A 288,358-nucleotide genomic window follows, 5' to 3' on the forward strand; every position below is an offset into this window, starting at 1 on the left:
AGCCTTCAGCTTTCAGGCATCTCTTCTGTGGAACCAGCTTCCAGTTTGGATTTGGAAGACACCTCCTCTACTTTCAAGATTAGGTTTAAAACTTTCCTTTTTCATAAAGCGTATAGTCAGGGCTGGATCGGGTCACCCTGAACCCTCCCTTAGTTACACCGACTTAGGTCATTGCTGCTGGGGAGTTCCCATGATGCCCTGGTTGTTGCTTCTTCACTCACTGTGTGTTTATACACCTTTCTGCATAATTAGTTATTATTAATCTCTGGCGCTCTTCCACAGCCCGTCTTTTCCCGTCTCCCTCCCTCCCAACCAGCAGATGGCCCCGCCCCTCCCTGAGCTTGGTTCTGCCGGAGGTTTCTTCCTGTTAAAAGGAAGTTTTTCCTTCCCACTGTTGCTAGATGCTTGCACATAGGGGTTTTTTTTTTTTTAATTGTGTTTGTCTTCTCTGTATAATTGCGGGGTCTTTATCTTACAAAATATAGTTAAGCGCCTTGCAGTGACATTGAAGTGACTGAGAAAATTGATGCTGTTATTATTATTTACAAATGTTCTCTAGATATGCTACTAATAACATTATTGTCTATTGTTTTTAATTCCACAGTAATCGTAATCATGAATCCGAATGTTGCTTGTTTGAAGCCGTGCCACCAGCGGCGTCTCCAGGTCTTCAGACGGCTTGAACTGTGATGTGGATTTAACCGCTGTGTCCTACAGATGGACCTCAGCGTTTATAGTGGTGCCTGTGCAGAGTGGAAAAAAATACCAACAAATTCCTTTTGGGTTTTCGAAGCAGTGAGTAAATATTTTATTTTTGCCTTAAATTATATATGAATATATTAGCTGTTTAGTTCTCATTTCTCTTGAATGTAGTGAAAAATAAACGAGAAGGTTGGCTCCTGAAGTGGCGTGACCTGGTGACTCCTGCTGACCCTGCAGTCATCACTAGTGCTAATGATGCGCAAAGGAAGGTGGGGGCACATCACCCTACAAACACAGACCCTCGTCTCCTCCCCGGCCTGCAGACAAATCAAATTTTACTGCGTTGTCTGTGAGCAGCTATCAGCCTCGTTACTGGCTCTCAGCCACGGTGAAGGGAAATTATACATATTCATATTTGTAAACTGTGGTTTACCAGCAAAAGCACTGATTTGTTGGTGTCTGGCCGAACTCACTATGGGGTGAGTTAGAAATATTGATCAACTGTTATTATAGCTAATGTGTTTTTTTGTGTGTATTTGTTTGTGAGTAAAAAAAACCAGTGAAACCTTAAAGAAATGTTTCGTTCTTCCACCGTCCTTCGCCTGAACCTGATAGCAAGGCTGCAATTATTGTTTGGCTGACATCACTGACGCTAAAGTTGGATATTTTCTAACTTGGTGTGACGATTCACACAATTTTTTTTTCAATCTTATGAAGGGATAATACATATTTAAATGCACAATAAAAGATGTTGGCTGTGTTAGTCAGAAATGGATGCAGTTTATATATATGTGTGCATGCATATAAGCTGAGGTCAGATGGACTTTAGAGAACACCAGAGGTTATGTATAATAAACACACATAATGCAGCTCCAGGCCACAGCTGCATGCATATTTGTGCTCTGCAATTATACTTTATCTATTGCTTAATTGATCACATTTATTTCTTAATGCAATCCAGACCTGATATCAATTGATGCTCCAAAAAAAAGCTTTTGTTTTGACAGTCTGTCATAAAAGACTCCTAAATAACACTTCATACCCCAGAGAGGATTTCAACAAAAGCATCTGCCTCCACATTAATTTGGAATTTGGTCTCTCTGCTTTCCAGAACTGAGTGTGATTGCCTTCACTGTTTTTATAACAACAGTAATCTCATACAGAGAGATACGAAAACAACATGACAGATCAGACGTTGTCTTTTTTTCACGTGGCAGCAGCATCAGATCGGGTTTTTTTAGTACATCACAAATCAGAAGTGAAAGGTGTTTTCAGAACTGCACTGCAGATGTGTTTGTCACACAAAATGGGGAAATAAAATACCCCAAAGAGACACGCAGTGAACGGCAGCAGTGTGGGGATGAGAGGATGATGTGCACACTACGACTCAGAGCTGTAAAATGCAGGAAACCCTTTGATAAGCACGGAGATGCCAGAGAGTAGGTATGAGACCTGAACTATGTGCATGCAGTGAACTTTTCTTTTTATAGGGCCGATGACAGACACACAAAATCGGGGTTATGAGGATACTTAGGAGTGCTTTAGAGTGCCACGCCCTTTAATGTAGGATTAATGGAGGATGAACCTCAGCAGTGTCGTGTAAAGTCTGTTAAGTTTGAGGCTGTAGGTCAGGATCGAAGCAGACTGAGGGAAAAAAAGGGTTTGCTGGTGGAATTCAACGATCAGTCATTACAAACTATCCCATACACCAAACGCTTTCTGTTAGTGTAATCAGCATAATCAGCAATCAGCAGATGCATGATGAAGAGGAAGGAGCTGACTGTGAGTGACGACGTGTGGTGACTGTAAGAGGCATAAAGCTGCTTAAGAAAAATCTAAAATATTGAGTTTCCACCTTCTTTGAAGAAATAAAATCCTCATATTTAAGAATATGAGCCTGAGATATGACAGTAATGCAGGCACATGCTTCTGTGTAGGATCTCAGGGCGCCTGAATAAATGATGGAATGAAGGAAAGGTGGAGACGAGCTTAAGAAAAATGCCAGAATCTTCTGTTTTTTTCAGGGCAGCCTCGACAGCTCAGTCTCTGCCAGGTTTCTCTGAACTCTCAAACTATCACACACTCTCTCCTCGCATTTGAACTTCTGCTCATTTACCTTATACACAGCAGTTTATTGCTTTGTTAGTGAAGATGTCCATAATGTCAGCACCGGTTCATATAAACACAGAAAGAAACGCCTGCAGTTTCATTTTTATTTGTTTTATGACAGATGGAGGATCTTTATGTGGCTTGTTTGCAGCTTTTGTTGTGTTTGCATGAAGCATTTTTCTCCTCTAGTGAGGCCAGTGTATGCATAAAATACTGAATAATAAAGAGCTGTCTTGCTCAAAGTAGTTTAATTTCTTAGCAAGAATACCTTTTTAATCACCCGTTTCATCAGTCTTAACTTGATAAAGTAAACCTTCACAACAGGGGAACCAAAGAGAAAAATCAGATATGGCTCAAAACTTTGAGGCATATTTGAAGCCTGACTAATGCTTTGTGTATTCCCTCAGTGGCAGCCTACACAGCTGACTTCCAGCCTTGCCAGCAAACACATACAAACAAATACACACACACACACACACACACACACACACACACACACACACACACACACACACACACACACACACACACACACAGAGAGAGAGAGAGTTGAGCCAACATCACCCTTCAAAGTGGTAAAAGGTTAACCTTTGATTTTTTTTCTTTACTTAACCAGACGAACACACAATACCGTTTGAGGCACACAGAGTGTAAACCTTTACTTTATTCCGTTTTTTAGTGCAAATTAAAGTTTTGTAGCTTTTTCCGTCTGATTTTACGGGAAACATCTGGATCTCTCGCACCACTGGAGCGGTGGCCCCGGGTGATTCTGTGCTGCTCAGCTGTGAGGGCCTGGGATAATGAGCAGGTATCAAACGGGCTCCTATGGATAAGCCGGCCTTGGTAGGAAGGGCTGCACAACAACGTCCAAGACCACCATGCCAAAAGTGACTGCACACTGTGGCGTCTGTTCATATTTTTTTTGAAACATTGTGAAAGATTTAGAAAAGGATTCTGGCTATTATTGCTTAAACTCTTAGAGATTAATTAGTTAGAGCTCACAGGAATATGCGCTTGTTATTATACAGAAACTCCAGTGAGTGTGTTTTGGCTGCCATGCGGCTCAGGTATAGCATGTGTAAATTCACCACATTTACAATGGCCTGATCCTTACCCTTCATGCAGGGAGGGTCGTGCCATTCCTCGAGCAGTAAGACTGGGACTGGTCACACCGTCTTTATCATATAAACCAATCTATTTTAAAAGGTTGAAATAAATATAGGTCACTCTCGGTTTCTAAGTGATGGAAAGCTCTTGATTTTCAAAATAAAAGAGGCTCCCTGCTGCACAGACTCCTCACACTGTAAAACAGTAAAAGTGTTTGACGGCAGAGTGCCGCATTACCATATTCACAAACCTACAGGAGGATAAAGCCACGGTGGCTGCAGGTGGCTCCTAATTGAGGCCGCGTTCAAAGACCATTAAGAAAAAATCAGACTCAGCATCACTCATGTAGAGGGTTAAATATTTAGTAACACAAGTATTTTATAAGACCAGCTCAGTGAAGATCGCTGATTCTTTATACAGCTTTTCACCGGAGAAGCCGGCGGTTCAGTGCGGGAAAAAGTAATTTGAAAGTGCTGTATTTAAACCAGGGGGCAGGCGTTTGTTTTACTGGTTGATAAAATTAGGCTACCCAGTTATTCCAGCAGCAGACCCACAGTGCACTGTACACAGCTGAAATAGCCACAAAGAGTCAGCCATCCATTTACACTAACAGCCCCACGTTAACAATGAGGTCCTTTTAGTGTTTAGATTGCATCTAACCACGTCTGGGAAAACGACATGTAAACAGTTTGGATGTATTGACTGAGCGGAGATTCAAAGGAATTTCTTCAGTCATTTAGGAGGGGTCTTTGGGGTTTTTTTTTTCATACTACAGGCAGAGTTATTGTCCTTATCTGCGGTTTTTTGGGGGCTCCCTGCTCGTTAGGAAGCACAAAGGCATCGCCATTTGAAATGATTACTCGTTATTTAAGCGTACAAACATTTTATATGACCCAGTTTGAAACTGGCTCGAGTTTCCTGCACTGTTAATGAAGCTGTATTATTTTATGGTCTGTTTTTTTTCTCGGTGTTTTCTTTCCATAACAAGAGGAGGGGCACGTTCTCACACCCAGCGGAGAAAGAGGGAAAGAATGTGGTTTACATGGGAGCCGTATTCTTTTACGCCCATCTAAAAAATTGGCTAAATTTTTTTTTAAATTTTATATTTATTTCTTTGATGTATTTTTTATTTGAATTTAATCAGCAGAACTACATGTTCTAGCCTAAAATATATAACTCGAATAAAAAAAAACCGGAACGTATTTCTTTCAAAAAATACGTGTTTTAATAAATAAGCAAAACAAACCAAAGAAAATGTACACTGGACTGAGTTTGGATGGAGACTTGCTAAAGAAAGTCGATGAACTAAATCCATGCAGCGAAAAAAAAATCTAAATTGCATTGGTCCCTTTACAGGCTATAGGCGTACTTACACAAGTATTTACAAAATGCATTTATTTATATATATTTATAATTTGGTTTAGTCTTTAAAAAACAAAACAAAACACAAAAATATATTTACTTCTAAAAACGATTAAAGGATGGCTTTGGTGGAATACAGGCCGTGAATCCGAGCTATTCGCTGTAACATCTTTTAGGCCTACACACATCACAGGGCTCTGGCTCTTTTCCTGCTTCCCCCGCTCTCTCTTCCACAAACTGCTCCGGACGATCAGAAGCAGTGCGATGGGTCGACATCCACACTCACTCCCAGAGAGTTTGTAGTTGTGGCTCGCATTACGTCTTTGCGCCATGCCTTTGAGGTCCATGGGTTCTTCAATAATCCCTGTGGTCTTCATACTTTGTAGAAGTTAACAGTCTGCAAAAGAAACAGGGAGAAAGAAATGTGGGGGAGATGTTATTGATCAGGAGGGATCACGTGTGTGGAAAGTGACAGGCTATCTATCGGCTCTGGCTTTTCGGGGGGAGGACATCTGGCGTATTTTACGCATGTAAGGGCTCAATTAGCACGTGCGAACTAATGAATGAATCAATTATTAGCCACGGAGCTGAGTAAAACCACATGGAGGCAGGGAAGCAGCGTGGTTTTGAATGCGAATGTACTTCCACAGCTGCTTTTATTCTGGGCTTCGGTTTTAAAGCACCTGAGTAAATTCGGCGTTAGTGGACAAGCCTGAAACAATAAAATCCAATTCCTCGGAGCAAAGTTAAGCCCCGAGTTATTATTGAAATAAATCACGCGGCTCACCAAGGTCGCAGTTTGTTTTGAAAGGCCCCGCAGTGTGTCCACAGCCCGGTGTGAATTATTCATTTTGCTGCTAAATTAAAAAATGTTTGTTGTTACTTTTCATTCCAACTATATTTTGGATAAACCTGAAGCCCGAGAGAAACCCCAGCGCCGGTTTAACTCTGCCTTTTTAACGCTATCAAGCCACACGTCGGAATATTTTGAATCTAGCCAGCATGTCGCGGATGCGCCTTCAAATTTAAAGCAAATCACGGTGAAGAGCCTGATATCAGATTCAGAGGAGCTCCGAGGAGCAGTCAGGACCGGACAGGCTTCGATCTTCACATCGGGCCCTGAGCCCTGTCGGATATTTAAAGGAAGGTTACAGCGACTAAAACAAGACGCATTCCTGATTACTGACATCACTAATAGAGTCACTGTTACTCCCTCTTTAATACCCCTTTGCTAAAATAAAAATAAAAAGCTCAAATTAAAAGTAAAACCTCCAAAACAGTGCCATCTGTCCCAGCTGCAGGTCAGCTGTAGAGTAACCAGTCCACCAGATCAGGGAGCAAAGCAAGCCCGAAGAAAGTAACGAGCCTGCGTGTTAATGCGGGCTCTGTTTTTGTTGTCTTGCACTGGCCTGAACTTCCCCGTCCAGCCGCAGGAGCTGCCCATTCCTGCGGTCTCCACACAGGAAGGCGCTCTGTTGTGGATATAAATTACCCGTAGTGGCACTACAGCTGCGTCTTGGCCCTTTAAAAAAAAAGAAAAACTAGGGTCCTTATAAGAGGGACTACAAAAGTTAAAAAAAAACTAAAAAAAAAACACTTAATTTTTTGGCAATAAATAGAAGAGAGCAGCAGATGTGGCACCTACTTAATGCCTGCATGTAAACAAGTTCCGCAACTATTATTTGTATTCATTCCTCCGCCTAATCCTTCAAATAAACACGAGCCCATTTTTCACATCCCTCTGCTTCACTCAAGTCTCGGAACATCAAATTGATATCATGGATTATTCTGTCCCCGAGAGTTTGCGCGCGGACAGGCAGGGTTTAAAAGATGCTGCGGCCTCGTGCTTAAAGTTTGAACATTTAAAAAAAGGGATGGGGACACGTTTGACGCACTGGATGCCTGTCACCTACACATCTGGCTACAGTTTCCCTCCAGACACGTGGTCAAGTCGTCACCTGATAACGACTCTTTTTTTTAAGTAAAGTTCAAAGTGAAAATAAACAGAATTTGGGGGATGACTCCCATAATGCGCTTCATAACCGTTTTACCATAAGGCGTTATATCTGCCTACAGCGGCGCCTTTACAAACGAGCCCTTCATCGTTATTACTTCTTTTTCCTGCTGTAAACACTGACATCATCGACTTTTTTCTTTCCGGGCTTCGTGCTACCCACCGCTTTGGCATTGGAAGTGACGGTCTGTGGGTGCTAGTGAGATGCTGACATAGACCAAGCGCCCTCCATCCTCCACACAGAGAACGCATAACTGAGTCTTTCGTGCGCTACGTAACTGCAACTGGACATCTTGCTGTCCATCTCGTCGCTCTGCAGCACCTGACAGAGAAAGTCGATGTATCTGGAGGCCAGCTTCAGCGTCTGTATCTTGCTGAGTTTGTCCGACGGCAGTGTGGGGATAATTTTGCGCAAAGACGCAAAGGCCTCGTTCAGAGACTGAGTCCGTTGCCTCTCCCGGACGTTGGCCAGGACCCGCTGGTTCTGCAGCTCCTCGAACGACTGAGTGCTGCTCGGACTCGGCTTCTTCCCCCGTTTCACCGGACCCGGGCTGCTGCCGCTGCTGTCGTCGCTGGACTTTTTGCTGTGCCTCCTCTTTCTCGCGAAGCTTTTCTGCTGTCTGTCCAGCTCCTCCTCGCTGGTCACCAGACTATCCACAGGGGAAACCGGAGAACTGGAGCCCTCTTCCATTTCTTTCTTGAAGAAATGCAGAGATAGAGAGGAAAACACGCTGTCCACCTTTGAAGCCGTGGTTACAAAAATTGTATAGATATCCTTGAAGCTGAGGGGAATAATTTCGAGATGGGTCTCTGCGCGTCTTACTTTGGAAGGAACTATGGTCAAAGTGGCGGTTGGCACGATTCTCCTCGTGCAGGAAGTTTTTTCCTTACAATATTTTTGGAAACGGTATCCCGGCGTCAGATGCTAAATAGGTTTAAGAGTGGAAGGGGAGGGGTTTTGACGTGCGGAGGGGGAGCTAGTGTGCGCCTTGGTGTTCAGCAAGCGGGAGGGACCAGTCATGGTTTCGTGTATCATAGAAGACTTAAACAAGACTCGTATTTACTGTCAGAGGCCAGGGATGACCGACTTACTCTGCTCTTATTTTCTTTTCCCTTTTTAGCATCGGTGGTCCCTAGAAGGAAAAAAAAGTACAGTTTCTTTACGTGGAAGAAAATTACGTTCACTATTTTTACTGAGATGATGAAATGACTCATAATTTAACAAAAAATAATTTAATAAAAAAGAAAAAAATTGTCTCGTTCTTCTTGGAATATTTGCAATGATATTTTTGACATATATCTATAGTTAGTTTACATCTTAAAGTTAAAGTTTAATAATAATAATGATAATAACAATAACAGTCTTTCCTCATAAAAATATTTTCCAGATTTCTTAAAAGGTCGCTGGATTTGAATTAAAGTAAAACATGAGCCAGAGCCTTTAGGGTCAATAAAACTATCAAATTAACTGCAGTATAAAATCCATTTGTTCTTGGAGAGTGAAGGCTTTGTGCCACAGTCGCTCCCTGCGAGGCCTTTTACAGCCACACAAACCTTCCGTGTACCGTAAAAACAGAGTTTTAACGCCAGTGTAAAGTATGCGCACCGCGGAGGGCGATTTACGCACAGACTCGTCGGACCGGTGGAAATATATCCGCTTGATATTTAATCGAATCAAGTCTGTGCGCACTCGCAGCTCCTATAATGTGGAAGTCAAACAGGAAGGAGGCTTAAACTAACCATCGAGCTCTCCGGTTTCTGCCGATACCTCCAATGAACGGTTTTCCATGCGTTTTGTCAGCGGCCCACCTCTTCATCTGTCACGTCGTGTTTTCCCTACACAGAGCGGCGCACAGGTGGCTCATATTATAGAGCTGAATTTATCCACTGCCAAAATCTCAGTTTGTCCAAATCAGCTGACTGTGACCTCTGGAGATTTCTTTAACTTCTTTGTTATCAGTTTCTGACTGGAGAGCATTTCAGCTCCCATAAAGCACCAAAATATAACCAGTTATTTTATTGTTATTGAAAAAAGAGATCGGACAAAAAATATGACAGTCGGATGAAATAAGATGTTCTATTTCAATCAAATGCATTTTATTCGACTCTTGGGGATAAAGCCGACTTTCACTTAGTTACAGGAAATTGGACTAATATTAGTAATAAGACTGTGTTGAAGATAAAACAAAACATTTCCTAATGAAGATTAATGAACGAGAGCGTGTATATTTTACTTTTTTGCAGCAGGGGCTATATTTATAACCGGTATTGCATGATGTTCATGTATTTATTAAAGAAACAGAAATTTAACTGCTAATGTAAAGCCAACGAAAATCAAACTGGTCCAAGAATGACATCATTAACAAGCAATTTAGCTAATTTACACACACACACACACACACACACACACACACACACACACACACACACACACACACACACACACACACACACACACACACAAAGTGTGAAAATAATCACGTTACAGCAGCTCGACTGTTAGGCGTGTTAATAAAAACAGAATGTAATGATTTGCCCATTATTTAAGATTTATATTAATTGAAATAGTACAAAGGCAACATAAAATATCAGAACTGAAAATATTTATTGTTCTGTGTTAAATTACATGCTCGGTTTGAATTTGATGGCAGTGGCACGAGGAGCCGTGAAGTTTCAAGTATGAAGTAAGCAAACGTTAAACTCCTGAGAACTTGGTGTTGCTTATGCGAACCGAGTGTGCTTTGTGTTTTAGGCGTCACCGGTAACGGTTAGTGTCACTCTACTTTTACGTAGTGCCAGATGCATTAATTCAGACCGTGGCATGCCCCGGGCTAGGTCCAAGTGTGGTTTCACATTTTACTGGCCTCCTTCATACAGCTTCTACACGAAGAAGGAAATGTTTCAAACATGCAAATATGAAAGCAATGCTCGAATATGCACAAGAGCAAGTATGAAAGAGGGAACATGCACCTGAAGGAGCGTGCACAAAATTGCACACACTTTCCCCCAATTATGACCTCTGACCTTCTGCTCCCTTGCTGGGCTGCAAGAGGCCCCTGGGAGAAGGGTTGACTTGCAAAGTATGAGACTGATCCTGTGCAGTGACTATGAGGTAGGCTTCTCAACCACACACACACACACACACACACACACACACACACACACACACACACACACACACACACACACACACACACACACACACACACACAAACTTCACAAAAAGAAGAAGAATGGGACCTTAGCTGACACTTTTCCACCCACTGTGTGCTCTAGGCAATGCTAAGCAAGTGCCCACTCAAAAGTCAAGCAAAGCTTGCAAAAACACTTTTCACACTAACAGAGTAAAAATAATTCAGCTAATCAAAAAACCTTTAACTTGATGTGCTGCTGAGGTAGTTTAGTTACCATGTGTTGTTTCTTTATTCATAATTCAAATACATCTCACCCAGTGTTCAATGACATCGAGAGAGGCTGTTGGCTCTTGGAAGATAAAAACACAGCCAAATACTGTAAAATGAAGTGAGACAGGGGGGAGAGAGAGGGATGACTTGCCTCTCAGATCAAAGGTGAGCTTGGGCCGTAACTCAGCGTAGCAGGATGACGTACTTCTGTCTCGTCTGACACCTTTAAGACCAGCTCCACATGAGCCGAGGGCAAGGCCTTAATAAGCGCAGAGCCTTTCTGCTGTCACTGCAGCAAGAAATGCATCCCTGCTGCATGCACCGCCTCATAAACAGAAAAGGACAGAGATGAGGAGTGAGAGTGAGAGGTGTTGAGAGACAAAAAGCAGTTTCAAAAGAAAAAGAAAGAAAAGAGATGAAATGGCAAACAAAGAGGCCAAATGTACGGACGTGTGATGATTCACAGAAGACTTTGATCTGACGTGGAGGGTCACGGATGTGTGAGGAAAGTCAGGAAAGAGATGATTTGTTAGAGGCTGCGATGAGTGAAGTTTTGCTGTGTGTCTGACAGATTTGGTTACCTTTGACTTCACCACTATCCCGCCATCCCCAGACACTCGTGAAGTCTCACCCCAAATGATCTTGGAAAGAGGAACTAGCTTTGGCCTGCATGCAAAGTCGTGTACAGTCTACATTATCACCTGATTACGGCATGCATCAGTGCATCCACATTTGCCTTTTTATATGTGCACTTAACATGTGCGGATCTGCGCGTGCGGGTGTGCCAGAAAGTGATTCAAGATGAACCAGAGATCAGCAGAGGAAGGCCCAGCTGCTTTTCATTGCACAGAGTACGGTGTCTATTACCAGGAGTGCAATCGCTTTTAAAGCTACTTGTAGCACCACTGCTTCCACTGGAGGAATCCTTTACATATCTATACAGGAATCCAACCCTGCGACTTGAACCAGCCACAAAGCACCTAACGACAAGGAATTTTCTCCGAACAGGCTGTGAAGACCACAAGCAAAAAGAAGAGTACAACATTTCCAAAAGGTCAGTGCTATCTATTGACAAAAAGAACATGAGTGATCACCGCTGATTAGTATTGGAACAAAACAGAAAACAAATGTTAGCCATCTCTGCCGCTGCTGTTTTGTAAAAGCGTGTCTGTTTCCAGAGTTTGAGAAAAAAAAACATGAATGTCTGTTTTATTGCACAGTTCTCTTCCAGTAAGTTGTGAAAATATGACTCACAAGTCAGCTCCGAATAAGAACTCGCGCGTCATACTTACTCAAAGTCCTTATTTAAGGTCGAATGAATGCAAATACTTCAAAAGGCCGATAGCATCAAGGAGAGAAAATTACACATCGCTGCCTTTCCTGCTAAAACATTTCTTTAGGGATACATTGTCCCAAACGTGCAATCGCAGGCTTGCGTTTCTTTGAAAGCACGAGACTGCCACTTGTTTCTAATAAGAGCCCGTATTTAGCAGAGGCCTCCACAGTGAATGAAACAACAGGTAATATCAATGAGTGGTACATATTGGACTATAAAACCATAGGGTCACCTGCACTCACAGAGCGAGTCCTCAGTAACGCCCAGAACCCATTCATTCATACATCCACACTGCACCATTCCTCGGCCCCGGGGCTGATGACAAGGTGTTTCTGAAATCGCATTAGGGGCCCTTTCATAAAGGTTTCACTGGGGAGTGTGTAACAGCTTGAAGCATTTAGACTTTGTTTAATACGATGCAGACTCGCTGCTCGATGCTTTGTCTTCTGGGTGGAAAGGGGCCCGGGATGCCAGAGACCCCCACTGTTAGAGTTTGCTTTGATATCTGGAGGTGGAAGGGGAAATAGAGCAGAATAACCCCTGTCCTACACAGACACAAATACACGCCTATACGTATACACACCATCAGCCCACACCCACACCAAAACCTGTGCACGCAGTACCTGACTCTGCCTGGCTGCCCTGCAGAATTATGGCCATCCGATGAAAAAGCCAAGCTTTGAAGTGCAGCTTTCAGCGGCTTTACACCCTATGGGAGAGCTGCCTTAAGAAAAGAAATCATGATCTATAGTCACATGGTGCATGCTGTATCTGTTAGGTAAGGTACCCTGGTTCCAAAACGCTGTCAGTCAAAATTAAGCTGAGAAATATAAATAATTTAAAAATAAAATAGATTTTCACAGATGCTTTTTGTCTAAAGTGACTCGCATTTTTCTCCATGCAGGCAAGAGGATAGATTTGTGGTTCGGTGTGTGGTTTGAGGACTCGGCTAGTTGTTGAACCCAGTGATTAATGGCTGACCTGCTCTACCACCTGAGCTTTGTATTTATATATGTATACACAGATTGGTTGTGGGAGGGGGGCTCAGATGGATAGGCTGTTTATTTGATCAGTTTTGTCCAATAAGAGAACGCTCTTGGCACAAAGTAACGGTTGCATTTGAGTTGAGTGTGGCTGAACTTAGGGAGTTCAGCCACACTCAACTCAAATGCAACTCATTGACTTGACAGTTACAAAAAACAGAGTTGCCAGAGCAATTATGTTGGCCATAACACAATTATATTCATTATGCATGTACAACTTCCAGAATCTAAACTTTAACCAGGCCAGAGAGAAGGGAAAGGGGGTGGGTCGCGGTGATCAGGTCAGAGTAAATTTGCTGAACAAATGACAGAAAGGCCGTGCACTCGGGTGATGATGGGGCAGCCTCCTGCACAAATAACGTAGAATAATTAGAGCTGCACTTGTGACCCTAGTGCCAAGGTTAGCACGATGGTTGGCCCAAGTTTGCAGTGCGATGTGTCAGCCAGCTGGGCTAGGCTACAGTGAGTTTTGGGGGAGGCAGTGCATTAAGGTTGGGCAAACAGTGTTGTTTGATCTGCTGATTGGGCTAGGACAAGCTGGGTGGATGTCAACACGAGGGTGGCGTTTACAGCCTGCTGCCGCTCAGTGTCACCTGTGTGACCAACGCTCTGCATTACAGCTGATCCTCAAGGACAATAAATCTTTTACATGTGACCAAAGCTAATGCAGAATTCCTACAGCTCATCTTTATCTGCCTTTTCATTCGTATTTCACAGATAAATCTGACAGCAGGGGCAAGCAGGCCTGCCCTCAGGGTCCTTCTGCATCAGCCAGAGGGATGCTTGAGTGATTAAAAAGTGATTGTCAAAAGTGGAATAGTTCACTGGCTGTGTGAAATGTAATGATCGGCTGTTAGATGGACTAGTGTGCCCCCCCTCCCCGTTCAGGGCCCTTGAATTCGGGCCCCTGGGACACATTGTAAAGATGACACCACATTTTCCTTCACGCACTCTGAGGATGAAAGCGCTGAAGCATGAAGGGCAGGACTGTGAAGAGGAGCTGTAATGAGGAAAGCAGGTGAGGTATTTAGCCAAAGTTTCACAGCTATTAAAGTGCCAACACACTGGACCCTCACGGTGCTGGTGCTTCCGAGGCATCAGCATTTAGAGACAGACGGATGTTTGGCTTATAGAAGTTGTTGATGGTGGAGTAATAGGGTGGGATTACATTAGCGGGTTTTAAATTAGCAGAATAACCCAGATGTTCTTAGATGTCATATTTATTTATTTATATCAAACTGAACGCTTTTGTTTTACTTTCTCTATCTTAGCTCACAGAAAACGTACGTTATTACGGTTGGTGCTCATATTGTAGGGACTGTAAGTCACAAAGTAGGCGTGCTCTGAAACATACCCTGCTTTATCCTACTGGATACTCATAGCATGAATTGAACATCATGTTATGTTTACTTAAACTTGAAACTAGCGATTGAGATCGTAAGCATATCACGAAAACGTCTCCTGAGGCCATGAAACAAGAGACCCGAGGGTTATTTTCCCAAAGACCTCTTACCACTACAAGAGTCCCCCCGCTGTCCATCTCTTACATACAGTCTATGGTTCCTCATCTAAGTAACACGTGTGGTTATTTTTACACCGTATTACGTCTATTCTACCTTCTTTTTCTGCTAGAGTTTCATTAGTAAAATGGGAACAGCTGACCAGGATATGTCTTTGAGCAACTGCTTTCTTTCATCTGAGCAATATCTAAAATTACAAACATCCCATGTCAGAGTGATGCAGAAAGAATTACTCCTAGGCTGGATGATTGCAACTGCTTATTATGAGGCTGTTTTAAAAGCTTCCTGAAATCCTGAGTTAATACAAAACACGTCAGATACTGTCAGGAGCTAGAAAGAGTGCCCTACTAAAATCTTTCTCCTCACATCATAACTTGAAGACCTCGTAGTAACATGTTATCCCAGTAGAGCCTGCGGGCTTATTAGTGGTTCCTTGTTTCTGAAAGTAGGATGGGAGGCAGAGGCTCTCCTGTGGACCCAGCTCCCAGTTTGGATTTAGGAGACAGGCGCCCTCTCTACTTTTAAGATTAGGCTTCAAAGGTTCCTGAGTGATAACTCTTATAGACAAAAGTATTATGTTACAACTCTTAGTCTTTGAATTCTGGTGATTTTCAGTCCCATTGCCACATGTGCATAAAGTCAAGCACCTGGCTAGGCAGCGCGCCTTTACAAGCATTAGTGAAAGAAGGGGTTGTTTTAAGCAGCTCGCTGAATTGGAGTGTGGCACCATAATAGCATGCCACCATTACAATAAGTCACTTTATGAAATTTCTTCCCTTCTAGATAGATCAACTGTAAGTCATACTATTGCAAAGTCAAAGGGTTTAAGGACCACAAAACCTCAGCCACAAAGTGGCAGAGCACATATTGTTACAGAGTTATCAAGTGCTGAGCCACATGATGCTTAAAAGTCTCCTGCTGACTCAATAACTGCACAGATCCAAACCTCTGACATTAACATCAGCACAGAAAACTGTGCCGCAGGAGCTTCGTGGGATTGTTTTTTCATGACCGAGGAGCTTCTGTAGGAGTAACATGTGGGCTGCTCACCAGTTTTGTGTATAAGCCTTGGACCAGGTGACCCTGAACCACCCATTAGTTAGGCTGCAATAGGCTCCAACTGCGAGGGAACTTCCCATCATGCACTGAGCGCTTTTTCTCCACTTCCATCTTTTCACTCCCCGTGTGTGATTGTTGGAGCATTCCCTCTAATATTAAACAGTAATTAATACAAAAAGAAATAAAAAAGGACAGGGAAAAAGGAATGCTCCTAAAGCAAATAAAAATCTAAACATTTCAAGACAGAAGCTTGACATTTATGTCTTTATGTGATGTATAAAGTCATCCCCAAGCCTGACTCAGTGCATGCTATAGCTTACTTTCCCCCCTCTTTCCACTTCTTTCAAAATGAGACGTCCAAGCTGTTGTTGCAGGAAAGAATTTCTTTTATGTTGTTGTTTTTTTGTATAAATTTTGATCTACGTTTTTAGCTACATGTAAAGTACGATTGACTGTATGTCAAACAATCCTGAATTGGATAAACAAGTAAGAAAACGGATGGATGTCAAACAAAAAGGCCACTTTCAGAACGTGTCCGTCTTTTCTGTTCTCCCTGATTTGTGACCTTTGGACAGAGCTGTTGCAGAGCGTCTTTCACACAAACACCTGCATTATTCCAGCAGGATGTGATGTACTGATTGTATTTACAAGCGCACAACCCAGACTCCACAGTTACACTAACATGATAAACACACCTGCCGGCTGATGGCAGAATGGCCTCACAGTGTTTGTCAGTGTAAGACTGCCGGATGTTTAATCAATAAACTACCTCAGTGCAAAAAAGAGAAGATGTCCGATCCAGCCCACAGAGTGGAAGAATGTTACTCATTCTGGCCACTAAAATTTTCCGCTTGGCTGAATCATATCTCATCCGAATGGTATTCTGAGCTGTTTTTGATGATCTCCAAGTGCAATCATTTGAAAATGCAGCACGGCGTCACTTAATGGGGATAAGCCAGATCCTTATGTATTTTGAAGAAAGTTCATAAATAACGACACAAAGTGAGAATTTCACATTTTAACAAAACAAGCTCAGATTCTTCATTGTGGCTGTCACACAGTGTTTAGTTTATTTTATAAAGATTTTTAAGCTCTTAAAGAGACATAATTATCATTATTTAATGATATTTCTACAGATAATATTATCCCACTTATGCTTGTTTAATTTATATGGAAGATTGTTTGTATTCATCTGATTTAATTTGGCACACATTTCATCTGTTTTTAATATGCACTGTATAACTTTTTAGTGCTTTTAGTCCTTTTTATCTCAATATTTAGGTTACAGTGGAACCTTGGAGATGATGTCACTGAAGACAAAATGTGAAAAAATAAAGTAAAACACACACAGGACACCAAAAAGGGGAAAGAATTAGTTAACTAATACCACTAGAGGGACCCAGGGGTCACCGAACAGCAGAGTGGTAACAAAGGTGACTTATCAGTACGACTACAAAAGGTCACGGGCTCATTTATACTCTTCTTCTCTGTTTTATCGAATCTTGTTCTTCACAGGCAAATATTCAAGGCTTTTGGGTGCATTTGCATTGTCCAGCAGGTGCACCGCACACAAATGCGACTCACATGACTCGTGTAACACTGGAACACTTCCCTAACAGAATAAGCTATCGAGCAGGACGGTTTCTCTGACGCGGCATTATTTATGCTCCACACATCTCGTTCCATGCACAGAGAAGTGCCGTGAATGACGTTTCCACGTGAAGGTTTGAATCTCACCGGTCTAACAGAACAACTGGGGACTTCATTTTAATTGACTGTGACCAAAATTCCCACAACAGAAATTCAGCTACACATCATCCATAAGCTGTCATAACCGGGCTGCTTTGTAATGGTTTCCTATGGGCTCCATTACTGGCACTAGAATTGCCTGAGCAAAAGAAAAATGGGTGTGTTGTTGACTCCCTTCGCCTGTTTTACACATCTAACTACACCTGGAGCGGCATCTGCGGACTGCTGAGAGGAAAGCCGAGCACCATCATTACATGGTGTGCTACAGCCTGATAATGGGGCCATAATGCTGCACTGTAAGACAGAAAGGGTTGGCTGTGTGCTGGACCAAAGCAAAGCTCATCTGTTGGACAGTGAAGTAAGAATTACAAATTTGATTGGGGTTAACACCCAACCAGCATGTCAGTTTCAAGGCTGCTTGTCTGGCCCTGCTCAGTTTGCACTTGTGTTGCAGTGTGTGTCAAAATGACTGTCAGGACCCGGGGTTTCCCAGCAGACCATTACCCTGTAATGACATCAGCGATGTTATTCTCGTTGTCTTTGAAAGGTTTTAATGTTCAGGCTTGAACTGTGCATGAAGGCCGCAGTGGAAAATGTAGGTAATGTGTTGCCTTTAAGTAGAGATCAGTGTCACATCTACACAAAATTGCTCCACTGATGGGGCTGCACTTGTCTGGAAAGAAAGAATACACATTTACACAGGATGGAGTAACTTAAAATGCACAGAAAGCCTGAAAATCACTGCATTCTCCAAGCTGCAAACAATTACATGATGATATTTTCCACGAGTGTTTTTGTCATAAATAAGAAATAATTACAAATAAATAAACACAACAGATGACAGATGACAACCGGCCTTATTGCCATGTTTGGAAACAGCACCTGACACGCTACAGCACGCCGCACCGATCTGCTTCTCACGCCCATCGTCTCATTTACATGATCAAGGCTCTTTTTAACACATCAGCTCGCAGCCTAATGAGCCAGAGTCCAGAAAACACTTCAGCACCGTGTGCAGAAGTATGAGTCCTTTACAAGTCCATTCAGTCTCGTGCCAGTGTGCCTCTCTGTGGCAACAATGACGACCCTCTTTCTCGTCTTTGCCCCAAAAACAATGGCTCTCAATTACCAGTCAATAACAAATTAGAATTTTAAAAGCTTCCAAGAACAAAGTAGTGGATAAGACTAAGAAAGCCTGAGGTGTGTGACCTGGTGAGAAGTCTGCAGATGTCTGTCGGCACACTCTCTCCTGCTGGCTGGCTGTCTGTTCTTGACATGCAGTGAGAGGAGAAGGAGGAAAAAAAGTCTGAACCACCTCCTCGCTGAAGCCTGTACGCTCAGGGTGCCCCGTGTTCCTCCGTTAATCCCACTTTATCCAAGAGAGGCGGGCTGTCAGGTCTGGGAAGGGCAGAAAGAGACAAAAGCAGGACAAACACATAAGTTTTGTTACATTTTAATGACTGTTTAACAAGTCCTGGTCTGGCCTAACCCCCACAAAAGAGGCTTCAGAGACGATCGTCACAGAATTAAGTGAAAGGGGGGCAAAGGAATACAACTACTTGAGTTAAGATTACATGAGGCTCATTTAAGAGCAAATGCCCCAAGGAAACACACCTGGGGATAAAGGTCTGTGCTAAACACACAGAAAGTTGCTTATAATGACATTTCCTTTATGGGATTACTGTGAACGACTATTAGAAAACTACTACATTAAGAGCCCAGTGAAAAACTGAAAGGGGATCTTTTCACTGTGCATTGTATAAAAGAGGCCATATTACAATATATTCTAATAAAAATGAACTCAATCTTTATAAAGAAGTTCTGATGTTTTTATAAGCTCCTTGAGGCGACTGTTGCTGTGATTTTGTGCTATAAATAAATATAGTAAAACTGACTTGAATTGAACCAGGTCTGTTTCTTTCATGTAAAAGTGAATTGAATGTAAAATAAATGTTTTAAAAAAACAGGCTTTTGTCACAGTTTAGCATATCAGTTATATGATGAACGATTAATGAACGGCTTCCTAATGATACATGCCATTTTCCTCTGTTTTAATTAGTTATTTTTTGTTTGAATTATAAATTAAATAATGATAATAATAATAATAAATACTGTATTAGGACTCTGTAGGATTTAAGTAAATTTCATCCAGTTCCAACGTGGGAAATTTGATTAAATCGAAATATATCTCAAACCAAAAACGATGAGTTTGTGAGGTAGGGGGGCTTTCTCTATGTGGTGTCGTTGTATGTAAACATCATTTAGCATTATGTCTAAATATAAAATCATCATAATAAAATGTATAACTCGATCTAACTTTGATTTACTTTTACTTGGACAGGTTGTCATTTATAAACCAAACTGACCCTGGTTAGATTTACCATGTGGAAATATTACATATTATTATTACAATTATTATTATTATTATTAGTAGTAGTAGTAGTAGTATTAGTAGTAGCTTCTCTGCTGGCTGGATCTGAATCGTTATAAATGACACCATCGTGAGCTTAAGGAGCACTCAGCCCACCGCTTGTGTTCCAGATGGCGTTGGTTTGATTCTTGTAGCCGCTCTTCATGCACTCGTCCACATAGGATTTGGGGTCGCAGCCGGACATCAGGATCTCTCTCAGCAGGGCGATGTAAGCTATGGCCAGTCTCAGGGTGTCAATCTTCGACAGCCGCTTTTCGTAGGGAAACGTCGGCACGTGGCAGCGAAGCTCCTCGAAGGCAGAATTGATGCTGAGCATCCTCTTCCTCTCCCGGATGTTGGCGGCATGCCGCTGCACCTTGTATGGCTGATGAGGTGCTAACGTCCGCGCACTGAGCTTGGTCACATCCAGAGACTCTTCGGTGGGGGAGCTCTCTCCCCCAGGACAGACGCCAGGGCCTGGAGACTGAAGGTCGAGATCGGTGAAGGTCAGCTGTGCGTCCGGGAACACGGACTGACAGCCGAACGAGGACCAGGGTGAGAGCTGGCCAGTGGCTGCTGTGCAGTCCAGCAGGAAGGTGTCCAGTTGGCTCTGAAACGGGAAGTTCTGGTCCATCTGCCCCCATAATGCAAAGTCTGCCGTGCCATCCTGGTCGAAGTCAAAGAGTAGGTCCTCCATACTTTAAAACGATATTTTCCTGTCAGGGAAAATAAACTGTGCAGGGGTGATGGACAAAGTCCCTACAGAGGAAAACAGACGTCTGATAACTACCTGCCTGCCTGCTCAAATCTGTTGTGTGGTAGCTTCATGGGCACATCTCCTGGATTAAATACTTCACGGCCTTCATACTTCCCGGCGGGTCGCCCTGACCAATTCTAAAGGCTGAAAGAGAGCTCTCAAGAACTCCTTACCCCTCTTTGTACGGCCATCATTGCTGTAAAACAAATTACAGAGGGATCAGTGGATCTCCAACTGACAAAAAGCGGAGAAAACACGTGTCTAATTATAAACTTCCCCTGAAGTAGGTCCGCTAATATTGAGAACGACACTCAGTGTTTAGCAGTGACTGGAGGACTTGTTTAGAGCATTGTGGCGCAGCAGGCCGCGCAAACCCGGCAACCTCTGAATGAGACTGTTTTACCTTTAAAAGCTCAGCTGACAACAAACGTCGCTGTCAGAAACACATGAGAGCTCTTTGTCACCGCAGAATGTAACGAGATGTAACGAGAGGGGCGCCTTTTCTGTTTGGCCTCGGGTTTATTGCGCGTTTTTACGCACTGAGCTTAGATCCCAGCGAGACGAAAAATATTCCAACGGTATCACCGCAACTCGTCTCACATAATTTGGGTCCAGCAGCCACATTAATAGGTTTGTAATTTGTAAACGATATGACTGACAAACCGTGGAGAGGAGGCACGCTGTAATTACGCCGGGGTTAATCAAATACGCGGGTTCTTTCTTCGAGGTTGGATGAAGGGCAGCTTTGGGGTGAACTTCAATTCAGCAGTGCTGTGCGCTTGCTAACACGTGGTTTTAATTTGAAAAAGTCCTCCAGGACACAATTTTAAAGAGAATATGCTTGTCGGAGTAAACACAAGCGGCATGAGGCAGAAACACTTCCTCAGACGACAACCGATCAGGTGAAGTCTGTGGCTGACAGTCGGTGGTGGAGCCAAGCCTCGGACCTGTGGACAAATTGTGCTTTAATAACAGCGCACTCACATAAGGTGCATGGATGTTTTCGTCACCGCCGTTTATAAATTCCACTAACCTGCCAGAGATTGGAGATGAAAAGAGCCTGTATACAGGCATGACGGACCCAACTGCTGATTTTAACTGATGTGCTCTGTCCTTTTTTAACATACATAAAATCTCAGACTTGCTGAAAAACTGTGCTTGTGATTGTTTATCTAATCTATTTTCAAGGGATTTCATAAAAAGTCCCTTTAAACAAATTTCTTCGTATATTTGGCCCCGTTTCCTGATTATTTCTTGGCTGTGTTGGAGAAGTTAAATAAGGCGTTGAAATAATTTATTTGAAATTTTTCAGATGTGAATTTTACTAAAAACAAGTGATCTCCGAAGACACAGTTGTTGGCTTTTACTCAAGAAGGAAGGCCACAGCCCTATCGCCATTAATCTCCAGTAAGTCTGATTTCCCTGAAGGGACTTTAATATTTATCTCAGGAAACAAATTCAGCTCTTCTGTTTTCCACAAGATTGAGTTTCGATAGTAAATGGACCTAAAGGTTCGGTGTTGTTCTAACTCCTTGCCATCACGCACCAAATTCCCCCATGAGACCGTCGCGGAGGAGAAATATGAAAGGACGGGTGTACCGACTCCAGAAAAGTCACTTATTCTGGATTAATATGTAATCCTTACAATATAAAGTGCCTGAAATTTCCTTTAATCTGGGGTGAATGTTAGACTGGCTGTTAGAAACGTGAATGGCTAAGGAACAGAGTACTGGAACTTCAGCAGCAGGTTCCAGTGTGTGAAGCTGCATCAACCACAGCCGAAATCAATCTCCACGCCAGGCCTCGGCTGGAGGTGCGATATCATGTGTGAGTTGTGGGGTTCAACCACAAACATCAGAGTTTAACTAAAAAGCTTAAAAATGTCACATTTTCACCACCTGGATTAAAATAAAGTTCGTCCCAGTGACGGAATATTTAGAGTTTTAAAGCTCAGTAGCTGCATTATGCGATTAAACCTTAATAAACTCACATCAGACACATTTAACAATAGGATCCGTCTGCTTGGCTTTCTTAGTGAGTCCTGTCAGGACCTTCTGCTGTTCTGTCGGCAGCACTTCCCCCCCAGCTGACGCGCGTTTCAGGATCAGATTGGCATTATTGTTTCTACAAAGCTTTGAGAGCCCTGAAGGCCCGAGGGCTTTGAACGAGCCATAGAATCGTCCAGAAAAAGAAACAAGATGTTAAAAAAAATTCTATTTCCTCCTCAGTGTGTCGTGATTTTTATTTTGGGTTAAAGTAGCTATTAAACCCAAACCCCTCTGAAACATATAGGCAGGTCTGCGGCACTGCGGTGCCTGAATGTTTGGATATGGATGGGATCTAAAATCCCTTTTTTAGAGCTTTAAGCTCAGAGGACCGGACAACACGGAAAAGTCAAGTGCGCCTTGGACGCTGCGCAAGCCACATGCTTACAATTAGAGCTGCGGTTTTGAGGCCGTTTCCCACCTGGGAGTTACTGTGTGGAAAACAAGGAAGGTAATGAGACCAGGAATAAAACTGATGCGCACCTGCTCTTTCATGGTCTTTAAAATATTATGAATTCTGATCAGTTTCACAGTGGGCCGGGTGCGTGGGGGGTATTGTGGAGTTAGCTCGCTGACAAGTTGTGTCATTTCCTTCGACTCCACAGAGCTGCTAAACTCTGATTTGGTTTCAAGAATGCTTTGGTGTGTCTGAGCCCCAGCACCCTCTTTATTATTATTAATCTTTATTCTTTCTTATAAAACTTTCACAATCTCGCTCAATATTTAGTCTTCTCCACCCCCAACCCCGCTCCTCACTTCAAAGGGCGTTATTTGGACTCTCATGTAACCCCGACTCCAACCGAAACACCTCCACATCCCCACCACAAACTCATTACTGAAATGTAATGATTTCTATTATAGGGTCTTGTTTTCTGTCCCCCCCAAATGAATTTTGATTCCCACAATGTTACTGAAAACAGATTTGTTCCCCCAGATAATACAAGCACACCCACACACACTTAGTGAAAGCTGTGAACTGCAGACATGAGTTTGACCATTCGCCATAAATGCAAAACAACAATGAGAAAGATTAACATTTCATGGTTGTGTTCAGTGACGCACATCTTGTTTGTTTGGGTACGGGCCCGATAAACATCATAGTACTGAAAACCTCTGGGATCTGTCTTGGCGGGTCTGAGAGAATGGCATAGCAGCCAAGAGTAATCTCCAATGTTGACCACAAACAGCTCTTTGATCCATGCTGGGACTGAGCCATTAGAGTGTCACGGCACATTGAAGTGATAACTCAGAGCAGAAGTTACCCTTGACCACAGATCAGGATTCAGATAGCTCTGGGCATTTTACCTTTAAAGGTTACCTACAATCAGCATTAATGCAATGAGCAGTATGTGCCCAGCATCAAAGGGCGTGCCAGTTAACTGGAGTAAAGTAATGCAGGAAATGCTTTGACTGATTGCATGTAAAACTCTTGCATATAAAGAATTTGAGGTGACATTTCCCCCATAAAATGTTGGGGAACACACATCAGTGTATTCACACACATTAAAGCTGTTGTGTGAACACAGACACACACACAAAAGTAATTGCTGTGATCTTTGCCATCAAGACAAACCCAGGTACTTCTACAAAACCTGCCAAAAATGTCTCTGACTCTTGAAGTCATGAAGCAGCTGACTGGCTCGGTGCCGTTCCTGTCTGCAATTCAGGCCCAGGTCTAGTCTGGAAAAAGCATCACAGTCATAAAGTGGCTCTTAAGCAAACACCCCTGCGGGGGCAACACCCCTCTCCCTGGACTTGTAGGAGCCTGAAGATGGATCTATGCCTATAGCTCGATAAAAAACTCTCTTTTTTTGTCTTTTGTAGTAAGGGCGTGTAATGTGACTTCATATGTGTGCATGTGTTTAGAGCTTCGGTTTAATGCACTACTGCATTTACACTATTGCATCTGTGCACCCACTAAGATTTTGTAAGTCATTGTGGACTGTATGAAAGGTTGCAGAGCCCATGGATGTTTAATCAGTAGTTAATTCTTTTTTTTTTAAGCTGGCAAAAAAGAGTTTATGATTAAAATACTGGTAAAAAAAAATGTCTCATTAATGCAAAAAAACCAGAATTCTAAACTGTTTTTGTACATTTACAGAGCTTTGACAACTAAATTACAGGTAACAAACATTTCCCAAACTGCACGATTGTTAACTTGACCTTTGCAGCATTTATAATAACACTGCTTATTGTAATAGCTGGGAAATACAAGGAGTGTGTAGTAACAAAAACACTCTGAGATCAGATAAGAAAGTATGGAATTTAGTAGTTTACCAGCACAGGTCATGTCAGACTTTAAGTTTTCAAAGCAGGAGAGACTGACAGATTATCTAAGACATAGAAACTGAAACATTATATTAGTTATAATTTGCCTTAAACGTGTAAGATGTGTTAATTTTAGTCTTTTTTATTATTATTGTATGGACTTCATGTGTCTAAGGTAAGATTTAGGAATTGTCCATCCATGCCTCATCAAGCAAGCTGTAATAAAAGTTTGACCAACTTACAGATACTAAAACAAACTAAAGATATTTCTTCCGTGTTTTTAGTTTATTTTCATTAATGTTCACAAAGTAATGTCAGTTAGTTTTAGTGATTTTTAAAAGTCTAGTTCATTTTTATTTTACTAAAAAAATGTGTATTCACATCTAGTTTTAGTTTTTAATTTACTTTTAGTTAACTATAATAATCTTGATCATTGGGCCATAGCCTTCTCTCACTACCATGATGGCCTCACCCCTTCTTAATCACAACTATAAAAACCATTAATTAATCATTTAAAAGCACAATATTCATATTGGTGCGTGTCTGATGTATCCATTGCGTTTGATGGTTTTATTTAAAACTAACTAACTGAACAGATAAGATGACAATGAACAAATTCCTCTTGTACATCATTTTATACAGTCTATGCTTTTAAGTGAACTGAATATGTGGAAAAGTTTCACATCAGATACTAAAAACATTTACATTGTATTTATTTTCTATCAACAGCTGTTCATTATACAGTCATTTGTCCACTTCTACTTTACATAACTAACAGCCCAAAATGCCCATACCGATGATCTCTAGTTCTAATGGTTTTGTTTGGAGGCTGTCATTTTAGCAGGATACTCTTGCTGAAACAGATGTGAATATGCTCCTTCTGCAGCTCCACTTCCTTGGAACTAAATACTATCAGTTCCATGGAGACTCATAGACACAGGCATGATACTCAGGAGATGGTCTTAACAGGCACGGGGGCGTCTTAGGTCACTGCAGAGACATGCCGGTGGATACGCTGCCCCTAAAGACAAGCTGCTAGCTTTGTTAGACCTCAGTTGTCTTCTTTGTCCTGACCCTGTTGCTCAGGTCAGTGAGGTGTTGCATGTTTTCCCAGCTTGATTAAGAGAAAATGAAAGCTGTTCAGTCTTTTCTGCTTTTTAAGGAGCCAGGGATCTTATTTAAAGCAAAAAAGCAGCATTACCATTTAGGACACTTACACCTGGGACAAGACTGTTTTAAGATATACGGTCCAAAGCAGGGTAATGAAGAAAATACATGGCTTCAGATGAATTGAGACAGAAACACTGAAGGTGAAGGAGTTGTTGAATATGGAGACTAAAGCATGCACAGGGAGCATCATAATGTCGCTCCAGTGAAGCCTGTGAAGCTGCTTCTGGTGACAGATGTCTATGAAGCTGATGCTTCTCTGAATTAAAGAGGAAGGTAAGAAGTGTCCTTGCTTGCATTAAAGCTCTCCAGAATCTATTTAACACAGCTATTTAGAAAATCCGTGTACATCCCAGACAAAGGTTTATCAATTAATTTTGTAATTAATATGAAATTCATTATCAGTGATTAAGCTCTTGGTATTCCACATCTTGATTTTCTTGAGGTCTAGGCTGCTGGGGGCTTCCCATGATTCACTCTGGCTCTCTTCTACAGCATGTTTTTGTCCTTTCTTCCTCCCCTCACTCCCAAACGGTCGCAGCAGATGGCCCCGCCCCTCCCTGAGCCTGGTTCTGCCGGAGATTTCTTCCTGTTAAAGGGGAGTTTTTCCTTCCCACTGTTGTCAAAGCGCTTGCTCATAGGGGGGTCGTCTGATTGTTGGTGTTTTCTCAGTTTTCTCTGTATTACTGTACGGTCTTCACAACATAAAGCGCCTTGAGGCAACTGTTGTTGCCTCAACTGTTGTTGTGATTTGATGTATAAATCAAATTTAATTGCATTAATTAATTAATTGCATGTTCTCCTTTGCTTGTCCTCCACAGTCCAAACACATGCATGTTAAGCTAACTGGTGAATCTAAATTGTCTCTAAGTGCTATCTCTATCCCCTGGAAACCTGCACAGGGTGTACCCTGCCTCTTGCCCTATGACAACTAAATTATTGTTGAGAAAATAGATGGGGAAAAACTGACAAAGAATAGAACAAAGCAATGGGCAATCATACTGTATTTAACAGATACAATGAAGAAGTTACCATCCACATTTGTAGACTTAATGGGGGGGATACACGAAATCAGCTCAGAAATACTAACATAAGGAAAACAGGGTTCTTGCTATTTTGTTGACATTAAAGTGAGTAAAATCTCACCACTTCCTTACACCTCCCACATTAAGAGCTATTGAGGATATCTTGAAAATGTTCCCGGTAAGTGCTATTCGCGTTGCTGTTAGGCGCCATTAGCTGCTGTTAGTAAAACCTTTGAAGTTTACCTAACACCATCCGACTCAGATAATTAGCAAAAAAAAAGTTATAATATAATATGAGAAAAGGAAACAAAATCCAATAAAGACCTGACACAGGACCTGATAGATGCATCTGAACTTTAAGTCGATCCTACTCTACTGTTCTCTGAAGCATCATCAGAAATGGTCTCAGTGAAAGGGTGGCCGTTCTAAAGGAGGTGAAACAGAAAGAAAAAGCTGAGGTGTGCAAAATTAAACAAGAGCTACACTGATTTTCAGTCAAGGTCTTTTACAGAGTGATGAATGCAAATGTGAATTTGTTTTTGGTATATATGGAAGAGGTCAGGAGGGAAGTCCAGCAATGAGTTTCTGCAGCCATCTGTAAAACATAGCGGAGGCTCTTTTATGGTTTTAGGCTGCATTTCAGTCAGTGGTGTTGGGGATCTTGTCAAAATTGATGAAGTGATGAATACAGAGACATGCCATCAGATTTAGAGTCACAATGCAACACCATCTGGAAAGCATCTTATCGGTAACAGGTTCATTTTTCAGCACAACAATGATCCCAAACACACTGCCAGTGTACCAAAACCATACCCGGAAATAAAAACCCATGATGGAACACTAACAGTCATGGACTGGCCTCCCCAGAGCCCGGACCTCAGCATTACTGAAGCTGTGAAGGATAAAAAAAATCAGAAAAATCCAATCTGAATGTCCTTTAAGAAGCCTGGAGAACTGTTCCAAAAACAACAGTCACACCAAATACTGACTTTCAAGCTCATTAAAATTGTACAAACTCTGTTTTTACCTTAAATGCTATATTTTCATGAATGTTCTTGCATATTTAAAAAAAATACTGCACCTATACACACCGAAATTTTGGGACTTCCACTTTACCAAAACCCTGGAGAGACAGGACTGGTGACAAGGTTTTATGTCACCGTGAAAGATGAGTCACCATGCTTAATTTCTATTCAGCGCCCTCGAACTTTAAACATCATATTTAAATCTCATTCCTTTGTGCTGAAGCTCATCAGGAACGTCTCATGTGAGATGGTGCATGGTGAGTATCTTTATACAAACAAATCAAAAGCGGGTATGTGGAAAAGATTTGCTCAAACACCGATCTAACTTTCTCTGGAAACCCTCTGTTCATTACTCAAAGTCTAAATATTCCATTGTAAAAGTAACAATACGCACAAGTTGAAAACATGCAATAAGCAGATGTAGTTGAGGAAATTTTATTTCTCAACTTGGTGACTCATCAAATTTAAATAAAGTTCTTCTTTTCTCCACAGCATCCTGTAGCATCTCAGCCTTACTGCAAGGGAATAAGGTAACTGACAAAGCCTTCCCAGCAGAGTTTAAGGATTAATTTCTCCTACACCGACAGCAGATGGGCAGATTTTCTATCACAATAACACGCAAATATTTAAAAGACCATTAAAAATACTTTAGTGTGACTGACAGCTTGTCAAACACTGCACTGTCCTGTTGAAGTAAATCCGACTCATCTGTTTATTGCTCATAGGTACAAACAGTTCTAAATAATCCTTTGCTATTTTATGACTACTTGACCTCAGCTCGATCGGCATTTTTAATCAACAGCATTGAATTAATCCGACCTTAGAACGCAGCAAAGTCACACATTGCGGCTCACACCAAAAGCTTCAGCATCTGAAAACAATTAAATGTCTGGTTTCCAGGAGGGGCTGATTTGCCAGATGACAGTTGCAGTGGAGGGAGCGCTCTTACCCCGTGAGTGCCCCACTGCATGCCCAAATCATACCGCCAGTGCACATTAGCAATGAGGCCTGAATGATTTTTAATTACAAAGCAAAAGAAAACAGCATTTGAGAATAAAAGAAAAAACTCTGAAAATATTCAGATGTATTTGCTGACGTGAGAAGTGCATTCTTGTCTGGTGCTCCACATTGTCTCTCTGTGGTGCCATCTCATAGACTGCATGGCTAATCCAAAACGGCACTTAAGACTGAGCTTAGACAGTAGGTTGGAGTTTTATTTCTTGCAGTGCTTGCCAAGCGTCTTACGTTTGATATTAAAGGAACTGTTTGACATTTTTGGAAATATACTTTACTGCAAGAGCAACAAGAGGAGATCAATACCTCTCTTATGCTAGTAAGTGTGTAGCTTAACTTAGCGCGAAATCTAGAGACTAATAAAAAAGGCTTCTCTACAGCCGTCCAGTCTGGTGGAGGGTAGCACCTCTAACGTTTGCTGATTAACATCTTTCACTTTACTTAGTAAAAATGTCAAGCCAGCATTTGATGACAGTTCATGTCACAGACTTTATCTTTGCTTTGTGCAGTAATTTCATGAACCAACTGCTGATTTACTGGCAATACAAAGCTGACAGCAAAACTCCAGGAAGTTCCTGGACTTTGACGAGAGATTGCCAGAAATGTAAAATGTTTCACCCTGCTCGCAGTCCTCTTGCTTTAGCAATGCAGTCATCTGATATAAAATAAAGCTATTACTTTATGTGGCTAATAAGAAGTATTTGCTGGTTTTGGTTTATATATATAGAAACTTTACAAACTTTCCAAAGCACAGGAGCTTCCCATGATGCTCTCTGGCTCTCTTATATGCATATGTATATATATACATACATATACATATATACAAACCCCCTAGACTAGCCAGGGGACGTAGCTACATACAGCATGAATAATAACTGTAGGATATGATGGGATGATTAATATTACAGTTCAGATGCAAACTGCATTGAATCCACAGTTATCACCCTATCAAGTCACTTGGCAGAACAAAGGAAAGTCCCCTGTGGAGGCTGTGGGGCTATGACTGGTGTCTGAGCTCATGGTTATCACGCAATGCCCTAATTCTGCAATATTTCAAAGTGAAAAACAGCAATAACAAAAAAAGCCGCACATTCAGGGCTTTATGAGCTAAAGATGCTTTTGTTCTGTGCAACAGTATCTTTCATTCCTGTAGTGTTTTTCACAGTATGTGCGGACTTGGAAGATGACAAGTCCTAGTTAGAAGACTTCTGGTTTAATGTACTTTTCTCTATTAAAGAAAATCCAACTATCAATACACAAGCTTTATTAAGCAGCTTCCCAATATGGTTTCCCATTTGGATTTAATTCAATGGTTCATGCTGTAGGTGTTAGAATTTAATAAGAGGTTCAACTGCTGCCAAGGACTAAGCCCACCCTTATCCTTGAGTAGGGTTTATGCTGGAACCTTTCATAGAGACAATAAAAAGGCAAGGCTGAAAAAAGATGGAGAGAAAGTGGTGGGCTGGAGGACAGAAGGAATAAAGATTGGCAAACAAAAAGGTTATAAGAAACAGATTGCTAAACATAAACACCAATCAGTTGACAGAAACAGGAAATTGGATTCCCAGGAGCTGGAAAATGCATCCAGTATCAATGATTCATTGTATTTCTCCTGCTACAGTCGGAGGAGAAAAAAAAGGTCTGGCAGAATAGGAAAGAATGAAATAGAGCTGGAAATAAGAAAGAAAGAGAGTTAAAAAGGAAAGAGTCAAAGTAAAAGATTGCAAGAGCCTCATCTCTGATCTTCAGAGATCACAACAGAAGCACCTTTTCTGGCTGTGGTGAAGAATTGGAGCTCCTTCTTTCTTCCTCTAATGAGCTCTCCAGCATATCTTTAACTGTACTTAGTCCTCCAAGGACACAGAGAAGAGTCAGGACTACTGAGGCCCAGAACCATCACTTATATTTTTCCAAGGTAAATAGACTTGTCTGACTTATCTCTGTTCAGTTTCCCTTCAGTAGCCCACATTTCTGTAATTCAAGCATTTCCAGCTTTCAGTCTGTTCAGTCACGATCGCGTCCAACTTCTGAGGAATAGTATCTTCATTCTGCTCAGTTCAACAAGAAACATCTAACTTTTGTGTTGAACAACTTCTCAAAGTGGAATTTGCTTCTTTAATTGCTTCTCAGCAGAAGGTAACATACCGTGAATCACAGCTGAACTGAAAACGGCGCTCTCAGTCACGACTCAAGCTTCTGATTCAGTGAGAGACGGCGATTAGTCACAGCAGCAGCTTTTCTCTGGAAATTCAATAGAGCATGAGCAGGTACTGAACGCTGTCTCTGTCTCCATGTATCTGGTTCTAAGGAAAGACAATGACTGAAGAAACATAACAGGACATGTTTTTCACAACACGCCTCATATTGTAGGCTGACATTGCAATCTTAACTTCAGAGTTTAATTATCTTATCATGCTGTATGACTTTTTGTTGGAAGAACCACATGTAGACCTTAACATGTATGGAGTTGGCAAATGAGAAGACTGTTAAGAGTAGAGTATAACTGCAGCTTCTACATGCAGGAGGATGTCATTCATTGTTTTGTGGATAATCTTTTTAAATCATGATTTTCTTATAAGGATAATGAAAAAGTTCAGAGTGAATCCAGTTCCCTTAGTTATGCTGAGGTAGATCTGGGTATCTGGGGGCTTCCCATGATGCACTGAGCATTTCTTCTTCTCTCCTCTTAGTGCAGCAGTCCCCAACCTTTTTTGTGCCACAGACCGGTTTACGTCTGACAATATTTTCACAGACAGGCCTTTAAGGTGCTGCAGATAAATACAACAAAATCAAACCAGTACTGGTACCAAAAAAAAGAAGATTTATTCACAACACACGGGAAAAGACTCAGGGAAACAGAGTTAATGATAAAAACGATAACGATAAAAATCCTGAAAACCATAAGTCTCACACCCGAGCCTCAACTCTCGCGGCGCCGTACCAAACGACTCATGAGCCGGTACCGGTCCGTGGCCCGGGGGTTGGGGACCGCTGTCTTAGTGTGTTTATACACCACCCACCACCCTGCATGTTATCATTAGTTATTATTAATTTTTTCTCTCTTCGACAGTGTGTCTTTTGTTCTGTCTTCTTCCCCTCACCCCTAAATTAATCACAGCAGATGGCTTAAGTTCAATTCTAGAAGATGTTGTGATTGTAGGTTGCTCTTCTTTTGTCCAAAAGTGTGGGTGTTGTCACACAGTTGTTTGCAACATATTAACAACATATGCCAAAATGCACATAAACAACATCCGAACCTGCTCCTTGTCTCTGTTCCCATCATTCCTCTCTTCTGTGGTTGACGTTTAGTCAGTGGTGTCATGTTGAAATGAACATTTTAGTCAGTGGACTTCCTGCTGAATCACCTGACACAATGGAGCCATCTAGCCAATTTGATGAGTCACTGCATTCATTAAAAAGGGAAAAAAAAGGATAAAAAAGTCATGACATGTCACATGGTGAATTACAGTGAACGCTGAACCTCCCAATTATTGCATTAACTTCAAACAGAATGTAAGTCGGCTACAGCAAAAATGGTCAAAAACAAACGTTTCAAACGCTCAGTGTGACTCATGACAGAAGCCACAACAACAGAAAATGTATTTTCCTTCACTTCAAATTATTTGAAGTGAAATATTTTTGGTGAGGGTTTCCCAGTCCCAAAAGCTAACCACTGAAAACACAAAGTTTAATTATACAACATGAAATCCTTGTTTGACAATGAAACCGCAGAGTCTCCGGCTTAAAATGAAACTAAACTAAAATCAAGCCTGACAGCAGTTTTAGTTGAGACCCTGTGAAGATGGATTGGGTCTTCCTACTGTTCTAGAGGAGTCAAGCTGCTATGTTTTGGATAGCATGCAATCTAACCTTGCTCTGTGAAAGGTAGAGGGCAGTTGATCTGCACATGGCATGAAAGAAGTCCTGTCATTTTTGAAGGCCTAACCTTACAACTGCCCCCTCACGGCCAGGAGGAAGCTTGGCCTTACAACCCGGAGACTAGCACCGGGGGCTCGAGGCCAAACTGGCAGGAGACACAGCGTTTTGGGGGCAATGAAAAATAATTTCCTCCCGAAGATGGGCCCCAGGGGAACCGGCTTGGCCCAAAGTAGAGGAGTGTGAGCCATGCAGCAGGAATTCCAAGGCAGGGTGACTGAGAACGTCAGAGGGAAATGTCAAAGACAGACGGCGGCGTCAGGCTGCTGTACCCTGGATCTGTTTACTCAATGCCTGATTAAACTGCACCATGAAGGAATTCAACGACCAGAGAGCAGCGTGAGTCAAACATCATGCACTAAACCTCTAATGTACCGTGCAGACAGTTCAGCTTCACAGTGTTTGACATTGACATAATGTTGGTTTATAAATATAATTATTGCTACTCTCTATAAGAGGGAGAAATGGGAATGTTCAGAATCCTGCATCCCTTCTCCAATTTATGACCACCAGTGTACCTGCTGTGTTATTATTGCATTATTGCTCACAATTAACTTTCTATATTTTTTCTAATTGGGTGGAAATGGCAGGTAGTTAGGCAGGCAGGCAGGCAGATAGATAGATAGACAGATAGATAGATTTGAACAGGACACATGATTTGTACTCTGTTATGTATAAAGATGTTTGAATTCAGGCAACAAAAGTTCCAGATGGCAAAGTAACTGTGGCAGGTTTTCCGCATTTTCCTCTTGTCAAATCAGCTGGACATTTAAAGCTTGGAAATATGGCTACGATGGAAAGTCGTCCTCCTTTTGAATGTCCATCTCTGTGGTTTAATGTGGAGAGGGCGACTGGTATTTTACAACGGATATTATTGAGCTCTTTGAGGTCAGTTATGTCCTTAAAACAATGAAGTAAAATATTTTTGTGTCTGCTTAATGTCCTGGCTTTGCCCACGTTAGCTAAATTTATACCATCCACCCTACAGATTTTTTTTTCTCTGGTGAGGAGACAAGAAACAGTAAGAAACAGAGAGGTCACGACCTTTACAGAAGCCAGCACTCAGCTGTATAAAGCTTTCCACTTTCCCAGGCACTTGTTTCAAGGCCCCAGACTTCAAAGAGCACTTGAAAAGGTAGAGATATCTACCCCAGCCCCACATCCACTCCTCATTTACACAGGAGGAAAGTGGAGCAATCTGGTTCATATTATTTGATAAGCATCCCATATTCTCAGAGGCATTTTAATGACCTGCGGCCAGTGTTTTCATGGTCCTGGCGTTAACTCTCCAATGACACTTAGGGAGCATGCACATGGAAAGGCCTCGACTGAGAAAGGCTAGCGAGATCTTTATTACACAACGACAACCAGCGGGTACAAAGGAAAAGATCAGTTTTCCTTTTTCTCCCAGACCGCTGGTATTCGTTATGTATCTTCTTTTTCCATCTGTCCGTTTATTTTTCGCTGTCTGGAGAAGGCAGGGTGAGCGTGTGTTCTTCTCCCACTGTGACTGTACGGGCGTGCACTGATGGCCATCAGGAGGGACAGTTTGTGTATTGTTTCAGGCCTCGTGGCATGTCTGCTGTCACGGCCGGCCTTGGAAGAGGTTTTCCTCAAGCCCGTGTGTTTCAGCATCCTGACAAAACGCAGTCTGTGAGGTCTTTAGCATCTGTGTCAAACCAGACACTTATAACTTTAGACCAAAAACAAAGGGCTTTCACCGCATAGAGTGAAATCAGCGCAAAGATTCATCTGAGCTCCGGTAATGGCCACCCAAGAACAGCTGTCATGCGTATGTGAGGAGTGAGTAATCACTGAAGAAATTGGGGGGAAAAAATGTATAGCAATTTCTCACAGATGTTATCAATTGTCCAAAAACATCACATTGATTGCCTAATTTCATTCATGTTGAAACACATTTTTTCAACCTGGAAGATGACGTTCGATTATTGAACAGCACGCTCGCAGACTGTGGACTGTGAGATGTCCATGATGATGCCAAGAGATCTGAAGTAATACTCAGTGACTATCATCGTCCCAAACGTTTGTCATCACCATCGAGTTGCACCTAAGTGATTGCACAAATAACCAGCGGTGCAAATGCGATACGCCCAGCAAAGTTAATCACAAAAACAATTCCTCAGGGCATCTACTCTCCACGAAGCATCATAAAAGGAAGCTTCACACCAGCATTTATCAGTTTTCGGATGAAACATTTTGCCACTTTTCCAGTCTCCTTTCCCATCCTCTCATCAGCATACAGCTGCATTGTTTGCCTTCATCAAGCAGCGCCACAAAAGCCGAGTCTCACCCTTTGGGGGCTGGTGTTCGGCCTCATTTACCGACATCAGAGTTTGTTTGTGTGGATGAGTTATGGACTTACTCTGCTGGTATGTTCTTTTTGTGGTGATTACAAAGACCTATACAGCGACTGGGAAGCTTCCTCCACGCTGTCACACAGTCACTTCTTTGTTCGAAGCAAACTTTGAAGAGGTGGTTCTTTACACAGCAAGCACCCCGATCTCCCAATAACCCCGCTTACCCCCCACAACTGTAAACCTGCCAATCCCTCTGGACCCCCCTGACATCTTAACAAAGTCAAACAAAAAGTTCTCTGGCCCAAACATAAGGCTTTTACTGTTGGATCTGGAATATATATTTATCACTCTTGTTCATAGTGTGTATATTTTTTTGGAATAATGCTTCTGAGAATCCACATTTTCTTTGCCTCTAGGGAAGTTCGGGGCTGGGGAGCAGGGTGCTGTCGGTGGTGGTGGGGGGAACTAGTCACGATGTGGTTTTTTCATGCAATCCTGCATCCTGATTTTCTTTTAATGTGTTTCGAAACAGATTGCGCGGTCCAAGTGACAGTGCCCGGTCTGAGCAGCTCTACACGGGTTTGATTTTTTGCCCCACGCCTGTCCGTAATTTTCCTTTTTTCTTTCCTGTCTGAGAAAATGTGTTGTGGATTCCTGAGCTGCAGCATATTGTAAATTGAGTGTAAAATGTCAGAACCATTTGAATTATTAGGATCGATGCATCACGATCGAAATATGCAGATTTGGCCTCTTTTATCTTTTTTTATACCCAGACTTCTATGTCCAAGTTTGAGGGAGATGAAACAGGAGAAAGAATTTTCCATGACACAGATGGTCACAGTGGTTCATCAGGTGAGCCATCGATTCTGTGCAGTTCTGTGTCTCAAAGTTTCTTAAACTTACACTGATGCTTTAGAGCCAGCCCAAAAATGTTGTGTAAAATAAGCCAGACCAGATAAACAGAAATGCAGATAATGTTTTTTAGGCATAACAATAGATGGTAGACCAGAATTTCCTGCCTTCGAGATTCTGTGACCACAATCATATTTGCAAACACTTATCGTGGTTTGGGTGTACATACTTCAGTGCCAGATGTAGCTCGAGCGACAGAGATGAAGCAATCAGATGACTCAAAAACATATTTACATTTTAACACATTAAATTATTAGGTTAATGTATTATAGTGGTATTTGTTACATTTACCTGTGTGTAAAAACTGAAACTGTTTTTTAAAAGTTTTTAAATAAGCATCTGCGCATTTCTTATTTTCAGTCTTTGGTTTCTGGAAGGTTTTTGCATTTAATTAGTTTTAAATGGATAAAATCAACATAGTCTAGAGCTAAAACATTCTTGGTCCAAGATTCATTTTTCTCCTCCTGAGAGGAATTTACATGTTCTCCCTGAAAATCACTCCCATCCTCGCAGCAGATGCAGATGCCCGTGCCGAACCTGGAGGTTTTTTCCTGTTAAAAAGGAGTTCCCACTTCCCACTGTCGCCAAGTGTTACCCATACGGTTTTTGGGGTTTTCTCTTACAAAATAAAGCACTATGAAGCACTTTGAGTAGAAAAGTGCTGTACAAGAACCAGTCTATTTACCATTTAGGGTACTGTTGTTGTGATTTGGTCCTATATAAATGAAACTGAGTTTAATTGCTTCTGTGCTCCCACAGTCCAATTATAAGGCTCTTACATAGACTGTTGGCTGCACAAAATAAGCTGGATAAAGTGATAAGAAACTTGGTGAAGGAATTACAAAATCATTCAGATTTGCTGCTCGACTATAATGCATATAGTGCAGACAAAAAAGAAAAAAAAATAATGCATTTGCTTCAGGAGGCGTCAGGAATCTTCTGCATCAATGCCAAGTGCATTAATAATACGATGACATCAATCAATCAATCAATCAATCAATCAATCAATCAATCAATCAATCAATCAATCAATCAATCAATCAATCAATCAGTCTTTATTTACACACACACACTTGAAAAGTAAAATTGGGCAAAATTGGGCTGGGTACACATGAGCCAGGTGAGGGAACGCTATCACACGGAGCCGTCTGCACCGGGAGCCGGTCACAGACCGCAGCCCCCAGGCCGGGCACACAGCTGGAAGGAGGCAAAGAAGCCCCCCAGCCAGGCTGAGAAGACCCACAGAGCCATGAAACGGTACAACACATCAAGTTATTTTGCAAATGATCTCTGCACAGTTTTTGCTTTTTGTGTGTCATTTCTCCACTGACCTAACAATAAGAAGCCATATCCAAACCCAGACCCTCAGCTGCTTTTATAATGACACAGTCATCTCATCTTAATGTCTCCAGGCTTACATGTGCTGTCAAATATTTGATTTTTAACTTAAGAGCATGATCTGATTATTTGAGCTCATCATAACGTCTTTGTTTTCTCGCAGTCTTCCTGCTTTCTATAAAATAGAAACAAGCAAAGCGAGTTATGGATAAGTCTTGACACAGCTGTTTGATCTTATGCACAGAGAGGGAGAGTGTCATCAGCATATGGAAGAGTGAGAGACACATAAAAAAGCTGGAACAGAAGAGCGGGGTATCAATCAAACGGGCTGATGACCCTCTCCATGAGATAGAGAGTTCAAGACCCTGCTTTTCTCCCCCTCTCTTCTCTTCTTCTCTACTTTTCTTTTCTTTTATCCCTTCCTTCCTCTTCTGAGCATCACCCTGTCTGTCTTGTCTTTGACTTTCTTTGTTTTATGCAAAAAGCCGCCATGTCCAGAAGGAATAGATTTGCAGCATCGCTTTGATCCTGTTGTTATGATTCTTTTATTTGCCTCAGCCACATCCTTCTCTCCACTGCAGTCATTTCACAAGATGCTTTGAATTAGGGTGGAGGATAGTTTGGAAGGAGAGGAGAGAGGAGGCTGTGGGGAGGGGGAGAGTGATGCTCACGCTCAGACCTAGAGGTCCTAAAAGAAACTTGGTGTGGAGAGACGAGAGGTCGTCCTTTAGAAATACAGGGGCGATCTCGCTCTCTTTTAGGTGTAAATGTCAACCGAACTGTCTTGAAAAATTCAAAGTGTTGAAACGGTGTTGAAACTGCTGAATTTGCCCCCTCTGTCAGTAAATGAGCAAAGCGCAGTGACGTGATGTATGATAAGACTTAGTCACTGTACTGTTTGGATGGTTTTAGTCAGTGAAGTAAACTGCTGACTGCTGTGGTGATGATGTTTTCCTCCTCTTTTGTGGTTATGTCCTTCAGTGGCAGCACTCATCCCTCTGTAGGTAAGTGATGCTGCAACCGTGTTTCAGTATACATTTTGCGTACACACGTCTGCGCCTCACGGCACTTTTGCATAGTGTAGTTTTGGGTGGTCACTGTAACCGTTTTATGCGTCCCATGTGTGTATGGAAGTAATATATACTGATATCCTCAAGTGGTCTTGCTTTGCCTTGTATCTTTCCGTGTTCTCCCTGCAGGAGGGTAAATATTTAGAGCATTTTTGCAGGACCATTCATATAGCTGATCTCCTTCCCTTTGTACATAGAGACAGTAAATCAGAGTCTTAGCAAAGAATGTCAGGGTAAACAAATTGGGGATATTGATGTAAACTGGAGCATTCACTGTGTCTCCTTCTAAACTCACTAGTTATGCACTCAGCTTTTCACGAGGCTATGATTTATATCGTTGTCATTCATTGTCTCGTTTGAACCAGAATTATATAAGTCGCCCTGGGCTGACATACAGTATGTCTGCCCTGGTCCAAAGTGAAAAATGTTAACTACCACAGCAAACTTGTATAATAACATACCTGCACAGTAATATACTGCAAAGCCAAGAGGAAAAACGAAAATTGGCTGTTTAGAGAAAACTTGCTATAATCCTGCTTGCTTGCAGCAATTTCACACCACTCTTGTTAGGTTTACATGTGAGAAGTGGTGGTCTCGAATTAGAGAAAATAACTCGGTATGAAAGGACCATTAAATTGGCTTATTGTCACCAAACATCAGATATGTGGTTAAAAATGAGTCAGTTGCTTAATTCTGCCTCTGATGTCGTGGTACGAGATGGATGCAGACAGGGCCGTAAGTATAAAGCAACAAGCCACAGCTAGAGGAGGTTTTACAGCCTGGTAAGTGATGATGAGTGTTTTGCCATTCTGTGTGGTGGGGGCTTTTTTTTTTTTTTAAACCAGCTGCCTTTATGAAAAATGACATTTTGTGGTTGTTTTTGTGTGACTGTTTTCTGTCTTTTGTGTTTTTAGATGGAGATTTCTATTGTCCATTCAGTAGTATAAATAGGCATACTGCAAATGTCGTGTAATAAATACAGACAGCAAAGATTTCTTATTGTTGCTTTCACAATGTCAGGGAAAAACAAGTGCAACAATAGGCAGCATAGTTATATATATATATATATATATATATATATATATATATATATATATATATATATATATATATATATATATATATATATACAATAAAGTAAACAATGTGAATATTGGAGATAAAGAACAAATAGAACGGGGGTGGCCAACTCCAGGCCTCGAGAGCCGGTGTCCTGCAGGTTTTAGATGGGTCCTTGATCCAACACAGTTGATTCAAATGGATAAATGACTTCCTCATCATGTCTTGATGTTCTCCAGAGGCCTGATAATGAACTAATCATTTGATTCAGGTGTGCTGACACAGGGTTAGATCTAAAACCTGCAGGGCACCGGCTCTCAAGGCCTGGAGTTGGCCACCCCTGAAATAGAATATCCAAATATAACTCGAAAAGGAAGATGTATAAGTGAGGCCTTTTAAACCACCTAAAAGTGTCCTTTTGAATATATACTCGCACAGCACAGATGTCCATGTTTATCACTGTTAGATTTTTTTAAAGTGACATCACAGACACAAATCAGTATTTTCCATTTTATCAGAACGCATTGTTGCGTTGTAACGTCGAAACATATTTAAAGAATTATTTGTGTTTATTTTATAGTGATGTGTCACGTCTGCAATAATCTCGAGTAGTTGCTTTTATTGACTGTTGAAATGAAAACCACACTGCACCAGAATATTACATGCATTTAAAAAGACGCTGCAGTCTTTGATAATAAGCCACGACTTCCCACGTCAGTAAAAGAACGTCGGAACCTGGAACTTCATACAAATCAGTTGGCTGAATGCTTTTTTACTCAAGTGTGGTGGCGGCATGCATTAGTGGAGAGGAGAGGAAATGTGCTCGGGCTTAGACCTGCACCTACATGTGGGATACATTTGACAGAGTAAACACACAAGTGCACGCACACACACACACACGCTTGGCAGCACTACTGTCTTTCAAATGGACAAATAGGCAAGAGCTTGCCACATTGCACGTGTAGCACTCACGCACACACATGACCGAAACCCACACAGCACAATCACCTCCATACAAACAACCTGTTTAGACAAATGCATCAACCCCACAGTCCAACATTCAGCCTTCATATATTTTTGTATATGTATGCATTCACACTGATTCACGCTATCAACAACTTCCTGGCACATGCAGACACGCCAGACCCTTTTATCCTACAAATGTGGGGACCGTAGCCATAGGATGTGGATGTAAGCTGTGATAAATAACACGGGATCAGAATCTGAAATGTTTATGTGGTGAATTAGAAGAAGGAAACCAGAACAGGCCTGTTTTCTACCTCCCTCATTCAACAAAGCCCAAGTTAAATACACAAAAATAATCAGCAGCAACACATTCCACAAACGGCTGATTACTGTACATGCCATGACCGACACGTACCAGCACAAACCAAGACCTTCTCCTCTATTTTTTTTTAAAATTTTGAATCAAAAGATAAATACTTAAGAACGTTGAAGTTAAATCATGTTTGCAGTGTGAAATACATTTACAGCTGTCCTGCACTGATGAGTAACTACCCTGTAGCTCCAAACAAAGCCGTTTGCTGCCATTCTGCCAGTTTCTTTTTCTACTTTTGCGGATGACTAAGTGGGCACAGTGTGCTTCACATTAACATTCCCCTCACGATCAAATCCACTTGGCACATTACATGCATGTGTGTTTAATTCTCGAAACCATTTTCACTTTTTACATTTGCGCTGCTAAATTATTGACTTGACTTTGATGGTAAAAAAACAACAATTGTTTTTGTATGATGTTCTAGCGTGTTATACTTTTGTATTCTTGCTAATGGAACCCCCCACAACTGCTCTCACATGCTCTAGTCATGCCACATTCTCTGGGGTTTTACATGTTAAATTAAATCTCAATGTGAAGAAGAAAAAAGAGGAAATGATATAGAAAAACGTTCATGCAAGCACAGTACTGCTCACGGCATGCATAACTTACACAAATACTAGTGATGCACATGGTGCATAAATATTTTAGTGTAATATAGAGTCTGCTGTCAGACTCTACAACAAAGACTTTTTTTTTTTTTTTAACTCTTTATTTTGTACTTACAACAAAGACTTTTGCAGCTGATCAAACCCACACATGTGCAATAAGACTGCTATATGTGCAATTCTTTTCAAGTTTTTGTATTTTCTTACTCAGTTGTATATAGCATTGGTATTCTATTTTATTCTATTGTATATAGTATTTTTATTTTATTTTATTGCATTCCAGTGTTTTCTAATTTCTGCTACATAACTTTGCACTTTTGCTGTAACAAAACAATTTTCCCACCTGTGGGACTAATAAAGGTCATCTTATCTTATCTTATCTTATCTTATCTTATCTTATCTTATCTTATCTTATCTTATCTTATCTTATCTTATCTTATCTTATCTTATATGCTTCCATGCAGCTGAAGTCTGTAAGCAAGGGCTTGCCTATTTTATCAAAACAATGCCAAACCATACTGTGCACATATTTGCATACAATGGCTATCATGGTAAATTACTCTGCAGTGCAAACTGGTCATCCACCTGTGAGAGATGAAGAGAATGTTGTTTGGCAGCTGAAATTAAATAAACATCAATACATAACTAATTATGTCCAATATTCTGATTCCAATATTTCACTTTGAAAGTAGAAGGTTGGAGTGTTTTTAAAAGAAGAAAATTCATGATAGACATCTTCCTATTCTGATAGATTTAAATGCATATATTGCTCCACAGTGCACAGGTTAAAGATCCCCGATTTGCCTCTATAGACAGAAATTGTATATCACAATGTGAGCAAAGAAACAACCTTCTCTTCTCACTCTCAGCATGTATTATTTGGCTTTTGCATCTTCTAATAAATACATGAAAATAAAGAATATGAAGATTTTTATATTTTGGTTTCATTTACAGTTTCCACCAAATCCCAAACTGCTGTGGAAGCGAGGCTATACCACCTGTTCACCTGTCGCTGACTCACTGCGGCTCTAACTAACCTCTCCCACAGAGCGGGCGTGCCAGTGGGTGAGAAAATAAAAGAGGAGGCATACTGCGGTCAACAGAGCGTCCTTCTGTACCTCCTCCCGTGGGCTGATTAAAGAGACGGGTTGTGCTAATGGCTGCCTCACTCTCAGACCACAGGAGAGGACACAGATAACTCAAAGAGGAGCAGAGAAGAACAAGTCCTCCCTCATAAACATATCTATAGGGCTTAATTTGGGCTTAGGGTTCCTGTCATATGTAGTTTTACTGGATTTGAATCATATGGAGCTGCTAATCCTTTTTAGTCGGCTCTACAGTTCCTCTGATGATTTTGAACTCGTGCTGCAGCTCTATGACAAAAACAAAAACTGACAAGACTCAAAGTATAAGTTTGTATAATTTAATCATTTAATTCAATACATTACATTACCAATGAGTATTAGAGTAACTGCAGTGGTGGAGTAATTCTTTTGAGTCAACAAGCTCACAAAAACATCAGATAATAGCAAATATAACTACTGTGTTTAACGCAGACAAAACGAGACTTTTTAACAATTAATCAAATTTTGATGAAGCACACATCTTCCAGAAAGCATAATAAAAATATATGTCAGCTGATAATGCATTGCAGCACAACATTAGAGGCATCACGTTTTGTCTGACTGATTTTTCAAATTCTTTGGAATGTCATTAATAAATCGCAATTTAAAGACTGATTTACAAATACATTAATGATTAAGAATGGCTAAACGCTAAACCAGAGCAGACCTTAAACCTTTTTTTTTACACCTATGTTATTTTTTCCCTGTTGTTGCCCAACAATCATATGGCCCCTTATGAGCAAGCACTTTGGTGACAGTGGGAAGGAAAAACTCCTTTTTAACAGGAAGAAACCTCCAGTAGAACCAGGCTCAGGGAGGGGCGGGGCCATCTGCTGCAGTGAGAGAAGGAAGACAGGACATATGTTGACATTTTTAAGACATCCTGATAATAATGAATTACAGTCGTCCAGCCTAGAAGTACTAAACGCATGAACTAGTTTTTCAGCTTCACTCTGAGACAGGATATTTCTAATTTTAGAGATATTGTGCAAATGGAAGAATGCAGTCCTACATATTTTTTTTAATATGTGCATTGAAGGACATGTCCTGGTCAAAATGACTCCAAGGTTCCTCGCAGTGTTACTGGAAGCCAGGGTAATGCCATCCAGAGTAAGAATCTGGTTAGATACCATATTTCTCAGATTTTCAGGGCCGAGTACAATAACCTCAGTTTGATCTGAATTTAGAAGCAGAAAGTTAGCGGCCATCCAGGTCTTTATGTCTTTCTTTAGTGTAGATAAACTGTACTTTTTTCTAGTGATTTCCAAAAGCATTGAAATTAAAGTGGGATTGATGATTGTCATCTTATTCATCTATTAATATTGGCTTAGCATAAGATGGGTATGCCTACTTTTCTAACATATAACATCCAGATATTAGTAAAGGCACACTCGTGGATGATAGCAGCAAAGGTAGCAACATCAGCTCATTACTGCCTTCTAAACACTGCATGTCCTCTCACTTTAATCTCTGTGGAATGTCACAGTGCAAAAGATGACTTCTAGAATCATAAATCACATTGCTGTCCACACACACACACACACACACACACACACACACACACACACACACACACACACACACACACACACACACACACACACACACACACACACACACACACACACAGACAGAGCATTTGCTGAGACTCCAGAAAAAGCATTGAAAGCCAAAGGAACCGCACACTCCTCCATGGAATTCACAGAGGACAGGATGTTGGCTTCATGGTCACGCAATGCTGCACTCATCCCAGCCTACACTCTTTATTCCCACCACACATTATATCATCATGCATCTGTATCAAGTGCTCAGCGCTGCCAGAATGGATCATGACCTTGTTATTGCAATCTGAATGATCAGTGTGGGTAATCAGCAGCCGTGTCTAATTCTGCACAAATACAGTTTGGTAGATTAAACTGATTCTATTTTGTAGCAAAGTTTATAAACCCAACTGTCATTTTGTTTTAAGCAAAGAGGTTTTTTTTTTTAAATTTGTTTTTTACAAGAATGTTTTTCATTTGTGTCTGACAATTACTTTTGGGAATACTAAGAATAGCCACAGCTCAAAGAGAAATGCTGATTCACTGTGTTCGACATTATAAAAAAGGCAAAACTGCTAACGACGAGATAAATCCCAAACAGCTGCAACACAACTCAAGAAACAGGCTGGCATATTAAAAAGAAGAAGAAGAAGAAGAAATGGAGCGGTTGGATAACCTCATATGTTTATTATTATTTGTTTTGTAAATGAAACGCCAACAGAGGAAATACTGACCTTTACAAATAATTTATCCTCATGCAAACCAAATATCATCCCCTAGAAATCATTTAAATAAAGAAAGATAATCATCAGAAATGCTCTAAAAATCAGAGAAACATTGTAACATTGGACATTAAACAGATGATTGATCTCCATAACTGTTCTTTATGAAAGAAACTACATTTACCTGACAATATAGTGAATACATGAAAATTAAGGATTAAACCACATTTAATGTCTCAGCATTAGCGTGAATTATCAAAACCACGACACTAAACTCTTTTTGCTCTTACTAGAAAATCTGGGAAGCTGCTTATCAGTGGAGGAAATGGTCGATTTGATGTGGTGTTCCACAGTGGCCTCGCAGCTGAACCTTTAAAGTGGGACAAGCATGCATCCATATGCTATATGCAGGCTTCTGCTTATGTGGGAGCATTCTTTGGATATTGGCTTTTACTTTTTCAGTATTTGATTTGCAGAACTAAGTAACCCTAAGCTGGAGTTATAGAACACTGTAAAACTGTTTAGTTCGAAACTGCTAGACACGTGATAAAGTTATGATGATGTAACAAATGTTCAGATGAATGACCTGAGATGATGAAGTGGCTCACATTTCCTTGTTCTGCTGACAGTGTGGCACAGGCACGATCTGATAACATCGTGTTGGTGTTGTTCCCAGATCAACATAGTAAATGTTGTTCCAGGATCAACATTGCAAGTGACCAATCAGAATGTTGTGACGTCATACTTTTGCGACTTCGGGAAAAACCGCCGTAAAACAAAAAACTGTACTTAAGCTGCGAGAAACCACCTCTGTCCGCCGATCAACGGACCCTGACCCTTTAATAAACGCTAAGCAGAATTGATATTGTCCTTGCAACATTGGAATTTCATAAATGCACGAATGGCTTGGCGCCAAAGAATAACGTCACAACAATGTGATTGATCACTTGCAATGTTGATCCTGGAACATTTACTATGTTGTTCCAGGAACAACACCAACACGATGATATCAGATCATCCGTGGCGCAGCGTCTTGTGAACGATCTCTGGGGTTGATAAACAAACTGTAGTTCCTCAAATGGCCACTTGATGCTGGCTACAAACGTGAGTCAATCCCAGCTGAGCAACACTTTAAAATGCCAGATTCATACTTCATTCATAGTTTTTTTTTTTTAACATATATATTATGAACTCATTCAAGTGTAATTTAGGCTAAAATGTTTGCAATAGAAGTTCCATATATGATCCCAGTGAGGAATTTGCGATTTTTCTATTCAACTGCATGATCTGCTGATAGCAGACTGATGGCAGACTGACTCTCAATGCTGATTTATCAACATCCTGAAACACCAAAGCTGATTTGAAGAAAGCAACTATCTGCAGGTGGTTGCAGACCTAGTCCCTGTCTTCAGAGCAACCATTTCAAAGATCAAGAGATTCATTGTTCATTGTACTCAATCGCAATAATCTTGTTCTCATCACCAACCACTGTTTTGCTTTGTGTGACTGTAGCATAACTAATCAGGGTACGTGCTTAGCTGAGACTTCCCCAGGCCAAACCTTCAAAACAGTCATCCACACTACAGTGAGTGACATACAGACTATATCTGTAATCGCCAAAGCTTTTTCGTGCAGTCTGACATGACTTAAACTCACAAATCAACTGCAACCAATACTGTATAATGCTTGCAGCTTAGTTATGTTTGGGGATCGTCAGCTGAACAGAACAAAGCTGCGTTTTTGGTAGCAGATAAAAGAGGCAGTAGAACTACCCCATCAAACTTTTGAGCTGCCAAGTGTGGCCTTTGGAGCAGGCACGAGTATTTTGCCCTACACGCTGTTGTATGACGTATCTAGCATGTTGCAAACATGATGGTTCCGTTCTTCTATGTGGTTCTGTAACAGAGCAACACTAACTTCTGAGTAAGTGTGTTTGATATTTGGTCCATGGATAAACCTACTGCAGAACTGAATTGCGCTTCCCTTGATCTGACTCTTTCACACTGTTTCATTATCTTTTGACCAAAGCTTATTGAATTAACCAACACGTACTTACCATGAGTAATAACAATAAAGGTGTTAAATTAGATTTTAATAGAGTTCTTCCACGTGGTAGGATCTCAGGGTATCGGTACATATGCAGGGACAACATGAAGCTCAGTCTTTGGGGTAACCTAAAGCTCCCGTGACATTTTCACAGAAAAATGGATGGTTTAGCAATGCTTACTACTGAATTGAATAGTAAAGCTGCCAATTTATTGGAATGTTGGTCCCTTGTGGGCTTTTTGTTTTCTCTATACCTCCCTAAATAAATCCTTTGTCTACACTACTATATTATTTAGATCTCTGTTCTGCCAGTCTGCAGAAAGTGCATCACTGCCATCTCCCCACAACAAGAGATGTTGTTCCCTTCCTGAAATCTCATCTCTCTGGGGATGCAGGCCCCATTTTCCATGCCCGCAGGTTCCAGCTCTGGTGTGGGATTCCCAAGGCCTCAGGAAAACACAGTTTACAACATTCCCACAGTGGTGGCCACTGAATGACTCTCTTCCTCTTCTCCCCTCTTCTGTTTAACTGGGGTTTCTTCTTGCCCATGTTGTTGTCAGCCAGTGGCTTGGGAAGCTGCCCAATGGTTGTTGGTTAATTTTGTGAGAGGGGGGAAAAAAAGGAGGAAGAAAGAGGGGCAGAGGACCCCACAACCCACCATCTCTACCCCCAACCACAGTCCCCTTCAACCCCACCGTCCATGACAGCTCCACAGCTTTGTTCCCCATCCAAGACACCCCCCCCCCCCCCTTCTCCTTGCCAAGGGATCTTCTCAGTGGTGGAAAATCCTTCCCATGAGCAGTGCAGTTCCACGGAAGTAATTAATCATGGGTAGTTTGGTGTAATGGACATTGTCATGCTGCCATTAACTGATCCCCAGGCTCTCCGATGCAGATACCCACCATAATGTCAGTTCTGACATGCAAAACAAAAGAAAGACTGTTTGTTCTAAAAGGTTTTCACTTTGACATTCAGCAGAGCAACACTCGGTGGAGTTTTTACATTCCCAACAGGTTAACATAACAGGACAGCATTTGGCAGGTTCATAGCATCTGTGATTTAGCTCATGAAAAAAAAACAGTCATACATAAAGTAATAATAGAAAGACTATCAAACTCCCCACCTATTTTTACAAGTTCAGATAAGAGGATGTAGTCATGTGGCTTGTAAAAATAAGAAGCTGCTCTAAATTTGGCCATTGCCCTTTTCAAGGCAGCGTGTTTCTGCACCTGTGGACATCTTGAAGAGGCACTTTTTGGTGGAACAGCTGAAAAAATCCGCCTGAAGGTGGCGTGTCGGGGTCAGGCGTGTGACCAGTCACAGTAATGTCTTTTTTTTTTCATCAATCACAGAGTTGTGTGCCATAATGCCAGCTGAGGTTCACTCTGATGTTCATGGTGGCAATACTCAATTTGGCAGATTGCAGGACCAGTGAAACCCTGCAGAGCTACACAGGGAAATGACTTTGAATGGAACTGTGAACACATTCAAATCACAAATGTAGTTTTTCTTTATGGGCACATGTGCAAAACTTTTTTAAAAATTGCAGTCACAAAGAAAAAGTTTGACAGGATGATTCTGCTAGATATAAACTTAAGTGAAGTTAATGCGTTTTATCCCCGGAGAAAAAGCGGTTAGAAAATTCAGTGGACCAGTTGAGCCAAAGAACTACCTTAGAGCCTGACTTTAGCTTTAAAACATGAATACGTTACTATGATCACACAAGTACAGCTACTTGATTAAACAGTGAACCAGCACATTTTCCGTTACAGTCTGATTCTGTCCATAATAAGTGGATGATGCTTTATAATGCCTAATTAGCAACAGTTTAAATAAAGAATTATAACAGGTCTGTTTTCCACACCAGACCCACAGTCCACGTCCTCATTTCCCATCACCACTGCTAATGAGCAGCTGTGGATAAAACTAGTTTCGTGTGATAAACCATTTTTTCTGTCTTTAAAGTTTACATTGACAGCAGCTGCTTTCAGACTTTTCCAAGGAGTTTCTATAGTTTAACTGTTTCTGAAAGGCCGACCATACGAGACGAGCAGTTATAGACATGCAATAACTAAACAACACCCAAATGAGAGGGAGCTAATTAAGTATAAGAGCCAAGTTACAGACTGTGACAGTAATTACAGAAGCAATCACTCTACATCCTTCCTGCCCTTGCCACACTTCACAACTACCGGCTTCTTTGGAAAACAGTCAAATTAAGGCTCATTAAGCCCCTCTGAGGTTTATAATTAAAAGGCACTTTTATTAGCAAAGTTTCTTTCAATATTTCTAACCATATACTGTTTAATTATATCAATAAACCTAAAGGAAGTCCCTGTGCGTCTCATACTTCAGCACTGATCGAGGAGTTATAGAGCGAGACTAGCCTCGGCAGAGGGAAACTGCTTCTGAGCATGAGGTTGTAACCCACATGTGTGAGTTAGAGTCTGACTTAGAGATAAAAAATGATCAATATTTTCAGGCTCCACACCCAGGCTTTCCTGTTCAGCTGATCAGTTATGAGCTGAAAAGTAAATTACTGCTTTTCTTGGACCCCAACATGACCAGCTCAGTGTTATGTCATTTATGAATCACGTTTAGCTGCTTTGGGCTTTGATTCCTTCATTGTAACTAAAGGAGCTTGAACTTGATGATTCTGGCGTTGCTCTGCATCAGAGGTGGGATACCTCTGCGTGTATGTGTGTGTGTGGCAGTGGTAAACATGCAAGTGATGTGGTCATTGGAGGAAACTAAACAGTTCCGGAACGCCTAAGGAATGAGATCACTCAAATTAAAGCGCGTGGCAATTACCAAATGTTAACAGGCTTAGTCGCCAGTGCAAGTGCAGGAGAGGAGGACACAAAGAGATGGTGGTGGAAGCACTTTAACGAGTAACAGGTGAGTTTTGAACTAAAAGGAAACAAAATAAACAGACTCACAATGCTCATACATAAACAGACACGCACACACCCCAACAAACTTTTTACACAGAAACACCACATCCATGGAAATAGCATTTAATCCATATCTAAAGGCTGCGGTTAGCTCATGAAGTGAGCTGCACTGCATTTAACTCGGCCTTGCATGCTGGTCCCCAGTTGAAGCGGAACACTGTGGCGATATTAGCAGAGGCTGTTGAGATTTTGATTGCACTTTGTGGTGCAAATAAACTCAGGAATGAACAACACCATTCAGCTTTTCCAGGCTCCTGGTGAATGCGAGGGCGAAATAAACCGTTTACCAGCTCTGTTCTCTTTTGTTCCAGCTACACGACCAAAGAGCTCACTTTGGTGTTCAGAAACTGTTAATGCTGGTAATGATTTGAAGGTTTGATGCACGAAGCAGTCGCCAGTAAAATGTAATCCCTCGTGTTTTGCATTTAGCCTTCAAAAGAGGACCGATTGCGACCTTGTGTTTTTGCATCTCACTTTCAAACGCATCTCTTTATGTAAAATCTCTCGAATAACCCAAATGAATCTGTCCACAAGAAATATAGCAGGGAGTCGTCCTAAATAAATGCTAGCATAAAATACATTTGACTTAAAAGAGAGGACTCTTGCAATGGAAACTCCCCACAGGAAGACAGCGGTTTACCAAACTGTCCAGTGTGTTCTTCCCTCTGCACTGGTGCAAAGGGCCTCATTCTGCATCTCTCTGTGTGTTCTGTTAATGAAAGACTCGGTTTAATGAGATCTGAAAGGAAGAGGCTCTTGAGCGCACAGCTGCTGAATCTTCTACACTGACCTCGGCTGGGAGACAAGCGATGGACGGAAAGACGAGAGGTGGTTTAAAAAAAGAAAGAAAGAATGGCAAACACAAAAGCAGATATGAGAAAGAGAGGGTGAAATAAGAAGATAGGAGAGATGCTGAGATTTCTGCCATGCTTGAAAGGAAGACAGTGCCATCTAGAGACATCATGGCAACAGTTGTTGTGCACGGGCATGCATGAAGACCTGTTAAATCCATTCACTTACACACTGGCATCTCTAACTGGACATAGTCTTACTTTCTGTTATTTATCTCTCTAACACTGATGTTCACTCAGATTTCTATCATTTAAATTTGATTTTATCCAGTTTTGGTCCTTTTGTCCTTACAAAACAGACACACTGTGAAGAAACATGTTGGCAGGAAGTCTTTATTTACCGCCCGAGAGTTATTTTTTCAGAAGCTATCCCAGGTCTTTGCCAGAACTGCTGGATTGATAGCCCTCATCTCCCCTCTGCTGTTGAGCACCCTGCTGCTTTTATTCAGGGTTTCCCAGGCTGTGCATTTTCCACTGGGCCTCTTATGTTTTCACCAAAATGCGGTTTTCTCAGCCATCGTGGATATCCTGGTTCATTCATCGGCCTCACATCAGTAATACATGAACCCACTGAGACATCGTCATTCTTGTTTTAAAAATTACGCATCTATAAATATCACAAGCTGAAAAACAACAATGAGAAACAGCAAGGCTACAGTCATGAGAGATGAAACATAAGACTAAAAACTCAATTTTGGAGCAAACCAATCGTTGAAACTAACAGTGGATGCATGTTCTCAGAGCTAGGACTATGAGGGTTCCCTAAACTGAAAAAGATTGAGACATGATATTTTGGACTACAAAGAGATCTTGGACGGGACTGCGAGGAAAGGAGGAGAGAGATAATTATCTCTAATTAGCTATGTTCAAGGAAGATAGCTAACAGAACAAAGACCACGCAGAGGGATCCTACTTTGGAAGACTGACCCACTCACCCACCTCCCCTCACTCACAAAAAATGAACACAAAACACAAGAGATATTATACAATTACATACATTTACTCATTCAAATAGAGATGAAATATATAAAGCACAACTGTCTCAACATGGTCAACATTTAAATGTCAATGTTTGAGGACAAGATAGGCTGTGCAACAGACATGCACAGTACACAGTAGGTGCAGTAGACTCCCAGAGATGGCATCTAATGAATACAAACTTATTCTGTTTATCACAAATAGATTTCATTCACTAGTTGACAGATTGTCAATGTCACAGAAAAGGAGTTTCATTACATTTATTGAAACAATCTAAATGCCCCCCTGAAAAAAAGGCTTTTTTTAATTTTTATTTTGATGCTGACGTGTACGTCACAAAATGTAAACTTTACAATCAAGGTCCTTAAATTGCTCATCCGGGAACATCACACTCGATTAATTTGGATTACCGTAACTAACTCTGGTCTGATCAATCTTTGAAGCCACTTTTCCCAAACTCAAAGTTAAGGCACGTGGCTAACAAAGAGGATCTAGCGTGTGGATTTTTTTGCACATTTTTGCCGTCATTCTGCCTGGTTTACATAAAACAACAACCAAACAATTCAAGGAGCTGCATCTGGACAATATTCTTCTCTGCCCGTGGATGGGGTATTTATAACATGGCTTGTTTAAGTCGTTGCTTCAAATGAGATTCTCGCTCTGGTCGTTGAGCTAAAAAGTGCTACTTGAAGTATTAGCAGGACTCGTCCTGGTGATCTGGGAGGTCACAAGGCAAACATTTAGAATACACACACAGTTTCCACAAGTCAATACATAACTATGGCTTCTCTGATAAGATAAGAAGCATTTTACACGGCGAGGAAGATTTTTTTTTTTTTCACATAAATGATGATTTCCAAACAAATATTATTTGGAAAATATTATTAATAACTATTTCTTAATAAAAAATAATAAGCAATTAGCAATCTGGGTTTACAGTGTTTATGCAGTAGTGTGTCTTTGGGACTGACTGAGGTTTCTTTTAAAGACTGGGTTAAATGAACATTTAACAAGACCAGTAGGTGGATGATGGTCAGTTTTGGTGAAGCAAGAAAATCTTGATAGGTTCTGGAAGCGGTAAAGAAGATATGTGGTTTAGACGATTTTTGCCCATCGTTCTGCGGATCCTGATGCGACACAAATGTGTCAGCCTACGAGGGTTTCCTGGGAGAAGAAAAAATAGATGCAGCTGAACAACTGCATATGCTTTCATGCTTTTGTATAAGTAGAAACATAAAAGTGTGGCTTTTAATGACCTTTTTCATTGTACTTTATGGGCTTCTTTATATCAGCTCCTCAGCATCAACAAATGTCCAGAAACATGCATTACAAGGTCCCTGTTTCATGTAAAAGCAGCTAAGCTTTAACACGAGGAAAAATGCTTATTCTAAACATATATGAGATGAAATCCTTAAACTAAAAGCAGTAATCTGCAAACTCGGGTCTTTACAGAAAGAAGTACATACGTGTTGCTAATGACATTAATGATGCTTCATCGTAAAGCCTCAAAAGCCTTCATTCACAAACTAATGGTGTCTGAAACTACTTCCTTGTTTTCACTTTTACTACACCCGATAAGACTTTTTTCCCATCAACTGGAATTTGTTTTTGTTTCCATTGGTAACCACAGCTCTCCTCTTTATCACTTGACCACATTATGCAGAGAAATTATATTTTGATGCACTGCTATGCTAATGACACATTGCTTTACCTCCCAGTAAAATCCACTGACATCAAACCTGTTTACTGCAAGAATCCAATCGATATTGAATCTGAGTGAGCCTCTGACTATTATTCATGCTTTTACTTCATATCTCTCAGAACGCTCTATTGGTCATTTAATCAGTATTAATCAGAAATCAGTTAATGAACTTCATTTTTGTTCAGTATGAACAATCTGAACCAGCAATACGAAATGTAAACATATGACACCGGTTTTATTGATTCTACATTAAATCCACAATTTTGAGAGACAATTTTACGAAGCTCTGCAAAAACTCACAACTTATTAACTAAAAAATATTCTGGTGTTGTGAGGAGGTGCACCAAAAAAAGCTCCCTGCCGGAGCTTTGTATAAAGCAACAGCATCGTTTTTTGTTACTTACTTTTTCCTTCCAAGAAGACACTGAGTGCCTCTGGATCAACTTTCCTTCGATTTGGAGCCTCCAAATCCGAATCATCCCAGGGCACGAGGGCTGGGTTCGCTCCGTGGTCCAGCAGCAGGTGGATGAAGGCCACTTCACATCCGTGTCGCAGGACTGCATCCAGCAGGCAGGAAGCCAAACCTCGTGTCAAAGCCTCATGGCAGACAGGACCTGTGTAATTGAAGTCGGGCTGAGCGCCGGCCTGGAGCAGCAGCCGGAAACAGTGAAGGTGGTGGTAGGCTGCGCTTATGTAAAGAGGGCAGACCACTAGAGTGTTGAGGGTTCGAGCGCTTAACAGGAGCCGCGGACCCAGCTGGTGGTCCATGTCAACATCAGCATTGAACCTAGAAAAAATGTAACCATAGACTAAATTTTCTTTCATAAATCCTTGATGCAAACTAAAGGAAAGAATACAGAGATATTTATTACTGTGGAAAAATATAAATTGAGAAGCTTTCCTCTTTACAACAAATCCATTTGTTGTATAAAGGAATTCAGCGTCAGAACATCGTTACCTGGTCTGCTGCACGTCAGAAAACTCTGGACTCTAACTGCTGAAAATTTTCCTCCACAGAAAGTTGGGTCAGATTCAAAGTGCAAGTTTCAGGTCTGTTGTGAAATCGTAGTGCTACGGTGCCAGGGGTCATAATGGGACTTCCAGAATTGATCTAAAAACTGCAGCTGGGGAAATGCTTCTGAATTTAATGGTTGGTGGGGTTTTTATGTTGGTTTTTCGGTCTTATGTTTGTCTTTTTGCTTTCTGGGAAAGGTGACAGAAAATGTTTTTTAAAGTCAGGAAGTTACAAAACAGCTATTGGAAATGATTGCACCACAAAGAAAGTAGTGGATTAAAAATGCAAAGCACAGATAATCTCATGTGCAAAGATTAAACCATATGAAAAGAAACTGTAATAACTGGAACCGACTCCCACCAGTTTTCAGTGGCGTAATGGAAGATAAAAACTATTTTAGTGCCAATTTTCTTTACGTATTTAAACATTTAACCTATATATAAAACAGTTCTGTCCATGTAGACTTTAGTTTGATCCTTCCCAAGGCTCACCTGATGAGCTCCTGCAGTATGTCCAGCCTCCCCACTCGTGCAGCATGGTACAGCGGGGTACTGCGGTGGTGGCGGCTACCATTGGGATCGGCTCCAGCTTCAAGAAGAATCCGTACACAGTCCAGGTGACCATTAACCACAGCTACATACAGAGCTGTTTGGCCTTTGACATCAACTAGGTCCACCTCGGCTCCCTGAGCGATCAGATAGGCCACGCATGCTGCGTGTCCCGCTGTGGCTGCAATCCTCAGAGGGGTGCAGGGCAAACAGCCACAACACCACACAGACTTCTCATTGATACGCCTAACACCAAAACAGAGAAAGGAGAGGTCCAGGGTAATACGTTTCCAATTTAAGCGCATTTACAAAGAAAAAAAACAGTCTCTAATTTTATGGTACATCAACCAAAAAATACAGAAAAAAAATACATATAAGTTATAATTTCATTTGCATGTCATTGAGTGAAATAAGTATTTCATCCCCTACAAACCAGCCAGCATTCTGGCTCCTACAGATTACAATCATTCAGTCAATAACAGAAACTCCTGATCTCAGCTTCTTATATGCATAAAGCACACATGAGCATACAATCAGTTTCTTCCATTTCAACCTCTCCAAAAGATGTCAAAGGTCATCAGGGGTAAGATCGTAGGCCTGTGGGTGCGATTATTCAGAAACTGAAGAAAAATAAAATGACCATCAGTTGCCCTCGGTCTGGAGCTCCAAGGATGATCATGAGAAAAGTGGTGGATCAGCCCAAAACTGCATGAGAGGAGCATGTTAATGGTCTGAAGGCAGTTGTGACCTACACTGGGAACACACTACACCATAATGGACAGAAATCTCACAGCATCTGCAAGCTCTCCCCTCTGAGGAAAGCACTTTGGGTTTGCCAGTGAAGAGAAATACTGAGTATGACCCAAAGAACACCATCCACACATCCAAGCACAGAGGTGGAAACATTATGCTTTGGGGCTGTTTCTCTGCTGAGAGTATAGGATAACTTCACTGCATTGAAGGGTCCAGTGGATGAGGCCATGTACTGTAAAATCTTGGATGAGAACCTCCTTCCCTCAGCAAGAACACTGAAGATGGGACTTGGATGGGTCTTCTAGCATGACAATGACACAAAACATTCCACAAAGGTTACAAAAGAGTGACTGAAGAAGAAGTACATTATGGCCAGTCTCCAGATGTCAGTCCTACAGAAAATCTGTGGAGGGAGCTGAAGATTTAAGTTGAAACATAAAGCATTTACAGAGTTTCTGTGAAGAGAAGAGATGTGTGCAAACCTGGTGACCAACTACAAGAGACGTCTTACTGCTGTACTTGCCACTCAGTACCAACTCGTGTTTTGCTTGGGGATCAAATACTTATTTCACTCAATGACATGAAAATACTTTATGATTTTTATGGATTTTTAGTTGATATTCTGTCTCTCTCCATTAAAATGAAACTACCATTACAATTAGAGACTGTTTATTTCTCTGTAAGCGAGCAAATTTAAATGTTCACTAGAGGATCAAATTGTTATTTCCCTCATTGCATGCATGCTCATGACTATGAGATGGCTCTGTATGTTCTCCAGTTGGTAAATCCAGGCTCTGATTCTGCATCAATAGGAGGAAGCACTGAAGCTAACAACAGCAAAGCATTTTGCATTACAATGCTTTGGTGGTTACTGGACTGAGCCACTGAAAGGTTCTCTGTGTATTTTTAGTCCTCCCGTAGTGCTGCAGGGCTGCTTCCCTCCACAAGGTTTCCACAGATATCAGAGTTGTAAACTGCATGTTTTTACTTTTACTACATCAAATTTAAATTCTGTTACATGCACTACATTTGTAGTATATTGCTTTGACATTGCATTGGCATTAAACTATGATCCTCTAGCTGTATGCAATATAATGCTATGGGTATTGGAAGACACCCATCCTGCTGTAAGATGATGGTAACAGCAGCCTGCTTTTGGTCTGTGTTTACTCCTATGAAAATTATTTGGAATAAGGTTATCTTTGGACTTGTTTGGGGGGAAAAGACAGTTCTGCTGTAAGAGACAATAACAAATATACTATTCTGTAATCTTTATACAAAATAAATCTATAGTCTCTCTCAGATTCTGCTGTCTCTCTGCCTGCAATGTTTTGGTACCTTGTCATTTTCATTTGTATTGATGTTTTGCTTTATCATTTACCAAGTAAAGCATGTGTTAACTTTGCTAACTAGAGAGCCAAATACACTTATTACTGCTCGGCCTCACCGTCTGAAACCGTCTTCCTGCAGCAGGTTCCTCAGGGTGTCCAGATCTCCGACATAGGCCGCGTTGTGGAGGCGCATGTCATCCTGTTCCAGGGGTTTGTCGCAGAACTGCTCCTGCAGCCATTCCTTCAGGTTACGACCTGCCAAACACAGCATTTCAGGGAGAATAACAGAAATGAAAAGTTGGTTTTGTCTGGTCTTGCAGGGTGATTTGTTACCATACAAAATGATATTTTGAAACTATTCTGCATATTATCAAGTGTAAATGATATCTCAGCTCAAATACACATAAGACAAAATACACATAAGGTGGCTGCAGATGAGCAGCAGTGGTGTAGTGACATTTTCTCATGTCTGCTCCATGCTGTGCTCAGAGAACTCCCACAGATGGAGATGTACACAGTAAAACAGCTCCTGAAATACACATTAAAAGGATCCACGTTACACTAGGCTATGTTCTGCAGATGTTTCTATTACCGTGAGCTCTTCTGCCTGAGCCTTCAGGTCAAATCAATCCATTACAACTCTATTACTTGTGTGACTAGACAGAAAAACAGATGAAGTGTCACAGCTATACTGCAGCACTGGAGATGTGAACGCTTCCTGAATCCATTGGCCACACCTTATTAGGCTACAGACCGTCCCCTTCTTCCTCCTCCTCCCAACACCACCACATCTGTAATATGTCACGCATATTGGCCGTCCTCCTGCAAACGGGGCACAGTTGCAGGACAGCCTGTGGGTGCTTGCGATGATCAATCATCATCGCTTACGGTTCTCGCAGCCATAGTTACCTGCAGCTGTAGCGCTGGGTAGATCGGACACGGTGATGAGCGGGGGGAAATTGATGCTGGGTGGGTCGTCAACATCAGCCTCTGGACCGTCGGCCATGCTCCCAAAATGGTCACAGCGTCAAGCTGAAGGTTGGTGCTGCGGCTGCAGAGCGACACTGGGTCCCCAGAAATAGAGAAACCCAAGCGACCTGGGATCAGATAAGAAGCATGAACGTAAACAAACGTGACTGTGATGATGAAGACGTCTGCTGCTCCAGCTCACTGCGCCACTTCCTGGCTGAGCTCAGCTGCTGGGATTTAAAGGGGAAACGCTGCGTTAAACGTGGAGCTGATGGTCTCCGACTTTAAAGCACTGTTAACCCATAAAAGATCAAAACATCACCAACAAAGGCCTAAAAGATGTTCATTACGCAATCATTCAATACAAAAAATGTTTCACAAGCGTGCGTTTCTGATAGCCTGTACATAAAAGATGGTAAATGGCCTGTATAGCGCTTTACTAGTCCCTAAGGACCCCAAAGCGCTTTACACAACCTGTCATCCCCCCATTCACACACTGGTGATGGCAGCTACATTGTAGCCACAGCCGCCCTGGGGCGCACAGACAGAGGCGAGGCTGCCGGACACTGGCGCCACCGGGCCCTCTGACCACCACCAGTAGGCAACGGTGAAGTGTCTTGCCCAAGGACACAACGACCGAGACTGTTGGAGTCGGGGCTCGAACCGGCAACCTTCCGATTACAAGGCGAACTCCCAACTCTTAAGCCACGATCGCCTTTTGTTTACATAAAACTTTAGGGGCACATCATATTTAGAAGCGTTCCTAAAGTTCATCACAGTCTCCAATAAATATCAGTCACACTTTATTAATTATGATCGACTAAACGTGTTACTTCCAAGCCTAAACGCCTATATGTTGCTTTAAGGCCTTCACCACAAGACCAGGCATTAAACTCGAGTGAAAAAAATCCTTTATTTTTCTGCCAGGACACGTGTCAGAAATAATTATGCTGAATTAAAAATGTAGCAGGCCACTGCCTTACCTCAAATGAATGTGAGGCATAATTTGATGAATGTTCATAGCTCTGCGGTGTAAGTCAAATATGAGATCTGTGTGTAGTGTGAAGAAGACGCTGTTTAACTGATAGTTGCAGATGAGATTCTGCCACCTGTGCTGTAACTAATGAGTAATTTTGGGGTGGGTAACATACACCAGGCAGGCATGCAGCTATGGCTTTCTATGCTGCCTGCTGACAGACACTGAGGTCCTGGTGGTGCTCTAAAAATAAATGCCATGTGGCCCCATAGGAGGACGGACTGTTTACAGACTGCCATCGCTGAACATGGAAACCTGCTCATGGTTAAAAAAGTGCACTTCAGCTAGTTTCATAGTGTTAGTCATGGTGGTCAGTAATAACACAAAATCTGCCAAAATACTCAGGTTAGTTCTCACACACACGATCATTTTAAATTATAATTTAATTAAACAGGATACTTGTGTGTTTTATCCACAGATTAAAGTCGCAAAAGTGATTTTATTTTCATTTGTCTCCAAGATTAGTGAAACTCAAAAGCAAAGGAGCTTCTAAGCTTTGTATAAATTCAGAGAAAAATGCTCTGAATTTGTCTGACATGTCTTGAGTCACTTTGCTGTGTCCTGCACTGCATCGTTAAACAGACACGCACAACTGAGGCTTGCCTTCTTTAGCGCCGTGTGCTGAAGTCTTTCTGCAAAAGGAGCTTCAGCTAAATCTGCAGGTTGCAAAACAAAGGCTCAGCTGCTGTGAAAGTGATGCTAAAGGGCGTCTTACAAAGATGTCTGTAACAGCGCTGCCGTAGAAAGTTGCTGGATGTCACTGGATGGTCTGCTGGACGAGTCTTTCACATAAGAGTCTGCTTGAGGGTGTGAGTATCAAAAATCTTTAAAAAAGAAATACATATAAATGAAATGAAAAAAATGATACCAATGTTATTCTGGAATAATCTAGACCAAGCTAACATCTTCAAACTTCATACAAAAACACACAAAAATGAGACAATTCTTTATTGCAATGTAACCATTTATTTCACTCCACTACAAAATTATATAATTATTTGAACTATGATACAGTCTCCACATATACATAATGTACAGTTTATAGTGTACACGATAAAAAGCCTTTTAATATAATGAATGAGCATGCGGGTTCCCACTTTTCCAGATGAGATTTTTGAAATGACATTTTTCAGAACGCTAACATTTCCTGTAAGTTTTCCAATGTATTATTTTTATAATACTGATATAAATATGGAGATAAGTCAAATTACAGTGTATTTTGCCTGATAAGTTAAAATGTAGAGTGCCACGTTTTTAAAAGACAGCCACATTATATTTTTCCCCTTACAAACACGAATGCAGTTTAAATTAACATCAGAGCCTACAAATGTCTGCTCACTGGCTTTCTGTTCTAGTTTCAAGCCTCATTTTTCCACCAATGACTCCCAGCCCACATGTTGTGTCAGCCACAAGTTTGCTAACCCACAGGTTTGGTAAGGCAGGCAGAAATCCTAGTCTGGGCAGAAAATAAATATTTAGGTGGTGTAAATATTTGTGAGAAAGGGAGTCGCTGTGCAGTGTACAAGTCGCCACATTCGCATATGAAATAAAGCATCTAGTTCTGTAAAAACTGCATTTAGTGGTTATGATGGAGAAAAGGTGTAATGGATTCCATTCATCAAAATCACCTACATTTCACAGGAAGTGTTATTTTCCAGCAGTGATTTTCTGTGTAATTGTGTTTTCTGGGAAGAAAAAGTGCAGCAGAACCAACCAGAATAACAAGCTGTGTACAAGTCTTAAAAACTGTAAAATTACTGTAAATTACTTTCTGTGTGTGTGTGGTTACCGCACTTTCACTCAGCAGCCACGCAAAGTTTGTATTTTTGTTTCATTCACATTTGGATGACTCTTTTTTTCACCTTTTCAATACCAACATTTTCAGGGAAACTGAGGCAGGATCTAGTTTCAGTCTCTCATCTCTACTATCCAACTTACTACAAGTCCAGCAATGTTCATATTAGTGCAAAGCATTTCTTACAAGTTGCAAAGGAAGCTAGTAAAATATGAATTCATATTTTTCAATGTATAGAGAAAGCTTACAAAACTTCCTATCAGTTTGGCAGTACGACAGTACAAGATGGTGGCTCCCCTGCATGCTCACTGCTTTTTCCTTTAAAGTATACAAGCTTAGTGTATTTATAAAAGAGTTAGAAATACGACAGAGTGTGAACATTGCTTATTGCAAAAAGCTTTTTTCTAAAAACGCTCTAATCAAAGTGCAGCAGTGCCTCAAAAGTGGAAGAGTGTTTTTAAAGTAGCGCAAGCAGTTTCCACTCATGACCTTCGGATAACAGCTAAAGAACGAAGACTCGAGATATTGCCGGTGGTGTCCTCTCCCACATGCAGCACACACAACTGTGAGCTCACAGTTTGGGTCAGATGAAGGTTTGCTCTGGTTAAAGCGTGCAGGAGGCAGGATGCGTGACACTCACTGACTCACTTTGAAATCACCGCTCACATCTACTTTTCTCACAGGGGGACATCAGACATTACACAGACTTTGCACTAGTGAGCTGTAGGGATGGGTACCGGTGTCCGGTGCCATGATGGCACCGGTTCTGACATAAACGGTAGTAACCAGACCGAAAAGCAGCGCACATTTCGGTGCTTTATTTCGGTGCTTTTTTTTCCTGAGCTGTGATACACTTTAGATTCTAGCCAATCATTTTACGTTTCCGAGGATAGTAGGCGGGGCCAGGTACGTACGTTCTGTTAGAGCAGAGCTACAGATTAAAAATGTCCAAGGCGAAGCGGTCAAAAGTCTGGCTGTACTTCACAGCAAAATATGCAAACTCAGCAGCAACAAGTGCTTTAAGCTGATACTGTGATACTGTCAAAGGAGGTAACACCTCAAATCTGATGAAACACCTGGTGACGCATAGCGTTTTTTTTAAAAGCCCAGAAATGCGCCGTATTTGATAGCTTGCTGCGAGACCTCACACCGAGCACATCTACTGCGGGTGGGTTGCCTGTTATGCAACATCCCCCAAAAACACGAAGAGGAGAGTCCTGGCCCCTAGCCCTGCCAGTGTAGCAGAAATGATGACGGATGATGGTGGCAGCAGCCGTTCTTCTCTGCGTGAGTAGCTAATTTACGTTGAGTAGGCTAACCACGTTATTACATTAATGCATGTAAGGTGAACTAGCAAACATCATCATAGCTACATGCGGCTGTCCTCTTGTTTGATGGCAGATACTCCCTTCACCCTGGCTAAAAAGGCTAAAATGACCAAAGAAAAAGTGGAAAACAGTTAAACATGAGAGGTTTAGGACAAAGTTTGTGTTTTTTCCATTGTTTAAGCACTGCTTCCAGCCAAGAGTGATGCCATATATGCCCCATAGCTGCAGAAAAGGCTAACATTGTTATATTTTTACAAAAAACAGCTGAACATGAGAGGTTTTTGGACCAATTTTGTGTTCTCCATTCTTTAAGCACCGGTTTGAGCACCGTTTGAGCACCGGCACCGTTTCAAAAGTACCGATTTGGCACCGGTATCGGATAAAACCTAAACGATACCCATCCCTAGTGAGCTGGCAGAGTAAAGCCTGTTTCGTGTCGGAGCTGACTGTGACAGTTCTCACAGATGGTTGAATAAAATGTGTGAAACTGATGTAGAGAAAATTTCAGAGCAGTCTTCTTTTTCTTTTCGATTTAACACAGTAAAAAAAAAATTGGTTTATGAAAACTGTAAATGTCAATGAAATGTTAAAAGGTTGGAAAATGTTACTGGACAAATTCATGCCAAGACACTACATTCATGTAACACGCGTTGTTATCAGCTCCACTCCAGGCCTCTCCACGAGCGTCCAATTGTTTTGTAGAAAATGTAAACGTTCTATCTAAACGTTCCTCCTGCTTTCAATCAGCTGGATGTGCCGTGAGTATGTTTAATTACTGTTACGGGTCTGCTCACTACTCCGGTCAAACTGCATGTCAAATATCAAGTGCTCACAAGAATAACATGCCGAGTGCACCACGCCCTCAAAAACTCGGTGATTAAATGAACGAGGAAACATTTCAAATTTGGTCCAGTGGATGAATGTGCAGCTTTCTGCTGTAATGTTCAAGTTGTGAGCTGTGCACTGGCTCAATGCACGAAGGCACCATTTCAAAAGAAGCGCCAAAGATTGGGTTACGTTAGTGTGCAGATCATAAAGATGCATTTTATTTATTCATTCATCTGTCAGTGTTTTCAGCTGCTATGTCTCCAGCATCATCCACTTTTTCCAATCCATCATCTAGTTTTTTGGGAACAGTTTCAGACCTCTAAACCGTTGAGCGGCCCTTTCAAGTACCAATATCTTAAAGTGGAGTAGGAATATATTTGGGTCCATCTCCTGGTCTGAAAACCTAAAAGTGGTCCCGTAATTCCACAACACCTCCAAGAAAAATGGCCTTACCATTATTCTGAATGAGAACCCACTCCCACCTGAATGTTCAGTGCATTTTTGGGGGTTTTCTTGTGCATCTTGTTTCTTGTTCAGGTTCTGGAGGAGACCTTGATTCCAGTCACCATTTTCTGGATCTTCTCTTCATTCTTCAGTATGTTGGACCGTACAGCACAAATCTTGTCCTGCTGGTCCTTAATCAGCTGCTCCAGCTCAGCTAGCTCAGCTTTAAGAGGCTCCACTGCCCGATCTGTCGCTCTGCAGCACGCACACACAAAGAAGGGATACAATAATTGTGTGCATGAAAGCAGAAGATGACTTAGCAGCTTGTGAAGTACTGATAGTCGTCTTTCTTTTTTTTGACTGTAAGAGTACAAAAAGAGTATAGCTAGAATCACAAATGTGTGTGTGTGTGTGATCTGGTGTTGGAAACAGCACAAAGATTAAAAAGTGTGTTAATTATTCGGTGACCGAACCTCTGCTCCTGCAGCAAGGCCTGTGCGTGCTCCTTGTTTTCCCGCCGCCAGGAAAGCAGTTCAGCCTGCATGGCATCCATGTCCTCCTGGATGTAGTCCATGATCTTGCCTAAAGGTAGGGAACTACGGCACACCAGCTGAATGGATGAGCGCAGCCGTTCGATCTCTTTTGTCACCATATCCCGCTCCTTTTTCTGCGCTGCTTCAGACACCAAATTCTGAAAGGGAAGGTGGTACGACAGGTGAGGTCGGGTGGATTAAAAACATTGAATTCAAAACTTGCAAACATCAGATTCTAAGCACACGCAAGCTGATGACGTGGGACGGTTTCCCACTCAGCAATGTTTCAAACAGACACAAATCACTTGTGTGTCCCCAGACCAATACACAATAAACCCTCTTTAGGAATTCCACCTTTTTCAGCAAAGTCTCAAATATCCAGAGCCAGAGCAGGGCTGCATTTAGTGGTTTGGGATTTCAAGGCTAAAAATGTTAGGCGGGAATTCTACCAACCTAGCTGTATATATAAAGATCAAAGGTGCTGCTGAATTGTGTTGGTTAAAGTAGGAGGACGGGGCTGACTGGCTGCTGAAGGCTTCCAGTGTATGGTGTGCGGCTAAAGTGGACGGTGGGGGGGGTGGGGGTCGCTCTATGTCAATTACACTCAGACCCTTGATGGAGAAAAGGAGGGGAAGGTATCAGGGAGGGACCTCCCTCGGTAAGGAGCAAACCCAAGGATGTTTGCTCAGCTGGGATTCGCGAGGCCTGAATGTGTGTGCGTAATTTGAAAGCACTGCAAACTGCAACCTTACAGACACACACACACACACACACACACACACACACACACACCAACCAGAGGATCAGACGAAGCATACAGTGAACAACCCCCACCAGCAAACTTGGTCTTTAAGTCCTGTTTATTTTAGTAACAGGCTGTGGCAGTGGGGTTATTTTACTAAAGTATTAAGTAACAACTCCTACACTTATGCCTCCTTTCAAGCTTGGCCCAAATTATGCTATTTGGCTTCACAAATGGCAGCACCTGCCTTCACGAGGCAGAGGAATTCATAGTTGCAGCACAGTGCAAACTAAATGACAGCTTCCTCATTCAAACACACCGACTGTCACGCCCCCAGCTGAGCAGTGGAGCACATATGGTTGGCGTAGCTGGCACTGTAGCTTTTGCCTTATCAAGGCACCTCTTAAAACAAACCAATCGCCTCACTAATTACAATTCTGAAAAGCAGCTCGACTAGACGAGACCACACAGCAGAAATGACATCAAACATTATTGTTTGCCACCATTTCTCTGCAGAGGGAAAGCACACACTTCTGTCGACCTCGCTCTGCTGTTCCTTTGTGGTAGCGCAAGAGTGTGAGGGCTGAAATGCCTTGGCCTGCTGGTCCCCCCAACAAGGTGGGTGGCTTTCCACTGCGCACCATGAACCCTGCAGCTAGACAAATACTCTATGGTTCATTCGGCCTGCCTGGCTGCGGTTTGGTCTGCACAGCCCAGACGGGACCCATGGCTTCATTCTGTTTGCCATCCCCATGCTACCTCCACACCCCCACCACTTCTTCTCTGTTGGAAAATAAAAAACTTGGCATGAAAACATGACCCCTTGTACATGCGCACTCTGTCCATGTAGATATAAATCAAGCTTTATGGAGGTCTCCGTTGGTGTCTGCGAGACCTGTGTGCTCCTAGTTTTCCTTCTTCTCACCCAGATCACAGAACAATATTTAGACAAGGTGACCGCAGAGGCGCAGGGGCGAGAGAGGAGGAAAGGGGCAGGTTTTCCCATTATCTTAGACGGCGATAAAAGCACGATGCAAAAGGAAGACACGACCTTTGGCTGATGCCAAAGAAGTGGCTGTGGACTCAAAACAAAGAGGTTTTAGGAGGTTTTTCGAAGGTTTAAACGTTTTCTCTGTCCCGTGGAGCTGCATTCATTACATTTAAAAACCTCCTTCAAAAGTTGGGACGGCAGACCCGAAAATCTCCAAACACTTGATTATGACATGGTGAGGTACAATACAAAGTAAAATTCACTCAGTCATCACATGCCTAATGAGCTTAATTAGGAAATGCATGCAAAAATGTGATTTATGGAGCGCTTGTGGGGATTTTCTGGCGTAGGAGAAAAACATTCTTCAAAGAATCCTCTGACATGAAAAATGGCTTGTAAACATGGAGCCTGTCAGTGGCACAGCAATCTTTAGGGTCTGATTAACTGGGAAAACAATGATTTAGACGTGAGCTGTGTCACTGATGGCGTAACATCAGCTTCCTTAGAAGAGAGCGCAAACCTGGCTATTACCGTCACAGCAGATGTCAGCTGCTTTCCTGTAAAAAACCCGAGAGGTGGGCCAGGAAGCGTAATCACAGAATGAGATTTAGGGTTAGTTTTCCTAAAAGTTTATTCAGAAGTCTTGCTAGATCATAAAAATAGTTTGAAGTCAGTGAAGTAAGGAGGGGAAAAAAATGAGGTCACAGGATGTTGTTAGAAGGTCATTGTGGCCCACTGGGGAGACATCGAGGAGCAAACCCCTGGGGTGTCAGGTGAAGTGAGAGGAAACTTCCAGGGGACCGCTGGCTGTACTGCAGCAACCGGAAAATGGAAACTGAGCTTTAAAAAAGCTTCATAATCTTTAAAAGGTTCTCATGGAGCGACGGCTTTGAAGGTATTAAATATATCATCAAGGTGGAGTTCAAGCCAGAAAACAATTTTCAGCTGCCTTCAGGTAGGTTACTCAAAAACCTGACCAAAACCTGTCAATATGACCTCTAAAAAAGTAATGTGACTAATGGAATGCCACGGGGTCATTTCCTCATGTTTCCACAAAAAACGCTCCATGTTTATGAAGACACAGGTCTGGAGAGCCGAGTATTTATTTTCTTGACAATTCTGCAGAGAGTATTCTGGCCCTCCTGCTCCGTGACTCTCACTCAACAGCCATCCATTTGTATGCCACGGGGTTTATTTATACACTACAAACCTTCATCAAGGCTAATTTAATGGGGGGAAAAAAAGTACACAAAAATTCTTATGAAAACGCAGCTGTTGCAAGGAGCGGATTCTGTCTAAATAGAAAGAGAACCATCTCGGAATAATATACAAGGCCACCAAGAGGTCATGAGGAAGGTCATCCCCAAAAATATACAGCAAAGACACGCACACAGTGCTGGGACACGGCAAAATATAATCACTTGGCTGTTTAAGTGTTCCCTTTATTTACATCAGCAGAGAAAGAACACAATTAAATTAGGACTAACAAAGTGGGACAGAATAAAGACTTCAAATATACAAAAAGGCCAGGATGTGCGTACTGAGCCTGATGCTAAATCAGTGTGACTTGCAACTTACTCAGACACTGTTTTTAAATACGGGTATTAAAATAATACCACTTGCAGCAGCATAATTTCAAACTGCACACACCAATGAAACTCAATATTTACATTTTTGTGCCTGCGCATTTTACTGTGATTACAATAAAAGAAAAAAAGTCTACTCTAAGCTGACCTCTCCACCCTTTCATGTCAGGAAGGAAGTCATTATAGTTCTTTATACAGCTGACGAGGAAAAGCCAATAGCGGCAGAGGGGCGAACATTCGACTGCAGATCACACAGGAGAGTCGAGGATGGCAGACTGGAGGCCCCTGAAATCTGAGGAGGCTACATTAAGAAAATTAGAATAATCTCCGCAAGCGTGCGCTCACGTTACTCAAAGAGCCGGTTATTCTGAAGGTTTCCTCTGTGAGTGTCTGTTTGCACATGTGCACGCTCGCACAACAGTAAGGTTTGTTAAAAGCTGGGCCAAAACATTCCTGCAGGTGTGAGTTATGAGGGATGATGCCTGAAGTCACAGTTTGGAAGAGATAGATCAGCAGGGTGTTTTTGCATGAGTTACAGGCCAAAACAGTGCATCCATCAGAGGCAGGGTGGTCAGCTTCAGTGAAGTGGACCACCCAAAGCAGACAGCATACACCACCTCACGCCATGGACTACAGACCAAACTGCAAGCTTCACACTGTCTGATACTCCAAATATTGATGGAAGTCTCTCGCTGGCTGATATAAAGGCTCACTGTGGGGAAATGTCGAACGTGAGCAATGGCAGAAGCATGTCACCTTGAGAAAACTGGTCAATCGTGTATATTATGAAGACTAAAAGTCAAAGAGGAGAAAATAGAAAAACAAACAAACAAACAAAACAAAAAAACGATAAAACCGAGCGCTTCTGATCTGTGTGCGAAACCCACCAGTCCCCAAAAAACAAAAACACACATCAAAAAAACATGTATATGTATAAAGACGTGTAAAAAATAGAGGGCACGAGCTAAAAAAAAAGCCTGTTTCAAGGATTGTAGATGCTTTTAACAAAATAAAGCAGTATGTAACTTGAGATAGTGGGCAACCCAAGAAAACAAGCTCACTTTGCTCCAGACATCTTGATGAGTGTGTTAATTGTGTGTGTGGTCCTTTAAGGCCCATACTTGCTTGTTTGGTGATTAGCCCTTCAGCTTCACTGATGGGGAACATTTTTGTGGTTTCGAGGCAGTGCAATTACACCTCCCCACTTCATTTGTTTATATCTTTCTTTTGATAATAACCAGGGTTGCGCTGTGTTTTTTCGGTGTGGTAAGAGCGTGTTCCCAAGGAGCAAGCTTTCCAGAAAGAATGACTGAGAGAGATGGCAGAAAGGTTCAACCCAGGTTTTTGGTGAGACTAGTTTTTCGGTAAGAGCCAGGCTAATATTGCCCTCTAGTGGACAAAAGCGAAATACTTCTACACGGCCAGTACCTGTTCTTTAGATTTCAGGGACACCGGGGACGACTCGTAGTCTTTTTTGGTCTCAAGGATCTTTTTCACGAGGCCACCTACAGTTAGAGAAAAGTAATTTCAGGAGATTCAGAAGAAAATGAGGCACTGCTGGAATTAAAAACACACACACACAAACACACACACATATATATATTTTAAATGTAGCTCTGTACCGTGTTTCTCATCTTTGTCTAGTTCTTGGGTAGGTTCCTGTAATAGATAAGAATAACAGAACATATAGTAACTACTCCTTGCTTAGATTTTTCTATGAAAAAGTTACTGTTCAAGTCACTCACCACCTCCACTTCAGGAGCACCTGAGGGTGGAGGGACTGCCTCCTCCACAAGAAACTGTTCATCATCATCCTCATCTTCCTCCGCGATCTTTTTTCCATCCATGATGACGGGTGCCGAGGGCTTGGCACTAGAGAGCCTTAGAGACGAACAAAGAGGCTGACTCATTCTAAAGAAGATTTAAAAGGCAGGAGCATGAAGAGGAGAGATTCATGTTGCTTGACTGCTGTGTGACTGGTTAGACTTGCTGCACTGCTCCACTGTTCAAAAACCATTTAGACGGGCTCAACATCTAGTAGGAACTAAACTAGGCGAAGAATGATGTCACACAGCATAATCTGAACATAAGAAACATTAATGAATATGAATGATGAAGTCACCTCTCAGCCGGGCTCGCATCAGTGTAGCTTTCCTGTCTCTTGACTCGAGGAGGTGCTGGGCGAGCACTGCTGGGTCGTGCTATTTGTCTACTGTTGAAGAATGGAGAAAAAAAAAATCAACCATAATCTAAAAGACAGCTTTACATTTCATTTTTTTATAAACAAAACTGAGAACAGCAACAGATGCTGCTGCACCACAGCTGTTCCACCAACCAATCAAATCGTTTCCTCTCCTTATAATCCAAACTGTAAAGTCTACTGGAGGTTTGTGCATAACATTGCATGATATGGTCATATCGTGTAGAGCTCAGTACCAGCACCTTCAAGTGCCAGCAACACAATGATTGGCACCTATAAGATAAGGCATGCTGGTAGAGTGGACATCATAAACACTTCATGGTTCCCCTGTGGTGAGGAAATAGGTCCAAAGTGTGGACCAGCATTAGAAAAAAGAGCAAACATTTTTAGGTGAGGAAAAAGCCCGGACAATATTGGCTCTAATGTCATCATTTAATTCCTAAAACACGCAAAAGCAATGTTTCATCCCACAGGATCTTCAGGCATGTGTCCTAAAGAAGTTCCAACCCTAAAACAGCCACAGAGTGACTTCTTCCTCAGTACACTGTGATAAAGCGCCTCAGAACGAGTCCAAGGAAGCATTTCTCTCAATCTACTTCTGTTCTTTTTTCCTCGGACCTCCCAAACATTGACAAATAAGGCTAATGTCCAGAAATCTCACCTCGCTAATGGTATGTTAAAATATTAACTGGTTACCATACACTAAACTGCAACTGTGAAATTACATGTCATAAAACTTCCTGAAAGTATTCATGTGTGTAACTACCACTCAATCAATACAACTTTTTCTATGTGTGTGTTTTATGACAAACACAAAATCCACTTCAGTACTAAAACATGTAACTTGAATAGCATCTGCATGTGACCATGCACAGTGGCTCATTAGTGACAGTGTTAACTTTAAAGACCTGGAAGCCATGTCAGATGACGCTGACGATCCTCCAACTTCTCCATTTTCTTGAGGAACAGGTCTCTGGGATAAATGAACATCTCCATCTGCTAAAGAAAAATAACAGATAATAATTCGCTTTGCATAACATAACAGGAATCCCTCCCATAACAACATTTTGTATTCTGACTCGTCATAAAACACTGCATGACCAAATATGCACCAATGTTCCTGAGCTAGCTTTGTGCTCTATTATAAAACTCCTAAAATCTTTGATATGATTTAAAGACTCATTTAGCATCAACTAAAGCTCTTATTCTTTCAGATCTCCAGTGGCTTAAACTCTCACCTGGATGCACTGATGTATACTTCAAGCTCCTTTGACACCATTGCTGGGTGAGGCTCTCGTGATTTCTGACCACGCCAAACTAAACTACACCTTTCTTTCAAACAGAGTGCAGTCAGAAGCAAAACAGGTGCAAAAGAGGGCAGATTACTGCCTGGTGCAGGTGGTACAGCACACAGGACGAGGCTTTAAAATCTCATTGTCAAAGCTTCCACGGACAGATAAAAAAAAATGCATTTTTACCGTAGCTCTGCTGAAATGTGAAGACTGACTGGAATTTCTATAAACCATAATTGCTTCATGGGGCTATTTGTCCTGCTGTTATCTTTCCCACAGGTGTGGCTCCTATTCATTTGCATGCAGGTGAGTTTGGGTTGGGTCCCATTGAAACGCTGTATTTAATATTGACCTTCACAAACAAACCTGAACGACTTGTTCAGAGGTTTTAACAAAAAAAAAAAAAAAAATTTATCGTTGTTAAACGGTAAGCGAGTCATTCAGTCACTGGCTCACTTTGTTACTCAGACCGGAATATCAAGTTATTTCATACCTTCTACTGTCACCGCAGAGGTAGTTAATGTATCTGCTAAGGTTTGTTAAAGGTGTTACTGTGAGAGTAATTCGATTGATTTATGCACACAATTAATGTTCAATCAGTATCTGAGTTAACCTTTTATGTTGACCTTTTTTTAAGGGACCGATTTCATGGAATAACTTAAAAACTTTGGTTTTCTTTAAATGAACTCATAAAAGAGAGCAAGCACTTACCGCCTTCACTGTCAGATTCTTCTGCAGGGAAACAAATAAAAAAAAATGTATTACTTACACAACAATGTAATCCCTGAAAAGGATAAGTGGAAGAGCAAGGCGAATGAGCAAGTTACTTTATTATTGAAGCGTAAAAAGAAAACTATCAAACTAAAAAGTCTTTCTGCCACATTTTTATTAATTATTAAATATATATTCTTGCTGTCAATGAATAAAGCTGAAGGAGGGGGTGCCGGGTGTCACCTTGATCTCCCATTTTGGGTCTTCGCCGCTGCCCCTTGGCAGATGCAGGCCGAGGTATTCTCGCTGGACTCTCAGACTGTGTTAAAGGAAAACACAAAAAAGAAAAAAAATGGATGACTGACGACAAGCACACACAGATGTAACTGTAATTAATTATTTTATCTGAAAACTGAAATCTTTGTCATGTAGTAACATTTTAACATAACACAGAAAAAAAAGGGCTGCGTCCCTCCTGAAAAACAAAAGAGGCTGTGTCGAGGTACAAAAGTTTCAAAACCAAACATTTAATATAATAACTGCAGAGGCATTAAGATTATATCTCACCCAAACAGACCGCAACAATATCGAGGGAGATGTAGGAAAGATTAGTAAGAACAAAGCAAAGCTAGAAATGCAGACAACTGAGAATTTATCATGTTTGTCAACCAGCTGTGAACCCTGCTTTACACTGAACTGAACAACACGCGACAGTACAAACACACTGCCACACCAAGACATCATCTTGTGATGTGTTAGAGGAGAAATACGAAACTCAGACATTCAAACATTTATTCTCCAGCTAAACAACAGAAACACAGGGAACTCACTTCCTCTAACACAGCCCAGGAGGTATTTAAACACAGTAATATCAAAAGGTTTGTAACTGTACTGGTAGTGGATCTGAAATGAAGAAATCCCACTGAGACCTTTTTTCAATGAGTTTTTACCTGGTTCTCAGCTGCTTCTGTGAGCTGTGAAGACAAAAATACAAGTCACACAATCATCACATGTATCAGTTACACACTGAGTGAGGGAACACAATCTGCCACACTACAGCCTGAAGTAGTCTTTAACCACGCAGCTAGCCACCCACTACATTCAAAAACTAAATCGTCTGCAGTAATACCTCTTCAGCTGGATTTGGTTCCTTGCAAGAATAAGAGGCAAAAAAAAAAAATCAGAAAAGAAATTAGAATAGTTCATGAGCCCGTGTGATGTGTCAGGATTAATAATTCAAGCGTAAGCAAATGAAACCACTGCACCTCTCTGTCATTAATGTCTGTGAAACTCAGAAATGATTTGATTTGTCAGATATCTGAAAATACAGATCTTACCGCTGGTGCAGGTTTGGCTGTTTTAATGGGCTCTTCAGGGGATGGTTTTTGCTGTTCCTCTGATATTCGGACCTGAACGCACACACAAACAACTGTAAGAACTACATTCTGTTGTTTTTCATGTATTTGTTCAGTCACACACTGTATATTTAACATGTTCTAAGCTGAAACGGCGACTGGAAAAGGGAAATGTGTGCTGTCCTTGCTGCAAACATACCTTGCTGTTTCCACTCTCTCCACTTCTCTTCCTCTCATCCCCATCTTTGTGTCGGTCTCTTTCTTTTTCTCTGTCTCGATCTCTTCGTTTTTCCTTGTCTCTCTCTCTGTGAGAATCTTGCTCTCTTGTCTTTTCTCTGTCTCTCTCTTTGTCCTTTTCCCTGTCTCGATCTCTCTCTCTGTCTCTGTCCCTGACTCGTCCTTTGTCTTTGTCTCGTTCCCGGTCTCGACTCTTGTCCTTGTCACGGTCTTTCGCATGGCGGTCCTGTTCGCTGCGATGGTGTTTTTCCGAGCGCTCTCTGTCACGACGGTGCTCTTTCTCTCCATCTCTGCGTCGGCTCTCCTGTTCTTTGGGCTGGTCTGGGTCTTTCTGGTCCCGGCTGCTGCTGCGCTCTGTGATCTTCTTCTTCTCCTGAAATAATATATTAACAGTTATACATCATGCAGTTCACAGTAGGCCTAATCATTTTTTTAAATCCTATTGAAAAATGTAAATATAAATATATATATATATATATCTCTGAGGTGTGCTACAAAAAAATTCTTTGCAGTATTTTGGTGTGAACGTTAAAATATAGATTCTGAGGACATCTGAAGAAACATTAATATGTCTGAAAGTGTTAGATTATTTAATGGATGCCATTTAAGAAGACTCACCTCTCTATCCACATGATGTTCCCGTCCCTCCCTATTCTCCTTGTCCTGGGACCTAGAGGTACTGGCTTTGGTTTTAATGTCCACTTTTTCTCCTTTAAGCACTCGCTTCACTGCGTCATCACTGGACATCTGCAGTTAAATGTACAGGAGGATCAGACAATGTGATAAAGTAAAACTCACTGAACAGCTTTAAACAGCATCTACGTTCCAAAGTGTCCCTGAAAAGGAGAAACTTTATGATTGGATTGAACCTTAAATCTGAAAACTCTAAGATTCGGTTGAAGGGGAAAAATTAAAAATAAACACAATTCAGGAAAAACAGCCCATTTAACAGTTCTTCACTATTCATTAAAATGTCAGGCTTGTGGGAATTCGCTTTACTTTTTGTTGTTGTTCTTAATTTGTTTGCTGCTATTAAATACCATTACTACAGCAATTGTAACCACATACATACATTTATGGAGCAACAACCCCAGGCATCTGCTCATCTGTTTACACTCAATCTCCAGGGTTCAATTAAATACTTTCAATGTCTCCCTGAGGCAGCCAGACAGTTTTCCCAATCGAGCAATATCTGGATGTGAAAAATAACACATACTTCATTTTCCTTTTAATGGAGAGCTAGTTTCATTTGTGTCTCGGATATAACAGAGACAACATGAAAAATGGATAAATTAGTGAAATAAGAGTGCGTTCTTAACTTAGCTTTTCAGCGTGAGTGTGTAATCTAATAAGACAGACCTTGTTGAGGCAGCACTTGGCGATGGCCTGCAGCAGCTCGTTGGTTTTCTCTGGTTCGTGGCCGGCTACAATGCGGGCTGGCTTTGCTGCCAGGGGCTCGCCACTGACCAGCATCACAACGTCAATCGCTTTCTGAAGGAAGGCTATTTTTGAGTCCTTATCCTAGAAAGAAAAAGGGTGACAGTGCACAGGAGGTAACTCCAACGAGATTCATTTTCGGACACAGTTTAGGATGATTAAACAATCTGAGAAATGTGGATCTTTGCAGAGATTAGCTGAAGTTACTTCTGCCTTAGATGAGCATCTTGGTTGAGTCCGGTATAAAATAGCATGCAAATAAACTATAATTGGCCCATAATCACCATTTGTGTCCACCCTTTAACTCTGACACCACTATTTTCTTCATAATGCTACTTACATTACAGTAAGTATATTTTACTTTGCAGGGTGTGAATCTTAAGTCTGCCACACATTGTAAATGTGACTGTGCCATTTGTAGAGTATAATTGTTAGCTTTCAAATCCTGAACCTCAAAGGGCCAATCAGTCTTGTTTTTAATAAGGCAGACAAAAGGTGAAATGGAACACCTGGATTTTTAACAAGGACCATCTTTCATAATGGAGGAACAGACAAAAACACTCCTTTGATTTAATTCTTGGATGTTAATAAAACAGACCTTACTCTAGACTAGAGCTGGGCGATAGAACGATAACGATATGTATCGCGATATAACTTTTACTCGATAGAGAAATTAAGCTATCGCGATAGACCGCGCCGCTCTTGTTCTCTTAAAAAAAAAAAAAAAAAAAAAAAAGGTCAGCCGATCCAAATTCAGTAGCGCAGAGCCGAACCAATCACAGCCGCAGCGTCACGTCGCGTGACTTGTTAGGTACAGCACAAGTGCCAAGCCGCACGTGTGTTTGTTTGGGAAGCAGCCAGCGGGTAATGGAGCCAGCGCATAATGGAGGAAATGAGTGTGCCGACTAGAAAAATCAACCGAGCGTGACCGAAGAGAAAACAGATGATGGTTCCAATGCCGGAGAGATTGTCGAACGGAAGAGCCATAGAAGTTCCGTAGTGTGAAGGTATTTCGGCTATTTCAAGTCTGACAAAAAACAGAGTAGCGTGCACTGTAAATTGTGCCGAAAGCAAGTCTGGAAATACAATAAACTGGTGCATGCGTCACACTGTGCGCCACGTTATTGTTTCGGTGAAATGAATTTCTACAATACTGTTAATTCTACTCTCTGCAGTGTTTAAATGCTTACATATACACACAGTTACTGTCCCTCCACACATACGACTCGGTTCTGCTTCTATGCCCCAGCTTTGTTTACTTTTTCCCACCGAGGCTTCTAGACTTCTGATTGGCCAACATTTCTGCACGGTTAGGAATCTAGCGCCACCTGCTGCTTTGGCATGTTCATAGCAGCGTTTTCCTTCATTTCTGCCTTTATGTGTGGACGGGATTATTTTTTTAAAACAAAAACGGAAAATCTCAGTTTTCAAAAATACCCGTGTACGTGTGGACGTAGTCTCAGTCTCTGACTGGAAGCGCTAATTCGTCATTCGGCTTTTGTCAGACTAAAGTAACTGTTAAAACTGTTTGAAAAGCTAAGCTATACAACAAGGAGAGATTGAGAATTTCCTTTTAGTTCTCAGTTTATTTGATATTGACAAAAGTTAGTCAGTTTTGTCTGTTCTTCTGTAAAACAAACTAAGATTTATTTTTAGAATTAATATTTTGTTTCTAAGTGGAATTGACAATTTAGTCTGTTTCATTTGTTCTATTTTGAAACTTAAACGCTTTAGCGGCTGCCTTTTGTGTAGTTTGCAATATTTGCCTTTATTTATCTGAAAAAGTCTCATGTTCCTTAAGTACATCTACCCTGTTGAACTTATTATGGGAAATAAATATTTAAAAACAAGCTGCTGATTATTTCACATTTTACTTGTGAGCAACGGCACATTTAAATCTTACAAATATAGTTATTTGGCTTATATCGTGATAGATATCGTTATCGCCTGAAATGAAAAAAACATATCGTGATATGAAAAAATCTCATATCGCCCAGCTCTACTCTAGACTAATAACCCAGCTAAACAGCCCCTCTGGTCCATCAGCCTGCTGCATTTGAGAAGGCTGCCAACTGCATAACATAAGGACGTGTGTCTGGTGCAATCACCTGGCCCTTCTGTGTCGCATCTAATAGGGTGAGCTTTTCAGTGTTAATGCCTTTATGAAATCTCTATTCAAAGCAATTAATAAAATACATAGCTGACATTAAAAAGTAGAGAAAAAGGCAAGTCTTTAAAAGATGACAGTAACAATATCAGCCTATGCCTTATGATTAAGCATTTCACAACTGAGAGCAATGTCTGAATGAGCTTTTACCAAAACTTTACATTTTTGTTTTCTTGTAAGGCGTTTGACACCCCCCCCACACACACACACACACAGTCATTACACAGGACTGTGTGACTTAATAATTGAGCAAGGCTGCTTCTTAGGTCATAACACCATTGCATTAAAGAGTCAATTAAAATCAAATCAAAGGAAAGACTGTAATTAGTGATATTATTAAGCATAGCCGTCAAACAGACGTACCTTTACACTGTCTGACTTCATTTCATTTTCTTCATACAGGCCTTTCATAAAACCAGTAGTCCTGATGACCTGAAAATGGTTGAAAAAGGGTCATTTTAAACAGACATGAAACTACAACGATATGCCATTTTTAGCTTCTGTACATCGAGAAGTTCACTCCGAAGTCTGTTTGTATGTATGTGCAGGAACAGTGCTTTTCACCTGTGGGCTAAAAAAAACAACAACAATTTTTGCTGAGCATTAACCTAAACATTAAAGTAACACAACAACCACAAAAAAACCTTTATAGCTTTAGCAGTTTATGCCCTACAGTCATATTCAGACATATTCCTAGTCAGAGGAGGGGAGTCCAACATGCCGACACTCTTCCCTTTATCAAATATGCATGAACCTGGAGTGAAATATAAGACTGCTGAACAGGTGAGAATGAGTTGGCACCTCTGTTGAGAAGAGCGTAAGAGATTTTACTCTGCTTGACACCTTATGTAAAAGGAGTCAACTGTGCATATAAAATGCTGAAAAAGAAAATGAAAGAAGCCGCAAGTGAGCAAAGCAAGTTTGATCATAAAGATCAGCAGTGTACTAACAACAGGGCTCTGACAACAGGCCGTGGAGATGATGCAGTGTTTCCTGTGTGTGTATGTGTGTGTTTAAAGAACCATGATACTATTGCAGCAGTTGTACTTACTCAAAATGGATCTTTGGAAGGGTGGCCACAGACAACATTAGAATACATTCATATATTGTCCTGTCATTTCTGACTCCTAATTAAATAGATGCCATTTAACCACCCAAAAAATTAAAAACTAAGAAAGGTTCTCTTTTGCCTCTTTTGTTTACACATTAGACTCATTAATCTTTTCTTTGAAAATTCCAGTAATCTTAGATTTCACAATGCCAATGATGATATTTATCTAACTAAGGGAGGGAAAAAACTGTTCTGAGGTGGAAAATCACCTTTATTGTACTTATATTGTTTCCTTTCATCCTATTATACTGGCTGTTATTTCTCTCATGCACGTACTTAAACATCACATTTAAAAATGGCTAAGAGAAACAGTATTCAATTCCATTCAAGTTTATTTGTATAATCCAAATTCCCACAAAAGTTGCCTCATGGTAGGGTTATCACCTACAGTGTTAAAGAACTCCAACAAACAAGTGACAACCTATGAGCAAGCACATTGTGATAGTAGAGTGGAGTAACTCCCTTTTAACAGAAATCCTCCAACGGAAGCACGCTCAGGGAGGGGCAGAGGAAAGAGAACAGAAAAGAGCACATAGGGAGTCAGGACAATAAAATGCTTTCTACTTTCAGAAGTGCCAGGTGTAATCACAACCTACACCCATTCTGAACCAGAAAACTCTCACGTGGTACAATTGCTTGTCTAATGCACATAAAATACCTGTGAGAGTATGTAACTGACCCTGATCTGTATCTGCACTTCTCTTCATCTGAGAGTGTTTTACTCTAGGCCACAGAAGACAGATCTTCCTGGCAAACCCCAGAAAGCCATCGGCTATAACTTAATCATATATGCATGCCTTGCAAGCAGCTTTAAATAAATGAAGGGAAATCAAAGAAACACCAATTATAGCACAGCCTGTGCTTGTTTTTAGCTGAACCATAAGCTGATCAGCATCTGTGTTCTCAACGTGACGGATTCAAGGAACCTAGCACAGGTTCATCCTAACTGGCAGGTGCCCTCCTTTAAGCCAGCAGCGGGGGAAAACGGTTTGTTGATTCGTGTGTGCGCTCAGGTCGTGCCTAGCAACAAGACGACGCTGCTGAAACAGCTAGCTCACTTGCTAACCCACCATATTAACTAAAGCGCAACCTGTCATTTAAATGAATTGCTAATGCACCCCTTGACTATCGGGATTAGTGTTACTGACAATCTGGAGCCGCAGAAATCGGAGCTTACAAAATGTTCCGTAATATTCGCGAACTTACTTGGTTAGCTTCATGCTAACTTTTATGCATTAGCCGGCTAACTAGCTCCCGTGTCTGTGTTTTTAACTTAGAAGTGGCATTGGGCTTTGCTAGGCTTCTGAGAAGAGTGTCGCGCCCCTTAAATAAAATCCAGCTTGCTTTCTCGAGTGTAATGTCAGCAGCTGAGTCTCACCTCACTGAAGATATCGTGCAGGTATCGAAAAGGAGGCTTGCTTAGCAGTTTCTCGGTGAGCGGCGGCTTCTTTATCACTTTGCCCAACGTGTCCTGGGTCTTTTTCACCACTGCCGCATTCATGGTAGTAAATAAAAAGCCAAGCTAAGTACTTTTAACCAAGAAAAAATACACGAAACTAACTAGGAGTGAAAAACTTAGTGACTCTGTCGCCTGGTTGCTATGTCAATGTCCTGCAATCCCACAGTGCATCATTTAAGAGGACTGCGCCTGCGCCAAGGGCTTACAGTTGCCAAGCGGTTTTTGTGTCCATAGCAACAACTAACAATCGGCTAGATAAATGGCTAGACAAAGTAGATAGATAGAAAATTCTTTATTATTTCCGCCAAAACAGAACAGCGTGGTTGAAAAGAGAAGCAACTAGATAAAAGCATTCAATATACATACAAAATAAAATAGGCCATTCATCAACTGTAAGTTTTGGAAGCCAGACTACAAAGATACAGTACTCGGAGTACACGAGGCGTAAAGAAGCATTTACCAAGTTCCGGTATCAGTATTTGCAACAACAGAAATTAATTCACTCTGCCCCATAAGTTGTGGAGACTATGGCCAAAAATTGATTAAAATTAAAATGGGCCATACATCCCTGTCTTTATTCGGGCATGGAGTGGGAGTTTCCTTTATACCAACACGTGGAAGATTCATAGAAGCAGTTTTAGGAACAACTGTACTTTCAGGGTGACACTTTTTAAGAGAACGAAATTCAAATTCAAATAAAAAGTTATTTTGAGTTATTTATTTATTCTTAATCCATAGACTGAAGTATCATGTAAAAGCCCATAAAGTATATATATGTTTTTAAACTTACAGAAGGGATAATAACCAAATTAATGCTAGCTTCCCTATCTGCTGGTGTAATCCCATTACACGGTACAATTGCTTTTAATAAGGCAGTGCGTGCTTGTTTTGTTTTTTTAAGCCTAATATGATATACCTGTTTGACAAGTTCGATAGAAAAGAAAATCTGAAAATAGAGAGCGCACATAGGAGCGTCAGAGCAGATGCTTGTTGCTTCATATTGACGAGGTAAGAGATTTACCTGCTACCTGAATACCTTCATTTACTTTTAAAAAAAGTATTATGATTCCTTTCAAAGCTAGCTTTTAGTGAGATGCCTCACTAAAGGTTTGAAAATGATTTGTAAATGAAGGAATCTTAATTATAATTATCTCAAATTACACTTTTTCACATTATTTCAGAATTGATATTTTCCCCATTACAAATACAAGTGTGGTAACTATGTGTAGAATTACAGCTTATAAACTATTTTATTTACATGGTCTCAGGTGAACCATTAATGAATTCTTCCTTGCTTGCATACCGCCTTGTAGTTAGGTGTGTTTGGTGAGTCAGTGCAGCTCTAGATATCTGTCAAATGTGAGTCAGGCTAAAACTGATTTGTGTTTTGTATTTAAATATAAATGTCACTGAATTTCCTTGGAACTCATTTGCCAACTTTCACAGCAGCTCTCTGAAAGGACAAGGAACAATGCTTCGCTGGGTCTTGCTTGCTTTGCTCATTGGCCTCTGTGCCAGTGCCGGGGACCAGAAAGCTAAAAAGAAAGTGAAGAGTCAGTCCTTGTCAAGAGGTGGGCAAATCTACTTTTGTCAATATTCACAGCTCCAGTTAATGTCCTATAAACCTTTTCATAAGATCGTGTATAGCTGTCAGACACAATAAAATCTGAACTTTGCTTGTTTGGGGACATAGTTAATGTACTGGGAACATGCAGCAGTGTTGTTGACCTATCACTGTATTTTTATTTCCTGCCTGCAGGATGGGGAGGTGGTATTAACTGGGCCCAAAATTATGAAGACGGCCTAGCAAAAATGGCCAAGAGGTAGGACTCTAAACCTTGGGTAAAGGTCCTGGATGTCAGTTTATTTTGTTCGGATAAGTCCTTTGTTGTGTCTTTCTGCGTTGGAATGACGCTCCATTACTTTTCCATAAGGGAAACACATTATTACTTTAATCTTCATTTGTCTGTAAATCCAGCATGGGGACTTTGCTTTCTAAGGCATTTGGTTGTGTAAGACTGCCTTCACACCCTTCACTGTGTTTATTGTGTTGTGGAATGTACTGAGTTCTTACTCTGTGGTTTTGCTCTCACAGTCAGAAACCTCTCATGGTCATTCATCATAAAGACAACTGCCCACACAGTAAAGGTACTGCTGCTACTTTGGTTTATTAAGTATGCGTATATATTAAAAAATATAGGCTTGCACCTCCTGCGCTGTCTTTCTCACTCAGACTTGGGCTTGTTTGTTTTCCCGGGAAACACAATGGGTGCATTCTGTAATACCCACAAAGCAGGCAGTGAAGTATGTGAGAGTTATGTTCATAAATCACTCAGCTGGTTTTGTGAAATAAGCTCAGTGGAAGTCTCCACTGGCATTTCTTAACCCATAAACAATGAAGACCACCTACAGAGTGAAGTCTGGCTCTAAATTTTGAGTTTTGCTACGGTGGACCAAAAGCAGCCCGTTCTGCATCCTCCCGCTGAAAGTCTCAGAACACTGAAGCATTTTGTTTGATTGCAGCAAGTTGCATATATTTTTTATTAGTAATGTGTCCTCATTTTAACAAGACAGGATTCATATATTTATAGTGTGTTGTGTATTCCCCTACGTGATATTCTAAAGGTCCAACCTGCCAGACTTGTTTCTGACTTGTTAGGCAATTTTATAAATGCAGTCTGTAATAACTTAACAGGCTTTACCTCCTTCTGACATTTAATAGGCAGAATACATTTATTAATATTTCCATTCATAATTCATTCATAATTATTTGAAAGCCAGTCTAAATATAATACTAAACCAAAGTATTTCGACAGACCTGAAGAAGGCATTTGTTGCGGATAAGACTATCCAGAAAATGGCAAAAGAGGATTTCATCATGCTCAACGTGGTGGTAATTAAAGATATGTTACATATGCAGAAAAAATATAGATATATCTATAAATATTTTATTATTAAAATCATGTGCAATAAATACTATATTGTTATACACAGGAAGAGACTTCAGACAAGAATCTGGCACCTGACGGTTACTATGTTCCCAGAATCCTCTTTGTTGGTAAATTCTTACATTATTAACATAATTTCAATATAGAAGAACAGATTGTTTACTGTCCTTGTCTGAGGTTGAACAGAGATACAAGCATAGCACAGAATAAAACCATTCAAATACAAACAGCGCCCCTTCATGGTGGAGTCTCTAATGAACAGTGAGCCAGTGAAAGGCCACTAACACTAACACTGGAGTACTTCTGCTTCTTGTCCCTTCAGTAATCTGGCTGCAGCATTTCAAAGTAATTGTAAATGAGCAAGAGATGACTGACTAACTGCAGTCTACAGATGTCCAGTCTAGATATAACAAAAGCATGCATAACCCTGCCAGATCTAATGGTGTGGATAGTCCCAAGGTTCTTTTTGCTTCCTCACTCATTTTTCTAGATAAAGAATTTTACAGAAACATATTCAGTTTATAAAATGCACATCAGCTGTCACATAATACTGATTACTTTCCTGAGCTGTTCATGTGTGTGGTTTTTCTACAGATCCAACCTTGACTGTGCGCACAGACATTACTGGAAAGTACAGCAACCACCTCTACACCTACACAGCGAGTGACATCCAAGGCCGTGAGTGACTGTTCACTCTCTCTAATGACAGTTTGCACAGCTCACCTGTCAGCAGACTGCAGACACACTAATCCCCCACAGCTTGAACCCTATCCCTTCCTCAATATTTTGACAGAAATGACGAAGTTTTTTTTTATGAGATTGTTCTGACAGAAAGAATTTTGAGCTCCATGTGGATGTTAGTGAGAAACTTTAGCAGACTTGTAGCACTAGTAGCCAAAGAGGTGGGAGGTTTGCAAATGCAGTGCAAGGACAAAGAGTCAATTTTTTACGAGGAAAAGAGAAGGCAAGTGAGGAATGTGACACTGTTTTTTCCCGATATATTATCATTAAATCATGGCTTTGTCACTGGAAACTAAAAGCACAATTAACACACTTAAAGCACCAGCATTCATTATGTCTTTGCTGATTACTGTTATGTTACTGTAAATCATTCATGGAGCTATTCTAGGTCCAAACCTTGTGATTATTGGTCCCCTGGACATTTGTCTTTAATATATTTAAAATCTAAACACAATAAGAGTTGGCTATAGTGTATCCCAGCTGGGTACATCCTGGACAGGTTGCAGGGCTAATGCAGAGACACAGACAACCTTTCACACTGTGGGTAATTTAGAATCACCAGTTAACCCTTTGGACTGTACCTAGTGTGAACATGTAAACTGCACACAGAAAGGCCCCGGCCAGGTGAAGGAGTTGAACTCATGACCTTGTTGCTGTGAGGCAACAGTGCTAACCACGCTACTGTGATGCCCTGCCTGTAACTGTAAAAACCTTAAAACAAGATATATTTAAAAAGCACAAAGTGAATCTGCCATCTCTGAAACAAACCCCATAAGAAAAAATATATTTAAAATAAGAAGTTGAAGCACCCTGAAAAGGATGAGCAGAAGCGAATGGATGGATAAGAAGTTGAAGCCATTAAATGTGTAGTAAAGGAAAAGTAGTTGCAGGTTTAGGTTTAGTAGGAAACCTAAACCTGCAGCTTAGGTTTAGGTTTCATTTCTGAACTACTTCACTCATGTAAGAGCACTGCCTTCCTCTTATTTGTCCCCTCTTTGTCCACAGTGGCCGACAACATGAAGAAAGCCAAAGTCCCGCTGCACAGCGAACTCTAACGTGGTGCCGGACGTCTCAGCATCTTCCACACATGACTGCTCAGTGGTCAGAACTGAATAATTTAAATGCTTTTGGTGCTCAATAAAACCAAAATAAAGGAAAAGAAAGTCATCTTCAGTCTTTCTCACTTTCATGCAACACTTAATATGTAATTAAACTACTCATTAAAAACACAGTGATAATGCTTATTTAGAACTGTTTATGATGGTATTGTTCCATAAGAAGTTGATTAGGCAGTGTTGATCTGTGTTGTTGTGACTTTTAATTTGAAAGTGAATATTACATCAGAGCAAAAGAACTCCGTGAGAATCACTAGAAAACATAGTGTTGATTATTTAGTATTATTTACGTGTGCTAAAATCACAGATATCAAAAAATTGGATGTAAACAAAATAAAGCATTCTGCCTTGTATCAAAGGTTCATGGTACTGGTGGTGGTGTAATGATGTGGGGAAATGTTCTTGACCCCTTAGTACCAGCTGAGCATTGTTTAAACACCACAGCCTGCCTGAGTATTGCTGTTGACCATGTCCATCCATTTATGTACCCACCCTCTGATCGCTGCTTCCAGCAGGCTACTGCACCATGTTACAAAGCTGAGATCATCAATTTAGATTCTTGATCTCAATCCAATACAGCACCATTGGGATGTGGGGGAACAGGTAATTTTCACCATGGATGCAAATCTGCAGCAGCTGTGTGATGCTGTTATCTCAACATGCAACAAAATCTTGGGGGAATGTTTCCAGCACCTTGTTGAATCTATGCCACGATGAATTAAAACAGCTCTGAAGGGAAAAAGAGTTTCCAAACCAGTACTAACAAAGTGTAACTGATTAAATGGCCAGTGAGTGTGTCTAGGATTTCATGTCATTTTTGGCCACTAGATGGCAGTGTACTATAGCTGACCAGGGTCTCATGCTGTTGAGAATTTTTCCAGAGAAATTGAATTTACTCAAATATTAATTGATGGGATATTTTAATCTGATCAGTTATATATGCTAATAATAAAAAGGTAGTTTTTTAGTACTTTAATAATAATGTTGAACATATCAAATGACCTACATTAAATACCCCTTTTTAATTGTTGAGAGAGTTGATATATTTTTGTTAAACAAATAAGTCTGTGCTTGAAGCTCAGCAGACTTCATATCGTTGCAAAGGCAGTTTGATCTACAGTCTAGTTCCTGGGTAATCCTTGCATTTTATCTCAGGCTGTGTCTCTGCTTCAGTTGTTAAATGGTCTTCTGAAAGCAGAGAAGACAATTGCAAAGTTAAAAAAAAATCAGATAACTCAGACCTAGACAGAATGAGACCATGCTGCACTGCCACAAATAGCCACCATGCAGTTTTCCACTGTCATAGTTTGGATTAATGAGCTGCTTTTAATTGTTATGGCTCCACTATGGTGCCTTTACCTTTTAAAGCAGAAAGGCAACAGCATGTTAATGCTTCCCAAGCCTGCATTAACGTCAGCTCTCAAAACTCTTTTATGTCCATTAAGATCCATCCTAAAAAATATACACTTTCACTCTGCGTTTCTTTGAATTCAGAGAAAAGCACAGAAACAGGAAAACACTTTAAATGGGTCAGAATGTTCCATTCCTCAATATTAACATCTACTGGAGGAACTGATCACTGAGAAATGATTAAATTATTCACACCTCTGTTGCACTTTCTCCTGTGTTTCCACATTCAGCGCAGATGTCTGAGGCAATTGTGTGTCTACTTTTCAGTAGACACACAATTGCCTGTTTTTCAGTTTTTCTGTCTTCAGATGGACCCAAGATGATTCATCATGAACTCCTGAGATTTTCCAGATATTTTCCCTTCTTTCTTAAGAAATAGTTTCAACAGCTTACACTCCTGGGTTCATAACAAATGTGCTTCCTACCAAGGCTTTCCTGTATCCTTGGCTTGACATTTCAGTCTTTGGAAAAGTGCAGTATTGTTTCAGCGCACTGTGAGGAATAAAAACAGAAACAAATCCTCTCCAGCATCCCCAAGAAACTGTTGTATTTCTGTAGGAAAATATCTCCAACGTTACTTGACGAAAATGAAGAATTATTCAGAGATGTTTGATGTTTTCGATTTAGAGATAGCTCTTAAACTTCTTAAACAAGCTTCTAAATCGAAGCAGTTTAATGGCTGTATGGAAACACAAACACACACACACACACACACCCTCAATAAACAGCCATGTGTAAAATATTGGAAAAATACGTAAATGTGGGTGTAAGCGAGTGTAGACACGCAGCTGCCACTGCACATAGTTCATAAAAACACAGATTTGCTCCCATGCCCAAACTTTCTCGAGGTTACTTCTTAAACACAAGGTTGTTTCCACATCAGCAGCAAGTCTGAAGGTCTCATTTTACTACAAATACTCTCCAATCTGCTGTTTTCAGTCCTAACCTTGCAAAAATGACTCAGGGTGACACTGTGTGGGAAGGCAAATTATAGCATAGCATTTCATTCGAGACATGCTTATGCTGAAGGACAGTGGGGGAAAAAACATGAAAAAAACAAAAGATCTCCTTTATTTGAATATTTAAGAGTAAGCTAAGGAACTATTACTTCGCCTCTCCTTAAACAGGAATTATTCTGCTTGTAAAGATAACTGGATCAACACTCATACGTACTGTGTTGATCTGGCTGTAGCTCAGGTGGCAGAGCAGGTCAGCCACTAATCAGAAGGTCGGTGGTTCGATCCCAGGCTGCATCCTGGCTGCATGCCAAATATCCTTGGGCAAGATACTAACCCCATGTTTGCCTACTGGTGGTGGTCAGAGGGCCCGGTGGCGCCTGTGTCCGGCAGCCTCGCCTCTGTCAGTGCGCCCCAGGGCAGCTGTGGCTACAATGTAGCTTGCTATCGCCAGTGTGTGAATGTGTGTGTGAATGGGTGGATGACTGAATGTAGTGTGAAGCGCTTTGGGGTCCTATGGACTAGAAAAGCGCTATACAAATGCAGGCCATTTACCATTTACCATTCTTTGTCATTGTAACTGTATTTGATAATAAAACAAAGATGAGCATTTGCACATTTAATGCAAGGTAAGGTAACTTTATTTATACCCATAGGCAGGTAAATTTGCCTTACAGAAAAATGATAGCATTTGGCATCCCTTCAAGAAAAAAAAACATATTAGTATGAAAAATGTTAAATAAATCTGCTTTAAACCGGCAGAACAACAAAATAAACCTTTAGACAGTTAAAACACAAGATGAATCTATGAAATGTCATAGACTGGTGATCTAAAATATAGAGGGTCATTAGGGTCAAAGGCAGCAGGGGGAAACTCAAGCTACTTATACACAGTGGGGTACACAAAGTAATGTGGGGGGAACAACACAGGTGCCGACAACTATGGGACAGGACTGCGGTTAACAAAATAAAACAGGAAGTAACAGAACAGCAACACCTCACACAGAGATGAAGACACAACACAATAACAAAAAGCTTGAAACACCATACAAAGGACATACAACTTGGTTATTAGGATAAGGCAGTCCACACCAGTCACAAGGAGAGCACAACGGAAAAATAGAACTCAAAGCCAAAAACACACAATTTGCTGACACTGGGATCATCGTGATAAAGACCCAGCACATCCTGTGTAGTCCACCAAACCAAACCAAGCTAATGCCCCCAACACCTCACACAAAACTGCTCAGGAGCAGCAGACAGATGACAGACGGATCAACGATGCTTCGGACTAACCCCAGTTTAAGTGAGCATACACGGGGTCACAGTACCCAGAGGATCCACTGCAGACATCCACAGTGCCAGAAATCACTGCAGAGGTTCACAGCTGCATTATATGTAGTGGATGTAACGTGGCGCAGGGAATTTAAACTATGTTCTGTTCATGTGGGCTGTGTCCTAGTAGTTACAGCTATCTGTGGTCACCTGCAACTTACAACCGAGTTTCACTTATTCCAAGGATGACTAGAAGTTATAAATATTATAACTGTAGTTATAAATATTACTTTTACAGTCACACTGTATGGGAGAGACTAAAAACAGGGTAAGAATCCTTACATTTACAGAAGTATTGCTGCTGACTGTGATGTCAAGCACACAGAGACGCACTCATTTCTCAGATCTTCAGTTTGACTTTGGCAGTGACAAGGGCATCGGGCTATTAGTCCTCGTTTGCACACTGCTTGGACAATTTAGCTACTCAAATAGAGCCCGCTTACTGGAAAACAGCTCCTTAATGAAGAGATGGACCGGTAATATGCCATAAAACTATTCTTTTATTCTTTCCTCGCACCCTCATGAATACACGCTGCCTGTATGCACACAGAGCCACTAAGTACACCTACGCATATGCACACTTAAACCCATACTTAAACACACACACATGGCACGCACACATACCTCAAATGCAAGGGCAGAATGATAATGTGATCTGGAGGAAATGGTGCCAGTTTTGCCACGTAAGTCAAAAAGGTCAAATTGCAAATGTCAGCTTTTTCGCCTTCATTTTAATTATTCTGTCAAGTTCAAAGAGTCTCCATCAGAAAGGAGCTGCACCTGACAAAGGAAGGCCTGAGCTCACAGATAAGCTCAATCTGCGTCTCTTCTTGACACTTTCTTCTCTATACTTAGCCTATCTGCTCTCCTCTCGCACACAGCGACTCTCAGAGTAAATTACAATGTATCGCAGTGAGCAGGGTGCCAAAGGGATGGCTTAGCAATTACCAGTGAACTACGAATGTGAAGTCAATTAATTTCTTCTGCTACTCTTCTACTTAGCTGATTTTGTAAAAACTCAGCTGATACATGATAAAGTGTCCACTTTTGGTTCTGATAGGCAGATGTTAACAATGTATTGATCCACTATTACACATACAGCACTGATAAAAGGAGAGTATCCCACTGTCAGTTCCAGAGGTGTGGACTCGAGTCACATGACTTGGACTCGAGTCAGACTCGAGTCATTAATTTTATGACTTTAGACTTGACTTGAAAAAATGTTCTAAGACTTGTGACTTGACTTGGACTTTTACACCAATGACTTGGGACTTGAATTGGACTTGAACCGGTTTACTTGAAAAGACTTGATATTTTACCCCAAATATAAAATTTAACACGCATATTATAGAGATTGAAAATGTGACGTCATTCACGGGTAGAACCGCAAAGGATTCTGGGAACTCGTGGCAAGAGGTACTAGCGCACGCAGGCTTTCAATTAAAATCAGTTATACAGCGATAAAAAGAAACACAAAAATGGCAAGAAGCTGTTGTATTATTAACTGCAATAGCCGGTCGCATGACAGCCACGGGAAGCCGACGGGTAAAGAGATCGGTTGTTATCGGATTACGTCGTTGAAGAGAAATTGTTCGAGCCATGTTTCCGAAGTAACAAAGACGCGACGGATGGCCTGGATTGCAGCCATTCAAAGATCAAATATAACGTCCCAGAACACTCCAGCTCACAGGTTAGTCTGCTCCAAGCATTTACACGAAGGTCAGTGTTTTTTAGTAGTTAATACGTCATTTTCATAACATAATTGGTGATATAGGTTACAAGCAAGTCTGGCGCTGAACAGAAATTGTGGCGCTATGCTCCTTTATTTATTGTGCATAAATAGTGAATTGTCCTGACTAGAGCTGGGCGATATATCGAGTTTTTAAAAAATATCGATATATTTTTATACGAGATATAAGATGTGACAATATCCTTTATATCGATATAGTCTATGTTACGTTATAATTATACTTGTGGAGCCGCAGGTTTGCCTCTCTTTCGTCCACTTTCGTCTTTACGCAACGTTACTCGGCCTCGCCTCTCCTTCACTGAACACAACTCCTCGTCCCCCATCGCTTCACCTGCAGGAAGCGACAAGATGGACACGGCAAATCTCCGTTAACGAGTTACTGCGCATCGCCCCGTGCGTGGGGCTGGACGGCGTCAACGTGTTAGCTAGCTAACCACGCTAACGAGCTAACCACGCTAACGCCATGCAGCCCAGAGGGGCTGCACGGACTAAAATCCTTTCATTTTCTCAAAAGTTGACAGCGCGCCTTATGTATGAATTCTGGTTGTGCTTGATGGCCGCGAACCGATTTTATGTGGAACACGGCGCTCAGCAATCTGTCAAAAAATGTTTTAGTACGACTTTAGTAAGCTACGGAGCTGCACCGCTTGATGAATTGTCGGAGCATTACGGCTGAGCCTCGCGGAGTGATACGTACTGTGCTTCAACGTAATATTACCCTACTGTGTATAAGGACTATAAATGGCACCTGTTAAGAGACGCGGTTGCGAAGCGGATTTCAAACTCCAGGCTGTCAGTCACGCAGTACAAGTTGGGAACAGAGCAGCTGTGAAATCTGTCTTTGTTATTGTGCTCAGCGTCTTTTAGTTTACATTTTGACTGCACAATTGTGAGCTTTTTGTTATGCACAAAAACAACATTGTTTTCTTTTATTTATGGAGCATTATTATTTAATAAATGCTCATAATTTATTTTTGAGTAAATTTTATGTACATCTGCTCTATGTTAATAAAAGTGCCTGTGTGACATCTGGGACACAGCTTTGACTAAGAACTCTCTTTTTGTTCTTACTTTATGGCTTTAAAAAATATATCGAGATATATATCTTATATCGCCATCCAGCTAAAAAATATCGAGATATGAATTTTGGGTCATATCGCCCAGCCCTAGTCCTGACACAATATTGCGTTTCGCTTCTGTTATTATGGTACACTGACAAAAACATATACTTTTATTCACAGGATAAAACAGTTGTTTTGTATCACTAATTGCCCAGTACGATTACAGCATACAGTATTGTTGTCACTGCTACATTTCTGTGATGGGTACCAGAAATTATTTCCACTACTAATTAATTACCATTGAGCTCAAAGGTCCTATTAATAAACGGTTAAGGAATGTGTATTTATGACGACGATTTGTGAGACTGGTAAACTTATGATACGTACGATGGTTTTTCGTTCTACACGGTGCGTTTCAAGGTCCTGCACCCATCCGTAGGTAAACTGTACCTGGGCTTGTTGCAGTGACCTGAAGTTACTAAACTTCATGAGTGTGTGCACTCACTCCAAGAACCGTATAATTATAAATATGCATATAAATATGCTACGATGAGATAGCTGACTTCATCTAACTAGCAAATGTTGTCCAGGCTACGTTGGTGATGCAGTTTTTTTTTAATGTGTATGATATTTTTGTCATGCGATTTTAAAGCCGGTCCTACAACCGCATCCAAGAATAACATGCAGCTTATCTCAGAACTGTCGGTGAAAATTATTCTTGGAGCTAGGTTTAATTGAGCTGCATTTTAAAGAGGTGCAATTTCACAATTTGTGTATATTTTCTAAGTTCACTATTTTGTCATGTGTTGAGAAAAACACAGATTTAAAAATTACATGGTCTAATATTTACATTTAGCATAACTGCAACATGCTTTTTTTCGTTTTTTTGAATGACTCGAAAGGACTTGAAATTCAAAGTTTCAGACTTGTGACTTGACTCGGACTTTTACACCAGTGACTTGAGACTCGACTCTGACTTGCCTGACATTACTTGAGACTTGACTTGAGACTTGAGGATAAAGACTTGAGACTTACTTGAGACTTGCAAAACAATGACTTGGTCCCACCTCTGGTCAGTTCTATAGTTTTACATGTCAGGACAAAATCACCACAGCAGCTCCATCAGGTTGAAATGAAGGATTTGTGCCATTGCAACACTTTGATTATTTTCTTTTTCAGCCATTCTGCTGTTTTCTGCTGTGCTTGGGATCATTTTGCTGCTGTGTGACCCAGTTTTGCCCAAACCTTAGCTGTCACACAGATGGCCTCACATTTGACTCAAGAATGCTTTGGTATAAAGAGGAGTTCACTAAATAAGGTCCCCAGGTCTTGTGGTTGTAAACAAGCCTGAAAGCCCTCCACCACCATTCTTGAAGGTTGGTTTGAGGTGTTTGTTCTTATATGTTTGTGTGGTTTTCTCCGAATGTGATGCTGTACATTATATCCAAACATCTCCACCTTGCTCTCTGCTGTCTGAAGCACATTGATCAAAAAGTTCTGTCATTTGTTGCAAACCTGAGCTCATGTTTTTTCCTGGCAACCCTTCCAAACATGCCATGCTTGTTCCGTCTTTTTTATTGTACTGTGATGAACTTTAACCTTTAACATGCTAGCCGAGGCCTGTAGAGTCTGATGTGTAGCTCTTCACTTTTTCGTTCGATTTTTTTGCAGTTTCACTGAACATTGCATGGGTTCAGGCTTCGTATTTAGGCTTAGATTAGTAACTGTCTTGAATGTTTTCCTCTTGTGGATCATCTTTCTCACTCCAGGATGATGGAATTGTTTGAGAATGCCCTCATAACCAATCCCAGATTAATGTGTAGCAACAACTGCTTCTCTGAAAGCATTGATGACGTCTGTCCTGCTCGGCATTGTGAATGCTCCAGACCGACAAACTGCCAAAACGTTCGCTGTCACGGGCATAGTCACAATGGCTGATGATTATTTAACCAGCTGCTACTAACCCTCTTAAACTCCACAGAAGACGTTAGCTTGTCCTCAGTTTTTCACACACTGCTTCTGCATTTTAACCAAATTTTGGTTAAATAATTAATGATGTGTAATACTGCATGTTTTTAGTACGTTTGAGGTTGTATTGACCTCATTTTAAAACCAGCAAAGTACCAGATTGTGAAAGTGAAAGAGGGTGCACTTTCTTTTTAGCATGATTGTATAACTCCAGACCTATGGCAGCCATTTTTAAGTACTTGTGTATATTTTGCAGAAATAAAGATTTTGGCCACAATTATAGAGGGTGATGCTGAAACATTGATGTGTTATGCTGACATCAGCATTGATAATATGGAAATTTCACGATAATGATATCTGCAGTGTTTTCATATATCATTTGAAAAAAAGAAAGTGTACTTTATTGACCCCCGTGGGGAAATTCCTCTCTGCATTTAACCCATTCACTCAGTGAGCAGCCATTGGGCACCCGAGGAGCAGTGTGTAGGGACGGTACCTTGCTCAGGGGTACCTCAGGGTAGCTGTTCAGGGGAATCAAACCCCGACCTTCCGATCATGGGGCCACCACTCTACCTACTGAGCTATCCCTGCCCATTCGTGCTGATAAAAGCATTGTTAATATGGAAATATGAATCTTTTTGTGTCACTGTGAAGTCAAATAATGCTGCACTGAAAAAAGAGCTCAAACAAAGAAAGTGTTTATGTTCCCCAAGCACCAAGATATTATTTAAAGTTTGGAGACAATGAAACTAAAGCTTTTTCCTAATTCGTGTGACCATGACCTTTAGACATATGACACTGAAGCATTACATATTAAAATGGTATTATCCTCATATGTCTGGAGCAGAATAATTTGAAATCTTTGGCTTTTATAAGCTGTAAAAAGTTGAGATTTAAAATTAATTGTGTTGGAAAACTTTTGCAAAACTTTATGGCATCACTGTGACTTCAAGGCGAGGCGTCATATTGAAAAAATAAAAAAGTGTGCTGTACAAATCTCTCCATGATATATTGCTCTATAGGAATTTTTTTTCAAGGTTAACTTTGACCTTGGGCACTAACAATGAAGGTCAGTAGTTATGCCCCCTAGGCCTGGTATATTGCTGTAAAGTATGAAGACAGTCCATGAAAACTGGGTTATAAGTTTTTGCTAATTTTCACATTTCGTGTGACCTTGGCTTTGACTTTGACCCAGTGATATTGTGAAAACTCTGGATGCTAGTCTGCTAACAAACTGAACTGATTACACACTCGCTCACTTTGAGCAGAGTAAGATATACCAAACCACATGAGCTGTAACTGCTGGTTTAACGTCCTCTTCTTATAAAATGTGTCATATTCATACTGTGTTAAAGTATTACTTCCCACCTACCGTTAGAAAAGCACATTTTTGGCTGTCTTGAAATGCTGTTTTATTAATGGTTCATGATTATTATTGTACGAACCCGAGGCCTAAACTTCCTCAGTCTGTGGTCCCACTGCAGCTCATTATGCCCCCTCGCAGTCTTTGTGAGATGCAGACAGCATTGATGTGCTCAAAATACATTATTTGGCACTTTACTGTTTTATTAAGTATTTCTGAGATTTTTTTTATTCCCAAGCCGTCAGAGAAAGTTTGTACTGGAAGGGCAGCTGCTGGGAAGAGAGACAAGGCTGCAGGTTTCTTGCTACTTTTTTGTTGTTGTACCTGTCAAAGCATTTTTGTCAGCGGGTCTCTCGGTGCACTACACCGGCATCAGCTTATAATTTTCTCGTTTAATGAGCTCGCTCGGGTGGACAGTCTAGTGTGTCAGTTAGGAGAAGTTTATAATCTACAGAATGAATTCATCATCGTCAGCTCATATCATCAAACACGCCGCCCTTTGATTTCATTTTTCTTTTATAATCACACTTCAGTCTGGAGACTGTCTTCACTTGTCTCTTTGCTTTGGTTTCAGTGACAATGAGTTAGTGCTATCACTTGATAAAACACTCGCACACACAGTGGGCACACACGAAGACACAAGGTCACAGACACACTCCAACCAGTGAATAACAGCAGGCTCGAGGTGGAGACTGGTCTTGCCATGTGATTCGCCACATACATCAACTCTGTTGAGCAGAAAATTGAAATGGAAATGTGGGCCTTGGAAGAGTGTGGCTTCCATTTACCCCTGGACCAAAGCTAATGATTTGTCATTTCTCTCAGGGACACAAGCTGCTGCCCTCGCTCTCACACGTATACCGCACCAGGGGGGCTGAGCCGCCTCACCGGCCTCTACTGTATGTAGTCATGTTTCATTTTATTTCCACATTTGTGCTCCGTGTGTTGCTGAGATGGTTGTTTCCAGTGGTTTTATATTATAGTAGTCTAATTTAAGTAACATTTGTGAACGTCATATCAAATTCATTCATTCATTTTCTGTCACTAGTGACAAAAACAACAACACATGACACTAACAAAGCACATATAGCTGCTGGATACTGTATGACTTTTATCTCTGACAAATGTGATAATATTAACATTTATGCAAAGAGCAACATGGTATTGGAGACTCAGCAGATGGATTTTTGCATTATTGAATTCACCTGTCACGACTGTTTGAATCTGTTTTTCGAGCTTTCATCATGTCAGCGGAGCGTGGGGGTGGGGGGTTTAAAGCAGCCATGTGTGATTTATTATTGATCCGGTGTCGGTATCTTCTGGGATGCTGATCAGACGCGCAGACAGAAACATCGACTTGAAACACATTTTAAAAACATTCTCTGTCGACTGTATGCACGCCGTGATTTCTTCGTGCGCGGTTTCACATTTTTCTGAGATCTTCATTTATTTAAAGAGTTTGAAGATTGCTTTATGGTTACCGGTCAGTCACGGTAGTAAAAATAAAACCCGAAAACAACACATGTGTCTGAAGGCCTTTGTGTTCACAGCTAAACTCCTTAAACTGACATAAACTGTGAAACACATTTGCTAATTGGGCATGCTAAAATTCTCTTTTTAATGAGAAAACTAAGCTACTTTCATGAAATAGGAGAAATGCTTGGAATGCATTTCAAATATTTTACACATTTTTGAGATTGAGAAATAAATGTTTTTACCTAAATATACCTGCAGCGACAGCAGGCAGCAGTAAGGGTGCATTTCAGTAATGATGCTGCTTGTTAATCGGCAGATTTGTTAAGTCAAACATGCATCAGAGTATATCCACTATGAACGATGCTATAAAGCACAGGCAACTTGGGCTTGAGGTTTTCAGGTAAAGTGTGCATACATCCTGTTTTATACATCCTGCTGATTAATACAGCAGCTGATCCGAATCGGTCCATGTGGCACTGTTGTGAGTTGTGCCGGTAAGTTCATGTTCTGTGGGTATGAAACCAGAATAGCATCCAGACCATCTCCAGGCTCTGTGCTCTGGTACATTCGTCTGTACTGACAGAGCATGTTTACTTATCACAACTTAAATAATAGCTTCCATTAAAAACGACATCTTAAACACCAATAACTGAAGCTCTGTTGAAAGTTCATATCACATCTTTAATTTGAAGTGTACATGATTATGATAAACTGGCATCAGAGCAGATAACCGGCCCTTCTCTTGGCTGAAAAGCTCTTTTCCTGCTTTTGCCACATTTAGGATTACAGAATGTGTGAATTTGATGTACTTCTCTGGCTCTGAGTACACAAAATGCTTCTGTGTACTTCTGCATCCACCCTGTTGCTCCTGTCAAAAGCTAAATTATTACTAAATGTCAAAATGCCAGCTCCACTGGCAGCGATACACGCCCAAACCATAACAGAATCTGCTTTCCTTGCTTTCTTCCAACATTTTGATCGAGGTTGATTTTTGTTTCAGTAGCCCATAAAACTTTGTTATGCTACTCTGCAGGGTTTAGTGTTGTGTGTTTTTGCAGAATACAGCCTGATTGCTCGGTTTCAGAGGCTGAGTATAGGCTTGTGATGAATGCTCTGGACCCTCTTTTCATGACCATCCTGTAGAACATTCCTCACTGATGGATTGTGGTTTTCACTACCATGAAAATGATTTTCCACTCATGACAAGATTTGTGCTCCTCGGTCCCTGTGGTGCGTTCTTCTTGAGTAAAACTCCTTTTTCGAAGTGTACGAACTGTTAATTTGATAAACTACTTCTGATATCCCTCAAAAATAGTTTTTGAACATAACTAATCTTCTTTGCATGTGTGGTCAACTCTAGTCCTGAATCCACACTCACAACTGTGAGTCTACACAAAACCTCAGCACCAGTTTAAAAGCATTTGTGCAGCAACAAGTGCCCAAATTCTTTTACCAATAAGAGCTTCACAGTTTTCAATATAGCTGGCCATGACATAAAGCCTCACGACTGATATATACAGTATAGATAGCTATATAGATGGATACTCGCTGGCCACTTCATTAGATACACCTGTTAAACTCCTCATTGATGCAAATATCTAACTAGTCGTTCACAAGAAAGTGAGGCGATGCATGTAGGAGTGTAGACATGGTTAAGACGATCTGCTGAGATTACACCGAGCATCAATGGGAAAGAAGTGCGATTTTAAATGTGTTATTGTGTTTGCTGGCTGGTCTGAGTGTTTGGGAAACTGTGGATCTACCGGGACGTTCTGCACAACCATCTCTGGGGACTACAGAGAATGGTCTGAAGGCCAGCGGCAAAACACCCACTCGTTGCAACCAAGCTATGAACAAGACCACACCTGTCAGCTAAGAACACTAAACTGATGCTACAGTTCACTCAGATTCACCAAAATTACACCATAGAAGATCGGAAGAAGTTTTCTGTTTGGATGGTAGGGTCAGAATTTGGTATAAGCAAGACAGCCTGCCTTGTATCAGTAGTTCAGACTGCTGCTGATGTTGTAATGGTATAGAAATTATTTAGGAAACACTTTGGGCCCTTGTATCAACTGATGCCCAACCAGCTGAGTATTGTTGCAGACCATGCCACTATCTTCATAACCACAGTGTATCATCTTCTGATGTCTGCTTCCAGCAGGAGATCGCACCATGTCACAAAATACAGATTATCTCAAACTGGCCATCTGTGAAATTAGCATCATGGATGTGCATTTCAACACGGACCAAAATCGCTGAGGAATGTTTCCAGCAACTTGTTGAATCAATGGGATCAAGAATTAAGGCAGAAAGGGGGTCTGATACTAACACGGTATACATCGTAAGTATGCATCGTACTTATTTATATACACACTTACAGAATGCATTAGAAATACAAAGTCTAGAAACAAAATCGACTGATTGAAAAGTGGGATAATGTGTATGACCCGGACGTTCACATCGACCCTGCTAGCCTTTGAAGGGCTGTCACTGTAAAATGATGCAATGACTCAAAGCTCAGTTTTAACTAAGTGCAGTTTTGAAGTCAGAGCTTTTATGATGTAGTGTTTTCACTTAGTAACAGTTTAGTCATAGCAAGCACAAGTTAAATCCTCCATGCATTCTTCATCCAACACACATGAACTACAGTTTAGACTGTGGAGTTTGTCTCTGTGTCCCAATCTGCTGCAAACCTGAAGTGATGCTCTCGCATGATTTCATACTCACTCTCTCTCTTTCATACACACACAGAAATGCGATAAAAAAAGAATCCCAACCATGTGAAAAAGTAAACTAAGAACTCTTTTATTCTTTTTTGTTCACTTTATATATCTATCTTTAGCTGTTAACTCTTTTTTTTTTCTACACGAGTCCTTTAAAAGTTTGTCATCATGCTAGGTGCAGCTTCAGTGTTGGTAGTACATGCAAAGTTGTAGTTTTTGTCAGGGGAGGGTTTCACACATTGGACAACTGCAGAAGGAGAAGAACGGAGAGCAGTGGCTCTGGAAATCAGTTAACAAACACTGACCGATCTGGAGTCACCAAACAAAAGAAACATAATAATAATAATTATAACAAATAAATAAAAAAAGAACCCCACCAATGGGTGCAGCTTCAGAAGGGGTGGGGTGGAGGGGTGCACTGACCATCATTGAGGATTCACAAAGGGTTAAGCAGAAGCAGTTCAGTTCTTGCAGATAGTTTGATCCATCTAATCCATAAATGGGGACTTTGTCTTTTTTTAAATATATATACACATATATATATATATATGTATAGAGAGAGAGATCATGACATCATCTGTTGACATCTTTAGTGCAGTTAAAAATGAAAACAAAATCCAACAAGCAGGCAGTCTTTAGGGGGAAATATCTATATTAAAAAATCTCAGACTTTGCAGTTTAGAATAAACGAAGAACACCAACAGAAAACCGAAGGAGCAGAAGGGGAGGAAAACTCGACACTCTGTTGGTTTTGGCCTGATGTTACAGGAGATATTATCAGTATTGCTCGAGACTTTGGTCTGGATCTGTTTGTCGGGGGGGCACTGGATACTTTTTAAGTTTTTTTTTTAACTTTAACTCTACTCTGGGAGTCCCCGCTTCCTGCTTTTTAAATACTGACTAAAAACAAACAAACAAAAATACCCCCAAAAACAACCAAGTATAAGTGAAAGGTACATACATGACATCACACGTGCCAGCTGGTGGATGCCACTTTGAGCTTAGGCACTTTACAGTGCATATTTTTTTTTTTAAAACATGGGTGGCTACAATGGGGATGAAGCATGTTGACCCCGGCAGTGTTAGTGCCATGCTTTATGGTGCCCAGTGAGTGACACAGAATCACAAATACTTACTTAGCAACAGTAACATCTTCACAATCTCGGCAACAGAGGAGGGATCAAAACCTTTTGGGGTTTTTTTTTTTGTACAGGTCAGAAGACGTGTTGCCTTTGTTGCTCCTTATTTACACAGAACTAGTATTTTGCAGCAATAATGATCGCAGCTCACAATATACACATGATCACTGATTGACAGCTACAGATGCACTAAGAAGCCTGACATTTGTATTTCTCCCACTTTGAATCGAGCACATTGTTTTTGTACAAAGTAAAAGTAGTACATTGTTGTGCGGGTATGCAAAAGACCGGACAGTAAAGGGTCGATGCCACAATGTTAGATATTTGAAAAAGAAAAGGAAAACACTGGGGCAGAAACACACATGGACATCATCATCTTTGGTGAAAATCTGACAGGAATATGCTTAAAGACAACCTGAGCACACACATTAATTGCACGCACACCCGCACATAGAAATTTCCCGCAGCTGGAAATAGGAAGTCACCGCGGGAAAACATCCTCATTTACAAATTGAAAACATGAGGACATTTATGCACTCGGGGTGTACAGGAATCGAGTTAATTCACAACATGGAATATGCAGCTAACATGTTTCTTAACTGGGCGTAGAGAGGACGAGGATGAACATGACATCACACTGTGATACATTTTAGCATACGACTTCTGAGTCTTCTCATGCAGGGGTTGCATTTTACTCTGCTGTTCGTCTAGCTGATTCCGCACACAATAATGTGGAGGGATTGCATCTAGTGATATACTGTATGTGCTGCTACAGTACATATATACCATGTCATCTGTCAGCCATCATTGTTCCCTGCAACAAAATGACATAATTACAAGATCTGAGAGGTCCGTTATACTATCGCTATGTTCACTGTGGCATTAGCCCCAGTCCTCAAATGCCTAAGGGTGAAAAAAATAATTGTTCCCATCCCCCCCTTCCCTCAAAAATTAAACAATCAATCACAAGAAATCTAGAAAATAGAGACAAAGATTCAAAGCTGCCTGTGGAGGAAGATGCTGGCATTCATTCAACATCATTCGCCGACGGACGCACGGGGCTCCCCATCCTACGTTTTCCGCTCTGCAGGCCTCTAAGTTCAGTTTCCATGCAAAGCCATGGCTTGGATCAAGAAAAAAATACAACGTGCAGCACCTCCCAAAGCTTCTCCCAAGACCCAGGCGAGGGGTGGGGGGGGGGGGGGGGGGGGGGGCAGTCAACGTGACCCTCACCCCTCCCTCGCATCTGTTCAAGTATGAAATGAGAGTGACATAAAATAACTTAAAAATCATACGCACAGATGAATGAACACGACATAAAAATAAAGGAAAGAGCGCTACGACGCTGTCACACCTGCCTTATAAACTCTTTCCAGTCAGTGACTCAAACAGGGCGACAACATTTTGTAACATTTGTATCTTTAATCCAGAGGATAAGAACACGTAGTCTCAGCTAAGGAACGGACCAAATAACACACATTAAACGTTACAACGCTTATGTTTTTCTCAGCACTAGATTTACATCTTGAAGATTTATGCATAACTAAATTAAAATTTGTCAGTGTCATTAATTTTAGCAAAGATATATATTGTTTTAGGTCCATATACATTGGTTTTAGTCAACAAAGATCCCGTTTCTAGGCTACATTCCGACCTAAATTAGCTACTTATTGATCAACAAGACAGAACGGTATAATTTCAGCTTCCACATCTACGCCATAAGAACAAGATTTCTCTGGGAAACAAATGGGTGCGTGTTAAACGAAAAAACAAAACATGGATTCCAGTTTTACACAGTAAAATCAAAGTAAAAAGTTAAATCAAAGACACGAGGCTGATGTCCTCTGAGGAATGAGAATGATGAGTTACGGATGGTTTGTGAAACGGCGCACGTTCATTTCCACAAATACAAAGTGCACGTGCGTGCTGACACATGGGACGGAAGTAAGTGTCTGCTTGTTAATACGGGGGCTCTCTCAGGCCTGGGTCAGGGAAAGAGGAGGGGGTGGTTAAGGAATCCCTCGACTCCCTCAGGAGCTGAGGGTGAACTGGTCTTGCTCGATGGGCTTTTTGACCCAAGCCCCCAAGCCGGCCTTGTGGAAGGCCTTGATGAGCGCCTGCTTGGCAGAGTGGTACTCTGTGGCCGCCTGCTTTGCTTCGTGGTAGGAGCTCGGCTTCGACACCTTGATCCGCAAGATGGACGACAGCTGAGGACGCAGAGAAAGGAAAGTAAGCAACAGAATAACAGAAACAAACCAAAAACAACCACGCATTAATCTAAAATCTCAGCTCCTACCACACAAAGAAAAAGAAACTTGTTTGCACTCCTTGGAAGTCAGGCTCTGACTACTAACGTGTCTAAACGTTAAATTATATTACTGGGAAAGTGGACGAAGTCAGTGGGTGTATGATAGCAGGGAGATGTTCTCACACACACGCCTCAGCACAGTGCAACGCACTCCACATCACAGTCATGCCAGAAAGCGATGCTAATGTTAGAAAAAACTGCTCCTTGAGCCGATCCTTTGGACTTGCTGTAGCCACAGACCCAGCTTTCATTCTCAACATTTAAGTTGAGTCTGTTTGACACCAAAGTTGACCTTTGCTCTCTGTGCGAGGTCAATAGTGACATCGCTCACGTGCAAACAATCAGAACAGAGCTTCCAAGGAATGACCTCGTAGCTTAGCTGCGATTCCTGAGATGCCACACTGAAGTACGTGTGGTTCAGACGTGTACAGCTCGTGATGCTGACTGCAGCTGACCTCAGTCTGTTTATGACTCACTGTCACAATCACTTATGTAAGAAACTATAGTTATGTCGCGTGACTCAGCACGTCTGCGCCAGTATTACAGCGAGGTGCGTGTGAATGTGCGCTCTGGCCTCGCCGTACCTTGGAGTGAAGGCGCACCCAGCGGCTGTAGAGTGCGTGTTTGCAGAGCCGTGAGGCGCGGCCCATGTCGTCCTTGCCCGTGGTTGCGTTGATCACCTCCAGGGCCTGGTCACCCACCGTCCAGTTCACACTGAAGTTTGGAGCCTTGCCTGGCTGCCTGGCTTCAGCATTACTTATACCTGCCATTAAAAACACCCAGAGTCAAAGACCGAGCGAGGCTGCAGGTTAAAACAGAGACATTTTTATTTATAGGACCTCCGCAGAATGTAAAAATCTTTTGTTAACATTACGTCAATGCCAGAAATGGAATAATTGCACGGCACCGCTCCAGCGAATTCCCACAGCACCCAGACTTTCTATTACCTCATGTGTGGATGTATTAAACAATGAAGGAAGTACCCAAACATGGCAGTCCATCCTTCCAAAGGACAGCTGTTCCCACAGCTGCAATATCTCTAAACAGGACAGTTTTTCTTCTTCTCATTTCATTTTGTCTAACTCAGTAGAGACAAACAGTAGAATCCACCTGGGGGGACTGTGAGGACAGAGCTCGCTCTCGTCTAACACACTTCAGGGCTTTGGCCTCCACTGTATCTCAAGCATAAATGGGAGATATATGGATGCCATAAATCCCTGTGTCTTCCTCTGTGTGTGTGTGTGTGTGTGTGTGTGTGTGTGTGTGTGTGTGTGTGTGTGTGTGTGTGTGTGTGTGCATTAAGCTCCTTGGTTCCATTTGGCAGCACTTGTGGCAGAAGATGATTTAAAGGGGATGAAATCCTCAGCGCTCTAACGCCACAGCACTTTCACTGCTAAAAACTCTCTAAAGCGGAAAAGGTTAATAACCTTCCACCATTATCTCCTTTACTTACCATTTAGAGGGAAGGAGCAGGGTGAGCTAAACGTACATCCCGGCTGTGTGATATGAAGCCCCATGTCATCCCCCAGGATGTAAAGGAAATCTCCACAGTGCCACTCATTCCACTTGTTTGATATGGACTGCCCTATATTCATGGCAGCACAATGAGCAGTGTAAGCAGTGCTGTAGCAGTGTGGTATTTTCTTGACCTTGAACTTTGCTTTGCGTGTTTGTATCAGCGCACAGCTGGGCAAGAGAGGCACGGCCAGCTGGATGTTTTGGTGGAAAACAGAGCAGCAGTCCAACAAAGCTGAAAATGTCAAAATTTTAATTAAACACTGGCTCGTGTTTGATGGAGCTCAAGTAGGAAAGTCAGAAAATGACTCTGTTTCTTTAGAAATGAATGAATGGATTTGTATTCAGTTTGAAAAATTCAGACTCAGAATATAACACCGTTAGGTGGAGGCGGCTGCTGCAGAATAATCACCCACACCTCTAAAGAGCATCACTACCTCCTTTCCCACATGAGAGCTAGTTTTATTGGTCTGCATGTGTATTTTTAATTTATTTATTGTTTTGTGGTGTTGCTCCTTCACTTCTGCTTCTCTGTACAATCTAACTCATCAGGACAATCCAATTTCCACAGCAAAGTGTCTTCATCCATTTTATGAGGGACTGATTTCGTTTGGTTATCATCCACGAGCTGTTTCAGAGCACTGACGAATGATGCTGACAGCATATTTTTAAATATCTGCGACCTGTGACGTGTATTCAGAATCCTTCTGTCTGTTTTGGACTTTGTGATGATGCTACATGTACATGAAGAGGAACAGCAGATGTGCTTTTGAGACACTTTCAAGTTAAATGTTCGGGAAACAAAATATATGGTCTTCTGCAAAGCTCGGCCAATGGGGTTTGATGATTATTACATTGTTACATCTGATGGCAAAACCAGTGAAAGGGTACATGGCTCAAGTATCTGGATGGATGGATAGATGACAAGATCTGCACAGATCTGTAATGGTGAAGAGAGATCTGAGCGTGAAAGTGAGGCTGACAATTTACCGGTCGATCTACGTTCCAACCCTCACCTGTGGTCACGAGCTCTGGGTACTGGCAGAAAAAAATGAGGTCGCAGATAGCAGCAGTGGAAATGGAACTGAAATGGAAATTTCCTTCATTTGGTAGCTGGGCTTTCTCTTAGTGACAGGACTCTGGAGAGATTATATCTCTCGGTTGACTTGGGAACGACTTGGTGTGCCCCACCCCTCAGATGAGGTGGACGTGATGACTGTCTGGGCCTCTCTGCTTAGACTGCTGCCTCCGGACCGGAATTGTCCAAAATAACCGGATTTAAGGATTTCCGGATAGAAGGATGGACAAGTTTCTCTTTAATATATACGTTGCTAATCTCATTAGTAATCATAAAGTGATGCTTGGTTTTTACTTTACAAAATAAATCTTACTTTACTAACTTGTGTTTTTTTCCTGTAATTGATTATGATGATATATTGTATATGCATGCTTCCTCCTTCATCCCTACATTTTATTACAAATGCAAAGTCTCTGACTCACCACGACGTTCTTTATGGTTTGTGGTTTGGCCGTCTGGTATATTTTAGCATATTTTTCTCTATGAAGCCACTCTAGAACTTCCAGTCTACAGCAGGACCTTTCTCCCAGCCATACTCTTCTTAATGGTTGCTTCTGGATGTACCTATAGCTCTGACAGATCTGGGGAAAGCAACATTTTCTTCTAATGTGTCTTATAATAATTTACAGTATTTTGATTTGATTTTGATCTTAGCGGGACATCATGATAAAATAAAGGTGACAATAAAATGTGACGAAAGGACCCTGAGTGCCACTGTACAAACTTTGCCTATTATTGTTTATTATTCATTGCTCATTAAACCCATTTGGCAACTGTCAAAATCTGTGACAGCTGTAACTCTATAACCATAACTGGACTTTAGGCTTTTTTTTCTGAAACACAAAAAAAATTGCAAGAAAAGGAGCGATGAATGGATTAAACTTTTGAAATCTAGTTAAAGATTTATTTTTTCAAACCAATAAATCTCTCTGTATAAATAAACATCGTCTGTAAGCTGGTGCTGGACACTGGGCTCATAGCAGCTCCACATTTGCCAAATTATATGAGTTACGTAACGATGTTAGTGGCGACTGTGGTTCGCTGTCTGAAATAAAAACTTGTTTGTGTGTCTTTTGTCTACTTCAGTCTGAAATTAAAGACCCAGTGTTTCAAAAACAGCCCACTGCTGTCACTGGAAACTGCATTTATGTGGAAAGAAGGAGCTTCTACGACAGCTGCTACGGCCAAAGGCTTTGTGCAGATGAGTTATTGAAATCGTGTTTTAGAATCAGTTTTAGTAACAAGGAAATAATTTCTCTCTTAGCAGATAAACAGAGCGCAATAATGAGTTCAAGGACGTTGAAAAGATGGTGCAGAAAGCTGAATCAGAAGGAAAAAACACAAACTTGTAAGAGTTGGCCAAACTTCTGCAAAATGAAACAGCTGGGAATGAACAAATGCAGGGATACTGACAGGTACGCCCTCATGCAATAAAGAGGATGCATGTTACATCAGAAAAACACAAAAACTCGCCTACACAAGGCATTTTGTAGAGAGTAGCAGCAGCAGGAACTCTCCGCATTTCCACCTTTTTTCTCAAAATTAACAATACATATTTTTTTTCTTAATGCGGCCCTAATACTCATTTATAAGCTTCAAAGCAACTGTAAATAAGCAGGGCTGGAGCCAAACATTTACATAATAATTTATGACTTCTTGCAAATGTCTTTATATACAATATTTTAAATGAAAAACAATATTAAGTGGAAAAAGTGGAGCAGAAATGCAAATGGAAAGCAGACTCATCTTTCCTCAAACACAGCATTGTCTTACAAAAACAACCAAAGTACAAAGACTGCATGCTCTGCATCTAAAAATAGAAAGTTGAAAAGAGAGAGAGAGAAGAAAACACTGCAGGAGTCCTGGTCTATACAGCCTTTTTAAAAGGTCAAGACAATGCTGAAAATTTACACAAAATGATAAAGCTATTCAAATTCCACAGGAACTAGGTAAATGTCAGCTCAGATCCAACAAAAGGAGAAAAGCAATAACTGTCTTCCTGTTCCTGCGGGACTGACTGACCAGCAGGGTGAATTAATGTGTTTACTGCTTAGGATTAAAATCTTCCTCTTTGATATTTAGACAGCTGCAGGTCGATTGGTAAAGATTAACACAGTGATCCTCTCAACCCGTGAAATCGTGATGACTGATCTATAACAGCAGAGATCTGCAGAAGGAAACTTGATGATGCACTTTTCTTACTTTCCCACCTCATCTACATCAAAGAAGGCGAGGGCTCTTACCGCTGAGAAGAGGCCTGTTGAGGGTGAACTGCTGGGGCAGGTCTTCGATATCTGCGATGCGCTGGTACATGGCCCTGGAGAGGTGGTCAGCATGGTAAAGGCTGCCCAGGATTATGCTGGAGAAGTAGATTGGCTCTGTGAAGTAGCTCATCAAGGAGCCCTGGATGCCCACCACGTTCCACCTGCAGAGAGAAAAGCACACGAGCTTCACAACAACTTCAACGTATCATTGAGGCAGTTTTAGGATTTCAGTGTACAGGCAGCACATCGCTGTAATGTTCACAGGCTGGCTGGAATACACACAAAAACAGAGTTAATACTGCATATTAGTACATGAACACTGAGTCCTATCTGACGTCCTACAGCCATCTACAGTGTGAGGTATCCAATTCCATTTTTCCCAAACTTCTGTTTATTTCCAGGCTGTGCCATTAGCCATCTTTCCCCAGTCACTCTCCTATTTACATGCTCTGTGAAGCAGTGCCTGCCCTCCTCGCAGAAAGACAAATACATAAGGAGCCAGAGAGAGAGAGAGAGAGAAGTTTCTCTAACTCTCTCTCTCTGGGTAGATGGAGAAAGAGTCAGTAAGGGTGTGAAGGCAAAGAAAAAGCGAGAGCGAGAAAAATGAAGAAAAATAACAGATGTGGGAAATGTTAGAGAAAGGTGGTGCTGAAGGCTGCTGGCATCTTATACAGTGCATTTTATCTGTCAACAAATCCCATCGAAAGCTCAAAACCCAGTGATGACCTGCTTTCCAGACCGTGCACATGGCATTCAGCTCCAAACCCACCGAATTCAAAGACATACATCTGCAACATTTGAAATGTTTAATCAAAGAAAAAGGCTCTTTTCACTGACAGGTTACTCCTGCTATCACTCACTGCTTGGGTACGTTTGATGAGGTCTAATGCTCCAAAACTATTTGGTTACGTTGAAGCAGCAAAGCAACTGGTTTATCTTTTTGGCCTCAAAATATTCCTGTTAAGGTTTAATCACTAAAACTATTTAGATGAATGAAAAGCTCATTTTTAAGACAGAGAAATTATGGCAGAAAATCCATGTTTCAGTCACACCAGAGGAAAATCAGGGAGGCAACCTCGTTACTAGGAATATTTGGTGATTGCTCGGTCCCTGTATTTAATTAGTTTATGAACAGTGACCGATAGCAAATAGTTGCATGCAATACCCTCAACCTCTGGACTCGACTGCACAGTGCAACCTATCTCCAAACAGACAGATTGGTGATGGTTTTTATAAAACTGCAAACCATAATCTATAATCCAGTTTTTAAACAGACACAGATTACTAATGCACTGAACCGTCTGCAGCGACAGGCACGACTTGTGCGCAACATGTCAGATCTATGAGATTCTGAACGAAAGCTTTTAAGGTGAATTTCTGTGTATGTACACGACAGCAGCTTTGCAAGAAACGGCAACAGAGTTGAAATTTACACATATTTATCACAGTTAATCTCTGTAACTGCCACTTTGACCCAATTCAGTCTCAAACTTACATCACACTGAAATGTCTTTTCGCCATTTTATTGCTGTCCTGATGCATCAAAGTCACTCTGCAGATGGCTGAGAGTGGTTGCAGACCTAGTCTCAGCCTTCGAAGCAAACATTTCAAAGGCAATGAGACTGAACGTTCATTGCACACAGTCACAATAATTTCGTCGACATAATTTTGTTTGTGTTGTGCTCTCCAGCAGCATCAAAACACCTTTAATGTATCTTCTAGAGTCCAGTCGAGTTCACTAACAGGATGTTTGTGAGATGAGGCGTCGGAGTAATTACGTCCAATAATATGATAATAAGGGTGGGACCAATACACTGTCTATATTTATACTCAAAACAAAGCATCTATACTGTGATAGTGTTGCAGGAACACCATCATCAGTTACATCAGTTCCAATGATGACTCGTGATACTGAAGGTTTTTGACAACACAGCTACAAGGCACAAAAAACCCTAATGAACAAAAGTGTTGGTTACAAAAGTGATGCTGCTACTTAATTGGACAACTTCATCACTGGCGATGGTGTTCCTGTTGCATTCGCTGACGTTGAGAGAAAAACCGTGAGTATCACTACCCTTTGTCTTTAGGAGAACATTACAAAATGAGGGTTGGCTAGCTCTTCTCATTCTCCCTTTTACTTCAGGCAGACTGTTTGAGAGTCTGTGAAATTACCAATGTGAACCCAAAACAATCAAAAATAATATGCACACATGCAAAAGACCGCAGGCTACACAGAGGGTCCATTGTTTCCGTATGCAATATTCTGTGTGCGCGTTTGTGAGAAGGCGTGTGTGGAACGGCGGGAGGGCAAAATAAAATATCTAAATTCACTGTAGCTGCGAGCAGGAAAGCACACGTTCACACATTCAGCCCAGTCAAACAGCTTTATAATATTCTGTGCCATACACAAACTGCTGCAACACACACACACACTCACGCTGTTTCATCACAGCAACACGGTGACACATATACACCTGTATCCCCTCCAAAGGACACACATACACACTGGGTAAAAAGCTACAACAATCAAGCGCGCTCACACAGAGTTATGTCGTGAGAGGCATTCAATTTCATTCCTGTCCTGTCAAACATCACTGTATTGCTTTATCGCTTTTTTCCCTCCCCCCAATACCGTGCTTTGTGCGTCTACACACAGATTGTACACACTCAAATGAGAACAGGGTCAGAATAGGTCAGAAAGCACACGTGATGAGCTGTTACAGCAATAACAAAAGAAAAGAGGAAAACCGAGAGAACAATTTGCCTTTATGCTAATGAACTCATTCAAAGGACAGACACGAGGCAGAGAATGGCTCGTTCATAACGACGCCGTGTAATCAGAGGAAAATGAGAGGAGCGAAAACAATGTGTAACGAGGGAGCACCGGGGGCACGGGGCAAAGCCTGCCCGTCAGTAGCTGCATTGAACGGCAGCCCTGTTGCTAACTATCACTCACACAGGGACAGAGGCAGGTGGGTGGAGGATTTCTGACACGGCTAATAGCCGTGTCATGAGGAGGTCGCGCCGCAAGTCGTGCATAATAGTTTCTCACAGTGGAAGAAAGATACTCATACCTTAATTAGTTACATGCATTTTTTTCTGCTTCTTGATTTCAGCACTGATCTGTAACTCGTGTCAACTTTAAAAATTTAGTCAGACTTAAAAACGTCCAACTTCCACCTTATTTTGCCCTCTACTGACTTGGATCCCTCCACGATGGACCACCACATAAAATCTAAATCACACAGTGAAAGGGCAGCTCACGTAGTGCAAACAGCATTTGCCAGTCAGTAGACATGTCCCTCCTCAAATACACACTCGGCATTCAATCACTCAATCCATTCGGGCAAAATATTATGATCCAGGGCACAGAAAGCGAGAGGAAGAGGAGGAGGGCTCACGAGAGGAGTTATGGAGAAGCTTCACCGTTCATCACGAGAGAGGCAGAGTGTTGCCTTGAACATGGACACAGACTAAAGATGCTATGATGTGTCTGCAAAGATGGCCCCGGGGGCAGTATATCAATTTAGCTGTCCCTGACACCCCGGGAAGGCTTGAAATGGCACGGTGGATGGACAAAGCAAAGATAAAGCGCTGTACAGTCGACTGAAGCAGTGGAAAATAAAACACCTGAAAAGAGTCTCATGTAACACATCTGGTCAGGGCTGAAACATAACGTGTTGCTTTATGTAGCCTTCGCTAAACTAAAGGTTTCTAATAACACACAGAAAGCAATTCAATCATCATATCGGTCTAAGAATGGGAGAAAACCCAACGGGTAACGCAAAGCCTGCAGGAGCATGACTCTATTGATATTGACATTTCTGTCAATATGTCCACGATGTATGGAATTGTTTCTATTAATATAATTCATCATCTTTAGTGACCTGGAATCACATATACTGTATAACAGGAGACTTGTAGGTATGTACAGACGTGCAGAAGCATCTGTTTTTTACATTTCTGATGGTGTTGACTTAAACCTTCAGCTTCCAGCCTCCTTCATGCCAGAAACCAGTGTAGTACTAGTCGCAGTTCCAGTTCTGAGAAAACTGATTTCACCTTTGCTCTAAAAGTTACACAAATAGAAGTTAACATATTTAATTGTGACAAAGAAAGAAAAAAAATCTTCTTTAAAGTGTACTTTGATATTTTGGTTTATTTATATTGTTTTATCTGTTTTATTCGTGAAAGGCTCCTCGGTTTGTACTTTGTACTTAGAAACAGAGTTTCTGAATATTTCTAAGGACGACAACTGAACTCAATTTATCCCAAAATACCTCGCAATCTTGTCACTGCAGGACATGGTGAGTAATCGCTCCCCTTGAAGAACACCGTCCCAGGTCTGGATGGTGTTGCTGGACCTTACAGGGATGGTGCCCTCCCCGGACTCGATTTTGGTCCTCAGCTGACCCCGCGCTTTCCGGTTAGGATGTCTGTCTCCTTGGTCTGGGTGGCACATAAGCAGAAGCACATAAAGGAAGAGAGGAGTATGAGTTTAATTTACTCTTTTATATAGTTTTATGTGACACTTGTTTGATGTTTGGAACATGAAGTCTGTTGGTGATAGAGTGATACAGTTTGTTTGATCAGGAAACATTAAAGAAAGTGAATGTGTGGGTGAATCTGTTTCTTGGTGTCATTCTACTTTTCTTCAGTTAAAAAGCAGGAAAAATGAGGAAACACTGTTGAGTGGGAACCTGTTGCAGTAGCTCTCTTTTGCTTTGAATTTCTTTTATTTTCATGATTTAATGCAAACTTTTCCTTTATCAAGTCTTGTCAAGTCAAGTTTTGCAAGTCTACTTGTGTTTTTTTCCTTATATTAGACTCTTGTTAATGTATATCTCCATGAGCTGTTTGCACTGATCACCCTATGGCCTGCGGCGAGGCCTGAAATCCCGGAGGAGCTACCGAGGAAACGACTGGGCTCCAGAACAGTTTCAGGGATGATCATGGGAAATGTGAGGTGTTTGGACAATAAGATGAACAACTTGCTGAGTAGACCCAGGGGGAACACTGTGGGTGTAGTCTGATGTGTTTCACGGTCTGCTGTGGTGAGATGTTGCCTCGCTCACACTTCTTGGACCACGGTATGAACATTGCTGGCTCCGGGACTTTTTGGGAGGAAGATTAATCTGAGCCGTGAAAAGAAACGATGGCACTAGTTGCGACTGACAGTTGGTTTAATCCCAGACGTGTTACTGGTGGATAGATTCAGCCATAGCAGGCATTTGTAGAAAATATGAATAAATTATCATGAATAAATTAAATGTGTTTTTTGTGTGTTAACCTAAAAGTTTTGACATTTTCGGGAACATGAAAAACTTTCCTCCATCAGCTGATGTAGCGCTTATCCAACTGACCATGGCTGTGATAGGATGTGGATAATTAACGGATCCAGGCCGTCCTCTGCATATACAACTGGTTCGTCTAAAACCGGTTAGAGCTCCACTCCCACAGTGACTGATACAGAAAATCTTTACCACAGTTTTTAGATTTACTGAATCACTGTTTTTTTGCCTCTGTCAGTGCGCCCCAGGGCAGCTGTGGCTACAATGTAGCTGCCAACACCAGTGTGTGAATGTGTGTGTGAATGGGTGAATGACTGAATGTAGTGTAAAGCGCTTTGGGGTTCTTAGGGACCAGTAAAGCGCTATACAAATGCAGGCCATTTACCATTTTTTGCATTTGCTATTTAACCGAGTTCCATCTTTAGTGTAATCTTCTTCTTCTGTGATTTTAAATGTGTTTTATTGAAGTTTTGCATGCTTTGGCAGCTTTATACATCCCATCCTTTGGGATGAATAAAGCATTTGCCTGTTTACACTCTTAAAGTGTCAGTCAAGGTTTTGACTTTGACATTTTAAAACAGAAGTTTTGTCTGTTGTGGTTGTGTTTTTGTGAAAAAAGTTATAAAAAAAAAGTTACATAAAACCTCAAATGCCAAAAAAATTACTTTCCCCATTTCTATGCTAATATATACAAAAATCTACCTCCTCAACATGCAAAAACAGAAGCTTTGGTTGAAATCTGTTACACCACTGATCCACCATTTGTATTAAATTCAGTGTTTTTGCACTGCAGCTAGGGCTGCACGATTTTGCATAAAATGAGAATCACGATTTTTTTGCTTAGAATTGAGATCACGATTCTCTCACCATTTTCTTTTCCAATATAAATATTTATTGCACTTATTAACTGCACATCAACTTCGTAACAGTTGAGACTGAACATAAAAACAATAAATAAACATAAAAACAACAAATGTCTCACGTTTTGTCGTTGCTGCAAAATGTTGTACTGCTTGAAATTCCGTCTCCACCGTTGCTCGACACTGCGTGTACAGAGCAGGTAGTGCAACAATAGAAAAATAGTTGCGGGACGGCACTGTGTAGCGTTTGTCTAGGGTGTTGATCATTTTCCTAAATCCCTCGTTTTCACAGTGTTGATGGAGCCATATCTTTGGTCAGGTGATAAGTGATAGCCTCCGTAATTTCTTTGTGCCTGCGGGAGTTCGACGGGTATAGGGAAGCGCTGTATAAGGTTCCCGTTACGGATGTTTGGGTGGTTGACCGGGACGGATTTTCTCCTGTCACTTTCTCGTCATCCCTGACGTGCTCTCCGTTGTTTTTTTAGCAGCCAGCTTCTGTATCACGTGGTATAAGGCTCCGCCCTTGTCATTTGTTGAGCAGGAAGAGTGAGCGCTTGTTTTCATGCAGATTACGTCCCGGATCAAAATGCGGTACAATCGTCGTCGTCTTTTTTTTTTTTTTTTTAATCGTTGTCATTTGGAAATGAGATCGCACATAAGTATGAATTGAGATCGCGATTTTCTAACGATTAATCGTGCAGCCCTAACTGCAGCTTAAAAAAGTTGCATCCTTGGCATGTACATTAAGTTGTTATTCAGCTGTAGAGTTTTTTGTGAGCACTTAATGGTGGACAGACTTCCTCATTGAGAATTCTGACACATACAATTGTGAAACTTAAGTATATAATAGACTGTATAGTAAACAGGAGTGATTTTTGGCACAGTCAGTTATTCTACCGGCAGTAAAAACGGCTCCCACCCAGCGTGACCCGTTATTTATTATTATGTTATCAAAGTTTTGTGCTGTTCCACCAGCAGGCGCCATCTATTCAGTGACTAATTGAATGTGGCTGTTTTTTATTCAGCCTGCCATGTGCAACGGAAGACTCTCTGACAGGAGTAAGAAGGAGGTTAATCAGACAGACAGTGTGGGTGTGCTGGGCGGCAGAAAGACTGATAGCGGCAGACAGAGAATAACAAAAAGCTATAATTACTACTGCCTTGTTTAAATGTGTCTGTAATGTGTATTTGGACAGTGGAGTAAAATTCTAATTAATTGAAATGAAGCACGAGAGGAAAACTTTACAGATTAAATTAAATTAAAAAAAACAAAACCTGTCGTCAACACTGAATACTAAACTGGACGAGACTAAACTAAAAGCACGTGAGAGCTGAGCTGGGGAGGAGACGCGAGGCTGCGTACCTTCCACTCCGGCCTCGTGTGGAGAGAAAATCCTGGCATCTCCACAGGGAGAGGTGCTGATGTAGAGGTGGAACTGAACGTTATCCTTTAACCTGTAGCCTCCCTTGTCACACAGCACAAATATTGATTTGTGGTAGTCCTCCTTGTTGTTGCTATAACCACGGATCAATGAGAAATTGAAACAGAGGCAGACAAATGTCACAAAACCTGTGTTTAAAACGGACATTCAAAGTCTAGAAGAACAGAGAGCTGCAGGATTTCATCAGATTATCAAAAAAATAAACAAATTGACACTGACCTGAGGAAGAACTCCAGCTGAGTGTAGAGGTACCTGATGAGCGAGCGTCGGGCAATTATCTCAGCGTGGCAGTCATTGAGTGCCAGGCCGCGGTCACTCATGTACTCACCGTTGATGCATTTGGTTCCCGTGGAGACACAAATGACCTGTGCTTCCTTCACATCTGTGCCTGTTTGGAGGACAGAGCCGCATTAGGACTCGTGCTCCTAATGCAAACACTATAAATTCTGTTCTTATGCCCTCGAGAAGTCACACTGCAAACATCTACACACTAGCTTAAAAGTTGTTACTGTAGCAACCACATGATGAGCTTAATTAGGTTTAATGTCCTTGTCACTGTGTTTATGCTATAGGCAAAGTGACGGCATGGAAAGACGTGTAATTGAAGCAGTAATTGGTGGGGAACTGTAGTTTGAGAGTGAGGCAGAAAGGATCGTGTAGTCAGGATAACACGTCAACGTGGCGCGGCATGCGAAAAGCTGAGAATCCCAGCTGCGCATGAAAACAGTGATGCAATCATGAACAATTTAGCTTTCCAGTATTTGCTATCTTAACTTCACTGTCTCCAAATATCTCTCAAAACTATGTCTAAAAAATGGGTTAGTTTATCGAACTGTTTCTGATGCATGAAATAAAAAGTGCCCCGAATCCTCATCGAGCCTCTCGGCAATGAGGGGAACCCCCCCCCCCCCAGCTGAGCAGCAACGCACCCCTGGGGATGATGCTGAACCTTCCTGTCTTTGGCCTGTGGTGATAACGATGTGTGAACTGCGTTTGATCGACGGTTTCTTGTAAAACTGGTGGAGTTTTTTTTATTAGAAGTTAAATCATTTCTGAATGTGCTACAAGCGACTACTTCTGCATCTGTGTCGTTACTAAACCGCAATAATTCAAAGAATGGACACAGTTTCACTTCTTTAAGTAAGAAATTTATAGAAAATAAAAAGATGGATACATGAATTTTTTTGCATGTTAATCTTTTGAAATTTGAAGAAACATAAAACATAAAAAATGTTGGACTTGAGCCTGGTTTTCATACCCTGTTTCACAAATTCAGCTATGGATAAGATTCCCATTTCTTTTGAATCAAGGCTACCAGAATTCAGCCTCTTTCAGCTGTTTTTGCTGTCTGTCACCTTGAGTGAATTATCTACCTAATACAGCTGCTAAATGTTCCACAGCGTTTCAGGGACTGTGTCTGCTTTCTTTTTGGTACTGAATAACTCATGGACGCAGTTTTGTTTCCAGCTGAAAGCAGCTCCCTCCTGCATCCAACAACACTGTTACAAAAGCAGCAAGAGATAAAACAGTAAAGGTGGAGGCCAGACAGCTAAATGACTGTTTTTTTATTTAATATATGCATAACCATCACACATATACATTAACTGAATATTTTTATTATATAGTTATTATACAGGTGCAGCACTTTTTAATGATTTTTTTTTCATATCAGTCGCTATTGCTATATATCATGATAACTAAAATCTTTCTCTTAAAGTTCAAGAAGACCATAAATAAAATGAAATTAAAATGTATTAAATGCTCCAAATTAATAACGCAGACATTAATATAAAAAAATGAAAATAATTTTTTGTATAGATTTAAACAATTTAAAACTGTTGGGGATCAACCCCATAAATAAATAAACAACTACCATTCGGTACATACTCACAGCTCAAATTCCAATAAAAGAAGAACATAAATAAAACTGACATATTCACTCGGCTGCGGTCGGCTTATGCTCTGAGGCAAGAAATAAATAAGCAAATCAAAATTACAGACTGTGCGAGTGCGGTACTGTCAGGTGGGCAGCGTCTGTTGTAATGCATGCTACAGGAGAGTGCGTCTGGGAATGTGCAGTCTTGTATTTTGTGTTTTAAAGGACGATTTTGCTTCAGATGGCAAAAACTATCAGCAGTGTTGCCTAGCTTTATGGAAACTTGTTTTTAAAATAGTAACAAATGGATGTTAAATTTGCATTTTTATGATATTATTAGATTATTAATATGATTCTTAAATAATTTTATTTAACTACATTAAATATTTGAAGTACTGCCTGGCTGGTTGAAGGCTGATACAAAACAACGGATGTCAAACTTATTAAAGTTGTCACATATGATTAAAAATACATAATCAAGGACACATTATAAGGCTATACAAATATAAAATCTTAACCAGGACCTACCACGCTCATTATTATTCTTTTACTCTAACAGAGCAGCTTCATATGAATCACTGTTCAAAATACAGCCTTTCCATATTTCCTTGGCATTTTTGCAGCTCCTCTATTCATCCTGGTCTGAAAGAAGGTATATTGACTCCGCCCTCTTCTCTTTAAGCTAACTTTCATCTGTAAATGTAGCTTTTAAACAGCAGGCGGGTGGAGTTTCTGTTCTCACAGCTTGAGGTTGGTGTTTGAGATGACCACATTAGGGATATTGTCTCTAAGTGAGACAGAAAAACCGTAAGCGAGCATTTAGAGCACTTTGAAGCCTGAACTTCTGGCTCACAGGGTTTTTTTTTTTTAAAAATATGTTTACTATGAGCATCCAGCATCCAGTAAATATGCCTTCAGCTGTATTTGTTGTCAGCTGCTTTTTCTGGGCTTATAACCACAAATTCCCTCTGATGATGCTCTGAAACAGCCTTTGCTGTGTACAAACGTGCCAATAATCTCTTCCTCCACTCTTACCTGTTGTCATGACGACGCCTGCCAGCACTTTTCGCCGTGCGTGCGGGGACGTAAAGTTGTCTGTCAGCTCACTGAACTTATCCACAACCAGGCGAGAGACCGCATCAGCCAGAACCTGGAATTACACACACGCACACACACACAAAGGCAGACAGAACAACAGGAAGCCATGCACACATGCAGACACACAAACACGAGCTTGTGTCAGATATGTCAGCTTACAAAGCATGTCTGATGTTATCCTCCCCTAGAGCACTGTGTACCTGTCACAGTGTTAGCTTCGGCTTCAAACAGCACTCGGAGCGTTGAAACAGCAACAAGTGAAACTAGGCTGACCCCCTGAGGTATACCTAACCATCTTTCAAGCAACGCTGTTTGAGTTCTGTCTGACAGCTATAATTTACCATCTCCCTCGTGACAGTGAATCACACGGCAAAAAAAAAGGAAGAGCAAAGCAAACAAGCAAACCTGAGCAACAGATGCTCGGTGACACCCCACAAAGGTTTAAAAATCGAGTCCAAGTTATGTGAGAACTTCACAAGTCTTCTGCTCATGGACACGGCTCCCCTAGCTGCTCTTTATTCATCACTAATGTGATGGAAAATGACAACAAGCATGAGGAGAGATGACGGCTGGGTGATCGCAAATTAAGAAAATTAGTCCCAATTTTACTTCCCTGCTACTTCAGAGTCACCCACTCGTAGCCAGACCATTTGACTTTTTCCGAACGCCAAGGTCATCTATGACTTTTATTCTCTAGGGGTGTAAAAAATACACAACTTTCCTCCGCGTTTCACCAAAACATGTCCAGAATGGTTTGGTAATAAGCTACTGTCTAATATTTTCTTTGTTGCATACTGAATCATTTCTAAAAAAAAATTAATTATCATTATTTTTTTTGGTTTGGTTGGAGTTTCTATGCAGCGGCACATGACCCATTATACCATGGCAGATGGAAACAGGCTGCAGAAATTAAATATCAAGCGACAGAGAATTAATAGAGCAATTAGTGGGGGCGCTATCGTTAAAACGGGCTGCTTGCTGAACGAAACAGTTGACATGTGGAGAGCGCGAGTAAAGAAAAGGGAGGAGGCTTCGGGGAGGGGACTGTTGACAGTGTGTCGTGCTGATTAGCTTTGCTGCCTGTGTTATCTCTCTTCACACACTGCCAGTCACCTCTACAGCGGCATCTAAAGGTACCGCCTTCCTTTAGTCTCTGCTAACCTGGTGTGAATGAGATTTCAACGATAACCTCGCAGAACAACAAGAGCTTGACAGGCGGATCAATTCGAACTCAACAAGCTACAGTGGAATGAGTTCACTAGTCAAGTTATTTTATTAACAGCCTTTAATTCAAGGATCTTTGGCCAATATGTAGTGTTGGAAGAAAAGCTGATTTTTTGAAACTTCACACCTCCGTTTGCTTACAAAACCAGTCTCAGTTTTGATTAAGTGATTAGACTTCTGTCTTTCCCACTTTTGCAATTTTTTGAGTTTTAAAGCTACGTACAATTGACAACAACTGACTTACAGTGGGGCAAAAAAGTATTTAGTCAGCCACCGATTGTGCAAGTTCCCCCACTTAAAATGATGACAGAGGTCAGTAATTTGCACCAGAGGTACACTTCAACTGTGAGAGACAGAATGTGAAAAAAAAAATCCATGAATCCACATGGTAGGATTTGTAAAGAATTTATTCGTAAATTAGGGTGGAAAATAAGTATTTGGTCACCTCAAACATGGAAAATCTCTGGCTCTCACAGACCTGTAACGTCTTCTGTAAGAAGCTTTTCTGTCCCCCACTCGTTACCTGTATGAATGGCACCTGTTTGAACTCATCATCTGTATAAAAGACACCTGTCCACAGCCTCAAACAGTCAGACTCCAAACTCCGCCATGGCCAAGACCAAAGAGCTTTCGAAGGACACCAGGAAAAGTATTGTAGACCTGCACCAGACTGGGAAGAGTGAATCTACAATAGGCAAGCAGCTTGGTGTGAAAAAATCAACTGTGGGAGCAATCATCAGAAAATGGAAGACATACAAGACCACTGATAATCTCCCTCGATCTGGGGCTCCACGCAAGATCTCATCCCGTGGGGTCAAAATGATCATGAGAACGGTGAGCAAAGATCCCAGAACCACACGGGGGGACCTGGTGAATGACCTGCAGAGAGCTGGGACCAAAGTAACAAAGGTCACCATCAGTAACACACTACAACGGCAGGGAATCAAATCCCGCAGTACCAGACGTGTTCCGCTGCTGAAGCCAGTGCATGTCCAGGCCCGTCTGAAGTTTGCCAGAGAGCACATGGATGATACAGCAGAGGATTGGGAGAATGTCATGTGGTCAGATGAAACCAAAGTAGAACTTTTTGGTATAAACTCAACTCGTCGTGTTTGGAGGAAGAAGAATGCTGAGTTGCATCCCAAGAACACCATACCTACTGTGAAGCATGGGGGTGGAAACATCATGCTATGGGGCTGTTTTTCTGCCAAGGGGACAGGACGACTGATCCGTGTCAAGGACAGAATGAATGGGGCCATGTATCGTGAGATTTTGAGCCAAAACCTCCTTCCATCAGTGAGATCTTTGAAGATGAAACGTGACAACATGACAATGATCCAAAACACACCGCCCGGGCAACAAAGGAGTGGCTCCGTAAGAAGCATTTGAAAGTCCTGGAGTGGCCTAGCCAGTCTCCAGACCTCAACCCCATAGAAAATCTGTGGCGGGAGTTGAAAGTCCGTGTTGCTCGGCGACAGCCCCAAAACATCACTGCTCTCGAGAAGATCTGCATGGAGGAATGGGCCAAAATACCAGCTACTGTGTGTGCAAACCTGGTAAAGACCTATAGTAAACGTTTGACCTCTGTTATTGCCAACAAAGGTTATGTTACAAAGTATTGAGTTGTATTTTTGTTATTGACCAAATACTTATTTTCCACCCTGATTTACGAATAAATTCTTTACAAATCCTACCATGTGGATTCATGGATTTTTTTTTCACATTCTGTCTCTCACAGTTGAAGTGTACCTCTGGTGCAAATTACTGACCTCTGTCATCATTTTAAGTGGGGGAACTTGCACAATCGGTGGCTGACTAAATACTTTTTTGCCCCACTGTAACAAAGACAAATTTGGCCTGATATGGAATTGGATTCCCTCAAAGGCAAGTAATGAAATGGAAAAGATCTAGGATCAGCTATCGCTCCCTGGAATTAAAAACAGTGCATAATTTTCTGAATTCTTCCAGCAATAATCATGTTCTTATCTGCAATTTCTCAAAATCAACACTTCATATCGATCGCCCCACAATGTAACTCATGACCTATGTAAGCATTTAGTGGAACAGTATGTGAGGAAGCACGAGTCTATTGTTTATCCTTATGCATTATAAAACAGTCCTGCTTAACTGATACCCACTGGTGCATCTGATAGTTTTATGATGAGATATGATAATGCACATGTTTTTTTTTATAATAAGGGTTTTAATAACAAGTCTGTCGCAGATATAAATGTATAATGAAGAGCCTAAAGGCAGGATGCAATCAGAAAATCCTTAGATGACGTGTTTCTTTGGCTGTTTGAATTCAAAAAAGAAACCTCTTACCTGGGGTAGGTGAAGCTGCAATCCCTCTCTTGGTATGGGTTGCCGAGATGGTGTCTGGTCTAGCTGCATGTTGAACAGTGCAGACAGGGCGGCTTGCGCTGCCCGGGCTTTAGCCAGCTTCTTGTTGCGCCCTGATCCTTCAAATGTCTGTGAATCCACTGTTACTGACATCACAAAATTCTTGGCGTGACTCTCACCGCTCTCTGAGACAAAGTCATATTTGAGACCCGGCCTAAGCTCATTGAGGATCATGACTGGGTTTTTGCCACTGGAGGGCGAGCTGAATGCAGATGGAGGGGGCAGTGGGGGCTGGACAAGGACACTGCCAGGTGGTGTGGGCAGTGGATACTCCCCTAGTGAATTTAGGGAGCTGCTACCGTTGGAGCCCAGATAGAAGGATTCTTCCGGCGCGGCTGGCGTCTCAAAGCCGTTGAAGAGCATGTCGGGGAAGTCAGCTTGATCCGATGTAAAGTCTGTGTTCACTGTCAGCGTTCGGCCCATGGCCAGATGCGCCTCTGAAGCGTTGGGGAACTGGACGAAGGAACGCAGCGCTTTCTCAGCTGCGTTTAGCTTAGCCTTCTTCTTTGTTGGGCCCATGCCTTCAAACATCTGTCCATTGACCTCCACGGTCATGACAAACACTGGCGCATGCACCGGGCCTGTCTGAGACAGCAGTTTGTACTGTAGACCTGGTTTGATTTCATTCAGCTGCATCAGAGCGTTCTTGGGCAGGACCGGGCCCGGTGTTTTCTTGCGCTTCTTAGCCCGGAACTTGGAATGCGTGTGGCCATTGTTTCCCTCTTCTAGCGGTCGCTTTCGACTGCCCAGGCCACTGCCATTGGGGAGCTGTTCAGCCACTCCCACCCCGTCTTTGCAGGACACGTTGTCCAGGTTTCGGTTTTCCTTTACGTCGGTGCTGCTTGAACCTGCGGTGCCCAGAAAGAGTAACTTACAACGCCTTCGTTGCAGGATCTTGTAAATGCAAAATTTATAGATTCCTTTATCACTCTTTGGAACTGAACCAATGATTTGTGTTCCTGTGTCAAGTTGCAAGAGAGGCTGAATTTTTAACTACCTCCAAAAAAATTAAGATATACCTATGATATAACTACAAATAGCAGAACATCGGTACATGTTTTGACCTTGAAAAATGCTCAAAACTGTATCTTTGCCAAATTTCTGAATAAAAGTATTGCTTCATTTTATTTATTTTTTTGATCAAGGAGTCTTTAAATTGGAAATCAAAATGTTACTTTTTTCACAATTAAAGTTTAAGATTGTTATACTAAGAAAAAGGATCTATTTTTCTGGTTTCACAGTGTTGCAGGTCTCAAACATAAAGACACACATACAAGCACACGTATCGATACTCAACAGAAACACACTCACACGCCAACAGACCTTTTTCCTATTAATTTTTAATCGACTGAATTCACGTAGAAAACCCACAAATGCTTCCAGTGTTCAGTTTTAAACCACAGCAGTGAGATATATACCGTTCTGGGGAACACATATCACTGAATCCAGTTAACAAAGTGGATGGAATATTGGCAAAAATTTTCATTTATAACATCCTTCAGCAAAGGCTTGATAGGTTACTCCTTGCGGTACTCAGGAGAAAGAGAGGCCGCAGTGTGCATGAGTGGGATAGTAGGTTGGGTTGAGGGAGTGCAGGGGGAGTAGTGCAGGGGGAGGAGCTGAGGACCAGGCAAACAGGAGAGTACATCAAAGAGGCAGAAGGAGAAGACTCCACCTACTGCAGGATCCTAAATTCTTGACTGGTGACACGGTGGGAGGTTAAAATGCACTTTATTCCTTTTAGATGAGATTTTTTTTTTAAAGAATCACTGTCATATTTAAAATGAGGACAATCTGAATTGAAAAACTGCTTCTAATGAGGTGCCATTCATAAGACCCTGCGCCTCTGAGATCCCCCCCATGGAGCTTGTCAGAGAACACAGTGTTTAGGTTGCAAAATGACATGCCGGAACCATCTGCATACTGCGACTGACACGTCTCAAGGCCAAAAAATAAATAAATAAATAAATATTCCTAAGATCATGAACACAAAATGCACATCCCTCATTTTATGAGCTGAAAACATGCAATATTGTTTGGTTTGTTCATGCATTCTGCAAAGTGATATTCATGTTTGGCAAATTAAAGGAGGTGGGCAACTGTGCACAGCTGTAGCCAAAAATAACTATAACCTATTAGAATGGAGATAATCTGTGAGGTACGGCCTGTGCTGCTGATCTTTAACCACCACAGATACCGCTGCGTTAGCCGAGTGGTTTAGCAACCAGGACATAATATAAACTAAATACATTTTAAAATGTACAGCGTGCAGCGCTTGGCTTATTTAGTTTCTTTGCAATTTCTTTGCAAAATCTGATGTTTTCAATGAAAATAATTGCATAAAAGATACAAATGCAAACATTTAGTAGTAATAAAACCTCGTTAGCCATGTTTCATGGTATGAATGGACCAAAAAGCTACTAAAAACATAAAAAACCCAAAATGAGGAGTCTGGCATGCTGCACACATACAAGTGGCACATAGAAAAATCTAGAGCTCCCTTTCCCCCCACTCTAAAATTATTTATTGAATACATACAATTCACTGTATTCGTTCTATTCACTTTATAGTCATAACTTTTCAGGATAGATGTACACTAATACTCAATAAGCGATGGAGCAACAGCCACGATGCCATGCACTGAAATATGGCACACACATGCAGTTGTGATCATTATCATGCCAGCGTTTGTGTAATCAGCATCCATTAGTTACACAAAGAAAAAAAAAAAAGAATCCCATATGCCCGATTCTTTCAGAGCTGAAATCCTCAGCGAGGGCTGCGTGAACCAAATACTGCAGCCTGTTACTGCAGCTTCACTCAAAGAGTAACTTGTTTGTTGAGGTTTTGATTTGGGATGATTCATGTGATTAAAGAATTTCGAGAGCTGCTAAGGTTGTCACATAAAAGCTAGGAATTCTTTCATGCTTTCCTCTGGTGTTCCCTCTGTATTAAAGAAACGGGGCTCTGTGAGCTCGGGCTGTTTTATCTTCAAATCCATCTTTTGACTGGCAGTAAAAATGTAAGAAAGGGGCTTCAGAGGCTGTGGGAGACAACAAAGACTGTTTTGCAACTGCTTATTTGACTTAATGGAGCAACATAACATGCTTCTTTGCAGGGCAGAAACAGCAAGTATGACACCACTGTTCATTAGAATCGGAAGTTAGGGCTCTACAGGGATGGCAGCTACCTTTGAATATGAGCTCAAAATGGTTGTAGGTGTGTGGAAACAAACTCTGTCAAGTGTCTCCGTGCTTTCTGAGCCTCGGCTGCCGAGTTCAAACCAAAGTGTCTAATTAAAGTTCAACAAACTGGAGCAGAAAAGATTTTCTAAAGCAAGAGATGGAGGTAGAGAGAATCTGAAGTGTGGCCTGGAGCACCTCAGATTTAATGATTAGCTGTCCTCTAAAAAGTTTCAGCGGCATTAGCGATATTTATTTGCATGTGAACGTGTTGCTTTGTGCCTCGGTGAGGATAATTCACAACACGAGTACGAATGGCGCTTTGAAAAAAAAAAATCAGTTTTAATTTTCATCAGTTTTGGTTTGTCCTAGCATGTCAGACGATTCACTTTAAAAATGTGGACTAGACGCTAGAAAAAACACTTGCGTTATGTAAGCAACCAAACTGTGTCCACACTGATTACACAGCAGAGGAAGACAGAGGGACGTAAAAGGGAAGACACGCAGGCGGACAGAAAGAAGGGAAACAAAAGTACAAGCAGACATTTAAATGTACCGCACAGACAGGAACACGGACAGACAGACGGACAAATGAGAAAATCCGAGCCGACTCACTCATATTCTCTTCCTCATCCACATCCATGGCCACGGGTTTGCTCTGACCTGAGAGCAGCCTCGCACCCGCTGCACCTGGGGGAGGACAGGAAGGTGGACTGCATGAGCACAGACAGAATGATGCACGTAAACATATTCAAAGAGCTCGGGCAGCTACGGCCATGATAAATTTCTAGCACACACGCACACAGAGAACCGTGCACACATTTCACTCTGTAAGTAGCCCCTCATGTAGACATATAAATATTCAGAGACTGAGCGACATCAAGGTGAGAGAGGAGGCCAGGGCTGACAGGCCTTAATAGCAGGAGCAGTCTATTGTGACTTTAATATCCCTCCGATTAGACCTCATTTCCTACTGCCTGCTGAGAGATATACAGCTAGTGACATGGCCAAGTCACTCTGCTGCCACATATACACCCACAACTTATCCCAAGGTGGAGAGTGCGATTAAAGCCCTGTTAAGCATTACTTTCACACTAACATAGAATCAAATGGTTGCATGCAACTGAAATGTTGGCTTATACGGTTATATGGTTGCCTTTTCACTAGTTTTCAGTTTGCGGTGATTCACGAGTGTCTGATTCCATCCAGAGAAAAAAATGTGTGGACCAACAATAAGCAGGCATTTGGAACTACGTCACCTCTCTTCATGCAGAAAGTGTGAGGAGATTAAACCCACCACAGGACCAGCTGTCAGGGGCTGGGTCTGTGTTGAGTTATTTTGTGTTTTTGAATAATTATGAGATAATGTTAAGTTTCAGTATTATTATTTAGTGTTTCTTAGTTGAGTCTTAGTCTGGTTTATGCTTCTTCTAGGTCTCCATCAGTCTTTTCCTGTCTTCTGTGAAGTCTGTCTCGTTATGCCCGTGCCATCGTCTCCCTTACCTGTTTCCATTTACCTCTCCTAGCGAGTTGGTCTTGTGTTCTATGCCAAAAGTTCCATGTTCCATTGTCAAGCTCGTGTTGTTGTGTCTTTGTCTCTCCATGTTTCCTGTGTTATTTTGAAGGGTCTAGTGTTTCCATGTTCAGTGTGTTTAGTTTCACTTCCCCTGTAGCGTCATGTTCATTTGTGTCAGCTGTGTCTCCCCAGGTGTTTCCACTGTGTATTTAAGTTCTCTGTCTTCTTCTGTTCAGGGTCGGTGCGTCTGTTGTCCTCCCTTCACGTCACGTCAGGTTTCAGGTATTTCGTGAATCTGTTCAGGTCATGTTTTGTGTTTTCTCGTCATAGTTTCTTGCAAGCTCCTCAGAATCATGTTCATTTCTTTTGGTCATAGTTATCATAAATTCAGTTCAGTCTCTTCCGCGACACCAATGTTTTTGAGAACAGTAATCTCCATATTTAGCTACTAGCTAACTTCATCCAGTCACTCGACAGGCACAGACAATATCTAAGTAAATCACACATATACACCTCCACACACAAATATCAAATACAGTTAAATAATTTAGTTTCAAAACTTTGAAATATAAAAAAGACCAAAAAACAAAACAAAAAATGAGATGTTGGACAGTTAATGTTAATTTCAAAATCCACCTTTTTATATCACATGAAAAAGAAAAAAGCTGTAAAGGCTGAAGTGAAAGCTAAGCACGAGTCCATCTCCCTGGCAAGACTTTCCAGTTCCTCCTGAGGGATCCTGAAGGTGATAGGTGACAGACTAAAATGAGATATATATAAACCTCTTCTGTGGGCTTGAGGTCCACTCTGGAATCTCCACGCAGTTGAACGTGGCTGAAAGACCTCCAGAGGGACCAGATGCCAAAAGACCACCTCAGCTGCTTCCCCGTCACAGTGGCTTCTAGCCACTTAAAAACTGTAAAGCTAATATTTATTCTTTTAGATGTTTTTTGGTCTCCATTCGTGAAACAATTCGCGATGCCATCTTCATCAGTATTTCTGTGAATGTATTCTGTGTTCTGATTGCTGCTAGCAGGGTTTTTCATGCATACAAAAAGAGGTTTTGGCCTTGCCCCAAAGCAAAATCACCATGACCGTAATAAAAAAAAAACCATTTGCATCAGTTTGTTCAAGTGGGAGCTCATTTACTTAAGTATAAAATGTGTTTCTGTGTATTAAATGAGTAGAAGAAGAACCTATTTCAGCTTTCCAGCAGCAGGCACCACCTTGGACAGGTGGAAATCAGTAACCACTGACTGAATTTAATTTTATCAACCAGATAAATCAGTTTCATAACTACTTCAACCTAATTGACATATTTTTCATCTCCAAAAATGTCACTTTTAGAAAACTAGGTTGGCTGGAAAGAAAAATACACCACTGGCTATACTGGTAATTACAGAATTAATAGTTGCAGAAAGTTTCAACTGTGTCACTCGACTGCACCATCAATTTCCCCACCAACCACTTGAAAACTCATAGAGCGACAGAAAATATTGCTGAGAGCAGGGCAGACGGGAGCAGCTGATGAAACAGACTAACAGACTTTGTTAGATGAGAAAAAGAGTTAAAGTGGCAAAGGGGGGAAAAGGCACAGAAGCACAAAGAGAGGGAAAGAAAGCAGGAAAAAGATGGCACTATGATATAGAACAGATTGTGCTGATTCTACTCTCTGCCCGCCTCCCATCAGTGCCCCCATTCCTCAGCTAGACACTTTCTTAAGCTAAACTAAATGGGCTAATTAATCTGGCCTAATGGTGGGTGACAGCAAATATGCTAGCACAATTATCACCCTATTAAAGATTCATATTCCAACCCATAATTGAAAATGAAAAGGTGGGGTGAAGGGAGGATGGGTGGGAGTAAGTCCAACCGAGAGGGAGATGAGAGTCATTTTTCTCAGGTAGCAGAAGCCAGGTGTCACGGCCCCCCACATGCTCATGTAGCAAGTGAGAATCACATCGACACGCGAGACCAGTTAGTTACAAGTTTCTACTTCTGCACCGCACCATGCTTTATGATTTTATGATTGCAGACTTTTCATTTTGAGGATTGGCCAATTGTGGGTAAATGAATTAGAGTCATTTTGTCTAAGTACAAAACCAAATTCCATTCAGTTCACTTTGTCAGTCGTATTCCTCCAACACACACTGCTGTGCAGTCTAATTAGCAGGCGATGCTAATGCGTCTGTCAGTTTTGATTTTCAGATCAGACCACCCTGGCCATAAATCTTCTAAATATGTCTGTGCTCACGTCTGCTCAGTAATGACAGCTTCACAAAAATAATTCATACAGTAAAAATCGACTACAGTTGTCAAAAATAACATTTGTAGATTTGTTAATGTGCCTAAAGTGAATGTGTTACTGGCCTATCAGATCAAATCAAATGTATATGTTTTTCTTCTTGTTTACAGTGATATCTACACATCATTTCCCAGTTTTGAAGATATCAACTTTATTAGAAATAACATGGTGCCCAAGGTCTCATCCAAAACCATGCATACCAGGTGTTTCTAAGTTAGCCACAGGTATAAATGCACGTGTTGTACTGACTCACCACATCATTAAGTTTACCTGTTAAACGTGTCCAAAGTAGATATTTAAACATGGCAACCTTCTTAAGTTCAATATGGGCACCAGATTAGGGAAGAAAGGAGACTTCGGTGATTTTGAATTTGGTGGTTGGTGGAGTGTTTCAAAAACTGCTGATCTGCTGGGATTTTCCAATAGAAACAATTACAGAGAAAGCTCTGAAAATACATGAGGACAACACTAACAGTAACTATAAGAGCTATAACTATATAAGAGCACACTCCTGTCATCTAAGAACAGGAAACTGAAGCTACACTTCACATGGGCTCATCAAAATTGTACAACAGAAAATAGGAAATACATTTTTGGTCTTATGAGTCTTGATTTCTGACTGCGATATTTGGATTGTAATTTGGCCCAACCCATGTGGAAGCATGGATCAATCCTGCGTTGTATCGTTTGGTTCAAGCTGCTGGTTTTCCAATCACCAGATCTCAATCTAATTGTGCACCGTTGGGATGTGGAGGAATTTCACACGTTTCATGGATGTACAGCTGACAGACCTGTAATAAGTGTCCATGCCCTGAGAAATGCAGATGCTTTGTAGTGTGATACACTCTATAATTAACATTATAAATGGCTTGGTAGCAACTGTAACTATGCACTTTGCATATGACAGACAACTAAGTAATTTTTACCACTGGAATGCAGCCAAAAATATGTTTTATCATAAAATAAAAATTGATTTATATAAATCTTATTTAGTACCAAGAGGATTTAAACCCCATATAGAATGAGCCAAGAAGGCTGCGAGAATATAAAAATAGGCATTCTTATGGGATTTCAACATTTCTCTTTTAAAGATCAGACATTTTTGGACATTAAAGCCTGCAAAACTAATCTGGACATTTGCATGCATGAGGATTTACAAGACACTGGAAAAGGCAAGGTGTCACGGATTTTGGTATTGACCGTTTTTTAAAACGCACGTGACTGAAGTACAAAATTTAAAACGAACCAAAAGAACCTGAGCCGAGGGCTGCCAACTATCTGGCCTCACGCGCATAAACGATTGTGTGTCATCAAGTCGCGAGATGGTTCGGTTCCAGGTAATTCTGAGTGGACGCCAAGGGAGGCGGGGAAAAGAGAAAGATGAGAAAGATGAAAAGCTCAAATTCAATCTGGCATGGTGAGAGGGACTAAGGGGAAATAAGGTGGTTTTGATTTGTCTCTCATCCCTCGCTTGCACTGTGACGGAGCGATAGAGCATCGCCACTGTGGAGGGAGTACCCGCAGTGGCCGACTGATGGGAGGAGGCGGGGTGAGGGGGAAGCGGAACAGGGCGATGGAAAGGTAAAGGTGAGTGAGGAACGCAGGATGAGAGAGATAGAAAATGCAATCCTATTCCAAGTAAAAGAGAATCATTATCTCCTTCAAAACAGAAGGAGATGGAAAGGTCTGCCCTTGGCAGGCCGTGGGGTTCATCCCATTTAAAACAAACTGCCTATGACGGCTTGTGTAGGCAGATTTTCCATCATGATTTGAGGTTTCTAACCAAATCATTTTGCTTGCATGGAAGACCGACTTAATAATTAACAAAAATGCACCGTCTGAAACTGGATCTCTATGCTTTTTATGTAAAACCTATCAAAGAAAATTGGGCACACATGTATTAAGACTTAAATCCCACATGCGAATGAAAAAGAATCACTGATATCGAAGCGATGAAGCCGATCCCCCGATACTTCTGAGAGAGGATGACAAACATAAAAAGACATGACAACAAGAACAAACGAGTGTGTGGGGCAAGTAGGCATTTATAGATGTGTTACCGGACAGTAAGCTGTGGTTCAGCTCTGAGCTTCGGATAAATTCTCTCCAGTACAAGAACACAGGGCACATATTCAACACACTGAATCTGTGATTGTGCTGAATTCTGTCGGCAACTCTCTCCAAGTAAACAACAACATCATGACGCTCTTTAATCATATTATGCTCAAACCTCTGATAAACAGGAGCCCTGAAAAACTGTAGGCATGCACTTTGTGTACACATTACCTTAGTGCTGTGTCTCAGTGGCAGAATGGGATTAACTGTGATGTTCAGTATCCTCTACTCGTCAAATACTGCCTGACTTTTCTAGTCTTTGCTTGTATACCTGACCTTTCACTGCAAATGGTGAGCGAGGGCTTTTAAAATGCTTGGGACACAGATCTGCCTGATGAGCAGGGTGCAGGGCGCATACAAGAACTCCGAGTGCCTCTTTAGATTCAAGTCTCGGTATTTGGCGTCTTTATTTGGTGGTCAGTCAGCTTTCATTTTTGACGCCAGTGCCATCCAATCCAGGCAGGTCCATCACCCTGAACTACTGCATTTACTAGCTTAGAATTATGCAACTGTGAACATTAAATAGCTTTAAGCTGCGTCAAAATGATTTAGGAGCCATTTCCTACCTTTCTGTATGTTGTACTGTCCACCCTTGCATGTGGTTTATGAACTGAGCTGACAGGTTTAAAGGGCACTGGTAAGCTCTGCGCTCATCGTCACTATATTCTACTCAGAATGTTTCTAAACTACATCACTGCTCTGCCTTTCACATATCCTCACTCATTTGTTTCTATCTGAACCTGTCCATGTTTCAGAGGAATACAATCCCACGACTAGTTCGTGTTTTCTAAATGATAAAGAATCCCGTGCACGATGCGTCCGCCTTCCATCGCAGACGCTGGCTGTTTAAATGCAAAGAAAATATTACAAAAAAACCTCAATGTGTATCAAAAAAGGACACAAGTTACACTTTGTATCGGTGATGGCATGGCAATTGCCCCACGGATGAAATGATGGTTTCTAATTGGTCCCATGACAACATGATAGCCTCTGATATGGGTCAGTGTAAAGTCAGGTTTCTACTGTCGTCTCAAATGAAAGGTTTGATCTTTTGTGTGATCGTACAGAAGCTGGGGAAGGTGCTAGGATTTTCAAAGCCCTTATCTCCTTTTATTTGAGTCCTTCCCTTTCACTCGAGATATGTAGCTGCACTGTAATTGAAAATAAACTGCTTTTAAGAAAAGGCTACGAGTTCTCTTCATGTCTGTCTTTGAATGTTATCTGACAGTATCGAGAAGTAGCTCGAAAAGCTTTGAACACAGGCAGAACCTGAAAACTCCAATTGTCATAAAAAAACAACAACATTGCATCTTGCTTTTTTTTGATGGATGAAATTACTTAAAAGCAATTCATTCAGCACTTCATGCCTCCCGTAATTTTTCAGCTTGCAGTGTTGGCAGAAAGCGTCAGCGACACCACCCAGTGCTTTGGCCCAGTGAGACAATCTACTACTGTCAGCCAGACTACATTAACAGCATATTAAAAGACAAAAGCTTCCCCCTTCAAACTTTCAGCAGCCTGACATGCTGCTGTGTTGACAAGAGCAAGACAAGCTCTGAAAACAACCCCCCCACTTAGCTCCTGTCACCTGCAGACACAAGAAAAGCATCCTTGCAAAAATACAGCAATGAACCAACTTATCTCCACACTGCTGAGGGCTACCGAGACAAAAAGTCCTTAATCTTCAGAATCATACTGGTGCTAGATTAATTCTTGGTATTAATGATCTTGTTACTATTTCTCAGCTTTATTTTTCATTGGTTTGCCATCTAATGCATGCTGGAATGTGCTTTTTAATAAAAGTACAATCTTTTCAGAGAAATATATCTGATTATTTTATCACCTGAGTGCACAGTAATTGATATCCAAGCCTAAATCTTTTGCTTGAAAAATCTATCGCTCTCCAGATAGATATAAATCTACTATTGTCATAATATTATCTTTTGTCTCCCTTTCTATAATCCAACCTTTAAACCTAAAGGCAGCGCTGCAGTGTGTGACATTATTGCAGTAGTGGAGAAATGAATCCTGTAATGGTGACTGCCCTGGTTAAGTGATGATTTTTAAAATTCATGTCCTAAAGATCAAAAGGCGAGGTCAGTCTCATTATTTTTAATGTTGTGAGCTGACCAAACTCCATGCAACTCTGTAAAAACAAAAGCCTTTAAACAGAATTATTCAACAAATTGAAAGCGTGGCAGAGAACTGTGGTTGTATTGAATGTAGCTTTTCTGATCTGTAAAGCAAAGTTACCTGAATGTTTAGCACAAGACAATTACCGAAGACGACTTATGAGAAAATCCTCTGAGGGATGAAATCACAAAACATATATGTAACAAAGAAAAAGACTGACCTTTCTGACTTTACACTGAAAAGTCTTCAAAAAAAAAAAAAAAAAAAAAAACCAAACAATTTTATGAAGACATTTGCTGTAGAGTTATAAATGCGTGCTAGGTCATTTTCAGAGTGTGTAATTCATAAACTGCAGAGAGTCTTTAAACAGAAATGGGAGCTATGCTTGTCCATAGACTTATACATGCTGGTAATGCCTGCAAAAGCGATGGGTTAGCTTGGAGACTCACCTTCAAGAGTCTATTGGAGAAACTATTGACAAAGTTAGTATTCACTTCAATTCTTAACAACTTAAGCAGAAAATAGCTAGTTTTAATGTTTCGTTTATGTAACTTAAGCCAGCACCAAATGGCTATTTTCAACCACGTTTGCTTTCAAACATCATTGTGATCATGAAACAACCACGCTAACAGCTGGTTTGTACTTTACATTAACATTTCTGCTGGTAGAGCACAGGCACACAGAAGAAGAAAAACCTTTTCAGCTAAGTAGTTCTCGGGGGTGGACCCCAGTGGGAGGGGATCAGTCGCTGGAATTGTTTGGTCTCAAAGAACATTTAGTCTACAACCTGGTGGGCAGCAGGAATCAACAGCAGAGTACAAACAAGCAGTGACTAATGATATATATCAGAAATATAAAAAACAAAACAAAAACAATATAAACTGTATTAGCATTTAATTCTGCGCAATTCTACCTGAGATTATCACGCTAATTTGTATGAACTTACACAGCATAAGTAAGAACTAACCAATACACAGGTGTACATGTTACATGTTAACATTCCTTTAAGTTTACTGTTTTATCTTAAAACTATTAGAGTGAAAAGTATGTATAATAAGCAAAGACATTCAAAATTGCTTATCTTACTGACACCATGACAGCAAACACCTTTGTGAGTGCCATCATCTGACAGGCTCTCTGCGGTACTGTTGTTGGAGTGCCAGGACAGGCTGGGTAATGAACCAATACTGAAGCTCAGCTGTGAGAGAAGAAGGAAAGATGGGCACTGCCCTTGCTCGCTCACTCTAGAAGGAGCCCCCGTAGCGTAGCTAATGCAAAGATGCACCGCTCCAATTTGATTTTGGTATGTTACCTTACTAAAGCAACTACAGAGCAGGATGACTTTTTACTAGCTGCGTTACTATAGTTTAGCTGGTATATATTCCAGATGAATTATGTGACTTGTGAGTGTTTGGGTGTGTCACCGTGGCAAAAACAAAGTATTGGAGGTTTCCAGGGTAGTCTGAACCACCACCAAGGCAGTGAGTATTTTTGTAGGTGTCTGTCTGTCAAGTGAGTGTCAAATTCAATTTGATATATAATAATTTAGGCATGTAGGTGTGGTGGTTAGCACTGTTGCTTCATAACAAGAAGGTCACAGCAAGAGTTTGACTACATCATCTGAGCCAGGGCCTTTCTGTTGGGACAGTCCAGAGACATGCAGTCAGTGGAGTTAGCTTAACTGGTGATTCTTATTTTCCCATGAGTGTGACTGGTTGTCTGTCGCTCTATGTTAGCCCTGTGTCAGATTGGTGGATGAGTGGGTGTACCCCACTTTTGTCCTATGGTAGCAAGTTTAGGCTCCGCCCCCCGGGACCCTGATAAGGATAAGTGGAGGAGAATGGATGGCTCACTGTGTTAATAGACCTCTCTGCATTGAATCATACTTGTTGTCCACAGCATGTCTTTATCCTGTCTTCCTTCTCTCGCCGCAACCGGTCGCAGCAGATGGCCCCGCCCCTCCCTGAGCCTGGTTCTGCTGGAGGTTTCTTCCTGCTAAAAGGGAGTTTTTCCTTCCCACTGTCGCCGAAGCGCTTGCTCGCAGGGGGTCATATGATTGTTGGGTTTTTCTCTGTATGTATTATTGTAGGGTCTACCTTACCTGAATTAAATGTTCAATAATCTTTACAAAAAACCCCTGAAACCACATATACTCAAAATTGAGCCAAATTTTCATGCAAATCTGACCATAATCCTCCTAAAATACAGTCAGAACTAACCAACCCCACAGTAATGACTGTTTACTCAGGATTAAGAAATCACCTCATTGAAGGGCGTTGCTGCTGGTGCGATCCCATCACGAGACGGTCTCTATTCTTTGACATGAACTGAATTGGCAGTACGGCTGCAACTGAAGCTGTTTCCAATGTAAACAAAATATAACATTTCCTTGTTTTTAAAATCGAATTTCACATTAAAGAAAAGCAGCGAATGTCCACATTTGAGAAAGTGGAGCCAATGAAAATTCAGCACCTTTGCTAAATCACACCAGCGTTCACTTTGTGATGAAAACAGTTCCTGCTAATGTTTTATAAATCAGAGAATGGATGTTAAACATGAAGCCTGCTGTTTTTATAAGGTTATTATCTTTACACTGGTAATGCCTCACTGTGAATACAAAAACTAAGCTGAATGCCTGCTGTGCAAATATAATAGACTTTTCTTTCTCCAAAATGTTACAAAAAATGTTTTAGAGACAAAAAACTGATGAAACTAAAATTGGAGAGATGCGAGGTGGAAAAGGGAGAGAATCAACCTTTTATTGTGTTTCAGACTTTAATATCTGACAGTCTGTCATTTATCATTATGAAGTGCTGATAGTGGGAGTGGAGAAAGGTGGAGAAAACAGAGGGAGAGAGTTTCAATATGAATTTTTTATTTGATGGATTTTATGAGGAACTGCATTTCAGAATACAGTCAGAGTGAAGGTTCATGGAGGAGTGAGAGGATTGAAAGAAAGGCCAAGTCAAAAAGGCTAGGCGAGAGATAATGGTATTCCTGCACCCGAACAGCACACAGACTTCTGTTTGCAGCACACTGTAATCTATTCTCCACTACAGCGCGTGCATAAGAAGCTGTAATCCAGAAACAAAGCGCCTCAAATTTTAGCATTCTGCTTGACTCAACAAAGTCGCCCATGCAGTTTCAGTCTTTTGTTTCTTTAAACCTACACATACCTTTTGATTTTTGCCTTTCATACACACACAGTCATTTTTTCTCTGTTTTTCTTTACTGTACGCACACAAACACGCATGCAAAGCTCTGAGGCTGGCTGCAGGTGTGGTCATAAATCATCAGAGTGAGCGGCTATGATTCCCCTCAGCACCAGCGAGCAGGGCTGCTGGGCCAGAGAGAAGGCTGCGGTTAAATGGCCGCGCTTGTTTCCTGTGTCCATCAAGGCCAGAAGGACTCACTGTTCAGCCTCTGGGTGCCAACTCACTGCAGAGCGCTGACATCAGTTACGCAGAACCACAAAAACATCTTTTGATCAGCAAATCGACGCTCACGTACAGCCGCAGTCAGATGAGAAGAAAGCATAATTCACTAAGACTAAATTACTGCACAAAGTTTTCAGATGCATTTCAGATTTTCCCTGCTTGTTTAAAATTTCAGCCAAGGTTTAGTCATCCTCATGTGTGCAATGAATAGACAAGTTACAAATTATAATGTAGGCTACAGCTAATATTTGTTCAAACTCTAATAATAAAGTCATTTTGAGCTTGATGTCTCAAAAAAAGTGGAACGGGACCATGTTTACTGCTGTGTACCACCCACGTTTCTTTCGACGACAGTCTGTAAACATCTGGGAACCTACGAGAGCAGCTGCTGGAGGACTCTAGCTGCTTCTGTGTTCTATCGTTCATTTCACGTGCCAAATGTTTTCGGTTGGTGAAAGTTGTTCTGGGCTGCAGGTAGGCCAGTTTAGGACTCACACTCAACAAGACATGCTGTTGTAAAAGGTGTAGTATGCGGTTTAACATTGCCTTGGTGAAAAATACAAGGACTTCTGTGAAGAAGATGTTATCTGGATGGGAGCATATGTTGCTCTAAAACCTGTATATAGATTTCAACATCGATGGTGCTTTTCCAGATGTGCCAGCTGCCAGACCCATAGGCACTAATTCACCCTCATACTATCAAAAATTCGGGGGTTTTAAGTGGGCGTTGATAAGTAGCCAGATGGTCCCTCTGTTCTTTAGTCTGGAGGACTCCATGTTTTCCCTCTTCTAATCTTATTTATATTCAGAGGTGCACATAAGTGGTCCGCATGTGCGCATTCGCTGTCAAAATAAAAGACGTGCGCCAGATAAGAAGTTGCAACGCGCGTTTGCGTACATATAAAAGGCAGTGTTTTTGTCCACTAGAGTGGGATTTTCACAGCATATTCTGCACCACATCTCTGTGCGTTCCTCGTTTTGAAGCCAACTCACCTCCTGCAACCACTTTTCTGAGAATACGCGTTTCTTTTGCGGTTCGGACTCCTTCTGACACCAAAGTAACTGCTTAAAGGAGTTTGCTTCTTCGACATCTTTAAGAGTTCTAAACAATTGTCTGTCCTCCTCCAGAAAATCGTATGTACGCAAACACGTGTTGCAACTTCTTATCTGGTGCGCTTCTATTTATTTTTATTTTCAGCGAATGCGCACCTGCGGACCACTTATGTGCAGCCCTGTTTATATTGCACCAAATCACAACAACAGTTTCCTCAAGGCGGGAAGGTAAAGCCCCGACAATAATCCAGAGAAAACAAACAAAACACCAGCGATCATATGATTGTTGATGAGGATTTTTGAGTTCATATGTTTAATAAGTTTACAAAATGTGCTAATTGTTGGCTTGTAAATCTTAAAATCTAAAGCTTCTCTTATAGTTTAGGCTTTTCATTTAGTCACAGATCTTCTTTTTCTCCGTCTGTGTTTAACATGACAAATAAGGACATAAACAGTTGTTCAAACCACAGATGTAACGGCACAGAACTGGCACGAGATAAAGTGGAGAATGAGATAGGCACCAACAGCTCCCAACTCCAAGGAAACCAGAAATAAACATCTGCTCGTAATGACTTTATATAGTCTGTTTACAGCTGTGCGGTGGCACACCGTGTTGAGTTTGACACATAATAAAACGAATGCCAGAAAGATTAGAGAGCTGTGCTGCAGTCTGGTACAACAGAATGGTGGGAATTCAAAGCTATCTTGGTAAATCTTAATTAAGAACGTATCTGATATGTGCTGTTGTTTTGATACGAAGTAATCAAAGGAACAGGAAAAGTAAATGTAAGCGAACACATTATTTAGCTTCATTGCTAGTCATCTGCTAGAAGGATATCAATTTCCCCGCTGATCATTAAGAGCAACAGTAATCCTCCAAAATGAAACGAGGCTGGAACAGTAATTACTGAAATGACTGAGAAGTGTTTTAGCAATAATCATCAGCTTTATAAGTTGATACAAAAATAATATGTTTCGTTGAATTGATGGATGAAAGTGTAGTAACTGCAAAATCTGTAAATAACCAACAGATTCGTTTAATCCTTTCTTTTTAACTCAAACAGATGAAAACATTTCTAGAGGGCTGCAAAAGTAACATGTGTAAAAAAAAATGGTTTACTTACAATCAGGTGTTCAGTGGACTACAGTGATAGACGTAAATATGAAACATCATCAGGTCTACTCCAGTTACTAGTTTTGATTGCTAAAGCAACTTGTTTGCCGGGGGGAATACTTGGAACAAAGGAAAACAAGAGTGTTGTGGTGGTGGTGTGGAAAATGCAGAGAACCAGAAAAAATAGCAGATCGAACAAGGCTGAGAGTCCAAAATGAGCAATCGAAGACGAGGGGGAGGAAGAGATGAAAAGAAAAAAAGGGGGGGGGGGCAAGGATAGGGAAAGAAAGTGGACAGAGACAAATGGCCATGGGAAATGGTCGGTGCAGGCGAGCCTGCCTACGAGACAGCCCTCTCAGCAGCCTTAACACTGACTGATAGGCTCACCAGGCAGCGCCACCGTCCCTATCCATTCCATTTGTGTCTGATTCTCCGGTTATTCTGAAATCACATTTCAAGCCACATCAGGCCGACCCAACTCACCCTCATGTGGTAAAAGGTGCTCGCAGCAAATCTGAGACCGTCAAGTTAAATGTGAAAACAGGTCACAGAATTAGATAAACAGTGAAGATAGCTCGTGGCATTAAATGCAATCCTCTGTTTCCCACATCTTTCCTGATTTGTGGTCATATTTCTATATTCTAAAACATGAGAAAGTTTACAAGATTGTAGCGAGACCAGGTAGAACGTACGAGTTGGAGATGGTGGCATTGGCACACGGACAGCTCAGGTTGGAGACAAAGTTCGAGAAAAGAGGCTGAGATGAGGCTGAGATGGTGCATCCACCAGCAGAGCTGTTGAACATGGAGCTACCAGAGTAGGAAGATTCATAGATGTAGTGAGGGAGGTCATGTGATTGGTCATGATGGCAGCACTGTGGCGACCCCTAAAAGGAGCGGCTCAAATGAGGAGGAGATTCCAAAACAAAGTTTTTCCATTTTGACTCCTTTTTTATAGCTTGAATTTGATAATGTCGCATGTTAACTACCTACAAGATCTAAACTCATATATTATAGTAAACAGGTTCATGAGGTTGAAAACATTTCCACGAATAGATGCAGAAATGAGACTTACAAAATAAATTTAGAGAGGGACAGGAGGAGGAAAGCAGGGATCGTTGTTAACTGTCCAAGTATGCAGTTAGATAAGTGAGTGCTACTGTCGCCATCCCACAATCCCATTACTTTCCCGAATAAGACTTTGGCAGGCTAGTGATTACCTCAAGGAAGAGTGAATGAGGAGGAATCTTAATAGAAACAGGATCGGTTCTCTTTTCCGTACAGCCCCGAGCCTCTCCCACTTCCTGAGGTGATGTCTCCAGGCACTGACCAGGTAATGCAGCGTAATGGAGTACACGTGTGGGCACCGGTGGCCTAATGGAGAGGGGTCGCGGGAGAAAGAGGAGTGCCTGTCATCCCGCCTGATTGAAACTGATGGGCCAAGGTAAAGGGGGCACAAGAGTACGGTCACCCAACATGGCCCTGCCTGCCTTATCAGACAGACTTGGACATGAACACACATACATGCACACTTTACTTCAGAGCCCATTATTCAATTTGGCTGTTCTAATGACCAGTGAATTAGGCTGCCAGAAGTGATTTGCCTCCTGAGCCCTGCTGCTGGATGTACATGTTTTCCTCTGCTCTGCATATTAAGAGGCAGGCATTCGGACACTGACGTCCTCTGAGCCTCCAGCGATCGGGGAATTTATGCACCTGGATGAGGATAGTAAAAAATGGGCTTCATGTTTCCCTCCCAGTTTTTAGACAAGAATCAAATACCCACTTAAAGAATGAGTAATGCTGTCTGGAACAACTGACACAACACGAGTACACAACTCTGAGGTTACAGGATCATAAAACTGCTTTGGTCTCATAATAAACAGCATCGAAAAATTAACCTACGGCAGATCATTAGCGCAACAAATCTTTGCCCCGGCATGTTTTGTTATTGCTATTATTACACTGATCATTACTGGATGGATTAACAGCTCCCCAATGAATTACTCGTGATTTTTGGTGGTTATTATTCCATTAACAAGACTGCTTTTAAGTATTTTACAGCGCCCAGTCTTTTCCTAAAGCTACAGTAAACCATCAAAATTCAACAGCAGTTGATTCTGTAATTATTTCCTCAGTTACATCCTCACATTTCACAGCACGGGTCACAAGCATGGTCACTAACTACTATCACTGTATGTGCGTTTTTTTTTCTTTCAAAAAACTTAAATTACTGATCTTAGTTCCCACATGAAATTTGGATTTTTAATAAGTCCGAGTGAATCTTTACACACCCACCTAACAGTATAATAATAAAACAACATAATGTTGAGATGGGCCTGTTTACCTTTAGCTGTTCAGCTAAGGCTTCACTCACACAGCCCTACAGACCGCTCAGTGACCCACTGACAACCACCCTGACTGGTTGCTGAGTGACTGTTGGAGGTTGCTGGCTGTCAGTGCTGGACCACAAACCTCCTTGTGACTGCTTTGATTGTTGATGTCTGCAGACAAGTCGCCGTCTCCAAAGCAAACTGCAGACAAGTTTTTTGGGGCAGCACCGTACCCCTTTTTGCGATCACCAGCATCCTTCAGCAACCACTCCCAATCAGTCTGGGACTACGGTACTCTGTGGTTGTCTGCCCTCTAAACCTGTATCTGCTTATGATCGCTGATTATCATCGTCAATATCCTCCATGTTATATTTAAAGATTTACCATAATTTGCTTTCTCTTCGTGCTACGAGTCACAGTGAAACTCTGCAGTGTGCCCGTCTCTTCTAAGCAGCACCACAGTGAAAGCAAAAGTGTAGGAAGCTGCATCGACGCAGCCCCGTCGCTCTTAGAGTGCGTGGTATGGTGGGTACGTTACCCAAGCGCAGCAGTAAATCCCCCCCACCCACCCATCCCCAGCGGGCTGGTTGCCAGCTCTAAACAACTTTTTTGGCAGCAACTCTGGAAGCCAAAGTCCGCCAAAGACACAATAACCGTAAATACCATCATATGGACTCATTGCACACAGTGCTTTTATAGATGGAGTGGTCACCGTGGTAACACATCATGCTCACACCACCTAGATACTTTCAGTTTGCTTCGTATGTGCACTGGGTGAAAAACTGTGCTGTCAGTCTTTTATAGATTCCTTAGGTCCAGGTATCAGGTTTCATATTAATAAAACTTCTCTACTTTTGCTTTCTTCCATCTTTTCAAGGTTGTTGGGTGGCTGCCTCTCCTCTTTTCACTAGGAGCTGTAAAATCTATTTGACAGCTCTGATTTATGACACAGCATAGGTACCGAGCGCCTGTGGGGAAGGGAGTGTATGTTTGAGTGTGTCTGGAAGTGTGCGAAGGCGTGGGCGTGTGAGCATGCCCGGCACACAGGACCACCACTGCTGTGCTCAATGCTCAAGCACCCAACAGAGCACACAGGTAGGAGGGGACTCACACGCAGACACAAACGCCCGTGTCTATCTGCTGTATGTCAGAGTTTCTACACTGACATCAAGTGTTGATAACATAGATGAAAATTAAACGACTGCCGAAACGGCTAAAATGATTTAAAAAGTTTCTGTGGACAAAGCTCGACAAAAACCAACAACTAAGGCAAGAAAAGTTTTAACAGGAGTTCAAGAACATCCTACAGAGCAGTAAGAACTCACCGGTGGTTCCTTTTTCTTCGCAGCTGTTTACTTCTGAAATTTATCACTTGTTTTCCCTGCTCCAGCCTCTCCATCTCACCCCTCGCACAAGCCTCTCCTCCGTCCTTCTGCTCTCCTCGCCTGGACGCCCAGGGCGCTCAAACCTAACACCGTTTGTCACATTCAAGGCCGGGTTAGGGGATCCTGGAGAGAGCGGTGAATGTGTTTGTGTGTTTATATGAGGATGAGGAGGTCTGGAAATAAATGCAGATTTCTCCTGTCATCTAGCAGTTGAATTTTTACACCGCATGCTCGGTATAGTCAAGCAGGGAGGTAGCACTGACGGACACTCGGGAGAGGACGAGGTTGTAAACCTCTGCTGAATGAAAAAGGTCCTGACAGGTGACAAAGGGAGGGAGAACGTGTTTATACATCCCTAAGAGGATGAGAGAGGTGGGAGGAAAGAGAATGGGGGAGGACAGATGTACAGTCCAAGGCCCTTTACACAAAGCAATATGAACTGCGATGGAGCGCTACATGTGGTACAAATCTAATGTTTAAAATTAAGCACAGCGCGTATTGCTGGCAAAGATTTCCATATAACACATTTGTTGGCAAAATCGCATTTTCATCACTACGTCTTGTTCCATTACCTCAAAAGAAATTCCTCTACACCTATGACATGGAAGCAGCAGAATAACCAGCTGCAAAAGCAACATTTCACTATCCATATCATTTAAATGAAAGGCGAAGCTGAATCTATACGAATGGAGTTTTTCTGGGAGGTGATGAAGGGAGCCGACGCAAATCCGTGCATGCATCTCTGGGGCTGTGAAGTGTCTCTGCGCCTGTTAAACACACCTCGGCGTCTTGTGCAGGCTCACTACAATGTCATGCCGTTACAGTCATTAGTAGCATGCTAATCAAAGCTAATTACACTGAGACAGGCAGACACAACTCATTTCTTATCGTGACAGAGTGCTGCTGTGTTTGTGGCGCTAAATGAGGCACCGCTCATAATCAACAGTTTCTTTTTATTGTTAGGTAAATGGATGCGACCGCGTTTCCTATCTGAATTCCTCTGCCACCGTTGTCAAATGTTAATCAGTTTGTCGGAGGTTTTTCGCAGGTTGTAAATCAATTCTTTTGTGTGTACACGCAGCTTAGATGAATCTAAAAGGAAATCATTAAGAACGCACGCTTAGTATTTGGATAGTGACTTTTATAAATGGCAGTGAGAGTTACTCATTTTAAAACAAGTAGTGGGAAAATAAAGAGATGATGCCGGTAAATGACGGTATAAAAAGCAGGAGAAGAATGTCTTTGTGCAGAGGACGTAAGGTTATCTAAGAGGAAACGAGTGGCGTTGCAGGCAAAGTCTCTTCCACTGCGATGGATAGCAGGCGTCAGGCAGTGCAGAACCCCCCCTCTGCCCCCCTATTCAAGTTGCAAAAGCTCATTTTGGAGATTTTGCTGGCACGGCAGAAAAAGGCCTCTGTTCCCCATTTTCCATATTTCATATACGGCCCATTGGAAAGCATCGTCTGCGAGTGTCATGGCTTGGCACATTTATGAGAGATGCATTGAAGAACTTATCACTTGGAAGATATGCTTAAGTTCAGCATTTTGAAAGTCACTGTGCACTGTATTCACTTACAAAGCAAAGGGACATTTACATGGTGAGTAGTAATGCTATAGGTAAATATGAGCTCTACGGTGTGCGTCTCCAGCTGCTGCTTGCCGCGAAAAATAACCAAGAAATACATCACATCAATACGATATAAAGAACAAATGTGTTCTGCAGATTTATTTCCACCGCAGACATTTTGAGTTGCGACTGTGGAAAAAATCACAGGTGTGTCTGTTAACATTCATTAAAGTCCTCTCGCTACAGAATTACCAGAATCAGCTGAAATGCCTGTAATTCACACCCACCAGCACTCCGGGCTCATTACTGACTTATTACCTATAGTCTGATCACACATCCAAACTGAGCCTTCATTTGATCTCAGCTTCACACCTGTAAAGTTTCCTGACAGCATCGACACATTTATTGAAAATAAAAAATAAGAATAAAATGACTGAAGATAAAGAACGCCTGCTAACATACTGAGCACCGACTGTCTATGTTTTTTAGCTTAAAGAGAGCTTCCCCACTTAGTTGATGTTGTCAACAATAAAGATCTGAAAACACAAATTTCTGCATATTATTTTAAGGTTTCATTAAATCAGTTTATAGAATCAGACTAAACTATTCCTGACCCCACAGCAAAGCAGTTATTAGAGAGCTTAATCTCAACTAGGCACTGCTACATACCTGCAACTGCACATATTTCAGCAGATGCACCAATGCAGCCAGCGTTCACGTCACACAATAAATGTAAGCACTTAAACTGGATGCAGACCTTACTTATACATTGTAATATTATTGTGTTTTATGCAATACTGTCTACAAATTCCAGTAGAAAACGACACCGGGCGTCATTAGAGCACAAATTCAATTCAATTTCTTTTCTTCTCAACAAAAAAAAAGTAGATAGCACCGTGTGCTGAATGCAAGTCGAACCTTTAGAGCGACAGAAGCAGAACGTACGTTTGAAACCGAGCTACAGGAGGATCATTAAGAGGCAACAATAGACAACCATGAAGGGGTTTTCTGTCATTTAGACTAAAAAGACTTTTCTCAGTGTGTGCAGACTTTGCACGATAAACACTTTACTTCAGTCTTCAATGAGCTTTGTTGCACTTGTGGGGGAAAATTACAGGTTTATCCATCTTATTATGTGGCTGAGTCCAGAGAGCTCATGTAAATCCCTACACTCACTCAGTCACAAACTGAAAGGACTTGTATAAGACCTCCTCAGCAGGGCATTTCTTTTTACATTTGTTACAGATAAATAACAAAACTGGCTCAGTTATATTCAACAGTTTCAGCCGTCTGTCACACTTACATGCTTTACACTGACAGTGGCGCAGAGCCAGCGTTAAGGTCAAACGCCATCAAGTTCCTCTGTGACGAGTCCAAAAGTCTGCTGTGAAAAGGTTTGAGGGTGTAAAAAACCGCCGCACAAGAAGTAGACACGAACTGTGTAATGACAGCTGAGGAGTCAGTGCACGTAGGTGTGGTGGGGGCGCGTTTTAAACGGTGTTTGCTGTTGAAATGAATGTTTAACGACAGTCTCCTGTTACACTTTTTCTCCAAATAAAAAAATGCATTTTTACCAAAACTGGGGATTTAGACGTGATATTTCCTTCAGAGCTGGAGTGTCAGTGTGGGTTAGTGTCACAGACACGTGCGTACTCATGCGGCTGACCCTAATCGGTGCTTGCATTGACAGAAGGAAGCCTTCGTGTGGAAGACAATGATCTACTTAAAACGGACGCTCCACTTCATGGAGGTGCTCTGACGATTCGGCCCTCGCTGTCGGGGAAACCGAGCAGTGAGGTTTGCTTGAATCGCTGTCAGATGATTGTCGCCAGTGAGCCTATAAGCTCATCTCGGCTAGCATTAGCCGCTAACCCGTGGGACACTCTGAGGAACTCAAGAACTAAGCAACTTATCGGGAGGCTTCCAGTTCAGGGCATTAGAGCTGACTAAGAGCAAGCAGGGCAACACTGGCCCAAAGTTCTGCTTAGTCGTCGCTTTCCTCAGTCTGGTGTAAAAAAGTGCCACTTTCATTTCCGTGGTGATAAGGGAGAGCGAAAGGCGGGAAACAGACCTGTGTAATACTGATGGACGGAGTCACTGTGCGCGAGCGGGGCCCGAGTGTGCAAATCGGAGGCTAAAAATGCAGCATCAGCAGTGGTGGATTTACTCTGGATGAATGGACTTGACTCGGTGAGGGGAGCAGGGCGGGGGTGCGAAGGGCGGTGGGTGTCAAAGCAAGTGGCTGAGACACGGCTAATACTGCCAGTGAGCTGTGGCCACCTAAGTAATTACTACCTTTGCTGTTAGGCTAATCCCCAGAGCAGAGCAGCAAACTCAGGGGAGAAAAGCTTCGGAGCCTCCGGGGCTCCCGTCACTCGACTTCAATTACACAGAGACGCGGACCTGTCTCACCCAGAGAGAGGGAGCGGGGGAGGATGAGATACAGGGCAGGGAAGAAGCCGCCTATCTGCTTCAAATGCATTTAAATAATTCCTCAGAAACGTTCGGTGAACTACGCAGGGAGGACAAACTCCAATTTCAGATTCAGATTACGCTAAGAAAAAAAAGAATAAATAATAAACAAGAGGACAGTCACATTATACAACAACAGAAGAACGATTTCTAATGCGCTCTCTATAAATGCTGCTCTCTCCTGTATGTTCATAAAAAGGTAAACACTGAAAACAATAAAAAGAAGGATTTGAATTGAGCAGGATTGGTTTTACTGTTCAGGTATACGTGTGAAATTTCTTCCATGCTGACTAACACTTTGTGCAAACATATAGTGCAAAAATATTTAAAGAAATGTAAAGGTTTGGTTTGTGACATAACACAAAAATGAGAGGAACAGTCACTGCTCTAAAAACACATTTGAAATCTAATCACGCATCGAGTTTCGTCGGAGCAGGTGAGTTAATAAGGCGTGCTTGATTTTAAAAATTCAACTCCGGAGAAACAGTTTAAGCTTAAATTAAACACAAATGCACGGAAACAGAAACAAAGAAAAACTACATTCTGCACACTGACTGTTTGCAACCGAGAAAGAAGAAGGGATTTCACAGCACTCTGGTGATGTTACTAATTTAAAATTTGACAGAAAAGTGAGAGTAAATGATTTATTACATCAAGTGAATAATGTTTCTCTTCCTGCTGATCTACATAAGCCAGCTCAGCATCAGTCTCAGTCTGGGAACTTCCACTCTGTGGGTTACCTTTGCGTTCGGAGCGTTTCTTGCGCCTCCTCTTGAACCTGCGTCGGATCAGGCAGTAATAGGAGCCCAGACTCTGTGCGCCGTTGGTGAGCAGGGCCATGACTTGGTGCACACTACTAGAAATTCCACTAAATGGCTGCCTAACTCTGGCTGAGCGCTTTGTTAAAACTGGAGCAAATTAAACTTGAACTCACACACGTGGTCTACCTGCCCTTCAACCTTCGCCCTCGTCCGCTTCACAAGCCGTGCACCGCTGTTTTCAAGCTACTGACATGAAGAACGCTCAACTCCACACACCTGCAGCGTTTCTTTGTTTCTACTTTAGTCCTTCCCTCATATCCAAACTCCCTCTCTCTCCATCCCTCCCTCCCTTTCCTCCTCGCTGCTTCTCTCCTCTGTTGACTCCATGTCTGCCCTATCAGTAGTCAGAGAGGGGAGGCGATGGAGTGGAGGAGGAGGGGACAAGCTGAGGAGAGAGACTCATGTTTTCATATGGATAAGAATTAACACACAGACCAAAGGCAAACTCTCTACCTGTGTAATCCCAGCTCAAAGTAACTGACACATCCTACAAGCGACGCCAATGTCATCCACCGACTTCCTCCACCCGCTTACCAGTTCATCATACCGTAGCTTTCTGTGCTGTGTGAGTGTAATAAGAGTCTATGTTTAACTATATTCCCTCTGCAGTGAAAGTAAGAGTGTCGGCTCAATGCATCTCCAGTACATCCTCTCACAGTACATCCTCTCACGTTTCTCTCACACACTCAAACACACACAACACACTCAAACATATGACATTAAAATAAGCTCATATAAAAAAGTTACAACTGCAATATTAAAATCATCCGTTACTTGTCATCATACCCACCTGTCTCCTTCTTTAAGATTTATATTTTTTGTATTCCCCAATAACGAGCAAGCTCACCACTTGAGAGGGTGAGAACTTAGAAAGAAGTACTCTGCCTCCCTCTAGTGGCCATCTCGTGTAATTGCAGTTTTGCTGGGCCCAAACCACTTTTTTAAGCCACAGAAAATCAAACAACACTTATGATGGGAGCGCAAAGTTATGTTAGCTTTGTTGACAAATGTAATACAATTCTATCCTGGGTACAAACTCAGTATAGAGACAGACAAAGAAAGGAAGGAAGGGAAACGGCAAAAACACTTACCTGTGGCTGCCGTGCAGTCTGTGACCGGTAAAATCTGCAGGAGAGACAGAGAACACTTTACTAAACGACAGCGCTGACCAAGAAGTGTCTGCCAAAGCTCTTTTAGAGACGCAGTGCAACCAAGTTAGTGGCAGACAACAAGGAAATATGCACATGCTGGACTCATTCTTTCAAATTAGCCGTTTCCACATCAGCTCATCTTTCCCCACATTGTTCCAAAGAATTCCTGGATGGTTACCTAGAGCCACTCTTTGGATGGAACATGGGCTTAGGTGCCTGATCCCATTCATTTAGCTAAAAAACACAATTTTGTCAGTCGCTGGACTGTTTCAAGGCTTCCTGATATTTTATTTGGCAAAAACTACGCCCTTATAAGGAAATGTGATCCCTGTAATTGGTACACAGATCACTTATCTTAGACTGCAGGAACGGTAAGTGGTCAGCTGCGTGGTTTTTTAATATGTTTCTTAAACGGCTGGAGGAGAAAAATCATACTGGTGAAACCAAATAATCTACAAAGCTTAAACCCGCTGATCTCACATGCCAATGTAAAAATGTAAAGACTGACTGCATGAAAACGTCTGAGTGGGTAATCAGATAAGGCAGATCCTGTTAGCATTATTCATTCACTATTATAAAGGGATAAATAAGCCAAGCACAATAAAGCCTGATCACGTCAATGCTCCAGACAACCTGCTAAATCTGTCAGCCATTAAATTGGCTGCTAATGCCTACAGATAAATGTGGAACGGCATGTGTGTTCTTGATGCTGTTGTCAGTTTTTTTGAATAATTAATAACTACCTCGTGTGATTGTTTATTAACTGGAACGTTAATAAACAATCACCCCATTTTCACCCCTTCAATATGTTAATATTTTCTATTAACAGCTTTTATTTTCTTTGGTATGCATGCGTACAAGTGCTTATTAATGCAAATATCTAATCAGCCAATTACACACCAGCAACTTTTCAGTACATAGACACTGTCAACACGTCCTGATGAGGAGATATTTCTCCTGACTGTTTCAAGCAGATAAGAAGTCAACTGTAGCTAAAATAACCACTCATTACAGCAAGTATGCAGAACAGCATCTCTTAACCTTGAGGCTGATGGCCTACAGCAGACCACACTGGAAACCACTCCTGCCTTGTGTCAACAGTTCAGGCTGCTGCTGCTGGTCCTCTTATTATCAACTAAACATCATCTACATGCCACAGCCTACCTGAGTGTTGTTGCTGACCATGTTCATTCCTTTATAACAAGATAAAAAAAAAACCTCCCCCATGGAGGCTTCCAGCTGGATGTCACGTGTCACAAAGCTCAAATCATCTCAAGTTCACTGTATTCAAATGTCCTCCACAGTCACCAGATGTTGGGCAAATAGAGCACCTTTGATATATGGTGGCATGAGAGAGCCACATTGTGGATGTGCAGCCAACAAATCTGCAGCAGCTGTGTGATACTGTCATGACAATGTGGAAAGAAATCTGAGGAATGTGACCAGGACCTTTTTGAATCTATGACACAGAGAATGAATCCAGTTCTGACTGCAAAAGGGGGCCTGGGCCAGTACAAGGAAGGTGCACTTAATGAAGAGTCCAGTTTAATATAAAGTATATAACGGTAAGGCAAAAATTATAAGAAAAAATGTAATGTCATACATGTAATGATATAATGCGATATGTAATGTGTAATGATGGGAGGTACAATGTGATATTAGAGTCCAAAAGGTACTGGATGTGTGAGGCTAAGCTCTGAGAGCGTTGTAGACAATTCAGGTTTTTTTTGTTCTGTTCAAACAAACAAACAAACAAACAAACAAACAAACAAACAAACAAACAAACAAACAAACAAACAAACAAACAAAACCCAGCAAATCTCTGACATCACTCTATCCAATATATCTGTGAATGGCTAATATCAGCTACTAGTAAAGGCCAACTGAAAGGCTCCATCTGAAACACTGCTACATGACCTACACTGCTCTATGAGTGCTGGGTCATCACAGACAAGGATTAAAAAAAGACATCGCAATTAAGCTTTAGCTTTGGTATATTATTGCTCTATGATGTCCACCAAACTAAAAATGACTAAACAAAAAATGGAGAGAAATATACACGTAACAGGTGAAGGAGGGTGAATGGAAAAAACAATCGATACAGAGAAAACCCAGTGAGTGAGTACATAAAGCAAAGGAGGCCAGAGGGAGAGAGAAAAGGTGAGGAGACAAGAGAAACCCGCCTGTATAAAACATAAAATGAAAATGTAATCCCAAAGTAAGCTCTTTTAACATGGGAGGCTGATTACAGCAGGTGAGACTCTTGTGTCACGGCTCAATATAAAAGCTTAAAACTGATTTATCACTTTTGGCCAGCAGTGGTTTGCTGTGTCATAGCAGGAAGGCAGCTCGCCTCTCCATGACCCCGGGTACAAAAAAAGGGTTAATAATATGGATGGGTGGATGAGTAGATGGATGGATAGATGGATGAATGAATGAGTAGATGGATGGGTGAATGAATGGAACAATGAGCAGATGGATGGATGGATGAGTGGATGGATGAATGGATGGATGAATGGATGGATGGATACATGAGTGGATGGATGAAAGGCAGGTAATGACATGCTAACAAACAACAAAGCAGAAATGTGGGGCAAAGAGGCCTGCACAAGAAAAACGGTGAACGTAAATATACTCCAGACGCAATTTCATTCATGCTTCTGTGTACAAGCCAAGCATAACTCCAGCTGGCCAAGTTTCACCACGACAGGCTGGCTACGTGACTGTTTTCTGTTTGCTTTGTTTTTTTGAACGGGAGACCAGTCAGTCCGCTTCCTTCAGTGTTTTCTGTTTACAGCGACTGTGCAAAGAGCTGCAGACAGGCCAGAAGAGACTGCGTGCACGCTCCGCAGAGGCACATGTTGTTCCACAGCAGAGACTTCAACCTCCGCTCTCTCTCTCTATTTCTTGGCATTTGGAGCACATACTGAATGGACAAGGGGAAAGAGGCTGTGGTTAGGCAGCCAGTACTTTGCGGTTGAATTTAAAGGCATTCCAAACTCAAATAACAGCCGAACTCCTGGTGGCCTTCGCTGTGGTTTGACGGAGAAACACGATCATTGACAAAAACAACCTCTTAAACAGTTTTACAGGGACAAAATCCAGGCTACTGTGGTGAACCCATCTGTTGGTTCATGCGTGCACTCACAGAACACTACAAAGCACAAAGCTCTAAAAATAAACTCAATGGGAACCTTTTTTTACGTTTTGTGTTTTCCCCAAGTCATTCTGAAGCTGTTCATCTAAACGTAAGAGACAGTTCCAGGGATGTAGAGTTCAGTATGAGTCTAGCTGCTTTACTAACTAGCCAACTTGTCCTATTATTAATTTAATTATTCCATAATTAGTCACAACAATGATGCTGAAAAAGATCTACACTGTGCAGTGCAATATAACTGAACACCCACTAAGATGGACATCTCAAAAAGCGGTCAAATGGTATGTCAACACACTACATTTACACTGTACGCTCATTGGCATTCATCAGCATGCCTCATTAAAACCTGGAACCAAACCAAAAGCCATCGAGCTAACAAGCTAGTTCAAAGCAAAAGGAAACCAATGAGCTACCCGACTGATCAACATCTGGAGAAAAACAGAAAACACAAACCTCCGAGTGCGGCCCTCAGATGCTGATGAGTTATCTAGAAAAGCTGTGCTTGTTTTTTTTCTTCACTCTCTGTTTGAAAACCTAAAGTTTGCCAATGTTTTTTATCTTTTTGCACTGAAGCAGTCATCTTACGTCAGTGTGGAGAACCAAGTGAAAACCTAACGCAGAGATTAAAGCGTGTTCTGCGGCGCTTGAATACCTGAATGTGAAGTCAGATGAAAAATGTCCAGGCAGAAGGAGCGCAGCTTCATTGCCTTGTGAGGAAGTCACGCTCCTAAAAGTAACACTCCCTAAACCTCATCTTGTGAACAGTTTGGTAAGAAGGAGAGAGAGAAGGAGAGATGGTGTGTGAGAGATTTGTAGTAGACTGACGAGGTGGGGGTGGGGGGTTTCAGAGGACGTCCTCTTACTGGAGCCCTTTGATCAATAGAGTCGGGGGCAGAAGGTGCATGGAGAATAACACGGGCGGTTCAATAGGCTTGACGGGGACGATCAGAAAAATGGCAAAGAAGTAAAAAAGCATTCAGACTCTGGACTGGACAATAATTAAGTCTGAGAGGTTCAGCGTGGGGGGAAAAGGTTTATGAAAGAGAAACAGAAAATCAGTCGACCGCGTGTGATATGAGGAGTGCGTGACTGTAAACCTCAACTCTCAGTCTTCAGCCAAAAATTAGGTCAATGGCTCAGTAACCGCTGGCCACACACACACACACACACACACACACACAGTCTAGCCAGGGTCCTGATAAGCCATTAAGCAGCTACCCCTCCTGCTGACCTACCTTTTCTTGCTACTACACACACACACACACACACACACACATTTTAATTAATGCATTTAATTGAATGCGTGTGTCGTATTGAGATTGATTGCGCGCCTGCCTGTAAAAAATTCATGGGAGATAAAAGCTGGATCACCGTGTGCAGTTTTCTCCACGATGACAGCCTGGAAATGTTTTTGCTTTTCTTATTTGCCCAGCAGAGGGCAGCACTGTGACATGAATGTTATTATGATGCTGTATGTACACAGGGAACATGTACAGAGGGAATCATTGATTTTCTTTCTTTTATCTTTGCTTTGATGAGCATGCTGGGTGTAAAATCACCTCACGGTTTCTGCTTGCACATAAAGGAAACTCAAATCTCTTAATCAATGAGGCCGCCTCTCTTACACCAGCACCTGTCCCAGGTGTCGGTGCGTGGAAGAAGAAGAACAACAACTTGAGTTTAAAAAGCACAAGCTGGAGCAGAAGGTGCTGACTAAGACAACACAAATGACACATGCGCAGGGCGACTGCCAGCACTTTAAAAAAGTCGCACAGACACGAAGCCAGCAGCCTGCCCACATGCTAAATGCAGTGAACTTATGTGGGAACATTTTTAACATTTTTTGGTGAAAACTCTGCAAAACTTGTTTTTTTAGTTTTGTTTTTTTTTTTTAAATCAGCGTGACTCCAAAAATGTTGCACAGCTCTGAGTTCCTTTCCTCTGTATTCAGATCGATGTTGTGAGCGCTGTTCTAGGGGGAGGATTCTGTGATGCTCAACAGAAGACGCCTCAGGAGAGCACATGCCAGGCCTGTAAACACTCAGCCAGAATTCACAATGCAAGAAGATAAAGTGCTATACGTGTATATTTGGCAGCGTGGGTCTTCAAGCATGGCTTGTTATTGTTTATCAGCTTTTTTTTACATGAAAAAACGATAAATTTCAAGGACTAGAATTCATATTAATATTACAATGTGATGTATTTTGGCCACCACAGAGACTGAGTAGTCCATCAAACAGCTGCTAGCATGAGAAGGCTGTGATGGATCATATAACTGAGTTTACACTCGATACTCCTACACTGTGACCAGGTTCTATGTAAAACTACAGTACTGGCAGCATAATAAAGCTTACAGTACAGCTGCTGTAATCATAACAGTTTTTACTGTGACTTGTTTCCACAGCATGTCTTCCTCCCCTCACCCCCAGCCGGTCATGACTGATGGCCCCGCCCCTCCCTGAGTCTGGTTCTGCTGGAGGTTTCTTCCTGTTAAAAAGGAGTTTTTCCTTCCCACTGTCACCAAGTACTCACTAGAGGGTTGTTGGGGTTTTCTCTGCATTGCTGTAGTGTCTTCACCTTGCAATTTGACACTATATAAATACAATTTAGGTAAAAATAAAGTATACTTGAAATATATAACACATCATGTGTTTTGTTGTCATTTTACTGTTCTTACTGTAATCTCTACCACAGTTTATAACTGCAAAAATGCACCGGAGTCCTGCAGAGTCATTAACACCACATCTCATGCTGAATCTGCACGAACCCACCCGTGCACCCCGAATTCAGCTTTTTGTCCTTCCAAAACAATAGCAGGATGTTGCCTTTTGTTTCCACCACTTCTTCCACCGTGTGAATACGGGGAATGCTCCTGCGCTCTACATTTTAATAACCAGAAGATGAATGCTGGCCAGGGGTGGTTAATTAATTTCGGAGTCCCAGTCATGGTGGCAGCTCTTTGCTTGTTAAACCTGAACGCAGTTCTCAGCAAAACAAACAATAAAAAACAAACAAAAATAACAACAACAGCAGAGGGACAACCCATAATAATCCACAGCTAATGAAGAATAAACTGCTAAAATATTGATTTAAACATAAACACTTAAATTCCCATCTGTGCCGCCACTGTTAGACTGCACATATTTCCTTATGTTCCTCTTAAGGAAATAAGAACCTCAACACATAAATTAGATGATTTATGGTTGGACCGAAGCCTGTGTGTCCGTCACTGGTTTCTGAAACTTTGAGCGTTTTTCACGTCACTATCTTGAAGTAAAAAGAAAACAGATGAAAGCTTGCTCATTGGCTTACGCTTTGATAACCGATGTTTTTTTTATAAATAAAGTTTACGTTTTTTAATTCAATGTGACTAAAAACGAGTGACCGAGCCCATAAACTCATCAGGCAGATGTTCACAGTGTTCATGTCAGAGACCAGAGGGGACCAGAGGCCTTTTTGCAACCGCAGCGATCGACATCTGGTGCTCTTAAGATCAAATGCAGGTTTAAGGCACTTCCATGCTGGCTTGACTTTTGAGAAACAGAAGCTACGTCCAAGCAACAGAGTCAAATCCAAATAAATTAAACAGTCTTAAATTGTGCGATTTAACACAACACTGTACAGACGTTTCACATAAACATCCATTTTACTCATTTGAGGATCACATCCCACCATCGATAGGGTGTCTATCCCGAGGCTTCACGAAATCCAGCACATTTACAATATCGGACATGTTACTGTACAAAACTGCCTACATGTTTACAGCGACTTGATGAAGCGCTTGTCAGATCCAAGAAAATGGATGTCAAGTCTGCAGGGGACTCCCTGAACTTTCATGTTTGTTGTGCCCTTCTGATGAGCCTCCACTGAAGCAGATGACAAAGCAGCTGGTAGCTCCATGTGCATCAGAGGAGCCAAACGGCCTCTTCACCTTCGCCAACAGCGCGAGTCACAGTGACAAAAAAACTGCATGTATTGTATGGGAAAAATTCAAATTCAGGTAAAAACACGACACGCCGCTGCAAACCTCACCAGCATCAGCTAGATAGCACCAAGCTTGAGTGAAAACACTGTGCTGTTAGTGAGAGACAAAAATACTGGCAAGATGAGAGCAGAGATGAGCGAGAAGGAGAAGCCAAATGAGAAGGTGGCTGCCTTCGCTAGAATTAGAGCCTAATGTGAGGGAATACACATAAAGGAACACACACATCTACCAAGTACCACACAACAGCTCGTGAATTCTCTATAAACAAACCAGATAGCTAAAATAATCTTCTGACTTCAAGCAGCTTCCAAAACTCTAAATACTCACTGGATTTAAAAAAAATCATTTTATCAGCTCCTATATTTTACTGCTCAGCTCATGAAACGGGAGTCTGGTTCTTCTCTAAATAAGAAGGCCCGTAAATAGGAATGACTTTATTCTTCCTATGGGAGTTTCCTCTAGTTCCCAAGCCTACCATCAGCTCCCACTACCGGGTGTGGTCCACTGCATACCCAGGCATCCAATCTCTTTGCCTGGGACACATCCGCTCCACTGCTTGTGGCTTTGGGCTTTTCGTCTGGAGCTCGACCAGCAGTTGCACGCATGTGTTTGTGTGTGCGGTCGACGTTAGAACGGGGAGAACAATGGGTGGCTCTGTGTTTGCCCTTCTGGCAAGATATATACCTGAAGGGCAAAAGCAACCAGAGTGGGAGAAGGGCAGCAGACTGCAAGCCACGAAGGCGGCTTTCAAAGGGCAGGCTGAGATGACTGTTTATTAGGTGCCGTGCTCCATTTTCTAGGGTGCAAACTATATATATATATTTCAAAACAAATATACACCGAGGCAGATGTCATTACACACACATCAGAACCTGTGACAAAATGCATCACGTCTCCTCCGACGCCCACGCTCCTCCAGTCTGATTTGGCTTAAACAAGGTGCCCGACCGAATACCAATAAAGCCGAGCTATTTTGATTTGGTTCCACAGTTGTCATGTCGTTTCTCGTGTCAGCTCTGGCTCAGCTGAGCTGCTGCAGGCAACAATATGACAACAATCTCAGGGAAGTCCTCAAAGATTTGCACCGTGCAACAGAAACACACACACACACACACACACACAAAAATAGCAAGTTATGTGTTTGAGCTCCAGATGCAGGTAAGCTGCTTATGACTGTGTTTTGGGAATATTGTAGATAGGTCAGATCACAGCGTCGTGGAAGCCACAGCTGCGATACCCCTGCGTGAACTTCACGCCTACTTTAGTCACGAGATGTCAACGCAAATTATTGGGCAGCGTAGCTCAAACTACTGACGATGAGCAGTGGATCCTGTAACCGATGCTCAAGGATGCTTTAGCTGTAAATTGATGTGATGATAAGCAGTGCACCGGAGACTATCCACGCACACTTTCTGCCCCCTCACACACATAAACACACAAGTTTGTTTCTCACAATCTCCAACAGAACATCTCGTCTGCTTTCTTTCTTCGGTGAACTTTTTTCCTCACTCGAATCGTCCTCCTTCTCCTCCTCCATCAGCATTTTCTCCTATGACGAGCAAGTTCGCTCTCTCAGCCTATTTATCTCTCTACCCTGCTGCGTGCCATGTCGACAACATAAACTTCCCTTTCCTGTCTTATAGGAAAAAAAACTGGAGGTCACAGAAAAAAGGATGTGTAATTGTCAACCTAATCTGAATTCCAGTAAGACCGTCACATCAGCCAGAACCGAAGCTCTCGGGCCGACTATATAACACACGCTCGCGTACTCACTCACTCAAAGTGTTTTTACTGCACCGCAATGCAGTGTGACATTGAGGATAATGACTGCACTCACACTCACACATGCACACACACATCCCTGCAGAAAAACACCTACAATTACACAAAGAAGAGCCAAGGTGGGCAGGCACGGTCACCCACAGTTTTCAAGGAATTTTTAGTCAGCACACAGATGAAAAGCCTCGACGGCTCTTTTGTTATCTGCAGTATTTAGTATTTTGTGATTTTCTGATCTTACACCCCTCGTGGTTAATTAAAGTAGCTTTGATTTGTTTTCATGGCTGGAACAATGGAAACTTGTAACAACATTTCAAGTATTCACACAAAAAAGTGAATAAAAAATCTCTTCAAACTAAAGTCTTACTAAAGGTTTGTTGCATCAACGAGCAGCACTGAACAACAGTGCCAGCTTCGGCTCCATAAAGACAATATTGTTTTAAATAAAGAATTAAATTACATATGTGGTAGTGCGGGAAAATAAAAAATACTGTGCATAAAATAATATATATGCACAGAATCTTATGGCGATAAGTAACTTAGTTGATGGAGTCAAAGTTTCTCTAATCACAGGATGAAAGACACCAAAGAGCAGCTCAAGGAAACAGACCAGCACCGACGGTTAGCAGCAAGGGAATGAAACAAAATGCTAAAAGCAGTTATAAAATATATACTGCTCAAAAGGGGCAGCGATTAAATCATACAACACATCTTGAATAATGAAATATTACGGTTCAAGACTAGTTTTACACCATGTTGTTCTCAGCAGAGGAATCCAGAATCGCCAAGCTAATGAAGGCTGAACACAAAATCACCCCAAAAAATCAAAGTAAAAGTTGTTGAAGTGTTGCCTTCACTTTTCTGAAGAGCAGTACTTGGGAAACTGTTTTGTTACAAACACAACGCTGTCAAACGAAGCTTTAAAGTTTTGATAAATGTAGGCGATTAAAGCTAGTTTAGCTTCAGGGTGCCAATACGGTTACAGAAAAAAAATGACCTCCAGCCTCCAACCGTCAGAGGGTGAACCAGAGAACACGAACAACAATCACTACTTGTACAAGCAAAAGAGAGCAGTCATGTGGGAAAGTTGTTATTTTTAGGGCTCAAACAAACTGACACACAATCAGTCAAAGAGCTGACGTATTAATACTGATAAATGACTCTGTGACATTCTGTATTGACTCAGCTTAATATTCTGAGCTTAACATTTCCAGGATCTGTGCATACAGTTCTTTTTCTTCCTAAACATGCTGCTTTTTGCGGGATCTTTGCTCTCCTTTTGCGTATGCACTGGATACCATCGTGGGAAATGAAGAAAAATACTTGCTGACAGTTACTCTATTATTTTTATCCGACGTGCAAACTGTTGCAAGATTTGAACTCGCTAAACTACAAGCTACTGCCTCGCAGAGGAACTTTTTAAGACACGGGGAAACATTGCTGCATCAGGAAAGTTTGAGAACAGCCCCAAAAATAAGCCATAAAAACTCCAACTATCCTTCATCGCCTGCTCTGGTGGGACTGCGCACGCATCTCTGTGCGATGGGCTCCTACGCAGGTGTACAAATGAGTGTGTGTTCGTGTATCATAGAGAGCGCCTGTGTGTGTGTTCTTCTCCTCTCTTGGAGTGTCTATCTGGGTCAGACATCTGGGGAGTTGCCAAGGCCTTGGCGAAGTGGGCAGCTGGCCATCACAGCTGGTTCACAGAGGGAAGTGCAGAGCCACCAGGTAACATCTGCATTGCCACCGCTCAGAGCAAGTATCCAGCGCTGCCACCTGATCCCTCATTACCATCTCTGGAACTGAAGAAGTGAGAGGCAGACCTTCATGTCCGTGCGAGCCCACTTCAGGACAAAATGCTTGAGAATCGGTCTGACTGTAATTATCGGGGAATGCGTAAATGCTTGTTTGTCTATGTTTGCCTACACTTGCATGATACGCTGACACAGCTTAATCTCACTGGATAGGAATGCGGAGTACAAGCTAATTAACCACTTCCAAGATGGCGACTAAATCCATCCCGCAGAGCCTCTCCAACCTCCTTTTCTTTCAGCCCTCCTGCTGTACAATGGTAGTTAAGGCTTTCCCACACCGCTTCTATTCACTGGTCGTGGATAGGATTACAACAGAGGTGCTCAAAAAGTAGGCCACGGCATGTTGTGTTCACATCTGCGTGTGTGTGTGTGTGTGTGTGTGTGTGTGTGTGTGTGTGTGTGTGTGTGTGTGTGTGTGTGTGTGTGTGTGTGTGTGTGTGTGAGTGAGTCTTACATTGCACAGAATGGCATTATAAAATCTGTGTATGTAGTAAAGTAGGTTGGGGTTTTCACCTGGTGAAATGAGAACTGTCAGTGGGCAGACTTGATCGGTGAGACCTTTTTCCTGGAGGACGGCACACACTTAAGATGCAACAATAACACTGAGTTTCCACAGGAAACAAGTTAAAAGCTTCCTTCAGAGGCTTCATCCTGCAACGGGATACGTGTTTATCTGTAAACTTTATTGAATGGACACTCGGATTTCACAATCACAGATTAATCTTTGTCAAGTTACCTTAGGGAAATATTGGTACACAGGGATGGAGATTGCATAAGGGTTTATTTTTCTGCATAGATGCTCTGACTGGTAGCAGCTTTTCCTAGAAAGGGTAAGAAACTGCACACCAGCATTTTATAGTCAGAGGAATAAATCGAGTGAAGCAAATCTAACAAGACAGTTTGAGCTGGGTGGTCAACTCGAAGAAAAAAGAAGAAGTTTTCCTCCCTGAATTGCAATTTCTGACATGCTTCTCGGTCGGTTCTGTTAAGTCTACAACTACTGCATGCATCTCTGAAGCAGAACAAAGAAACAAAATTACAAAATAGAGGAATTCATTAACTTTACCTTTCTGTGTAAGAAAAAATCAACAATTAGTCACAGAAGAGCAGAAAAGCAACAGCACTACTATGAATGTAAAGAAGTCCCCTGTAGCGTTGCTGTTGGTCAATATGACAGGCCAGAAACCACAGAGGGCAAGTGAGGCACAGCAGATGTCCCTCTATCACTCTGCCAGGCATGCCCTCAGCCCCCAACCCCGACTTCCTTGGTTTCCACTCATTGTTTTTTTCTCTTTATGAAAGTCTTCCACTGTCAGCCTGATGAATGACAGTTCAAACAGGGCGTCAGTGCACACTTCTAGTGCTGTAAGGCCCTAAATGGGCGAATGCTGAGGCCCCAGCGGAGGCTATGTGGTTGCCAGTAGCCATGGTAATTCCAAAAATTGAGATTTCTTTTTTTAAAAGCAATCTGCAAAATCCTAAGAGAGTACAGTTTCTTTCAGAGGTTAAAGGCAGTCAAACAAAGAACTGCCGGAACATACTGTGTCTGCACTAGGGCTGCCACGATTAGTCGACTAGTCACGATAGTCGACGACTGATTTAATAGTCGACGCGTCATTTGAAGCTTTGTAAGATCACAAAAGCAGGAATAAGTAGCAGGATTTAAGAGTGTAATAACGGACTGAAACAGAAGATGGCAGCACTGCATGTACAAGGATGCCAGCTACCGTTAAACCCCGAAGAAGAAGAAACTGTGTCCCAGAATTCATAGCGCGGCCCAGCGCAGTTGTCAACAATGGCGGCAGCTAGTTAGTTTTAATATTACTCTTATTATTCTTTCTGGGTCACAAAATAAACGTTTAACATATTTTCAGGCGAGAATATAGCTGTGTAAACCTCAAATATCTGCTCAGTTTATCAAGACACCACATATTTTCAAAAGCGCTCCGACGTTTTCGGAGGCGTCTGTTACCCACTAGCTCGATAGCTAGCCGGGGGCCATGAGAGCACCGGACTCCCGGCAGATCGTTTTCAAACCCACCGCCCTACTCAGGTTAAACATATACAAGTCACTTAGATAACTTAAAAATGTTATTGTTTGGCTTTTTTCAGTATTTTATTTGTTCCTGAGTAAATCGGCTGAGTTTATTAAACTCCACCGAAACAATCTGCACATTTAATTAGAATTCAATTAACTATCATCTTGTCTTTATTTTTAGTTAGCACAGACCTTAAACACTTAAAGCTGTAAGCTAATGATAGTTATATAAGAGCAGATGCTGCTGGTGCAATAAGCTGTACTTTTACGTTCAATGGATGATGATCTGATTAGTCGACTAATCGCAAAAATAATCGGTGACTAGTCGACTATCAAAATAATCGTTTGTGGCAGCCCTAGTCTGCACAGTGCCATTGTTTCATCAAACAATCCAAAATAATTAAAATTAAAATCTGTTCTTTGAATAAAATGTAGCACAGTTTCTGCACTTCTGCAGGACAGACATGCACATATCTGTAAGTACAAAAACAGCTATTTTTCTCTCATTATAATGCCTTTTTTGTTTTTGCTTAGTAGTTGCACTCTGAGAAAGTTATGAAGCCATTATGCTGCAGAACTGCCGCTGACATCTCCTTTCACCGGGTAAAGGCCACGGTTACATAAGGGTTACTATTTTAGTTTGCCAGCCAACATCCCTCTGATGGAAGGACCAAAAGACTCCAGTCAGTGCTGCATCGCTAATGGGTACTCTTTAAACACACACACACAAGATAGAAAACTGCTGGTAAACAGGAGTTTTATAATCCACATATCTTTGTAATTGATTTTTTTTATTTTTAACCTTGTTGATACAGGCAACAGGGATAAGCATTTATAGTCATTTTGGCATTTTATTAAGCATGCTACGCTTCTGAAGCTTCAAAAAGAAACAGCCTCAGGTGTAAGTCCTTCTCATCTGTTTTGGTGGACAGCTCTACAGTGGGCTGAAGGACTAATGACTTAATGGGATGCCAAAATGCTGACCAAGCATGGTTTCAAAGTCATTTGCTCATTTGGTCACCGAAGGTAAACCAGAGACTGTGATAGTGAGAGAGGAGACAGGGAGGCAGAGAGAAAATGGTGCTAGAAGCAAATGCAAATGTAAAATGTAGTGTTTTATGGATGCAGAGAGAGAAAGGTCAAGCCAGCGAAAAGCAGTTCACTGCCATCTATACCTCGAGTGCATTTTCTTTGTTGAAATATGAATGAAATGGAACCTGAAAGCTGCAACTGAACAGGTACCAAAAGAAAACTTCAAATGATGACCTAAATCATTTATTACAATAAACTCCGGCTGAAGACCTAAAAAAAAAGTTTTTCTATTGAAACAAAAATCAGCCCCTATAACATTAGAAATCTGTGTTCTGTGTATTTGTTTCTTTGACTGCAAACTCCTTCTACACCGTCAGGAGTTGAGCAACCAAACTTGGCACAGACATACATCTTCAGCCGCTAGAGGTTCTGACCCACATCAGATGTTATGACGTTACCCTGTTGCCTAGAAACCACCTAGCAATGGGCTAAAATGACCTGTTTTTAGCATTCATCCACCTTATAGAAGCATCCTATCTATGGGCTACAATCTTTTTCTAACAACAATAACATCACAAAATAATATCTACCACAATTTTCTTTTGAATAAGTGTATCAAGAACACCTACTAGTCTGAGAATAAGTAATAAATTATTATAAATAAATAAACTTTATGCACAGTTTTTTGTTTTCTAGTCTTGAGAAACGTGTTCAATTTATTTCTTTTGATTTACCTGCAATATTTACATCTTTATATTTCACCTTGCAGTCATTGTGCTATGTGACGTGTAAAAGAAAATATTCATTTTCTCATGAAATCTTTGCTCTGTGGGAAACTAGAGAAGGTCTCTTAAATATTACTGTTGTGTTTGGTTCTGTATGGCTGAAAGATAAAAATAAACACTGCTGCATCCAGATACTGCAGCTTGGTGAGTTCTTCTTTACTATTTCATGAATAAAACATTATGAATGTGATCCATGAATTAACTTGTACTATCAGCTACTGAGTAACAGCTGATCCCTTATCTCGTCTTGTGACCGCTTTGGTTACTAGACACGATTAACAATTTATCTCCTCTTAATATCCACCAGGTTGCTGGTAACCCCGTTTGCAAAAAACTCCCGCAACTCTCACTGAAACCGTCTCCAAATATCCGCCTCGAAAACTCCATTAAATTTGCAATGGAGAAATTTCCCCGTCTGAAGTGTGGCTCTGGAGATCCGCCCCATTTGCTTCAAATTCTCCTGTCAGGCATGGATGCTTCACTGCCGGCAGGAAAACAACAAATTAGAACTTCAAAGGAAAATGTCTGCTGGACTCACCTCGGCTCACTTTTTGTTTTCCGTCTCCTCTCTGGTCTGCTTTGCAGATCTGGTCTGGCATGTCACGATATTTCGATATTTCACCTCTGCGTTGTTGACATTTGAGCCACTGCCCTGCGCGGACCGCGGTATTAGCCTGACTCGTTTGAAAGAAGGCATCAAGTTGCTACAATAGATGCTTCTGAACAGGAAGACGATACTGAGTATTCATGAAACAATCTGTCTGTCTTCGCTGTGCCCACAATCTGCAATAATTCTACATGAGAATTTGCATGCGAGCCATATTCGCCGGATTGACAGAACAATCAATTAAAGCAACTTCCTCAATCACCTCTGTTTAAGCACATCATCACATCACTTATGACAGCATAATCAATTCAAATCGCTGCTCTCTTGGAATTTGGTGCTCATGTGCGTGCGTGCGTGTGTGTGTTATTTCGGGCTACTCGTGGAACAGAGCAGCAGCAGATGTGAGAGGTAATTTGCAGCCCAGAGAGACTCTCTCTCTGGTGTATTACAAAGCATTATGGGTAGATTTGCCATCATTGAACTTGAGTGGACTTCAATGACACAGTGTTCCTTTTCAACCGATACACCCGCACTCACACGTGTGCGGTTCGTTTTTAGCTAGCCCTGACCTTCCAGGTCACATTCAGTGGGCTGCAGAGATTCAACTTTACTGAGGACAAAAAAGAAAGCCTTGTTTCGCACACTTTCTTTTGTCTTGGTGCTTTTTACTTTCACTCTTAATCCCAAATTCTGAATGAAAACTGATGCAGAGGTTGCACTCCGTGTACTGTGTAGGGCCTGTAACAGGCTGGCGCTGGTGTGGTAAAATGCCCCGGGCAGAGTTTATATAACTAGTGTCCTAACATGAACTTGGTTACAGCCACGCTGCGATGATGACACAACTATAGAGGCAGGAAAACAAGTAAACCTGAATAAGGTGCGGTTTGTTGCATAAATGCCCCCAGATCAGGCGCGCATTCATCACACGCCGGAGGCAGACGGTACAGGGCAATCAGAGCAAGGACTAATAGACTCAAACACAGCTGTTATCCAACTGCAATAACACATCTGAATACTACAAAAAAAATGTCCATCACGCCACTCTTGTGTTAATCTATGCACGGTCTGAAGCATGTGTGTGGGAATGTATGTGAATGTTTTACTGTTATATCTTATTAGTATTTTAAGTATTCTATCTATTTTATTTATTGAATTTTATTGTTTTATTTATATTTTGATATTGCTAGGGATGATGCAATGATCGGGGACCATTCTTAATTTCGTTGTTCTCATGACAATGACAATAAAGTTTCTGATTCTGATTCTGAAAGACGCTGTACGGTTGATGCTTGTTATTATAGCAGAATGAGAGAAAGCAGGATGTAACAGAGCTGAAAGGAAGTGACATAATGGGACAAACCGGCATCTAAAAGGTTGGCGGCGGCTGAAGCAAGCAGAGGCAAACAGACACAAACAATTGGCAGCAACATTTTTGACATGAACAGACAATGAGGTCATGGGCTGTTTTTGGTTATTTTCGGTCCTGTTGGAGCTCACCCTGGGCCTCTGATAGCACCCAGCGCTGACGCCGGTGTTCCCGGGCCGTAATACCGCCGCTCAGGTCTGTTCAGAGTGACTTCAACCGCTGTCCAGCCATTCCACTACACTCAAGGAGACACTAGGGCAGGGGTGGGCAATCTCAGTCCACGAGGGCCGGTGTCCCTGCAGGTTTTAGATGTGTCCTCGAACCAACACAGCTGATTTAAATGGCTAAATTAGCTCCTCGACATGTCCTGCAGTTCTCCAGAGGCCTGGTAACGAACTAATCATGTGATTCAGGTGTGTTGACCCAAGGTGAGCTCTAAAACCTGCAGGGACACCGGCCCTCGTGGACTGAGATTGCCTACCCCTGCACTAGGGCAATGATGCTCACTCCAGTGTAGCAGGCAAAAAACACACCAGCAGAAGATTGTTTAGGGGAGGGAGGAGAAGTTGTTCCCACCACTGGAGCGACGTCAAATCAGCCAACGATACATAATGTCATCTGACTGCTTAGAGGAGCACTTAAACATGCCAGCAAATTTCTGTGATTTTACGACATGCAACATTCAAGAGGCAGACATTTTTCTTTCTATCGCATCAATTTTTCATATATTGACTGAGCGGGCACAAATGGACCGGCATTTGACAACACCACAACATCAGCAGCACATCTGAGTGTAGGTTTTAAAATGAGCTACAGAGGTCATACGTTTTTACTGAATATAAGCAGGAAAAAGGAGGGAAATGGACGAATGGGCAAACACGTCGCTGCGAAAGGAAGCGAGGGAGTAAAATGTTCTGCAATGCCTTATTTTCGTCAAAGATTCGCATTAATAACATTCTCGTTCAACAACACATTACCAGGCATATTTTAAGCTCTCTTTTAAAACCTGCTGGATTCCAGGTAAAACAGCGTCAGCTCTCTTAAAACCTCTGAATTGTTTCCCTAATGTGCAGCACTCCAAGTGCAGAGTGTCACAAACAAACTGCAGGAGGTAGTTTCAATTAAAGATTACCCCCCAAAATAAGCAGAGCTGCTCTGAGTAACTAAATAGCTATTCTACTGCATTTATCTCCATTTCAGGGAGCTTACTTCGAGTAGCGCTCTTGTTTGAAATCCTGCCAAAACTTTCATGGAACACCACCTCCAGAATGACACTCCTCTCGGCAAAACACCACGGGCAAACCAGAACAGCGCAACGGGCTTTAGTCAGCTGTAGGCAGCAAATCTAGATGTTGAAAGCTGTGAAAATAATTATGACCGCAAACCTTCTGCTTATCATGAAAACAAATTGATTTTTTCCCACATATATTATATTTGTTTGGAGCATTTGCTTTCCTGTAAATAGAAGACCTGCACAGGCGTAGCAGCCCACAACAACCCACCTCCTGCCAACATACACCAGGATGATAATGAGTGACTCATCATTGCTAATTTGCTGTGCTAATTTTATCAGCAAACTTCACAGGCTTGAAGAAACCTTGCTATGGCAGAATGGCTGAACAGCTTGATGCGTTACACAAGCAAGGTTGCAATGTCAAAAGAAGCGCTGTGTTCTCCAGTCAAAGTGATAAATGCCATTCAGCTCTGATGAAATCTTCAAAGACGCTTTTTAGGTTTTTCCCTCACGGTCAGCGTCGTACAGCGTCGATGTCGCCTTCGTACCTTTACAAAGGCGACATCAGTGCCAAACACAGTTATTCTTAATCACAGAAAATGTGTTGGTTGCTGAGGTTTCCTTTGTTATGTATCTGCATCACTATGTAACAGATTGACGCACCAGTGGAACTAGCTGCCTCAACTAAATCCAGATGCAGACATCAGATCACAGTCCACCGTTATTTCATTACCAAAGCTGCTTCACCAAACTCTAAAATATCTACTAGCAAAGCAGGCCAAACGTTCTGTTGCTGACTACATGAACAAACACAAAACAAACTTCCTGCATCTGAGGAACCAGTGTCCTCACAGGAATAGTTAAACCAGTCAGTGCAGTGTGTGAGTGGCTAACAGCAGAAAATGAAAGAATGTTGTTACAGCCTTTGCAGTACAGCACATTTAATTTCTGATGAGCCCTCCAGAAATGGTAACACAAACACACGAACTGGACATGGAGCTTCTGGTTAGCGATCTACATGCTTCACCTGCATAACCAACGCTGCTTTGCTGCTTCCTCAGTCAGAGCACATAGAGGTTTTTGACAAAATGACAAAAAATAAAGTGAAAACCTTCAGACTCATCCTGACAGGCGTCACAGCGATGTGCAGTGTTTAAACAATCACTTTTACAAAGTTTGTGCTTCAGTTTTCTTGTGTTTTCTTTCTGTGCTGCTTAGCACTAATTAGTCAACGTTTATTATGCAGTCTGCCACCCAAGCTAACAGGTTATCACTGATAAATTAGCGCTCCAGGTTTCATCCATATAAGGTGACGTCATCTAGAGCTGTAGAGAAAATTCAGATGGATCCTAAAATATGACAATGATTTTTTAATTTTACAGCCAGGATTACAAAATAAGTCGAGTCGAGTGTCATACTCGGGAGAACTACATCGTGGCAGCCAAAACACAAATGTTTGAACACCACAAGCACTGGGTGACATCACCTCCACATCCACGCTCTGTAAAATAAATATTATAGCGCAACCATTTTATTATAAAATAAACCGTGACCGCTAAGCTAACTAGTTTAAATATTTCTATTAACATTAATCTCAAAATAAAGTAAAATAATAATTTTTTGACATGCTGGTAACCGACTTGTCCACCAGTATGGTGCTGACCACAATGTAAGGCGACCGACTGGAGCATTTGAAAACGTGAGTGTGTGCGACAGCAACTCCACGTGTGTTTAGCAGTATGTCAGTTTGGCATAGCTATTCCTCTTATTTCAGTTCTTATATAATGGAGATCATTCCAGAAAAATGTGACAGCCAACTCGCCATGACGCAGTCATGTTGAAAGGGCCGAGTGCCGCAGGGAGAAAACAACATCACTACAGATCACAAATGTTATTCACTCAATGGAGATAATGAAACACACACACACACATGTTGGGTATTCATATCTTGTGGGGACGTCTAATTGACATAACGCGTTCCCTAGCCTTTTACCCAAACCCTAACCATGAAAATGAATGCCTAACCCTGACCGTGACCCTAAACCTAACCATAACCAAACTGTAACTCTGTCACTAAAACCACATTTTGAGTCTCAAAAATGCCTTCAAACTTGTGTGAACCAGGATTTTGGTCCCCATAAGGGCTGTTGGGCCCCACAAGTATAGTAAACTTCAAATTTGTGTCCCCACAAAGATATGAATACACGCTCACACACACACGCACCAAATGAATCTTTGCAAGTTACTCTATCTGAAGCACCTTTTGACCTGTAATTTATACACGTGCTTGTTTTTAATCAAAGCATGCAGTTTGTGATTATTCAGTATTTGAGCTGACTCGACTGCATTTGTTTTATCAGAACAAAAATACGCCCCATTTCAAGGTGTTACAACTTTGACATTCACTCTTTTCAAAGTTTTTCCAACAAAGACACTGTAAATGTTTCACAAATTGAAATGTCACGACCTGGCATTTAAGCTAGTTGATTAAAAAAAAAAAGAAAGAACATCAACAAATAACTTCACTGCATGGGAAATCTATTTTCAAACACTAGCATTGCTGAAGTACGCTTTGTTGCCTGTGTGAGAAAAGGAGAGAACGACAGTAAGGGACAGTGAATCATGTGGTTTGAGGCATGGTGTCAACATCACCCACCGAGAGCAATCTGCTGTGGTGTAAGGATGGGGCTTTCTCTGCCAGGATAAATCTTAGTTGGCTAAATCTGAATAAAATGATTTATTTTCTCTTATATTTTTAATATTTTTAAACCTGAAAACAAAAATCAAGATTTCAGACTACGCAGATTTGTAAAAGCTAAAATCATTAGCTTCACTACACTTTGTCGGTGTCTAAAATTAGCAAAATGTCAGCAAATCCTGAGATATTTTTAGCTGTGTGACATTTCAGAAGTCAGTTTGTGGCTTAATGATTCGTCTCTGTGTGCAGGTTACAGTTAAATGATGGCTACTGTTTCAGGTCCAGATGTGACAGTGGTGCTATTGGGGATCTGTCCCCGTCAAAGAGTCTGTGGGTGGAGAAGCTTGGTTTGTGGATAAGTTGTGAGCAGTTTATTTATGTGATATCAGAAGTGTTTTAAGTTTTTAGCGAATATGATTTAAATGCAAACAACAGAACTTGTGTATTCCCACATAAAACATCTTGTTTAAGTGCTATTTTAAAATCCCAAGAGCCACAACTCTTATCTCTGACTTAAATATTCAACAGTGTCTTGAAAAGCTATAGAACAGAGCCGCAGCGTTAAAGCCAGCAGCTATGTGTTTCATGGGTTACACAGAAAATGGTCAGTAAATTTACTCAGCTGTGGGTGAGTGTTATTTCTCTCATCTGGCAAATAACAAAAAAAAGAAAAGTTGGCTGTTTCCTGCCTATTCTTCTCACCCTCTGTAGATTTTAAGCAGAACCGTGGGAGGACTTCACAAACAAGCAACTGCATTATGTTATCTGATACCAGTTATATCAGAGCGATGCAAATCTGCGATTTTAAATCCTAAAAGACTTGCAGTTTAATATACAGACATAATCGCAGTTGTAATGTTGGCAAAAATAACACTTTTTCTCCTTCAGTTGGTAGGTTTTTGATATGATAAAGGCTACAACGATAATATTATTGTTTAGATAGCTTACAAGATGCAGACATACAGCTCTTGTGCCGTCACTACAGGACGTCGGTGATATAGCAGGGTTGACTGTAAGTATGTCATCATCGTTATCTATCTCAGACCTCGTGTCCATTTATCTACGCTTCCATGATTCCTGGCTACCACTGTTTACAGACTGATGGGTTTACTATGCGGTGGTAGGGAGTGCGTAGCTTGTTGAAAACCTGGAGTGTACAAAAACAGCTCATGCATGCACAATGTCTGGTGTACACTCCGTCTCTATTAATATTTGAAACCCCGCAGCTCCATCTCTTATCGCTCCGCTTCTCCCCTACCTCTGCTACCCTTAGAGCAGCTTCATACAATCCATCTGGTTTGTACTGACTGCACCCTCAGTGAGGCAGAGGGGGGGGGGTACGCTGTGATTCATTTTAAGCAATCTCTGAATCTGGTTGCAAGACACTTTATGAAGTGCAACTCAGGCAGAATTTATATTCACCAAGTGCATGACTGTCATCCTGCAGCTAGGTATCCCAGGCTATCTGTATGTCTTATGCTGATTATGGTTAAAACGCCTTTCAAAACCAGTCGGGTAGTTGAAACGTCCGGCAGAAAACCAACAATAAAGCAGAGACTTAGAAAAGGTGTCCGTGTCAATCTCAAACATATCAAACAACAGAAAGTTGTTCATAATTTCCATTTTGATGTCTTAAGGCTGGGCTTCCCTGCTTTTTTCCTGCACCGATGTTTCTTCTGATGTTCATTAGTGTTTGAACTCACATACTGATCCTCCGGGGACTTCAGGGATAATGAGTCGAGTACAGGGTTTTTCCTGCACACGAGCATTTTATAGCCTTTTTTAATATTAAAACAGGTTTTACCAGAGGCAAACAAAAAAGCAGCAGCACTGTGACAACAGATATTTTTAATCAATGACAGCTACATTAAATTAAGAGACTCACTGCCTTTATTGTGTATGAGACAACCATGATATCCACAATCCAGTGTTAATTTTTAGGTTTAAGTAAATCCACACATCCACAAATAAATACAAGAATATACATATATACGTGCATCTCTTTAAACACAGTCTCTTTAAACCTGCAGTAATTATAGCTCGCCAATTAAATCCCTGACAGCTGTAATTATGCTAATTCTGATGTGTAATCTGATCAAGGTGAGGAGGACCACACAACAGGCTCTCTGTCCTGCCGGACATGCTGGAGAAATTCAGTAATAACAGCAGCAGCAGGACTGAGTGAAAACTGGTTAAGACCAAAACAATCTGATCTGATAAGCCACCACGCCGATTCGACTCGGTGTGGCGGCTGATTAGCGGGGCAAGCATTAGCATGTCGGCTCGGGGCCACTGTGGCACCTAAATGAGCCTCATTAATTTAAGAATGCATCTTTTCAGGAATGAAACACAAAGTAAGAACAATAGTTGGCCACCCACAGCACAGCAGCGACAACAACAAGCACCTTTAAGAGCGCAAACCTCTGCCAAGGAGGTGTGAATTTGTGTATTTTTTTGTTTTAACTGTTCACTGTCAACCTGACTTTTTGTTTTCCTTAACAAGTAATCAAGATGTTTAATTAAAAAAGGAGACGTAGCATAACTTGCAGATTTCAGTTCATATTTCAGTCTAACGTTAGCTACCAAGCTGATACTGAAATCCCCCAAAAACTGCAGCAGATGTTCTCAAAAACACAAAGATGGCTGTTTGTGTGTTAAGTGATGTGTTTCTGATTATGTTTTGTCGCGGATTGTTTATAATCCATCTCGCAGTGTCACAACGGAGCCAAACACGAGGCTGGTCGTGAAAATAATCTTCGCTTTCATATTTTACATCAATTAGATGTCAGTTTGAAGGTGAAGTGCTGACCACCACCCTTTGTTTTATCTCTGCAAACGTAATGCGATAGTCCCGAGTCTGTCAGCTGTGTAGTCTGTGCTCGTGGTGAGTGTGTTTGCTCGTGTTCTGTGATCACATTTGGATTTCTGTGCGCTATTTCCAAACATGTGTCTCTGCAGATCTGTGCACAGACATCCGAGGAGGGTTTTTCCATTTGAAATGATCTGAGAATTATGCTTAGAATGACAGATAACCAACGCAGACATGGGTGATGGATTTTTATTCCTGTGGGGGCGCTTCCATTAGTAACACTGTACGGTTTTATCTGCGAGTCTGTCGGTAATTATTGTGTAAATTGTCTGTCTGATCAAATGGGCTGATCCGAGGTACACTAATGTGTGATGCTTGCCAAGCTGGTGTTGTCTTCAGCAAGTCAATTTGTGGATGTATGTGCAAATGAATAAAGAAGCTCAATATACAGCTGGCACAAAGAAGCAATCCATATGGTTATATGACACTGAGGATGCATCATTTGCACAACAATTTAAGATAAAATATTAAATTTGTTTAATTACTCATTTGTTTTTTGGGGTTTGGGATTTTCATCATTTCATTAATGAAATTCACTAAAACCTGCAACACAAACTGTCCTGTGGTTTCTGCACTCACATGCACTGGGTTATAGAATAAGACCAGTTCAAGTTCGTCATGAACAAGCAGGATTATTGTTGTGAAGAGATTCTACTACAGGAAATCTAAAAGGTGGATGCAGCTAACACCCATTAGTTTCCATGTTGAAGCTTCCATATGAGCCCTTTAGCTGTCTTGGTGTTTTGTGATGTGATTGTAAGAGTGACGAGTGGATCTTACTGTGAATCTGCACACTAGCCGGCTAACAACTGGTCAATCACAAGTCGTTAGCCAAAATCCATGAAACGGACTTGATCAGTATGACCTGAAATAGTTGACTGACAGAGCACCGCTTTCCCACAGACATGTGAGCACTTACAGTATCTCGTGACACTGATTCGTCTGCCATTTTGAATGCATGACAATCATGGTGACAATGTAAGATCAAATGAATAAGGCAGCAGTCACACAGGCTGCGCTGCGACCATCTGGCAACCACCGGAAAAAATGTGTATTACCCAAACAGTTGGCAAAAACCTTGTGATCGCTTTAGTCACTTGGATGAATGACGAAACATTTCTCCCTCTGAAAACAACGTCCAGATGAACACAATCGACCTTCTGGGATTTGGTCACTAGCATACTGGTGCGGTTGTAGTTTATAGACGTGTCCACAAACATGATCCAGCGACTCTCTGAGGAGTTGTGAAACTGTAAAAAGTGCAACATGAACAGGAAGCAGATTCTCTTTGTGTTCAGGGTAAAAATGATGCTTTTTCAAACATGTTGGTGCAGCGCTGAGGCACAAGTTTTCCTCTGAAGGTGAACCTTCTACAATTCCTTTATACATGACACTTTCTAAAGTTTAGTTACTGCTCATTTAGCAGTTATAAATACTTGCTAACTACAAGCTAATTACAGGCAAATGTGGCAAAATGTTAATAACCAAAACAATCAATCTGAGACGTTTGGTGCAGAAACTTTTTTGCAACCCTTTAGCAACAGCCAGCAACCTCCAGGAACCCCTGCAGCCAGTCAGGAAATGCACATTTTCTGGTGGTTGTATCATATCTCCAATATGGCAAATAACTTTTGAGCAGAGTGCTTAAAACATGACATCACGTGACGAACTTTAATATGACAGGAAGCCCTATTCAGACATGAATGGCATAAATGTCTGAAGTAAAGTTTAAACAGTGAATGGCTGCAGAATTAAAGCACTTTGAAATCAGATGATTCTTTCTGATACACCTGTATATTATCCAAGGGGTTCTATTACATGCCACAAGTGTAGAGTCATACCTACAGTGACTATATTTACAATATGTCAGAACCAAATAATAATACCTACCTAATAATTTATCCAAGAGGTATACAGAGCTGCTGTTAAAGTGAAGATATGTAAACACAATCCCGCCATTGTAGCGGTAAAAAGTTCAATCATGGTCTAACGCTCTGTCTGGCAATTTGTGCGGTTTAAAACAGATGTCATTAAAACACTAAGCAGACTGAGTCTGCAGGATTGAATCTACACTATCAGCGACAGCAGCTGCTTATTGCAGATTTGTCTGAATGACTGCACTGTTTTCACATCTGGTCACTGCTTTCCAGCTTCCAAAAAAATGCGGGCTTTGATACCGGACGCTTCGCCGTCGGTGTGGTCAAAGGCGAGGATGGACGGGCAGACAAGTTCAATAACCAGTTACATGCTGGAAAAAAAGAAAACGACAAGCAGCTTAACAGGGTGTCGGTAATAAGTGTGAAAAAAAGCAGCTCCAGATGCGTTCTTCACATATAAAGACGCGTTAATCAAAGCGATCCGGTGCTCTGAACCGCTCTGGCTGCTGGATCACACACAACATATGAGGCATCTGAAGTGAGACGAGCCAAAACACTGGAACATAATTCTATTAAGAAATAAGGCGATGTTTATTTTATGATACTTTACAATGCTGATGTTGATTTTCACACAGCACACTGTGCTCATCAGCAAAGCATCCTAATCAGCTGCTTTCCAAGAGCAACATCAGAGGGAAATGATTTATGAGGATGAGAATCTGAGATTAGAGGACAGATGATGGAAGGAACTTTGAGGCAGAAGCCAATTTTACACAATCACGTCTCCTCTCTACCAATAAAACTAATACTGTTCCAGCCAGGCTTTCACTTTGACTGAATAACTTGTTCCTTGTGTTTCTCTGGATTTGATTTTTTAGGTAGACACACTTGACAAGCTGCTACGAGTAAAGACATCGGCCCAAAGTACAGTACTGTGCAAGCATCTTGAGCCTCCCCTCATTTCTTTACGTTTTGCTTCCAAAGAAACAGATTTTTTTTTTCCCAACGTGAGCTTGAGAAATTCATTTTGATTTATTTCACTGAATGCATGCAAAATACCAAAGATAAAGCCGTTTAAGAGGCAGCAAAGTGATTCCCAAAGAGCTATTAGCTGAAAATTTGACACTTCCCAGCAGGTTCGCAGTGTCCTAAAAAATGTTGATGAAACTGGATGAGTGGAGGATAAAAGCAGCAGATGAACAGTATTTGAAAGTCATGTCCTTAAGAAAAAGGAAAACATCCAGTAAGGACCTGAGAGTTGCACCTGTTCCTTCAGCTGATCCATCTGCTGTTCACCGAAACCTGATCAGAAAAGGTCTCAGTAGAAGGATGGCTGTCAAGCAGGGAGAAAAGGCTGAAGTGTGTGAATATGAAAAGAAGAATACAGAAGAGAGATATTACAGTGAACACATGCAGCCATCTGTAAAGTACGGTGAAAACTCTGACACGGTTTGGGGCAGCATTTCAGCCTGAGGTGCTGGAGATCAAGACGGATGAAAATATAAACACAGAGAAGTACCGTCAGAATCTACAAAGGGTTTGGCAGCAGATTCACTTTTCAGCACGACAATGATCCCAAATGCAGTAAAAGGACACCCGGATGGAAAAACACAGAGTGGGACACCATCAGTCATGGACTGGCCTCCCCAGAGCCCGGACCTCAGCCCTACTGAAGCAGTGTGTGACCAGAGAACAGAACAAAAGGCAGAAACATGCAGAGGAGAGCTCTGACTGTCCTTCACAGAGGCTGCAGGACTCTTCCTGAACATGCTTAAAGAAATGAGAGAAAGACTCAGACTGTGCTAAAGAATAAAGGCGTTCATATCAAATATTGACTTTCAAGCTCGTTAGAATTTTACAAACAGTTTTTGCCAAACAAAAACAAAAACAGGCCTGTTTGCAAATGTTTCAATAAACAGCTGCGCGTTTTCTCATTTTTCTAGCAAAATATTTAAAATATTTGACTTTTTACATATTAAAAAAGATTTATTGTGGAAACATCGAACTTTGCTTCGATTCCTCAGGAAAAGTTTGATCTGTTTCCTGAGCAACGGAGACCACATCTGCTTTCGGCTTGTTACAGGGTTCCTGTAACTAAAACATGTGGTCATCTAATCTTCTGCATCTGGTCAGCGTCAGACTGGTCAGAAACACGCTGGACAGAAATATATGAGGTGACAGAGGAAGTTGCACAGAGAGATATTGACACAAAGATGCCATGTGACGTGAGACGAGCAGGTGGATGTTGGTTTCGGGAAAACAAACTGGAGTTTGGATTGCTTACACTGCAGCCGGCAGATGTGGTGAAGAATCATACTCGTAATTGGAGTCAGTCAAATCTGAATAAACAGAAACAATTTTCCTATTTTTAGATTCAAAGTGACTTACTGGCCTGTTCCCAATTCCCTCCCTGATACATGGGTCGTGTAGCCCTCCAAATGTGCGCTGCTGCATTGCTTACACATGTATAAAAACGGTGTACTTATGACACCTATGAAATATGTCTAGCCTAGTTCTTTTGGTCATAAAGATTCAATCATCTGAAGGAGTAACCTCGGCAGCACCAGCACAAAGTCTACAGCTGAGCTACCTTCTCTTCTTAAATCTGGTGCTTTGGTCACTGTGCACATCGCCTGCTCGCTGAAAAATACTAAAAAAAATACAGAAATGCTGTCAAATGCTTTTTCACCCAGCAGCATCGCATCACATCGTAGCTGGGTCAGTGTCAGCTATCTCGCCAACACCGCACTAAATATTCACACACACACACACACACACACACACACACACACACACACACACACACACACACACACACACACACACACACACAGAGAGAATAAGGCATTGGCTGGAAATTTAGCATTACAAATAATGGAAATTAACAGCAGGTCTGGCTTGCATGTCTGTATGGAAAGGGGCTGTTTTTTAATTAGAAGATGTAAGCAAACAAATATGTGCTTGTGTCGCCAAATGTGCATTGTGTGTCTGTATTCGTGTGTGTGCGTTTGGGGTCGATTCAGATGCGAATGCTTGTCGAGCCGTGAGGTAGATGTTTGCGGTTTAGGAGTGTCTGCTCAGCGGGAGCAGCAGATGACGAAGCCAGACATAGCTGGCCATGATGCTTCATGATTTTCTATACTTTTTTACGCCACCACCTTCACCCTGGGATAAATGAAACAGTCCTTAGGAAGTTCTCTGCAGGGTGCCTTCACCTGAGCCCCGCGGGGGAAGGCCTCATGTTGTGAAACGCGGCGATCAGAGTCTTTTCAAGATGGCCCTCTTCGCTTCCTGACAGTTCCTCCTCGCCGGGCACCCAGCATGAAAATGAAGACTATTTAGGAGGCGCACAAGGAGGACGGTAAATGTCTCCTCTTGTCAATAGCACAGCCCAGGTCGGAGCGATCCCTGGCTCTCAGAGATAACGTATCTATTCAACTTAAGATATCTTGCTTTAAAGACGTGCTCAACCATAAAATAGGCACCAGCAAGAGGCTTATACTGATCAAAACTGGGACAGCAGAGGCCAAGATATCCAAACCTCCAGGTACTAAGTGAAATCAAAATCCAGACTGTGCTGTATATAACATATAAAATATATCAAATAAGTGCCTGCATGCTTTCTAATGACCAGCAGGGGCGTTTTATTGCAAAAGTAAACCAATAAGTGTGTTCACTTGTTTTTATTGTAACAAAAATGAATAAATCAATAATAGTCGTTATAAAAAAATATAAAATAACACTTAAAAATCGAAGCCAAGTTCTTTGAATGATGAGGAAAAAAACAACAACAGCTAAACATCGACCACTGACATGAGTCGGTGTCGTCTTGGTCGCCTAAAGACCCCAACAGTCAACGACGCTGATGACTTTTTAAAATTTGTTTTTACTGCACAGCTGCAACATATACACATATTTGCACGGCTTACAATGAATCAACCTGACGCAGAGGAGCAGGGCTTGTGACATTCAGCTGAAATGGGGGTAAATGGAGGAGATGTAGCAAAGGAAAGGGGGAAGAGTGCAGGATCCCCCGGTACTTGAGCAATTCTAAAAATAGAAACACTGGAGCAGATACACCGAATGGGAAAAAAAGACATGAAAAGGGGAAGAGAAACTGCGAATATCCACTGTGTTGTAAAGCTGAATACCAGGAGTGATGTGTGCTGGCATCATGCGCCGATATAACTGACACCGCTGTTTATGAACTCTGTCTCGTACCGAACACGAAGCCGCTTCATTTCTCACTGACAGGTAATGTTACCCCTCATTTGGCCACCATCACTGGAGGGACTCCAGCTTTGAATGAGTCCTGTAGTCAGCAGATGTCACCTTATATATAATACCGAACGTGTCTCGCATGTTCCAAACATATTTTTTTTCTTTTTGTTAACTAGATTGTCTCCACAATAGATGACGAGAGCGTAGTGGTACATTTCTACAGCAAAGCACTAAAAAGCTTCTTTTGCTGAACTCACCGTTGTGCAGAGAACTCTGAGGGACAGCAGCTATTTACCACACGCCGAACCTGAAGGAGAAAAAAGAAGATTATTAATAAAATGTGTGACATGTAAAGGTCCTGGACACATTTCTGCTGCATCAGTCTCACACATATCTAAATAGCTATTAAAAATACTGAGATATTACGGTGATGTTGTGTCCAGTTAAAACAAACAGCCCATTTGTCATCGTCGTGTTATGGACTATAGTGTCACGCACAGAGTGTATTACTTCTTAAAGAGAGCTGACGTGACTTCTTCTGAAGAGATGCTGGAAAATCATGCCGGAGCAGAAATGAAACAAATCAAGGTCAAGAATCTCTCCCGGCATCCAGCACAGTCACGGATCACCACGGCATGTGAAGAAACTGCCCGGCCACCATCCCTGACCCCGCCCCGGGCGGCTCACTCGACTCTGACCAGCAGCGAGACACAGCACAGCAGCAACGAACAAACAGTGGCAAGAAACACGCAACACATCCGAGGAGACTTGTAAACAGGGAGCAGATGCTGAGCCGTTGTCCAATCGCATTAGTAACTGTTAGAGACAGAGAGGTGTCCCGAAAACAACAGGCAGAGTTGACACTAGAAAGGTTAGCATGGACTGAAAGTGAATGGCAGGCTTCTAAATGAATTAAAGTTACTCGTCTCACACTTCCCTGCAAACCTGTCCTTCAACAGTGACAAAGAGCGAAAAGAGCAAATGCCACAAAGTTTAAGAGTCAGTAACACATTTAACGCTGACACCAGGAAAAGTGCATGAGGAATAATGCTCTCACACAAGTTCCATTAAATGTGTGTGTTAAGAGTAACACTGTGGCTGTTAACCCATAATCCACTTTATGAAATCACTGCAATATCATTTATACTTTACATAGTAGGGCTGCACGATTAATCGTTAGAAAATCGCAATCTCGATTCATACTTATGTGCGATCTCATTTCCAAATGACAACGATTAAAAAAAAAAATTGACGACGACGATTGTACCGCATTTTGATCCGGGACGTAATCTGCATGAAAACAAGCGCTCACTCTTCCTGCTCAACAGATGACAAGGGCGGAGCCTTATACCACGTGATACAGAAGCTGGCTGCTAAAAAAACAACAGAGAAGACATCAGGGATGACGAGAAAGTGACAGGAGAAAATCCGTCCCGGTCAACCACCCAAACATCAATAACGGGAACCTTATACAGCGCTTCCCTATACACGTCGAACTCCCGCAGGCACAAAGAAATTACGGAGGCTATCACTTATCACCTGACCAAAGATATGGCTCCCATCAACACTGTGCAAAACGGGGGATTTAGGAAAATGATCAACACCCTAGACAAACGCTACACAGTGCCGTCCCGCAACTATTTTTCTATTGTTGCACTACCTGCTCTGTACACGCAGTGTCGAGCAACGGTGGAGACGGAATTTCAAGCAGTACAACATCCACCCATCCACCCATCCACATTAAGGGGACGGCTGTGGAGCGTGTGAGCAGCTTCAAGTTCCTGGGAGTCCACATCTCCGAGGATCTCACCTGGACGACCAACTGCTCCAAGCTGGTCAAGAAGGCTCACCAGCGCCTCTTCTTCTTGAGGACTCTGAGGAAGAACCACCTGTCCTCAGACATCCTGGTGAACTTCTATCGCTGCACCATCGAGAGCATCCTGACCAACTGTATAACAGTCTGGTACGGGAACTGCTCTGCCTCGGACCGGAAGGCGTTGCAGAGGGTCGTGAAAACTGCCCAGCGCATCGCCGGAGCACCACTTCCTGCCATAAAAGACATCTACAGGAAGCGGTGTCTGAAAAGGGCTGGGGAAATCATCAAAGACCCCAGTCACCCATCACATGGATTCTTCACCCTCCTGCCCTCTGGGAGGCGCCACAGGAGCCTCCGGACTAAGACCACCAGGTACCGGAACAGCTTCTTCCCCACAGCTGTCAGACTCCTGAACTCTGCCTCCTGACATCTGACCCACGTTAAACTCATGGACTGAACATACACACACCCACAATGGACAACTGTACCCTCAAACACACAATAATAACATGGACTGAACCACCACTCACAACCACTAGCACTTTATATAGCCTCTGTAGAAACTATCTACACCCTCACTTATCTTAACTGCACTACTGTATAGCTCTGTGTAAATAATCATTCTGTACATTCGATAATTTTTTATCCTACAACTGTTTACAACTTGCATAGTTCCCATTTCTGTATAGCTGTATATCCCAGATTCTGTAAAGTTATTTATTTCATATTCTGTATAGTTTTTCATATTTATATCCTGTTCATATCCTGTACATAGCTTGTACTCACTACAGCCTGTACATACTTAGTTATAGAATATTCACAACATACTTCATACCGTGTACATTATAACATACCATAATAGACCCATTTCTGTAATATACTCACATATCTATATTATTGCTAATATATATTGTAATATATCTATATCACTAAAGCACTTCTGGATGGATGCAAACTGCATTTCGTTGCCCTGTACCTGTGCATGTGCAATGACAATAAAGTTGAATTCTATTCTATTCTATTCTATTTGCGGCAACGACAAAACGTGAGACATTTGTTGTTTTTATGTTTATTTATTGTTTTTATGTTCAGTCTCAACTGTTACGAAGTTGATGTGCAGTTAATAAGTGCAATAAATATTTATACTGGAAAAGAAAATCGTGAGAGAATCGTGATCTCAATTCTGGGCCAAAAAATCGTGATTCTCATTTTATGCAAAATCGTGCAGCCCTATTACATAGTATATAAATTTGAATAATTGTGAACTCTATAGTCAAAATTACCGGTTACAAATGCAAACCAGCATTTCTTTGTAGCTGGAGCTTCACATTATGAGCATTCATTATAGTCAAATAATGAAGCAGTCGCAGGTACATCAAAATGTTCGTCACCGACTTCGTGTTTTTAATGTGTCTTTAAAACAAGACAGCCATCATTTTTGCATTTTTTGACAGCAGATCAGTTTGAAATATCGCACAAGCGATGGAAGAAGAAGGAGCAGCCTAAGTTAGCTACTAGTGACAATCTGCACATCAGGCTAAACAACTTTCACTGCACACTGTTTGCAGACTAACACCATGTGCATGTGCAGGACCAGACAGCAGCTGCTCAGAGGCTGACGGGACACACCAATTATTAGTTTGTTCCGGTATCCCCAAATTTCTCTGACCTGATGGAATAAAATATATTTGCCGTCACCAGCAAACCCATGTTTACTTATTGTCAAATCACTAACACCCAACAAACCAGTTACACAATGAAACATGAACTATTAGCTGTGCATTTAAAAAAGACTAAAGGGGGCCTCTGGATATCTGGAGTTTTGATCTCCTCCATACCCGCTTCACACCCTGGAGGACGGGGCTGTGGCCCCCCCACACTCCCTAGCAGATCATTACATGGAGAAACCTTTGGAATGCAAGCATGCTGATCCACACAGGTATGCACACATGGGTATTCACAGACGCGGACTAAAGCTTTCTTGGCTGCTGCCTCAAAGCACACTGTGCGCTGTCTATCTTGCGTGCTGCACAATATCGTTTATTATTTAGTAAATATTGATATCTATGGCTAGCTAGTTTATTGTGATGGTGCTTTGTTTTCTCTATTATTATGTTGCTCTTTGTTGTTTGCTGTCTCCTCTGTTTGTTTTTTTTGTTTGTTTTTTTTTTTCTCCATACAGGTGACCCAGGAGTTCTTTTTTTTTTTCTCTCTCTCTTCCCCCCCCTTCTCACCGTCTCTTCTCCCCTTTGGTTTTCTTTCTTTCTCTCCCCCTCTTTCTCTCATTCATTCCCCCTGTCCTATTTATTAAAAAAAAAAAAAAAAAAAAAAAAAAAAAAAGACAAAGGATGAACTGAAGCTCTGCCATCACGTAATGTCGCATACTGCTGTTTCTGATGTCATTTAAAAAAAAAAAAAAAAAAGACTAGCTGGGTCTGTATTGTGGACCACGTGGTATCTGCTGGGCATACGTGCAACTCAGTCTATGTGTGTCATACTCATATCTGTATTCAACACAGTCGCCAGGATGCATTAAATCTCTCTGAGCTTCCTCAAGGAGCCATCTTCCTCCAAATTACACTCAGTTTCCTCCTCCTAGGTTCTGTGCACCACCACAGACTTCCTTAGTTCAAGAGCTAGAACAAAAGCATAGCATTAGCTGTTTAGGAACTGCAGCATTTTTTATACACGCCCTCGTTTTCAGAAGCTCAAAAGTAATGGGACAAACTACTTTTATATACTCGGATGAAAATCCTTTGCAGACAATGACTGCCTGAGGTTTAAAACCCATGGAAATCATCAAATGCTGTGTTTCCTCCCCTGAGATGCTCTGCCAGGCCTTTACTGCCGCCTTCAGTTGCTGCTTGTTTGTGGGTGTTTTTGTGGGTTTTTGTGCTTTCACTTTTTGTCTTCAGTAACTGAAAAGCCTGCTCTGTTGGGTTGAGATCAGGTGAATGATTTGGTCACTGAAGATTCTCCCTTGAGAAACTCCTCAGTTTTGTAGCATTTGGATGAATCTGTGCAGAGACTACAGCCTCGTAAGTAACGTTTACAGGGAGTGCAGAATTATTAGGCAAGTTGTATTTTTGAGGAATAATTTTATTATTGAACAACAACCATGTTCTCAATGAACCCAAAAAACTCATTAATATCAAAGCTGAATGTTTTTGGAAGTAGTTTTTAGTTTGTTTTTAGCTATTTTAGGGGGATATCTGTGTGTGCAGGTGACTATTACTGTGCATAATTATTAGGCAACTTAACAAAAAACAAATATATACCCATTTCAATTATTTATTTTTACCAGTGAAACCAATATAACATCTCCACATTCACAAATATACATTTCTGACATTCAAAAACAAAACAAAAACAAATCAGCGACCAATATAGCCACCTTTCTTTGCAAGGACACTCAAAAGCCTGCCATCCATGGATTCTGTCAGTGTTTTCATCTGTTCACCATCAACATTGCGTGCAGCAGCAACCACAGCCTCCCAGACACTGTTCAGAGAGGTGTACTGTTTTCCCTCCTTGTAAATCTCACATTTGATGATGGACCACAGGTTCTCAATGGGGTTCAGATCAGGTGAACAAGGAGGCCATGTCATTAGTTTTTCTTCTTTTATACCCTTTCTTGCAGCCACGCTGTGGAGTACTTGGACGCGTGTGATGGAGCATTGTCCTGCATGAAAATCATGTTTTTCTTGAAGGATGCAGACTTCTTCCTGTACCACTGCTTGAAGAAGGTGTCTTCCAGAAACTGGCAGTAGGACTGGGAGTTGAGCTTGACTCCATCCTCAACCCGAAAAGGCCCCACAAGCTCATCTTTGATGATACCAGCCCAAACCAGTACTCCACCTCCACCTTGCTGGCATCTGAGTCGGACTGGAGCTCTCTGCCCTTTACCAATCCAGCCACGGGCCCATCCATCTGGCCCATCAAGACTCACTCTCATTTCATCAGTCCATAAAACCTTAGAAAAACCAGTCTTGAGATATTTCTTGGCCCAGTCTTGACGTTTCAGCTTGTGTGTCTTGTTCGGTGGTGGTCGTCTTTCAGCCTTTCTTACCTTGGCCATGTCTCTGAGTATTGCACACCTTGTGCTTTTGGGCACTCCAGTGATGTTGCAGCTCTGAAATATGGCCAAACTGGTGGCAAGTGGCATCTTGGCAGCTGCACGCTTGACTTTTCTCAGTTCATAGGCAGTTATTTGGCGCCTTGGTTTTTCCACACGCTTCTTGCGACCCTGTTGACTATTTTGAATGAAACGCTTGATTGTTCGATGATCACGCTTCAGAAGCTTTGCAATTTTGAGACTGCTGCATCCCTCTGCAAGATATCTCACTATTTTTGACTTTTCTGAGCCTGTCAAGTCCTTCTTTTGACCCATTTTGCCAAAGGAAAGGATGTTGCCTAATAATTATGCACACCTGCTATAGGGTGTTGATGTCATTAGACCACACCCCTTCTCATTACAGAGATGCACATCACCTAATATGCTTAATTGGTAGTAGGCTTTCGAGCCTATACAGCTTGGAGTAAGACAACATGCACGAAGAGGATGATGTGGACAAAATACTCATTTGCCTAATAATTCTGCACTCCCTGTATTTACGAAGGGCCTGACACAGACCAGTGGTCACATTAAATAATATTAAATGCCATTAAAACAGCACATAAACAAGTTAAAATACAGAATAAATTAGACCAGTAAAATTATCAACAAAAAGGTTTTGAGTCCAGAGAGTTCGCTGTAACTGTAACACCCATCTTCAATCCGTGTACACTTTAGTATTCATCCCGCTGCTCCAATCACCAGTCACATCATCAATAAACATGTGGTGTCCCGGTTCCGCTGCAAAGCCGTGCATGACCATGCTGTAACATTTCCTTCACCGTATTTGATGGATAATGTGTTAAGCTTTGGATCAGGAGCTTTTCCACCCCACAAACTGCAGAACTTTCTATCTAGGAGAAAACAAGCGATCAACAAAAAATATGGTCTTACATATTTAATTCTCCATTTCACACGCCTCGTGAAATATTGGGTTGACGCTCAAGTCCCTGAAGGTCAGTGAAATACATTCTTCTCTATAACGAAATCAAACACCACGCCATTCTATGTCATGCCTATTCAATACACCCTGAATCAAATACTCCTCGTGCTCTCCATATTTACAAAAACACGTCTAACTTCTATCTGGTCCTCAGGACCCCGTATTGATTTATCCTAAGTAAAGCTGACTGTTACAAATGAATGACCTCGGCAGAATTTAGTGATCCCAAAACGTCAATACATGAGTAATGTCTGGGTCACCGTCGCATTGCATTGACTAATATTACCCACCATGTACACTCCATCCTTGGTTTCGTGCAATACAAATACAGTAAAATGCGCAGTAAGAAAAAACAAACACTGCATATCAAACTGGAGAATCTACGAAGTGTGTGTATAACAGCTTTGGTTTCTTTTTGTTAACACAGTGTAAGATTTGTTACATAAGCTGTGAGTCACCTTGTGTTTCCTCCCTCTTGTGTCTTATGACCGAGTATCACAACAGAGGAGGAGCAGAGGCTACACTAGCCATCGTGCCGCCTAGTCTCTCAGGGGGCGAGTGTATGCTACCGCTAATTTAGCAGCAGCAAATGCATCAATTTGAGTTTAAGAATATTCAGCTCCTGCTACTATCTGCTCTGGGGATTCTGCCTTGCCTCCTCCGCTAACTATCATGAGCAGAAGAGGAAAAAAAGATGTGACAGCACGGAGAACGCTGCTGGCTCTTGAACTGTGAGAATGTCTGAAATGAAACAATGCTTTAAGAAAGTGAAATCTCAGAGAAATGGAGGGTGATAACTTGAAATGACCCCTTCTCCCCACTAGCAGAAGCAAAGATGTGCAGCTAGGTCTCCAACAAACACGGCTCCTGATTCAGTGTTTTTTCTCTCTTCCTTGCATAGACTCTGCACTCTTAGTGATTACAGCTGTACTTTCCACATGAGCAGCCAGAAACAGAGGCAGATGTTACTCGAGATAAACCAAAGACAGGAACTGGTATGCAATTTAACGTTAACGAATCACGAACGACATCGGCAGGTTGCTGATTCCTAAATGCATTTTACATATCATACGGCTTAATTTGTGAAACAAACAAAGGCTTTTCAAGTGCCAACTGCTGTTAATGAAGCCTTCTGTACGCTAATCCAAACTTTGAACACAGTCCAATTAACCCCGATTCCACACTGAGAAAAAGTTCACTTGTATTTTAACATCACATTTACCAGAGGGCAAGACGCTCAAATCGGTGCTCAGTGATCTGTTTCTTCCTTTCAGTTAGAGAAGAGAGAGTCGCTGCCATGCACAAGAAAAGTGTAATAATATAATATTAATTCATCAGCAGGTTCACTAGTCATTTTAAAAACATTTGCATTCTCACTTCAGACCAAATTGCAACCTCTGGGGCTGAAAAATGAAGCCAAAGATTAAGTGCCAGAAACTGCAGCTTCTCGAAGCAAATCAATCCCCACAGAGACCCGAGTTCAAATCCCCGACTTGACAGCAGAAATAAACATGTTTGCAGACTGGTACGAAAACTGCTTTGGTTGTCAACACAGTAGCTAACTGGGGGGATGCTTTACCGTGAAGTCTACAGTTTACGAGCATACTCTGGATTGGCATAAATGCCACGTGTGTCTTATGCTTATTAGCCACGTGGACTGATTGGAATTCCAGAAACCACCAATAACTCCACGACACCGCTATCTTACAGCACCAACACATAAACGCCATTCATGCTTAAGATTGGTTGTTTATTTTATTCCATTGCACTCACACTCCATTACATAATCCAACTACGGAAAACACCCCACCCGTGCAACCCTTTCCCAACAGCGTCAGTGAGCGAGCTGTGAAGCAGCCTCCAGCTTCAATCATTGATGAGGAACAATGGAAGTTGGGAAACGTCTTTTAATTACATAACCTCTCTCATTGACCTCCGTGTGACATTTACTACCCACGATTCAGAAGCATCTGTAAGAGTTACCACTGGGTGGAAGCAGGTCAAAGTGACATAGTGGATAATGCTATGTAGGTGATAGATGACTGCAGCAAACTTCAGCGCGCTTCAGCATCATTATGCAGATGGTGTGACAGCCGACGGTTTTTTGAGGCTGTTTGCTGCCAAAAAGCCTTCACTTTTAAAGCTGAAGTCAGGGATTAGGATGAAAGTCACATACGAGGGAAGTGTGTGAGGGGGGAGTGAATGACTCACTCTCAAATACTCCAAATGCTGCTGCAAAGGTATCTTTGGGGAATTAGCATCTTGTCTCTCCTGTGGAGCTGCTCAGCGGACCATCGCAGATGGCTTTAAATGTTAGTTGCTGAGTCCGTGTGAAGGTGGGTATACGCGGTCAGCAAATCCACCCTGGTTAATAAATTATTTTAAGCTACGTGCAGCAGCATAAACCTTTCCACCCTTTGAATTAAAGAGGTGATCAAAGCTGCCCTGCTAATGTCAAAATATGACATGAAGAAACAACTGATGCAACACAGGGTTTCATATTTGACACATCAAGTCGAGTGTCACAATGAAATAAAGAACAACAAAGCACAGAGTCGAATCTTCCTTTTACAAAAATAAACTTCATGTCTTCCTAAAAACAGAACCAGTGTGTCCAAAGCTCTCCAGTGCCTATCTTATTTCCTTGTCCCGCCCAAATCTCTGCCCACATCCTTTCTTTTCCCCCAACCATCTGTTTTTCTTGCTTGCTCAGAGAAAAAAATGCCTTTTTTGACACCTCTGACAGCTTTGTGCATCTTGCCAGCATTCAAAGCGCCAAAACATCTCAGCCTAAACCCCACAAGACGCTACAGCAGGTTCAGTTTCGACTGATTCTCAGCAAAAAGTAAAGAAATAGTAATTAAGCCCAAAACTCAAACAAATTCTTTAAATATTACTAATGCAAATAAAGTCAGCATCTGAGGATTACATAAACAAATTCATTAACTGATAAGGAAGTAAAACAATCCAATTTTATGAACACCATAAATGAATCTCATTTCACTTAATCAAAATCAAACAGGCGATCTGTCAACGCACAGCTAACTGATCTGACCGCTGCATTTCCCCATCTCTGACTCAACCATTGCACCAAGGGGTATACCACAAAATAAATGAGACACTCTTGACATTTCAACAGAGGACAAAAATACAAATACTTCATAAATAATAGTCACCTCATCAAGAGAAATTATGCCTGAGAGCCACTTTTACATAACCCAGCGTGGCACGGCTTACGCACAATGTACTGTAGCAATGTGCAGACACACCATCAGTCTGATTAACCCTTTGGCTTGTAATGTAAATTATTCAGAGCCACACATTAGAATGGAAGCAACGCGCTGTTGTACTAAAAGAGGTCAGTGCTGTTTGACTGAGCACATTACTTACATTTTGACCTGCGGCGTCTCCGACAGCAACAGTGATTGCGCGTGTTTGCATCCATATATGTTTTACACATATTAGCTGCTCAAGGCATTAACAAAATGTATGTAATCTGCTCTTAGCTCTTCATCTGGACATCAGTAGTTAGTTATGCACAGTGACTTTAGCCCTGTAGTCATTTCAGAGTGTTTAAGCCTTAATTCTGTTACACTATAAGCAGTTGGTATGAACACATAGTAACTCAAATTTACAATAAAAAAATAAGAGTCCTATAATCTGCCATAGTGTAATACATCCAAATTAATTTGAAGATATCTTTATGAAGGTGAATATGCGGAATTTTCAGGCAAAGGATAAGATTTCTGGTACCTGGAGCTTTCTGGTTTATTCTGTTGTAGCAGTGTTGGCCAATCATATTGGGGCCTGCTTTGATTGCATGCAGGTAAATCATCCATGTGGACAGTAAAAAAGGGATTGCATCTGCAGAAATGGAATCTCACATCAACTACTGTCTAATAGTGATTTAGCTTTTATTTGCTCTTCAAAATTTATCTGCACTCGTACTAATCTCCAGACGCAACAGGAAGTCCTGGCCTGGATATGTGCTGACTGTACTGGAAACCCAAAAGCACTGTCCCCAAAGGCTAAGTCAGCAGATCAGAGGATGGACTGTTTCAGAAGAAATTATTATTATTATTTTTGTGCTTTAGGTGTCGTGGTCAGATCAGTCAGGTTAATATAATGGCAACATTCAGAAGAAGCCAGCCATGTCAGTGATCACCAGAACCTATGGCCGCAGCATCTTTTTTACCATTTCGAAGCATCAGTGTCACAGGGCTCTTACAGATGGCGAGATAAGCAGCTCCACAACAGCTACAAAGGTCTCTGAATCGCAAACAGGGCCCGCCACGTGACTCTAACACTGTAGGAACCAGTGCAGGATGAGAAAGGAGAGCTCTGGATCATTAAGAACAGTTCCCATAGGAAAGTACAACTTTTCCAGCTAGACATCATCCTCAGATTCACCTCTGCTAAGACAGCGATCACGGACTATTCTGTGTGAGGAGGGAAAGGAGACTGCCCGAGTGAAGAAGGAGTCGCACATAAAGCTTGCAAATGTACCGAAGGACAGTAAGGGCAATCATCCATCATATGGAAGTCAGCTGAAAGGCTTCAGGAGACCATTAACTCCGCATTTCCTAAAGTACCTAGGAATCCCTGGCTTCGGGCTCAGAAAGGTGCTTAAGGCTGTGGCAGATGAGGCAGAAGAAGGAAGCTTCTAGCACTGGTACAGAAGGAAGGACAGGACACAGAGGTAAATACAAGAGCCCTACAGTCTGTAGTGGGGAAACATGCCGAGAACTGTTCCACCACCTTGGGCTGTTCAGAGATGAAAGGAGTAAAATACAGGTTGACGGGTGGGCTCCTGGCTGACTACTGTACATCACACAGCAAAACCTAGTAACTGGCTAACCTGTAGGGGTCTTTTGTTTTGTTTTTTTGTTACTCAGACCAAATAGTTCCATTTAGCTGCTTGGTACTACAGAGTTTTGACCTCAGTACATAATAATGAAGTATTTCCACTATAAAACCTACAGTTTCCATAAAGCTGCGATGACTTTGAAGTTTGGCTGGCGTGTGAGTGCGGTGAACAAACCGCTTTGCTTGACATACAGCTTTATGGGGAGTAAAACCCACATCAGTCCACTATGCAGTTAAGCTGATGAGAGACAACAGAGACAGTGCTGGTCAGCGGTGAAGCCGAAGCCCAAAACATCTTGCAACAGCCTGTTTATGCATCTCTGCCACAAAAATCAACAGCTTCTGTGAGGTCCAGTTTGACTTGGATTCTTACAGACTCCTGCATGTTGGAGCTCTTCCCATCAAATGCTTTTGAGCTAAATACCACAGCAACACCCCATTACACTCGCTGCTCGTTTAAAACTTTCACTGTGAGATTTAACTCAAATGTGTTCTGACTGGAAGTCAACAAGTTTCTGATTAGCATGGTGTACACCTGGCATACACCACAGATGGGTTGAGTTAGCCAGCATCCTCTGTGGCCTGCAGGGTTTAGCGCTCGCTCTTCCTGTGCTCGTGCCACATGTAAACACACACAAACAAGGTCCTGAAGCAAATCAAGTGCAAATCACACCAGTCACCTGATGGAATTATGACTCTGTCTGGCAATATGTTAAGTCTACAGGTCAGAAACTTAACATTTATGTAACATTAAGAATGACTTACTGACTCACTAATCTTTTTAAAGTCTTTCCTCCAAAAGGAAAACATCTGATTACCTCCCCCAAGTTCTGTCACCTCACTATATATCAACAAAGACGTGGTTTGGTGACCATTAGAACCGTTTCTGGCTTTTTCCAAAGGCAGGTGCATCAGGAGAGACCACCCTCACTAACTTCAGAAACCAGCCCAAATCTAGTCATTTTGTTCTATAAGCAGGCCTGAAATATGACAGAATATATAATCATACTCCAAGCTGCAAAGAGTTAAAGCGTGCACAATACCAACATGTAAAATGTTCAAGGGCCAACACCCCTTTAAAGGGCTTTTATTTGGACACATTTTCCTTCAGAGTCATCATTTTTTCCAGAGGACACAACTCCCAGAACATAATATCACTCTGACAACCCATCAAAAAGTGTTCACAATGATATGTGGCAGCAGTGGACCGACTACCTCGGGATGGATGCTTGCTGAGTATACTCTGTGCAGAACAGGTGAGCTAACCTAAAAAAATGAAGTCAACAGGATGCTATCCAAAGTGGGGGTGGAAACCGTTCCCCTGAGTTTTCATAAAAAGAAAAGGTATGAGGAGAGACTTATCGTAAGCAGTAAGCGCTTCATGCAGGAGAATGCGGTAAATAAGGCTTCCATAATGCATTCAAGCTGTAAAAGTAATTAGTCTCTTTATTTTCTTTCTGCAATACTTTCTCGCCGAGCGCACCTAGTGCCTGCTTTTGCACAATTCTACACAAATCCATGAAATGAGGAACATGTTTAAGCAACCGAGTGCAGGAATTATTGATGTCATACAGTGTGAAGATCTGAGCGCATCTACGGCTGTGAACACGACCTCAACATCATGCAGAAATTCTATTTTTACTCCCCCCCACACATACATCAACTTGAATGAGACGGGAAGTTATATTCATTGTACTAAATTGCAAATGCACAGCAACAACGTTTCTGCAGATGTTTAACTTCCAGCTTCAGCTGGAATTGAAGGATTTACCAAAGTTATATGAAAGCATAAATGTTAATAAGCAGGGGGCCTAGTTCGGGGTGGGCTCTCCCATCAGACGAGACAACTTGATAAGATGTAGACAGAAAATCTGTTGGGAAAAAAAAAATCTTTTCACGATGGAAACTATTCCCCAAACAAGATCTGAGTACAGATGTGTGACGTTTCAAGGAAAACCTAAAGCAAACCCTGTTCTACGAAACGGCACGATAGCGACAATCCATTCACCACATCAATCCGACCCTCAATTGGAAAATTCCAGTCAACACTGGTGCGGCACACTCACAACAGAGTGTAAATTAGTGGTTCTCAAACTGGGCTATGGTTCCCCCTGAGGGGATGCACAGCCGTTGAAGGGAGGGTATACACGTTAGCGTGAGATGATTCATAAAGAAATGAATCAAACAAACCCATTCAGACACGCAATGCCATCAAGACATATAAATTTGTTAATGGATAATAACATTTTAGTCTCCACCTGATAATACATGACTATTTTACATACAGTGGATGGCGTTGGAATGAATCTGATTATAGCCACTTTAAGTCAAATCTAATTAAACCTTTATTAGAATAAAACCTTAATGTCGTATTGTGGATTTAACTGTTGCAAACCAACTGAATGATTATTCTGATTATAAAATGTTTGTTCACATATTTAGGGCACTGAGAGGAAACTGAATCATCTGCACAGCCTTACAGCATGGAGAATGGTGCCAACTGAACATATGGAAACTAGTAAGAGGGAAAGAACGGGGAGATGTGTTGTGGCCCGGCTATAGTGACGCATGTCTGGGAGACTATTTTGAAACAGCTTCCATTTACAACTCAACCCCACCCTTGCTTTTCCTGCCAGCCACGCAGGCCACCCGTTAGTGTCACAGACTCTCTCAACTGGGGTCCTGCACCCAGTCAACAACACAGTCTTTGTACTCACAGCTTACAACATTTTCCATCTGAGAAAGCCAGATTATAATGTGTGTGTATATAAGCTGCCCATGAGGCAAGCCAAATGTGATAGTATTTAATGATGCATGTGCTGCGTAAAAGTCACTGATTTCTTTATGTGTTGTTAGGAAAATGGGATTTATTCACACGTGTAAACATACATGAAAGGTATGGTATGACCACCTTTATTCTTCAGCACAGCCTGAACTCTCAGAGGCAGCTTTTACAGAAATTCCTTTAAGACGTCTTCAGGAATAGTTCTGCAGAGTTCTTCAAGAACCTTCAAAGTTCTCTGTCAAGATGATCCCACGCCGTTTCAGTCATGTTGAGGTCCAGGCTCTGAGGAGACCAGTACACGACTGATAGTGTTTCACTGTGTGTCTTTTACAAGACCCCAACACCACTGTCCATAATGCAGTCAAACCCTGACAGAGCTCCACCGTTCTTGTGTAATTTGGCATATCGCAACCTTTTCTCCCTGTTTCCCTTCCTTAAAATTTGCTTCATGACAGACATCCTTCCACTGAGAGCATTTCTGATGAGGCTTTAGAGAACGGCAGATGTTTCAGCCACAGGGTCAGATGCATCTCTCAGATCCTGTGGGTCTTTGCTGGATTTTTTCCATTTTTGTTAAAGACACGACATTCAAATACTGTTCATCTGCTGTAGATAGTGCTTAGCCCTCACATTTCTTCTTTCGTCCAGTTTCCTTACAAATTTTAAGGACACACTACCAGTGTAAAAAAAACACTGTTTTCTGCCTTACAAGCTTTTTTCATAGTTTCAGCTAAATAAATATATTTTGTGGGTGCTAGTGCATAAAGATAACATTTTAAATCAATTGTTTCTGTTAACAGAAAGTGGTCAGGTAAAAGGATTGGGACTGAAAATGGGCAAAAAGGGAGCCAATATCCAAAGAAAACCTTTAACTTATATATACTTATATTACAATATCTTGGAAGTGAAATATGAAAAATGAGGAGTGATTCAGGACTAGCACAGCACTGTCTGTTAACTCAAAATAAAAATATGAATCTGCACAGAGATGAAGCTCTGACAGATTTACGTCGGGCGATGTTTTATGTGTGTCCGTGTCAACTTTCCGACCTCGCCAAGATAATTCTCTTAAAGCAAGTGTAATACTGCGGGTTCTCCTGATCCGTTCGCTTCTTCTCCTCTCATCTCTTCTTTTCTCATTCATTTGATGTGCTTCCCCTGTAATCTTCCCAGGGCTGTCGACCTCACCGAGACACAGAGGACACGCTCAGTCATTCAGCCATAGCTTCTCATTCACACAGCAGAAAACGCTTTTCTTGTTCAGTGTGCTTAAGTGTTTGCCTCCGTCTCCACGTGTGTGTGTGTGTGTGTGTGTGTGTGTGTGTGTGTGTGTGTGTGTGTGTGTGTGTGTGTGTGTGTGTGTGTGTGTGTGTGTGCATTTTTCAACAGTTTAATTTGGCTGCGTGATATCAGAGTCGCCAGCTGCACAGGGAAAAGTTTCTACATCCAGTCCACTGTGTACTGAATTACAATTCTGCAACCAAGTGCCATACTCTACTCGGCTCTATTTTGTTACCCATGAATGGGAACTCAGTGATTCAGCAATGAGTGCTGGTGATTCAGTCGCTTAAAGGAGAATGTCACCCGTTTAAGAAAAATATGTTTCCTTCAGCTTCTCCAGAAACTGGAGGAAGTTATTGGAGCATGTCCAATAACTTCTTACCTCAGATACGTATGCGTCATGCTCCAATTTCAGTGCAACATCAGTCAAAGACGTGACATCAGGAAAATGAACGCCTTACATGAAGGTCTCCACCCAGGAACTTAAGTGATACCTACTTTTTTTAAACGTCTTTTAAAGTTGTACTTCTATACTGTGTGCACAGACACAATCTCTTCACATCACTGACATAACGTTTATTTTTAGATTGTTTATTCCATATTTTGCATCCTTACAACGTCTGAACTGCCAAACGTGTGAGACAAAGCCCCTTCTGTGTGTGTCATTCCCTAGCTGCTGCATTTTTCTGTTTGCTTGTTGTTTTGGTTCATGTACCATATGTTCACTCCTAACAAGAAATGTAGTTGAAATGTAGTTGAAAGCCGATAAAAATTGGTGGATGTTTGTGTTTTCTTAAAACAATCTGATATTTTTTTAGTAATCTGGAGAAACTCAAGATCCCAGTTTATTTTGGCACCTGTATGTCTGATTATGACATGAAACAGGCCAAAGATACCTGAGCTGTTTGTTACCTGACACAACAAACGAGAGTTTACATACAAGAAAAGCAGACATGCAATCATTGGTTAAATCCAAAGACTACCAGGGAAGCCTTGGATCAGAGAGGTCAGTGAGTAATTATTCTCCTAGAATAAAACACTGCTGCAGAGAAGCATTAAAAAGAAGGAACTTTACTCCATTACTGAAGCTCTTATGCAAGCAATGTGCATCATAGTATAAAAAGAAATGCTGAGAAAGAGCTTTCCTGTGGCGTAAGAGTGTTTCAGACCTATTATGGCCACGGGCTTTTATAAATTCTAACATGCGATGATAAAAACCATCACTCCTCCAAGTGCTTTCAAAGTCCACTCAGCCATGTCTGAGATATCACTTGTGACACCCAGATCAACAATGGAGAACGCCCTGGGCCAATCGGAGTAATTGTGGAAATGCCAGGATAGAGTTGTTTAAAAAAAAGTTTTAAAAAAAACACCAGCTCGTTTTACATTTTACCAGAAAATTGAAAAAACAACAACATTAGAAATGGAAAAGGGAAGGTAAAAGTTGTGGCATAGCGGAGCAAATGAGACCAGTGGCAAGTGACTAATCCCTCAGAGGGGAAATAAACCACCACAACACAACACATTATTTGTCATTAATGTCCAGCAGTCACACTCAAGGCATCCTCCCCAGCTGTGGGATTGTGACAGGGACAACCATTCATCTGGAAGTACACTCCACCAATGTGTAGTGCCTTGAGTGCAAACACATGCATGATAATTAAGTCAATTAATATCAATTAGTGAAACACACTGTACACCCTCGGCTAGGAGACGGTCACGTAGAGAACTTTGATTTGTACCTCAAAGCAGCACTTCTGTTCATATATTCACTAAAAGAACATCAATAATATGGTCTTTAAGGATATCGTCAAGCTGAAACTGTTCCGATCAAACCGCAGATCTGCGTGAGATGAGTCTATAAGCTCCGTTTGGGTAAATGAAATAAAGCCACATTTGGCTTCCTGTCCTTTCTACCTGAACCATTACCTGACAGGCCAAGTTAGTCTTTCTAATCCAAAGACACACACCAGACTGAACTTAGCCTAAAATTTAAAACTGATTAAATAAGATCTAAATAACAGCAGAATATTAAAACATTTACTCCAAAAACATCAACAGATACAGCTTCTTTCAGCTGCTCCCTTATTTACACTCAGTGTTGACTGTGTATGCTTGAGAACCCTTATTAATGCAACCCTCAAGGACCTTTCAGGTAAAAGCAAATGTGTAAACCGCCATACCACAGAGCCGCTAAAAGCTAGAAAATTATTAGCATTCGAATCTTTATTTTGTCCACTTCATGACACTTTCAAACACCTGCAGAGCAGGGCATCATTTAAGTAGGCAAAGGCAGAAACTTTACAGAAGAGCTGCTGTTTTATGAGTTTTGATCACAGAAAATTTTTATTCCAGTTACTGTACTTTGACCACCTTCTTGACTACTCGAAATAAACTTACTCCTGGGACACATTTAAAATATTTGTAAGATTTTCCAATGCATCTGCGCTTCATAACATGAACCCTCCCTTTGTTGCTGGGGGGATTCCCTTAATGCACTGGGTATTTCTTCTTCAGTCACCTTTCTCACTCACTATGTGTTAATAGACCTTACTGTATTAAATCGTACTTGTTATTAATCTCTGTCTCTCTTCCACAGCATGGCTTTTATCCCGTCTTCCTTCTCTCACCCCAACCAGTCGCAGCAGATGGCCCCGCCCCTCCCTGAGCCTGGTTCTGCCGGAGGTTTTGTTCCTGTTAAAAGGGAGTTTTTCCTTCCCACTGTCACCAAAGTGCTTGCTCATAGGGGGTCATATGAATGTTGGGTTTTTCTCTGTGTGTATTATTGTAGGGTCTACCTTACAATATAAAGCACCTTGAGGCGACTCTTGCTGTGATTTGGTGCTGTATAAATAACATAAAATAAATTAATTGAATTAACATCAGTCTTTCTGTTCGGTCGATCGGTCAATCAGCCGTGTTTTAGAACATTTATGAAAAATCTGACATTAAAAATGTTCTGAGCTAGTCTATCAGCAGATGCATCACCCGCGCAGCCCAAAAAGCACGCTACAAGGCCTAAATGTATAATTATCCATCACTTCTCACTAAGACACATAAATATTGTCCTGGACTTTTTAGATTGGTTGCTCTGGCACAAATAAATAAATAAATAGATACATTTTTCAACAAGAACTTGATTTTAGTAAAATACTATTCTTTGGCTACATAATGAAACAATGACGCAGTTTTTTTTATCGTGCTTTTAATTTGTGTTAGATGCAGTGCATAAGGTCTGAAGGGTGGAGGATTTAATGATAAACTATGAAAAGCTAATTTAACACACTGCATGTTGTTAATGTGTTAAACTATAATAAACAGATGCATAAATGGGGGTTCAAAGACAGCCCATTCTGTATGCCACTTGTATACTGGGATCCAGATGAGCAGCATCAGTAGCTGCCAGCAGCTTGCCGAGTGATTTATGGCCTGACCTGGACTTAAAATAAAACAGGTGTTCTTCATATACGAGTGGATCTTCTTCATGTGTTTGCAGTCTCAGTCCCACCACAGGCACAGCCAACCAATCAGCTCTACAAGTCCTCAGCTTCATTTTTTCCCCGTGCAAAAATAAATCAAACCAAGGGTGAAATGGAACAAATTTCCAGACACGTTGACTGATTCAGGCAAAAGTCAAAACTCCCCTGGCATCATGTGCCACATCCAGGGAGCAAAAAAGGCTGCTCGTGTCCTACCAGTGGTAACACTGCCAGTCTAGTGACACTGAGCTTCCTGTAAAAGATGCTTCAAGGACAGAAAAATGGCACTCTCCTGACCAGAGATGGTAGGCCACAACTCTCTGATTCATCGGCTGGCATGCATGTAATCAATTTATAGGGAGTAACCAGCTCACTGATGACTAAGGACATATAACTGTCGCTGAGCAATCAATCAAAAGCTTTTGTCTTGAAGTTTATGATGACTCCACTGAAAGGTTTGTGCCTGACAGCGGTGGCAGAGTGGAGAAGCGCAGGCACAGCTCATTGGCTGACTAACCACAATCCCATTTATCTCAGCAACACAGCAATCAAACATCAGGCTCATAAATCATAAAAGCTATCATCATTGTCTCTGCTCCTGTTAGCTGTCCGTAGACTGTAAACAAATGGAGAGAAAATTAATATCATAGGAGTCGTTCACTGTGCGCATGAATCAGGCCTCAGCCTGCAACACTGAGAGGAATATTTCAAGCAGACTACACCTATGTAGACATGGCGAAGGTCGTGTTACGTGACCAAAACCTGTGTTGACCTTGTCTTAGAACAACACACATTTGTTAATTTCCACAGTTTCATGGTATGTTACTGTGAAGGCACTGGGTGCACTTAAAAATAAACTAAAATAAAATGATGTACTGTGTAGAATCTGTTTCTCTGAGCCTGCTATAAGCTGAGAAGGGAATATGAAGTTTTTCACTGCAGCACTCTGCCTGCATGTTAATAGCTTGGAGAAACACCTTCAGCAGCAGTTAGTTGAAGTAATCAGCTGATGATGACTGGAAGTTTCCAACGCAGCCATTCTGCTGTCGGTTTGCTGGTGATCTTTTCCTGCTGCGTGACCCTTTTTGGACCAACCAGACAGCCTCACATTTGACTCTAGAATATTTTGGTATACAGAGGAGTTCATGGTCCATTCAATGACTGCAAAGGGCCCGAGATCCTGTGGCTGTAAAACAAGCCTAAAGCATAATCTCTCCACCGCTGTGCTTCACAGTTGGTATGAGGTGGTTGGTTGTTGCCAAAGGTGATGCTGTGAAATATGCTCCAGAGACCAAAATGTGCTTTTATAGAGGTGGTCACATGTGTAGATGATAAGATAAGATAAGATAAGATAACCTTTATTAGTCCCACACGTGGGAAATTTGTTTTGTCACAGCAGGAAGTGGACAGTGCAAAAGTTATGACGCAAAAATTAGAATACAATAAGAATAAATACAGTACACAACTGTACAGAATAGAATAAAATAATATACTATATACAGTAGAATAAAATAGAATAAAAATATACAATAAGATAAAAATAGAATACGAATGCTATATACAACTGAGTAAAAATACAACGATGCCAGAAAAGATTATTGCACTTAGTGTTATTGCACATGTGTGGATGTGTGTGCTTGATCAGTTAAAGTCTTTGTTGTGGAGTCTGACAGCAGTGGGGAGGAAAGACCTGCGAAATCTCTCCGTCCCACACCGTGGGTGCCGCAGTCTCCCACTGAAGGAGCTGCTCAGTGCTGTCACAGTCTGCTGCATGGGGTGGGAGACGTTGTCCAACAGGGATGACAGCTTAGCCGCCGTTCTCCTGTCACTCACCACCTCCACTGGGTCCAGAGGGCATCCTAGAACAGAGCTGGCCCTTCAGATCACCCTGTTCAGTCTCTTCCTGTCCCCAGCAGAGATGCTGCCGCCCCAGCAGACCACACCATAAAAGATAGCAGAAGCCACCACAGAGTCATAGAAGGTCTTCAGGAGTGGGCCCTCCACCCCAAACGACCTGAGTCTCCGCAGCAGGTACAGCCTGCTCTGCCCTTTCCTGTAGAGGGCGTCTGAGTTATGAGTCCAGTCCAGTCTGTTGTTCAGATGAACACCAAGGTACCTGTAGCTGTCCACAGCCTCAATGTCCATACCCTGGATGTTCAGTGGTTGCAGTGGAGAATGCTTGTGCCTGCGGAAGTCTACCACCAGCTCCTTGGTTTTACTGGCGTTGATCTGGAGGTAGTTCAGCTGGCACCAGTCCACAAAGTCTTGAGTCAGTCCTCTGTACTCCTTGTCGTCCCCATCAGTGATGAGGCCGACTATTGCAGAGTCATCAGAGAACTTCTGCAGGAAGCACTGGGTGGAATTGTGGGAGAAGTCTGCAGTGTAGATGGTGAAGAGGAACGGAGCCAGAACCGTTCCCTGTGGGGCCCCCGTACTGCAGACGACCCTGTCCGACACACAGCCCTGAGTTCTCACATACTGTGGTCGGTCGGTGAGGTAGTCCAAAATCCAGGTAGTGAGGTGATGGTCCACTCCAGAGTTCTCCAGGCAATTACATGCATTTGACTAGCAGCACCTGGCTGCTACTTACACTCTTAACCCCTCTGGAAGCAGTAAGGATGCACTTAGTTTTTCATAAACTGGCTTCGTCTTTCTTAAACAAATACTGACACAGTGTATCACGTGTGTTGCTGTTTATGATCTAACAAGATGATGTTAAAACCTTAGATTTAATTTCTTTCCTTTGACTGTAAATACAGCATGTTAAACACATAGTAAGTAATAACTAGCTAATTCCTAAACACATCAACTTCTTTGTTTTCTTTCAATCATTTTCTTTTCTCTATTTGTCTCATTATACTGAGTAGTATGTGATATACCTTCAGCAGGCTTGTTCACACATGACCACTTGTTGTTGTCATTCGTTGTATTGTTAGTAAGTATGGTACAATTAGCACTTTAAGTCATGTTGAAAATAAAAATCCTGGTTTTTATTGCAGGCTTAATCTCAGACTTAACTCTTAGTAACTATTGGCTGTGTTAATATGTAATGTTTTGTACTTGATCGTCTGCTCATCTTCAATTTAAAGTTCCCATAGATTAAATTCTCAAACAGCTAAATACACCAATGTGGGTCATAATGTTTCTTAAAGCAACTTCTTTTTTTTAAAAGAAAATACCCTTACATGACGAGAAAAGTATCTTCATTACAAATGTGTGCTTGGCATTGACCAGCAAAGTCTGTCTTCCACAATTGCATGAAGTCACGATGTTGAACTACTGAAGCAGAAACACATGGAGGAGATGGGAAGCACAAGATGATTGAGGCCTGCTGCGGGCACAGGTTAAGCTAGAAAGACATGCCCTTGTCATCTATATTAGGAGTCATCGTGCACATAAAAAGGTCTCTAACTCCTCACTTGGTTCAAGTTGAGCAATGAAGACAAGGTCAAAAGGACTGAAAATGGCTTCGGATCGACTGCACCTAAAAATACAGTTAAAATAACTTGCAGATGCACACTTACAGATCTGAGGCCTCAAGAGTGATGTGCTTTTTTCATGTGATTGTACACAGTACACCGAGTCAGCACCAAACCTAATAAATGTTAAGAAATTCTGCAGTAATGTCTGATTTTGTGGGTGGAGAAGATGTGTGCTTGGGCTTGTTGGGTTAAAAAAAAAAGAATCTATCATCATGCACAACTGTAAATGTTTCTAGTTAACATTTAATAGGAACGCAGTGATATGCTATTATAGATGCAGTAGCTAAAATATCTCAGCAATCTAAATACGAGAGGAATTTCTAGGGAATTCCCCGGATTACTGCACAGGAAAGACAGCCTCCCATCAGCCGTGACTGACAGCTACAAAACACATTTGATAATGGCTCACATTTTTGCTCTCTCACTGACTTTTCTCTTGACTGTTTTTATTCAGAAGCAGTGAAGTAAATGGTGTTATAAATACACATTCATATCCATCCATTTTTTCAGATTTCTCTTAATCTCACAGAACCAAACTGCAGAAATTAGTGAAATGAGCAAATGATGGCCATTGAATAACAGAAAATAGATCTCTCCTCATGCACAAACACCAACAACGTGAATGTTTGGCTTTAAATGTTCAAAGTTTTATAAATTACTTTAAGCCTCTCCGTAAATCATCAACAATCGCCCAACAGGCTGCTACGCTTCATTAAATATTTTCCAGAGACATAAGTACATAAAAGCTGTAAGAAGATCAGACAGTTTGGTTTTGATGGCTTTGCAGAAACAGTGTTATGTTCTGTGTGTTATCTAACATTCACAAGGGTCCAAGTTTCAGCATCAGAGAGCAAACACAACGATGTGTGCAGCACAGGCATGAGGCTACGAGAGCACCAACAAGGCGTCCATCCTTTAAGCAGACCTCAAATATCTAGAAAAATGGGCAATGACAACATCTACTTGTCCATAGAGTGTACAGCTGTTTGTATCCGGATGTGCAAAGGAGCATAATCCCATCTTAACTCATATCAATTTAATCTAATCTCTGAGCTACGGAGATCAGCTTTGACTTGTGGGCAGAATAGAGCTGAACGGATTTGGACTTTTCACTCATAAAACTTATATTTTTTAAGCTTTAAATCTGAAGACTAACTGAAATAGGCCACGGGCAAGCCAAGAGGACAATTTCAAGTTTTAGTCTTAAATGAACAAAACATTGCTCAAAACAATCGGCACGATGACACGCCGAATCAATACACTGAAGCAAAATGGCGTCTATTCGTCTAAGCCTTCAATAAGTGCAGACATTTCTAAATGAATTAAAAATAGTTTTCCATTTTATCTTTTCTTGCTACTTTAACATCTCGTGACAAAACATTCCTCAACCACTCTCACTGTAAATAAGAGCAGCTCTCGACTCTACGAGCCGCCTGCGAGCTGGATGTCAGCTTCAGACTGGTTCCAAAATTCAGAGGGGATTACCTGGCATCTGCCCAGTCAACTCAGGACATTCAGGCTGGGAGGAACTGAAGCCACTGAGCAGAGCTACAGTATATGCTCTGCTTCCTCAGCAGATCAAATTTCTAATTCTGAGAAGAGCAAGGTACTGACCAGTCAGAGTATCGAGAATGTAAACCTGTCGAAATGAGCTGGAGAACTGCTTTACATCTCGTAAACTAAACCTTCACCTAACACAGTCGAATAATCTGCTTATTTCTCAGGGTGACACACAACTTCACATAGCACCTACAGACAGGTAGCACGCAGCCCCTCCCCTCACTAAAAGCTGAATTAGTTGATATTCACAACGCTGAACAAAAAAACACTTTATTCAGAATTTCGAGAGGTCGGTGAAGCTCCCATTTCAACAACACTCAAGTATTGAACAGTTATCATAAACAGGGCCTCTGGCGGTCACAAGCTAGTGTACTTTCGTGCTGGTGTCGGTCTCTAGCCTGGATGATTAGGACGGTTGCATCAGGCAGCACATCCGACATAATCAAACCTGGGGAATCCATCAACTTTTTCCATCTACTAATAATAAAATGATAACGTCAGTGCTGGAGCAAGGCAGCAAATGTCATTAATGCTGCCCGTCTGCAAAATTAAACTAGATGATGGTAATTTAACAGGGTTATGTTTCTCTTAAAGACTGAAGCTGAGAAAAGGAGCAACTAGACAGAAATGATGGCAGCCCGCTGTAAGAGCTGGAGAAAAGTCACCAGAAGCTTAGGACAACCACAGACAAGCTGAAAATATCATTGTCTTTATTGTTCTTGCCACTACCTACGACAGATGTTGAGAATTTTCTGGGAGCATCATAGCAACTCCTTTCCCTAACGTATGGGCTGATGAGCTGAAACCTTTAATACATTAACTTTTTGTATGGATTTCCCAACAGAACAATCTCAACATTATTGCCACATTGTTCAGTATTTTCCACAAACTAAAAGGAGACTGCTCAGTGTCCTTTGCCACACACTGTTCTCCACACTGGAGCACCGGCGGTGTCCGGTGTTAACTCTTTTTACTGCCTAATCAGTAACAAACATCAAAGTTGATTTTTCCAATCACTGAGTGGCAGTTAATCCAAGCCAGTGTTTGGAAACATCTTAAGAGCTTCTTTGCCTCGGGCAGATTCAAAGTACCAAAGCCAGCTTTGGCGTACGTGTAGCTGGAGCCATAATGTGCCGTTTTAAAAAGCCCTGAAAGATGCTGCTCCAGCAACAACGCTTGATAATCACCCAAAGTCTCCAATTTTTTACAGACTTTAACATGCAAGAGGCCTTCAGCTGAATTTAAAGATGAATTTAAAATCGGGGGCTTTCATAAACATGCAGCTTCGAATTCCTGCTAATCTCACCACTGTGGCCAATATGATGTCACCTTTCCAGGTATCTGCATCTATGCCGGCTTTATCATTTCCTACTTTGAACGAAGGCAGATTAAACAAGCATAGAGTTAAGTTTGTTTCTACTTTCTTTCAGTTTGAAGATGAAATTATTTATCGAGTCAACAAAAGCTGAAGTCTGAACACATGATTTATGTGTACAATTCTAAGGACTTTCAAAGTTAATAATTGCTGTGACCACTATTATTCTTCAACACAGCCTGAACTCGAGCGAGGCAGCTTTCTTGGAATTTCTTTAAGAAGTCTTCAGGAATCGTTCTCCGGGCTTCTTGAAGGACATTCCAAAGCTCTTCTTTGGATGTTGTTGCCTTTGGTTCTGTTTTCTATCAAGATGATCCTACTCTGCCTCGCTAAAGGTGAGGTCCAGCTTTGGTTTGTTTTTTTTAATCCAGGTTTTACTGCACTGGCAGCGTCTTTGTGATGATTGTTATGCTCAAACTTTTAAGCTGCTGCCAATCAGATGCTTTCCAGATGGTACTGCACGGTGGATATAATTCTGGCAGCACTTCTGCATTCATAATTTCAAATTTGACAAGATCTCCAACAATGCAGAGAGAGCCTCCACCATGTTTCTCCACCACCATTCACTGTTGTACCACTCTCCTGTCCTCCTTCACATATAAGAAAAATTGGACGAGGATTTGAATCACTCCATCACACTTGTTGCCACTCACTTTCAGTCTAGTGCTTGTGTAATTTGACATATTTGAGCCTTTTCTTAGAGGCAAGAATGGCTTCTTGACAGCCACCTTTCTACTGAGACCATTTCGAATCGATCGAATCAGCTGAAAGTCCAGATGCTTGTCTCAGGTCCTGTGTCAGGTTTATGATAGAATTTAGATTTGTTTCTATTTCTTAAGGATATGACTTTTAGATACTGTTTATCTGCTACAGGCAGTCTTGTTGTTTTTGGATTCATGGCTTATCTCTGCATGGTGTGTAACGTTTTCGGCTAATGGCTCTTTTTGAAGAATCTTTTTGGTGCAAAAATACAATTTCATGCCTGTTCTCTTTGGCATTTTTTGCAGTTTTTCAACTAAAAACAAACTTTGTTTTTGAAACTTTCAGAGAGTCTGGAAAAAAATTTGAGGAAAGTCTTGTTAATTGGAAGCAAAATATAAAGGAATAAGTTGTGCTTTTGAACAATCCTGCATTTCAACATGTTTGGTTTGATAACAGTTGCACAACAGCGGGCACATCTAGTCCCAGTCAGCTCCATTTGTTGAACAGTCGAGCGAGTTGACTGCAGTCCTACCAAGGTCCATGGGTGTCAAGTGGGCCCGTGGCAGTTTTTGAATATATTAATCCAGGCAGGTCCAGTGTTAAATGTGGGAGCACACCCTGCAAGAAAGGACACTTCCTACTTACAGCAATCACATCCATCCATCAACTTTTTGTAACCCATCCCTGTGGCACACTGCCTTTACCCTTCACCTCCTACCCTGCGGGGAGCATTACATAACGCGCACAGTTTTGACTGTGAAGACAAAGACGCTCTGTGGCGTAAGGCATATGCATCAGCAGACCTGATGATATGACAGTGAAGGCTCCAGTTTCGCAAGGTCACACTAGAGGACAAGGAGACAGATTGGAGCATTACAAACAAAGCAGTGCAAGGGCAACAGGAATAGAGACTGACTGTGAAAGATAGGATAACTAGTTGGAGAAGGGGGATGAATCAACAAAACTGTGCTGTCAGCATCCCCGGGGCCAGCAGGAAGCATTAAGTGAGTTGACGTAGGCCGCTGAGTCTCCCTCCTTTCCTCCTTCCTCCTCTTCTCCCGTCTATTTTTCCCTTTGTCTTTTTCTCTCATCCATATGGCAGATTCCACCTCTTCCCCTCCCCCTACCCTGCTGAGCACTCTATTGAAATGGCCTCTCGCCCACATACAAACCCACGCCTGCTTGCACAAGCTTCCCACATCCCCTGAGCCACGTCTTATTTACGGCTCGATTACGGACGACCGCCCTCCAGGACAAACGTCCTTCTCTGCTGCCTCTCTGCCTTGTACCCAGATGTTGCTCAAATAATTAAGGGAAAACCTGTTTCATCCACCGGGGTCATGACAACATCTGTGGCAGACGCAGCGAGAAAATACAGCAGCATAATCATCGCAGCACTGGTGCCCGAGAAGAAGAAGAGGAGAAGAATCGAGCCTGATATGCATACGCAACCCGTGGGAAGAGCACATATTTATTTCAAACACACAGAGGCAATTTTTAGAGGTTGATACAAAGACTATATATTAAACAGCATAAACCCCTCTGGGAATAAAAAAAAAAGATCTGTACAATACAGAAGTTAAGAGCAAAGGGCTCTGCAGCAAATGCACACGCACACCTTCACAGAACAAGGTAATAAAGTGTGCACCGATGATTGAACCGAACCCCTGGGAGGCACAAAACAGCACTATCCCTGCTACAGAGGTGAGTAATAGGACTGCTACATCTTCCTTCCAAAAACCACTAGCGCTGCCTGCCTGCTGACACATTCCACTGGAGTCTGCAGCACTCTGCTCTGCAGTCTGGAAATCGTGAGGATGCAAAGCTCCTCTGTGGGATAGAAACCCTTCCTTTGTATGAGCTGGTGAATGAGGCAGCCCGTCTTAATGTGGCATGCTTTCGATGATTAAGAGGTCTTACCTAACGTGATGTTACCATTAGGTCAGAAATTCTGTTAGAGAGTTCACAATAGCAACTTCTACTGATCCAAATGAGCACGTGAGGAGTCGGTATAAGAATTAAGGGTAAAAAGAAGGTCGCCCATCTTTCATTAATTTGTCAATACCAACTTAAAGACTATAACATGAGCTCTCTCTGGGAATTGTAGACCAAATTGCTCCAGTAATATTTGAACATTTTCACAAACGTGCGAGATGTGAGAGACATCTAAAGCATTCAATTTCGGCAGTTGATGCCTAATAATTTAAATTATTATATTTTCTTTTTTTGGAAACAAAGATTAGAATGAACTGATGGGGGTTCAAAAAAACCCCACATTAACCAAATATTTCAGGGTCAGTTCTACTTTTTCCGTTTATTCAAAAATGGCGCGTGACGCTGATCATTCTTAGCAGTGCTGCCACCTACAGGTGTTACAGCCAAAGTTACGAAATAAGTCCAGGTGGACTGAATGATGCTTTTAGGGTTAAAAAGTCTCTTTATGAAGTCACGTATTACAAATGCTGCTTGTCCTTTCAGCTAACACTCAAAAACTTTAAAAACTGTACCACACACAAAGATTTGATTCTTTCCTTTGTCATCTGAATGTACTGTGTACACAGCTGAAATCTCCCATTGAAACACTATCTGGTCGTTAAGCGATGACGTGACAAATCCTACTTCCGGGCCTAAAGTAGTCTGCGTTTAATATGGCTTTTGTGTTGTTAACATGTTTAATGTTTTGTATTTTCTTCTATTTAATCTCAAAAAGCTCCTAAAACAGTCAGTGATCCCTGTTGACCTCCCTCGGCTTTTATTACCGCTAATCATTTATTTAAGCTCAGTTTTTAAAACCTTAGGATGTAGCTACAGCCCAGCCCATGCAGCTGTATATGAATGACTAACCTCGTATTGTGGATGGATTGTCTCAGTTGTTCTCCTGGCTGAAGTTTGGTCCTTTTACAGCATCCTGCCATGCGATTACATTTGTTCCTGACCACCGAGAACACTCACGTTAACTTTTATCGAGTGGAAAAAAAGTTAGCTTGTTTATATTATGCTAACATAGCTGTGTCGCTAGCGGTCACGTAGCACATCATTATATACCAGCTAGCCCAACTTCAGTAACCCTACAAACGTCACTGCTGTTTAGTTTTCTGTCTTCATTTATGCTGGAAGTGATAACAGAGCTGTACGTTTTAATTTGTTTCCAAAACCCCGCAGTCAGGACATGCTATATTGTATTTAGATAGAAGCTAGCGAGCTAACTCCCTGCTAACTTCTAACTCCGTTAAATGTCATAAATTACGTTTTCATGGATGCCTGGATGTTAAACTCAATTGTTACACCTGGTAGAGCAGAACGCTGATCATTTTATTAAAGATGAAAGACTTTAAACAGTTTTTCAACTCTCAGTAATGCCATAGTGATCGTTTGATATATGGACCTGCAGCGCAGTTTAGGCCCAGACACGGCTAGTGACGTCAGACTGAACAACTGGATTCTAATTAATATTTCATAGAGGCGTCTAGAAAACTGCACAACTTTCTCAGGAAATTGAAAATTGGAATCTGTAATGACTTGAACAATGGGTTAAATTCAAAACTTAAAATAATCCTGTATTTCTTGAAGCTGAAGACAAAGTCACATTAGCGCGAATGGTTAGACGACCGGTCATCAAATCCAAACAAAGACCTCCGTCATGCCCAAAGAAAGGAAACAAGCTGCAACAAAAGCTGCTCGATTCAACACAAAAGCAGAGATGCCCAAAAAAAGCAAGCATTCCTTTTCCTTAAAACGAAGCACTTCCCTCTGAAGCGTGGATCTCTCATTAGAGAGGTCTTTGTGTAATCATGCCATGTTTGAAGGCTATGCACTCTCTAGCTCTAATTCTTTTCACCGCTCCCGCTTTTGTTATGTCTCACAAAGCTCTTTAAGCAGCACAGTAATATTTGTAACCGCAATCGCCCGCTGTGGCTTTGACCATTGCTCACTTGAGTAATGATTTGTTTATTTTACTACTGTACTCATTGTAAGTGTCTTCAGACAAACAAATCAAGCAACTGCACACATTTAAATGGACGTGCGCAGAGAAGCAGCCATCTGGCCCACTAATCCCAAACAAACCAGCCTTACTGAAAGTGTTGTTCCCAGACTTTCACCACCATTTACACTGCCATTTAAAGGCAGCACTTCTTAGGCATGCGTGCGGGTCACTGTCACTGCCTGAAAGCTCTCCAGTCTGTTCATTTAGGTCATCAGGTTGGGTTACAACACAGCTTTGACTCAAATGGCAGTCATCCTTGTACATTCACTTTGTCTGCAAATGCACTGATAGACGTGGAGGCCTTAGAAGCAGGTGATAATAGAAGAATGGGTTTTTTTAGAATGAGTCCAGGTTTATCTAAATTAAAATTAAAAAAAGCAAAAGAAAGTTGATTTTTCCCCCACAAGCATGTCCTTTGGGAATCTGTTTCAAGAGCCACTTTAGCATTAAAGAGAAATTTATTAGGCATCCAATGGCTGTCAAGCATTTCTTACCACCGCATGACATTAATGAGTACACCATTGACTCCATATTCTAACTTGGTGAGTTTAATTTAATACCCACGAACCCTCTTGAGGACTCTTGAAAAGATTTTCACTTATGAAAAACAAAATCTACGAAAAATGTCCTCAAAGGACGTGCTGGGAGGTTTAATCACATACTGCAATATAAAGGTGTTGATGGAAGTGCGAGACTCTTTCTGCAAGAAAAAAAAAACCTGATAATGAAAAGTTCAGCTGCACTCAGTGCACGATTGAAACGTGTAAGATTTGGGAGAGGTGCTAAAAACTTACACCTGCACTGCTAAAGCAAGACATCCTAATTTAGGCACATCTTTCATCACCACTCGGTCTGAACAAGGAAGCATGTTGCCTTGAGAGAGAACTTCAACCCTGGGAATAAAAATGTGTGCGTGTGTGTGTGTGTGTGTGTGTGTGTGTGTGTGTGTGTGTCTGCTGCGGTGCATGCAGCGGCCCATAGAGGGTTTAGGAAAGCAAGCAAATGAAAAACTGACAGAAAGAAAAATTCAAAGTGACACAAGAGGAGCCCCTGAACTAAAAAATAAAACATTAATGATTCATAATTAATACCCATGTTGTATTTGTAATTATCAGCTCCCATAAACCAGCACCACAATGAGATACAAAGTGTAGAAGCATCTCATCAGCTGCCAGTGATGAATTTCTTACTGACACTTGCCAGATAAGGAGCCAAAGGACGAGGGCCAGAGCTAAAGTGACAGCATAGCAGGCCTTCACCCAAAACTACTCAACTGCAAGGGCACCCTGGTCTTACACTGTAGTAACTTTTCACCTTTCATCACGACTGGGTGTGAATTCAGCACTGACACACGACTGCAAACCCTAACTGAAACAGTACTATCATGTTAAAGTCAGTATGTCCATATAACATGAAAAAAAAATCATGTTATATGGAAAAATGTGTTTTTCCCCTCCAGAAAATTCACTGTTTGGTTCAAGTCTGTCAAAACAATAACTGTGAGCACAGTTTGTGGCTCTGCTTAGCACAGGCATGCAGCTAAGCATTAGCGGGACTGATAAGTGCCAGCAGCAAACCAAAGTTGGTCATAAACACACGAGGTTACCATAAATTTGTGCGACATTCAGAGCTTAATAATACATACAGAGTTGACAGACTGTACGGATACCTCACTGAACAGGCAAGCTTAAAACATTCAGACAGGCAAACTGTAGCCCTGCTCGCAAGCCATCAACACATAGTCTTTATTTATGCCACAGTCACGTTCGGGAAAACAACGGTTGGAGTCAGTCACAGTTGGACCGTTCGGAGGCCGGTTGTATCTCCAGCATGCACGCACAAACTCTGGGCAACCTGTGCAATTGTCTTGCAGTCAAAAGTGATCAACTACTTGCAATCGGTTGCAGTGCAGTCAACGTGCAACCACTGATGTTGTCTAGTCACAAGCGAGTTACCATCCTACTAACAGCGAACACGATTTTTACACCTTGTTTGAAGATTATTCTTTTATTCGTCCACCAGAACAGCACATTTAAGGATAAACGTAGTAATGAACACACCTCCGGTCGTTTCTGTAACGGTGGTTTGGAAGCTTTCTCTTGTGGCTTTCCTCGATATCAGCCAGCTGTCTCTTCAGAAGGTATTTTGTCTTTTGCATTTCACTTCTGACAGAACCTGCAGCAGATGGAGAACTTCTTCACGTGTCGCTACACCGAGCACACCGTCGCAGCAGTGCACAGCAAGGACTTCCATCATCAGCTGTATTCCTGGATGGAGTAGTTGGAGTATATCCACAGCATGATTACAATGTTTTTTATTGTCACAAAGTATATACAGGTTTTGTTTATATTGCCCATACAAATAAAATCTAGTTCTGTGGGAAGCACTGCAGAAGGTTTCCCTGTCAGAGAGCCTTTAATGACCCTAAGAGGACTCTTCGCCTTTCTCTCAGAGCGATCACAACTCTGACACCAACAATGCTGCCTTGCTTTTCATGCCTTTCATACTGTGACTGACAGTCAGTCAGTCTCAGGTCCCCACATCCCCAAGCCTCACTCCTCAGCTGCATTTTTAAGCATCCTTGGGAAGAGAGCTGGAGGGCTGTGAACTACAGCAGTTGTCTTTTAGACATCTCCCTTTAGAAAAAGCTTCATTACTGAAGCTCAGTTAAACATTTCAAGTTAAAGCAACCAAAACCAGCTTTGTGACGGCTCACGTATAGCGTGTGTGCCCAGGTACGAAATCTATCATACGTTATACCAAAACACTCAACAACCAGCTACACATGGATACTGGGAATGTTTCAAGTGTGAAACTGAGGAGCAGCAGGAGTGCTGCTTTTTCAACTTCTACACCAAACTGAATGAGAGACAGTGAGGCAGAAGGGTGGTCTCACAGTCACAGCGAGCCTGAACCAAAACTGACAGAAAGCATGAAAACAAAGACTCACAAAGATTGTGGAGATTTTACACAGGAAGCGCGCACATGAACAAAAAAGTAAAGAACAGGAACAAAATCTCTGAATTTTCAGTTAAATTATAGGAGAAGTAAGAATTCCACTTAGAAAAGTGTCGGTTTAGCCAATTAATCTTCCACACTGTATTGATTATTCACAGAAAGTTATGGAAAGTCTGAAAATAAGAAAAACTGCTATTTAAAAAGGAAATGTAATTTTTCTAAGGTGACATTAAAATGTTAGAGCAGCAAAAGCTGCGAGAAAGAGTTGCCTTAATATTTTGTTAGACTTCTCCAAAAGAAAAACTAAAATCTGTCATCGGTACAGGATGTGATGGTTGCAAAGATTTTAAAATCAGCCATGAGTCACAGTTCTCGTCTAACGATTCGCACTCACTGGACTATTAATTAGAGGGAAACCTCTCACTATAAGTGCCACAGACGGGGACAGAAAGCATCAGTCTGCGTAGCCCAAAGATTCACAAATATTTTTTAAAGGAAACCGAGACATGACTGTGCAGATTATTAGATCCATCTGCTCTAATTTACTTACACACAAACTTTAATTTCTATCTATTTCTCCAAAAAGTGCTACTGAGGAATGAATTTGGCTTAGGAGAGAAACTGAGTTGCAACTTTAGGCACGTAAAGTCAGAATGGAGAACATTCCACTGTGACGTGCACAGATTTTCCACTGTGAAAAAAACAATGCTGTCGTTATCTGTGGCAAGCACAGGCTGCGTGCTGAACAAACTTCCACCAACTGAAAGACCTGTCATTATTACCCTCAGAATGAAAGAATGTGCATTAGATTAATATCACGGAGCCCACAGCAAGGCCTTTGTGTTTTTTCCCCTAATGCGGCACGGTGTTACTTCTTGAGTGTTTCCACTGCCCTAAAGAATGCGATGTGTTGCAAATGAATTCAAAGCGAACTCTTACAGCAGCACCTCCTAACCAAATACACCAGGCACAGCTTGATGACTGATTCTGACAACGCACCACTCCTGCATCAGTACAACAGTTTCTTTACACAAACTGCCCAGGGCCAGAACAAATCCTGACCTGTTTTATAGAAACAAAGGGATCAAATTAAAATGTTCCCACTGAGTGAGCAGAGTACACAAATATGCCCCCATGGACTGGCAGCACCTGCTATGCTCTGTTCCCAGAAACCCCCCCCCCCCCCCCAACTCCTTTTTCTCTGAACCGTGTTATGCTCCAGTGTATCATCTCTATCACCTCTACAAACAGCTGACCAGAGAAAAACACCGACATTTTCATCCACTGATCAACATCGCTTGCAGATTTCAAGAAATGCCACCAATGGACTGTTTGCTAACTAAAACTGCCGTCCAATCAAAGTTTAGAAAGCATAAGCAGGTATGACAGACCTAAAAAACTTTCTTCCGATTATTAACAAATGCCAAAGCTTCCATGAGAAAAAACAGATGATTTATTGGATGAACTGGTGCTGTTGCCACAGAGTAATCATTATCACATCGGGCTAATTAGTTACATTTCTGTATTAGAAATGATTGTTACCAGAGTCGTTCTAGGCAAGCACCACTGGGCAGCGATCTGGATTACTGCCCTGGGCAGTTATTTCAGGCTAACACAGAGGCACAATCCCCAGTAAAAGAGTGAGGTGACTTATCCTTAAGTAGATTTGAAAAGCCAGCCAGGACTTAAACAAATGCCAAGATAAATCATATCATGAAAATAAAGTAAATAAGTACACTGACCTACATATTTACTGCGATAATGATAAACACAAGAGCTGGCAATTAATTCAGCGTTCACTGGGAACTACTTGACTATTCAAAACTATTCAAAAACAACCCCCTGCTTTATCATCCCTATGCCTGACAGCGAGTGATGCATTCTTATCATATATGACAGTGGCAGTCATACAGTTAGGCACATTTTAGAGCTCAATCAAACAACCAGAAGCAGTTGTTTGTTTGTTTTTTTAATAACTTAAAAATATTTAAATGTTCAGTATAGAGTTTAATTGGTTACTTGATAAATGACATCTTCTGGAATTCTCCCATGGATGTCCAAAACAGGGGTCCAATAGACTGACAACATATTTCCACCCTCAATCGTTCACCTTTTGCCCACTTCTTAAACTTCATAGCCATGCAAAAACACAAGGGAGGTGCTAGAAAGACTGTCCTTTCACAAAGGGCATTTAGCCAGAAGGTGTTGTGGTTAATTGAGGAAGTCTGTCTGCCAAAGTTCGACCTCGTCACCCTGAGTCAGTCCGGCACAGACAAAACACTCCACTGCCTGTATGTGCGCATCATTAACCCTTTAAAAAATGGAGAGCTCCAGTGACGTCCCCGGGACGGCGCACTAAAGGCACTCTATTTTTCATAATAAAGCTCCTCCTTTTTTCTATATATAGACATATCACCAAGGGCTCTGCAGAGCTCCAAAGAATACGGAGAAGAAGGAAAAGGAGAAGGTTGATGAATATGAAAAGGACAGGCACAGGGAAGAGAGGGTACTTCATTCATTCACTTATCCAGCTGCAGACTCACTTAAAGAATTCATTGTCCGTGGGCAGCGGATTTACTCTGATTGTGTCCAAGCAGAAGAGTAGTACTTATAAAACTAGAAAGAAAAAATATGTGTTTTCACAGCTATTCCATGTGCATGCATTATTAATAGTCTTAGAATAGTCCAGAGTGAATACACGTAGAGCCACATTATGACCCAATCCGTGTTTTCTGAGGTGATCCACATGACGTGAACCTATGTGCGAATGTCTGTTCTCGTGCATGTGCTCACATATAACACTGCACTTATCCTGGCAGCTCACTGTGAGGCAACATGTTTTTCGGTATTTTTTTCCAGTACTCTGGAGATCTGAATGTGATAAAGGTCCACTTCACTTCCATCCAGAGTGTGAGAATCTGGGAAAGCCTTTAAAGTAATATGTTTTAACTGGGTTAGGTGACGAGGCTTAGAGGTAAAAATGTAAAATACTTGTTAAAACTGATACATGCCATTTGGTTTTAACACATATAACTTATAATCTTATCCTGCACATAAAGTCAAAGGACAGCAGACAAAAATAAACAATTCTACACATTTTTTTGTGATTAAACCCTCTAACAGATTCATTCTGAGCCACCAGGCCACCTAGTAGTACGACTACTACTTAATTACTGCAGAAGTATTGCGTTTGCTACTTTAAATGTGGCATGTGTCCACACTCGTTCTTATCCTGCAACTTACAGTTTTGAATAGCACGAGAAACAGATTTAATTTTCTTTTGGTTGGTACACAAATAAGGAACATTTAAGTTGTCAAGGTGCATAAAAAGCATATATTATAGTATATATTGCATATATACACCTCTCTACATAAATATTGAAAATATTAAAAATAAATACACACAAAAGGAATATATATATAAACTACCTACAGATACAGATATGAAATACAATTAGAATTTCAATACATTTAAATCTCACTTTGGTGGCTGAATAAGGAGACTTAACAAATTTGAAAATTCTTCCAAATATTTACAGGGACTGTAAAATACACAAAGACACAAAATAATCGATCCCTCAGTGACAGTTTTTAGTTTACTGTGATATACAGTGCTGAGCAAATTTATCAGACCACCACCCAGTGCAAGGTTTATGCCACAGCTGCCTTAAATTCACAGCTGCACAAGCTCTTTAATCAAAACTGTATTTTTAATGTTAAAATATAATTCTTGTTTTTATCCCTGAATTTTAAAATGTACTGTTTACCAAAAAAACCTGAAAAAAACAAAACAAAACAGTACAGCATGTTATTCGTTTTTGATTAAAATGCTAAATTATTTATTTGCATTCCTGAACATGAAATTAGTTTTAGTGGCTGAAAGTTAGCCTGGATTAACTCTTCAGAGTGAATAAAGTTCATTTTTAGTTTTAAACAAGTTTGACAGACTTAAATATTTGTGCCCTCTTGTTTTTAGAACAGATGTTCTAATAAATTTGATGAAACCTGCGTGTATGTAAGAATCATCTGAGAGGCTCAAACTGGGAAAAGAGGAACGCACCATTTATCAGGACCGACTGATCACTGCAGCTTTTCACACATGTGAGCCCGTATAGGTTTTTACGTTAATTCATCAAATTACTGAGGTGCTGTTGTTGGTAATGACTAAAAATAACAGCAGCTTTGTTTTCTCTTTATGCTCCCAGTGATGCTGGAAACACTTAAATACATTAGCCAGATTAATGAGTCAGGCTGCTAAGCTAAACAAATGATTGTGGACATGAAGCTTCTTTGTAACAAAATACACCCTTAATAATTTGATACTGTAGACAAATATTTATGAATAACTAACATAATATTGTCAAGTATAAGTACCTAATTAACAATCACAGAGGTAATGAAATAAGTTGCCGCTACATCGCAAAGTTGATGCACCTCTGAATGAGTGCGACCATAAATGAGAACTACAGCAGGCCCCCTACAGTATCATGCACTTTATTTATTCATGTGTTCTCCTGTTGATGAATTAAAACTTTCAAACGGACGCACAACCTTAAGATAAATTGCAAAACTACTAAATAATTCTTCTAAATGTGAAAAACATCACCTGATGGTTTACAGCTTTCCTGACTTTGACAAATAAGGAGAAGCTAACGGGAGAAGAATGTTTTTTCTCAAACTGCCTGCAACGACCTGCAGGTGCAGCTTCTGCTGACTGAGATAGTGCTCAGCTTCAATGAAAATTATTATGTAATAAAATAAAATATTGCAGATGTTTTTATTATCACTATCATTATTAATATTATTAATGCATACACAATAGTATGTGAGGAATATTTTATTTCTAAGGGAACAATAGAGTATGCAAGCACAGGACACTACACTGGCATTAAAATCCCACAATGCGTCACAGTAGCAAATTTCAAGGACAATGAAAGTTTTATATTTTTGTTAATTGGTTTTATCAGTGCTTGAGTCCAGGCTTCCATAAAAAGTCAGATTCGGTGACTGCATTGGGTCGTAACTCACGTTCATACTCTGTTAGTAGAAAGGACAGGAAACCCCACCCCTGCATCTGTGATTTTACACCAGTTCTTCAAAATGAATCGAGTCTGTTTATTTTAATCTGGGATCATGCAAATGTTCCAACTACTCCACTACTTTCCTGGTGTGTGATGCTAAAATCATTGCCTAATGGTATGTGCTATAATCCAGATGGTTGACAGCTGTGTTGAGTCTTTTCATAAAGGACACAAAATGTAAATTCTCATGCTAACCTGAAAGATCCAAATTACAGACTTTTGCATCATTTAGAAACTTGTAGCCTAATAATTGTGCAAACATGTAAAAGATATCCAAATGCATTCTTTTTGTTTTTCAAACGAGCTGATTTCTCGCTCTGTGTTTAAACAGGGAAACTTTTGTCGGGCTGGCTTAATAGACCTAAATATGGGGTTCCTATTGGTGGAAACAAACTTTTATATCTCTGCTACACACCAGCTTAAAAAAAGTAACATTTCCCACAGATCAGCTATATAACTATCTATCACTCATCTAAAATGGCCCCATGCAGGAAATCTGGCACAGTGCTGCACAGCTTTAAGCCAACAATGGTAATCCTGCAGGAACACCACTCTGAAAAAGGATGGATAAAAAATCTCTGCACACACTCTCTGTCATACTACTACCACTAATAGCAACACATCAACCTATAAATTAGATTTTTTTTTTTTTTAGCTTGACCTGACAATTCCCTCCTTCTTTAGGAGTGGAGAAGAAACTGGCTAAACAATTTTTCACACACATAGTCAAAACAAAAAGAGACTAGTGAACCTAATACCTGTCAATACTCTGAAGGCTAGCCTGTGGAGTATTTCTGCAGCTGAGTGATCCAGTTAACTATGACGAGCCGCAGACCCAGAGGTCTTCCGTGTCCTGCCCTTTGTAGTGCTAGCATGCATGTGTGTGTACAGCATTGACTGTAATGTCACATTTACGCTCTGGTGATAACCGTGTCTGGCATGTGCATTAGCCCTTTCTTCTGTTTTCACTGAGAACTCATCTCCAGCGAATGCAGAAAGAGGTTATAAAACACCTTTGAAAAGGTGCAGGCTCTCCTCGTGTTCAACTGTCGCCATCTGTGCACACTCACAACATACCCAACGCCTCACCTTTAAAGGTTACTGTTTTCCCTAACGTGAGACTAATGTACATCATGCACACACAAGTGTCTTGCTTAATGTTTGCTATATGAACAACGGCCATAACCTGTAACTTTCTCTCTTCACAATCTGGTGACAGGGCTGATGGAGCAGCATCGATGTTGCACACTTCAGGCAAGCACATTATGTCTCGGCTATACAAACCAGGGTCGTGCTGCTTCCTTTGCAAAAACCCTTACCAAGTATCCATATCATGTCATTCTCCAAGATGACAGCTTGTTGTCTTTTCCCTCAGTACACGCTCATCCATGGACTAAAGAATCCGACACAAACAAATTTAGGCTTCTGTTTCTGACGGAAAGGTCTAAGATTACTTTGGCACAACTTCTGTGTTTGCGTGGCCTAGTTTAGTAATTTGATGTAGGTCCACAGTGGATTAAGGCATGGAGAAAAAAACTGTCTTTGGCATCCTTGGCAATGTGTTTACTTTTTTAAAGTGTTGAACTGAAATCAAAAACAACCCAACGTTTCACACAGAATTACACTGTATGTGTGAAAGCAAGAGGGCATGTGTGAGCATGCATGCCACAGGAGTTGCACCTGTGCTTTATTTTTATTGCTTAAATAAATAAAACCACATTCTCTGAGACAACGTGCAAAGGAGAAAAATCGGTTGCCTCTCCAGCTAGTGTCTTAATGTGTGGATGGATTTCAGCTCCACCGTCGTGACAGTAGTCCCCGTTGTGCTCTGCAGCCTCTGCACCTCTCTATCTGCAGTGGGTTCTGGTTAGAGCACCCAAAGGTCTGCAAAAACCCAAAGCAACAACTACTGTATTTTTCTGACCATAGGAGACACCGGATTATAAGGCGCATTAAGTGAAACAAAACAGTCATATAAGTCAAACATTACTCAACCCATTCTTCTTGCATTGATTCATTAATGTTGAATTCTCTCGCAGCTGCTCTATTCCCATGTTGTTGGGAATAGAGCATGTTGTTAGGAACCCTTAAGTTAACTTTTATTGAGTGGAAAAAAGTTAACGATGAAGAGATGAGTGTTCATTTGACTTTGGGACCTGAAGAAGATGGAGTTTTGGACCCAGATTACTCCGCGAGGCTCCGGACTACGGCAGCCGTAATGCTCCGACAATCCATGAAGTGGTGCGGCTTTGTAGCTTACCAAAGTCGTACTACAACATTTTTGAGCGCCGTGTACCACATTAAATCGGTTCGACGCTAGTAAGCACAACCAGAATTCATACACTGTCGATTTTTGAGAAAATTAAAGGATTTTAAGGGCGCCTTATACTGCAGAAAATATGGTATTGTTCCCAGCCACAGTTCAAGATGTTAGATACGAGTCTCTCCAGCAGCTAACCAACACTGACGACTGCCACAACGGCATCCTGACTGCAGGCCTGTAGGAGATACCAATGTGACCGTTATAGTCGACACTCTCACTGCATATCCATGTTAGTAGTTGAATAATAATATTCATAAGTTAACTGTACACAGCGAGCAATGGTAGGAATTCAGTATTCCGACTGAATTAACGTCTGACAGTCAGGGCTGATGCCTGTTTTTTTCTGGGACTATTACATTTCAAAGGAGTGTGACGAATCAAGCGAGGTAAAATCCCAGTGATTATGCCCCAATCAGTGAAACATTGGTAGGTGTGTCATTGTTTCCAAAAGTCTCCATTTCTCTGGAAACATTTGGAGACTATTAATCCAGAAAGCCCCGGAGTTTTCAAAAAATGGTCAGCATTTCCAAAACCCAGCTTTTGGAGTTCTAAAATGCCAGAGTAGTGTGGATGGCATAAGTTATGCATTTAAAAAACATACTAGTGTGGACATGGCCTGGAGGCAGATTTTTGCTCTGTAAAAAAAAAAAGGATATACACACTCCCTCACCCAGCATCCATAACCTGTCCCAGCACATTATTCCAACATCAGATAGGAGCGGCTTGTGCAACTTTGCATTTGCATCCTTTTTACAGTGTAATTAACCGGTCTTGTGGACAGCAAGGCACATCTTTCTTCATTTGTTAACTAGTTATGTTGTTTTTATTGAGTACAACATTAAGTGAGATCATCAACATCTCAATTATCTCTACTTTTCAACATGTTTCTGCCCCTCCCTTCCTCTCTCTGTCATGACAGAGAACTTTCCCCGTGGAACGACTATAAGCACGTCTAATTTGTAATGTGGTTGGGTCGGCATGTCCTGAGAACGAGTTCTAAAAGAGACCATGCAATGACCCATATTCCCCAAGTGATGAAGAAATGCTGAAAACACATAACACTACAAGGTGACACGGGTGAAAGCGTCTACACCTGCAGGTTTGTTTTTCTTTTTTATGCAAAGTGCACTTTGCATGGCGTGCCTTGTACATCAAGGAAAACTGCAAAGCCAACACTTTGTAGTGACAAAGCAGCAGGACAGAACATGAACTGGGGGTTTTGGGGTATTGTCAGCAAATCCAGCAATGCATCAAAAAGGCTTTTGGTATTTATGCTACAACTTTTCCTACGCATTGGCATTATTATGTAAAAACTTGAAACCATATCTGGTCCTAAATTTAGCTTGAGCAAAAAGTCCTACGATGTGACAAGAGCAGAAAGACTTCCAGACTGCATTGTTAAACCTTCATTATATCTGTGCAACATACCATAGATTAATTTATACCCTTGAACCTGTCATCTCCAGTGTTTCAGTTTGTAATTCAAATTAATAACAGAAACCACAACTATCTAACACTGCAACAAAGATCTTTACACTAATACCAGCCAGTTCGTGCCTTCTCTTCTCTACTGTAAGCTCAAAGAACAGTAGCCCTTAGCAAACATTATCGTATAGAAGCATGTTTTACACAGACTGATTAATTGATTGAACTCTCCCCTTGCGTGCAATTAAGTCAAAAATCGATTGCAATTCTAATTTGAACTGGACGGGGAACAAATGCATTTCTGACAGCTGCAGTGAAACGTGAAACATCAAGGTCATCTGTGGCCTCATTATTTTGTAGCAAAGATGTGAAACTGACATGGACTGCATGGTACGCAGGCTGTGCTCATGCTCGTGATTTTCAAGCCGAAGAGGACAAAGCGCTTTACAAAGCCTTTCAATCACCCACACATCCACAGACATTACTGTCACTGCAGAATTCGCACAAACCAACAACAGATCCACACATGACCACAGCAGAATTATTAGCGATTTTCTGCCCTGCTACACTGCTGAAACATCGGGGTGCATGACAGCTGGTCAAATAGCTTTAAAATAAGGACGACTGCACCGCAGAAGAGACCAGTTTACGTAAAGCTTTTGGCAACCTGTCTCAAAAACGATGGTAGATTTTTACAACGTTAGCCATAAATAATGTGGTGACAATAATTTCGAAACAACTCTTTCTTATTACTGCTTAATAGGAATTATATAAAACATCTTGGATTGAAGTTTCGCTACGTAAAGCACTCATTCAATAAAGTTGTTCCAGTCTAACTGTGCTCCTCTCGTGGCAACAATTAGCAACATTCACTGATTTGAGGAAACATTGTAAGAAAGAAATCACACTTTTCAAACCCAAAACAGAAACCGTGATTTGTTTTTAAATGCATTTTTATATTGATTTCTTTTAAAAGGCTAAAATCAATTTAGCCGTTGACCCCAAAGCAGTGGACTGTTTCTGTGCTGGCCAGCGCCTCTGTCTGATACTGAAATGATGCCACGGTGAACAAAACAAAAACCACTAAGAAAAATAAAATGACAGAACTCACAACTCTTTTTATTTTCCAGAATAAACAGTCTCAGTTTGAACATTTCATCTTATCTTTGTACTACTTTTAATAAATTATCGAGTTTCCATTCTCCTGCTATTTACATCTCACACAGTGCTCCAGCATTTGTTGGAGATGTGTTTGTAAACCTGTTTTGTACTCGTAATTCACTTCTGAAAAGGTAAAAACAACACAATGTGAACTTTTATCTCTGTGGTTACATCATATGTGTAGCTTTGAGTGTCAATAGAAACGTCAATTTTATTTATGCAGCACATTTCCTCACATGTAAACTCAATGTGTTTAACACAGGAGACAAAAACATACAGTGGTCAGTAATGGCTGGGCAGTAAGCCTTGACAAGCTGTACATGAATGCATGTACATTATTTTTCTGTATGCAAACTATTGTCATTCTCAAGTTTATGATGTGTATCGAGTGATACTCTGTTTAGAAGTTATTACACAGGCTGTTGCATGCAAGCATAAATGCTGTAATTACAGTACAGCTTAATTATTGCATTCAGTTCCATTTTCCAGATTGCAGTTCTGAGAAATTCCTGCACTTTTCTATAAATGTTGCATTTGTTTGAGCTTGATTTAAATAGTTTCACCATGTCAGGCCTGCAGAACTTGGACTTCTGTACTCTAAATACAGTCAGATAGTCATATCCTTCTGCTCACTCAGAGGCAAACACATCTTTAATCTCAGCTCAGTATCATATCTTTCACTTAAAACTCAAAACGAGAAGAAGAATTTTACTCATATTTGGTCAAAACAGGAACGAGACAAAGGTGTTGAGTCTGCAAAGTGTCGCACAAGAGCCCGACGGGCTGACGAGACTGACAGGCTGACGCAACACTCTGAAATACTAGCTGCTGTTTACTTTAATCAATAACTAAGTGAGGCAGAAGAAAACAGGATGCCTGGTGTTTTTCAGGAAAAGTGCACAGGACAAAAGATGCAGAGCTTACCAGAAGCTGCTTGATAAGCAGTACCGGGGAAGTCTAGAGCGTTCTACTCCATCGAGAAATGTGTTCGTTTCAAACCGCTCACCAAAAATATGTGAAAACAATATATAATCGCACTACGAGGAACCCCCCCTCCCCTCCCTGTGTAATTGCAACAGTTATCAGGAGAACAGTTGATGTCCCTGCACACCATTCTTACAGCAAGTCTAGGGTGAAATGTGTTTTTGCAGCACTAACCCAGTCCTGCTGGGGAAAGCAAACATATTCGGGAAGGCATGCAGAGCGATTCCATTTCATCCAACCTGCGTATTCAAATACTTTGCTTCAAAATAGCCACTCATCATTCAAGCAGGTACTCCTCTTGCCAGTGAGACAATGCGGCCAAGTTTGGTGTTTGGCAGTGGCTCATTTGGTCTCCGAACATCAGAATTCCTGACACCAAACACCAAAACAGCGTGAACGTAAAGCTCACATTCAGCACTTTCTCAGCAACGCTGCACTGGGTCCCTGTGGTTTTCTTCAAATGTATATTCTCATCAGTGCCCATTAGCCTGCAAATCCTAAAGAAATGCTTTCTCTTTTTTTAGAGTCTTATCCGCATAATGGGCACTGGTGCGTTCACCGGGGTCCGTACGCCAGTGTCCAGAAGGCAGGGAACATATGGATCGCTGACAGAAGCTTGCTATGCCCACACGGGGCTGTGTGAAGGTGATGGGTAGCCGTTCTGTTGCCTCTGGGTTTGCATTACAGGAGCATGAAAGGAGAGCACGCTGACAGCCAGCAACAAATTATTAGTGTGAGTAGCAGCAGCCTCTGTTCTCCTGCTGCTGCTTCTGCTGCTGCATGGGTTCACTCATACAGCAGCATGCAGCATTCCTGCAGCTCACACACAGTTAGCCATGCGGTCAGCAGCACCCGGTCTGAGCTGTTTTTTACTCAAAACTTGTCACCTCAGCAAAGGGAGCAGTACTGCAGCACTTTTTTTTATGAAACATGTAGTGAGGCTTAGTGTAGTGTTGCTGGGAGTATTTGCTAAGGTAGCCCTGACAGGCTTCCGTTTTAGCTGACTACTGCAGCTGGATTTTGCAAAAACCTCACTTACTCACTTTAACACAGCAAATCAGCAAAGTGGCTTGCCTCACAGAGCTGCAAACAGATGCCATGTAATTCATTTAAATGAAAACAAGTGTTTGTCAGCAGCATGCTTCTCCTGCATTGCTGTTCTGTGAAATAATCCCACTTGTGCTGCACTGGTAAAAAGGAAATTGTGAGTCATTTAAGCCAGATCTCACAAATCACCACTACTATACCTTTAGGAATGGAAAACATGTTTGCTTTATATGAATGAACATGACCGCAAACCATACACACACTCAGACGGTCTTTGATTGCCATGGTGACGGTATGAAAACAAGCACGCACGCAAACAACCGTTCGGGGGTACTCGTATATCGCCACATGTCAGAATAGCCTCTTACTGCCTTTGCTGACACTTTGTTGACAGTTACAACAGAGTCCACTTAAAGTTTGCATGAAAAATGTGCCTTCGGGGCAAACTCGCAGAACTGCAGACCAAACCTTTTTTCAAACGGCAAAGTGATGTTAATGGAAACTAAAGGTTTATACTGGTGGTACAAGATAAGTGCAATCCTATAACTCCTAAAAAATCAGCAATGTTTCAATTATCCATCTGGCTCTAATCAACTTTAAACAGTGAAGCCACGTAAATAGTGCAGCTCAAAGTGCAAAGAGAATTTCAGCACAAGAAATTTCTAACAATTCCTACCTGAAAAAGACACTGAGACAGCTCTGTATTACTGGCATAATCTCAATGTCATGTGAAGACGTCTAAGGCTTCTTTCACTTGTGAAAACAAGATGCACAATTTTTGGAAACATGTTACCAAGTTTTGTTTGGAATTATACAATTCAGTGGCCGACTGTACAAGGCAGCTTGACTTTTGTAGAATAACTGAATCTGAAAGGCGCCTCACACTTGCTCTGTCCCGTAAGAATGTATGTTCCAGTATTATCTAGATACAGGCTGTGCGATGCACTGATGCCATCTCTCTCTGCACATCACAAGTCTAACTGCCTCTCTGTCAATACTAATTAAGTGGTCTTAAATGAGCAATAAGATGAAAAAGACAGGTGGACAAGAGACAAAAAAGAGAAAAATGCTGCTTAAGGTGCAGTGAGGGGATGGGTCAGTCAAAAACGTGAGCTTTAAAGCAAATGTTTTGGCAGTTTTCTGGTGTGGAGTGTTCAGGTGTGTCATCAGAATGACACAATCTTTCTAGGAGAGGCAAATATAACCCAAATTCAGACGGTGCAGTGAAGGGCAAAAAACCCAAGAGCTACATCACAGACTCTACAGGCCTCAGTTAATATGTTAAATGTTAAAGTTCATAACAGTACAGTTAGAAAAAGACTAAACAGGTACAACTAATTTATAAGTGTTGCCAGGAGAAAGAGTTCATCTCTATAAAAAAGCATGGCAGGACAGCTTAGGTTTGCAAAGTTGCTTCTAAACAAACCACATCCTTTGGATAGATGACAGCAACGTGGAGATGTGTGGCCATAATACGCAGCACCATGTTTGGTAATAAACACACATCCCATACCAACTGCCAAGCACGGTGGTGGAGGGGTCATGATTTGTGCCACTGCTGCCGCAGAACTTGGGCACCTCGCCGTCACTGAATCGACCAAAACTTCCTCTGTATACCAAAGTATTCTAGAGTCAAACATCCGACAGATAAAGCTTTGCCAAAATTGAGGCATCAAACACTGTAACGATCCCTCACACATCAGGAAAATCTATGTCTGAGAAAGCCCAGACCTCAGCCTGATTGAAATGCTGTGGCAGGATCTTTAGAGAGCGTCCCATAAATAAATGCCCAGAAACTTTTTCATGTTTTCTTCTTTTTCACATGAATTTAATTACATTATTGTAGCTTTTTTTCAGTTTTGGAGATTTTTTGTGCACTTTTGCTGAACTTTAAAGGTGATAATTTGCATATATGAGCTACCTTTAAGGTCAAACGGCTCACTGTTCTGTGTCGTTGACCTTGTATAACTACATGTTTGAGGATTGAGGCATTTTGTTTTTGGAAGCTGGGTCCTCTCCTCCCACATAAACATAAAGCAGGCAAACAAAAAGCTACTAAACTGGCACTTGTAAACGCAGGTCATGAAATGTAAAAATTCATTTTTAATATCAGGTTAATAACAGCAATAGCATGATTAATTATTGCTGCTGATAACTTATGATTACACACTTTCTCTCCACATCCCTTCAGTCGTATTAGAAGTAATTCACTTGCAGTAACAGACACGCTGTATAAAGTGCATTATTTTGAGCACAGTAAAGGTTTAGTGTGAAAAAAACAAACAGTCCACGGGGGTTTGTGAACAGAGTGGCCTGAGATGAAGTCAAATTCTTGGCCTGAATCCTTATTACAGTCCGCCTCTGATACAGTTATAACACTTTTATACATAAATGACTTCTACAAGACAGCAAGCCTGAAAGGAGGCGGCTTCACCGTGCACGGTGAGTGGATTGTGTTGCATGTTTTTCTCGTGGACAGCAGCGAATCTAAAATCACACCTGCATAACGTAACAGCCCAGCGTGCTGCAGCAGGCACAGGCTTTGTAGTACGATATCACTGTTAATTGTGCATGATGCAGTCTCCTGAGCAGACCTTCACAGGCACTGACAGGGTAAAGCTGATAACAGCAGTAACAGCAAGGTGAATTTAAAAGGCTTACGCGTTTATTTAAAAGCGACATATCCTGGCTAATTATTCATGTAATTCTGACCGGTGAGCCCTAACGTCTGCGCTGCTCCGGAGGATTACCAGCCTAATATTATATAAACACAACCGGAACCCAAATCACATTAGCATGTTTCATCCACTGCAGACCCAAAATAACACAGAACGGATACTTACTGATGGCCTCAACGGGAAGCCGTGAATTCAGGATACGTTTATATCTCGTCCGCCACTTCAAACCCCAAACGCAGATGCCTCGTCTTCCTCCGTGTCGTCGCCGCTGTGGAAGAAAAACGAGCACAGGCTGAAGAGAGCGGCTGTACGGTCGCATGTACCGCAGTGTTCACAGCCTGCCGTCGGCCTCCTTCTTCTGCTCCGTGTTTCGCCGCGGCTGGGGAAGGAAACGCTGCATTACTGCCGCTGAGCGGTGCGGAGTCGGTGCAGGTCGGTCAGGGATGTCCTACCCCCCTCAGACGTCCGTGAAGTTACCGTAGCAGTAATTAGCTTCCGCTCGGGATTTTCAAAATAAAACACAAAGGCCCGCAATGAACCCATCTTTCATAAACATCGTATATAAAAAACACACACACACACACATAGCGAGGAGGTCAAAGACATAACGCTCAGTAACTGTTGACTTTAAAAGCGTTTAACATGATATTTAGTTTGAAATCTAGTTTGCACAAAGCTCCTACAGGGGTGTTTTATGCATACTGTTATGCAAATATCTGAAATATTATTTTTATTCTTGGACTAGAGTTTCAAAATTCACGATAATTATTATTTACCTTATACTGGACCTTGGTGCAGCAGCTACTTATTTCATTCACTGTCAGATGCAAGCAGTTTTAGACATCACACCACACCACCCACAACCATACATAGATAAATAATAAAGATATCGAAACTTTTAAACATTGTTTTTGTTATCTGTTATATTGACCACTGACATCTTATATGTAACTTAGTTTGAAATCTAGTGTGAATAAAGCACTTAAAAACAAATCAGTTATGCAAATATCCAAGTTCATGTTTTGTTCTTGGACTGTACTGGAATAAGTTTGCATGTTTCAGTATTCAAGATAACTTTATACTGGACCTCAACCATTGTACACACAAGCATTGTACACACAACAGTACCCACTCTCTAATATAACACAATAGATAGATAAATAATAAAAATGATTGAAAATTAAACAATATTCCTGTTATTTATCTAATAAATTCTTGATTTATGAAGTTGTCATATATAAACAATAATACTGAATACCTATTATTTTCTAAAATTAATAAAAGAAAATTAATGAAATGTGCATTTAGCTGAGTCGAAATCACAGTCGTTGGGCTCATTTGTCTGACGTCATTATTTTAAATTACTGCGTTATGTTTCTGATATCCTCTGAAAAATTTCAACTTTTATGTCCACTTTAAATGTACATTTAAAAAAAGAAATTCTAGTGTTTTAATAATAGTTTAAAAATAATCCTTCCAATAAATAACTTAAGGTGAGAGTAATTGCGTTAAAAGACACATCAAGCGAAGCTGAACTAGGGCTGGCTTGTACTTTCATGTAATAGGGTTTTGTACCACAACATGGTCCAGCGAGCAATGTCAGCTATAATATACCAGCAAGCCATTAAAAAACACATTCATATTTACATTATCACGCTGGAGAAGGCACAGCCTCTTCAAGACATAAGGAAGAGCCAAAAGAAAGTGTTACAAAATGGTCAGACATGTTATGCTACTGAAAAGAGTTACATCATTGTATTGAAACATGTGCAAACATGCATGGGAATACAACATACAAGTATAAAAAAATACACAGAGTTTGTGCAATTCTAATGAGCTTCACAGTCAATATTTGCTATGTCCACCTTTCTTCTTCAGTTTAGTTTGAACTCTTTTAATCAGCTTTCCGGTAATTTCTGTAAGTAGTATTCTAGAATCGTTCTTTAGGCCTCTTAATTATTGATTCTCTGTGTATATTCTTTAATAATTAGAGTCTTAGTTATTTGTTCCAGTTTTTGATTATAGTTTATGAGCTTTGTTCTTAGTTCTAAATTTATATCCTTCGGGTTTCTTATTATTGTAATTTCTGTGCGGTTCTTTTTCGTGCTTGATACCTTTGTAATCTGGTTTTCTGTAGGAGTTTTTACATTTATATTTTGATCTATTTTTTATCACAATATTTTGCTAATATTTAAATCTTGTTTTAGACTAGCATTCTGTGTGTCTTTTTAAGTCTCTGTCAGTTACTTCCTGTTTTATTTTGGTAGTCTTTTCCAACATGTGTCTTGTATTTAATTTTACTTCCTTTGTTCCATTTCATTCCTTTATTCATTTCAGCCTTGTGTTTTTACCCTGGTGTATCCCATCTACCTACAGTAGGCCTTCTTTTGTCCTCCACATGTGCAATTCCCACATTTTTTTTTTTTGACAACACACTGCATAATATCGGTTGTGTCTGTCTTGATGTTTTTTACCCTCCCCTTTCCCTTTATCTTCACTTATGGACTTTTCTTGTTGTATGTTTATCTAGTGGCTGTGCACTGATTACATATGGCAGGCAAACACTTTTAAATCTTCGCTCTTTCCATTCATTTCGGGCTGACCCCTGCTGGAGTGTGGGCAGTGCTAATCTACCACAACTGGATTCGTCTTTCGGCTTCTCCTACCTACCACTCTCTAATCTCCACAAGAAATGCTACAGGAAGCGGGGAAGAAGGAGTGGCCGTCGCGTCAGTCTCAGGGCCTTCCTCAGAGCCAGAATTATGGACCATGTACATGCTAACCTGGACACTCCATCATTTTCTCCTTGCTGGATTTACCCGGTTGATCCTCAAGCCTCCTATGCCCGTTCTGCTACACGCTTTCCTGCTCGGATTTGGATAATGTCACGCCGACGGGGAGTTTGTTGAAGCAATCTAAGCACTCTACGTCATGCTTCTAGAGGTGACTTAGTACCCTGGCCACAGATGGCACTGCTTAATGTCAGGTCGCTGGTATTTAAATGACTTCTTCTCTACTAGCGGCCTTGATGGTTTATTCCTTACGGAAACCTGGATTCGCCCTGGTGAGCCCATCCCTTTCTCTGAACTTCTTCCTTTGGACTGTGCCTTTTTTTGTTCACCGAGGCTTTCTGGTAGGGGAGGTGGTTTAGCTTCGGTTTTTAAAAACGTATATAATGTTCGGCAACTTTCCTCACCTAACTTTGCTAGTTTTGAAGCTCAGTTATTGGAGATGACTGATTCCACAACCCCTCAGTGTGTGTTGGTCTATCGACCGCCCAAATATAACAAAAGTTTTATCTCGGACTTTGCCAACTTCCTGGGTTCCGTTCTTTTTAAATATGACTCTGTTCTTATTCTTGGTGATTTTAACATACACATCTGTTGTACGGATGACCTGCTTGCTAAAGACTTTCTTGCTTTAATGGACTCTTTTAACCTCCTTTAGTGGGTAAATGAACCAACCCACGTTAAAGGCCATATTTTGGACTTGGTCTTTACGTATGGCCTGGATATCTGTATTAAGAATATAAATGACGCTGGGATTTCTGACCATTTCCCAGTTTCTTTTGATATTGGTTTATCTGCCCCTGGATCTCAGTCTGGAGCTCTTTCTCGTCCACTACGTGTACTCAGCTCTGAAGCTGTGTCAAAGTTTGCTGTGTCTTTTTTGGATTTGGCATTTATGATTCCTGACTGCTGCTCAGTTCGCTTATCTGATGGTTATGCTAATATTTTGTTATCATTATTTTCATCTACCCCTGATTTGGCTGTACCTAACTACTGTTCTCTCTGCTTGGTTGATGGTTATGCTAATATTCTGTTATCTTTTTGTTCTTCTATTCTTGATTCTGTTGCTCCCATCAAAATGAAGCGCTCTAGAACCTACTCTCATTGCTGGCTAAATGATATTATGCGTGCTTTACGCTGTGTTTGTCGCCATGATGAGAGAAGGTGGAAAAAAGATAAACTTCAGGTTTCTTATGATATGTTACGGACTAGCCGCTCAAGTTTTCAAACTGCTGCTAGAATGGCTAAGGCATCTTTTCTTTCCAAAGCCATTGTGGCTAATGGTCACAACCCCCGTGTGCTATTTAAAATTCTTAAATCTGTTGTTAATCCCTGTTCTGATATGCCCTTGCCATATTCACAAGCTCTTTGTGAGCGTTTTCAAATTCTTTTTTTAAACCATTTTCATGGTTTTATAATTGATACGTGCCAGGTCCTTTTCTCTTTTCCCTCCCATCTCATTTTTCCGATCTTATTTTGTCAAGCACCTTGGTATACCCTTGATTTTTTAGTTTGCTTTATAAATAAAGTTAATTATTATTATTATCATTATTATTATTATTATTATTATTATTATTATTATTATTATTATTATTATTATTATATAAAGAAATGATGGGTGGCTCAAGACTTGTCCCTGTGAAAAAGTCTTGAGCAGTCTGTTTCAGTGTAAAAGTCAATAAGACTTTGTGCATTATACCCACACTTCAGCAATTTGCAGATGATTTTTTTGCAATAATTTATCTACAAACGTCTTTATTTATACAGCACCAAATCACAACAACAGTCGCCTCATGGGGTTGAAAAAAAATCAGAAAGCTCACACTGAAGAAAATGAAGTATGGTGAATATGATTCACCTCAAAGAAAAAAAGTATGGATTTCTAACCAGAAGCAATATAATCTTGCACTCTGAATTTAAAATGAAAGTAGCAAAAATTGCTTACAGAAGCTCATAAAAGTTAAGTCAAATTTAGTTAACAAACAAAACCTGATTTCTTGATAAACACAACTCGTTTGCTGTGGTAAATGTTATTTTAATGAGAAGTATTAATCTAACTCCTGGCCGAGTCTCGGGAGAGTAAAGAGTGTCTCTAACTTCCAGCAACTGCAAAAAAGTAGCTTACAGCACCTGAACCGCATGACAGCACTAATTTAACACAAAACAAACAAAACACCAAACTCCAAACAACCTGCACCGCAGAGTTACACAACGATGGCACGATGAGGTAAGATGCTCACATGAATGTATTGAAAGCAGATGCAGTGCTGCTTAACTGGAGCACAGAAAGTGTTGAACATGGAAATGAGTCTCTGTCTTCACTGTTCAGTTCTGCTGCCACTGCCGCCAAGTGCTTGCTCATACAGTACATCCATGTTACATAGTAGAGTCTTTACTTTACAATATAAAGTGAACCAAGTGCCGGCTGCAAACCTTATGAGGGGGCTGTACATGTTAATGGGCATATAAACACATTCTTAGTTAGCGTATTGTCTGTCTTGTCTTAATGTTGGTTTATGTTGGTTTATAATGGAGCACTGTAACAAAAAAAATAATTTCCCCCAGGGATCAATAAAGTATTCTGATTCTGATTCTGAAAAGGAGGAAAAAACTCACAAAGGAGAGTGGAGTGTAATGACCAAGGGGCCAGTGAAAGAAAAGCAGTTTTCAGCCCCATGCGTGCAGTTGTTTTACATATTGCCCAAAGGGCATGTCCACACGTACTGCTGATGCTGCAGGAACCAGCCTGTTGATTCATTTTACTCACTCATCCTTCACATTTGCACTGGCTCTGTAATGTGCCCCTAATATTCTGATTTTAATCAGGTTAAAAGCTCAAATAGAATATAAATGTTCCATATAAACACCCAGCTCAAAATAAACAGACTAAGTACAATTTCATTCTGGGCTGGTTTAAACGTTTTGTTTTTTTTACTTTGAGTTGAAAAATGTGATGCCATCACAAAGCGGTGCGTGACCGAGCTGGTGACCAGCATGAGCTGTGTATGCTGCTGAGGCCCATGTTTGTAAAATGAATAAAGTGTTGAATTCCCAGTGTCAATAATCCAGTCCATTAAACAACACCAAACAAGAGTCAATAGCAGAATAAGCTGTTTGGCATTGGCAGAGAAGATTTGTGATTTTTTTTTCTTCAACCTACATACGCAGCTCTGCCGCTCAACCACAAATACATTTTCCTTATAACTGTGGCACCATTTAAGGGAGACCAAACAGGCTTCTTGGCAATAAGATTTATTGTCAAGTAGCCTTGTTACAACAAAGAAATTATTAACCAAACACAAACTTCCTTTCTTTTTGTGCTAAGTTTAAACCTGATCGCTTTCAAGATAGATTCACCCAGTGAATGACCTCTGTCAGTGTAAATATGTGTAAATATATGCATATTCAGTGATCATTTGGAGTTATACATAATAATGACCTATAATTCTGCTCTGAATGGTTTAGGACCAAAATACATCAGTGACCTCCTGACCCAGTATGAACCTTCCAGATCCCTCAGGTCATCTGGATCCGGTCTTTTATCAGTTCCCAGAGTCAGAACCAGACACGGAGAAGCTGCATTCAGCTTTTATGCTCCTTATATCTGGAACAAACTCCCAGAAAGCCTCAGATCAGCTGAAACACTCAGTTTATTTAAATCCAGGTTGAAGACTCACCTGTTCTCAGCTGCATTTGAATAAAGCACCAAATCCACACTTTTAAGCTTAAATTTCAAAACTTACACTAACTACTGATCTTATCTATTTCTGATTTTATCTGTTTTGATTTTATATACTGTTTTGTTTGTTTGTTTGTTTGTTAAGTGGGTTTAGAGCTCTGGGTAGCTCCCCAGCTGGGTCTAGACTGGGTCTAGAGAGTATTTTAAATTCAGGGAATTTAAAATAGAAAGTAGCTCGTCCACAGGAGGACTGGTAGCTCCCCTTACGATAAGGGTTCAGATCGCGCGAACAGGTGTGAAATGTGTGTGTTTAGTTAGTTAGTTAGTTTGTTTGTTTTAATCATTTTAAATCATGCTTTTTATTTGTTTTTGTTTCTAATGTCTCTGTAAAGCACTTTGAATCACCTTGTTGTTGAATTGTGCTATACAAATAAATTTGCCTTGCCTTGCCTGAACAAAGAGGTGTGAAACACTAACATCAGCCAACGGATCCCGTCCACCATAATTTTCTTCCCACTGAAATAAACTTAAAGTGGGCTCTGTGACGTAACACTAAATCCTCAGACGTCAAAATATCTTAAAAGGCACAAAGGCAGAACTGTTTCCAGAAAAATGAGTTCCAGTCAAATACATCGGTGTGCACCAGACCGCATTAAATGATTTGCACGGCTGATTTCTATAACTGATTCCAATCAAAATTCAAATGAATGTTAATAACTGTGCACTAACATGTAACACCTTGGTTGAAATATCCTTCACTGCCTAAGTCAATGAATCCTTATGAAAGCATCATCAGATTAGGTGTAAAGAGTCTAAAAATCCCAAGCATTTCTCAGAAGACATCATGCTGACAAACTGGAACATGTCACATTCCCACTATCAGCCAGATTACTTACTTCCTGAAAAGCTTAAAATAAAAGCATATATTTACTGTTATAGTCCACTTTATCTTTCTAGCAGACATTTACTTCTAAGGGATAAACGGTGTCTTTAATTATCTCTATTATAGTCATTGACTCAGGAATATACTTTTATTTATCTGATAACTCACAAAAGTCTCGTTATAAAACCGATTTATTTGACAAGTCTGAAACAAAGTCATTAAATATTGTAATTGTTTTATTCAGAGATAAGAGTGGACAACAGAGCAGTAACAAACCTAATATTGTGTCAGCAAATGGAGATAAAAGTGAAAAAGTTAAGGTGAACAATGATGAAGTGAAAAATATAAGAAACCAGACAGCAGTTTGCATCCCGACCCGTAGGAAACAACGCTGATGAATCGTGCTCCATCGTTCTGGTTCTGTAGAAAACATGTTTTGTGACAACTAAAAGAGTTTAAGCAGTCTGAGAGTGCTGAGAGAGAGCTGTAGTTTCACATTTATTTTAACCATCAAAAGTACATTTAGTGGAAAAATATTAAAACCTTCAAACTGTTTAAACTATTGTCAAAATTTTCAGACAACTTGCAATCCATCAAACAATTTTCAAGTTAGTTGTATCATTTTTAGTGGTGATTTCAATATGAGAAAAAACAAAGTCTTCTAATGGTTCAATAAGTGTTAAATGTAAAAAAGATAAAAACTCAGAGAAGAAAGAAAACACTGAACTGAAATATGATCCTTCTCCTGTCGTACAGGAGTGTCCCTTCAAACCTGCAGGAACTCATTCAGAGCTGTGGATAAAACTGCTTCATTCTTCTGGCCGTGTATCACTTTTATAAGATGGTATAATATTAAAGTAGAATGACACTCTGATAGCTCTGCCACATTTAAAAATGTTTGTCTTTGTCATGTGCAGTCTCTACAGTAACTAGTCACTGAATATTTTAAACTGTAATGAGAAGAGAGGCTGTAAACTTTTATTTTGTGTGAATTTACAGCCCTTCTACACACAGATGCTATATAGTAATTAGGCAAGTGAACATCAAAAATACATGTGTTGAAATGGGAGCCACAAGAGATATGCAGATAAATATTAATTTATATCTGCTTAGACTATTACAAAAAAATTTCAGACAACACAAAATTGGAGTTTTCTTAGACCTTTTTCAAAGCACATGATCTTTAACTGTGCATGATTATAAGACTATGAGTTTCCTTACTAAATAACACAAAAATCACTTAGTTTTTAAAATAACAATAAAAACTTTTTTCTGAATTTTGGTCAGTTTGAAACCGTACATGAGAGGATTCATGACAGGAGGAATGACAAGAAACTCTATAAAGTTTTGAAGGACTTGAGGTAAAAACTTTGAACCAAATCGCGCACTCGTGGAATCGAGAAGCATTATTAAAACAAAAGTGTGTAATGATACGAGATGTGGGACACATGTTTGCATGAACTTTGCTCTGTTTTCTATAGACTTTACACATGTTTGAATGATATACATATAGGACCAAACTATAAAAACACCATGAAGTGCATAAATAATTATTGTAATATTTGCAAATATGCCATTAACTATAGTTTGTGCTGGAAAACAAGCGAGTTGAACAATACTCGAGTTCACACAGAAGAGTTTGGAAATATACGGGCTGCATAACTTCAATCTAAATGTTAGAAAGGTATTCACAGCCATAATGCAGAAAGTTGTTGACCACAAAAGACATGCAAACCTAATGACTCTTTGCTTTGACATGATAGAGTGGTACTTCAGTGGCTGACATATGGCCACATATCTGTCATATGCCATGAGTGCAAGAATCGACAGTTCACTACAGGCAGAAGAATAAATCACCTGAGTCTGAATAAGGCAACCGTAATATGAGATGAGATGAACATCAGAGAGGAGATCCCAGAGAAATTTAGGGTAGAAACCTGCTGTTCCATAAAGTGCATTGATGCAAAAGACACAGAGCAGAATATACATTGATTCATGGAGGTTGCTGTCCAAGATGATGATCACAATGAGAGAAACATTGACGAGGCAAATGATGCAGTAACACAACAAACTGAGGAAAAAGAGAACAAACCTGTGACTGACTGTTTCATTGAAACCTGAAAGAAAAAACATTGTTATTACAGAAACATTATTCATTGTAGGTCAGTCCCTCATTGTGTCTAATCTCTGTTCTCCTCACTTCTTTATCTAGTACAGATAACAGCAACATGTGAGCTGGGATTTCAAACCAGCCAATCAATGATCTGGAATGAAAGCTCACAGCTTTGGAAGATCATAGGACATTTAATATGTTTCCTTTACCAACCATAACATAAAACAACACAAATGTGCAGGTTCTCAAGAAATTTGAATAAAACAACTTTAAAAATATTTAAATAAATGCTTTCATGATGAAATATGTTCATTACTTGCATTTTGTAGATTCAGAAAAATAATAATTCATGTTAGCAGTAATGACAGCCACTTGTGTCAATCAGAGATCATTTTTGTAATCTCAGTCTCTCATTGAGCGCCCTCCTGTCACTAGCCAGCACGTCATGGAGTGGGTGGGAGGTATTATACTGGACAGCATCCACCTCTCAGACACCACCTTAAGAGAGTCCAGCTCTGTCCCCATAACATTACTGGCCTTGCGGATTGGTTTATTGAGTCTGTTGTCATCTGTGACCCTCAACCTGCTGCAACAGCACAGAGGATGGGACTGGCCACAACAGATAGCATTGTCCGACAGATGTTGAAGGACCTCAGCTGCCTCAGAAAATAGTCAGAAAAATGACTCTGGCCCTTCCTGTACAGTGCAGTGGTGTTTTTAACTCAGTCCAGTTTATTATCTGTGTGTAATCCAGTGCTCCACAATATTCACATTAACCCCCTGGATTGAAACATGGGTCACAGGTTTCCTGGTCCTTCTAAAGTGCACAATCAATTCTTTGGTCTTTGCCACATTGAGCTGCAGATGATTCTGCTCACTCCACGTGACAAAGGGAGTCAACCACAGCCTGGTACTCTGTCTCATCATCCTCACTGATGCATCCAACCACCGCAGAGTCATCAGAAAACTTCTGAAGATGGCAGGTATCTGTGCAGTGGCTGAAGTCTTTGGTTTAGAGGCTGAAGAGGAAAGAGGAGAGGACAGTTCCTCGTGGTCCCCCCTGTGCTAAACATGCTAATGACATAATTTCTTGAATATATTACATAGATGTTATAACAGTAGTTTTACCTATAATGTATAGATTGTATAATTTTAAAAGTGAATTCTTGTCTCACAGGTTAGCGTGTCCAGCAACTTCCAAATCCCGGCCCAAATATGCTCTCTAATCCTGTCGCTGTGATTTTAACACAACGAAACAGTATCCCAGGAATCACTGACAGAAAGTAATTACAGAACACAGCCATAAAAACAATTTTTCTTTGTATTTTCTTTAAGAACTATGCAGTTAAGAACTCCAGGTTCCCATCCAAAAATCCAATAAGTATTGGTATTCATTTAAAAGTAAGTCTTACTGTTGATGTTTTGAGGTCTAATAAGAGTGTGATACAGCAAGCAGCAAGGTATCCTGCTGATATCAAACCACATTCATTTCTGTAGTTTTTACTTGAAACTTCTATTTATAGACAGTGATGGAGATTTTAAAAAATAAAAGTTTTCATAATAAATAAATAATAAGAATAAAAACAGCTTTATTTCAAACCTTTGGTTAATGTTCATGTGAATTGTGGAGGGAACAATGAGTCATTTGAAAGAATGAAAAACACCTATGAAACATTTCTGTTTCATAGGTGTTTCATTATATGTATGAAACACCTAAGAAGACATTTTAATATTATGTCAAGTAAATGTTGATCCAGTTTTCCAGCAGGGAGTGCTATTTATCTGTTATTAACCACAAGGAGGGCTGTTATACCCCTCATGTCAAACCAGTGTTTTATGGCCTCTTTATCAAATAATTTATGACTTAGGAAGTAATACAGGAACTGATAAAAGTTCATGTCAGTCATAATTTTTCTGACTATTATAAAATTATGATATTTCATAACTTGTTAGTAATCAATAATCATATGCACAAAAAATATGATCATGAAAAATATGGATACTTGTGATAGTTTGAGGTTAAGACAAAAAGTTCACCTTATTTGACCAAAAATGACACTTTTTAAGACAACTGTTATGGGGGCCCTGTGTGTGTGCACGTGTGAAAATGTGTTAAATGAAAATAACAGTCTTATTTAAACAGGTGCTTTTGTAACAGTGAGGATGGGGAGAGTTGGAGGCTGCGTGCCCCGATGGAAAGGTTTATTACATTTTATTTGCGCCTTATCAACACCTTGGTTAAATTTCTGATGTAATCCAGAATTTAAAAACAAACAAACAAACAAACAAACAAAAAACATTAAATAAAAATAAATAAATTTAAATAAAATTAAATAAAATTAAAAAATTTGGGATACTCCCCCGCAAGCTCCTCATGTGTCAGGGCTTGGCTCTGTTCCTGGACTCCTGTCCTCTGGTAATAATAATAATAATAATAATAATAATAATAATAATAATAATACATTTTATTTGAGGGCGCCTTTGTAAAACCCAAGGTCACCGTACAAAGAGAAAATGACATAAATAAAACAGTAGATTAAAATAGATCCTAATAAATTAAAATATTAAAAAAAACCCAGCAAAATACAACCACAAACAACAACAACAACAAAAACAAACAACCCCCCCCCAAGATTTGACAGTAAGTAAAATCTGTATTAAAGCGAGTAAGCCAGTTTAAACAAGTAGGTTTTGCGTTGTGATTTAAATAAGGGAATCTATATTTCTTAAGCTGAAGGAAGTGAGTTCCAGAGCCGAGGAGCAGAGCGACTGAGAGCTCTGTGCCCCATAGCGGTAAGACGAGCAGAAGGAACAACAAGATGAAGATCTGAGAGAGCGGTAAACTGTGGTGATATGAGGCAGATCACAGAGATAAGAAATGCAAGGTTATGAATGCACTTAAATGTGAGAACTATGATCTTTCCATGCAGTGAACAGCGGACATTAATGTTTTTGTCACTTTTTATGGAATCAAACTCAAAGTAAGGTCAGTACTTCCACGCTTTAAACGCTGCACGCTCATACTCTCTCTGCACTCGATATATTATCCATTGTGTGTGTGTATATATATATATATATATATATATATATATATATATATATATATATATATATAAAATATATATAAAATTGTAGGTTGTGTATCCTTCAGGTGTTAATGGGGTTATTGAAAATGTGTATATGTGCGTATGTGTGTATATACGTAGGTATGGATAGATAGAAACATATATGTGTATATATAAAAAAAAAAAAAAAAAAAAAAAAAAATTACACATAACATATAATGTAATTACAAGGAGGTACAGTGGGGCAAAAAAGTATTTAGTCAGCCACTGATTGTGCAAGTTCCCCCACTTAAAATGATGACAGAGGTCAGTAATTTGCACCAGAGGTACACTTCAACTGTGAGAGACAGAATGTGAAAAAAAAAAATCCATGAATCCACATGGTAGGATTTGTAAAGAATTTATTCATAAATCAGGGTGGAAAATAAGTATTTGGTCAATAACAAAAATACAACTCAATACTTTGTAACATAACCTTTGTTGGCAATAACAGAGGTCAAACGTTTACTATAGGTCTTTACCAGGTTTGCACACACAGTAGCTGGTATTTTGGCCCATTCCTCCATGCAGATCTTCTCGAGAGCAGTGATGTTTTGGGGCTGTCGCCGAGCAACACGGACTTTCAACTCCCGCCACAGATTTTCTATGGGGTTGAGGTCTGGAGACTGGCTAGGCCACTCCAGGACTTTCAAATGCTTCTTACGGAGCCACTCCTTTGTTGCCCGGGCGGTGTGTTTTGGATCATTGTCATGTTGGAAGACCCAGCCTCGTTTCATCTTCAAAGTTCTCACTGATGGAAGGAGGTTTTGGCTCAAAATCTCACGATACATGGCCCCATTCATTCTGTCCTTAACACGGATCAGTCGTCCTGTCCCCTTGGCAGAAAAACAGCCCCATAGCATGATGTTTCCACCCCCATGCTTCACAGTAGGTATGGTGTTCTTGGGATGCAACTCAGTATTCTTCTTCCTCCAAACACGACGAGTTGAGTTTATACCAAAAAGTTCTACTTTGGTTTCATCTGACCACATGACATTCTCCCAATCCTCTGCTGTATCATCCATGTGCTCTCTGGCAAACTTCAGACGGGCCTGGACATGCACTGGCTTCAGCAGCGGAACACGTCTGGCACTGCGGGATTTGATTCCCTGCCGTTGTAGTGTGTTACTGATGGTGACCTTTGTTACTTTGGTCCCAGCTCTCTGCAGGTCATTCACCAGGTCCCCCCGTGTGGTTCTGGGATCTTTGCTCACCGTTCTCATGATCATTTTGACCCCACGGGATGAGATCTTGCGTGGAGCCCCAGATCGAAGGAGATTATCAGTGGTCTTGTATGTCTTCCATTTTCTGATGATTGCTCCCACAGTTGATTTTTTCACACCAAGCTGCTTGCCTATTGTAGATTCACTCTTCCCAGTCTGGTGCAGGTCTACAATACTTTTCCTGGTGTCCTTCGAAAGCTCTTTGGTCTTGGCCATGGTGGAGTTTGGAGTCTGACTGTTTGAGGCTGTGGACAGGTGTCTTTTATACAGATGATGAGTTCAAACAGGTGCCATTCATACAGGTAACGAGTGGGGGACAGAAAAGCTTCGTACAGAAGACGTTACAGGTCTGTGAGAGCCAGAGATTTTCCTTGTTTGAGGTGACCAAATACTTATTTTCCACCCTGATTTACGAATAAATTCTTTACAAATCCTACCATGTGAATTCATGGATTTTTTTTTCACATTCTGTCTCTCACAGTTGAAGTGTACCTCTGGTGCAAATTACTGACCTCTGTCATCATTTTAAGTGGGGGAACTTGCACAATCGGTGGCTGACTAAATACTTTTTTGCCCCACTGTATTTCTGTAGTCTATTGATACTAGATAGTGGAAAAGGGGTGGGATTAAATAAGCTTATGCTTCTTCCTGCTCCTTTTTGAACATGGACGTTATTTGGAGTTGTGGTTGCTCGTTTTCCTTTTGTTTGCTTTGTTCATTTGTCTCTTTTAATTCTATTTTTTTTTAATACTTTTTCAACATGTTCAAAATAAAGATTCAATCAATCAATCAATCAATCAATCAATTGTTGATCTGCAGACAGCTGTTGTCACGAACGTCACACTCGCTTACGTCACTGTCATGAGACACTCTTGCAAAACAATCTCGGTTTTTAGTAACGCAGTAACGCAGCGTTCCTACGGGAAAGTAACAGTAATCTAATTACCTTTTTTGCAATAGTAATCCCTTACTTTGCTCATTACTTGAAAAAAGTAATCGGATTACAGTAACGCATTACAAGTAATGCGTTACTGTAATCCGTAATACTGTAACCCATCTCTGCTAACTACACAAGACAACACATTAACTACACACTCCAAACACCTAAACGTCACAAATCTCTCACATCTCAAAACTCGCTCTCTCTCTTTCTCTGCTGTCTTTATCTCTCTCTCTCTCTCTCTCTCACCATCACTCCTAAGCATCTTGTATCTAGTATCTTGCCAAATATTTCCTTGGGCAAGCTACTAACCCCATGGTTGCCTACTGGTGGTGGTCAGAGGGCCCAGTGGCGCCAGTGTCCGGCAGCCTCGCCTCTGTCAGTGCACCCCAGGGCAGCTGTGGCTACAATGTAGCTGCCATCACCAGTGTGATGTGTGTGTGAATGACTGAATGTAGTGTAAAGTGCTTTGGGGTCCTTAGGGACTAAATAAAGCACTATACAAATGCAGACCATTTACCATTTTTTACCTTAGACAGTAAACGTGACGGAAGTATTCAGGAAAAACACTGCGTATATATTGTTTATCATGAGTCTGGTTTTACGTGGCCTATCAACACAATTTAAAAACTGGTATATATATCACCTTGTTGCTTTGTCTTTAAGTGGTCATGTGATTGGCTTACCACGACTACTTTATTCTTCCTCAGTCAAATAGCAGCACTCATGCGATTGTTTTGCCCCCCTAGCTCCAGGTGTTGTGCCAAAAAGTGATCGTCGGGCACAAAGTGATTGCCGTCCGAGGGAGCACGCGCAGCTGCTTAAAGCTGTAGCGCACAGATTACTTATATAGGCAGCTACTTCTGTGCAACTGATATAAGATGCGGTAAGCTGAACACAGCTTCAAGCGTCTGTTTGTTGAAAAATAGTAACGCGACCGCTCCGCATTTTCTTGTTAGTAATGGTAACGGCGTTGTAACGATAGAAATAGTAATTAGTTAGATTACTTGTTACTGAAAAAAGTAACGCCACTACTTGTAACACAGTTATTCCCATAACTAGAAACAACATCAGAAAGAAGAGATATATGATAGTCTGTTATTGTAAAATAAAATGACTATGATTTATGTGCAATAAAATTATATAAAACATACACCAAAGTACACGCAGAACTTTTTATTAGTAAGTTACAATGCGATCACATGCACTGCGGAAGACGTTTCAAAAATAATGCAATGACATTTCATCATGTTTCAGTTAGGCGGGTTAAGAATCAAGCAGTGAAGTGAAAAAACATTTGTTCTGTTTATAACTATTAGAAAATGTCTGATTGAACACAGAAGAAAAATGCACTTTACTGCACATCTTCATTTTGTTTTTCTAATTCCATTCAGAGATGGACTTGCTGTTGTGTTTTGGATCATTGTCCTGCTGCAAAACCCAAGTGCACTTCAGCTTGAGGTACGAACAGATGGCCAGAAATTCTCCTTCAGGATGTTTTGGTAGACTGCAGAATTCATGGTTGAATTTACCATAGCAAGTCTTCCAGGTCTTGAGGCAGTAAAACGGCTCAAGAACATCGCACTAACGCCACCACATTTTACTGTTTGTATGAAATTCATTTTCTAAAATGCACTTTAATTTTCACACCAGACATAACGGCACACAAACCTGCCAAAAAGTTCTACTTTTGTCTCATCAGTCCTCAGAGTATTTTCCCAGAAGTCTTGGGGAGCATAATCATGAGCCTTTATGTCTCTTTTAATAAACGTGGTTTTCGTCTTGGAACCATTTTTGCCAAGTCATGAACACTGACATTAGCTGAGGCAAGAGAGGCCTGTAGTTCTTTGGATGTTGTTCTGGGGTCTTTTGTGTCGTCTTGGATGAGTCGTGCCTGTGCTCTCACAGTAATGGGATGGTTCACCACTGTTTCATGTTTTCACCATTTGTAGATAATGGCTCTCACTGCGGTTCCATAATTTTAGAAATGGCTTTATAGCCTTTTCCAGACTCAGAGATCTCAAATACTTTGTTTCTGATTTGTTCATGCATTTCCCTGGATTGTGGCATGATGTCTGCTTTTGACGATCTTTTCGTCTACTCCACTTTGTCAGGCAGCTCATATTTAAGGGATTTTTTTGATTGAGAAAATGTAGCACTTTTTCACACAGGACCATGTGTTTTTTTGTTGGTGGTGGTTTTTCACCTTGATATAGAAACTGCATTTTGTGATTTCGTGTGTTATCGTCATCTTAAATTTGTTCGATGTTCTGAAACATTTAAGTTTGACGAACATAAAAATAAAACAGGAAATCAGGAAGGGGGCGAACACTTTTTCACACCACTGTAATGACAAATGTTGTTACTGACAAATCTGTTATTGTCGTAAACAGGAATGACGTTGTAAACTCATATTTACTTTAGAATTAGAATTACAGCCTCTCTATATGAATGCTATATGGTAATTACAATATTGTAATAATGTAGGATCTTTATCTTACAATATTAGGCACCTTGAGGTGACTGTTGTTATGATTTGGTGCTACATAAATAAAACTGAATTCAATTAAATTAGGCAGGTGGTCATCATAAATACATTCAGTGCAAAGATATGTAGGAAATGGAAATGACCTGAGATATGAAGATAGAGATTAAAGCTGCAGAACTGCTTACATTAATATCTTTTTTCAATGCACATAAGAAAAGGATCTGATCTGTAACTGTCCATGATTACAAAAAATTTGTTATCTTACTAAATAACACAGAAGTCACTTAGTTTTAAAAATAACAACACTACAAATTGTTTTCCGAATTTTGGTCAGTTTGAAACCATAAATCAGAGGATTCATAATTGGAGGAATGACAAGAAACTCTATTGCTGCAAAGTTTTGAAGGGTCTGAGGCAACTCTTTCGAACCCAGTCGCATATTTATAATGTCCAAAAGCTTTGTCACAGCAAAAGTAAATAATGAGACGAGATGTGGGACACATGTTTGCATGAACTTTGCCCTGTTTTCTATAGACTTTACACATGTTTGAATGATATACAGATAGGACCAAACTATAAAAACACCGTAAAGAAAATAAATACTTATTGTAATATTTGCAGATATAGCATTGATTGCAGTTTGTGCTGGAAAACAAGCGAGTTGAACAATACTCCAGTTCACACAGAAGAGTCTGGAAATATACGGGCTGCATAACTTCAGTCTGGATGTTAGAAAGGTATTCACAGCCACAATGCAGAAATTTGTGAACCACAAAAACCATGCAAACCTAATGACTCTTTGCTTTGACATGATAGAGTGGTACTTCAGTGGCTGACATATGGCCACATATCTGTCATATGCCATGAGTGCAGGAATCGACAGTTCACCACAGGCAGAAGAATAAATCACCTGATTCTGAATAAGGCAACCGTAATATGAGATGAGATGAACATCAGAGAGGAGATCCCAGAGAAATTTAGGGTAGAAACCTGCTGTTCCATAAAGTGCATTGATGCAAAAGACACAGAGCAGAATATACATTGGTTCATGGAGGTTGCTGTGCAAGATGATGATCACAATGAGAGAAACATTTAGCAGGCAAATGATGCAGTAACACAACAAACTGAGGGAAAAGAGAACAAACCTGTGACTGACTGTTTCATTGAAACCTGAAAGAAAAAACATTGTTATTACAGAAACATTATTCATTGTGATTGAGAGAAGTGAAGCCTAGTCTCTCACATCTGGTCTCCTTTCTTCACTCTTCTCTGTCTAGTTTTGTCTACAGCAACATGTGAGCTGGGATTTCAAACCAGTCAACCAATGATCTGGAAAAAATCACAGGGGATTTAATATGCTGCATATACTAAACATCTCCTTCTGAATTTATAAGTTCGCTCACAAAGAAATGGATAGTGTGTTCTTATGATACTTTTATTTTATGGAGAGAAACAGAATATGAACCACACAAAAGAAAAACACATTACATAAAAGTTAAAAACTAATTTGCATGTAACTGAGTGAAATAAGTATTTGATCCCCAACAACCCAGACAGAACTCCAGCTCTCACAGATTGGCTGTGTGTGGCATTGCAGATTACAATCAGTCAATCAATTACAGATACTCCTGATCTCAACTCATTATGTACATAAAGCATACCAGTCCACAGAATCAATTTCTCCTATTTGGATTTCTCACCCAGTAGCGGTTTTAGATACGGGCGACACAGGCGTTTGCCCGGGGCGGCATCGTGGTGGGGGGCGGCATCACGGGCATCGGCAAAAAAAAAAAAAAAATGCTCGTACTCATGCTGCCCCGACGTCATGCCAGCGCATATTGTGAATGGCATAGGCATCGATCGGTTTTCTATCGCCCATTTGCTGGGAGTAAGGGCGCCCTCCGTTTGCGAGGTGCGCCTGCTGCTTGCTGCACAGGGAGGAGAGGGCGGGGCGGCATCTAATAACCAACTCGCAAAATAAAACAAAATAAAAACAAACACAACAAACACAAAAACACCAGACATCATGATACAGACTTATAATTTGCACCGATGTTTTTTCGAAATTCTATACCCGAAAAGTGAGCGTGAGAGCCCTCGGTGCGCCTGCTCGCTGCTGAAGTCAAAGTAAACTTTATTGTCATCTCCGCTACATACAGTGCAGTATATAGAGAGACAAGACGACAAGGCTCCAGTTACAGCAGTGCAAGTAAACAAACAATAAATATAAGAAGAGTAAGAAAATAAATATACCAGTGTTCACCCAGGGCGCCAAACAGGCTAGGACCGCCACTGTTCTCACCACTATGTCAAAGACCAAAGAGCTGTGAAATTACATTAGAGACAAGACTGTAGACCTGCACATGGTTGGATTAGGCAACCACACCATCAAGAAGAAGCTTAATGTGAAGGTAACAACTGTTGGTGCTATTTTTCTTAAATGGAAGAAATATAAAATGACCATCAATTGCCCCATGCAAGATCTTACCTCATGGGGTGAGGATGATCATAACAAAGGTGGTGGATCAGCCTAAAACTCCACAGGAGGATGTTGATGACCCGAAATGAGTTGAAACCACAGCCACAACCACTGCCATAGCAGACTGAAATCTTGCATAAACCACATGTACAGGGCTGTTTTAAGTTTGCCAGTGAACACCTAAATGACTTTGAGAAGGCTTAGGAGAAAGTGCTGTGGACAGAGGAAACCAAAATGGAGCTCTTTGGAATCAACTTGTTTTTCCAGGAAGAGAAAGGTCTTCTTTTCCTTTTCCTTTTTGATAAGTTATAAAGTAAAACAGTAAATTCAATCATTTTATGCTCACTTTCAATTACATTTTTCTTAAGGCAAGTAAAGGTTTGATGGTAACTGTAATGAACAAGATTAATATGACTATCAAGTCTTTAGAAATTCATAAAAATGTCATTTGCTTCAAATGTAACACCACAACAAATATTATTTCAAATGTCAGTTTGAAGCTGTAAATGGGAGGTATGACAAACCAGCAAAGGTTAACGTTTAATTAGGTAGAAAAAAAGAAAAGCGACATTACTGTAAATAATCAGATGGACAAGGTTGTTCCAAGTCTTGATGACTGGCAATATTTCAAAAGAAAAACAGAAATCAGTGAAGTAATCACTGAAGAAAACAGTTCACGGTGCATACGGCTTACTTCAAGGTAATACAGAAAAAATATGGAGTTCTTTGTTTAGAATAAGAAAAAAATGACTTATGGAAACCCACAAAAACTACACTGTAAAAAAACAATCCTAAAAAAAACAGTAATATTCCAGCAGCTGGGGCACCAAATTAATCCCATAAAATAACAGAAAATAACTTTCTCATAAAAATACGTTTATTTTCAGTAATGACACTACAGTTTGTTGCCCTAATTTTACATGTAATTTTGCCTTTTTCAAGTGCTTTTAAACATTAAATTAGGAACATTTTAATGTGAGTAAACAATGAAATTACCTATAAACAACGTCAATGAATGCGGCAATATGAATAATAATACTTAAATGTACAGAAATATACAGTTAACAGTTGGTTTAAATAATAATAATAATGATGGATTGCATTTATATAGTGCTTTTCGAGACCCTCAAAGCGCTTTACAATTCCACTATTCATTCACTCTCACATTCACACACTGGTGGAGGCAGCTACAGTTGTAGCCACAGCTGCCCTGGGGCAGACTGACAGAAGCGAGGCTGCCATATCGCGCCATCGGCCCCTCTGGCCAACACCAGTAGGTGGTAGGTGAAGTCAGTAGCGGTTTTTGATACGGGCGACGTGGTGGGGGGCGGCATCACGGGCATCGGCAAAAAAAATAAAAATAAAAAATTGCTCGTACTCATGCTGCCCCGACATCAGCCAGCGCATATTGGGAATGGCATAGGCACTGATCGCTTTTCTGTCGCCTATTTGCTGGGAGTAAATATCAATAACAATTGAAAATTTATAATTTACAGTTTGATGATTTAAAGTCTCACACACAGCCCGTCAAAAGGGGAGAGGACCAGCTGCTTCCAAATAGAGCACATTTCATTCATAATGATGTAAATCCAAGCCCATTATGTATTCATGATTTGAATCCTGGGTTGTGTGAAATCCCAGAAATAAACTGTGGACAAAGTGAATCTGTGAACTAAGGTGTAGGTCTATTAGGTTATGTTGTGGTGATCCTCGGGTTGAGGGGTTTGTGTTCATACTGGAGTGCAAAATGAAAACCAATGGAAGATGGACAAGAAAAGTTCAAAGCCATCAGGTGCTCAGTTTAGAAAAAAGAGAAAAGAAGAGGAGGAGAAACGAGCAAAAGATACAGGTAAGCAGATGTGTCGTTGGATAATGGCAGCTCATCCTGAAACAATCAGAGTCAGAATCAGAATAGTTTATTAATCCCTAAGGAAATAATGTGGATTACAGTTGCTCCAAAAAGAAATGGTAAAAATAGTAACAGTAACAGACTAAACTCCAAACAGTACATTATGTTACAGATTTTAATGTTAATTAGTCATTTTCAATTTGTCCTGTTCTCATTGTATGACAAATTATGATGGCTGTTTGGTAGCTGTTTGCATTCAATGCATACTCTCTCTCTTTATATGTGTGTGTGTTTCTCTGGCGAAATTCAGTATGGTTCCGACAACAGTTTTATGTTAATGTATAATCCTTAATATGTTTTATGTGTGTGGGGCGCCAGAGGGAGTGTTCACCCGGGGCGCCAAACAGGCTAGGACCGCCACTGGGTGAAGTGTCTTGTCCAAGGACACAAAGACCGAGAGTGTCCGAGCCAGGGCTCGAACCAGCAACCTTCTGAGTACAAGGCGAATTGCCAACTCTTGAGCCACGATCGCCCTAAACAACAATAATAATAATTGTCATTTGATGTAAAAAAAAGTTTATAAGAATCATTTTATATATTTTCCATAGCATTACATTTGAATTTAACAGTTCAATCTTTCAAATAATGGACAGATATTTATGAAATTATGATACATTTGTGAATGTATTTTAACAATCTAAATATGCTCATGTAAGAAAATTATGTTTTATTACATTTACAGTGATTTTACGTTAATTTACATTTGAAATGTAAAATCACAGTCTATTTATGTGAATTTAATGATATTCTGGAAAAACAGTACAATACTGTAAAATACACAGTAAAATATTTTATATTACAATTTTTTTTACAGTGTAACAAAGGCACAGCACAGAAAAGAGGTTGGAACTAATAAAGCAGAAATACTTTGCTACTCTAGAATTTACAGGTATCTACATCTTTTTACTTTTCTTCCCTACATTTTAACGCAAATATCTGTCTTTTTCACTCCTTACATTTTAAAACAGACTCATTGCTTTTGGTTTAACACATTTAATTAATGTTTTTTTCTTTTTTTGCACACTGGACACTGCAAATGAACCCGAACAGGTAAAATATAAAAAAAAAAACCCTTTCAACTAACCAGACTTGCCAAGTGTAATGAGAAGACAGGACAGTTGTGGGTTTACATTTATTTTGACCTTCAAAAATACATTTAGTGCAAAAATCTTGGAAATGGAAGTAATCTTAGATATACACGAAATATTCCAACTTTCTAACTAATTACACTAGAGGTGTCAACAAGGCCCAGGAGCCGAATTTGGCCCAGCAAAGTAAGAAAAAACAAGTTACAGAAAGCCTTAGAAAACTATACTAACTATAAGTGCGAAACTGAGCTGTGCAATGTGCATATGGCCTGAGGGATGTAACAGTGGGTTATATCACAGTGTTCAGAGTAACAGCCTGCTTGAAGAAACTGTCTTTGCGTGGCTTGTTTTACTAAACAGCGGCAGAGCCTCCTGAATGCAGCAGTTTGAACAGTTCGTGTCCGGGACGTGAGCGGTCTGCAGAGATTTCCTAACACTGGACCTCTACAGGTCCTGGATGGAGGCAAGATCAGCACTGATGATCAGCTCTGCAGATCTGATTGCCTGTTGCAGTCTGGCCCAGTGACTGATGTCCACAGAACAGACTACATGATAGCAATATGGAAGATGACCAGCAGCTCCTGTGGCAGGTTGTAGTTCCTGAGGCAACTTAGGGCCTTCTTCTGGAAAGAGTTTATATGCAAGGATCACTTCAGATCGTGTGGAAAGGTGGATCCTAGGAATCTGAAGGGAACCACAGTAGCTACTGTATTGTTAAGCATCAGAAAAATCAGACTTAAGGATCAGACCAATGATGGTGGTGTCATCAGCGAACTTAAGGAGTTTCACATATGGGACAAGAACAGCAGGGAGAGAACACACCTGTGGGGGAGGCTGGTGAGGGTAGTTTGTGTGTGGGATGTGGAGCTTCTTGGACTCACCTGCTGCTGGGAAATGAGCTACCAGAAATTTTTTTTTTTGCAAATTTTACACATTTATTTCTTACTATTTAACAGATTTCTAAATTTTGTCATGTAGAAAAACTGATTTGCACTGTACATCTTTAGCTTCAACTTTCAATCCTTCAAACAATGGAAAAGCCATTTAATTGTACAAGTGTTAAGTAAAAACAGACTTTCATGTTTGATTAAGCAGAAATTCTAAAACTGGTCCAGTTGCTAAAACCTCTGACTGTTTCAATAAGTGTTAAAGAAAAAGAGGATAAAACTGAGAAAACTACTAAAACTGCTTCACATCCATGTGGTTGTGGATCAGATTTATAAGACAGCATAATATCAAAATAGATTGACACTCTGATAGTGCTGCCACATCTAAAACAGTTTGTCTTTTAATCCTTTTCACATGTGCAGTCTCCATGGTGCCTGTTATTTCCTTGAACAGTAATGAGAAGAAAGATAGTGAAATTTACAGCCTTTCTACATATCAGTGTTTTTTTGGTAATTAGGCAGGTGACCATCAAAAATACATTTAGTGCAAAGACATCTACAAAATGTAAATCATCTGCAGATAAATAATAAAACGTCATATCCGCTCACATCAATAGACATGTTTTCAGACAACTCCAAATAAAACACAAATTTCAGTAAAAATTAAACATTTTTTTGGACTTATTTTAAAATGGATGTCAAACAATGGGTCTGACACTTAGCTGTGTGTGAAACTATTTTCTGATCGAATAAAACAAAATTTAGTTACTTTTAAAATAACAACACTATAAAATCGTTTTCGAATTTTGGTCAGTTTGAAACCGTAAATTAGAGGATTCATAATAGGAGGAATGACAAGAAACTCTAATGCTACAAAGTTTTGAAGGGACTGAGGCAACTCTTTCGAACCCAGTCGCATACTTATAATATCAGTAAGTATTGCCACAACAAAAGTAAATAATGAGACGAGATGTGGGACACATGTTTGCATGAACTTTGCCCTGTTTTCTATAGACTTTACACATGTTTGAATGATATACATATAGGACCAAACTATAAAAACACCATGAAGCAAATAAATAATTATTGTAATATTTGCAGATATAGCATTGATTGCAGTTTGTGCTGGAAAACAAGCGAGTTGAACAATAATCCAGTTCACACAGAAGAGTGTGGAAATATACGGGCTGCATAACTTCAGTCTGGATGTTAGAAAGGCATTCACAGCCACAATGCAGAAAGTTGTGAACCACAAAAAACAAGCAAACCTAATGACTCTTTGCTTTGTCATGATAGAGTGGTACTTCAGTGGCTGACATATGGCCACATATCTGTCATATGCCATGAGTGCAAGAATCGACAATTCGCCGCAGACAAAAGAATAAATCACCTTAGTCTGAATAAGGCAACCGTAATATGAGATGAGATGAACATCAGAGAGGAGATCCCAGAGAAATCTGGGGTAGAAACCTGCTGTTCCATAAAGTGCATTGATGCAAAAGACACAGAGCAGAATATACATTGATTCATGGAGGTTGCTGTCCAAGATGATGATCACAATGAGAGAAACATTGACGAGGCAAATGATGCAGTAACACAACAAACTGAGGAAAAAGAGAACAAACCTGTGACTGACTGTTTCATTGAAACCTGAAAGAAAAAACGTTGTTATTACAGAAACATTATTCATTGTGATTGAGAGATCTAAGTGAAGCCTAGTCGCTCACTGTATCTGGTCTCTGTTCTCCTCTCTCCTCTATCAGGTACAGATAACAGCAACACGTGAGCTGGGATTTCAAACCAGCCAATCATTGATCTGGAATGAAAGCTCACAGCTTTGGAAGATCACAGGGGATTTAATATGTATCATGTACTAAACACATAATAAAACAAACCTGCAGGTTCTTGAAAAAGAAATATTAAAAAGTTTTACAACTTTATTTAAAAAATGCTTTCTTCATAATACTGTTAGGATTTTTTTTTACATTTATGCCAATTAAACATAATTGTCCAGGGCTTGTTGTGTTTTTCTTCTGTTTTTCGTTTGTAGTCTTTCGTAGTCCAGTCAGATCATTGTTGCTTCAGTGATAATGATCAGGCTCTCTGACGTTTGCTGAAGTCACTAGTAAGACAGTAAGAAGTTCTTGTGAATGTTGCTTTGTCTTTGCCTCTTAGTAACTTTGTGGAAAAAAAGACTTGTTTGCACCTGTTACCTTCTACTTACCTGTTACTCTGCCGCCTGCTCACTCTCAACTTTTCCTATTCCACAATGGAAAGAATCCATCCCAGGTACCTCTCCAATTTTCTGCAGAGTGGTGTAACCTTATCGTTGCACCACGACCACCCCCTTTTCCTCCAGCACAGAAAAGAGTAAATCAAAGGTGTTTTTGTGTAAAACCATGGTCTCAGAGATCAGGTTGTAAATTCTGAGTTGCTGCAGGAACCACAACCTCTGCTGGGCCTTCTTCTGGATAGAGTCTATATGTGGGGACCACTTCAGATCGTGTGGAAAGGTGGATCCTAGGAATCTGAAGTCATCCACGGTAAGTACTCTATTTTAAAGGATAGTTAGGGTGAGTCTGAAGGTTCACTGTCACCTCCACAGTTTGGTCCGGATGGTTCCGACTCCAACAGTGGAACAGCTGGTCCACCTCCTGTCTGTACGTGGACTTGTCTTCATTGTGGATCAGACCAAGTATTACCAGTTTGCAAATCATGCGAACAGATCCATAGAAGATGCCATCAACATAGCTCTCCACTCTGTGCTGAGCCACCTGGAGCAGCGGCAAAGCTACGTCAGAAAGCTCTTTGTGGGGTTTGTCAGAATCTCTTCTCTAGTTTGTGGTTCTGTTGGCTTCATCAGGTAATGGCCTTCTGCTCGCTTTGGAATGGTTCACAGCTGAGTGTGAAGCAGTGGCAATGAGAATCAGCACCTCCAAATCTGAGGCCATGGTCCTCAGCCGGAAAAGGGTGGAGGGCCCACTTCAGGTCAGGGACGAGTTCCTGCCCCAAGTTTAAGTATCTCGGGGTCTTGTTCATGAGTGACGAGAGACGGGAGATCGACAGACGGATTGGTGCTGTGGCTGCAGTAATATGGACGATATACCATTGTGTTGTGGTGAAGAGAGAGCTGAGTGTAAAAGCGAAGCTCTCAAGTTACTGGTCGATCTACGTCCCTCCCCTCCACTATAGTCATGAGCTGTGGGTAGTGACCGAAAGAACGAGATTGCGGATACAAGCGGCAGAAATGGGCTTCCTCTGAAGGGTGGCTGGCCTCTCCCTTAGAGATAGGGTGAGAAGTTCAGTCTTCCGGGAGGGGCTCAGAGTAGAGCAGCTGCTCCTCCATATTAAATAGAGCCAGTTGAGGTTGTTCGGGCATCCTGGGCGTCTCCTGAATGAGGTGTTTCGGGCATGTCCCACCAGGAGGAGGCCCCGGGGCAGACCTGGGACACACTAGAGAGATTTTATCTCTCAGCTGGCCTGGGAACGCCTTGGTGTTCCCCCAGACAAGTTTGAGGAGGTGGCTGAGGAGAGGGTGGTCTGGGCTTCTCTGCTAGGGCTGCGGCCCCTGTGACCCGGCCCCGGATAAGCAGATGGATGGATGGATGCTCTTTGTGGATTACAGCTCAGCTTTCTATACAATCATCCTGGATATCCTCTTCACCAAACTGGTCACTCTTGGCTTTTGACTTTCTCACCAACCGGCCCCAGACTGTAAGACTTGGCCCCCATCTCTCCTCCACTCGCATGCTGAGCACTGGCTCCCCACAAGGCTGTGTGCTGAGCCCCCTCCTGTATTGTCTCTAGACCTAAGACTGCAGTTCGACCCACAACAACAACATCATCATCAAGTTTGCTGAAGACACCACATTAGTCAGATTTATCTCAAAGGGAGACAAGGCAGACTACAGAGAGGAAGTCCTGAAGTTGACATCATAGTGTTCAGAGAAAAAAAAAACTAGCACTGACCACTATGGAAACCAAAGAGATCATTGTCGACTTCAGGTGGCACAGCACTGACTTAGGCCCCCGATACATCAACAGTGATGGTTGGAGAGGGTCCAACTGTTCGTCCATTGACAGCCTGCTGACATACTGCATCAAAGTAAGGTACGGCAGCTGACCAGATGGGAACAGAGTGAAGCTTCACAGTGTAATCACGGCAGCACAGAAGATTATTGGCTGCCCTCTCCCCTCCTTGTCAGACATTTATTTCACCCGCTGCCTCAACAGAGCAACAAACATCATCAAGGGCAGCTCCCACCCAGGTTTTGACCTGTTCGACCTGCTTCCCTCAGGGAAGCGCTACAGGTGCATCAGCACAAACACTGACAGACTTAGAAACAGTTCCTGGGCCCCGGTCTGGATGGGCCTGGGCCCCCTTTCCCTGGCGGGTCGTGGAGTATGGGAGTGCCTACTGGGGTCAGCGGGGGAGCTGGCCCCAGGGAGGGGTCATCTGCCCCTTACTTCCTTCCCTCCCCATCTCCAGTTGCCTCCCTCTTTCCGCTCCACCACAACCACCCACACATGCAGGGCCTTGGAGTAGGGGTATGTCACCAGGGTGCAGAGGAGGCTACCCCCCCCCCCCTCTGTCCCCTTCTGGCTGCCTCTGCCTCAATTTTATCCCACAACTTAGACATTCACATTACTCACACTCTCATTACACATACATATAGGATCTTGGGGGTGGGCACGATACACGGAGTCCAAATTACCATCAGGGTGTATACCTCACCCCTGGCGTCGTTGCCCACCTCTCAATTTTGAATACACGTAGACATTGAGGGCTAGCAGGAGGGACTATGCGCTTACCTGCTGCTCTCTGGCAGGTAGCTCCATGCCCTCCTGGGTTTTAATTGCACCTTAGAACACACATGCATCAACACTACAATGAGCGGGTGGAGGGAGGTTTGGAGTCTTCTCTCACCCAGTTCTCTGCGGCCTGCTGGAGCGGGGGGGCTAGGAGGAGTTGGCCGTCCAACTGCGGTCTGGAGTGTGGGGCCTCCCTGCTGCTGCGGAGTCGGGGCGGTCTGCCTCTCCCCACCGCAGGGAAAAGGGTAACACCACCTGGGTCTGGGTGCAGTTCCCCCCTCCAGGGGCAAGGGTACCTAGACCCGGTTCGTAGAGTACACTTGGGGAGTGTGATCGTGTGTACAGCGTCTCTTTATGTCTGTCTCCACGTGGTTGAGTGTGGAGTAAGTGCATATGAGAGCATGAGGGTGGGAATGGATGTTTGTGTCTGTGTGTGCCTGTATGTCTGTGTCTATATGTCAGGTTGGGTATCAGACGCCACCTCTCTGGGGACATCTCAGGCCCTCCAAGGTTTGGAGGCCTATCTCCACCCACCACCACTTCCCCTGCCGGTGGCGGACTCCCTCAGGTGTCGGTGCGTTGGTGGTTCTTTGTGTCTGGGGATGGGCGTCCGGGTACACACCGGCTCACTCCTTGGCGGCCGCTTATCGGGGCCTGGAGCCTGGGGCTCGCTCGGGCCACTTTGGAGGTGGGGTACCCCCGGCCTCTCGGCCTGGGGCTCGGTCACTCAGGCACAGCTGGCTGCCGGCGGAGCTCATGGGCGCGTCACTGCAACTCCCCCTGGCTTCTGCTCCGCGGCTGCTGAGTGAACCCTCATCTGGGACTCTCCTCAGCTCTTACTGGGACAGTGGCGCGGCTGCCCCTCTGTTGGTCTTCCTTGGTCTCTTGTGTTCTGGGGGCCTCTGGATGTCTGGAGTTTTGATCTCCTCCATACCTGCCTCATACCCTGGAGGACGGGGCTGTGGCTCCCCACACTCCCTAGCAGATCGTTACATGGAGAAACCTTTGGAATGCAAGCATGCTGATCCACACAGGTATGCACACAGGTGTACACACGGGTATTCACAGACGCGGACTACAGCTTTCTTGGCTGCTGCCTCAAAGCACATTGTGCGCTGTCTATCTTGCGTGCTGCACAATATCGTTTATTATTTAGAATCTACTGATATCTACTGCTAGCTAGTTTATTGTGATGGTGCCGTTTTTTTTTATTATGTTGCTCTTTGTTGTTTGCTTTCTCTTCTGTTTTTTTTCTCCATACAGGTGACCCAGGTGTTTTGTTTTTTTGTTTTTTTTTGTTTTTTCTTTCTTCCCCCCCTTCTCACCGTCTCTTCTCCCCTTTGGTTTTCTTTCTCTCCCTCTCTTTCTTTCATTCTCTCTCCCTGTCCTATCCCACAATCATGTCTGTCCCGTTTGTAGCAACTGAAAATAAAATAAATTCATAATTATAATAAAGGTCAATCAAATGGACCAATATGGCAAGGCCATGATGATCCACTTGGTAAAATAAATCCGCTTGGCATCTTTCTTGGCCTTAAGAGAACAATTCTGATGGCTAAAGATCCAAACGGGACACAAAAAAAAAAAAAAAAAAAAAAAAAGAAAGAAACAGTTCCTTTGCAAAAGCCATGAGTACCCTGAACTCACACACGAACCGACGACACAGTTTCACCCCCCAATTCAAGCCTCTCCTCTATACACAGAATATACAAAAACTACCACTACTGTGCAATATTTAATTTATGTCAAATACCCCACTGTAAAAATAGACTTATTTATTTTTTTTCAGTATTTGTATATTTGACATTTTTTGATATTGACCTGCTCATATGTATACAGTGCCACGGAACTGTGCACCTCACCCCCCTTTCTTCTTTTCCCACATGTCTGCACTGGGTATGAGATGCTCTGAATCTCTTTGTACATGTGTATAGTGACAATAAATGGCATTCTAGTCAATCAGTTTAGAGGGTCAAGAACAGCAGGGAGAGAACACGCCTATTGGGGAGGCCTTTGCTGGCAGTTTGTGTGTGGTATGTGGTGCTTCTTGGCCTCACCTGCTGCTGGGAAATGAGCTACCAGAATTTTTTTTTTTTTTTTTTTTTTTTACAATTGTACACATTTATTTCTTACTGTTTAACAGATTTCTCATTTCTTTTACTTAATACAGTAAAAACAAACACATTGTAATGTAGAAAAACTGATTTGCACTGTAAATATTCAGCTTTAACTTTCAATCCTTCAAACAATGGAAAAGCCATTTAATTGTACAAGTGTTAAGTAAGAACAGACTTTCATGTTTGATTAAGCAGAAATTCTAAAACTGGTCCAGTTGCTAAAACCTCTGACTGTTTCAATAAGTGTTAAGGATAAAGAGGATAAAACTGAGAAAACTACTAAAACTGCTTCACATCCATGTGGTTGTGGATCAGATTTATAAGACAGCATAATATCAAAATAGATTGACACTCTGATAGTGCTGCCACATCTAAAACAGTTTGTCTTTTAATCCTTTTCACATGTGCAGTCTCCACGGTGCCTGTTATTTCCTTGAACAGTAATGAGAAGAAAGACTGAAATTTACAGCCTTTCTACATATCAGTGTTTTTTTGTTAATTAGGCAGGTGACCATCAAAAATACATTTAGTGCAAAGACATCTACAAAATGTAAATCATCTGGGAAATGCAGATAAATAATAAAACGTCATATCCGCTCACATCAATAGACATGTTTTCAGACAACTCCAAATAAAACACAAATTTCAGTAAAAATTAAACATTTTTTTGGACTTATTTTAAAATGGATGTCAAACAATGGGTGTGACACTTAGCTGTGTGTGAAACTATTTTCTGATCGAATAAAACAAAAAATAGTTCCTTTTAAAATAACAACACTATAAAATTTTTTTCGGATTTTGGTCAGTTTGAAACCGTACATCAGAGGATTCATAATAGGAGGAATGACAAGAAATTCTATTACTACAAAGTTTTGAAGGGTCCGATGCAACTCTTTCGAACCCAGTCGCATACTTATAACATCAGTAAGTACTGCCACAACAAAAGTAAATAATGAGATGAGATGTGGGACACATGTTTGCATGAACTTTGCCCTGTTTTCTATAGACTTTACACATGTTTGAATGATATACATATAGGACCAAACTATAAAAACACCATGAAGCAAATAAATAATTATTGTAATATTTGCAAATATGCCATTAACTATAGTTTGTGCTGGAAAACAAGCGAGTTGAACAATACTCCAGTTCACACAGAAGAGTCTGGAAAGATACGGGCTGCATAACTTCAGTCTGGATGTTAGAAAGGCATTCACAGCCATAATGCAGAAATTTGTGAACCACAAAAAACATGCAAACCTTATGACTCTTTGCTTTGACATGATAGAGTGGTACTTCAGTGGCTGACATATGGCCACATATCTGTCATATGCCATGAGTGCAAGAATTGAGAGTTCGCCGCAGAGAAAAGAATAAATCACCTTAGTCTGAATAAGGCAACCATAATATGAAATGAGATGAACATCAGAGAGGAGATCCCAGAGAAATTTGGGAAAGAAACCTGCTGTTCCATAAAGTGCATTGATGCAAAAGACACAGAGCAGAATATACATTGATTCATGGAGGTTGCTGTCCAAGATGATGATCACAATGAGAGAAACATTTAGCAGGCAAATGATGCAGTAGCAAAACAAACTGAGGAAAAAGAGAACAAACCTGTGACTGACTGTTTCATTGAAACCTGAAAGAAAAAACATTGTTATTACAGAAACATTATTCATTGTGATTGAGAGACCTAAGTGAAGCCTAGTCGCTCACTGTATCTGGTCTCTGTTCTCCTCTCTCCTCTATCAGGTACAGATAACAGCAACACGTGAGCCGGGATTTCAAACCAGCCAATCATTGATCTGGAATGAAAGCTCACAGCTTTGGAAAATCACAGGGGATTTAATATGTATCATGTACTAAACACATAATAAAACAAACCTGCAGGTTCTTGAAAAAGAAATTTTAAAACGTTTTACAACTTTATTTAAAAGATGCTTTCTTCATAATACTGTTAGGAATTTCTTACATTTATGCCAATTAAACATATTTGTCCAGGACTTGTTGTGGTTCTCTTCTGTTTTTCGTTTGTAGTCTTTCGTAGTCCAGTCAGATCATTGTTGCTTCAGTGATAATGATCAGGCTCTCTGACGTTTGCTGAAGTCACTAGAAAGACAGTAAGAAGTTCTTGTGAATGTTGCTTTGTCTTTGCCTCTTAGTAACTCTGTGGAAAAAAGAATTGTTTGCAGCTGTTACCTGCTACTTACCTGTTACTCTGCCGCCTGCTCACTCTCTACCTTTCCTATTCCACAATGGAAAGATTCTATCCCAGGTACCTCTCCAATTTTCTGCAGAGTGATGTAACCTTATCGTTGCACCACGATCACCCCCTGTTCCTCCAGCCCAGAAAAGAGTAAATCAAAAGTTTTTTTGCATAAAACCATGGTCTCAGAGATCAGGTTGTAAATTCTGAGTTGCTGCAGGAACCATAACCTCTGCTGGGCCTTCTTCTGGATAGAGTCTATATGTGGGGACCACTTCAGATCGCGTGGAAAGGTGGGTCCTAGGAATCTGACGTGATCCATGGTAAGTATTCTATTTTTAAGTATAGTTAGGGCGAGTCTGAAGGTTCACTGTCACGTCCACAGTCGGGTCCTGGTGGTTCTGACTGCAACAGTGGAACAGCTGGTCCACATCCTGTCTGTACGTGGACTCGTCTTCATTGTGGATCAGACCAGTGATTACCAGTTTGAAAATCATGCGAACAGATCCATAGAAGATGCCATCAATGTAGCTCTCCACTCTGTGCTGAGCCACCTGGAGCAGTGGCAAAGCTACGTCCGAATGCTCTTTGTGGGTGTTCTCAGAATCTCATCTCTAGTTTGTGGTTCTGTTGGCTTCATCGGGTGATGGCCTTCTGCTTGCTTTGGAACGGTTCACAGCTGAGTTTGAAGCAGTGGGAATGAGAATCAGCACCTCCAAATCTGAGGCCATGGTCCTCAGCCGGAAAAGGGTGGAGGGCCCACTTCAGGTCAGGGACGAGTTCCTGCCCCAAGTGTCATGGCCTGGGGGATCGGCGAGATGCTGATCGGCCTTTTCTGTCTTTTTCTCTCTCTCGTGCTCTCTCTCTCTCCTCCTCTCCATCACCGGGGAAGAACTCATTGTGGGTTCACGCCCTCGGCCCACGCCCACACCCACAGAAAAGAACACATCTGATGCCCATCAAGGTGAACGGCATTTAAGCCAGGAGGTGACTGCTGGTCTTCGCTGGATCTTTGTCTGCCACGCGTCAGTGAAAGTCAAGCTACAGCTCAAGATAAGTCATGTGTCTTTTGTGAATATCGTTCTCATTCCTGTCTCCTTATCTACAGTGCCCCTGGATTACCTTTCCCGTGTGAATCGGTGTGTCAAGTGTGAAAAGAAGGACTGTTGTCGTGTATGTGGAGAGTTGGAGAGCGAGTGATTTCCCCCTTGGATTTCCCTTGTGTTCAGCTGATTCAGGAGTCCCGCGTTTGAGTCCCCTGCATTGAACCTTAACATAACGATCCAGCCAGAATATGGACTCAGCGGACTCTGCTGCCCAGCAGCATGTCCTCACGGCCAAGGAGGTTTTGGAACGCCAACAACAAATGCTGCAGCTCATCAATCAGCAGTTGGCCGCTCTAACGCAGGCCCTTGCTCAGCGCGTACCCCTGGTAAGCCCAGCAGCCTCTCCTCCCTCTGTCTCCTCACAGTTACCGGCTTCTGAGCCTCCAGCACCCGGGCCTTTGGCTTCGCCTCATCCCACTCGCTTGGAGCCCCTGGCGCGAGCTTTGCCAACACCAGAAACCTTTGCGGGTGAGTTTCACCAGTGTGCCAGTTTTCTGACCCAAATAACAATGCAGTTTAGACAGTTGTGGAGGACATATGAAACTGACGAGGCTAAGATTGCCTTTTTTGTCCAGCTCTTACGCAGACCGGCTTTAAACTGGGCTCAAGCTGTTTTGAAAACTGACGTCAGCATCTCGTACAAGGATTTTCTTGCTAAATTTAAATGTGTGATTGAGAGAGGTACTGGCGCTGATGCAGCATCTCACCATTTACTAAATCTTAAGCAGGGAAGACGAAGTATGGCGGAATACTCCATTTTGTTCTGGACGTTGGCCGAAGAGACCGGGTGGGGGCAGCCAGCATTGATAAGTACTTTGTTGAACAACGTGTGTGATGAGTTAAAGGGCAAACTAGTGATAAGAGAGTTATCTAAAACTTTGTCTGATGTGATAACGTTGTGTGTAAAGGTGGATGGGCATTTACGTGCGCGCCGCAGAACTGAGGACTACGTTTCCCAGATATCTCTGGGACGCGGCGAAGCAGCATCGGGCGGAAGCGCCACGAGTGGCGGAAGAGATTCAGAGTCGCAGGACATGGAGGAGGGTGAGCAACCTATGCAGCTGGGTCGCTCTCGCCTTTCCCCTGAGGAAAGGCACCATCGGTGGAGGGCCGGTGAGTGTTTCTATTGCGGCCGTAAGGGTCATGTTGCCAATGTTTGCCCGTCTCTGCCAAAAGGCCGCAGTAGAGAGGAGAATTCAAGTGGACGAGGTCTCTAGTTCACAGTCTCCTCCACGGCTCATGCTAGCAGCTAAATTAACGGTGCAGCTTCAGGTCCACCCTCTTAAGGCTCTAATCGATTCAGGAGCGGAACAGAACTTTATTGACGCTTCGCTGGCCCGACGATTAAATCTGAATTCTGAGCCTCTGCCACAGTCACTCCAAGTCACCGCCCTCAGTGGCCAGCGGCTTCCTAACATCACTCATATCACTGAGCCCGTTTTACTGACTCTCTCTGGCAATCGTTCCCAGACAATACAGCTGTATGTGTTTCAAGCTCCACTCACGCCACTAGTTCTGGGTTACCTGTGGTTGCATCAAGATAACCCTGTCTTCGATTGGAAAAAGGAGAGCATTGTGGGGTGGGGAGGAGGATTGTCACATGTCCTGTCTTAAAGCTGTCACCCCCTCTTCCGAACCGCTAACCAATTCTTCTCTCTCCAAGCTGCCGGACCTCTCCTCCGTGCCACCCGTCTACCATGATCTCAAACAAGTGTTTTGCAAGGATAGAGCACGCTCGCTTCCTCCGCATCGGCCGTATGACTGCGGCATTGATCTTCTTCCAGGCGCACCTCTCCCTACCAGCCGCCTATACAGTCTGTCTCAGCCCGAACGTGAAAGTATAGAAAAATACATCAACGAATCACTCACCGCAGGTCTCATTCGCCCCTCGTCATCTCCTGTGGCCGCCGGATTCTTCTTTGTTGCCAAGAAAGACAAGAGCTTACGACCTTGTATTGATTATCGGGGCCTTAACAACATCTCAGTGATGAATAAATATCCGCTCACTCTTTTAAATTCTGCCTTCGAGCTCCTTCAGGGGGCCACCATCTTCACTAAGCTGGACCTGTGCAACGCGTACCATTTGGTAAGAATAAGGGAGGGGGATGAATGGAAAGCAGCCTTCAACAATCACCTTGGTCATTTTGAATATCTTGTCATGCCGTTTGGTCTCACCAATGCCCCAGCTGTTTTTCAGGCCCTGGTAAACGACGTACTGCGGGACTTCATTAACCACTTCGTCTTCGTTTATCTGGATGACATCCTCATTTTCTCCCATTCTGTCTCTGAACACGAATGCCATGTCAGGCAGGTCCTCCAACACCTCCTGGAAAACCGTCTCTTCGTGAAGTGGGAAAAATGTGAGTTTTATGCTTCCACAGTCTCTTTCCTGGGCTATGTCATTGAACAAGGTAACCTGAGAGCGGACCCCGCCAAAGTTCAAGCTGTGTTAAACTGGCCCACTCCATCCCATCGCAAGCAGCTTCAGAGTTTCTTGGGTTTCGCTAACTTTTATCGCGGTTTCATCCGCAACTATAGCCAGCTCGCTCTACCCCTGATTCGTCTCACCTCACCCAAGGTCCCCTTCTGCTGCGATGAACCGGCTCGCCAGGCTTTCTCTTGCCTGAAGGAGCGCTTTGCCTCTGCACCCATCCTCATCCAACCCGATCTCAGTCAACCCTTCGTCGTGGAGGTGGACGCAGGAGTGGGGGCAGTGCTCTCCCAGCAACAAGGTGGTAAGCTTCATCCTTGTGCTTACTTCTGATACTTATGATGTGGGGAACTGAGAGCTATTGGCCATCAAGCTGGCCCTAGAAGAGTGGCGTCACTGGTTAGAGGGAGCTGCCCAACCGTTCGTGGTTTGGACGGACCACAAAAACTTGGAATACATCCGGTCCGCGAAACGACTCAACACCAGGCAAGCTAGGTGGGCTCTGTTTCTCACCAGATTCCAATTCACAATCACCTACAGACCCGGCTCTCGTAATGTCAAACCCGATTCCCTCTCATGCCAATTTGCCACCTCCGAAGACGCTGCCCAGGATCCCCATTCTTCCTTCCACGTGTGTTGTCGGGGCAAAAACCTGGGAGATTGAGTCAGCTATTCGAGAGGCCCAACGAACAGAACCGGACCCTGTACGGGTATGGGTCCCCCGGGCCTACTCTTTGTTCTATCTACTGTCAGATCATGAGTTTTGCATTGGGCTCACACGGCCAAGTGCACCTGCCACCCTGGGGTCCACCGCACCATTACCTTCCTCCAACGCTTCGCCTGGTGGCCGTCTTTAGCTAAGGACGTCTGCGAATACATTGCTGCCCCTCCTACATGCGCTCAAAACAAGAGCGTCAATCAGCCATCTTCCGGCCTTCTCCAACCCCTACCGACCCCTGGCCGCCCGTGGTCACACATTGCAATGGACTTCATCACGGGCCTCCCTTCCTCATCAGGTAACTCAGTCATCCTTACTATCATTGATCGTTTTTCGAAAGCTGCTCACTTTGTCCCCCTCCCCAAGCTCCCCAGTGCTTTAGAAATAGCTCGACTCCTGACTAACCATGTCTTTCGCCTTCACGGAATCCCCACGGACATCGTCTCTGATAGGGGGCTGCAGTTCACATCACAGGTCTGGAAAGAATTCTGCAACGCCCTCGGAGCGCAGGTCAGTCTCTCCTCTGGTTTCCACCCTCAGACTAATGGCCAGAAAGAACGGGCCAATCAGGAACTCGAGGCGGCCCTCCGGTGCTTGGCATCCACCAATCAGACAACTTGGAGTGAGCAACTCCCATGGGTTGAGTATGCCCACAATAGTGTAACAAGTATTACAATTAAATAATATGAGATACGCATTAAAATATTGTCTCGACAACTTTGGACTAGTATCAGAAAGTTCTAGGTAAGACTATGGAGCCTTGAAAGGATCAGCAGAGAAGGAACCACACAATGATAGATAAGATGTGATTTGAATAGAAACTGTATTGAAAGTTGTAAAGTTTACAAATCCTGCCTGTCTAAAGCTGGCTTCCTACAGTGCACAAACGCACATTAAAGGGCTCAAAAATAAAATCAAAACCAAACATCCTCTTTAAGGAAATTCTCCAAAGAGTTTCAATTAAAGAGCTTCCTCTAAATTAGAATTCCCTCTGTGTGTGTGTGTGTGTGTGTGTGTGTGTGTGTGTGTGTGTGTGTGTGTGTGTTTCTGTCCAACTGGTTCTAACACTACCCGGGTAGATTTTTAAAGTGTTAGTCTTATCTGTGTCAAGGAATGTAGTTATAGTCCTGAGGTTCGCTGAAGATGGATCCCACGGCTGGCCACACCGTACTCTGGTCCGTCTACAGTCACTCTCTTGGGATTGGCTCGCCACTGAACCCACAGGGTTCAGATCTCGAATGATCCAGTCCTGGTCAAAAACCAATCTATGCACACAGTTCAGAGTGCATACATTACTATTTTATCTATGCTTCTTCCATCACTCATCTTTCAGTCAAGTATTGTTCAAGTATAACAAATCATTAAGTTCATCAGTAACTTATTACTATTCCTCGGATTTATTATTGTCAGGGAAACCGAAGGCAGGAGAAGCAGGCGGCTGCCGGTCGGAGCATGAGGTGAACTGATTTTCAGGTAAGAAGTTATGAACTGCACTCTATTTGGGTCAGATATAAACCGAGTTTAGGTGTAGTTTATTTTCGTTGTACTGACTTTTTACGATTACTTACAATAACTTGTACTGCGTGCTAGCTAACACGACGGAGTTTCTATACAGCTGTGTGCGCGCTAAGTTACTGATGTTGAACTTTAAGACAGCCTCCCCTGTCATTCTCTCGCCTGTTGAAACTTCAGTCATGAAACTGATCAATGATCGACTTTTCTCTCTTGTTTGTTTATCGCGCTAAACAACAGCAGCACGTTTAAGCTTGATCGGCTGTTGTTAGAATTCATTTGATTTTAATTTCTAGTATCAGCTGATGTTTGCTGGAGACACAGCTTTAAAAACGGCTGGTCCAAACCCGGAGATGTCCTTACTGAATCATCAGAGCTGAACTGGTTATGGAGAAACAGGTTTACCTTTTAGGTGACATGAATGAGTTGAAGGGAAGTTATGAACTGTTTCTGAGAGATGAATAACACCAATATCCTTTTCTGTGTAGCTGACAGCTGGTAACTGTGCAGGGGCGGATCTAGCAAAGCTTTTGCCAGGGGGCCAGGTAGGGCATTAACAGGGAAAGGGGGGCACAAAGAAATACTTTTCTTTCTTACGCTCATATAAAATATTTAGCTTTTATGAAATAGTTATCTGAATCTTACAACCAAAGTTTGTATAATAATACACAAGATTGGCTGTAGACCATTGTTAATCATTCAGAACACTGTAAAAATAACAAAAAACAAAAAGTGAATGCAACAGTGCACAAATATTTATTTTACGTGTTTGATGTGTGTGGCGGGGCGTGGTCTGCAGTGCCGCTGCAGGGGAGGTGGACCCACATCAGCGGCATCTGCAATCAGGCGTAAAGTCTGTGCTCTCTCAGCTGTTCTTTTTTTGTATGTGTCGGGCTGTGAGATGAAAAGCTACAGCCGACTGTGTGGGTACAGCAACTATGTGTGAAAAGTAGTCCATAACGTAATGCTTCAAAGCATGTTCATGCAAACATTGTCGGGTCTGCTCATGAACCTCTGTGCACAGCGTCTGCAAATCGGGGCTGTATGAAGTCACCTCATCTTTACACAAAACTGTAAGCTGTCATCTGTGAGGCGCGAGCGGTGTTTGGTTTTACCATAGTTCATGGTGGAAAATTATGGAGTAAGGAAAATGGCTGCTCTGCTGAGTTTTGCTCTCTGTAGCCGTTTGAATGGCAAACTACACTGATTAGCGGTGGCATAGGCACACTAGTTTTAGTTATACAATGTCTCAACCATCATGAAATGTATACAGCCTATTTAAAATCTAAAACTTAAAATTGTCCGTAGCCTACTGTTGTTACCACTGTCCTGTTTGAAATGGATACTAACTAGCTAACTGACTGAATGCCCATTAACCTTATAACTCCTGTTGTGTGTTTGTGTACAGAGAGACAGCCAGGTTCATAATGGATATAAGGAAGTTTTTTCAAAATAAGGAGCCACATTCAGGTAAAAATGTAAAATCAAATGATCCGTCAATCAAGAATAATGTTGGATCAGTGTTTCAATGTTTATATCTTTTATTAGATGTTCATGTGGTTTGGTTATTTGCCTTTTGGTTGAAAGTACACATACAATCTGGAAGTTCTGTTCTCCCTATAATAAAGCTGCTATACAGAATCTGCTAAACAAACTGGGTTGAAACATTTTTTTTTCTTTTTTATTTTTTTTTGCCTGTCCCGTTTGGCTCTTTTGCCATCAGAATTGTTGTCTAAAGGCAAAGAAAGATGCCCAACGGATTTACTTTACCAAATTGACCATCCCAGCCTTGCCGTAATGGTCCGTTTGATTCACCTTTTATTGTTCATTTTATTTTCACTTACTGAATACGGGACAGACTTGACTGGGGGAAAGAAGGGGAGAAAGAAAGAGGGAAAGAGAAACAGCTGAGAAGAGGGACGGGGGAGAAGGGCAAAAGACAAAAACCAACAGAATGAGCAGAAAAAAAAAGAAGAAAAAAAAATGCATATATCGATCACCTGGGTCACCTGCTGAGAAAGAAAAAAGAAAACAAGCAGAAGAGAACAAGAGTAATAGAATAAACAACATCACAATGATATATGGGAATATGACAGTAAATACTAAATATTAAACATTATTGTGCAGCACATAAGATCAACAGAACACAGTGTGCTTTGAGGTAGGAGCCAAAAAGGGTGTAGTTTGTGGGTGTGATCACCCGTGTGTACACCTGTGAGCATGGACGCGCTTGTTTTTTTTTTGTTTTTTTAAAAGGTTCCTTCATGTAATGATCTGCTAGAGGGCATGAAGCAGGTATGGAGGAGATCAAAACTCCAGACATCCAGAGGCCCCCAGAACACAAGAGACCAAGGAAGACCAACAGAGGGGCAGCCGCGCCACTGTCCCAGAAAGAGCTGAGGAGAGTCCCAGATGAGGGCTCACTCAGCAGCCGCGGAGCAGAAGCCAGGGGGAGTTGCAGTGACGCGCCCGTGAGCTCCGCCGGCAGCCAGCCGTGCCTGAGTGACCGAGCCCCAGGCCGAGAGGCCGGGGGCACCCCACCTCTGAAGTGGCCCGAGCGAGCCCCAGGCTCCAGGCCCCGATAAGCGGCCGCCAAGGAGTGAGCCGGTGTGTACCTGGACGCCCATCCCCGGACACAAAGAACCACCAACGCACCGATGTCTGAGGGAGTCCGCCACTGGCAGGGAAGTGGTGGTAGGGGGAGATAGGCCTCCAAACCTTGGAGGGCCTAAGATGTCCCCAGAGAGGTGGCGCCTGACACCCAACCTGACATATAGACACAGAAATACAGGCACACACATATACAAACATCCATTCCCACCCTCATGCTCTCATATGCACTTACTCCACACTCAACCAACGTGGAGACAGACATAAAGAGACGCTGTACACACGATCACACTCCCCAAGCGTACTCTACACACCGGGTCTAGGTACCCTTGCCCCTGGAGGGGGAAACTGCACCCAGACCCAGGTGGTGTTACCCTTTTCCCTGCGGTGGGGGGAGGCAGACCGCCCCGACTCCGCAGCAGCAGGAAGGCCCCACACTCCAGACCGCAGTCGGACGGCCAACTCCTCCTCCTAGCCCCCCCGCTCCAGCAGGTCGCAGAGAACGGGGGTGAGAGAAGACTCCAAACCTCCCTCCACCCGCTCATTGTAGTGTTGATGCACGTGTGTTCTAAGGTGCATTTAAAACCCAGGAGGGCATGGAGCTACCTGCCAGAGAGCAGCAGGTAAGCGCATGGTCCCTCCTGCTAGCCCTCAATGTCTACATGTATTTAACATTGAGAGGTGGGCAACGACGCCAGGGGTGGGGTGTACACCCTGATGGTACTTTGGATTCCGTGTATCGTGCCCACCCCCAAGATCCTATATGTATGTGTAATGAGAGTGTGAGTAATGTGAATGTCTAAGTTGTGGGATAAAATTGAGGCAGAGGCAGCCAGAAGGGGACGGGGGTGGCCTCCTCTGCACCCTGGTGACATACCCCTACTCCAAGGTCCTGCATGTGTGGGTGGTTGTGGTGGAGCGGGAAGAGGGAGGCAGCTGGAGATGGGGAGGGAAGGAAGGGAGGGGCAAGTGACCCCTCCCTGGGGCCAGCTCCCCCGCTGACCCGCCAGGGAAAGGGGGCCCAGGCCCATCCAGACCGGGGCCCAGCGCAGCAGCGCCTCCCAGCCCCACAGAGCCCGGGACAGTCCACCCAACCCCACCACAGAGAAAACTGCACCCACCCCACCATCCACTCTTCTTCCAGACTACATAAGACAATAAACACCCAGGCTGAGATCTTCTTCCACCTCTCCTGTATCTCCCCCTCCTGCAGAGAGAGCCCCTGAGGAGAGGAAAGCTCCTGCAAGATGTGACAATCTCCCCCACCAGTTGAAGAGCCCCCCAGGTGGCTCGATGCACCGGCGGCAACACACCAACCAGGACCCAAGCCCCCGAGGCCCGGCCCGGGCCCCAGCCCAGAGACGGAGCACCCCCAGAACCTCACGCCCATCCCGGACCCACCCAGGGGCAGCCAGGCTACCAGGTCAGTAACCCACGTCCGTCAGCACAGACCCTCCCCTAGCCCCGCTGCACGCAGCCGCGAGGAAACAGTCACCTGAGAGCCAACAGAGCCCCTAACCGGACGTGACCGCTACCCCCCCCGGGTTGAGCCCCCCAAGGAAGATGCCTCCGGGGAACCCCCCGACGCCCTAAGCCTGTCCCTACCCCCACACCAATCACAACAGTGAAGGCGGGACCAAACTATGACCCCCCACCCCCACTAGGTGATGGAGCTGATCAAAGGAGCCCAGAGCAATTGATCTGATGTGGTGGCAGAAGCTGTATCAAGACTAATGTAATCTAATAGATAATTTCTATATTGGTTAGAATTAAGATTATTTTTATTTTTCCAGTTCATGAGGACTGTTTTCTTGGCTATTGGGTTGAAACATTTTTGACCCTCTTTAACAACATTCCAACATACTAATGTACACTTTTTATTGATCCCCGTGGGGAAATTCTTCTCTGCATTTAACCCATTCACTCAGTGAAGCAGTGGGCAGCCACCAGTGCAGCGCCCGGGGAGCAGCGTGTGGGGATGGTGCCTTGCTTGGGGGTACCTCAGGGTAGCCGTTCAGGGGATTCGACCCCCTGACCTTCCGATCATGGGGCAACTGCTTTACCTACTGAGCCATCCCTGCCCCTTTGTAACATTGTAATTGATTGGGGAGATTAAAATTAATGATATATTTTTATGTGGTTCAGCCACAACTCTACTGAAACCTCAGCCAGTAATAGGTAGGCCAACTTTTGGACCATCCAGTTGTCTGTATGACTGCCAGAGTATGTACATCACATTTGCACACTATCAGAAACTGCCAAACAGAGCCCTGGGGGAGTGAGGAGCTGTAAAGAGAAGCAGATGCTCTGTTTCTATACTAAAAATGTTTTAAGCTAGCTTGTTTCAAAGATTCTGTACAGCAGCTTTAAATGTTTTCCAAAAGCACACATACACTTAACTTATCAGTGTTTCTCAAACTTTTTACAGTGTGTACCACCTGATAAAAATGTCAAGCTCTTCTAAGTACCACTATGAAAGCATGAAACTCATAAATCTTACAACACAAAATTAGTATTATTAAATTAGTAAAATTAGTATCTGCAATAAAGATTTTTTCATACATTGTATAAATTCTACCACAGGCAAAGTTGCCTCCATTTTTCAGAATCAGAATCAGAATACTTTATTGATCCCTGGGGGAAATAATTTTTTGTTACAGTGCTCCATTTTAAACCAACATTAAGACAAGACAGACAATACACTAACTAAGAATAGTACAATATATACATATATATATACATACATACATACATAAGTCACTCATAAATAAATAGTTGGAAAAGAAACATGTGTAGCTGTAGCAGCAAACAGTGTGTTAAGTGGATGCGTTGTACAGGGAGATGGCCACAGGCAGGAATGATTTCCTGTGTCGTTCAGTGGTGCTTTTCGGTAATCTCAGTCTCTCACTGAACGTGCTCCTGTGACTGACCAGCATGTCATTGAGTGGGTGGGAGGTGTTATCCAACATTGTCTTTATCTTGGACAGCATCCGCCTCTCCGACACCACCTTGAGGGAGTCCAGCTCCATCCCCACAACATTGCTGGCCTTACGGATTAGTTTATTAAGTCTGTTGGCATCTGCAACCCTCAGCCTGCTCCCCCAGCATGCAACAGCATAGAGGATCGCACTGGCCACAACAGACTCATAGAAAATCCTCCGCATTTTCTGGCAGATGTTGAAGGACCTCAGTCGCCTCAAAAAATAGAGACGACTCTGGCCCTTCCTGTAAAGTGCTGTGGTGTTTTTAGCCCAGTCCAGTTTATTGTCAATGTGTACTCCAAGGTATTTATAGTCCTCCACAATGTCAACACTGACCCCCTGAATTGAAACAGGGGTCAAGTGTTTCCCGGTCTTCCTGAAGTCCACGATCAGTTCCTTGGTCTTTGCCACGTTGAGCTGCAGATGATTCTGCTCACACCACGTGACAAAGGAGTCGACCACAGCCCGGTACTCTGTCTCATCATCCCTGCTGATGCATCCAACCACCGCAGAGTCATCAGAAAACTTCTGAAGATGGCATGTCTCTGTGCAGTGGCTGAAGTCTGTGGTGTAGAGGGTGAAGAGGAAGCGGGAGAGGACAGTCCCCTGTGGTGCCCCTGTGTTGCTGATCACCTTGTCAGACACACACTGTGGGAGACGTACATATTGTGGTCTTCCTGTCAGGTAATCAACAATCCAGGACACCAGAGAAGCATCCACCTGCATCGCTGCTAACTTATCACCCAGGAGGGTCGGCCTGATGGTGTTGAAAGCACTGGAAAAGTCAAAAAACATGACCCTCACAGTGCTCGCCGGCTGGTCCAGATGGGTGTAGACACGATTGAGCAGGTAGATGATGGCGTCCTCAGTTCCGAGACGAGGCTGATAAGCGAACTGAAGGGGATCCAGGTGTGGTCTTACTATGGGTCGCAGCTGGTCCAGGATGAGCCTTTCCAGGGTCTTCATGATGTGGGAGGTCAATGCCACGGGCCTGTAATCCTGGAGGCCACTGGGACGAGGCGTCTTTGGTACAGGGACGAGGCATGATGTCTTCCACATCACCGGGACCCTCTGCAGACTCAGACTCAGCATAAACAGTTTATGAAAGACTCCACACAGCTGGGGGGCACAGGTCTTGAGGACAAGGGGACTCACTCCGTCTGGTCCAGCAGACTTGCCTGAGTGAAGTCTCCTCATTTGCATCTCAACCTGGTATTGAGTGAAGGTGATGGGTGGGGGAGGGGTGTCAGGAATCTCACAGGAGGCAACAGCGCCATGTGAAGAGAGAGGCTGGCACAGTGGTGTGGCTCTGGATTCCAGGCTGACTACAGGTGAGGTTGTGGGGGTAGGAGCAGACACTGTGGTGTCGAATCTATTGAACAACAGATTCAACTCATTGGCTCTATTCTCACCTCCCTCAGTTCCCCTGCTGTTGGTTGGCCTGAATCCAGTGATGGTCTTCATGCCCCTCCACACCTCTCTCATGCTGTTCTGCTGGAGTTTCCACTCCAGCTTCCTCCTGTAATTGTCCTTAGCCTCTCTGATCTTGTCCTTTAGTAACACCTGGATCTTCCTCACCTCCTCTTTGTTGCCCCCTCTGAAAGCCCTCTTATTGTTGTTGAGGAGGGCTTTGATGTCCTTAGTCACCCACGGCTTGTTATTTGGGTAACAATGAACAGTCTGAGCTGGAACAATGGAGTCGGTGCAGAAAGTTATGTAGTCTGTGATACACTCAGTAAGCCCATTGATGTCCTCGGCGTGAGGCTCACAGAGTGTTTCCCAGTCGGTCACCTCGAAACAGCCCTGTAGTTCCGCTATTGCCTCCTCTGACCACCTCCTGACAGTCCTGGTGGTCACAGGTTCCCTCCTCACAATTGGCACATAGCGGGGGGTGAGGTGAATCAGGTTATGATCTGACCTACCAAGTGGGGGGAGGGAGGAGGAGCTGTATGCATCCTTGACGTTAGCATACAGTAAGTCTAAAGTTTTCTCTCCCCTGGTGGGACAGTCCACATATTGTTTGAATGTTGGTAGTGTATTGTCCAGTGATACATGGTTGAAGTCACCCGAGATCACAATAAAGGCACTCGGGTGCTGAGTCTGTAGCCGAGCTATGGCAGAGTGGATAGTGTCACATGCAGCTGTGGGGTTAGCAGAGGGGGGTACATAAACAGCCACCAAGATGACGTGAGAGAATTCCCTGGGTAAATAATACGGCCTGATTCCAACAGCACACAGTTCAGTGTCCGGGCAACAAATCCTTTCTTTGATTGTTATGTTGGCAGGGTTACACCACCGGTTGTTAACTAAAACAGCAAGCCCACCTCCTTTCCGCTTACCGCTAGCGATGCTGTCCCTGTCCGCCCGAACAGTGTGGAAGCCTTCCACGGAAGCATTCTCATCGGGAATGTCCTGGTGCAGCCATGATTCGGTGAAACACATCAGGCTACACTCTCGGTATTCCCTCTGACTCCGTACCAGTGCTGAGAGCTCGTCGATTTTAATTGCCAACGATCGCACATTACCCATCACGATAGACGGCAGACACGGTTTAAACCTCCTCCTCGCTTCGAGCCTCCGCTGTCTCACCGTCACCTTTTTTCTTCTCTTCTGTCCTTGACCTCTGCATCCCCGATGTGTTTTCCTCCAAATTTCAGCTGGTACTTCTGCGGGCCTGGCCAGCGAACCGGCCGGCATCAGGGCGATCAGCTGATCTCTGGAGTAAACAGTCCGTGCGTGTAGGAGATGTGCCGCGGTCCCGTTCCTTGATAAAAGTAACAGTTCCACGGCCACCAGAAGAACAAAAACTCTCTCAATCCACATGATTGAGTAAGAGATAGAAAACGGAGGAAAATACAAGTCAGGAAAAAAAAGAATACGTAAGAAAAAAGAGCTAAACTAAGAGAAAAGCAGGAGCGACTGTAACAGGCTGCACGCTGGTTGGCGCATGCGCACTAAATGGTTATAGTTTTTATTAATATTTTGTGATCATTTATTTGTAATATTTCTGTTTTGGGAGTGTTTTTTATGTATCTGTATTATATTATACATACACATTAAAATGGTAAATGGCCTGTATTTATATAGCGCTTTACTAGTCCCTAAGGACCCCAAAGCGCTTTACATATCCAGTCATCCACCCATTCACACACCGGTGATGGCAGCTACATTGTAGCCACAGCCACCCTGGGGCGCACTGACAGAGGCGAGGCTGCCGGACACTGGCGCAACCGGGCCCTCTGACCACCACCAGTAGGCAACGGGTGAAGTGTCTTGCCCAAGGACACAACGACCGAGACTGTCCGAGCCGGGGCTTGAACCGGCAACCTTCCGATAACAAGACGAACTCCCAACTCTTGAGCCACGATCGCCCCAAAGTGGATCTCTGTCCAAAAAATGCCCTCAGTTTACTTTTTACTCACTATGAGCATCATTCATTATTCTCCCCCAGTAGTTAAGGTTAGGATATGTATTTTTTCTATTCCAATCCATTCTTCTTTTGCAGCATTTAAATAAGCTTGATCAGATTTGATGGTTTTGTTACAGACTTTTCAAAAAAGTGTTTTGCTTTTCTTTCACAAATGTGGGGATTAAATTGTGTTAAAATGTACAAAACAGTCATGTCCTGTTTTGTGACGAGGACCCAGACACAGAGAGACTTGATGAATTTAAGAATCTTATATTAACCCTTTGAAGCCGGTCGGAGCGGGCACGCTCTTTTTTGCGTAACTATTTTTAAATCCCAGTAGCACTGCAACCGCATAAGCTAGCGCAATAATTTGTTTTGCATATGAAACCGGAGGAGTTGTACTTACATCTTATGCCATCAGCTTGTCCTAAGTCATGGTTTCCTTCCACATAAAGCTTTGCAAAAATCGCATAAAAAGCGCTTGCAGGAACAAAAACATAATATTCCAGAAACACGCTTTGCCGATCAGATCAGCTGTTCGTAACACTTCCCACATTGAAACAGACGTCAGCGCGAACGATCGCATGTCCACCATTTCCTGCCCGAAACCGGAAGTGACGTCATTTTTGCGGAAAATGTAGTTTTTTACTTGTAGGCCTTAAGAGCCTATACTGGTGTTTTTATAAGTCATGTTTGACTTTATGCTTTTCTGAATAGTTGCTGGGATGCTTAGAACTCGAATTGCACTGCTGGAAATAGTTTATTTAGATGCACATGCTGTTTTCTTTGCAAATTTGCATCATAGGATTGTTTTTCGTTTTTCCTGCAGTATATAAAAATTGGTGTATCTCAAAAATAAAACTATGAAGACACTCAAAATAAATTTCCTATTGTTGTAAACTATTTTTTGCAACTTTTTTGTATTCAAAGTTTTGAGGGATAAGCCTCTTAAATTTCTCCAAGTAGAAATATATGTAAAAAAACCAGAAACGATTTTCAATTTTTTTGTAGTTTATTGCACTTTTTTGCAATTAATGTAGTTACTATGGACTTAATGCATACATATTATTTTTTTTTTTTTTTTTTTTTTTTTTTTTTTCTAAATGACATCAGAAACAGCAGTATGCGACATTACGTGATGGCAGAGCTTCAGTTCATCCTTTGTCATTTTTTTTTTTTTTTTTAATAAATAGGACAGGGGGAATGAATGAGAGAGAGAGGGGGAGAGAAAGAAAGAAAACCAAAGGGGAGAAGAGACGGTGAGAAGGGGGGGGAAGAGAGAGAAAAAAAAAAAAACTCCTGGGTCACCTGTATGGAGAAAAAAAAAAAAAACAAACAAACAAACAAAAACAAACAGAGGAGACAGCAAACAACAAAGAGCAACATAATAATAGAGAAAACAAAGCACCATCACAATAAACTAGCTAGTCATAGATATCAGTATTTACTAAGTAATAAACGATATTGTGCAGCACGCAAGATAGACAGCGCACAGTGTGCTTTGAGGCAGCAGCCAAGAAAGCTTTAGTCCGCGTCTGTGAATACCCATGTGTGCATACATATTATTAAAATATGGGCTATAACAGTTGTACTGATGTATAGCAACTTGAAATGCTCCCAAAAATGGCACTACAGCATGTAAAAATATAAAGTAATCTCTGGCGGCCTTGGTTCTATGGTAGGTCTTAAAGGGTTAATAAAGACATTTGCAGACTTGCACAGAGATGGTAAAATTATGATGACTGATAACGGAGACGAAGACAACAGACGATGAGGAAAGGCAGGAACAGGGGTTTAAATGCACCAAAGTGACAGTCAGAGAGAACTCGGGACAACATTTACGGATGCAGGGACTGACAGAGACAGGTTTATCTTGCCTGGCTGGGCAGCTCTCTGGGTGCTCAGCACCCCCAAATCTCTGATCCTAGAATCGCCCCTGAGTTACATCACACAAGGTTGTAGCGCAACAGAAAATATACCTTATATTTACCCTTTTAAGAATAAATAAACTTGTAAGATTCACTCTCCCATATTTATCCCTTTAACAGCTCGCTTTTAACTGTTCTTCTTTTTAAGATATTTCAACTTGAATTATATCTCAGAAAAATATATCAACTTCTTAAAACATTAATACTTCAACAGAGTAATGAGATCCCTCACATTTTATAATCACATTTTATGAACTTTTTGCATATTTATCAAATGAATTAACTTCTAAGTCAACAAAACTGAAAGGGTGCATTTAAGCACTGCATGACGATATTACTGCTTCTCCAACGTTTTGGAAAGCTAACAAACTCAGATGAATCACAGTAATGTTAGACCACAGAAATACACAGAAATGGCTAAGCAGTAGCTTAATCCTAGCGGTTAGCTGGGCACATTTTAATATATTCTTTAGCACTTAAAATTAAACATCTGCATATCAGTGATGTTACAGTACTTTAAACATAAATATCACAACTCCGACTGGTTTTGTTTTTTAAAGCAGAAAATATATTAACAGCAGTCAACTACATGTCTTTATGGTGCTAACATTCATGTAGCATCCCTTACCGGAGCTCGTGGTGAGATAGCTCGCCTGGCTGACGCAGCTCCCCCCGGCCGAATTTCACAGATATCAGATCCTAATAAATAGCCATCTATTAACTACTAGTATGTGAAGATAAATTGTGAATTTAACTTTTATTTTAGCTTTTCTTACTGGGATCTTTCAGCTAATTTGGAGGTTGCCTGTGAGTAACGGCTTGCACAACAGGAAATGTTGACTGACAGAAAGTCATCTCAACGCATACTCGCCTCCTAGTGGTGGGGAGGGAAAATTACACCTCCAACCTTATTCAGCAGCACAACCCACAAATCTGATGTGGGTTACAATAGTCTTACCTCCTCAGCCACCGGGGTGTCCCCCTTCGAAGCATCTCTGGGTTACCAACCACCTCTCTTTCCGGCCGTCGAAGGTGAGCACTTTGTCCCCTCTTTCCAGCAGCATCTACGGAGGTGTTGACGTGCCTGGAGAGCCACCCGGGCCGCCCTTCTTCGCGCAGCTGATCGCAATAAGCGCCTTGCGGACCGTCGCCAGACCCCTGCACCTGCCTACACCCCGGGACAAAAGGTTTGGCTGTGGACCCGATTTGTTCCGCTCCGAGCTGAGTTAAAGAAACTGTCTCCCACCTTCATTGGTCCGTTTGTTATAGACTCTCTGGTTAACCCGGTTTCTGTCCGTCCCCGAAATATACAGATCCATAACGTGTTTCATGTATCTCAAGTGAAACCCTGCCTGTCCAGTCCTTTGTTACACCAAGTTTAAGTATCTCGGGATCTTGTTCATGAGTGACGGGAGTGGGAGATCGACAGACGGATTGGTGCTGCGGCTGCAGTGATATGGATGCAATACCAGTCTGTTGTGGTGAAGAGAGAGCTGAGTGTAAAAGCGAAGCTCTTAATTTACTGGTCGATCTACGTCCCTCCCCTCCCCTATGGTCACGAGCTGTGGGTAGTGACCGAGATTGCGGATACAAGCGGCAGAAATGGGCTTCAGAGGAAGCAGAAATGTTGATGACTTGTTGATGATTTAGGTCCCCGATACATCAACAGTGATGGTTGGAGAGGGTCCACACCTTCCAGTTTCCCAGGAAGCACAAACTGGACTCCAACCTGCTGCTGATCTTCTACTGCTCGTCCATTGACAGCCTGCTGACATACTGCATCAAAGTAAGGTACGGCAGCTGACCAGATGGGAACAGAGTGAAGCTTCACAGTGTAATCAAGGCAGCACAGAAGATTATTGGCTGCCCTCTCCCCTCCTTGTCAGACATTTATTTCACCCGCTGGCCTGGGAATGCCTTGGTGTTCCCCCAGACAAGTTGGAGGAGGTGGCTGAGGAGAGGGAGGTCTGGGCTTCTCTGCTAGGGCTGCGGCCCCTGTGACCCAGCCCCGGATAAGCAGATGGATGGATGGATGCTCTTTGTGGATTACAGCTCAGCTTTCTATACAATCATCCCGGATATCCTCTTCACCAAACTGGTCACTCTTGGCCTTTGACTTTCTCACCAACCGGCCCCAGACTGTAAGACCTGACCCCTGTCTCTCCTCCACTCACATGCTGAGCACTGGCTCCCTACAAGGCTGTGTGCTGAGCCCCCTCCTGTATTGTCTCTAAACCTAAGACTGCAGTTCGACCCACAACAACAACATCATGATCAAGTTTGCTGAAGACACTACATTAGTCAGACTTATCTCAAAGGGAGACGAGGCAGCCTACAGAGAGGAAGTCCTGAAGTTGACATCATAGTGTTCAGAGAAAAAACTAGCACTGACCACTATGGAAACCAAAGAGATCATTGTCGACTTCAGGTGGCACAGCACTGACTTAGGCCCCCGATACATCAACAGTGATGGTTGGAGAGGGTCCACACCTTCCGGTTTCCCAGGAAGCACAAACTGGACTCCAACCTGCTGCTGATCTTCTACTGCTCGTCCATTGACAGCCTGCTGACATACTGCATCAAAGTAAGGTACGGCAGCTGACCAGATGGGAACAGAGTGAAGCTTCACAGTGTAATTAAGGCAGCACAGAAGATTATTGGCTGCCCTCTCCCCTCCTTGTCAGACATTTATTTCACCCGCTGCCTCAACAGAGCAACAAACATCATCAAGGGCAGCTCCCACCCAGGCTTTGACCTGTTCGACCTGCTTCCCTCAGGGAAGCGCTACAGGTGCATCAGCACAAACACTGACAGACTTAGGAACAGTTCCTTTGCAAAAACCATGAGCACCCTGAACTCACACATGAACCGACGACACAGTTTCACCCCCCAATTCAAGCCTCTCCTCTATACACAGAATATACAAACACTACCACCACTGTGCAATATTTAATTTATGTCAAAATACCTCACTGTAAATATAGACTATTTATTTTTTCCAATATTTGTATATTTGATATTGAACTGCTCATATGTATACAGTGCCACAGAACTGTGCACCTCACCCCCCTTTCTTCTTTCCCCACATGTCTGCACTGGGTAGGAGATGCTCTCAATCTCTTTGTACATGTGTATAGTGACAATAAAAGCCATTCTAGTCAATCTGTCATGAACCTGGGTCCTTTTGACCCAGCGTTTTGTGTTTTCTATTATTGTCATTTTGGTTCTGTTCTTCCTCGGTTAGTGTTCTTTTCTTTCTGCCCGTGTATCTCTGTGTCCAGTCTGCGTTTCTGAGTCTGTGTCATTACGTGTATGTGTTTCCTGTTTTACTTTGAAGGTCTCTGTCTTATGTCAGTGTGTTCTGTTTATGTTTCCCTTACCTCGTCAGCTGTTATGTCCCCAAGTATGTTTCCCTCCTGTTTCCCATCCCCTGATTACTGGTATGTGTATTTATAGTGTGTGTTCACCCGTCCTCATTGCTGGTTCGTCTGTGTTGTTTCCCTCGGTCTCTCTGTGTTTCTCTGTGTCTCTCCCTGTGTATTTCCCCTGACCTCCCTGCATCTTCATTTCTGGTTTGTTTTGTTAGTTTTGCCCACTTTAAGTTTTCCAGTTTCATGTCCACCCGCACCGTTTGCTGTTTGTATTTTCTCTTGTCATTAAACTCAGGTGCACCCGAGCTGCCGCTTCCTGGTCCTAAATAATTCCCACACGGCTTGCTCCGGCAGACCGTGACAGTGTCAGTTTAGAAGGTCAAGCACAGCAGGGAGAGAACACGCCTATTGGGGAGGCCTTTGCTGGTAGTTTGTGTGTGGGATGTGGTGCTTCTTGGCCTCACCTGCTGCTGGGAAATGAGCTACCAGATCTTTTCTTTTTGCAATTGTAAACATTTATTTCTTACTGTTTAACAGATTTCTCACATTATCGTGTAGAAAAACTGATTTGCACTGTAAATGTTCAGCTTCAACTTTCAATCCTTCAAACAATGGAAAAGCCATTTAATTGTACAAGTGTTAAGTAAAAACAGACTTTCATGTTTGATTAAGCAGAAATTCTAAAACTGGTCCAGTTGCTAAAACCTCTGACTGTTTCAATAAGTGTTAAAGAAAAAGAGGATAAAACTGAGAAAACTACTAAAACTGCTTCACATCCATGTGGTTGTGGATCAGATTTATAAGACAGCATAATATCAAAATAGATTGACACTCTGATAGTGCTGCCACATCTAAAACAGTTTGTCTTTTAATCCTTTTCACATGTGCAGTCTCCATGGTGCCTGTTATTTCCTTGAACAGTAATGAGAAGAAAGAGAGTGAAATTTACAGCCTTTCTACATATCAGTGGGTTTTTTTTTTTGTTAATTAGGCAGGTGACCATCAAAAATACATTTAGTGCAACGACATCTACAAAATGTAAATCATCTGGGAAATGCAGATAAATAATAAAACATCATATCCGCTCACATCAATAGACATGTTTTCAGACAACTCCAAATAAAACACAAATTTCAGTAAAAATTAAACATTTTTTTGGACTTATTTTAAAATGGATGTCAAACAATGGGTGTGACACTTAGCTGTGTGTGAAACTATTTTCTGATCGAATAAAACAAAAATTAGTTCTTTTTAAAATAACAACACTATAAATTTTTTTTCGAATTTTGGTCAGTTTGAAACCGTAAATCAGAGGATTCATAATAGGAGGAATGACAAGAAACTCTAATGCTACAAAGTTTTGAAGGGACCGAGGCAACTCTTTCGAACCCAGTCGCATACTTATAACATCAGTAAGTACTGCCACAACAAAAGTAAATAATGAGACGAGATGTGGGACACATGTTTGCATGAACTTTGCTCTGTTTTCTATAGACTTTACACATGTTTGAATGATATACATATAGGACCAAACTATAAAAACACCATGAAGCAAATAAATAATTGTTACAATATTTGCAGATATAGCATTGATTGCAGTTTGTTCTGGAAAACAAGCGAGTTGAACAATACTCCAGTTCATACAGAAGAGTCTGGAAATATACGGGCTGCATAACTTCAGTCTGGATGTTAGAAAGACATTCACAGCCATAATGCAGAAGTTTGTTAACCACAAAAAACATGCAAACCTAATGACTCTTTGCTTTGACATGATAGAGTGGTACTTCAGTGGCTGACATATGGCCACATATCTGTCATATGCCATGAGTGCAAGAATCGACAGTTCGCCGAAGACAAAAGAATAAATCACCTTAGTCTGAATAAGGCAACCGTAATATGAGATGAGATGAACATCAGAGAGGAGATCCCAGAGAAATTTAGGGTAGAAACCTGCTGTTCCATAAAGTGCATTGATGCAAAAGACACAAAGCAGAATATACATTGATTCATGGAGGTTGCTGTCCAAGATGATGATCACAATGAGAGAAACATTTAGCAGGCAAATGATGCAGTAACACAACAAACTGAGGAAAAAGAGAACAAACCTGTGACTGACTGTTTCATTGAAACCTGAAAGAAAAAACATTGTTATTACAGAAACATTATTCATTGTGATTGAGAGATGTAAGTGAAGCTTATTCGCTCACTGTATCTGGTCTCTGTTCTCCTCTCTCCTCTATCAGGTACAGATAACAGCAACACGTGAGCTGGGATTTCAAACCAGCCAATCATTGATCTGGAATGAAAGCTCACAGCTTTGGAAAATCACAGGGGATTTAATATGTATCATGTACTAAACACATAATAAAACAAACCTGCAGGTTCTTGAAAAAGAAATATTCAAACGTTTTACACCTTTATTTAAAAAATGCTTTCTTCATAATACTGTTAGGAATTTTTTACATTTATGCCAATTAAACATAATTGTCCAGGGCTTGTTGTGGTTTTCTTCTGTTTTTCGTTTGTAGTCTTTTGTAGTCCAGTCAGATCATTGTTGCTTCAGTGATAATGATCAGGCTCTCTGACGTTTGCTGAAGTCACTAGAAAGACAGTAAGATGTTCTTGTGAATGTTGCTTTGTCTTTGCCTCTTAGTAACTTTGTGGAAAAAAGACTTGTTTGCACCTGTTACCTTCTACTTACCTGTTACTCTGCCGCCTGCTCACTCTCTACCTTTCCTATTCCACAATGGAAAGATTCCATCCCAGGTACCTCTCCAATTTTCTGCAGAGTGTTGTAACCTTATCGTTGCACCACGACCACCCCCTTTTCCTCCAGCCCAGAAAAGAGTAAATCAAAAGTTTTTTTGCATAAAACCATGGTCTCAGAGATCAGGTTGTAAATTCTGAGTTGCTGCAGGAACCACAACCTCTGCTGGGCCTTCCTCTGGATAGAGTCTATATGTGGGGACCACTTCAGATCGCGTGGAAAGGTGGGTCCTAGGAATCTGAAGTGATCCACGGTAAGTACTCTATTTTTAAGTATAGTTAGGGCGAGTCTGAAGGTTCACTGTCACCTTCACAGTCGGGTCCTGGTGGTTCCGACTCCAACAGTGGAACAGCTGGCCTGTACGTGGACTCGTCTTCATTGTGGATCAGACCAGTGATTACCAGTTTGAAAATCATGCGAACAGATCCATAGAAGATGCCATCAATGTAGCTCTCCACTCTGTGCTGAGCCACCTGGAGCAGCGGCAAAGCTACGTCCGAATGCTCTTTGTGGGTGTTCTCAGAATCTCATCTCTAGTTTGTGGTTCTGTTGGCTTCATCGGGTGATGGCCTTCTGCTTGCTTTGGAACGGTTCACAGCTGAGTTTGAAGCAGTGGGAATGAGAATCAGCACCTCCAAATCTGAGGCCATGGTCCTCAGCCGAAAAAGGGTGGAGGGCCCACTTCAGGTCAGGGACGAGTTCCTGCCCCAAGTGTCACGGCCTGGGGGATCGGCGAGACGCTGATCGGCCTTTTCTGTCCTGGCGTGAGCTTTGCCAACACCGGAAACCTTTGCGGGTGAGTTTCACAAGTGTGCCGGTTTTCTGACCCAAATAACAATGCAGTTTAGACAGTTGCGGAGGACATATGAAACTGACGAGGCTAAGATTGCCTTTTTTGTCCAGCTCTTACGCGGACCGGCTTTAAACTGGGCTCAAGCTGTTTTGAGAACTGACGTCAGCATCTCGTACCAGGATTTTCTTGCTAAATTTAAATGTGTGATTGAGAGAGGTACTGGCGCTGATGCAGCATCTCACCATTTACTAAATCTTAAGCAGGGAAGACGAAGTATGGCGGAATACTCCATTTTGTTCTGGACGTTGGCCGAAGAGACTGGGTGGGGGCAGCCAGCATTGATAAGTACTTTGTTGAACAACGTGTGTGATGAGTTAAAGGGCAAACTAGTGATAAGAGAGTTATCTAAAACTTTGTCTGATGTGATAACGTTGTGTGTAAAGGTGGACGGGCATTTACATGCGCGACGCAGAACTGAGGACTATGTTTCCCAGAGGGCTCTGGGACACGGCGAAGCAGCATCGGGCGGAAGCGCCACGAGTGGCGGAAGAGATTCAGAGTCGCAGGACATGGAGGAGGGTGAGCAACCTATGCAGCTGGGTCGCTCTCGCCTTTCCCCTGAGGAAAGGCACCGTCGGTGGAGGGCCGGTGAGTGTTTCTATTGCGGCCGTAAGGGTCATGTTGCCAATGTTTGCACGTCTCTGCCAAAAGGCTGCAGTAGAGATGAGAATACGGGTGGGCGTGGTCTCTAGTTCACAGTCTCCTCCACGGCTCATGCTAGCAGCTAAATTAACGGTGCAGCTTCAGGTCCACCCTCTTAAGGCTCTAATCGATTCAGGATCGGAACAGAACTTTATTGACACTTCGCTGGCCAGACGATTCAATCTGAACTCCGAGCCTCTGCCACAGTCACTCCAAGTCACCGCCCTCAGTGGCCAGCGGCTTCCTAACATCACTCATATCACTGAGCCCGTTTTACTGACTCTCTCTGGCAATCATTCCCAGACTATACAGCTGTATGTGTTTCAAGCTCCGCTCATGCCACTAGTTCTGGGTTACCCGTGGTTGCATCAACATAACCCTGTTATCGATTGGAAAAAGGTGGGGTGGGGGGGAGGATTGTTACATGTCCTGTCTGAAAGCTGCCACCCCCTCTTCCGAACCACTAACCAATTCTTCTCTCTCCAAGCCGCCGGACCTCTCCTCCGTGCCACCCGTCTACCATGATCTCAAACAAGTGTTTTGCAAGGATAGAGCACGCTTGCTTCCTCCGCATCGGCCGTATGACTGCGGCATTGATCTTCTTCCAGGCGCACCTCTCCCTACCAGCCGCCTATACAGTCTGTCTCAGCCCGAACGTGAAAGTATAGAAAAATACATCAACGAATCACTCACCGCAGGTCTCATTCGCCCCTCGTCATCTCCTGTGGCCGCCGGCTTCTTCTTCATTGCCAAGAAAGACAAGAGCTTACGACCTTGTATTGATTATCAGGGCCTTAACAACATCTCAGTGAAGAATAAATATCCACTCACTCTTTTACATTCTGCCTTCGAGCTCCTTCAGGGGGCCACCATCTTCACTAAGCTGGACCTGCGCAACGCGTACCATCTGGTAAGAATAAGGGAGGGGGATGAATGGAAAACAGCCATCAACAATCACCTTGGTCATTTTGAATATCTTGTCATGCCGTTTGGTCTCACCAATGCCCCAGCTGTTTTTCAGGCCCTGGTAAACGACGTACTGCAGGACTTCATTAACCACTTCGTCTTCGTTTATCTGGATGACATCCTCATTTTCTCTCATTCTGTCTCTGAACACAAACACCATGTCAGGCAGGTCCTCCACCGCCTCCCGGAAAACCGTCTCTTCGTGAAGTGGGAAAAATGTGAGTTTTATGCTTCCACAGTCTCTTTCCTGGGCTATGTCATTGAACAAGGTAACCTGAAAGCGGACCCCGCCAAAGTTCAGGCTGTGTTAAACTGGACCACTCCACCCCATCGCAAGCAGCTTCAGAGTTTCTTGGGTTTCGCTAACTTTTATCGCCGTTTCCGCAACTATAGCCAGCTCGCTCTACCCCTGACTCGTCTCACCTCACCTCACCCAAGGTCCCCTTCCACTGGGATGAACCGGCTCGCCAGGCTTTCTCTTGCCTGAAGGAGCGCTTTGCCTCTGCACCCATCCTCATCCAACCCGATCTCAGTCAACCCTTCGTCGTGGAGGTGGACGCAGGAGTGGGGGCAGTGCTCTCCCAGCAACAAGGTGGTAAGCTTCATCCTTGTGCTTACTTCTGATACTTATGATGTGGGGAACTGAGAGCTATTGGCCATCAAGCTGGCCCTAGAAGAGTGGCGTCACTGGTTAGAGGGAGCTGCCCAACCGTTCGTGGTTTGGACGGACCACAAAAACTTGGAATACATCCGGTCCGCGAAACGACTCAACGCCAGGCAAGCTAGGTGGCCTCTGTTTCTCACCAGATTCCAATTCACAATCACCTACAGACCCGGCTCTCGTAATGTCAAACCCGATTCCCTCTCATGCCAATTTGCCACCTCCGACGGAGCTGCCGAGGACGCCCCCTTTCTTCCTTCCACGTGTGTTGTCGGGGCAAAAACCTGGGAGATTGAGTCAGCTATTCGAGAGGCCCAACGAACGGAACCGGACCTTGGTACGCGTCCTCCGGGCCTACTCTTTGTTCCCTCTACTGTCAGATCACGAGTTTTGCATTGGGCTCACACGGCCAAGTTCACCTGCCACCCTGGCGTCCACCGCACCATTACCTTCCTCCAACGCTTCGCCTGGTCGCCGTCCTTAGCTAAGGACGTCCGCGAATACATTGCTGCCTGTCCTACATGCGCTCAAAACAAGAGCGTCAATCAGCCATCTTCCGGCCTTCTCCAACCCCTACCGACCCCTGGCCGCCCGTGGTCACACATTGCAATGGACTTCATCACGGGCCTCCCTTCCTCATCAGGTAACTCAGTCATCCTTACTATCATTGATCGTTTTTCGAAAGCTGCTCACTTTGTCCCCCTCCCCAAGCTCCCCAGTGCTTTAGAAATAGCTCGACTCCTGACTAACCATGTCTTTCGCCTTCACGGAATCCCCACGGACATCGATAGGGGGCTGCAGTTCACATCACGGGTCTGGAAAGAATTCTGCAATGCCCTCGAAGCGCAGGTCAGTCTCTCCTCTGGTTTCCACCCTCAGACTAACGGCCAGACGGAACGGGCCAATCAGGAACTTGAGGCGGCCCTCCGGTGCTTGGCATCCACCAATCAGACAACTTGGAGTGAGCAACTCCCATGGGTTGAGTATGCCCACAATAGTGTAACAGGTATTACAATTAAATAATATGAGATACGCATTAAATTATTGTCTTGACAACTTTGGACTAGTATCAGGAAGTTCTAGGTAAGACTATGGAGCCTTGAAAGGATCAGCAGAGAAGGAACCACACAATGATAGATAAGATGTGATTTGAATAGAAACTGTATTGAAAGTTGTAAAGTTTACAAACCCTGCCTGTCTAAAGCCGGCTTCCTACAGTGCACAAACGCACATTAAAGGGCTCAAAAATAAAATCATAACCAAACATCCTCTTTAAGGAAATTCTCCAAAGAGTTTCAATTAAAGAGCTTCCGCTCCTGTTGCTCAGTCCACTTCTCTTTGGAAAGAGAAATTAGAGTTCCTTGTGTGTGTGTGTGTGTGTGTGTGTGTGTGTGTGTGTGTGTGTGTGTGTGTGTGTGTGTGTGTGTGTTTCTGTCCACTGGTTCTAACACTACCCGGGTAGATTTTTAAAGTGTTAGTCTTATCTGTGTCAAGGAATGTAGTTATAGTCCTGAGGTTCGCTGAAGATGGATCCCATGGCTGGCCACACCGTACTCTGGTCCGTCTACAGTCACTCTCTTGGGATTGGCTCGCCACTGAACCCACAGGGTTCAGATCTCGAATGATCCAGTCCTGGTCAAAAACCAATCTATGCACAAAGTTCAGAGTGCATACATTACTATTTTATCTATGCTTCTTCCATCACTCATCTTTCAGTCAAGTATTGCTCAAGTATAACAAATTATTTTAGTTATACAATGTCTCAACCATCATGAAATAACTTGAGTTACATCAGGGGCAATTTTAGCCCAACTTTGGGGGTGCTTCAGCAAATGAATCAAAGCACCCCCAAAGATTTCTTTCTTTTTTTTGACAATATTTCTTACTTTTTTTTGACAATATTTGCTTTTTGTGTGACACACTACTAAAAATATAAAAAGCATACAGTACTGTACTTGTTTGAGACGTAACATTGTAACAACAAAAGTATAGATAACCCCTCCTCCCAAAATGGTTTGTTCCAGCTCGCCTCTCCCCTACTCTGGCTCTAGCGCTCTTGCTGCCAGAGCGATGGTGGCTGAGACGCAGCGGAGCGGAGGTGTAAGTGCCTGGCTTAAAACAGGACATATTAGCTGCATTTATCCTTCAGTTACTCTTTATATAGTTAGGTAGGAGTCAGACCATGTTTCTTTTTAGCTGAAAAGCATTACACCCAGGTAACCTGCAGTGTTAAAAACGTTTTTTCCGACAATGTTTGCTACCCTACAATCCGTCCTGCTCTGTAGTCAATTCAGCGACATTTGACCGTCCTGTTGCCCCCATTGAAATGTATACAGCTTATTTAAAATCTAAAACTTAAAATTGTCCGTAGCGTACTGTTGTTACCACTGTCCTGTTTGAAATGGATATTAACTAGCTAACTGACTGAATGCCCATTAACCTTATAACTCCTGTTGTGTGTGTGTGTGTGTGTGTGTGTGTGTGTGTGTGTGTGTGTGTGTGTGTGTGTGTGTGTGTGTGTGTGTTTGTGTACAGAGAGACAGCCAGGTTCATAATGGATATAAGGAAGTTTTTTCAAAAAAAGGAGCCACATTCAGGTAAAAGTGTAAGATAAAATGATCCGTCAATCAAGAACAATGTTGGATCAGTGTTTCAATGTTTATATCTTTTATTAGATGTTCATGTGGTTTGGTTATTTGCCTTTTGGTTGAAAGTACACTGAGGGAGGACTTTTTGTTTGTGATCTTAATAGAATTTTTTTCATATTAATGTAACTTTTCATCTAATTGAATACAATCTATTTGTGTATGATTGTCAGTCTAAAGAGGGAGAGAGGAAAGAGGGGAACGTGAGGAGAAAGTACAAGGTCAGGAAGAACCACGTAAGAAAACAGACAGGGAACAGTGACAGGCAATATAGAAACTGTTAAACTGACAAAGAGAAAAAACCTGATTTTACTCATACAATCTGGAAGTTGTGTTCTCCCTATAATAAAGCTGCTATACAGAATCTGCAAAACAAACTGGGTTGAAACATTTTTGACCCTCTTTAACAACATTCCAACATAACATTGTAATTGATTGGGGAGATTAAAATTAATGATATATTTTTATGTGGTTCAGCCACAACTCTACTGAAACCTCAGCCAGTAATAGGTAGGCCAACTTTTGGACCGTCCAGTTGTCTGTATGACTGCCGCAGTATGTACTAGAGATGGACCGATCCGATATTACGTATCGGTATCGGTCCGATACTGACCTAAATTACTGGATCGGATATCGGAGAAAAATAAAAAATGTAATCCGATCCATTAAATATCACGAAAGCACCTCACAAAACTTGCAACACGCCGTAACTCACCTCAGGTTAGCACGTCGGAGCAATATGCATCACGTGATAGAGCGGCTGTGGCATGCGGGACCTGTCGGTGGTCTGGATAGCATTTGGAGCTTCGCTAGCAACCTGGCATTTCATCTCCGACAAAGTTATCCCGAGAGAAGTAAAGCAAGTGTGTAAGTCCATCTCTGAATGTTTGTAAAGCATTCCCACGTTAAGCTTAACGAGCGACTGCCTCTCGCTCTCCGGCTGCTACTTCAATCGTGAAACTGCTTAAATGATCAGCTGATCGGCTTTTCTGTAGCGAGTCTCTCTTGTTTGTTTTTGGCCCACTTTGCACCAGAAAGAGGAAACCAGCGGCTGAACAACAGCAGCACGTTTAAGCTTGATAAGCTGTTGTTAGAATTTATTTAATATTACTTTCTACACCAGGATCCTTTTCTACGTAGCTGACGCCGGTAACTGTGCAGGGGCGGATCTAGCAAAGTTTAGCCAGGGGGGCCGATAGGGCATTAACAGGGAAAAGGGGTACAAAGACATACTTTTCTTTCTTATTCTCATTTAAAATGTCTAGCTTTTAATAAATAATTATCTGACACCCAAAGTTTTAATTTGATGCAAAATGAATAGAAGTCCATTACTGTATATAGTAACTATTAAGTCTATATATATATATATATATATATATATATATATATACCCTAGTAAGCTATAGTACTTTTTCCTTTGGGAAGGTACCATCTGTGCAGTCTGCAATTTTGTTGAAGAAAGATGTTGAATCTATTTAATATTTCTTGAAAAATAATTGATTTCTGTGCATTTTTTTTCACACTGCATCAAATTAAGGTTGATTACGTTGATTAAGCATCATGAGGTGGAGCGTGAGGGGTGGTTCCCTATTTTTTTATTTATTTATTTTTGTTGTTGCTGGGAGTTGGGACCCTATTAGTTAGGTTGCTTAATATTTCTGCTAAGTACTCTTTAAAATACCAGAATAGGGAGGATGGTGTAGGTTTAAGTTTATTAGATTGATCAGTATTGCTGAACTATGAAATATTTTTTTTGCATACAGGTATAACAGAATAGCTTTAGTGTAGTTGTTGTTTTAAACTTGAGTATGAACTTATACAAAATGCAGCAAGATATAAAAAAAAAACAGTTTTGTTGATTAAAAAACACTATATCGGATTCATATCGGTATTGGCAGATATCCAAAATTATGATATCGGTATCGGTATTGGACATAAAAAAGTGGTATCGTGCCATCTCTAGTATGTACATCACATTTGCACACTATCAGAAACTGCCAAAGAGCCCTGGTGGAGTGAGGAGCTGTAAAGAGAAGCAGAGTGCTCTGTTTATATTCTAAAAATGTTTTAAGCTAGCTTGTTTCAAAGATTCTGTACAGCAGCTTTAAATGTTTTCCAAAAG

At 41.7% G+C, this 288,358-nt stretch overlaps 11 protein-coding genes across 24 annotated transcripts; 1 reads left to right on the forward strand and 10 right to left on the reverse strand.

Annotated features, from left to right (window-relative positions):
• Positions 1 to 2,836: 2,836 nt before the first annotated feature.
• On the reverse strand, positions 2,837 to 8,154 carry twist2. Of its 2 annotated transcripts, none has more exons than XM_085385058.1 (2): positions 7,574 to 8,154; positions 2,837 to 5,677 (listed from the first exon to the last, which is right to left on the reverse strand). In XM_085385058.1, exons 1-2 carry the CDS (start codon positions 7,983 to 7,985, stop codon positions 5,670 to 5,672), a joined length of 420 nt encoding a protein of 139 aa, XP_085241184.1. In that variant the 5' UTR covers positions 7,986 to 8,154; the 3' UTR covers positions 2,837 to 5,669. The 2 variants fall into 2 exon arrangements, with proteins under 2 accessions (XP_085241184.1, XP_085241183.1); XM_085385057.1 differs by having other exon boundaries at positions 2,862 to 5,677; positions 7,458 to 8,151.
• Positions 8,155 to 19,912: 11,758 nt separating this feature from the next.
• On the reverse strand, positions 19,913 to 20,790 carry LOC146651600 (pancreas transcription factor 1 subunit alpha). Its single transcript, XM_085384528.1, has one exon. The coding sequence runs from the start codon at positions 20,510 to 20,512 to the stop codon at positions 19,913 to 19,915; it is 600 nt and encodes a 199-aa protein (XP_085240654.1). The 5' UTR covers positions 20,513 to 20,790.
• A 31,120-nt stretch (positions 20,791 to 51,910) lies between these two features.
• On the reverse strand, positions 51,911 to 58,449 carry asb1 (ankyrin repeat and SOCS box containing 1). Of its 2 annotated transcripts, none has more exons than XM_085385351.1 (5): positions 58,168 to 58,449; positions 57,375 to 57,513; positions 55,118 to 55,420; positions 54,016 to 54,398; positions 51,911 to 53,073 (listed from the first exon to the last, which is right to left on the reverse strand). In XM_085385351.1, the coding sequence occupies exons 1-5, from the start codon at positions 58,262 to 58,264 to the stop codon at positions 52,943 to 52,945; spliced, it is 1,053 nt and encodes a 350-aa protein (XP_085241477.1). In that variant the 5' UTR covers positions 58,265 to 58,449; the 3' UTR covers positions 51,911 to 52,942. The 2 variants fall into 2 exon arrangements, with proteins under 2 accessions (XP_085241477.1, XP_085241478.1); XM_085385352.1 differs by lacking the exon at positions 58,168 to 58,449 and adding an exon at positions 57,851 to 58,001.
• Positions 58,450 to 60,218: 1,769 nt separating this feature from the next.
• On the reverse strand, positions 60,219 to 79,664 carry ift54 (intraflagellar transport 54). 9 transcript variants are annotated; one of them, XM_085384146.1, is made up of 16 exons: positions 79,399 to 79,664; positions 77,273 to 77,341; positions 74,665 to 74,826; positions 73,924 to 74,052; positions 73,268 to 73,678; positions 73,051 to 73,122; positions 72,664 to 72,687; positions 71,957 to 72,032; positions 71,714 to 71,731; positions 70,619 to 70,706; positions 69,633 to 69,722; positions 69,256 to 69,421; positions 69,133 to 69,169; positions 68,939 to 69,015; positions 64,132 to 64,349; positions 60,219 to 63,913 (listed from the first exon to the last, which is right to left on the reverse strand). In XM_085384146.1, the coding sequence occupies exons 1-16, from the start codon at positions 79,519 to 79,521 to the stop codon at positions 63,748 to 63,750; spliced, it is 1,926 nt and encodes a 641-aa protein (XP_085240272.1). In that variant the 5' UTR covers positions 79,522 to 79,664; the 3' UTR covers positions 60,219 to 63,747. The 9 variants fall into 9 exon arrangements, with proteins under 9 accessions (XP_085240272.1, XP_085240271.1, XP_085240277.1 ...); XM_085384145.1 differs by having other exon boundaries at positions 70,619 to 70,709; XM_085384151.1 differs by having other exon boundaries at positions 69,256 to 69,391; positions 71,714 to 71,734.
• agr1 (anterior gradient 1) lies at positions 75,602 to 84,535 on the forward strand. 2 transcript variants are annotated; one of them, XM_085384153.1, is made up of 8 exons: positions 75,602 to 75,749; positions 80,926 to 81,050; positions 81,239 to 81,302; positions 81,575 to 81,627; positions 82,296 to 82,372; positions 82,474 to 82,537; positions 83,022 to 83,105; positions 84,174 to 84,535. In XM_085384153.1, exons 2-8 carry the CDS (start codon positions 80,951 to 80,953, stop codon positions 84,221 to 84,223), a joined length of 492 nt encoding a protein of 163 aa, XP_085240279.1. In that variant the 5' UTR covers positions 75,602 to 75,749; positions 80,926 to 80,950; the 3' UTR covers positions 84,224 to 84,535. The 2 variants fall into 2 exon arrangements, with proteins under 2 accessions (XP_085240279.1, XP_085240278.1); XM_085384152.1 differs by lacking the exon at positions 75,602 to 75,749 and adding an exon at positions 79,927 to 80,487.
• A 14,036-nt stretch (positions 84,536 to 98,571) lies between these two features.
• Positions 98,572 to 225,346, reverse strand: adarb1b (adenosine deaminase RNA specific B1b). Of its 3 annotated transcripts, XM_085383766.1 has the most exons (12): positions 225,082 to 225,346; positions 177,129 to 177,178; positions 147,350 to 147,383; positions 124,624 to 124,698; positions 120,749 to 121,674; positions 117,137 to 117,251; positions 114,445 to 114,613; positions 114,147 to 114,298; positions 110,913 to 111,081; positions 106,612 to 106,793; positions 102,360 to 102,538; positions 98,572 to 101,674 (listed from the first exon to the last, which is right to left on the reverse strand). In XM_085383766.1, exons 4-12 carry the CDS (start codon positions 124,649 to 124,651, stop codon positions 101,498 to 101,500), a joined length of 2,097 nt encoding a protein of 698 aa, XP_085239892.1. In that variant the 5' UTR covers positions 124,652 to 124,698; positions 147,350 to 147,383; positions 177,129 to 177,178; positions 225,082 to 225,346; the 3' UTR covers positions 98,572 to 101,497. The 3 variants fall into 3 exon arrangements, with proteins under 3 accessions (XP_085239892.1, XP_085239891.1, XP_085239893.1); XM_085383765.1 differs by lacking the exons at positions 147,350 to 147,383; positions 177,129 to 177,178; positions 225,082 to 225,346 and adding an exon at positions 146,178 to 146,409; XM_085383767.1 differs by lacking the exons at positions 147,350 to 147,383; positions 177,129 to 177,178; positions 225,082 to 225,346 and adding an exon at positions 138,901 to 138,975.
• An 8,157-nt stretch (positions 225,347 to 233,503) lies between these two features.
• Positions 233,504 to 234,424, reverse strand: LOC146651605 (olfactory receptor 2K2-like). The gene has a single exon (XM_085385442.1). It carries the CDS (start codon positions 234,422 to 234,424, stop codon positions 233,504 to 233,506), a length of 921 nt encoding a protein of 306 aa, XP_085241568.1.
• A 7,991-nt stretch (positions 234,425 to 242,415) lies between these two features.
• Positions 242,416 to 243,345, reverse strand: LOC146651606 (olfactory receptor 5F1-like). The gene has a single exon (XM_085384837.1). The coding sequence runs from the start codon at positions 243,343 to 243,345 to the stop codon at positions 242,416 to 242,418; it is 930 nt and encodes a 309-aa protein (XP_085240963.1).
• Positions 243,346 to 249,216: 5,871 nt separating this feature from the next.
• On the reverse strand, positions 249,217 to 250,188 carry LOC146651607 (olfactory receptor 52D1-like). Its single transcript, XM_085384569.1, has one exon. The coding sequence runs from the start codon at positions 250,186 to 250,188 to the stop codon at positions 249,217 to 249,219; it is 972 nt and encodes a 323-aa protein (XP_085240695.1).
• Positions 250,189 to 256,137: 5,949 nt separating this feature from the next.
• On the reverse strand, positions 256,138 to 257,109 carry LOC146651608 (olfactory receptor 2K2-like). The gene has a single exon (XM_085385182.1). The coding sequence runs from the start codon at positions 257,107 to 257,109 to the stop codon at positions 256,138 to 256,140; it is 972 nt and encodes a 323-aa protein (XP_085241308.1).
• Positions 257,110 to 278,900: 21,791 nt separating this feature from the next.
• On the reverse strand, positions 278,901 to 279,872 carry LOC146651609 (olfactory receptor 6N1-like). The gene has a single exon (XM_085384642.1). The coding sequence runs from the start codon at positions 279,870 to 279,872 to the stop codon at positions 278,901 to 278,903; it is 972 nt and encodes a 323-aa protein (XP_085240768.1).
• Positions 279,873 to 288,358: the final 8,486 nt, after the last annotated feature.

This window comes from Rhamphochromis longiceps, linkage group LG16 (assembly GCF_057381845.1).
Source record: "Rhamphochromis longiceps isolate RC_006_pf linkage group LG16, R_longiceps_female_GT1.1, whole genome shotgun sequence".
Classification (NCBI taxonomy): Eukaryota; Metazoa; Chordata; class Actinopteri; order Cichliformes; family Cichlidae; genus Rhamphochromis; species Rhamphochromis longiceps.

Coding starts and splice junctions, on each gene's coding strand:
- LOC146651607 (XM_085384569.1), bottom strand. CDS start 250,188: ATGAATAATGTTTCTGTAATAACAACGTTTTTTCTTTCAGGTTTCAAT.
- LOC146651605 (XM_085385442.1), bottom strand. CDS start 234,424: ATGAATAATGTTTCTGTAATAACAATGTTTTTTCTTTCAGGTTTCAAT.
- asb1 (XM_085385351.1), bottom strand. CDS start 58,264: ATGGCCGACGGTCCAGAGGCTGATGTTGACGACCCACCCAGCATCAAT. Junction 55,421..57,374: donor CAGGAAGACGGTTTCAGACG/GTGAGGCCGAGC, acceptor TTTTGGTGTTAG/GCGTATCAATGAGAAGTCTG. Junction 53,074..54,015: donor TGTCTTCTTGGAAGGAAAAA/GTAAGTAACAAA, acceptor TTCTTCTCCCAG/GAAACCCTCGTAGGCTGACA.
- twist2 (XM_085385057.1), bottom strand. CDS start 7,985: ATGGAAGAGGGCTCCAGTTCTCCGGTTTCCCCTGTGGATAGTCTGGTG.
- LOC146651600 (XM_085384528.1), bottom strand. CDS start 20,512: ATGGAGGACCTACTCTTTGACTTCGACCAGGATGGCACGGCAGACTTT.
- LOC146651606 (XM_085384837.1), bottom strand. CDS start 243,345: ATGAATAATGTTTCTGTAATAACAATGTTTTTTCTTTCAGGTTTCAAT.
- adarb1b (XM_085383765.1), bottom strand. CDS start 146,277: ATGGCCCTGCTCACCAACGGCGCACAGAGTCTGGGCTCCTATTACTGC. Junction 117,252..120,748: donor TGCAGCTTCACCTACCCCAG/GTAAGAGGTTTC, acceptor GTGTAATTCCAG/GTTCTGGCTGATGCGGTCTC. Junction 106,794..110,912: donor TGCAGTGACAAGATTGCGAG/GTATTTTGGGAT, acceptor TTCTCTCTGCAG/GTGGAACGTGGTGGGCATCC.
- agr1 (XM_085384152.1), top strand. CDS start 80,387: ATGATATACCTGTTTGACAAGTTCGATAGAAAAGAAAATCTGAAAATA. Junction 81,628..82,295: donor CAACTGCCCACACAGTAAAG/GTACTGCTGCTA, acceptor GTATTTCGACAG/ACCTGAAGAAGGCATTTGTT. Junction 82,373..82,473: donor TCATCATGCTCAACGTGGTG/GTAATTAAAGAT, acceptor TGTTATACACAG/GAAGAGACTTCAGACAAGAA.
- LOC146651609 (XM_085384642.1), bottom strand. CDS start 279,872: ATGAATAATGTTTCTGTAATAACAATGTTTTTTCTTTCAGGTTTCAAT.
- LOC146651608 (XM_085385182.1), bottom strand. CDS start 257,109: ATGAATAATGTTTCTGTAATAACAATGTTTTTTCTTTCAGGTTTCAAT.
- ift54 (XM_085384143.1), bottom strand. CDS start 79,521: ATGAATGCGGCAGTGGTGAAAAAGACCCAGGACACGTTGGGCAAAGTG. Junction 71,735..71,956: donor ACCCAAAATGGGAGATCAAG/GTGACACCCGGC, acceptor GTTTCCCTGCAG/AAGAATCTGACAGTGAAGGC. Junction 69,170..69,255: donor GTGCTCCTGAAGTGGAGGTG/GTGAGTGACTTG, acceptor TATCTATTACAG/GAACCTACCCAAGAACTAGA.